Source organism: Panthera uncia, chromosome B1 (assembly GCF_023721935.1).
Source record: "Panthera uncia isolate 11264 chromosome B1, Puncia_PCG_1.0, whole genome shotgun sequence".
NCBI classification, from domain to species: Eukaryota; Metazoa; Chordata; class Mammalia; order Carnivora; family Felidae; genus Panthera; species Panthera uncia.
The window spans coordinates 66,469,492-66,757,849 of record NC_064811.1 but is presented as its reverse complement, the minus strand read 5'-3'; the positions used below and the strand labels follow the sequence as shown (position 1 = coordinate 66,757,849).

The 288,358-nt window shown below is 38.3% G+C and overlaps 6 protein-coding genes, 1 long non-coding RNA gene, 1 other non-coding gene and 1 pseudogene across 44 annotated transcripts in view; 7 read left to right on the top strand and 2 right to left on the bottom strand.

Moving 5' to 3' along the window:
* The first annotated feature begins 12,740 nt into the window (after nucleotides 1–12,740).
* LOC125922880 (placenta-specific gene 8 protein-like) lies at nucleotides 12,741–36,404 on the top strand. The gene is made up of 5 exons (XM_049630789.1): nucleotides 12,741–12,830; nucleotides 27,756–27,884; nucleotides 29,674–29,798; nucleotides 34,376–34,497; nucleotides 36,196–36,404. The coding sequence occupies exons 2-4, from the start codon at nucleotides 27,785–27,787 to the stop codon at nucleotides 34,478–34,480; spliced, it is 330 nt and encodes a 109-aa protein (XP_049486746.1). The 5' UTR covers nucleotides 12,741–12,830; nucleotides 27,756–27,784; the 3' UTR covers nucleotides 34,481–34,497; nucleotides 36,196–36,404.
* LOC125924166 (small nucleolar RNA SNORA18) lies at nucleotides 22,081–22,213 on the top strand. Its single transcript, XR_007458331.1, has one exon. It is a non-coding gene; the product is annotated as a small nucleolar RNA SNORA18 (small nucleolar RNA).
* Nucleotides 36,405–76,388: 39,984 nt separating the features above from the next.
* Nucleotides 76,389–102,515, top strand: PLAC8 (placenta associated 8). The gene is made up of 5 exons (XM_049630788.1): nucleotides 76,389–76,498; nucleotides 88,237–88,378; nucleotides 90,720–90,844; nucleotides 97,537–97,655; nucleotides 102,234–102,515. The coding sequence occupies exons 2-4, from the start codon at nucleotides 88,267–88,269 to the stop codon at nucleotides 97,639–97,641; spliced, it is 342 nt and encodes a 113-aa protein (XP_049486745.1). The 5' UTR covers nucleotides 76,389–76,498; nucleotides 88,237–88,266; the 3' UTR covers nucleotides 97,642–97,655; nucleotides 102,234–102,515.
* Nucleotides 102,516–107,457: 4,942 nt separating this feature from the next.
* Nucleotides 107,458–149,679, bottom strand: COPS4 (COP9 signalosome subunit 4). 3 transcript variants are annotated; one of them, XM_049630777.1, is made up of 10 exons: nucleotides 149,341–149,663; nucleotides 134,685–134,764; nucleotides 132,692–132,843; nucleotides 131,632–131,735; nucleotides 127,101–127,254; nucleotides 126,785–126,935; nucleotides 122,959–123,129; nucleotides 116,452–116,567; nucleotides 114,267–114,351; nucleotides 107,458–107,981 (listed from the first exon to the last, which is right to left on the bottom strand). In XM_049630777.1, exons 1-10 carry the CDS (start codon nucleotides 149,412–149,414, stop codon nucleotides 107,848–107,850), a joined length of 1,221 nt encoding a protein of 406 aa, XP_049486734.1. In that variant the 5' UTR covers nucleotides 149,415–149,663; the 3' UTR covers nucleotides 107,458–107,847. The 3 variants fall into 3 exon arrangements, with proteins under 3 accessions (XP_049486734.1, XP_049486735.1, XP_049486737.1); XM_049630778.1 differs by lacking the exon at nucleotides 134,685–134,764 and having other exon boundaries at nucleotides 149,341–149,426; XM_049630780.1 differs by lacking the exon at nucleotides 114,267–114,351 and having other exon boundaries at nucleotides 107,925–107,981; nucleotides 149,341–149,679.
* Nucleotides 140,769–141,360, top strand: LOC125922877 (60S acidic ribosomal protein P1-like; annotated as a pseudogene).
* A 13,289-nt stretch (nucleotides 149,680–162,968) lies between the features above and the next one.
* Nucleotides 162,969–231,869, top strand: LIN54 (lin-54 DREAM MuvB core complex component). Of its 4 annotated transcripts, none has more exons than XM_049630773.1 (13): nucleotides 162,969–163,129; nucleotides 176,544–176,596; nucleotides 181,617–181,740; nucleotides 188,427–188,569; nucleotides 213,705–213,921; nucleotides 218,765–218,838; nucleotides 218,983–219,180; nucleotides 220,317–220,408; nucleotides 221,161–221,232; nucleotides 222,692–222,794; nucleotides 222,947–223,084; nucleotides 227,523–227,725; nucleotides 229,437–231,869. In XM_049630773.1, the coding sequence occupies exons 2-13, from the start codon at nucleotides 176,576–176,578 to the stop codon at nucleotides 229,636–229,638; spliced, it is 1,587 nt and encodes a 528-aa protein (XP_049486730.1). In that variant the 5' UTR covers nucleotides 162,969–163,129; nucleotides 176,544–176,575; the 3' UTR covers nucleotides 229,639–231,869. The 4 variants fall into 4 exon arrangements, with proteins under 4 accessions (XP_049486730.1, XP_049486728.1, XP_049486729.1 ...); XM_049630771.1 differs by having other exon boundaries at nucleotides 162,971–163,129; nucleotides 176,544–177,259; XM_049630772.1 differs by lacking the exon at nucleotides 162,969–163,129 and adding an exon at nucleotides 163,259–165,447.
* Nucleotides 231,870–236,931: 5,062 nt separating this feature from the next.
* On the bottom strand, nucleotides 236,932–256,556 carry THAP9 (THAP domain containing 9). Its single transcript, XM_049630768.1, has 5 exons — nucleotides 256,351–256,556; nucleotides 250,760–250,955; nucleotides 249,050–249,353; nucleotides 247,474–247,624; nucleotides 236,932–239,356 (listed from the first exon to the last, which is right to left on the bottom strand). The coding sequence occupies exons 1-5, from the start codon at nucleotides 256,428–256,430 to the stop codon at nucleotides 237,379–237,381; spliced, it is 2,709 nt and encodes a 902-aa protein (XP_049486725.1). The 5' UTR covers nucleotides 256,431–256,556; the 3' UTR covers nucleotides 236,932–237,378.
* A 36-nt stretch (nucleotides 256,557–256,592) lies between these two features.
* On the top strand, nucleotides 256,593–264,985 carry LOC125922879 (uncharacterized). 4 transcript variants are annotated; one of them, XR_007457813.1, is made up of 7 exons: nucleotides 256,593–256,814; nucleotides 257,016–257,180; nucleotides 257,540–257,620; nucleotides 260,154–260,227; nucleotides 260,866–261,696; nucleotides 262,459–262,524; nucleotides 263,594–264,985. It is a non-coding gene; the product is annotated as an uncharacterized LOC125922879 (long non-coding RNA). The 4 variants fall into 4 exon arrangements; XR_007457812.1 differs by having other exon boundaries at nucleotides 260,866–261,061; nucleotides 261,614–264,985; XR_007457811.1 differs by having other exon boundaries at nucleotides 256,692–256,814; nucleotides 260,866–262,524.
* A 2,066-nt stretch (nucleotides 264,986–267,051) lies between these two features.
* Nucleotides 267,052–288,358, top strand: part of SEC31A (SEC31 homolog A, COPII coat complex component) — a 71,677-nt gene continuing 50,370 nt past the window's right edge. For 26 of the 29 annotated variants that reach the window (XM_049630767.1, XM_049630761.1, XM_049630759.1 and 23 more), the window contains exons 1-6: nucleotides 278,637–278,715; nucleotides 279,380–279,503; nucleotides 281,367–281,565; nucleotides 283,757–283,852; nucleotides 284,747–284,887; nucleotides 286,239–286,381. In XM_049630767.1, the coding sequence (XP_049486724.1) occupies nucleotides 278,637–278,715; nucleotides 279,380–279,503; nucleotides 281,367–281,565; nucleotides 283,757–283,852; nucleotides 284,747–284,887; nucleotides 286,239–286,381 (782 nt within the window). The other 3 variants (XM_049630738.1, XM_049630737.1, XM_049630764.1) reach the window with 3 other exon arrangements.

Below are 288,358 nucleotides of genomic sequence, written 5' to 3'. Positions count from 1 at the left end.
TGGAAAGAGTTTATGTCTTCCCTATTCTTTCTTCAGAATAGCTCAGAGAAATGTGCACTACAGTGGGCCACAGGCTTTGGATTTTTTTAAATGAGGAGAGTAATGGGTTAGGAAATTTTCACACAACTTTCTCACTCCCTCGTTCTACTCATCTTCCCAATTCCATTTCATCCTATGTATTTTTTTAAGTTATTATTTATTTATTTTTGAGAGAGCAAGGGAGGGGCAGAGAGAGAGAAGGAGTGAGAGAATCCCAAGCAGGCTCCTTGCTGTCAGCTCAGAGCCCAGTGCAGGTCTAAATCTCACAAACTGTGAGATCACGACCTGAGCTGAAACCGAGTCAGACCCCTAACCGACTAAGCCACCCAGCGCCCCTCCTCCTGTGTATTTTTATCTGTCCCCCTTTTGGGTATAAATTTGCCAGATTTAGCAAATAAAAACAGAGGACATCCAGTCCAATTTAGGTTTCAGGTAAATAATAAAATATTTTTTACTCTAAGTATGTCTCATGCAATATTTTGGACATACTTGTGCTAAAAATGTGTTCATTATTTATCTGAAATTCACATTTAACAAGGCTTCGTGTATCTCATCTGGCAATGCTACCTGGGGGCACCTTTGTTACCCACAACGGCTCCACCTCTTGGTGGCTGCTGAGCTGAAAGACAGAACCAAGTCAAAGAATAGGAAAAGGAAGGGTTTTATTTGTAACAAGTAAAGGAGATACTGGGAATATTTCCCAAAGCAGTGTCTCCCTGAACAACAAAATTAGGGAAGTTTTAAGCTAAGGGCGCATACATGTTCATGAAGGGGCTTGAGCAGTGGGGAATTCAGCACGGAATTGGGGCAAAAGTGGTCTTAAGGAGATGGAGTCCAAGCTGAAGTCACGAGCGCTCGGAAGGGTCAGCATCATCAATTCTCTGCTTTTAGTTGGTCTAGTATATAAGTTTTCAAATGGGTTTAGATCCTACAAAGAGGGCTTAAGAATGTGTGTCAGGCCGATCTTTGAACCAACACAGAATTTTATCACCGATTTTTTTGTCCCTGATACGATTAGATTATCTCCTATTCTTATATTCTTTCACAAGATGGCTGGAGGCCTAAATGATTTTTTCTTATGTCAAGAAAGCTATGTGTTGTCTTTCTTTTTCTGGGGACCTTTCATTCTTTCTGCCTACACCTTCAGTCTGAGTTGCTCCGAATTTTAACAGAAGAGAATGGGGATCAGGGCTAGATTGGGTTGTGAGTGACAGGTATGTGGGCAGCAGCTACACGCAGGTAGGGCCCTGGAGTGAGGCCTAGTACAGAGAGTATCAAGGTAGATTCCAGCCCAGTCCAGAGGTTGAGGGAAGGAGGATGCTGTTGAGAGGTTGCTAACAGGCCTGTGGGATGAAGGCTGGGCTGGGAAGTAAAGCAAGGGTAGATGTGGTACCTTTTATAACCCTTTCCATTTAAATAGAGCTTTACCACTTTATAAAAGTGATTCTCACAGGAACCTTGTGAGGAGGGGGCATGAGTTTTTATAGTCAATGACCTCACTTAAAAATGATAAAACCAGGGGCGCCTGGGTGGCTCAGTTGGTTGGGCGTCTGACTCTCGACTTTGGCTCCGGTCATCATCTGACAGTTCATGAGATGGGTCGGGCTCTGTGCTGACAGTGCACAGCCTACTTGGGATTCTCTCTCTCTCTCTCTCTCTCTCTCTCTCTCTCTCTCTCAAAATAAATAAATAAACACTTTTTTTTTTTTAATGATAAAACCAAAGACTCAATATAGGTCAAGCAAGTTCCCTTGGATAACCTAAGTTCATGGCCCAGTTGAGACTTAAATAAGGACTTCAAATAAGGATGAAACTTCACTTTCTCTGCTTTCTGAATGCTTGTTCTATAGTCCAAGAAATGAATAACAATTATAAGAAGCAACACCAGCCTCAGCAGCTAACATTTACTGAGCATTTGCTATGTGCCAGGCCCTGTTCTAAGCACTTTGTATATTTGACCCACTTATCTCTCACAGTATCTCTATGAAATAGGTATTATCATCCCCATTTAACTGGCGCAGAGAGATCGAGTAACTAGCTCCAGATGAGGCAGTATGAGAATCCAGATCCAAGCATTCCTGTTCAAGAGCCCAAGAACCTGATAAAGACACTCTCCTTAACTAAACTTCAAACTCCTCTGAACTCTGTCCTCCACTAGGCTTCGACCTTGCCCTCACCCTATCCTTGCTGTGTCTAGTTGTAACAAGAACCTTGCTAAGTCAGTTTAGAGAATCCGCCCCCTTGATATCTAATCCCCCTTGATATCTGATCAAATTCCTCACGCCCCACCCTCGATATCTCATCAGCCTGGCCTATCTTCAGCAGGAATCCCTTAATGTCTTAGCACTTTTCCATGCACTGACCTCTTCAGTCTGCTCACTGGCCGTCAATCCCCAGCCACCTTTGCTGTATTTGGAGGCAAGCCCCCTCCCTTTCCCCTCTTTTCTCTTTTCTTGACACCCATCACAACAGTCCTGAATAAACAGTTCTTACAATTTTGACAAGTATCAGAATAACAAAATTTTTAACTTAACTAACCACTGGGGTGTGCTGCCTCCTCAGGTCAGAGGGCTGAAGACATGAAGAATCACAGGTAGGAGGATGGAAAGCAGGAGTTAGCACAAAATGAGATAAACTGGGTGACAGAGCACCTCATCCGTCCCAGACTCCTCCTCCCTCTCATGCCTTTGCACAGGATGTCACTGAGCTGGCCCCACCACTATTCCCCACACTTCCTCACCCCAAAGTCCTATGCACCCTTCATCACCCTATTTAGATGTCACCAGGTAGAGGTATCCTCCACTTTCCTAGATAGTGTTTAGAACTCCTCTCTGTGAGCAGCAGACTTCTCTTACTGCCAGTACTAGAGAACTGTATTGCCATCATTCACAAGCCTGTCTCCCTTAATATGCTGCGAGGGCCATGCCACCTTCAACCCTAAACTCAAAACTTTTTTTTGAATTATTTTTTTAATGCTTATTCATTAAAAAAAAATTTTTTTTAATGTTTTATTTATTTTTGAGACAGAGAGACGAGTGTGAGCAGGGGAGGGGCAGAGAGAGACAGAGAGACAGACAGAATCTGAAGCAGGCTCAAGGCTCTGAGCTGTCAGCACAGAGCCCAACGTGGAGCTCGAAACCACAAACCACGAGATCATGACCTGAGCTGAAGTCAGACGCTTAACTGACTGAGCCACCCAGGCGCCCCTGTCTTTATTCATTTTTGAGAGGGAAAGCGTGAGCAGGGGAAGGGGTAGAGAGAGAGAGAGAGAGACAGACAGACAGAGTCAGATTTAGGTGTTGCTAAATTCAAGATTTTTAAAACAATGCCTAGGGGCGCCTGGGTGGCTCAGTCGGTTAAGCAGCCAACTTCGGCTCAGGTCATGATCTCACGGTCTGTGAGTTTGAGCCCCTCGTCGGGCTCTGTGCTGACGGCTCAGAGCCTGGAGCCTGTTTCGGATTCTGTGTCTCCCTCTCTCTGACCCTCCCCTGTTTCATGCTCTGTCTCTCCCTGTCTCAAAAATAAATAAAAACGTTAAAAAAAAAAATTAAAAAAAAATAAAACAATGCCTAATTTCTTGGTGGCTTACACAATAGAAGTTTATTGTGAATTTTAAAGGACAATTACTGATCTGCAGGAGGGCTTTCATGTGGTAATTTAAAAACCCAGGCTCCGGGCTCCTGGGTGGTTCAGTCAGTTAAGCATCTGACCTCAGCTCAGGTCATGACCTCACAGTTGGTGAGTTCAAGCCCTGCCCTGGGCTCTGTGCTAACAGCTCAGAGACTGAAGCCTGCTTCGAATTCTGTGTCTCCCTCTCTCTCTGCACCTCCCCCTTCTCTCAAAAATAAATAAACATTTAAAAAATTAAAAAAAAAAGACCCAGACTCCTTTCATCTTGCGGGTCTACCTTCCAGTAAAAGCTTGAAGTTCTCTATATTCAGCAGGAAGATGAGGTAAGGCCATGAAGGGCTGCAGATGCAAGCTGGAGGTAGCTCCCTTCACTTCTGCTCACATCCCATTGGCCACAACTCAGTCACGTGGCCACAACCTAACTGCCGGGGAGGTTGGGAAGTAGAGTCTCACTGTGTCTCCTGGAAAGGGGGACATGGGCAGCAGCCAAACTGCCTAGGTTTGAATTACGATTCCATTACTTACCAGCTGTGTGACTTTGGACAAGTTACTTAATTTTTCAGCCATAGTTCCATCATCTGTGTAAATGAGAATGATACCTACAGGGTTGAAATAGGAAATAAGTGAGTCAATATACATAAAGTACTTAGAACAGTGTCCAGCATCTAGTAAATGCTGTGTGAAGGTTAACTATTACCAGCATTAATATCCTCTGATCAAAATTCTCCTGCACCTTCCCCTCAGACCCACAGTAAAAACTGAAGTCTTTACAATGGCCTATGAAACCCTTACGTGAGCTGAACCCAGTTATCTCCTGCTTCGCTCATTACGCAAGCCACCCTGACCTCTTTGCTCTTCCTTGAAAGTGCCAAGCGCATTCCCAGCTCATGCCTTGACATGCCGTCTCTCTGCCCAGAAGGTTCTTCCTGGGTTTCTGAATGGCTTAGTATAAAACTCCCTCAGATGTCTGCTCAAATGCCGCTGCCCTGACTACTCTGTCGAAAACTGCTAACAGCCCCCTCCTATACTTCCCATTTCCCTACTATTTCCCTACTACTATACTCTATTTTTCTGGGCCATCACAAGGGCAGGAGTTTTGCCTGTTTCCTTCCCTTCAGCATCCCTACCACCTACAATAAAATGTGGCACAGAGTAGGCCCTCAATAACTGTTTATTCAACATTCAATAAATCAGCAAATGAATGAATGGCGATTCTCCACTGACACTCTAACCTCTCTGGCCTTACTAAATGTCTGTCACATGGCGGGGACTATGATTTCTGTATTGTCAGACATCCAATTCATCTATTAAGCACGTGCAATACACAAACACTCCGAACCAAGGGACAAATAACAAAGAAACTTGTTCTCTGATTTTTTGCTTTCACAGGGATGAATTCCTCCCGGTGTTAGTGTTAACTTTTGCAACTGTGTCTTGTTAGTACTTTCCTGTCAACTTTTTCTTTTTTTTTTTTCAACGTTTTTTATTTATTTTTGGGACAGAGAGAGACAGAGCATGAACGGGGGAGGGGCAGAGAGAGAGGGAGACACAGAATCGGAAACAGGCTCCAGGCTCCGAGCCATCAGGCCAGAGCCTGACGCGGGGCTCGAACTAACGGACCGCGAGATCGTGACCTGGCTGAAGTCAGACGCTTAACCGACTGCGCCACCCAGGCGCCCCACCTGTCAACTTTTTTCTATGTGTCAATTTGGGGAAAGAGAGGAATGTAGACAGGAGTCAGTTTTTCAAGATTTGCATCAAGTCAAGCAGCACTTTTTTTCCTCACAGCGATGTGAGAGATGGCCTTCCTTTGCTTCAAGTAACACTAACAGAATAGGTGAGAGGTCTGGTATCACTTCTCCACCCAGGGGCTAACTCTAATTCTTGCTTCACAACTGAGTGTATTTAAAGACACACTTCACAGAGTGTGTATTTCCCAGGCTGTGAAAACACTGAAACCGGTTTCAGCTGGTCTGGGTGGAGACTGGACTTGCTACTCACAAATCTATTGAACCCACCTGTACGGCAACTGAACCTTCCCACAGAACAAAACAAGCTTCAATATGTCTGGCTGCTGCCAACAGCAATTAAGGGCAGGGTCCTGAAACTTCATTTTCAGAGGAAAACAAAGTCTGTGATGCCTTTCACTCCCCCACCCCCACCCCAGCCTCGGCGGGGTTCCTGAGCTTTATTCTCCCAAAGCACCCCTTTGCAATGCTTAGCACTGGAGGTGGTTTATACTTTTCTGTCTTCCCACACTATAGTCAGCTCAGGAAGGGACCGGCTCTCTTGGGTCACATTTACTACATCATACTGGATGCGTGGCTCAGTAAGTGCTCAATAAATACATGTCTTGACCACCACCTGCCTGACAACCTCCTAGATGTGATTAATGCATAGGGAAATGTAATAGGGCACCATGTTTAATCAGAATACCTGAGTCCCATCCTTGACTCCACCTTTTCTAGCTTTGTGACTCTGGAAAAGTTACCTAGCCTTTTTGAGCCTTTATTTCTTCATCTGCATCTGCAAAATAAGAATGATAATAATGCTATATACTCCTCTGGGGCATTTCTAAGAAGCAAATGTGATGACGGCCTTCAGAGTACTCCAGAGACACTCAAAGCACATCAGCCACAATCAGTTTACGTGGTCGACATACTAGTGTTGGTGCTATGAAAGAACTTGATGGTGGAAAACCAAATGAGAAATTCCTCACTCGCTTTTGCTTCTTAAAGCATTCAGCATCATTGCCCTCGCCTCCTTTGTGAAAAGTTTCTACTGCACCGTCTCCAGGTGTGGTTTTTTTCTCTTTTTCTTCTGCCTTCTTTGAGTCTTCCTGCCGTCTTATTGCCCTTGCTTTTCTCTTGTGTTCACTCAATATTTCTGGAGGGACTGCCGTGTGCCAAGCACCGGGCTCCCAGGAGGGACCAGAACAGATGTACCGTCTGCTTCATTGGGGTTGTTAAAAAGAAAACCACAGGCCTGAGACAGAGTCACTTATGCCAGGCCAGGTCACCAAACTGAGGCTAAACATTCAACAGCGCTGCGGTTTCAAATTCCCCCAGAAATGTAATTCTAACAGGTTAGTCGGGAATTTTTTGCCCCAATGAGGCAATCTGGCCCTCTAGATCCCAGAGAGGAAGATGAGGATAAGGTAATCCACATGATAAAACCCCTGTTCTTGCCCCCTTAAGAAATAACACTTACAGACCAGGTGAAAGGGACCATGCCTGAAACAATTCTGCCTTTTCTTTTTCTCACAACTTCCTTGCCCCAGGAAGTTATTAAAACCTTCATTTTTTTACAACTCCTGAGAGTATCTCTCTACTTACTAGGTGAGGTGCCTGATTCATGAATTGTTTAATAAAGACAATTAGATCTTCAAATTCACTCGGTTGAATTGTGGTTTTCAACAGGGTGCCCCCAATGCTGGAGAGACGGGCGTGCAAGTCACCCAGCGAGAATGGGCCTGCAGTGACAGCTTGCAACAGGGGCCCCGGGTCTTGGGGAGACAGGGAAGGCCACTAGGCACAGATTTGAAGGAGGAGTCTATTCAATCAAATTTTGGAGTCATTTTCAGCAGATTTTGACTTAATTGTCCTTCTTACTGTTTTTATCCTATTGTTGTTTCTATGTATATCATTAATCTTAGCTTTTACCTTTATTAATCCCAATTTCCTGATTTATTTTTCTAAATTTTTAAGATGAGTATTTAGGGACACCTGGGTGGCTCAGTAGGCTGAGTGCCCCGTCTGGGCTCAGGTCATGATTTCACAGTTGGTGAGTTCGAGTCCCACATGGGGCTCTGTGCTGTCAGTGCAGAGCCTAGAGCCTGCTTCAGATCCTCTGTCCCCCTCTTTCTCTCTGCCTCTCCCCTGGTCGCGCTCTCTCTCACAAAAATGAAAATAAAACATTAAAAAGAAGGGTATTTAGTTCCATTATTTTTTGGTTTAACTTTTAAATCACTAAGGCATTTTAGAGCTCTAAATGTTCCTCTTAGTATTACTTTCAGGGTCCAGCAGGTCTCAATAGAGAGTGGTTTGCTTTTCATTGGTTTCTAAAGAATGAATGAATTCCCTTTTATTTCCTCTTTCATCCAAGACTTACCTAGGAGTTTGTGCCTTCATTTCTGACCATTTAAGGTTTTTCGGTCATCTTCATCATGTATCTATCATTTTTCATTTTTATGAAAAATTTTTCTTTATTTGTGGGATGTAAGAAGTCCTTAGATGTACTATCTCAAGTTATTTGATTATATGATTCGGTTCATCTGAATAAAGTTTTGGCTAGTATAACATCATATTACTTGTAGAGCTGAATGTTTTTTTTTTTTTTTTTGACTATTAATTCTGGCTGATTGTGAGAAAGGTATTTTGAAATCTCTCATTATAATTGTATAAAGTTCTCCTTCCTGCCGTTATGTATTTGGCTGCTATGTTCCTTGATGCCTACCTTGACTGTTATATCGTCTTGATTATTTGTGCCTTTTATCACTACATACGGATGTTCCTTACACTCTAAGTGTTTTTAGCCTGAGGTTCTGCCTTGTCTGACATTAACATTACCACTCCTGTTTTCATTTGTCTACATTTGCCCAGTGTCTCTTTGCCTGTCATTTTACTTTCACCTTTTTATCATCTTATTTCAAGTATGAATCGATATGTCCAAAGAGCCGTATCTTTGCATGACCGTTTTTCTAACACTTCAAACTTCAAATGAGCTCATCATTTTCTCCCTAAAGCCCTTTCCTCTTCTTTCTTTTCCATCTCAGTCAGGATGGAAAGCTCTTGTTTTGCTGTCTGTTCTGAAAAGAGTATCCAGATGCTGTCCTGCCAGGCTGTCCCTCCCCTTGCCCAGCCCAGGAGCCCTGCATGGCGTTTCCTTGCGCCCACCCCCAGGATGGGCGTGTGACTGCCACTGGCCAAGTAGACATCACTTCCCCTAGCCTTAGGGACCCAAACAAATTAATATAGTACAAACGGGTCCCAAAAGATGATGGCTGTTTTTCAGATGAAGCACTTTAGAGCACAGACTTTGAAACCAGACCCCTGGGCTCAAATCCTGGCTCTATCTCCAATTGGTAACTTTGGACTAGTTACTTAATCTGCCTCAGTTTTCCTGCCTACCTCATTCTTGTGAAAATTATAAGTATCACTATCTGTAAAAATAATTAGAACAGCAGGTGTTTGGCTGGCTCCGTCTGTAGAGTATGTGACTCTTGATCTCAGGGTCATGAGTTCAAGCCTCACATTGGGCATAGAGCCTACTTTAAAAAAAAAAAGAACAGTGCCTATGATGTAGCATGCAAATGTGGGTGTTAACTCTTGTTATTTTCTCTTGCCCCAGGATCTGGGAGAACAAGCCTGGAGCTGTAGGCAGCCCCTGTGCCACCACAGGGGATGTGAAGTGTGAGTAGGAGTGAAGTCAGCATGAAGACGAGGAAAGCCAAGGGGAGGACAGACTCAAGCCCTGATCACAGGGTTGAGCCCTGGAACAAGTTGGTCCTAAAGCTGGGTGTACCCAGGATTTTTCAGACATGAGGCAATAAATCCCTTTTTTGTTTAATATTCTATGACTTGAGGGGTCTGTGGGTGGCTCAGTTGGATAAGCATCCGACTCCTGGTTTCGGCTTAGGTCATGATCTCACCGTTTCGCGAGTTCAAGTCCCACGTCGGGCCCTGCACTAGGCAGTGCAGAGCCTGCTTGGAATTCTCTCTCCTTCTCTCTCTGCCCCTTCCCCATTTGTGTTCTCTCTGATTCTCTGGAATAAATAAATAAATAAATAACTTAAAAAAATATTCTGTGACTTGATTCAAAAAGCCTTAAATGATTCAGCTATCGAGCAGTGTACCAGGCTAGAAAGTTGGGAACAATTTTGGTTTTTCCCTCTCCTCACTGTCCACCTCCTATGTGGCAAGTCCGCACATTCTACTTCCTCAATTTCTTCTCACTATGATTCCTTGTTTCTGCTTCCCTAACTCTGGGTTGAAAAAAGATCATCGATATTTGCAAGCACCCATTATATGCTGATAGACTTCTAGGCCTAGTTCATTTTCTAATCCTGACAACAGCCCTGTGAGGAATCTGAAGCCAGTCCCAGGCCACACGCTGAGCCATTGGTGATTCCAACTCCAGAGGCCACACTTAGCAACCACTCTGCCTTCCTGTCTTGATAAACATTTGCTGAATGGCTAACCACAGGAGCCATATCTATAGAATTCACTCCGGGCGTACCCCACATCATATGGGCCAGTGGCTACTTAGTCCTTTTTGAAAATGGCAATGACCCTGAAGCAGTTTGCTCATGTCAGAAGTCACACACACCTGTCCTGACTATTTTTCTCAGGGAATTGGTCATCAACCACTAAATCTACCCATTCTCAGCCCCAAAGCTTGCTGAGCCTGTTTGCAAAGAGAGGAGCAGCAGAAGCTAGATTGTGGCCGTTGCACTTCCTTCCATCAATCATGAAAAGACAAACAAATGGCCTGGTGATTTTCTCAGCATGAATTCACACACATGTACACACATGCATGTGTACCAACGATCCAGTCTGCCAATCCATCTTTAAAATACAGCATTCCATGGAGTCTTTCCTGAAGAGTCCTATAAAACTACGTCTACCTCCATTCCTGGGGTTTTCACATGGTCCATTAGAATGTTTTTTGCTTGTCCCCCTCTCAGTTCCTTAAAATCTGCTGAGCTCAGGCTGGGACTTTTGTCTGTACCGAGATGCTCCTCCCACCCCTCTCACGACCGGCTCCTGCTCTTCCTTTGGCTCTGCTTCAGGGAGGCCCTTCCTGCCCCCTGTCCAAGGTAAGCCCCCCTTCTTCCTATCCCCCCCCCTTATTGAGAATCTCAGCCCCTTGACAGTTTTCTTTAAGACCCTTAGAACAATGTGTGACTCTTTTGTCCATTTATGTTTCCTTACGTTTTATTTGTGTTTGCGTGTGTTTTTCTTTTGTCTTTCTCCCTTATTAGAATAAAACCCAACAGGCATCTCAACAGCAGGGCACCTGACTGTTCCTGCTGGGTCCCCTAGTGTTTCACATAGGCCTGATGTGTATAATAAATTCTCAATAAGGATTTGTTGACTGAATGGTAAAAAGGATTAGAGACTAGAACATAGGTCCTGGGAAGTTGATTTCCCCCCAATCACAGATGACCTGGTGAGCTTCTTTTAATTGCTTGATTGGCATAAATGGGCAAAATCCCCCAGACCTGGATCCTTCTCCACTTGATAGATAGATTCCTTTTCCTGTTCATGAGAGGCTGGCTTAGACTATAACTCTAAAAACACTTTAATGTTACTCTGCGAGATCCTGAATTACATGCCTTTGCCTGGTGTGGCCCCAACTGTAAAGTCATGCTGATGACAAAGCCCTACCTTCTCCAAAGGGCTCAGCGTCCAGCTGAGGGGCTAGGCAGGTGCAACGTCCAAGGCAGGTGGAGGAGAGGGTACTTAGGGGACTGGAGTGGAGTCGTGAGGAAGGGCAGGGATGACAAGGGAGGAGTGAAACACAGCTCTCTAATGCACACCTTTCCGGTGGCCACATCCCTCCCTCCTATTATCTCGTTTAATGCTCACCACGGTCAACACACTTAATACTTTTACCACCATTTATAGTTAAGAATAGTGACAAAACGTGGGCCTGGGCTCAAGTTTCACAGTCCCAGATTATCTGCTCCAGGGCCCTTGGCCAAGGCACTCTGTTTCTTTGTCTTTATTAGGAGGATAAAAACAACTAATATAACTGATACATTCCTCAAAATGAAACAGTTCTGTGCTTGGCACATAGCAGGTCCTCAATAAACCACCACCTTTTTTTTTTTCTTTAAAGAGATCTGCCCAAGAGCCAGTCAGTGGCCTAGAACTTGATGGCCTCTTGCTTTGTAAAATGCCAAGGATATTTTCTATACGGTCTGTGCAGTGTGTCTACCTTCCCCGGCTGTGAGCTCTTCCAGGACAGGCATGACATCGCCTATCTTTTTTATCAAGTGGCCTCTGTGTGCAGTGACTATTGCTCGCACGGTAAGGTTCTGAAATAAGATAGCATTTTATACCGATAGTGTACCCAGCGGTACATGTGAAATGTTAATAGTCTAGGCAAATGTCCCTCGGAGATAAGTGAGCACTCATGAACCCTTTCCCACTTATCTTGTGCCTCCAGGAACAACTCCCTCTGTACATACCTCTAACCTGGGGGAGCAGAAAACAGTGTAAGTGATGTGAGTCATTCAAGCTTTATGTTCAAACACCATGACAGAAAGTACAACTCATTAGGGTCACACCAATAGGAATTAAGGACATTTTAACCTTGGCTAAGCTAACACATTTTTAGTCAGCAACCTGGAAGCAATTGAGGTTTTATATACAGTATTGTGTATTTATGTGCCTCTCTAATGATTCCTTAAGTGAATCATTCCCTCTTCCCTTCCCCCGCCCAATTCCAAAGAGCTGCTGTTTCCTATTAGGATTTTTAGTTAAATCCCTCCTCTTGCTCTCCTCTCTGCTCAGGCCCTCTGCATCCTTCATTCACTATAAAGTTGTGAGATGGACGTTGGTCTCGCTTTTGAGAAACCAGGCTCCACGCTGGCACCAGACAGGTGGCATCAGCTTGCCACTGACCACATCCCTGCTCTGCCCCCTACCCTTCAAGAGATATTCTCATCCAGCTCCTTAGCTAAGAATGTAAGTCCCAACAATCCAGCCAGAAGGAAGGTTACATATCTCTTCAGCATTTCTGAGACCTCAGACCAGCTGCCCAATGCTTACCTTCAAATGCATTTCATGCCCCTTAAATGCCTTGGGGAGTCAATAAATTAGAGAAACCCTAAATAAATAAACAAGCCTTGGATCTTCATAAAACATGTTGTTGTCTAATCATAAATAAATCTCACCATGGTGTCAGGCAAATGTCACAGAAAATAATATAATGAAATTAAATGCAGTGTGTATTTTCTTAAATAGAAGAACATTGACCCCCAAGGCAAAGAGACAATTCCCACAAGATTGCAGTCCCCACCTCCTAATTTTCCCCACCCCTAACCCCTCCCTCCCTGACTCCAGCCCTAAGGCTGAAGCCAACAAAGCAGTCGTGTTCCTGAGGCTTCTCCAGTTTGACCCGGGCTGCTGTCCTCTGTAGTTAATCAGAGTGTGGTAAGTATTATTGCGATACAAAGTAATACGTTTTAGTTGTGTAACTTTTCTCTTTACCATCTTCTTTAAAAAGAAAAAAATTATTAAAAAAGTAAGAAACTATAAAGCTAGTAAATTCTTACCATGTAATTAACACAAGCCAGGGCAGAATTGAATGGTAGGTATTCATCATGTGTCTCACCGAATTTTTTTTAAAAAGCATATGTCTGCAATATGCAATTGTCTTTTAAATTAAATTTGGCTGTAGTGACTCTTAAGAGCTTAGGTATATCATGACTGTTTCTTTAAAATGTGCTACTAGAAGATACATTTGTATGAGGAAAAAAATATTCTTTACCCTTAAAGAAGAAATCATCATATTACCATTAAGGCTCGTGTGTTTAAACATAGTATTTTAAATTGCTTCTAGAAAGTTTCTTGTTTTATGATTGGTTTCAGGATTTGCTGTTGGAATTAGTTTTGCTAGTAAGGAGGCACGATTCTGCTTTCCATCATTTTGAGGTTTATCATTACTGTCAGAATTAACTCTAAATGTCTCTGTTTTGTTAGGGGGAAAAAAAACCAATTTTTTTGAAATTGTTGGGATCTGGCCACTTGTTACCTTTCCTGATTTGTAGCATTGTTATTATCAGCAGTAACACCAAGGCAGCTCTCAGTATTTTCCCTGTCGAGGGAATGATTAGCTTTTCTCACTGGCATGATTTAGAGGAAAAGGAAAAAAGAAACTTTTTTCCCTTCCTCTTATATCCAGCCCCTAAGAAAAGCACATTTGTTATAAATGGTATTTCTGACATCTAGATGTCTAGACTAAAGACTTTAAAATTATGTGTATGAAACTTACAATTTCTATATTCATACATTTTTCATTCAGATGTTTTAAAAAAGAAAAAATACCCATTGAGCGTCTGCTCTGCTCCAGGCCCTGTGGTGGGATAAAAAGTTGAGTGGAGTTATGTCTCTGACTCCAGAAGAGGAGAAGGACCTGAGAACAGCTTACCTTAAAAATATCCAGGACCAGACAGACATCTTTAAATGTCTTAAATGCACTGAAATATATATGATGTGCTACCTGTCCACACCCTCTCATACGTAAATAAGGGTGAAGTCCAATATCATTATGATTATTTCCCTCAAGGATTACATTTATTTGAGCAAGGAGGCTAAATATTTTTCTAAAATTTTCTCTCATTTATTTTACTTTATTGGCCCAGCTTTATTGGTGCCCTAAGGATGTGCTTCATTTACCTCCTGGTAGGTAACCAACCTTGGGAGCACTTGATGTGTTAGCAAAATGTACAGGAAGCCCAGAGGACTGAGCAGGCATTCCATGGGTGGCCATCAATTTTACTGAGAAATCTGCACTTAACATTGCATTGATGCTCTCTTGGGTTTAACTTGGGGGTAGTGAAAATGGAGACAGATGTGGATTTAATGGATGACCCTTTTAGCACATAGACAATGTTTTGGAAGAGTACATCTGGAGGCTTTTGAAAAAAAAAACATTATAATCAAGTGTTTGTATAGTCTGCTGCCTCTTCCCTGAACTAAATTTGTCATCATTTAAGTGTTCCATGGCCACAAGTAACTGTATTCTCATTGAAATTTTGAGACCTATTTATACCAATGAAAGCATTTGCAATAGTTTTGTTGTTTTCTTATAAAGTACTGGATGGGTCCTGCTCAAGTTTTAGGTTACTGACACCATCCAAATTCAACAATCTGGAAGTTTTGATTATTGATTTTGTGGCTAAGGACCAGCACTATCTGAGCCTTATTTCCATCACCAGTATGAGTAGTTAGCATTGGGGATAGGGGATAGGGCTGTGGAGGGAGAAATTCTTCCACCCACCCACCATAAAATAAAATTTAAAATCATTTAACAAACGTGACTGTTTACCAAACACATTTTTTTAAAAATAAAGTCTGTTCAAGATGTTCTGTACTGACGTGGATGCAGCTGTTAGCTAGCTGTATTGACTTACCAGGTAAGGGACCTTAGGCCCACATAATTAAAAAGGACAGGTAATTCCAATTCAAATATGAGTCACAGCAAGATTTAAAATCGAGTGCATGCTTCATAAGTCTTCTAGTTCTTTTAGCCGAACTATTAAGTCTAAGACATCTACAAGGCTGCTATACTGTGGATGTGACCAGACACCAGATATGCTATACCAGATATGGGGGAGCCAAGCCCTCTGCAAATCCAGGAGCTGGTGATACCCTCTTCTCCTTTTGGGATTCCTCTTCGCTGAGCTCCTCGTGGAGACAGAGTTCCAGAGAGACTTGAAGAGAGAAACAGAATAAAGGCAAGGCACCAGTCTGAGGAAACAGACCATTACCTAAGTGAGAAATCTGGTTTTAAGTTGAGGGATATCAGGGTCTTTGCATATGAATTAGGACTTTAAAGTTAACTCAAAAATTGATTCAGTCAGTTAATTGTATTTCTTTATTTTTTTTTCAAGTTTATTTATTTATTTTGAGAGAGAGAGAGAAAGCGCCAGTCATGGAGGAGCAGAAAGAGAGGGAGAGAGAGAGAATCCCAAGCATTACTGTCAGTACAGAGCTCCATGTGGGGCTTGAACTCATGAACCATGAGACCATGGCCTGAGCCGAAGTCAGATACTTAACGGACTAAGCCACCCAGGCACCCCTCAATTAATAGTATTTCAACCTTTAATTATGCAGATTGAAATAAATTGTGGGATGAGCTGGAAAAACTCCAACTAAATTGTTTCTTAGAAAGAAAAACCCTCTCTGCTCTTTTACACCCATCCAAGAGTCATAGTAAGGGTCTTAGCTAATCAGAGAATAACAATCCTGAGCTGGAGCACAATGATTGGGTACCATTTCTACAAGAGGTGAACACCTGCTCCCCAAGTGTTAATGAACAGCAAGGGGAGTAACCTTCTCTATACTGTAGGAGAAATGGATTTATCGCTTAATTTAAAAGAATCTTCATTAAAACATGGTCCTGTACGTGCATTGGTTTTTGCTGGGCTCAATACACGGACATTACATCACAAATTTCAGTAAGGTTAACTTTGTATGGTAGATTTACCAGAGATTTTTTTCTTTTGATCTTTTTGTGATTGTTAGAGTATCTTCACTGAGCATATTATTTTGGCTACATTTTTATAATTATATGTATTTTCAGTAAAAATGTAAGTGGTAGGAGAAATTTGAAATTGGGGGGAAATATGTGTTTTATTTTTGTGTAAAAGACTTAAGTGCCACTACTTCAATACTCAAATCATCATTTCGGATGGACTTTCTTTAACACAGCGATTTGCAACCCTCACCACATCTTGGAGCCACCTGGGACACATTAAAAATATCGGTTCCAAGGCCACTAACCCCTTTGCCCAGGCAGTGGGTCCGCAGAATCAGAGTGGAGCCAAGTGGTTGGTATTTTTAAAAGGTCAACTCATTACATTATCTAAGATTCCATGTTGCAATTCTTTTATCTCCATAGTACTGACCAGGAAATTGGTTCCCTAAAATTGTACTCCAAGAGTGTTTTACTGCCTTATTTTATTGTCACAGTGGGTGGGTTTCATTAACACCTGACATAAGCATTTTCCTGGTTCTATGGTACACAACTTTGGGACTTTGATCACTCCTATGGTCACATGCAATTCATCAGCACATGCAAAAGATGTACCTCTTAACAAAACACTATATGCTTCTTTTAAATGGGTCATTCAAATGTCAGTTGTATGTAGACTTTGTTGGCCATTTTTCGCTTCTCAGCTTCCCCCCCAGGGAAGGCCTAGAACTGGTGTCTGAGGAAAACACAGGCTTCTCATAAATATGCTTTTAACTTATCTGCACTTTGAGTTAGGATGGCTGTTAACTCAGTCTGTGCTACACTAGGGTGGCCTTCTATTCAGGTGTGTGTCTTGACTGCCTCATTTAATTTTGATGACAATACATTTGCCTTAAATGCCTTCCCTTCTGCATCCCTGTTCCTATGCATGATAAGCAACCTTCATGGGGAATCGGAACTCTGGTTCTCACCAAACACTTTTAATTCAGCCCCATTGCTGCCCAATTCTTACCATATCGTAGCTGGTTAAAATACTCATGGAGGGTTGTCTGAGAATATACATCCAGTGTTTCTCTGAACAATCTACAAAATTTGATTTTTAATCCTGAATCATCCAGATGATCAGGGAGATAAGTAGTTTGCTGGGATCATTTTAGTTTCTCATAGATTGCTTTCAGTGATTCTACTCCAGAATTGTGCTTTAACCCTATACTAGGAAATAAGTTCATGAAAGTCACTGTTCTATTTATTGTAGAGATTCTGTTAAAGGCTTTGACCACCACATGTCATACATCATCTCCTTTTTGAGGACCTTGATGAGAAATTTCTCTAGGTCTCAATCTGTTCTTATTTTATAGACATGGTCACTTCCCTAAATGTTTGTGTTCCCTCTTTGCTTTGCCTGATGGGAAACTCAGAATTTTATTTGTAGCCCATGTCCAGCAATATACAGAAATTTTAAAGCATGTGCTAAATTTGCTTCAGACTTTACTTTCCCTGTGCCCAATTTCTTCATTTTCCATGTTACATCTTGTTATATTTGTAAGTTTGTAAGACGCTCAAATCTTTGTAAGAACAGGATGAGAGTATTAATCAAGAGTTTCTCGGCCTTGACACTATTGGGCCAAATAATTTATTGTTGGCAGGAAAGGGGGATTAAATGGAGGATTAGGAAGAAAGAATGGGGAGTGGTACACTTGGCCTCTCTCCACTAGACGTCAATAGCAGTTCCTGGTACTGGGGAGGTACCTTGCCCATGATAGATTTATCTCCTACTTTTAGGGAAGAAGGGCAAGAACAAGAGGTCAAATGACCTTCCAGCCTCTGCCATTTTCTCCAACTCCTTCGGCTTAATACAGTGAACATGCCAACTTGCCATATTTTAGTGTGGTGTATCCTGAACCCCAACACTTAGTATTTTCTAGGCTATGTGCAAGTCACTGTCTTTGGGGGATGCAGATAACTGGAATCCACTTTCACCCTCAGAAAACCTGCAAATGAAAAAACAAAACAAAACAAAATAAAAAATGTAAGTGTTCAGTTTGCACATATCTGAGTCTCATATCTGAAGCTGATATAGCTTCTGAGAGCTTCCCCGATGACCCTGGGGAGAAGGAAGTCAAGACACTGTTATTGGCTTTTAGAGGCAGCCAAGTATCAATAGTGTGGCTCATGCCCAGTGTGCTGGCCCCTATGTTCAGTGGGCTCTGTGCCACATCATGAGAGAGTTGAGCAAGGGTGAGTAGGAAGACAGGCAAATCCAACTTGGAGGATTAGGAACGGCTTCATGGAGGAGGTGGCATTTGACATGAGAGCTTAACGGGTAAGTAGGGAAACAAGGGGCAGGGTCTCACAGCAGGAACAGGGTGGAGGGAATTCCTGAAGAGTGGTGTGCAAAGTGGCCTGAGAAGGGAAGGAAGTGGTAATCAAAGGACTGGAAAAATAGGGTGGATCATTTCCTGAAGGTGACCAGTTTGGGAATGAAAAGGCATTCTTCCCCTAGAACCACTTACGCCTGAGAGCACATTAACAAATTTTAAGATAAAAGTAGAGAAGAAGCTGAATGAATTAGGTCACCGAAGAAGGAGTGTGGGAGAATGACAACAGAGACCTGGGAGGTTCCAATATATCACTGTTCTTTATCCCTGACCTTTGCCCCAGTTCAAGGTTTTAGTAAGAACCTTTACTTCCTTGATGAAAGGAGGATAACGGACTCTCCTGGTGTCAGGAAAATTCCCAAGCACTATCAAATAAATATTCCTGAGAGGCTCCTCATTTATGGATTACCAAGCAAGCATGAGAGGCACCTGGGTGGCTCAGTAAGTTAAGCATCTGACGTTGGCTCAGGTCATGATCTCACGGTTCATTCGTTCAAGCCCCATGTTGGACTCTGTGCTGACAGCTCAGAGCCTACAGCCTGCTTCAGATTCTGTGTCTCCCTCTGTCTCTGCCCCTGCCCCACTCGTGCTCACTCATGTGCTCTCTCTCTCTCTCTCTCAAAAATAAACATTAAAAAGAACATTTTTAAAGGATTACCAAGCATAAGCACCATTTTTAACAAAAGGGAAAGTGTTTTGGAGTGGCTTTTTGGTTATAAAAATTATTTAGTTTAGGGGCACCTGGGTGGCTCAGTTAGGTGTCTGACTCTTGTTTTTGGCTCAGGTCATGAGTTCACGGTCAAAGGGATGGAACCCCACGTTGGGATCTGCACTGATAGTTCAGAGCCTGCTTGGGATTCTTTCTCTCCGTCTCTCTCTGCCCCTCCCCTGCTCACGCTCTCGCTCTCAAAATAAATAAATGTTAAAAATAGACATTTAGCTAAAATTAGGAAATGCCATACCTTCAATTATACACAATCATTTTTACTTTTACATATAACAGAGTTTTCGTTGTTCGGGCTAACATTTCAGAAATGATGCGATTGGTGGTACATCATCCAAGGATCGTACTGTGATACAGACAATGCAGGGTTCTGTAGGCGATCCAGATAACTGACTCCAGATGCAGACTCAGACCCAGGACTAACGGCAGGCCTGTTGTGGTTTCTGGTTGCTGGAGAAGCTCAGGGAGGAAGATTCCCTGGAGGAGCAGGATCTGAATGTGTCTGGGGAGGGAGGGAAACCGAGAAGTCAGATACTGGTAAACCTCCTTTCCCCACTCCGAGTCTATAATATGCAGAAGGGATATATCCTCACCTATGGCCTACCATGGAGGCTTCACTAAGTTGTGCAGAATGCCCTCCCCACATCACCCCACCACCCCAGACAGTGACCAAAGGCTTTTTGTTTCCAGATATTACTTAGTTTAAATTCAGAAATGTCATACTTTCAATGATGCATAATCATTTTTAAATTTCCTTATAACTGAGAGTTTCCATAGTTTGGCTAAAATTTCAGAAATGATTTTGTAGGAGATGAAAAATAATTTACCCTCTATGCTTCCAAGTTCTCAACTGGGGCCCCTGAAACAAAATACGGATTAAGAAGAGAAAAAACAGAAGTTTATTATGCATATATCTCATGTACACGGGAGATATGCAGGAAAATGAATAACTCTCAGAGGTGGCTTAGAATTTGGGCTTACACACCAGCTTTCAGCTAAAGGCACTGGAGAGAAAGTGTAGGGAAAGCCAATTTTGGGGAGGGGAGCAGGTAAACAAGGTTAAGGTTTGTAATGAAGCTTTGAGTCCATACTTTTTCCATTGATAAGAGTTTCTTGTGGTACAGAATCATCCCTCTCTTCCTGATATGAGAAGGGGACACTTACAAATGGAGATTTCCCCTTATAAATGTAAATTTCCCTTACTGGGTAACTTCCTTGTTTTCAGAGCTTCTCCTATGTGTGCTGTCTCTCAAAATAATCAACTAAAAATAACTCTTATGCCAGAGAGGCATATTTTGGAATGGCATTTTCTGGTCTACACACAACAGGTGCAAAGTCAGAGTCCCCATGTGATGCAGAGACTGCATAATTCTGCTTGAGACGCAGGGGAGTGGGACAACTAGTTCCAGATGCAGATGAGACCCAGCACTAAAAAACAGGCCTGCTGGGGGCTGTTTGGGTGCTGGAGAAGCTCCAAGTGACTCAAAGCAGGGGCTTTCCCAATTGAGGTAATTTACTTTGCTTTTCCAGAAATGGGTTGCATACAACCCATGGAATGATCTGGCAGAAAGCTGAGAGCTGGAAGGAGGTAGAGGAGAAAGGCAGGATGGAAACAGAGGGAATGAGGGGACTAGGGAAACTCAAGTCAAGTGACATTCAGCAGTTTGGCGGATCCCAAGAGCATAGCTGAGACTGGTGGAGAGAAATGGAGCCCATGCAGGCCCTGGGCCAATCAATTGGACTCCTTCCTAAAGATAGGACTTGGTCGAATGGAAGAGCATGGACTTCAGCTTTAGCTCACCCACCTGGGAACCTGGCTGCACTGCTCCAAGTATTTGGTTTCAAATTAGGAGAAAAGATTATTATGAAACTAGAATCCCCTCACATACCTAACATTGCTTAACATGAAATCTGGCAGTAGAAACTGCTCAAGAAATTTCCGTTTCCTTCCCTTATCCATGAATAAACAACTGCATTCCCAGAGGAAATGCTCTTGTAAGAATTTAGATAGAAGTAATAAATCATGACCACCATTAGTGTCCTTTGGCCTCCCCCACTCTGTGGGGGGTGGGAGACAGCTTCCTGCACAACCTTAGGGAAGCCTCTTTGTTCTGGCCTCCCTTACACCAATCCCAATCCTGTAAACTGGGAGGCAGGAACTGACCCCCACCGTGGAATTATCTAATTCCAAAATTATTCTCTCAACTGTCCAAATAAATGCAAAATGCCCGGTTAAATTTGAATTTCAACTAATGGATGAAAAACTTTTTAGTGTAAGTATGTCTCAAATACTGCTTGAGTCTTATTCAAATTTAACAGAATCTCCTTTATTAATTTTCCTAAATGCGGCAGCCCTGTTCCATCGTTTAACCCTAATTTCTGCTTTTCTGAGTCTTAGGCCTAGGCTTCTGCTTCCCAGCTTCTGTAGCAACCTATGGGTAAAATGAAAGATGGTGGTACCAACAGGTATTCCAAGGACGTGGGGCAAATAGAACTCTCATCCTTTACTGATGGGAGTGTAAATTCCACTACTTCACAATACTGTTTGATACTTTCTACCAACCCTAGGGCCCAGCAATTCTACTCCTAGATGTAGACACAACTGAAATACATACCTGGTCCACCTAAAGATGGGTACAAGAATGTTCATAGCACTGCTATCCCATTTCTAATAGTCCAAACTAGAAACAATACAATGGTAGCGTGGATAAATAAGTCATGTATATCTATAGGATGATTTATTATATGACAATGAGAATAAGTGAATTATTGCTATACACGACATGGTTGAATCTCACAATCTTAAATTTGAGCAAAAGAAGCCAGACACAGAAGAATAAATAGTGCATATAATTAAATATATGTAAGTCTCAAAAGCAGGCAAAACGAGGCTCTGGTGTTTAAAGACAAAGTAGAAGTTGGGCAGAGGGGTATGAGTTCCTAAGAGAGTTCAGGAGGGCTTCTGTGGTGCTGGTAATGTCCTTCTTCTTGAACCAGGCTGTGGTTACAAGGACTGTTCACTGTTAAATTCATCAATCATGCTTATGAGCTCTGTACTTGACTACATGTATATTGCACTTCAATTAGATGTTTACTGAAAGAGTTGAGGTCTGTCCTGATGGGGCTTTTTTCTCTGCAGACCTACATTGTTGGAAACACCTCGTGGAGTCCATGTGTGGTTTCCTTATTCACGGAACTATGTGTTAGATCTGTGGGAAAGAACTACAAGACATCTCTCTGCTAAAATTATGTGAAAGACCTAATAGTCAACTTGTTTAAATCTTAGGTATTGGCGTATCCCAGCAATCTGTACAATTCTGGGGTGTGATAGTGTAGGGGTGAATATGACTCGAACTCATTCATGTTTAGAGAGTGTCTGAAATTGAGAACCAGGCAGATCCCTCTACTCTGACCCTAAACGTGTCCCTAAAGTAAAGAAACTGGATCCCAAAGATTACAGGTGGAGAATTTGTGAAGCATGTCCATATTCACGTAAAGGTCAAAGAAGCCCAACCGAAAGAACTCTGGACTGACAGTGACAACTGTGGATTGAACAAAAGTTCTTTTTTTTGTTTCTTAATGTTTGTTTGTTTATTTATTTTGAGAGAGAGAGAGCAGGGGAGGGGCCGAGAGGGAGAGAGAGAGAGAGAGAGAGAGAGAGAGAATCCCAAGCAGGCTCTGAGCTGTCAGTACAGAGCTTAATGCGAGGCTCAAACCCATGAACTATGAGATCATGACCCACGCCGAAATCAAGAGTCGGATGCCCAACCAAATGAGCCACCCAGGTACCCTGACCAAAAGTTATTTTTAAAAGACAATTTTGGGGGCACCTGGGTGGCTCAGTCGGTTAAGTGTCCGACTCTTGGTTTTAGCTCAGGTCATGATCTCACTCACGGTTTCGTGAGTTCAAGCTCCGCATCAGGCTCTGCGCTGGTAGTGTGGATCCTGCTTGGGATTCTCTCTCTGCCCCTTCCCCACTCGCACTGTCTCTGTCTCTCTCAAAATAAACAAATAAACCTAAAAAATAATAAAAAATAAATGAAAGGGCTATTTTGAAGATAATGATTCTGACTTTGGAGCACCTTTAGTGATGGGCAGTAGAAGTTACCTTTTCTTCCTGAGCAGGTCTTGTTTGCTTTGGCTGGCAAGATTATAATCCCAGACTGGTAGAGTCTGTGGAAATAATAATAAAAGCTTTAGAGTCCCAAGAACTGAATTTAAATCCCAGCCCTGCCACTCTGTTACTGCAGACACGTGACTTTCTGTTTCTTTCCCTTTCATCTGTGGCCTCGTAGAAGAAATGCCCTTGTCTTACAATATATAGGAGAGTGTAAAGGAGGGGTGGGGATTCTACTTGTTTCCCTCCAGGACCAAGTACTCTCTTTAGTGTAACTACTACTCGGAAAGAATTTATCCCTTGCCAGCCACCACTCTAAGAGCTTTTCAGATATTATTTAATGCACCTGACAGCTTTGTTACTATGTAGTGTGCATATCCCCATTTCACAGATTCAGGACAATGAGGCACATGGAAGGGAAGTAACTCCCCCAAGGTCATTAGCTACTGACTGTGGAGCTGGAGTCTGGCCAGTGTCCATGATGGAAACCACTGGATCCTGCTGTCTGGTCCACCTTCCCATCTTTGGGTTTCCATAATGTTTCTTGTGAGGTGTCCCCATGTCTTTTCCCTGAAAGACGGGGAAGAGGGTGCAGGGCAACACTCCATCTTCGAGACAAACCTCATTTCCTCATCTATAAATTAAAGAGGTTGGACTAGTGATCCTGACTTTCCTTGGCTCTGGCATGTAACCTCTCTGCCTCCATTTTCATGTCTGCAGTAGAAAGCGTCTTACCAGCCTTTATTCCCTGAGTGCTTCAGTGTGCTGGGAATATTAAACAGAGATCAGGGTTAACTAGAGATCAAACATGAACACACTTTGGAAAGTAGAATGCTCCTTGCGAACATCAGCCATTGTTATATTGGCAACATATCACATTCAGGTTTTTTTCCATCTGCTTTCTTGCCACTGAGACTCTCTTTAGATTCTCCCTCATGTATATGGTAGTTTGCAGTTTTCAAACTTGATCTTACTTGAGCCTGCCAAATACCAGCAATGACTAAAATCCAAGCCTTTAGGGGTGCCTGGGTGGCTCAGTCAGTTGAGTGTCCAAGTCTTGATTTCGGCTCAGATCTTGACCTCGAGGTTCATGGGTTTCAGCCCCATGTCGGGCTCTGTGCTGACAGTGTGGAGCCTGTTTGGGATTCTCTCTCTCTCTCCCTCTCTCTCTGCCCAACCCCCAGCTCTCTCTCTCTCTCTCTCTCTCTCTCCAAATAAATAAATAAACTTAAAAAAATAAATAAATAAAATAAAATCCAAGCCTTGAGATTCCTACCCCATTGTTTACTTTATCACCACACTGTCATTAGCCTTCTGGAGCTGTGACCCCATGCACTATCCTTGCTACTTAGCAATGTTTAGTCTAAAATAGACACAGGGGAGCATATGTCAGGTCACTGGCATACAGGAAGCACAGTGCTTAATAGACATAGTCTATTGACATAGTCTTAGAGATGACTGCAATACAACAAACCATGAGAAAAGTGGTATTATACCCATTTTAAAGATGTTAGGGCACCTGGGTCGCTCAGTCTGTTAAGCATCTGACTCCGGCTCAGAGGTCACGATCTCGTGGTTCGTAGGTTCAAACCCCGTGCTGGGCTCTGTGCTGACAGCTCAGAGCCTGGAGCCTGCTTCGGATTTTGTGTCTCCCTCTCTCTCTGCCCCTCCCCCTGCTCACAAGCTCACACGCTCTCTCTTTCTCTCTCTCAAAAATAAACATTAAACATTTTTCAAAAAAAAAGAATATAGACTTATTGGTATATTTCTTTCTTTCTTTTTTTAATATTTTTTTAACGTTTATTTATTTTTGAGACAGAGAGAGGCAGAGCATGAACGGGGGAGGGTCAGAGAGAGAGGGAGACACAGAATCGGAAGCAGGCTCCAGGCTCTGGGCCATCATCAGCCCAGAGCCCGACGCGGGGCTCGAACTCACGGACCGTGAGATCGTGACCTGAGCTGAAGTCGGACGCTTAAACGACTGAGCCACCCAGGCGCCCCAAGTATATTTCTTTAATGATACACACGCAGCAGCCACAGCTATGCATACATTTTGTCTATAATAATTTTTCCAGTATATATTTTGAAGGTAATGGATAATTCATCCTTGAGGCCAGAAGTATATCTATAGCATTCCATACTGAGCAGCCCACTACCTGCACAATTTGTTCACATTCTGTAATTATTTCTTGGATAATAGATTGAGCTCGCACTGTGTGCCCGCTCTAATTAGACGGTGGTAGGAAAGGTATCATAACCCTCCTACATAATCAGAGAGGAGAAAGACCTTTGGACCCCAATGAAATATCTATCTAGCCCTGCAGTTTCAACATAGTTCCTAATGTGATTTGACAGTAAATATAGAGCCTTCTCAACCTGGTGGTTTTCCCTTTGTGTCATAAAGCAGGTTCTCGATAATAAATATTAGAGGCACCTTTCCAAGGCAGTCCAAAGTGTCTTGGCTTTTATTATTCCATAAAACCTCCACCCCCACCTTTTGTTTAATTTTTTTTGATGTTCACGTTTGAGAGAGAGACACACACAGAGCGAGCAGGGGAGGAGCAGAGAGAGAGGGAGGCACAGAATCCAAAGCGGGTTCCAGGCTCTGAGCTGTCAGCACAGAGCCCGACACGGGGCTTGAACACACTGACTGAGAGATCATGACCTGAGCCGAGGTTGGACGCTTAACCGACTGATCACCGAGTCAAAACCTCCACCCCTTTTATAAGGACTCACCTGTTGGGGGAATCAACTGATCACAGCCATGGATTTCAGCATATACAAAATCAATCAGGAAAAAGAGCAGGGCAGAGGAAGAGCTGAGAAGACTGGCAAAGGCTGAGAGAGACCTGTAAATCAGATCTCCATTGCTGTCTGCTTCACAATTCCCTCTTAAAATGTTACTCACCCAGGGTCCACCCCAGCTAGTGAATCAGAATCAAGCACATGTGTTTCGCAGCCAAGCACTAAGGATGAACCTAGTGCACAGCCAGGACTGAGATGCATGGTGGGAGCATCTTTTTTTTTTTTTAATGTTTATTTTTGAGAGAGAGAGAGAGAGAGAGTGCACAAGCAGGGGAGGGGCAGAGAGAGAGGGAGAGGGAGACACAGAATCTGAAGCAGGCTCCAGGCTCTGAGCTGTCAGCACAAAGCCTGATGTGGGGCTCGAACTCACAAGCTGTGAAATCATGACCCGAGCCGAAGTCGGACGCTTAACCAACTGAGCGACCCAGGTGCCCTGCAAGTGGGAGCATCTTTGACTGGGGCCTTCCCTGACAACATGGAGGAACAGGTGGACAGATAACGGGGCCTTGCACCTGGTTAAGGGAAACGTTGCAGGTGAACAGGGGCCAAGGCTACAGAGCACTGCATATGGTTAGATATGAAGTAGTAAAGAAGAAAGCTTTAACATTAGTCGTTGTGAAACCAAACACATTCCCTCCCTTGGGAGTTCTGACTGGTTAAAGCTCAGGAGACTTCACTTGATCACTTGATGAAATCTGAAAAGTATAGGTACCACTTTGTTCAAGGGACACTATTCCTTAGTGGTTTTTCAACTATTGCATTTTTCTGTGGAAGCTTGAAGCACCACCCCCCTCACCCTTTTTTTTTTCAGATTCTGGACTGATGATTTCACACACAAAAAAATAATCATTTTTTGGGGTGCCTGGGTAGCTCAGTTGAGATAGCGACTGACTTTGGCTCAGGTCATGATCTCACAGTTCATGGGTTTGAGCCCCACGTCAGGCTGTGTGCTGACAGCTCAGAGCCTGGAGCCTGCTTCAGATACTGTGTCTCCCTCTCTCTCTCTCTGCCCCTCCTGCATTCATTCTCTCTCTCTCTCTCTCAAGAATAAATAAACATTTTAAAAAATTAATCGTTTTTTTTTAAGTAACCCAAGACATCTGTTAGCTATCAGGACACCACTAGTAATTATGCAATGAGGGCTGACATTAGCTAGAAGCATCTGTGTGATGGCAATTTTTTGGAGAAGTAAAGAACTCTATCTCACAAAGTTCTCTTAAGGAGAAACTGAGATAATGTCGGTGCAATAGCTTTGGATTCTTTTTATGTTTTTTTATTTATTTTTGAGAGAGAGAGAGAGACAGAGACAGAGACAGAGTATGGGGTGTGGGGTGCACAGAGAGGGAGACACAGAATCCGAAGCAGGCTCCAGGTTCTGAGCTGTCAGCATAGAGCCCGAAACGGGGCTTAAACCCACAAACTGTGAGATCATGACCTGAGCCGAAGTCGGACGCTTAACCGACTGAACCACCCAGGTACCCCTCTGTGCAATAGCTTTGTAAAAGTTATTAGAATTACTATTAAATAAAACACCTCATACGCAAAATAGATATTGTTCAGGATGGTTGTCTTGAAAAAAGAAGAAAAAAATCCTCTTGCCAATAAAAAGAGAAAAAAATCAGAGAAAGGGGCTATAAACCTCCCCAGAAAACCTGTGAAAGGAGCCCTCACCCCATCTCCTTGATGTTTCTAATTGCCTAGTATCGACAATATCTGGAAATGTCTTGTTAAGTCAGTTGAGTGTGGCCACCCCTAATTAGGAGAAATGTGATGAAATGTCTTCTCAACTGGAATCTGCGTGATATCCAACCAATACAGGCAGGCGTTTAATGCTTTTTTGGGTTTGTTTTCACAGGCAGTGCCCTTCGGAACTTAGCCTTAAAAATGAATCCCGTTGTTTCACAGCCAGGATATGGGACCGGGGGTGTGATGCATAGTGACTGGCAATCTGGCGTATTTGACTGCTGTGATGACCTGGGGATTTGTAAGTACATGTGTTATTGTTCCTCCTCGGCTCCCATAATACAGGTTCCTGACCTAATAAAACTCATCTACTCATCCTGCCATTGAGCTCCTGCTTTATGGTCAACTCAGAAGTCACAAGCTGCAAGCCCGTGGGTGGATTTAGCCGCCAGATATGTTTTGTTTGTCCTGTACACAATGACCTCTCTTCATGCATTACTTTAAAAATACTAGGAAACATATAAAATCAGATTTCACATAAAAATCTGGCCTCCCAATGTAGATTTCCAGCTTCTCTTGGAAATCGGAAAATATGGAGAGATGAGCCTTCAGCACACATGGTGGGGGTCTGCTGCTGCTTAGCATGAGCTAATCCCACTGAAGGAGATTCTCATTCTAGTTTGCCATATGTATTTATGTCCACCATTGTCTATTCTGTGTTTTTTGTCTCAATCTATTTCACTCATTTTAGCTGTGCGACCTTGAGTTTGTGATCCTTGCTTAGATCGATCACCTTTTGCAATTTTCCACCTCTTAGTATCACCATGTTCTTGACATATCGGTCTGGTTTGTCTTCTATTTACTTCTCCTTTTACCTACAATGCCGTCCTATGTTTCCCAGCTTTCAGTGATGTTCTTGCGACTCTTGTCATTGTTCCATTTCAGGAAGCCTTGCGGGTTTTTAGCTTTACTGAAATCTAATTCTTTTCTACAACAAAACACACTGTTTATGTGAGAACCTTTTCTTATTTCAGAGTCTCATGTCGTATGGGTTGCAGACATCCTCTGTGGGGCTCATCTTTCCATTGTGTGTGAAAAATAGCCTCCTTTTTTGTATGTGATGGAAGTTCCACCAGGTTCTTTGGAGATAGCCTTTTGCTTAAAAACAATCAATCAAGAAACCACAGACTCTCTTATCATACCAGAACTCCATCCCAGAACTTTTCAAAACACATTTTTACTCAAAGCATATTTGAGAACAGTTTCCTGTTTGTTTCTATTTTCTTTTTTTTTTTTTAATTTTTTTAAACATTTATTTATTTTTGAGACAGAGAGAGACAGAGCATGAACAGGGGAGGGTCAGAGAGAGAGGGAGACACAGAATCTGAAACAGTCTCCAGGCTCTGAGCAGTCAGCACAGAGCCCGACGCGGGGCTCCAATTCACGAGCGAGATCATGACCTGAGCTGAAGTCGGCCGCTTAACCGACTGAGCCACCCAGGTCCCCCTGTTTCTATTTTCTTAAGCCCTTTCTCTGCCTTACAGAGACTCTTTACAGTGAAACTGCGCTCAACTTTTTAAACTACCAATACACATATCCCTTAATTCCTGCTTGCTTCCATCCACATGATGAGAACAGTGCCCTCCTTTTGCCTGAATGACCACCTAGAAACTATTTCTGCTCTTTGTAATGATTTCTTTACTCAGTGTTTTCTGCCCCTAAACACCCTCCCATGGTTTCTCCACGGCTTCTCAGACATCCTGACGCCACAAACTTCCTCTGCAAGCGTGACCCGAATGTAACAAGGGCAGGGAAGAAAGATAATGGAACAATCTCAGACTGGCAAGGCAGGAGCTTTTGCAATTAAATCTGATCCAGTAATAATGACTCACAAATTATCCCCAGTTCCTGGATAGCCGGCTCTAGAAGCAAGACACTGAGAGCCAGGTGACAACATTGTTTTCTCTGAGTCCCCATTAAAGTCATTTCCTGAGCCAACATCTTTTTGAAAGAGGTGTGATTTCATTGAAAGCATGGTGACTTTCACTAACTCTTCTATGTGGCTTCCCCCCCTTCCTCCCCGCACCCAGGCCTCTGTGGGACCTTCTTTCCCCTATGCCTTTCCTGTCAGATCGCCTCTGACATGAACGAATGCTGTCTGTGCGGAGCGAGTGTCGCCATGAGGACCTTGTATCGGACGCGATATGGCATCCCGGTAAGTCACCCACGTGCATGGTGAGGCGTGAGCCCAGATACCAGAGGGTTCCCTTCAGTCTGACCACAACTGTGTGATTGCCCACCTTGCCTTCATGGCTTGGCCCTGATCTTTTCTCCACTCCTGTCCTAAATGTGTCATGTGATTACCAGGGGCTGTGCTGCCACGGACACCATGGAACAAATTAGTACCACAATCTTAAATTGTTCCAGTAGGTATGTCCCTGAAACAGTTGCTGGAGGTGAGTAGGTGAGGAACAGAGGGCCCTTAGCCTCTCCTGGCTTTACTCAGAGTCAGACATAGGACCCTACAAATCTGCAGGCTGAGCCACAGTTAGAAAGCCGTGGGATGAAATGGGGGTGTAGTGGATCCCTTCACAGCTGGCACGCCTGCCTTCTAAGCCAGTGTTCATTCATTCAAAAGTGATTATTGAGCATCTGGACCCTGGCTAAGTCCTATCGTATTCATTCATTCAACAGGGATTTATCCCGTACATGGGACATGCCGATTCCAGAAGCTAGAGACACCTCAGTGAACAAAGCAAATCAAAAGCCCTGTCTGCGTGTAGCTTACATCCTTTTTCTTCTTATGTTTTTGAGAGCTTTATTTGCACATAGTTTCAGACTTAAAAGTTGCAGAAATAATACAACAACAAAAAAGAAATAATACAAAGAATTCCTGAATGCCCTTCACCCACATTCCCCAAATACTAAAATCTTGCCACCTTTGCTTTATTTACTCTTTCCTCTACCTCTCTGTCCATTCTGTTTTATTTTTTCCAAAATAAACATTGAGAGGAAATTACAAACTTGATGTCCTATTACCTCTGTTACAGCATGCATTTCTTAATAGCAAGGACGTTCATTTATATAACCATAACATAATGATCAAAATCAGGAATTTAACATTGATACAACACTATCAGCTAATATGTGGATCTTATTTAAACTTTACCAATTAACCCAATTAACATTCTTTGGATGAGAAGAAAATCAATCTGGAATCACACATTTGTTCAACTGTCATTCAACCCTAGTTATTCCTACAATAGGGAATAGTTTCTCACTCTTTCCCTGTCTTTTTTTCCTCCCAAGTACAGATCAGTTATTTTGTAGACTACCCCTCAATTTGGTGTGTCAAATTTGTCTTCATGGTTAGACAGGTTTTACACTTTGGCAGAACCTCCACAGAACTGACCCAATATGTGCTGTGCTTCATGTCAAGAGGCACATGACATCGGTGTATCCCATTATGGTGGTTTAATTTGATTACTTAGTTAAGATATAGCGTCTGCTAGGATTCTCGACGGTAATGTTGCCTTTTTCCCCTCTATAATGTGTAAGCACCTTGGTGAGAGATATAAATATTTTATTCCTCATCAAACCTTCACCCACAAGGAATAATAGCCATTGACGATTCTCACCTGGATCAATTGTTACTATGATGGCTGTCAATGGCAGAGCTTACATTCTAATAGGAGAAGATGGCCACAGTGTAACTAAGTAAACACTTTATAGGGTGCTGATGAGTGGTACAGAAAAAATAAAGCCAAGATGAGGAATAAAGAGTGTTGAAGCATTCTAATTTTATTTTATTTTCAGCATCATAAAATGTATTTTCATCTAAACAAGGTTTATCCCAGGAATGCAAAGATGGTTCAGTATCAGAATACTCTATTTATAGATTCAAAAAGAAAAGCCATATGATCATCTCAACTGATGCCGAAAAAAGCATTCAACACAATTCAATACTCATCCACATTTTTAGAAAGGGAGTTCTAATTTTAAGTATGGTTATCAGGGAAGGCCTTGGTACAAAAGTAAAGACCTAAAAGGATGAGAAGTTGACCCACTTGGGGGTCTTCAGCCAGGCAGAGGGAAGGGCACCACCAAAGACTTTTAAAGTAGAGTTTATCTGGAATGTTCCAGAAACTGCAAGGGGCTAGGGAGGTAGGTATAGAGAGAGTGAGGGGGTGAGGGTAGGATGTCATAGAAAAAGATGACATCAGAGCAAGAGTTAGAACTTCTAGGGCCTTGAAGACCATTATAAGAACTTTAGCTGTTACTCTGAGTGAGCAGAGAAGCCATTGAAATGTTTTAAACAAAGAAGTGACGTGATGGATTTTTTTCCTGAAAACTTAGCCTCTGCCCCAATCACTGCTCCCATAGAAACGGGAGCAAGTTCTTAATCCCCCTACGCCTCAGCCCCCTCACTGATTGAATGGTCATGATGATATCTCCCCTTGGTGGTGTAGTAAGAGTCATGTGAAATAATGTATGGACAATGTATATACTATCCATAGCACAGGATCTGGCAATTAATAAGTGCTCAGTAGGGGCGCCTGGGTGGCTCAGTAGTTTGGGCGGCCGGCTACAGATGATCTCGCGGTCTGTGAGTTTGAGCCCCGCGTTTGGCTCTGTGCTGAGAGCTCAGAGCCTGGAGCCTGCTTCGGATTCTGTGTCTCCCTCTCTCTGCCTCTGCCCTGCTTGCTCTGTGTCTCTGTCTCTCTCTCAAAAATAATAAACATTGGGGCGCCTGAGTGGCTCAGTCGGTTAAGCGTCTGACTTCGGCTCGGGTCACAATCTCACGGTCCGTGAGTTTGAGCCCCGCGTCAGGCTCTGTGCTGACAGCTCAGAGCCTGGAGCCTGTTTCAGATTCTGTGTCTCCCTCTCTGTCTGACCCTCCCCCGTTCATGCTCTGTCTCTCTCTGTCTCAAAAATAAGTAAACGTTAAAAAAAAATTTTTTTTAAGTAATAATAAACATTAAAATTTTTTTTTTAAATAAGTGCTTGGTAAACAACTACTTTTACTTCTGTTCTTTTCTTCGAGAATCACTCAGTTGTTTCACAGGGCAGAGGTGTGTTCAGAGCCTGACTCATTTCTCCTGCGTGCTTGCTCAGCTGCCTGACTTGCTCAGCAGCTGCAAGTGAGGCTGCTCTCATTCATGCTATTCTTAAGGCAGCATAACACACAGAGGTTCTTAATTTTGTGCCCTGACCTTGAACTTCCTGAATTGCATGCAAAGTGTCATTCATATGTACTTATGCATATGGTGTGAGGGTAAGATTCTCAAAGCAACCCAAAACCTCAACATGGAATATAGGAAGGGGAACTTAGCTGGATCCTGGAGATAAGGGGTTAGGAAACACTCAACATATAGCAAACTGTTTGACTCTCTGCTAAGTCATTTGGTGGTGTCAGTTTTCTCATCTGTCATGAGGAAGTTGTGCAAGATGATTCCTAGTTCTAGGATTCTAGGATAAGGTATGGTTCCTCGATGTACAATGAAGCAATATATTTATAGACAGTGTATCTCTATTTCCTCCTTAGAACAGACCTAAAAATAATTCCCTGGACTGATCTGTATCATTCAGGCTCTCTGCTTTGTTTCTCTTTCATATCCATGCAAACTTTTATGGGGCTGGTACAATGCAGCCTCTCTGATCTGCCCCCCCCCCACCCCCCACCCTGCTTCATGGACACAGTCAAGAAAGCATCCCTTTGGCCAGGGCATAAGAGAGAAGGAGGAAGAAAAGAAAGAAACAACTACTGATTGTACTACTACTTGCTGGGATATTATTCTGATGTATATTTACTCATTTACTACTTGCAAACTCCTGTGGTACAGGAATTGTTACCTCCCTTTATAGATATGGAAACCATATATATGAGAAAATGAGAAAGGCTTAAGGTCATAGAACATGTGAATGTTGGAATTGTTCACCCAGTGTCTCCTGCACCAGAATAGGCGTCCTTTCAAGGGCATGTCTCCCAGAAGGTCATTGAGGACCCAACTGGACCCTTCCATTGAGAAGGCCCCCAAATCCTTGCAAAATAGTCCATACCATGGTTTGCCAAACAATATTCATTACTTTCTTCTTTTCCCGATAATTTGCATATCTCCTTTTCTCCTAACACCCCCCCTTTGCAGAACTTGAGAGAGGTCAACGAAATTGGCCAGAGGGATGCAGTGTGGGGCCTGGTCTGGCACTACTTGCAAGCTACAGAAAATTTGTGCATTTCACAATCGGCTTTAAGGGGAAGCATTTTAGAAGAGATGACAGAGGACTCGGGCTATAGTTGTAAACTGCAGATCATTTGACATAGTGTCACAAGGGCACTGGCTTGAAAAAAGAAAGACCAAGAGCTGCCACCAATTTGTTATGTGATCTGAACAAGTCATTTAGCTTCACTTGGTCATCAGAAAAATAAGGATAATGTCACAGAATTCTCATGATAAAGCAGTAACATACAATGTACCTTTTTTAAATGTTTGTTTTATTGATTTTGAGAGAGAGAGCAAAAGCAGGGGAGGGTCAGAAAGAGAGAGAGAGAGAGAGAGAGAGAGAGAATCCCAAGCAGTCTTCATGCTCAGCTCAGAGCCCAACATGGGACTCAAACCCAAGAACCATGAGATCATGACTGAGCTGAAATTAAGAGTCAGACACTTAACCGACTGAGCCACCCAGATGCCCCCAATGTACCTTTTAAAGAGTTTTGAAAAACTATACAAATGCAAGGAATTGTGTGAATGTATTTATGGGATATATGTTGACCCACTGCTTGTTTTTCCACAGGGATCTATTTGCAGTGATTTCCTATGGCTGGGATGTTTCCCTCATTGCACCCTTTGCCAACTCAAGCGAGATATTGAGAAAAGAAAAGCAATGAATGCTTTCTAAAAACGGCTTACAACTTGGTAAGTTGTTGGGAATTCTTTGATTTAGGAGTAACAAAACAAATTCTCAATAACATCTTTTATTTCCTTGGTCTTCTCTCACAAACACATGAAACATCCCTTACAAAATGGGGGACAAATGATTTTTAATTGCCAGGCCACACCAACAGTCGGTAGTCAGCTTCCATGGTTTGACAGGGCTAAATCTGATAGGATAACAACGAATTCTGGGATTTTTTAGGTTGTCTGCCACAGGAGGGGTGGCTGTGTGATGCGCCAAGTGAGCACGCCACATATCAACCACGTATATCTTAACTAGACCATGACTTAAGGTAGTCGAGATATGTATGCGACCAGACCTTCATTTCCCTAAGTATGGTTCCTAGTTCTACTGTTACCAACAGTAACCAGTTGAGGTATTATACTAAACGTGACTGCGTAATGTGCCTAGTTCTGTGTTCTTGATGACATCAGAATGTTAATATAACAATCCTTCCTCCAAAGTGATGGGAAGCTAGTTTTTAGTCTCTATAAGTGTGGACAATTCACCCAGTTATGCCAAATTCCCAAAGCCCCCACTATGAAGAAGAGTTATTGACTTTTTTGTGACTATGTTATCAAAATTGGGTAGCTGCTCATTTACCTGGTTTCCTAAGCTCCCCTACTCACATTTTTAATCTTCTGAGTTCCTGTTTCTCTCAGGCAAGCAGGTAATAGTTTACTTGTCCTGTCTTTCAATCTCTTATTGCCAGTCCCCGTGGAATTTGCAATTAATGTTTAGTTTTCACGTGGAAATGGCTATTATCTATAAAATCCTATCTCCCAAGAGGCCTTTGAGAATGTTTGATTAGGATGGTACATTCATGTGCATAATAAGTTGTCACTGGCCCAATCTGTCCTTTTTTAGTTATTTTGCCACATGCTCCACAAAACAATGTCCTCTCCATGAGCATTTTTAGTTCATTTCATGTTGCATTTTCATACCATTTTAGTATCTGAGCATTTGTCTCCCAATTGCTTTCAACCCTCAATGACTGAGATGCAGAGTCAAGATGGGGAGTTTTCTTATCATCCCTCTTCCTCCTTTACTCTACCTGCTGAGAATTGACTATTATCTCTCTTTCCAAGCACTGACGTTTGTTAAAAGGCCTGTGTTAATAACTTGACTCAGAACCTGATGCCAAAGTAGCCCTAAAGGAAGGAAGATGTGACAGTTTACTGGTATAGTCATCCGGTCAATGAAAAAGATTGGTTAGTGTTCTCTGCCCTTTGGAGACTCTTACCTTGGCATGGTTGATGATTCATTGACATTTGATAACAGAAATTAACTCTGGCAATCTACAGATTATTCTATTGGTTCCCTCAACCACCTAGCGACAGTGCCTGACACTCAGTAGGCATTTAATAAATATTGTGGAAGAATAACTCAATGCAACTTTCAAGCAAGGAAGCATAATGAGGCCCTCACCTAGGAGATTCATGTGAATCTTAACTGGTGATTGTGATTCTTTCTAATAGATTGTACTGAAGCAGGGACCATGATTTGATGTAAATTTTAAATATGTAACAATTTGGCAGTAGGGTTGAGGTGGAACAGAAGTTTAGATTTTTGGAACAAGATAATATAAAGAAAGAAACTGATAAGTCCTGATTTGTTCATTCATTCTCTCTTTTCTTTTCTTTCCTTTTTTTTTTTTTTTTTTTTCCTGATTTCTACAGGTCATATTCACAATGTGGTAAAAGAAATGCTGGAATGACACACTGCACCTGCTGTGCTATCTCACCCCAAATCTGAGAAACTAATTCAACTAATCATATGGCTTCCAATGACTTCAAGACCTTTTTAATTTCCAGTTTATTGCAAAAGAAGTATATTTCCCATGCTGTTCTCTAAAATGACTGCTATTAAAAAATGAACATCCTCCACATTTCTTGTGTCTTTAAATACAGCTTCATGAAAAATTCAATATGATTTTTTTAAAAAAATGAACCCAAGTTTGTTAAAATGTTAAAGTTGAATGACGGGTACATGGAGAGTCTTTTTTTTTTTCTTTCTTTTTTTAATTTTGAAAGGCTTTTTTTTTTTTAAGTATAGTTGACACATAAAGATTCTTTTTTTAAATGTTTATTTTTGTTTATTTTGGGGGGAGGAGTGAGTGGGGGAGGGGCAGAGAAAGAAGAGAGAGAGAATCCCAAGTAGGCACCATGCCCAGTGCAGAGCCTGATGTGAGTCTCCATCCCACAACTGCAAGATCGTGACCTGAGCCAATAACAAGAGTCAGATGCTTAACCTATTGAGCTACCCAGGCACCCACCCAACACATCAAATATTTATCCTACTCTTCTTTCATACATATATATACATATACATATATATATATGCTTGAAAATGTCCAGAATAAAAAGTGTTTTAAATGCTGTCAAGTGAAAAGCTTCCCTAATTGTAGACTTTCCCACCACTGGCAGACAAGGTGTCACCCTGTGCAATCTCTCACCCCCAAAAAGTGTGGTATTTTGATTCACCTTAGGCTTCCTTTGGTTGCTAAGATGGCATCTGGCACTTCCATACTTTACTTAAAGTAAATACACTCCAGGAGTATTTGCTGAGCAATGTAGAGTTTACTGTAGGTTATACGAACCAAAGAGAGGATTTCTGTCATAAGCCACATAGCAGATCTTCTAATTGAAATTGCCATCAGACATTTCTATCCTCCCTAAGGTCTTATGCAGCAAGCCAGCCACGGGAGCTTCATGTACATTTTTTTCTTTCTTTTTTCTCCACAGGTTAACATGGCATTTTAAAAACCTGAGATATAATTGATATATGATATTGTATTAGTGTTAGATGTACAATATTCTGGTTTGATACATGTATGCACTGCACACACGTACATATTGCAAAATGATCACTACAGTAAGTCTAGCTTATTAACATCCATCACTGAACATAGTCACAATTTTTTTCTTGTATTGAGAACTCTTAAGATTACTCTCTTAGCAACTTTCCAATAGCAATACTTTACAATATGCAACACCACACTATACATTACATCCCCATGACATATTTCTTTTATAACCAGAAGTTTGTACCTTTGACTCCCTATCCCACCATGCCTACTTCTGGCAACCACCAATCTGTTCTATCTACGAGTTCAGGTCGTTTGTTTTAGATTTCACACATAGGCAACACCATCCAGTGTTTATCTTTTACTGTCTGACTTAACACTTAGCTTAATGCCCTCAAGGTCCATCCACTGCTGTCATAAATAGGATTGCCTTCTTTTTTATGGCTGGGAAATATATATATATATCTCACATCTTTATCCATTGGTCCTTCAGTGAACACTTAAGTGTTTCCATGTCTTGGCCACTGTAAATAATGCTGCAGTGAATGTCGGGTCAGTCCACATACCTTTTTTTTTTTTTTTAAGTTTATTTCTTTATTTTGAGAGAGAGAGAGAATCCCAAGCAGGCTTCATGCTGTTAGCGCAGAACCTGATGTGGGGCTCGAACTACAGGTGAGATCATGACCTGAGCCAAAATCAAGAGCCAGATGCTTAAACAACTGAGCCACCCAGGCACTCCAGTCCACTTACCTTTCTTACGCAAAGCAATTTAGTTCTATCTTGGCTTTCTAGTCTAGGAACCACAGCCCCAAAGGTGCAGGATGAGGGTGGAATTCTTAAACAAAAAATGTTTTCCAGATCGCTTATTGGAAAATTACAACATACTTCATACGTGTTGTATATAAAAGTCATGATAAATAGGAGTTTTCTTGTAATCTTTGCTAGAACTGAGAAGTGTTATTATTTAGATTCATTCTCCCACTCCTTGACATCATGTTTCTTCTGGGCTCTCCAAATGCCTAAGGCTGCCTTGCATCAAGCTCCTTCCTTTAAACCAAACCCTCCTTAAATGCTACAAGAGGCTAGAAATTGCTAATACCAAGGAGCAGCAACTCCTTTGAAGAAGATGGGGTTTGGAGACATGTAGATGATTTACAAATTGACAAGGCAAAGAATAGCAGAAGACAATTTATCTCAACTTCCAGGGTACAAAATGATTATCTGTACATTCCCCCCTCCCATGGATGTGGCATCAGAGTTAGCTGCGCCTGCTTAGTGGCTTGAACAACTAGACTCATTTCTTCTACTCAACGGTCTACAATTTGGGGCAGAATCCCCCATCTCTGCTCATGCTGTATGACCTGGGGTGGCTGGCCTGGGGCTGGACGATCCCTTTTAGATGATGTACTCACTCTGCCTCTTGGCTAGTGGTTCAGCCAGGGCTTGAGCCTAGGGGCCTGGGTTGCTCTCCATATTAGCCAAGAGGCTGCTTGGATCGCCTCACAGTATGTTTGTTGGGTGTCCAGGGTAAGAATCGCAAAAGAACGTTATGGAAGTGCACATTTCTATGACCTAGCTTCAGAGGTCAGACAGCATCACCTCTGCCGAACTCTTTTGGTTGAGGCAGTTGCAAAGGTCCACCCAGGTCCGAAGGAGAGGGGACATAGAACCTAACTCTCAATGTATTGTGGCAAGGTCCTTGAAGAGTAAAAGGGACAGGAGATATTGTTGCAGCCCTTTCCGGAAAGTACAATCTGCCACAGATGTTGTGAGGGGCTCTGTGTTGTGTTTCTTGGTATCGGACCTGTAATCCACCTATTCTCAGTAAAGCCCCTCTTCCAGGGTGGCAGGAGAGGGACGGCCAGCTGCCCAGTTCAGGCTGCCAGTTACAGTGGCATAAATTCTGTAACACCAGCTAAGTCTTTCTGGCGACATGAAAAGGTTTCCAGGGCATAAACGTGGTTGAAGCTTGTAACAAGAGCCTATTCATCTAGAGATTCTGATTCACACCTGTGCTGGGATGCAGGCGTCCAATTTTTCAAAACAACAAGTATTTCTGATGCAGGTCATCTCTCTGCCATGAGATCAGTACTTTTCCCTGTGGGTCATAATGAGGAGTTCTAGTGTAGTAACTCAGGTATGAAACATGCTTACAGGGCCAGGAGTTGAAGTTATGAGCTGGGAGACATTGCTTTATCTGCCCCTTCCCTTCCGCTTCCTCTCCACTTTATTTTAATTTCCATTTCTGCTCTGACCTCTGCATCCCAGCAACCTGGTTCCCTTAGGGATACAGCCTCTGTTCTATTTTGGGAGTAGGACAAAGCACAATGGAACGAGTCATTCTTTGCATTTCCCATCTCAGCCTCCTGTTAATCAGCATGGTTTTCTCCACCCCCCATAGAATATCCAGGTTTCAGAGGCCAATTATTCTACAGTAGCTGCTTTCAGAGTTTTGGGATCTTCTCCCGGGGGAGGTGTTGTTGTGGCGTCCTCTGACTGGACAATGCCCCTCAGACACTTCTGACTGGGAGTCATTGTTGAGGTCATCTTAAAGCCCGATGCAATTGTCCCCTAAGCTTTGCCTTTACTCAGTTCTGATTCTGGCTTTTGTGTAATATCCACTCCAGAAGTAATAGATAAATCCCATTCTGCCACAAATTTCCATAGAGCAGCGGGTTCTGAATCTGCTCCTAGTCTTTTTTCCAAAGTGTTTTGTTGTGGTAAAATACACATAACATAAAATTTACCACTTCCAATTGTACAGATCAGGGGTTTTAACTACATCCATATCGTTGTACAGCCATCACATCATCCATCTTCACCATCCCCCTTGTAAAGCTGAAACTCTGTAAACTCCATACCCATTAAGAACTAACTCCCCAACCCAATGTCCCTCAGTCCATGGCAGTCACCTCAAGATTCGATCCTCAAGATTCATCCATGTTGTACATATTCCAGAATTTTACTCCTTTTTAAGGCTGAATAATATTCCATTGTATGCATAGACCACATTTTCCTTATCCTTTCTTAGGTCAATGGACACTTGATTTGCTTACACATTTTAGCTATTTTGAATATCACTTATATAAACAGGGGTGTCCAAATATGTCTTCAAGACCCTGCTTTCAATTCTTTTGGATATATACCCAGATAAGGTTTTGCTGGATCACATGGTAATTCTATGTTTATTTTTTTTTATTTTATTTATTTATTTAAAAAAAAATTTTTTTTAACGTTTATTTATTTTTGAGACAGAGAGAGACAGAGCATGAACGGGGGAGGGGCAGAGAGAGAGGGAGACAGAATCGGAAGCAGGCTCCAGGCTCTGAGCCATCAGCCCAGAGCCCGACGCGGGGCTCGAACTCACGGACTGTGAGATCGTGACCTGAGCTGAAGTCGGACGCTTAACCGACTGAGCCACCCAGGCGCCCCAGTAATTCTATGTTTAATTCCTTGATAAACTGCCCTTATTTTCCATAGTGGCTATAGCATTTCACACTCCCACCAACAGGGCACAAGAGTTTTAATTTCTTTATATGCTCACTAACACTTCCTATTTTCTCTTTTCTTTGATAGTAGCCATCCTATTGGGTGTGAAGTACTATCCCATTGTAGTTTTGATGTGTGTCTTTCCCTAATGGTCAATGGTGTTAAGCATCTCTCCCTAGGCTTATTTGCCATTTATATATCTTCTTGGGAGAAATATCTTCAAGTTCTTTGACCATTTTTGAATTGTGTTGTTTATTTTTTTAATGTTGAGTTTTAGTTGTTCCTTATATATTCTGGACATTAGTCTCTTGTTAGATATGATTTGTAAATATGTTCTATTCTGTAGGTTGCCTTTTTTTGTTCATGTAATTCTTGTCTGGGTGGGAAGACAGATTCCTGGTGCTTACTACTCTGCGCTCCAAGGCTCACCTGAGTTTAGTCACAAACACTGTGAATGGGAAAAGGAACCATGCTCCATAAATTCAGTTCTTATAACACCACAAAAACCCCTCATTTGCCAAGAAGGGAGAGAAGGCAATAATAACATAGCCATGTATGTAGCCAGAGATCCGTTTATCATTTGGAATAAAAATAAGTAACAAGGGATATACTCAGGAGCAGTGAAGCCTGACAGCCTGGTGGACTTTGTCTGCAAAGTAATCCCTTGGATGGGTTCCTTTATTGGTTTCAAGAATTTTTGGCTGGTGGTAGGGAAGAGAATTCAATTGTGAAAGATGTCAGAGTGAGAACTGAATGTCTGCACCTGGAGGTGGATCCAGACTGCTCCTTTCATCACAAAACCACAACCCTCAGAGAGGGACTGGCAGAATCATACACCCTTGAACTGGGGCCATGGGCAGATGGATGACCATGTGATTTCAGCAGAAACAGCAAGCACCTTCTCTGAAAGCCACACAGCACATAGTATAAACTTAAGGATAAGCAAGGAAACTTAGAATAATTCAAGGGGCCCCTGGTGGCTCAGTTGATTAAGCTTCCAACTTTGGCTCAGGTTATGATCTCACAGTTCATGAGTTCAGGCCCCACTTCAGGCTCTGCACTGAGGGCATGGAGCTTACGTTGGATTCTCTGTCTCCCTCTCTCTCTGCCCCTCCCCCACTCATACTCTTTCTCCAAAATAAATAAATAAACATTTAAAAAATTCATTCAATGCTAACTTATTGTTTTTAGAAATAAACCTCAATACAGAACTGTTTAATGGGAAAAATGAAAGCAGGCACTGAGCAATCCTATCCTTCTCTTAAAGCCTTTTCCCCCATTTGTTCTTCTCCCCCAACTCAGACCGCCAAAATTTGTCTTCTTCTCTCCCTTTTCTTCATGGCGTCTTATGAAAAACATCCCCCTGGTGTACTCTCTCCCCTGCCCACCATGTCTCCCAAACTACTACCAGGGAACCAACTTCTAGATTATTAAGCAGCATATTTAACATCCTAATCTGATCTGTTTGCCTTTGGACAACTTCATCAAAGTCCAGATGTTCCCAAAGACAGTAGGGGGGATAGCAAAGGGGGACATTGTCAGGAAAACTGGTCTTATATAACTATGCCCCAAAATGTTCATCTCACTGTTCATCATTTTGTTTTTATTGATTGAAACAAAATAGAGAAATGTTTATCTGAGTCTCTGAGGCGGATGTATCTCTAGTTTTAAATCTGAGAGGAGAAACCAATATGTTTTCCCTTAAATTACTATCCCTTTATGTTCCTTTAGTCCCTATTCCAGCACTATCCCAGTCCGCCCACTTTCAGAACACAATGCATACCAAGTCTTTTCAGTCTGGCCTATACCAACCCAGGAATGGCTGGTGAGGGGAAGAACTTCCTGTTTTGTGTGTTCAGGTTCAGTTATGACTACTAAGGTACTTATATTTGAAACCATACTCATTAGGTGCTTCTGAGCACTCTAGATCTGCATGTTAAAGATATGCTTTTAAAACATCTGATGATTAGCTCAAATAAAGAAACTACCTTTTCTTCCTAAAACTTAAAATGAAATTGTTTCTCCCAGAATGAAAGAAGTATCTTCCCTACAAATTTACAATTTTCACTGAATGCAAAAGATATAATTTCTGGCAGTTAAAGGATAGGCATTTTTTTAAGTTTATTTATTTATTTTGAAAGACAGAGAGAGAGAGAGAGAGAAAGTGAGAGAGGGCATGAATGGGAGAGAGGCAGAGAGAGGGAGAGAGAGAATCCCAAGCAGGCTCTGTACTGTCAGTGCAGAGACCAATGCAGGGCTCAAACTCACCAACCATGATATCATGACCTGAGATGAAACTAAGAAACCTGACTGAGCCAACCAGAAGCCCCAAAGATGGCCATTTTTTAAATGTTTCTAGCCTTTAAGAATATGTAGGTCCAAACTCTGAGAGACCCAATGAGAAAAACTATACAGTGATGGATTTTATTGGTGGTGGAGGGTGGGGGGGTGGACTTTTCCCTTCTTGAATGGCCTAATAATTAAATTGACATAGATTAAGAGAAGAAAAACAAATTTAATTTCATATATACATGAGCTCTTGAAAATGTGAGACTCAAAGAAGTGACCAAAAGCAGGCAGCTTTTATACTTTTCAGACAAAACAACAACAATACATTTGTGAAGAACTGACACGACTAACATACACCCCCCAGACTTCCTGTGAAAAAGGCCTATCCACTTGAGCTGGAGCTTTAGCCAAGAGACAGGCATCAGGTTTACCACACATTGAGAGACTACAGAAGTGCTCTGAGGGAATATAGGTCAGGGGAACGCAATTTCTGAGCTCTCATTTGGCTTCACTATAGCTCATCTCCCAGAAAGGAGTTTACTAGTCTAGAACCCCAAATTTTGCAATTGTCACTAACTTGACACTTCCAGGTCATTTTGTCTAGAGATTAGCACAGACTATAATTATAGTCTCACAGGACTATATATATTTGCATACCTTAACAACTGCTGCTTGAGGGTCTAGCTTCCAACCAGCCTGAAATTGGGTGCTGACTAAGATCCGTCCTTCCAAAACACTCACAGGTCTAAGCACATCTTCATCAATTGGAACTTATCAAGAATAAATCAGACTGCTTAGACAATCACAAAAGTTTGAGAGTCATCAAAGAGCTAGGGCAAGGTAAAACAGTTTTATCTCCTAAGGCCACTCTTGCAAGACTAGGAGAGATAGCCATTTTGCCTAATACATAAAAACAAACACAGGAGTCAAAGCAAAATGAGGAAATAAAGAAATATGTCCCAAATGAAAGAACAGGATAAATTTCCAGAGAAGGGGGAAACCCTAATGAAACAGAAATAAGTAATTTACCTAATAAAGCATTCAAAGTAATGGTCATAATTATGCTCACCAAACTCGAGAAGAATGGATGAACACAATCAGAACTTCAACAAAAAGAAAATATAAGAAAGTACCAAAGAGAAGTCACAGAACTGAAGAATACAATAATCAAACTGAAGAGTAAAGTACAGAGGTTCAACAACAGACTAAGTGAAGCAGAAGATAGAATCAGTGAGCTAGAAGATAGGGCAGTGGAACTCACCCATTAGAGAGTAACAGCAACAAAAAAGAATTTTTAAAAGTGAAGATAGTTTGAGGGACCTATAGAACAGCATCAAGCAGAATCACATTTTCATTATAAGGGTTTCAGAAGAAGAGAGAAAGAAAGAGACAGAAAATGTATTTGAAGAAATAATGGCTAGGGGTGCCTGGGTGGCTCAGTTGGTTAAGCGTCCAACTTCAGCTCAGGTCATGAACTCATGGTTCATGTGTTCGAGCCCTGCATGAGACTCCATGCTGACAGCTCAGAGCCTGGAGCCTGCTTCAGATTCTGTGACTCCCTCTCTCTCTCTGCCCCTCCCCCACTCATGCTCTCTCTCTCTCTCTCTCAAAAAATAAATGTTAAAAAAAAAATTTTAATTAAAAAAAAAAAAGAAAGAATGGCTAAAAACTTTCCCAACCTAAGAAAGGAAACATACGTCTGGATCCAGGGAGTTCAGAAAGTTCCAAAGAAGATGAACCCAAAGGTACCCATGCCAAAGCACATTATAATGTTACAAAATGTTGAAAGTGAAGGATAAGGAGAGAAGCTTTTTTTTTAAGGTTTATTTCTTTTGAGAGAGAGAGAGCACAAGCAAGGGAGGGGCAGAGAGAGAGGGAAAGGGAGAAAGAGAATCCCAAGCAGGGGCCATGCTGTCAGGACAGAGCCCGACGCAGGCTCGATCCCACAAACTGTGAGATTATAACCTAAGTGAAAATCAAGAGTCAGATGCTCAACCAACTGAGCCACCAGATACCCCTAAAGAGAGAATCTTTAAAGCAACAAGGGAAAAGAAACTTGTTACATCCAAGAGAAGCCCCTAAGGTTTTCAGCATATTTCTCAACAGAAACTTTGAAGGCCAGAAGGAAGTAGATGATATATTCAAAGTGCTGAAATGAAAAAAATGTCCAACCAAGAATAGTCTACCAAACAAGGTTATCCTTCAAAATTGAAGGAGAGATAAAGAGCTTTCAAGACAAACAAAAGCTGGGGCGCCTGGGTGGCGCAGTCAGTTAAGCGTCCGACTTCAGCCAGGTCACGATCTCGCGGTCCGTGAGTTCGAGCCCCGCCTCAGGCTCTGGACTGATGGCTCGGAGCCTGGAGCCTGTTTCCGATTCTGTGTCTCCCTCTCTCTCTGCCCCTCCCCCGTTCATGCTCTGTCTCTCTCTGTCCCAAAAATAAATAAAAAACGTTGAAAAAAAAAAAATTTAAAAAAAAAAAAAAAGACAAACAAAAGCTAAAGGAGTTCCTCAACACTAAACTAGCCTTACAGGAAATGTTAAATGGACTTCTTCAACCTGAAAAGAAAGGGTAGTGATTACTAATCAGAAAAAAGTACGGAAGTAAAAATCTTACTAGTAAAGGTAAATATGTAGTAAAGGTAGCAGATTAATCACTTATAAAGCTATATAAAGGTTAAAAGAAAAAAAGTAGTAAAAATAATTATAATAATTAGTTAAGAGATACACAAAATAAAAAGGTGGAAAATATGCCATCAAATACATAGAATATGTAAAGGGGATAAATAAAAATGTAGAATTTTAGAATGTTTTCAAACTTAACTTGCTATCAACTTAAAAACGATTGTTATATATGAGCCTAATAGTAACCACAAAGCAAAAACCCATAGTAGATTCACAAGAGATAAAGAGAAAGGAATCTAAACATAACATTATAGAAAGTCATCAAACCATAAAGGAAGTAACCAAAGAAAGAAAAAATGAAGAGAAAGTTACTACAAAACAGTCAAAAAAACAATTAACAAAATGGTAATAAGTACATACCTATCAATAATTAAATGTAGGGGCGCCTGGGTGGCGCAGTCGGTTAAGTGTCCAACTTCAGCTCAGGTCACAATCTCGCAGTCCGTGAGTTTGAGCCCCGCGTCGGGCTCTGGGCTGATGGCTCAGAGCCTGGAGCCTGCTTCTGATTCTGTGTCTCCTTCTCTCTCTGCCCCTCCCCCCTTCATGCTCTGTCTCTCTCTGTCTCAAAAATAAATAAAAACGTTAAAAAAATTTTTTTTAAAAAATAATTAAATGTAAGAAACAATTAAATGTAAGTGGACTAAGTTCTCCATCAAGACGGAAAATGTCTGAATGGATTAAAAAAAAAAAAAGACTCATCTATATGCTGCCTACAGGATACTCATTTCGGATGTAAGGACGCACACAGACTGAAAGTGAAGAAATAGAAAAAGATACCTCATACAAATGGAAATTAAAAGAAAGCTCAGGGTAGCTATACTGATATCAGACAAAATGGATTTTAAAACAAATACTTTAATAAAAGACAAAGATGGGCATTACATAATGATAAAGATCAATCCAGCAAGAAGATACAACATTTGTACATATGTATGCAACCAACATAGGAGCACCTAAATATATAAAGCAAATACTAACAGATCTAAAGGGAGAAATTGACAGCATTACAATAGTATTAAAGGACTTTAATATCCAGGTAATGTCAATGGATAGGTAATCCAGACTGAAAATTAATAAGGAAACATCAACCTTAAACAACACATTAGACCAGATGGACTTAATAGATGTATACAGAGCATTCCATCTAAAAGCAGATGGATACACATTCATCTCAAGTGTACATGGAGCATTCTCCAGGATAGATCACATGTTAGACCACAAAACAAGTCTCGATAAATTTAAGAAGATTGAAATCATATCAAGCATCTTTTCCAACCACAATGGTATGAAACTAGAAATCAATTATAAGAAGAAAATTGAAAAAATCACAAATATGTAGAAATCAAACAACAATGCTATTGAACAATCATTGGGTCAATGAAGAATTAAAAAATAAATTAAAAAATAGTTTGAGACAAATGAAAATTAAGTAAAATATATCAAAATGAGTGGGATGCAGCAACAACAGTTGTTAGAGGCAAGTTCATAGCAATACAGGTCTACCTCAAGAAAAGAAATCACAGACAATCTAATTTTACACCTAAAGAGACTAGAAAAAGAAAAACAAATAAATCCTGAAATTATTATCATAGAGGGAATAATAAAGAATAGAGCAGAAATAATTGAAATAAAGACTAAAAAGACAGTAGAAAAATCAGTTAAACTAAGAGCTGGTTCTTTGAAACAATTAACAAAATTGACAAATCTTTAACTAGACTCCCTAAGGAAAAAAGAGAGGGTTCAAATAAATAAAATCAGACAAGAAAGAGACGTTACAACAGATATCAAAGAAATGCAAAAGGTTATGAGACTACTATAAACAATTATATGTCAACAAATTTGACAACGAAGAAAAAATAGATACATTCTTAGAAATATATTCTCCTCCAAGACTGAATCATGAAAAAATAGAAAATCTAAATAGACCAATTACTAATCAGGAAATTGAATCAGGAATCAAAAATCTACCAACAAACAAAAGTTCAGGACCAAACAGCTTCACTGGTAAATTCCACCAAACATTCAAAGCTTTAATTCTGATCCTCCTCAAATTCTTCCAAAAACTAAAGGGGAGAGAATGTTTCAAAACTTATGAGGGGCGCCTGGGTGGCTCAATTAAGCATCTGACTTTTGGTTTCAACTCAAGTCACGGTCTCACTGACAGTGTGGAGCCTGCTTGGGAATCTCTCTCTCTCTCTCTCTCTCTCTCTCTCTCTCTGCTGCACCCCTGCTTATGCTCTGTCTCTCTCTCTCAAAATAAATAAACTTAAAAAAAATTTTATTGAAACTTATTTTATGAGGTAAGCATTACCCTCATATCAAAACCAGAAAAGGACACCATAAAAAAAAAAAAAAAAAAAAAGAAAAGAAAAGAAAAAATTATAGGCCAATATTCCTGATGAACACAGATGCAAACATCCTTAACAAAATATTAACAAATTGATTCAACAATTTTTTAAAAGGATCATACACCATGATCAAATGGGATTTATTCCAGGGATACAAAAATGGTTCAACATCCACAATTCAATCAAAATGATACACCACTTTAACAAAATGAGGGCTAAAAATCATGCGATCATCTCAATAGAAGCAGAAAAAGCATTCAACAAACTTTAATGTCCATTAATGATAAAAACTCTCAACAAAGTGGATATAGATGGAACATACCTCAACCTAATGAAGACCATATAAGACATGCTCACAACTAACATCATACGCAATGGTGAAAAGCTAAAGCTTTTCCCTTAAGATCAGGTACAAGACAACTAACTATACCCACTCTCGCCAATTTTATTCAACATAGTATTGGAAGTCCTAGATGAAGCCATTAGGCAGAAAAAATAATAATAATAAAAGGCATCCAAATAGGAAAGGAAGAAGTACAGCTATCATTTATGGAGAATGACATGATTTTATATATAGAAAACCCTAAAGACATCATCAAAAAACTGTTAGGACGATTGGAACTAATAAGCAAATTCAGTAAAGTTGCAGGATACAAAAATCAATACACAAAAATCTGTTGTGTTTTTATACACCAATGATAAACTATCAGAAAAGAAAAATTGAGAAAACAATTTCCTTTACAATTTCATCAAAAAGAATAAAATCCCTAAGAATATATTTAACCAGGGAGGTGAAAGAACTACACACTGAAAACTATAAGACATTAATGAAAGAAACTGAAAAAGACACACATAAATGGGAAAATATTCTGTGCTCATGGTTTAGAATTAGTATTGTGAAAATGTCCATATTACTCAAAGCAATCTATGAACTCAGTGCAATCCTGTCAAAATTCCAATAGCACTTTTCACAGAAATAAAACAAACAATTCTAAAATTTGTATGGAATTATAAAAGATCTTGAAAAGCCAAAGCAATTCTGAAAAAGAACAAAGCTAAAGGCATTTTTCCCTCTGATTTCAAACTACTACAAAACTATGGTAATCAAAATACTATGGTATTGGCACAAAAACAGATACATAGATGAATGGAACAAAATAGAGAGCCCAGAAATAAATCCATGGATATATGGTCAATTAATTTACCAAAAAAGGAGGTTAGAGTATACACTGGGGAAAAGACAATCTCTTTGACAAATGGTGCTAGAAAAACTGTACAGCCAGGCGCCTGGGTGGCTCAGTCGGTTAAGCCTCCGACTTCAGCTCAGGTCACGATCTCGCGGTCCGTGGGTTCAAGCCCCGCGTCGGGCTCTGGGCTAATGGCTCAGAGCCTGGAGCCTGTTTCCGATTCTGTGTCTCCCTCTCTCTCTCTCTGCCCCTCCTCCATTCATGCTCTGTCTCTCTCTGTCTCAAAAATAAATAAACGTTAAAAAAAAAAATTAAAAAAAAAAAAGAAAAACTGTACAGCCATAGGCAAAAAAGTGAACCTGGACGACTATCTTAAACTATACACAAAAATTACTCAAAATGAATTAAAGACTTGAATTTAAGACTAGAAACCATAAATTTCCTAGAGGAAAATATCAGTGATAAGTTCCTTCATATTGGTCTTAACAATATCTTTTTGGATCTGACTCCAGAAACAATGGCATCAAAAGCAAAAATAAATAAGTGGGACTACATTGGGGTGTCTGGGTGGCTCTGTCAGTTAAGTGTCCGACTTCGGCTCAGGTCACGATCTCAGTTCATGAGTTCGAGCCCCATACTGGGCTCTGTGCTTACAGCTCAGAGCCTGGAGCCTGCTTCAGATTCTGTGTCTCCTTCTCTCCCTGACCCTGCCTCACTCCTGCTCTGTCTCTGTCTCTCAAAAATAAAAATAAAAATAAAAATAAAAATAAAAATATATGCATACATACATACATACATAAGACTACATCAAACTAGAAAGTTTCTCCACAGTGAAGTAAACCACCCACAAAATTAAAAGACAATCTACTGAATGGGAGTAGATATTTGAAAATCAGGGGTCCCTGGGTGGTTCAGTCAGTTAAATGTCCGACTTCGGCTCAGGTCATGATCTTGCATTTCTTGAGTTCAAGCCCCACCTTGGGCTCTGTGCTGACAGCTCAAAGCCTGGAGACTGCTTCAGATTGTGTCTCCCTCTTTCTCTGCCCCTCCCCCACTAGCGCGCGCACGCTCTCTCTCTCTCTCTCTCTCAAAAAATAAATACTTAAAAAATTTAAGTATAATGAAAATCATATATCCAATAAGGAGTTAATATCCAAAATATATAAAGAATGCATACAATTCAAAAACAAAAAAAAAAATCAAATTTAAAAAATGGGCAGAGGAACTGAATAGACATTTTCCAAAGAAGACATACAGATGGCCAACAGACATATGCAAAGATGCTCAACATCACTAATCATCAGGGATGTGCAAATCAAAACCACAGTGAAATATCACCTCACACCTGGAAGAATGGCTCTTATCAAAAAGACAAAAAAAAAAAAAATCTGGTGAGGGTGTGGAGAAAAGGGAACTCTGTGCACTGTTAGTGGGAATGTAAATTGATGCAGCCACTATGGAAAACAGTATGAAGTTGGTCCTTTAAAAAAAAAAAAAAAAAAAAAAAAAAAGAAAAAAAAAAAAAAAAGAATGGAAGTTTCTCAAAAAAAAAAAAAAAAATCCACCATATGATCCACTTCTGGGTATCTATTCATAGAAAATAAAAACATTAGTTTAGAAATATATAACCACCTCTATGTTTATTGCAGCATTATTTACAATAGACAGGGCATGAAAACAATTCAAGTTTCCATCAGTGAATGAATAAATAAAGAAGATGTGGTATAGGGGCACCAGGCTGGTTTGGTTGGTGGGGCATGTGACTGTTGATCTCTTGTAAGTTCAAGCCCCATGTTGGGTATAGAGATTACTTAAAAATAAAATCTTTTAAAAAAAGAAAAAAGCAGAAGAGATGTGGTATATATATACAATGGAATACTATTCTGCTATAAAAAAGAGAATGAAATCTTACCATTCGCAACATGGATGGATCTTGAGTACATTATGCTAAGTAAACAAGTCAGACAGAGAAAGACGATGCAATTTCACTTATTTCTGGAATCTAAAAATCAAAACAAATGAACAAAGAAAACAAAACTCATAGATACAGAGATTGGTGGTTGCCACAGGGATGAAGAATTAGGGGGTGAATGAAATGTATGAAGGGATTCAAGAGGTACAAACTTCCAGTAATAAATAGGTCATGGTGATGTACAGCATGGGAACAATAGTCTATAATATTCTATCACAAATTTGAATGTTGATAAGAAAGTAAATCTTTTTTTCTTTTTTTTATTAAATATAATTTATTGTCAAGTTGGTTTCCATACAACACCCAGTGCTCATCCCAACAGATGCCCTCCTCAATGCCCATTACCCACTTTCGCCTCTCCCCCACCCCCATCAACCCTCAGTTTGTTCTCAGTATTTAAGAGTCAATAAGAAAGTAAATCTTAAAAGTTCTCATCACAAGGGGAAAAAAAACTGTTATAAAGAAAAATAAGTAGAAGCTTCAAAGAAAAAAAATGCCTGACTCACCAGCTAACTAATTCAGTGACCTTTGGCGATTTGCTTAACCTCTCTGCCTGGCAGTTTCACCACTAATAAAATAAAGTTAAACATATGCTTCCTGGGGCGCCTGGGTGGCTCAGTCAGCTAAGTGTCCGTCTCTTGATTTCAGCTCAGGTCATGATCCCAGGATCCTGGGACAGAGCCCCGCACCTGTCTCTCTCTCTCCCTTTGCCCCTCTCCCCTGTTCACACGTGCACACTATTTTTTTTTCTCTCCCTAAAATTAAAAAAAAAGTGCTTCATCATAGGATTATTACAGGACTAAATTAGTTAACAATTGTTGAGCAATTAGAAAAGTGCCTAGCAGTTAATAAGAGGTTAATAAATGGATAAAAGAAATTGAAGCTTGGCTATGCCCTTAACAATATTCACATAATCACGATAATGTTAACATTGACTTTTTAACTATTGAGATTTCAACCATTAAAATTGTTAACCATTAACAATTATTTAATTATGGGTACAGAACAGGATGTAAGTTTTATCAACTTTGAAAATATACAAGTAAAAGTAGAGATTTACAGAAGTTGAGAGGTAGCAATGAGGAGGTGAGCAAAGGGCATGGTATTGACACTGCTCTTCTCATGTTATAAATGGGATAACAAGGGGCGCCCGGGTGGCTCAGTTGGTTAAGTGTCCGACTCTTGATTTCGGCTCAGGTCACGATCTCATGGTTTGTGAGATCAAGCCCCCTGTCAGGCTCTGCACTGTCAATGAGAGCCTGCTTGGGGTTCTCTCTCCCTCTCTCTCTGCCCCTCCCACATTTGCTGTCTCTCTCTTTCTCAAAATAAATAAACTTGAAAAAAAATAAAAAAGAAATCAAGGGATACTTTTTAAAGTAGACAGAACCAAAAATAGAGGTTTATATATAGCATTTAAAATTATAAAGGAATTGAAGTGGGAACTAAAAATAGAGCTGGTGCTACATTGAGAAAGAGGAGGAAGGGGAGTGCTATAAACTCTTAATCCTCCTCCATCATGCCAAGTCATAGATAATGCCTAAAATTATTCATCAAGACACAACAGTTATAATATATTATTCAGAGATACAGAGATAAACCCCAGGAAACCTAAAAACAGAAACAAAAATAATTGAGTTAAAATTACTTCTCTCTGTGGAGCAGGACTTCAACAATAGAAGGGTAGAGCAGGAAGCTGTTGCTTTTCATTATAAAACCTTCTATATTATTTGAAAACTTCTAGTTACTTGCTTATACTACTTTGAAGAAAAATGAAAACTTAAAAAAATACACATTTATAGTTTTTCTTGAGACAATGTTACAATTGTGAAGTTCTTAAGTGATTACTATAATTAGCCATCATTGGCATTTAAAATTTTTTTTTTACTTCTCCAGGATTAAATTTCTCTTATAAAATAAGGTAGTTAAGGAGATGGAAAACACAGCATAGGGAATATAGTCAATAATACTGTAATAACTTTGTATGGTGACAGATGGTAACTATACTTAACTGTGGTGAGTGTTTTGTAATGCATATAATTGTCAAGTCACTATGTTGTACACCTGAAACTAATATAATATTATATGTCTGGGAATGTAAGCTGGTGAAGCCACTCTGGAAAACAGTATGGAGCTTCCTCAAAAAACTAAAAATAGAACTACCCTGTGACCCAGCAATTGCACTACTAGGCATTTATCCAAGGGATACAGTTGTGCTGTTTTGAAGGGACACATGCACCCCCATGTTTATAGCAGCACTATCAACAATAGCCAAAGTATGGAAAGAGCCTCAATGTCCATTGATGGATGTATGGATAAACAAGATGTGGTGTATATATATATATATATATATACATACAATGGAGTATTACTCGGCATCAAAAAGAATGAAATCTTACCATTTGCAACTATGTGGATGGAACTGGAGGGTGTTATGCTAAGTGAAATTAGTCAGTCAGAGAAAGACAAAAATCACATGACTTCACTCATATGAAGACTTTAAGAGACAAAACAGATGAACATAAGGGAAGGGAAACAAAAATAATACAAAAACAGGGAGGGGGACAAAGCATAAGAGACTCATAAATATGGAGAACAAACAGAGGGTTACTGGAAGGGGTGTGGGAGGGGGATGGGCTAAATGGGTAAGGGGCATTAAGGAATCTACTCCTGAAATCATTATTGCACTATATGCTAACTAATTTGGATGTAAATTTTAAAAAATAAAAAGTTAAATTAAAAAAATTTTAAAAATAAATTGATAATAAAATAAAATTTTAAAATTTTAAAAATAAAATTAAAAAAATAAATAAATAAAAATGAATTAAAAAAAGAAATTAAATACTCATACATGTTGCAACATGTATGAACTTTCAAAACATTATGCTAAATGAAAAAAGTCAGTCACAAAGACCACACATTATACGATTCCATTTGTATGAAATGTTCAGAACAGGGAAATCTACAAAGATATAAAGCAGATTAATGGTTGCTTAGGCCTGGGAGTGGGAGATTAGGCAATAGGGGGCTGATAGCTAAAGGGCATGAGGTTTCTTTTTGAGGTAATGAAAATGTTCTAAAATTGACTGTGGTAATGTTTGTGCATACCAGTGAATATAACAAAAAACACGGAATTGCACACTTTAAATGAATTATATCTCAATATAGTAATTATATCTCAATAAAGCTGTTTAAAAAATAAAAAATATAAATATTATATGTCAACTATACATGAATTTTAGGCTGGAATGTTGAACAAAAATGTTTAAGATTGAAGGGGTACAAATTACTTGCCTTCCTAGAGAGCCCACAAGCTTTGGTCTCTCACTATTTTAATTCTATATTCTTTTTTCCCCCAAAATTGGCAGTTTTGCAGAATCATTACTTTTCTAATGCCTTCAGAAGTTTCCACAATAGTCACAATTTCTCATATACACCTTAGTTTTCTTTCCTGATTGGCAGGGGGAGGAAGCTAAGAGGAATCAGGAAGACTCCTTGAAATTCGGGATGAAGTTTAAGATCTCTTGAGGGTCCACAGACTCAGTAACAGAACCGAGTCCAATAGTCTTAGAATACAACAGTGGTATAATGCCCACAAACCCGGAAAAACACAGCTAAGATCCCAGGTTCCGACTAAGCCATTACACAGGGACCAAGAGACACACTGGGGCCACTGTGCCTTCTTCCCCACACTTCTCCCAGGTTCCAGGCAAGCCTGAGCCATCATAGGTTGAACCTTTGCTGCTCTCACCTATAGAGAGGAATCTCATCTTTTTATATGATTTTTGTCTACCTAGAACCATGTGACCACTTACTATTTCTGAGAATGCCAGTCTGCAGTAAAAAAGAACAAAAATGAAATACTTGGTTTTGGTTATTTCTTTTTTTGGGGGGGGGGTTGGTTATTTCTAAAGATTATTTATATCCTTACTCTCAGGCTCTTGTTTCTTTTTTTTGTTTCTTTTGTTTTGTTTTGGTTTGGTTTGGGGAAGAGGGGAGGTAAGTGGGTTCTATTACCTGTAGCCTAGACGTCGTCCCTGCCAAATGAGAGTTATGAAATTTCATGCAGAAAACCCAGCCTACTTACAGGTCTGTAGCTATTGAGCATGGAGCCTGTTCCCCCAAGAAATGGAAAGTGTTTCATCAAGATACACAACAGGATTTTAGTCTGCAATGAGGAGCCCTGCAATAAAGATATAGTTTGCCCAGAGGAAAACAATCTCACAACCTTTTCCATATAACCTACTCATTACCATAAAACCATATCCCTGGGTATAACCTTCTGGGACTGTATTTCCACCAAAGATTGACCAGTTGCTGGCATGGGCTAGAAGTGGATGAGGAACTCACCACAGAAATAGATTTCCACAGAAACTAGTTTTATAATACTTATCTTTTCCTTTACCAATTGAGTTGTAAATCATTAGGTCTTTGTTCATTTCATGTTCCTTCCCACTGAGGGAATGTTTGGTTAGGGAAAGAATTATGTGAACTGGACTACTTCTCTGCACCATGCTTCTTGTTAAAGCTGGTTCCGGGGCGCCTGGGTGGCTCAGTCGGTTAAGCGTCCGACTTCGGCTCAGGTCATGATCTCGCGGTCCGTGAGTTTGAGCCCGGAGTCGGGCTCTGTGCTGACAGCTCAGAGCCTGGAGCCTGTTTCAGATTCTGTGTCTCCCTCTCTCTGACCCTCCCCCGTTCATGCTCTGTCTCTCTCTGTCTCAAAAATAAATAAACGTTAAAAAAAATTAAAAAAAAAAAAAAGCTGGTTCCTCAGCATTTAGAGGATATAGACTCTGCGGTCTTCCATTCCCAGTAAGCTTTATTATGTGTATTTAGTTTGCATGATTTAACTAAAAAACAAGGGAATATACACCAAAATGATCTTTGCCATCAGTTCTTTTAGGATATTACTTCATCTGGATAAATGCCATGATTTCCAACAATGTTTATAGCAATGGGCCCCGTGTACAAGCAAAGGAAATTAAGATTCATTTGCACATGACTTTATAAAAGCCTGTCAAGGAATATAAATGTTCTGCTCTCATTCACATCTGGAGATGTTTAGGCTTTCTATAAAAATATTATGTAATGGACAACTTTCTGGCTAGAAAAATATTAATGATTTCACAAGAATCTTTGTGATTTCACAAACAACTAGTTCTTTGTTTGATATGAATGATTTAACTCTAGTTATTCCAGATGCTGATTAGAAAAAGGTATGAATTGAATGCAGAGTTTAGCTCCATCTGTTAATTATCTTTTTCAATATGGAAGTAAAAGATGAGGGGCACCTGGCTGGCTCAATTGATAGAGCATGTGACTCTTGATCTTGGAGTTGTAAGTTCAAGCCCCATGTTGGGTGTAGAGATTACTTAAAAAATTACAATAAAGGCCAAGATGGAGGAGCAGCATGGAAATTCCCTGCTACTTTCATCCCTGAAATGCAGTTACATCAGCACCATACAATTTTTCACACCTAGAAAATTGATCTGAGGACTAACATATCTGCATAACTTGAGCCTCAGAACTCAGCTGGTAGATGGTGTGGAGAGGTGAACTGGGGGAGATAGAAATCGCAGAAGGTGGGGAGTTGTTTTTGTTTGAGGAGAGAAGATGGAGACAGAGGGGAGAGTATAAGAAAAGCACTCCCTCCCAAATGCAGCTGGAGAGAAAGGATGAAAACACCCACAAGGAACTGAATAAGAAGGGGAGAAAAAAAAAAGGAGAAGGGGGAAGGTTTCAGTACCATTAGGGCTCTATAAACAGGCTCTATAAACTGCGGAGTTAGAAACTCCACAGTTCGATACCTGGCGGTGCTCTGGCGGGAAGGACGAATCCCCAAAAGCAGACAGCGAGGTCTGAGGGGTCCTCGGTCACATGGGGAGAGGCGGTTTTCCTGCTGGGAGGACATTTGTTAGAGGCCGTGCAGTCTACTGACAGGAAAAGATCCCAGAGGACTCCAGATTACAGTAATTTTTGCTGGTATTGGAACAAAAACGCTAGGGAGTGGTGAAGCCTGGGGCCAGATGTGTGTTGTGATTTACTATAGTCCCTGAATGGCTGATGCTACATGATCATGTGAAAATTTTCTGGGCAGGATGACACCAGCCAAAGTATCTGGGCCTCTGCAGCAGCACAGTCTCATGACGACTCCCAGGAATGAGCCAGCATCCTCCCATAGCCTGGTGAGACACTCCCCCAGAGGATTGGAGCTGGTTCAAGCTGCAGGACCCTCAGAAGTGAGGGGTTTGGAAACACAGCCCCATCTGAGATAAAATTCAGGAGGGAGGGGCTACTTGGCAGGCTGACAGCTTGGTTGTGGACAGTGGAGAAGCAGGGATTGGACAGAGACTGGAGGCAAGGAGGGGTGCTTGATTGCTGGTTGGCAAGAGTACAGAGTTCTGATAATAGAGACTGGGAATCTGGGTGTCGCCATTTTCACCTCTCCCATGCATGTTCATGCACACATACATGTGCCACACCAACCCACCCCAGTAAGCTAAGCAATGCCTCCTCATGGAGAATGGAGCTGTTACACCAAGCCCCATCCAACTGTGCCATCCAAGCCCTAGAGGAAAGCCACAATGTTCTCCACCAGCTTAGTGTATGGTCTATAAAATGCTTCATAGTTTGACTTCTAGGGGAAACTGGATGTAATTTCGTTCAGATTTCATTCTGTTTAATGGTCCATTCATTCGGGGTTTTTTTTTTTTTTTCTTTTCTTGGAGAGAGAAAGAGAAAGAATTTATTTTTATTTTCCGTTTTTATAAAAAAATATTTTTATTTTTTTCCACTATATTTATTATTATTTTGTTTTTTGTAATTTTTTTTCAGTCTATTTTACTTTCATCATTTCATTTTACTATTTTATTGTACACATTTTTTAAAATTTTAAACATTTTCTTACCTTTTTTCTTTTTTTAAAATTTTATTTTCTTTCCCTTTCTTCTCTAGTCTATCAAGCTTCTTTCAGAAACCAGATCAAAACATACCTAGAATATAGTTTCCTTTATTTGATTTTTTTATGTTGTTTTAAATTTTTTTATTTAAATTTTTTATTAATTTTTTCTTTCTCCAAAATGACAAAACAAAGGAATTCACCCCAAAAGAAAGGACAGGAAGAAATGATAGTGAGAGATTTAATCAACACAGATATAAGCAAGATGTCTGAACCAGAATTTAGCGTCACGATAATAAGAATACTAGAGGGGTTGAAAAAAGCATAAAATCCCCTTCTGCAGACTTGAAAGAAGTAAAATCTAGTCAGGGATGAAATTAAAAATGCAATAACTGGGATGCAATCTTGAATGCATGCCATGGTGGCAAGGATGGATGAAGTAGAGCAGTGAATCAGTGATATAGAAGACAACTGTATGGAGAATAATGAAGGAGAAAAAAAGAGGGAAACAAAGGTAAAAGAGCACAATATAAGAATTAGGGAACTCAGTGACTCATTAAAAAGGAATGACATCATGGCACAAAAACAGATACATAGACCAATGGAATAGAATAGAAACCCCAGAAATAGACCCACAAACGTATGGCCAACTAATCTTTGACAAAGCAGGAAAGAACATCCAATGGAAAAAAGAGTCTCTTTAACAAATGGTGCTGGGAGAACTGGACAGCAACATGCAGAAGGTTGAAACTAGACCACTTTCTCACACCATTCACAAAAATAAACTCAAAATGGATAAAGGACCTGAATGTGAGACAGGAAACCATCAAAACCCTAGAGGAGAAAGCAGGAAAAGACCTCTCTGACCTCAGCCGTAGCAATCTCTTACTCGACACATCCCCAAAGGCAAGGGAATTAAAAGCAAAAATGAAGTACTGGGACCTTATGAAGATTAAAAGCTTCTGCGCAGCAAAGGAAACAACCAACAAAACAAAAAGGCAACCAACGGAATGGGAAAAGATATTTGCAAATGACATATCAGACAAAGGGCTAGTATCCAAAATCTATAAAGAGCTCACCAAACTCCACACCCGAAAAACAAATAACCCAGTGAAGAAATGGGCAGAAAACATGAATAGACACTTCTCTAAAGAAGACATCTGGATGGCCAACAGGCACATGAAAAGATGTTCAACGTCGCTCCTTATCAGGGAAATACAAATCAAAACCACACTCAGATATCACCTCACGCCAGTCAGAGTGGCCAAAATGAACCAATCAGGAGACTATAGATGCTGGAGAGGATGTGGAGAAACGGGAACCCTCTTGCACTGTTGGTGGGAATGCAAATTGGTGCAGCCGCTCTGGAAAGCAGTGTGGAGGTTCCTCAGAAAATTAAAAATAGACCTACCCTATGACCCAGCAATAGCACTGCTAGGAATTTATCCAAGGGATACAGGAGTACTGATGCATAGGGGCACTTGTACCCCAATGTTTATAGCAGCACTCTCAACAATAGCCAAATTATGGAAAGAGCCTAAATGTCCATCAACTGATGAATGGATAAAGAAACTGTGGTTTATATACACAATGGAGTACTACATGGCAATGAGAAAGAATGAAATATGGCCCTTTGTAGCAACATGGATGGAACTGGAGAGTGTGATGCTAAGTGAAATAAGCCATACAGAGAAAGACAGATACCGTATGTTTTCACTCTTATGTGGATCCTGAGAAACTTAACAGAAACCCATGGGGGAGGGGAAGGAAAGAAAAAAAAGGGTTAGAGTGGGAGAGAGCCAAAGCATAAGAGACTGTTAAAAACTGAGAACAAACTGAGGGTTGATGGGGGTGGGAGGGAGGGGAGGGTGGGTGATGGGTATTGAGGAGGGCACCTTTTGGGATGAGCACTGGGTGTTGTATGGAAACCAATTTGACAATAAACTTCATATATTGAAAAATAAATAAATAAATAAATAATAAAACAAACAAAAAAAAACTCCAAAAAAAAAAAAAAAAAAAAAAAGGAATAACATCAGAATCATAGGGGTCCCAGAAGATGAAGAGAGAGAAAAGGGGGTAGAAGGTTTATGTGAGCACATCATAGTGGAGAACTTTCCTAACCTGGGGAAAGACACAGACATCAAAATCCAGGAAGCACAGAGAACTCACATTAGATTCAACAAAACCCAACCATCAGCAAGGCATATCATAGTCAAATTCACAAAATACACAGACAAAGAAAGAATTATGAAAGCAGCAAGGGGAAAAAACATCCTTAACTATATGGGAAGGTTCACAGCAGACCTATCCACAGAAACTTGGCAGGCCAGAAAGGAGTGGTAGGATATATTCAATATACTGAATTGGAAAAATAGGCAGCCAAGAATTCTTTATCCAGCAAGGTTATCATTCAAATAGAAGGAGAGATAAAGAGTTTCCCAGACAAACAAAAACTAAAGGAGTTTGTAACCACTAAATCAGCCCTGCAAGAAATTTTAAGGGGGATCCTCTGAGGGGAGAAAAGACAAAACAAAACAAAAAAGACCAAAAGCAACAAAGACTAGAAAGGACCAGAGAACACCACCAGAAACTCCAACCCTACAAACAACACAATGGCATTAAATTCATATCTTTCAGTGCTCACTCTAAATGTCAATGGACTAAATGTTCCAATCAAAAGACATAAGGTAACAAATGGGTAAGAAAACAAGATCCAACTACATGCTGTTTACAAGAAACCCATCTTATTTTATTTTTTTTTAATACAATTTATTGTTAAGTTAACTTACATATAACACCCAGTGCTCATCCCAACAAGTGCCCTCCTCATGCCCATCACCCATTTCCCCCTCTCCCCCACGCCCCCATCCACCCTCAGTTTGTTCTCTGTATTTAAGAGTCTCTTGTGGTTTGCCTCCCTCCCTCTCTGTAACTATTTTTCCCCTTCTCTCCCCACATGGACTTCTGTTAAGTTTCTCAAGATCCATATATGAGTGAAAACATATGACATCTGTCCTTCTCTGACTGGCTTATTTCACTCAGCATAATATCCTCCAGTTCCATCCCCATTGCTGCAAATGGTCAGATTTCATTCTTTCTCATTGCCAAGTAGTATTCCATTGTATATATAACCCACATCTTCTTTATCCATTCACCAGTTGATGCAAATTTAGGCTCTTTCCATAATTTAGCTATTGTTGAAAGTGCTACTATAAACATTGGGGTACATGTGTCCCTATGCATCAGCACTCCTGTATCCCTTAGGTAAATTCCTAGCAGTGCTATTCACCTCACATCGGTCAGAGTGGCTAAATCAGGAAACTATAGATGCTAGTGAGGATGTGGAGAAACGGGGACCCTCTTGCACTGTTAGTGGGAATACAAACTGGTGCAGCTGCTCTGGAAAACAGTGTGGAAGTTCCTCAAATTTTTTTTTAAAAATTAAAAACAAGAGACCCATTTTAGACCTAAAGACACCTTCAGATTGAAAGTAAGGGGATGGAGGACCATCTATCATGGTAATGAATGCCAAAGAAGACTAGAGTATTCATACTTATATCAGACAACCTAGATTTTAAAATAAAGACTGTAACAAGAGATGAAGAAGGGCATTATATCATAATTAAGGGATCTATCCACCAAGAAGATCTAACAATTATAAACATTTATGCCCCCAACATGAAAGAACCCAAATATATTAATCAATTAATCACAAACATAAAGAAACTCATTGACAATAATACTATAATAGTAGGGGACTTCAACACTCCCCTTACAGCAATGGACAGATCATCTAAGCATAAAATCAACATGGAAACAGTGCCATTAAATGACCACCTGGAGCAGATGGACTTAACAGATATATTCAGAACATTTCATCCTAAAGGAGTGGAATACATATTCCTCTCGAGGGCACATGGAACATTCTCCAGAATAAATCACATACTGGAACACAAATCATCCCTCAACAAGTACAAAAAGATCGAAATCATAGCGTGCATATTTTTAGACCACAATGCTATGAAATTCGAAATCAACTACAAGAAAAAATTTGGAAAGACAACAAACACTTGGAGACTAAAGAACATCTTACTAAAGAAAGAATGAGTTAACCAAGAAGTTAAAGAGGAAATTAAAAAGTACATGGAAGTCAATGAAAATGATAACACCACAGCCCAAAACCTCTGGGATGTAGCAAAGGTGGTCATAAGAGGGAAGTAAATGGCAATCCAAGCCTTTCTCAAGAAGGAAGAAATGTCTCAGATCACAACCTAACCTTACACCTTAAAGAGCTAGAAAAAGAACAGCAAATAAAACCCAAAACGAACAGAAGATGGAAAATAATAAAGGTTAAAGCAGAAACCAATGCTATCAAAATCAGAAACAAACAAACAAACAAACAAACAAACAAAAACAGTAGAACAGATCAATGAAACCAGGAGCTGGTTCTTTGAAATAATGAACAAAATTGATAAACCCCTAGCCAGTTTGACCAAGAAGAAAAAGGAACGGACCCAAATAAATAAAATCAAGAATGAAAGAGGAGAGAGCCCAGCCAACACTGCACAAATATAAACAATAATAAGAGAATATTATGAGCAATTATATGCCAATAAGTTGGGCAATCTGGAAGAAATGGACAAATTCCCAGAAACATATAAACTACCAAAACTGAAACAGGAAGAAATAGAAAATTTGAGCAGACCCATAATCAGTAAAGAAATCTAATTAGTAATCAAAAATCTCCCCAAACAGAAGAGTCCAGGGCTAGATGGCTTTCGAGGGGAATCCTACCAAACATTTAAATAAGAGTTAACACCTATTCTTTTGAAGCTGTTCCAAAAAATAGAAATTGAAGGAAAACTTCCAAACTCATTGGGGAAGCATTTCCCCCAATGAGGCCAGCATTACCTTGATTCCAAAACCAGACAAAGACCCCACTAAAAAGGAGAACTACAGACCAATTTCCCTCATGAACATGGATCCAAAAATTCTCAACAAGATACTAGCCAATTGGATCCAACAATACATTAAAAGAATTATTCACCATGATCAAGTGGTATTTATACTTGGGATACAAGGCTGGTTCAATATCCGCAAATCAATCAATGTGATACATCACATTAATAATTGAAAAAAAAGACAAGAATGACATGATCCTCTCAATAGATGTAGAGAGAGCATTTGACAAAATATAACATCCTTTTTGATAAAAACCCTCAAGAAAGTAAGGATAGAAGGATCAGATCTCAAGATCATAAAAGCAATATATGAGAGACCCACCACTAATGTCATCCTTAAAGGGGAAAAACTGAGAGCTTTCCCCCTAAGGTCAGGAACACAACAAGGATGTCCACTCTCGCCACTGTTATTCAGCATAGTATTGGAAGTCCTAGCCTCAGCAATCAGACAACACAAAGGAATAAACGGCATCCAAATCGGCGAGGAAGTCAAACTTTCACTCTTCCACAGACTGACAATGATACTCTATATGGTAAACCAAAAAGATTCACCAAAAAAACTGCTAGAACTGATCCAGGAATTCAGCAAAGTCACAGAATAGAAAATCAATGAACAGAAATAAGTTGCATTTTTATACACCAATAATGAAGCTACAGAAAGAGAAATAAAGGAATAGATTCCATTTACAATTGCACCAAGAACCATAAAATACTTAGGAATACACTAACCAAAGAGGTGAAAAATCTATACACTGAAAACTATAGAAAGCTTATGAAAGAAATTGAAGTCACCAAAAAAAAAAAAAATGGAAAAATAGCCCATGCTCATGGATTGGAAGGACAAATATTACTAAAATGTCGATACTACCCAAAGCAATCTACATATTCAGTGCAATCCCTAGCAACATAACAACAGCATTCTTCACAGAGCTAGAATAAACAATATTATAACTTGTATAGAATTAGAAAATACCCTGATTAGCCAAAGCCATACCAAAAACGAAAACCAAAGCTGGAGGCATCACAATCCTGGACTTTAAGGTGTATTACAAAGCTGTAATCATCAAGACAGTATGGTACTGGCACAAAAACAGAAACTCAGATCAATGGAACAGAATAGAGAACCCAGAAATGGACCCACAAACGTATGGCCAACTAATCTTTGACAGAGCAGGAAAGAATATCCAATGGAGTAAAGACAGTCTCTTCAGCAAATGGTTCTGGTAAAACTGGACAGCGACATGCAGAAAAATGAACCTTGACCACTTTCTTACACCACACACAAAAATAAACTCAAAATGTATAAAAGACCTAAACATAAGACAAGAAGCCATCAAAATCCTAGAGGAGAAAGCAGGCAAAAACCTCTTTGACCTCCTCTGCAACAACTTCTTACTCAACACATCTCCAGAGGCAAGGGAAACAAAAGCAAAAATGAACTATTGGGATCTCATCTAGATAAAAATCTTCCACACAGCAAAGGATATTATCAGCAAAACTAAAAGGCAACTAACAGGATGGGAAAAGTTATTTGCAAATAACATATCAAATAAAGGGCTAGTATCCAAAACCTATAGAGAACTTATCAAACTCAACACCAAAAAAATAAATAATCCAGTGAAGAAATGGGCAAAAGACATGAATAGACACTTTTCCAAAGAAGACATCCAAATGGCCAACCAGTACATGAAAAAATGCCCAACATCACTCATAATCATATCTCAAAACCACAATGAGATACCACCTCACAACCAGTCAGAATGGCTAAAATTAACAACTCAGGCAATGACAGATGTTGGCAAGGATGTGGAGAAAGAGGAACCCTTTTGCACTGCTGGTGGGAATACAAACTGGTGCAGCCACTTTGGAAAACAATATAGAGGTTCCTCAAAATATTAAAAGTAGAACTATACTACGACCCAGGAATTGCACTATCAGGTATTTATCCAAAGGATACAGGTGTGCTGTTTCAAAGGGGCACATGCACTCCAATGTTTATACCAGTGTTATCAACAATACCCAAAGTATGGAAAAAGCAAATGTCCATTGACAGATGAATGGATACAGATGTGGTATATATATACAATGGTGTATTACTCGGCAATCAAAAAGAATGAAATCTTGCCATTTGCAACAATGTGGATGGAACTACAGTGTATTATGCTAAGCGAAATTAGCCAGTCAGAGAAAGACAGATATCATATGACATCACTCATATGTGGAATGTATGATACAAAACAGATGAACATAGATGAAGAGAAGCAAAAATAATATAAATACAGGGAGGGAGACAAAACACAAGGGACTCTTGAATATAGAGAACAAACTGAGGGCTGGTGGAGGAGGTGTGGGTGGGAGGATGGGCTAAATGGGCAAGGGACACTGAGGAAGACACTTGTGATGAGCACTGGGTGTTACATGTAGGGGATGAATCACTGAATTCTACTCCTGAAATTACTACTGCAATATATGTTAACTAATTTGGATGTAAATTAAAAAATAAAACTAAATAACAATAATAAATTAATTAAATTACATTTAAAAATAAATATAAATAAATAAATTTAAATATGGAAAGAAAACGATTTCCAAGTCACAGATTTTTAAAAGTTGACATAAAATTCACATACCATAAAATTCCCCCCTTTAAAGTACAGTTCAGTGGTTTTTGGTATATTCACAAAGTTATGCAACCATCACCACTATCTAATTCCAGAATGCTTTCTTTTTTAGAAATCTGTACTCATTAGCAGTCACTTTTCATCTTCCCTCTCCTCAGCCTCTGCCAGCCACTAATCTACTTTCTGTTTCAATTAAAAGCTTTTTTGTTTTGAATTTTTTCCTGATCTACATAAACTACCAAATTAAGCATTACATATTTGTGTGTGTGTGTGTAGTGGGATTAATTATAAACCAAGAGATTAAATACATTGCTAAAAAACTGAAAAACACAGCATCCATGCATAGTGTTTACTCACTTATTCATTCAACATTTAACAATAATTTATTAAACCCCTTTTATCATCATAAGGGCATGCTAGATGTAGGGGCACATATGAAGATACACATTGGAGGAAGAAAGACAAAAAATTAAAACACAATAGAAAATAGTGGGGTGCCTGGGTGGCTCAGCTGGTTAAGTGTTGGACTCGCGATTTCAGCTTAGGTCATGAGCTCTGTGAGATCGAGCCCCACATTGGGCTCCATGCTGACAGTGTGGAGCCTGTTTGGGACTCAATCTCCTCTCTCTCTCTCTCTGTCCCACTTCGGTTCATGCTCTCTCTTTCTCAAAATAAATAAATAAACTTTAAAAAAAAGAAGAGTTTGTCCCTGTCATTTAAAAAATAAATACATAAAATAAAATAGAAAACAGTACAATAGAAAAGAACATAGAAATATAGAAGGCATCTAACCACCATACTCTGGCATCACACACACCCAGAGTAGGCTACCTATAGGGATGGGCAGGAAAAGACTATGGGGGGTGCGGTGGGGAGAGGGATTAGGGGACCAGAGAAGATTATGCTGTTTTTGATCATCTTACTATGGTTATATAAGATGTTAATTTCAGGGAAAGCTAAGTGAAGGGCATATGAGAATCCTACCTTATTTTTGAAACTCTTCTGTGAAGTAAAAAATTATTTCAAATTTAATTTACAGCAATACAGACTTACCTCAAAAAGCAAGAAAAATCTCAAATAAACTTTGTACCTGAAGGAGCTATAAAGAACAAACAAAACCCAAAACCAGTAGAAGCAAGTAAATAATAAAGATTAGAAAAAAAATAACGAAATAGAAAAAAAAAATAAAAAATAATAAATAAATAATAAAAAGAAGAAGGACAGATCAAAGAAACCAGCCAAAAGCCGGAAGCTCAGAAGCTGGTTCTTTACAAAGATCAACAAAAGCGATAAACCAAGGGGCGCCTGGGTGGCTCAGTCAGTTGGGCATCCGACTTTGGCTCAGGTCATGATCTTACAGTTCATGGGTTCAAGCCCTGCATCAGGCTCTGTGCTGAACTCTTGCTCAGAGCCTGGAGGCTGCTTCAGATTCTGTGTCTCCTCTCTCTGCCCCTTCCCTGCTTGTGCTCTGTCTCACTCTGTCTCTCAAAAATAAATAAATGTAAAAAAAATGATAAACCTGTATACAGACTCATAAAAATTTTTTAAAAAGGAGAGAGAGAGGACTCAAACAAAATCAGAAATGAAAGAGGAGAAATAACAACTGACACCACAGAAATACACAGAACTATAAGAGAATATTATGAAAAATCATATGGCAAAATATTGGACAACCTAGAGGAAATGGGTAAATTCCTAGAAACATATAACCTTCAAAAACAAAATCAAGAAAAAATAGAAAATTTGAACAGACCAATTACCAATAATGAAATTGAATCAGTAATCAAAAAATTCCCAACAAACAAAATTTCAGGACCAGATGGCTTCACAGGTGAATTCTACCAGATATTTAAGAAAGAGTTAATACCTATTCTTCTCAAACAATTCCAAAAAATAGAACAGGAAGGAAAACTTCCAAATTTATTTTATGAGGTCAATATTACTCTGATACCAAAACCAAATAAAGACACTACAAAAAAGAGAGTGAGAGGGAACCACTCTGTTGAGCCAAAACCTCAACAAAATATTAGCAAACTGAATACAAAACATCTTAAAAAATAACTCACCATAGTCAAGTGGGATTTATTCCTGAATTGCAAGGTGGCTCAATATTCAGAAATCAATCAACATGATACATCATATCCACAAAAGAAAGGAAAAAAACCATATGACCATTTCAATAGATGCAGAAAAAGCATTTGACAAAGAACAGCATCCATTCATGATTTAAAAAAAAAACTCATCAAAGTAGGTTTAGAGGAAATATACTTCAACATAATAAAGGCCCTATGTGAAAAGCCTACAGCTAACATCTTACTCAATGGTGAAAACCTAAGAGCTTTCCCCTAAGATCCAGAACATGATAAGGATGTCTACTCTCACCACTTTTAACATATTTCAACATAGTACTAGAAGTTCTAGCCACAGCAATTACACAAGAAAAAGAAATAAAAGGCTTTCAAATTGGTAAGGCAGGAGTCAAACTTTCACTATTTGCAGATAATACAATACTATAGAGAGAGAACCCTAAACACTCCCCCCCAAAAATGACTCAAACTGATAGATGAATTCAGTAAGGCCACAGGTTACATACAGAGAAATCTGTTTCTGTGCACTAATAATGAAGTGTGAAAGAGAAATTAAGAAAACAGTCCCATTTACAATTGCACCAAAAATAATAAAATACCTAGGAATTAAGCTTAACCAAGGAGCTGAAAGACCTGCACTCTGAAAACTATAAAACATTGATGAAAGAAATTGAAGATGACACAAAGAAATGGAAAGATATTCCATACTCATGGATTGAAAAAACAAAAACTGTTAAAATATCCATACTACCTAAAGCAATCCACAGACTTAATGCAATCCCTATCAAAATACCAACAGCATTTTTCACAGAATGAGAACAACCTTAAAATTTGTGTGGAACCGTAAAAGACCCCAAGTAGCCAAAGCAACCTTGAAAAAGAAAAACAAAACTGGAGGTATCACAACTCCAGACTTCAAGGTATATAACAAAGATGTAGTAATCAAAACAATATGGTACTGGCATAAAAATAGATATAAAGATCAATGGAACAGAATAAGAAACCCAGAAATGAACCCACACTTATATGATCACTTAATCTATGTCAAAGGAGGAAAGAATATACAATGGGAAAAAGTCTCTTCAACAAATGGTGTTGGGAAAACTATACAACTACATGCAAAAGAATGAATCTGGGCCACTTTCTTACACCATACACAAAGATAAACTCAAAATGGATTAAAGACCTAAATATGAGACTTGAAACTATAAAAAATCCTTGAAAAATGCACAGGCAGTAATTTCTCTGACATTGGTCATAGCAATGTTTTCCTAAATATGTTGCCTGAGGCAAGGGAAAGAGAACCAAAAATAAGAAACTATTGGGACTACATCAAAATAAAAATCTTCTGTACAGCAAAGGAAACAATCAACAATACTAAATGGGAGAAGATATTTGCAAATGACGATATAAGATTAGTGTCCAAAATATATAAAGAACGTCTATAACTCAACACCAAAAACCCCCAAAATAACCCAATTAATGAAGGGACAGAAGAGGGGCACCTGGGTGGCTCAGTCGGTTAAGCGCTGACTTCAGCTCAGGTCACGATCTCACGGTTCATGAGTTTGAGCCCCATGTCAGGCTCTGTGCTGATATCTCAGAGCCTGGAGCTTGCTTTGGATTCTGTCTCCCTCTCTCTCTCTCTCTCCCTCTCTCCCCCTCCCCCAACACACTGTCTCTCTCTCTCTCTCTCTCTCAAAAATAAACATTTAAAAAAATGGACAGAAGACATGAACATACATTTCCACAAAGACATCCAGATAGCCAACAGACACATGAAGAAATGCTCAACATCACTCACCATCAGGGAAATGCAAATCAAAATAACAATGAGATATCACCTCACACTTGTTAAAATGGCTAAAATAAAAACTCTAAGAAACAACACGTGTCAGCAAGGATGCGGAGAAAAAAAGAACCCCCTTGCACTGTTGGTGGGAATGCAAACTGGTGCAGCCATTGTGAAAAACTGAATGGAAATTTCTCAAAAAATTAAAAACAGAACTACCATATGACCCAGTAATTTCACTTTAGGATATTTACACACAAAAAAACACAAAAATACTAATTTGAAAATATATATGCACCCCTATGTTTATTGAAGCATTATTTACAATAGCCAAATTATGGAAGCAGCCCAAATGTCCATCAATAGAAGAATGGATAAAGAAACTGTGGTATATATATTCAATGGAATATTACTCTGCCATAAAAAGAATGAAATCTTGCCATTTGCAACAATATGCATAGATCTAGAGAGTATAATGCTAAATGAAATAAGACAGAAAAACAAATACCATATGATTTCACATATATACGGAATTTAAGAAACAAAACAATGAGTATATTAAAAAGGAAGAGACAAACGAAGAAACAGTCTCTTAACTATAGAGAACAAACTAGTGGTTGCCAAAGGGGAGTTGAATGGGGGTATGGGGGAAATAGTAAATGGGATTAAAGAGTACACTTACCGGGGCGCCTGGGTGGCTCAGTCGGTTAAGCGTCCGACTTCAGCTCAGGTCACGATCTCGCGGTCCGTGGGTTCGAGCCCCGCGTCGGTCTCTGGGTTGATGGCTCAGAGCCTGTAGCCTGCTTCCGATTCTGTGTCTCCCTCTCTCTCTGGCCCTCCCCCGTTCATGCTCTGTCTCTCTCTGTCTCAAAAATAAATAAACGTTAAAAAAAAAAAAAAAGAGCATACTTACCCTGATGGCCACCGAGTAATGTACAGAACTGCTGAATCATGATATTGTACACCTGAACTAATATAATACTGTATGTTAACTATACTAGGATTGGAATTTTAAGAAAGTATTTCAAAACTTAAAAAATAATTAGGGATTTAGAGGAACAAAAATTCTTTTTTTTATTATTATTATTTAAAAAAATTTTTTTTAATGTTTGTTTATTTTTTTTATGAAAGAGAGAAAGAGCCAGTGCTAGTGAGGGAGGGGCAGAGAGAGAGGAAGACACAGAAACCAAAGCAGGCTCCAGACTGTCAGCCCAGAGCCCAATGTGGGGCTCGAACTCACAAACTGTGAGATCATGACCTGAGCCGAAGTTGGACGCCCAGCCGACTGAGCCACCCAGATGCCCCTAGAGGAACAAAAATTCTTATTTCTCCAACATACTTAGTTGGTAGCTAGTAACCACTGGCTTCTAACCTTCTAAAACCTTCAAAGTAGAATGCCAAAAACAATCTTTCCTCAAAGACGGTTTTGTTGTTTACATGGGAGTGCAAACTAGACAAGAACCATTCTTTGTTGATTTCTCAAAAATTAATTGTCCACCGCTAAGACAGTATAATTTTAAATAAATTATTACTCAAGAGTTTTTTTAGCTGTAAAGTGACAGAAATTAAATTCAACTTAAGCTTCTTTAAGCAAATTAAAAAGGGGAAAGATGGGTATTTGTTGGCTCACTAGTTGGGAGGTGTATTGGGGCAGAATTAATTGGGGTGGAATTAATCTAAGGGAGTGCTACCAGAAGTCAGGGCCTACAGTGAGGAATGGAACCTCAGTGCTCCCCCAACTCTCTCCCATCCTCTGTCATCCGAGCCTGCACACTAGAATCATTCTTTCCTGCCAGACTTCCTTCAGGTAGCCAAGGAAGATGGCCACTGGCAATGCCAGGCTCTCATTCTAGTTGAACAATTCCAGCAGAAAAGGCAGAGCTTTTTCTTTCTAGCTTCCTTATAGCAATCTTCAGAGAGAATCTTAATTGGTTCTATTCATGTCATGTACTCAATCTTTTGTCCAATCGTTTCCAAAGTATAGAGTTCTTTGATTGGCCAAATCTGGGTCACTTGCAGTTGCTGGCATTGCGATGTCCCACCTAGGTTCCCTTCAAAAAAGTATTGGCTGCCCAGCTGTGAAGAATGTGGTTAGCTGATACATAGATTTTGTCTCACAGTGGCTTGATGGTTCCTCTGCCCAATTCTTCTTCCTCTTTTCTTGTCACAGATGTTATCCCGCCAATAAACCTTCACAAGTCAGGACTCCTTGGAGAAATAATTAGTTTCAGGCCTGAGATACGTATCTCTGAGAAAATACGTAAAATAATCTGGGAACTTCTTGCCATAAAGAAAGCAAGGAATCTATCAAAAACCAATTTTAGCAACAATAAGAATAATATCTGCAACAGGGGCACTTAGTTGGCTCAGTGAGTGGATCATGCAACTCTTGATCTCGGGGTTGTGAGTTTGAGCCCCACGTTGGGTGTAAGAGATTACTTAAAAGTAAAATCTTTTTTAAAAAAATAAAATATTTGCAATGGATTGAAACACACCAAATATGTTTAAATGCATGAGTTCACAATGATTCAACATTTTTTAACTCATTGGACACTTGTAAAAATTCTAGGGAACAACTCATCATTTTGAAAACTGGTAAATAGGGGCACCTGGGTAGCTCAGTCAGTTAAGCATCCAACTCTTGATTTCGGCTCAGGTCATGATCTCATGGTTTGTGGGATCAAGCCCCACATAGAGCTCCACGCTCACAGCGTGGAGCCTGCTTGGGATTCTCTCTCTCTTCCTCTCTCTCTGCCCCTCCCCCAGTTGCTCTCTCTCTCAAAATAAATAAATAAATTTAAAAACAGTGAAAACTGGTAAATAAAGGGAGCAAATAATTTATTGGCCATTTTATAGGAATTATACCGGAAGGTAAACAAACAGTTGATGAGGAGAATTTTCTCTATTTAGAAGCATTACAGGTAATAAATAAGGAAGGGATGTGCGTGAGCCCCCTGTGAAGCAGACGCCAAGACTGAATGAGAAGAGCAAGGGGTTTCTTGGGTGAAATGATTGTGTGAAAGGAAGTAGAGAAGGAGCAGGAAAGGGCTGGGAAATCGGCTGCATCTGGACTGTGATGCAAATCCCCCTGGGCGTCAAGGAGAGGGAGAGAAAGCTGGTTGAAAGCATTCTCAATGGCCATGCAGTCTAAGGAAGGTTGGCCAGAGTCAACTGCAAAGGAGTCCATGTCTGCCTTAGTCACTGCACTCAGTCACTGGAGAAGCTGCTTGTGGAGGCAGGGCCTCAGTGCCAAGACAGCACTAGATTTCAAAGTGCAGCAGTTGGACGCCAGTTAAAGATGCTCCGTGTAGACACAGAAAGTCTCCTAGGCATATTCCCGAGACTGCCACAAAACCATAAAGTTAGAATGTCATCATTTTGCACCCTCTAATGGAAGAATAGACCTAGGCAATGATCATCAACCAACACCAGACAAAGAAAGACGGCTAAACATTATGAGCCTTGTTAAGAAAGTATCCGGCAAAAAAATTTTACCAAAAAAGTTTGACGTGAATCTGATCAAGCTTCTAGATCTACAACCACTTTACAGGAAATACAGGGGACAGAGAAATATGTTAAATGAGATCATGGGGATATAACCTACCAAATATTGATTATAGGAAACACTCCAGACAAACAACCAGGTTTATTTCCTACAAAAGCATATGTGGGGAGGAGGGCAAGGAGACTAGGGAATAGAGAGAAGAAAGGACATCTACAGATTTAAAACAACTTAAAAGATGTATCAACCAATGGCGCTGTGTATACCTTATTTGGATCTTGATACAAACTAACTTTAGGAAAAGCAAATTTATGAGATAATCAGAAAACTTGAACATGGATTGAATATTTGATGATATTAAGAAATTGGGGGTGAGGTGTAACTTTTTCAGTTTATAATTTTTTTAAGAGTTTCTTTTAGAGATAATACTAGAATATTTACTGATCTTTTTCTTTTAGAGATACATACTAAAATTCTTACTGAGGAAATGATATGATGTCTGGAATTTGCTTCAAAATTATCCAGAGGAAGAAAGAAGTTGTAATTGGATATGGATATAAATAAAACAATATTGGTCATGAGTGGATTATTATTGAAGATGGATGAGGGGTCCATACAATAATCTCAACTTATTTTGGTTTAAATAAATACAATGATTTTAACAATTTGCAAAAGCCAAGCAGAACCATATGAAACTTTCCCTCCATCACAGTCTATGAACCACAGACAGAGTTCAGTAGGGTGGCCATCCAATGTCCACAGTCTTCCCAGGCTGGGGCACTGTGACATAATAACATATATATGCATATTTTGTCTTTGTCCCCAGCTCCTGGTACAGAGCTTCTAAAACTATGGTAATGTCCTGAGTGATGGAAGCATCTTTTTTTAAAACGTTTATTTATTTATTTTGAGAGAGGAGAGAGAGAGAAAGAGAGAGAGAGAGAGCACGAGCAGGGGAGGGGCAGAGAGAGAGGAAGAGAGAGAATCCCAAGCAGGCTCCACGCTGCCAGGGCAGAGCCTAATGCAGGGCTTGAACTCATGAACTATGAGATCATAACCTGAGCTGAAATTAAGAGTGGGTCGCTTAACCAACTGAGCCATGCAGGTGCCCCTGATAGAAGCATCTTTTGATGATGGGAATCCGAAGTTTCAGGCAAGTCATGTTAAGCTTGAGATGCCTATCAGACATTCAAGAGACATGTAGAGTGAACAGTTTTTCTGGCAGCAACCCTATTTCAAATGCATCCCATTGTCCCCATTTAAGTCAAAGCTTTTGGGTCAGAAAAGTAGTCACTCAGCTTTCTTCATAGTTCCTTTCTCTTTTTCTTGGCTCTATTCCACCTCTGCATCGGCCTCTGCATCGGCACCAATTCAAGTCCTATCCTTCAAGATTTACTTTCCATAGAATTAATTTACTTTCCCAACCCACAGTGAACCTCACCAATAGTTAATCCCTATTACATAGTATTCTGCCCACATTTTTTCTGTCTGCAAATATGTCATATCACATTCTTCTCCAGTTACCACCAGCATACCTCAAAGAGCTGGGCTGGGTGGTTAAACTCTTAATCCCCACTCTTAATTCTCAACACAGGCTTGACATGACTTGACCCTTTCCTTCATGTATGAATATTTATTCATAAATAAATATTCAGGGCTGGGATCAGGTTGAGGCAAACAAAGGGCACATGGGTGCAAAATTTAAGACACTCTTGGGGCACCTGGATGCCTCAGTCAGCTAAGCATCCAGCTCTTGATTTCAGCTCAGGTCATGGTCTCACGGTCATGAGATTGAGCCCCACGTCAGGCCCTGAGCCTTCTCTCTCTCTGCCCTCCTCCCCCACTCGCACTGTCTGTCTCAAAAATAAATAAAAATAAATGTAAAAAAACAAAAGAAGACACTCATTCTTAGTGAAATTGCAGGGCTAAAGGATATCTTCTAATTCTGATATACAATATATATTAATACTATATAGTATATATACTGTATAGCCAAGACTGTTTTCCAAAAAGGAGAGTACCAATTTATAATGCCACCAAATTCAACCAAGTCTATCCATTTTGCAGAACTTTGTCAAGACTACATGTCATCACTGTGAGGAAAAAAAAGCACTGTGTCCGATTGTAGTTGGTACCTCAAGCATCTTTCAGTGGTATCAGCTTACATGTATTGAACACTAAAATAGGCCACACATTATCAATGACTCTTTAATGACTGGTAGGTAAGCCTGACTTCTCTAATTTTAGAGCTAAGGAAACCAAAGCTCATGTTTGTGAGGTGACTTCCAGAGGCCACATAGCTAACAAATGGCATGACTAGGATTTTATCCCATGTCAGCTCAGCTATAAACTATGGCTCTTCTTACTACATCAAGTTCAAGTTCTTTATGTCATTTTTGTACACATGTGCTTCTTCCTTCAGAAATACTTGTTCATAGTCTTTGGTTTCTGATTCGTAACTGAAGCCTTTCAGAACTGAGAGAGATCAGCCTCCTTCTCACCCACTGTGAGGTGTTTGAAATGGCAAATATTTCCCACAAGAACAGGGCTAATGTCAGACTATATGGTGAGAATGTGAGAGAGTTTGTTGTGAAAACACCAGAGTACACAGATTAAAGTCCATTTCAGCCAAATCCTAGCTGCCATCTACTAGCCATTTAACATCGCTGTGACTCAGTTGCCCTGTCAGTTAAATGGAGGTAGCCATTCCTACCTTACAGAATGGTGAGCAGAATTCAATAAATTAAAACATGCAAAGCATTTAGAACAGTGCCTAACACATAGTAAGCATTTCATCAACATTAGAGAAAACAAAAAAAAAGAAGTCCAGAAAACAAAAAAAAAGAACGCAGAGAAAAAAGAGAGAAAGAAGTGTCTGATTAGGTATGGAATTCCAGATAGCCTGTTTTCTCCCAAATGGTGCCAATAAGCTTCCCAATATAAATATGGCAATAGATATACGCTAGACCACATAGCATATTACTTGTTGTGTTAAAGGAAGAAAGTAAATTTTAAAAATTGGTAAGCTCTTCCAGGCATGTAAAACCAATCAAATTATACAATGAATCAAATCCTTTTCCCCCCTAAAAAGATACGTGATTGTACTTAACACAACCCAGGAGAAGGAACACACCTTTCGGGGCAAGAAGTATTTTCACTTTCAAGTGAATAGGAATACACCTTGCTGCCAGAATTACACTGGCCAATAAAAACCTCTGAATCAGTTCTTTGTACTATGTGCTGCAATAGAAACACACTTACTTCTCTGTCTCCACAGATCTTTCTCTTCTAGTGAGATTCGCTCCCAAGCCACAAGACACTTCCTGCTCAGAACCTGTTTCTTAACTGTAAGTACTCTAAAATTAAGCAATTCTTTAAACGTTTATCTTAGCACTGGGGGGGGGGGGGGGAGTAGGGCAGGTTTTTTAAAAGTATTCGATTTAAAAGTATTTTATTTCTAGCATGTTATAATTTGAGATTCAGCTGAAAGACCAATGTTTTCTTATCTACTTGGTTAAAACTTAGTCAAATTCAACAAGTATGTGCCAAGCATGTGTTACATGCCATGCTTTTCAGAGTAGTGTTAAGTTAGCCTTGTATCTTCATCAACATTAAACACATCCTGGATATTGTGCTTATTAACCTGATCGTTCATTTCATTCTTTGTGTTAATACATATGCATGTTTACTTGTGCTGGTCTAATCTCTTTGTGCTTTGCAAATATTTTACTTGATCTGTCCATTTAAAATACTAGAAATCGGAAACGGAATTTTTTGAATTTAGCTAACGAATCATGAGAATCCTTGAATTTTTAGCATGAAAGTAAGAAAACAGACTAGAATGCTTCAAAATTAAATTCTGGTGCTTCATTTATATGTTTAGAAATGTTATCTTTCTCATCTTACATTTGACAGCTAATGAGGTGATAGATTATGAAATGAAAATGTTTCAGTTGAAGTGAAAAAAATCGGGGTGCCTGGCTGGCTCAGTCAGTGGAGTATGCAACTCTTGATCTCAGGGTTGTGAGTGTAAGCCCGACGTTAGGGGTAGAGATTACTTAAAAATAAAAGCTTAAGGGGCGCCTGGGTGGCGCAGTCGGTTGAGCGTCCGACTTCAGCCAGGTCACGATCTCGCGGTCCGTGAGTTCGAGCCCCGCGTCAGGCTCTGGGCTGATGGCTCGGAGCCTGGAGCCTGTTTCCGATTCTGTGTCTCCCTCTCTCTCTGCCCCTCCCCCGTTCATGCTCTGTCTCTCTCTGTCCCAAAAATAAATAAAAAATGTTGAAAAAAAAAATTTAAAAAAATAAATAAATAAAAAATAAAAGCTTAAAAAAAGGTGAAAAAATCAAAATTTAACACCAGTAAACACTAGGAAGAAGAGGAAAATCTAGGCAATGTACTTAGTCCCTGGATTGACTAATATTAATGGGATTAATGTAATATATTAACGCTATTGGCTAATATTAATAAGGTGATAGGCTGTCTTCTCAAGAGCGAGGTGTTCCAAGGCGGAGGAGACAGGTATATGGTTAGTTGTAACTAAGACTAATTGGTGAAATTAGGATGTTTAAAACGTGAGCCAAACTCTGCAAGGTTTCCTGGCATTGAGGTCATTCTAAAGAAAGGACTTGTAGTCTCTTCAAAACTTGTGCACCAAGATTCCCTTTTCAATTCCTCCTGCCCCCATTTTTTCTTTTTCCTGAGTGGCATTTTCCTTCCCTCTCTGATCCTGTGGGATCAAAGATGGCACAAAACAAAACAGCTCTGTGGTTACTCAGTGACGGGCAGAGCCGCTGGCCGTGGAGAAGAACTACAGACATCTCCTCGGTCCCCACCAAACCTAACACAACGCTTTACATACATTGGGTGCCCGATAAATGCTTGCCGAATTAGACTGGATTTGTAACAGAAGAGAAATGAAAAAGCCCAGGGCCACGCCTTGCAAAGTGTGCTCTGCAAAGCCACTAGCACTGTAATCTCCCATGATGCCAGGGTTCTGCACAGGCAGACAGCAGAGGAGGGAGTGGGGCTAGGAGGGAGCCTCGGGCAAGCTGGAGGCCCTGGCATAGGCTGTATCTGCCTGGAGAAATGGGTAGTATTTTCCTAATTCTCACCTAGCTGTGTCTACCCAAAAGGGCCACCTTTTGGCACAGGGGCAGCAACCCTGAGGGTGCTCAGTACGATTCCTCCATCCCAGCCCATCCTACCCGAATAACAATTTTTGAGGCTAATGCCCAGCATTCTACCTGGTAATCAAGCTCTCCAAGTGGTTTTTACGCCCAGTAAGCATTGAGGACCACTGAACTGGGGAGACAGGCTGGTTGTAGATAAGGTTCCAGAAATTCTTAGCAAGGTTACTGGCACTAGAGAGATTTCAAGAAAGTTGTCTTTTGTTATCACCACCACCTCCCCCACCCCAAATACTGTTGATTTCTGATCTTGAATGGCTAGGGTTAAAAACTATTAGATACTTAAGGCTGAAGCAAAGAGATTTGTAGCCCCTGGGGAGGCTTTGCATTTGTTACCGTTTTACATTTTATTGCAACTTAAAGTTCTCTAGACTTTTGAAATGATCTTTGAACCACAGAGCTGTGTAAGAGTGTGTTTGCTTTCTCCTCTCAGTTTTATAACTATCAAGGAGGGTATTTCCTTGAGCAAGAAATGTCATATGAGAGTTTACAAAACCTTTTTGAAAGTTAGCTAAATAGATCAGATGAATGTCTGGGACACTGGTTCCTTCTAGCACTACTCTTCTGGGCTGGGCTGGATAGAGCAGCCTTCCTCACTCCTGTAGGTAACCTTCAGCAGAAACGAACTTCTTTGAATAACAGGAGAAATCTCTTGAGGCTCAGTTATCGGCGCTAAAGTCCACGGAAGCACCTGGCTCCCCACAATTTCCCATATTTAAAAGAGGAAGTCAAAAGTAGTGAAAGCAACAAACCTAAAACTTGGGTGTGCTGAAGACTGTTTCCACCACTAAACTGAGAAAGTAAATTTTTGTACAAATTAAGAGGCAGTCAGCATAGGGATATTTTGGATGAAGCTGTTTGCTGCATAATGAATACACTGGTTGGACTTCAAAGGTACTCCGAGAATGTTCAGATCTTATGCTGCTAAAAGGGCTAATAGCAGCCAATTGGAATTCATAAACACGTATAGTATACACTGAGTGAAGACAGGTGAAGGGAAGGACAATTCTATAATTGCAGACAAATTTTTACTCTGCAATTTTCAGATTACTGTTACTATGTTAAAATCACAATGCAGACTTCTTAAAAGATAAGCGGGTTACATGAACATGTTTTTCCTCTGAGAGAGATTGTGGAAATATTCACTCACTCACCTGGTATTTATTGAATGCCTGTTGTGTGCCAGGCATTGGCTGGGGGCTAAGGAAAAAAAACATACAAACGGCTCTAGGATAATCGGCATGACCCCTTTACAATTTTTTTAAATCACAGTGTTTGTTTTTTGTTTCCAAACTGGGTATTTCCTGTGTTAGTTATAAAAGAAGTAAATGGGGGCACCTGGGTGGCTCGGTCAGTTAAGCTTCCAAATCTTGATTTCAACTCGGTCATGATTTCATGGTTTGTGGGTTTGAACCCCACATCAGGCTCTGCAGCCTGCTTGGGATTCTCTTGTCTCCTTCTCTCTCTGTGTCCCCTGCCACCTGCTCACGCTCTATCTCAATCTCTCTCTAAATAAATAAATAAATAAATAAATAAATAAATAAATAAACATTTCTTTAAAAAGTTCCCCAGGACTTCTCTTTTAATGAATGAATGAATGAATGAATAGAAATAAATAGAAATAAGTGTTCATTGTAATTATTTAGGCAATACACGAATTTATAAAGATAAAAGTAAAAAAAAAAAAATCTATCAGTCAAGTACCCAGAGATAACAAGACATACTTCGTGGTATAGCCTCTTATATTTTTCTGATATTTGATTACTGAAATACCATATATCTATATCTATATCTATATCTATATCTATATCATCTATATACACATATGCATTTTTTAAAATATTCCCTGCAATGCCTCTTCTTCCCCAAATGTAGGAAGCTATCATGCCCAAATTTGGCTTCTATCATTTTAGTACTGGAGTTTGGGATATAGGGAAAAACTGAGTCCTCATACTCTGGCAGTCTAAAGGGTCCTGCGAAGAAGGGCCATTGCTTCAGCGGGCATTAGCCAGTGTCTGATGCCCACCATCTCCAACTGGCATCATGCATTGCCTCAGCAAGATGGGGATTAAGAGAACATAGTAGTGGGAACGTTAGACGGCACCTACTGTGTGCCAGGCCCCATACTAAACTTTTGAAGTACATCAGCGAAAACAGACCACAGAATTCCCTGCCCTTGTAGAGCTTCCATTCCACACTGGAGGCTTACCTTTCCCAAAGTCAAGCTAATTATTGTGAAAGGGTGAGCTCCTGAAAGGAAAGAATTGAAATTACTTGCTTTCTCATGAGATTGCCAGAAGGAAATTGTTCAGAGAGCTGCGGTTGCTGCCCATTAAGGCAAAAACTGGGCAAGTGCACCGGTAGTAGAATCTGGGGCCCACCTAATAGGCGTTAAAATCAGCGAGGCGTGTTACTTTCTTTCTGTCTTCCTTCCTGATCAGAAGGAAGCTGATCAACCCACACCAGCTAATGAAAACGTTTCTAAATTTATGTAAATGCCTAGTGAGACTGGGTGATTGGGGCACGCGGGGCGGCCGGCTGGCTGCCGGTAAAGGGGGCCGCTGGAGCACCTGTCCCAGCGCTCCCCCCCTCCCGCCCTTGTGCTGGACCGCTGGTTCTGCGGCTCCGCGAATGCCCAGCCGCTGTCTCCTCCAGGCGCGTCCTGACCGCCGCGCTCCCTCTGTCCAGTGCGTCTCGCCGCGTCCAGCTGGAGAAACCAGCGGGTCCCAGCCTCGCGGACCCTCCCCACGGCCCCGAGGGGCAGATGCCTGGAGGAGTCGGCCCCTCACGGTGGCCAACCCTGCCCCGTGGGACGGTGGCGGATTGCCCTGGAGAATTTGGAGGCACAGGCAGGGGAGAGAGCCCGGTACCTAACCAAAGATAGCAGAAGGCTGAATGTGGGTTGGAAAACACCTTCCTCTCTGGCAGGAACACTGCAGCTCGCACTCACCATCCTTGGTGGCGGGGTTGGGGGGGTGGGGGGCAGACCAAATGAGAAGCCCACCCCACACTCCGCACGGCAGAGCTGAAGCCAACCTGCCCCCGCATCCGGGGAGGCCACCTCGCCCGTGGATCGCAACTGGGGCCAGATGGGCCGTTTGCTCTAAAGAAAAAACCTGGACTGCTGACGGGCAGGGAGGGTTTGACAGCTTGGTTCAGCCTGACACCGACCTGCTCTCCGCCTCCTTGACCTCCTCCCTTGAAGGGAGGCGAGCACAGCCAGATGGTTCATTAAATTCCATCACTTCAAGATAGACGGCTCCTCCCCACGTGGACACCCGCAAATAACACCCCCCGCCCCATGATCAGCCCCTAGGGGTTTGTGTTTACTTACTACAACATTCCTTCACGTTGTTTTCTTTGACATCCACAATCGTTAGCCTCTCCTTTATTGCCAAACAGCAGTAAAAGGCCATTATGGTATTTTTTTTTTTAATAAAGCAAAAATCAAAACCAAAAACCACTTTAATGTATCTTTATTAAGGGAAATTTAAAACAAGTTTCAACTATTCTGGATGCAGTTCATGGTATTTTATACAAAAAAGGGAAATTGTTTAGAATAGTTCCTAAGAATAAGGGAGGGAAATTCAACAATTTTATAATGGCTGTATTTACATTATGCATTACTTGAATTTAGGAATATATTTTTACAGCATTTGTAACAGATTGTTTTTAAAAAAATTTTTTTTAACGTTTTTGTTTATTTTTGAGACAGAGAGAGACAGAGCATGAACGGGGGAGGGTCAGAGAGAGGGAGACACAGAATCTGAAACAGGCTCCAGGCTCTGAGCTGTCAGCACAGAGCCCGACGCGGGGCTTGAACTCACGGACCGCGAGATCATGACCTGAGCCAAAGTCGGCTGCTTAACCGACTGAGCCACCCAGGCGCCCCACAGATTGTTTTTATATTTTCACTGTAAATCCTATGGGGCTCCCCTCTTCCCGGATTCTTTTTTATGTTTTGTTTTGCTATTTTTTGATAATTTTAGATTTATGAGAAATGTTGCAAAAATAGCCCACAGAAAGACAGACAATAACAAACTTTGACCAGGATGTGCAATAATTGTAACCCTCGCACAAAATACAGCCATTTGGGAAAACAGTTTGAAGCAAGTCTTCAAAATGCTATACCTAGGTCAGCAGCACAGTGGTGAACATAGCTGCCTTCCAAAATGCTAAACATGGAGTTACCATTTTGATCCAGAAGTTCAAATTCTAAGTATATACCCAATAGAAATGAAAAACAAATGTCCACACAAAAACCCATACACAAATAGTAATCTAACAGCATTATTCATTGATAATCAAAGAGTAGAAACATCCTAAATGCCCATCAACTAATGAATGGATAAACACAAAATGGTATATCTACATAATAGAATATTATTAAGTAATAAAGAAGTACTGATACATACTAGAACCGAGACGAACCTTGAAAACATTATGCTAATCAAAGGAAGTTAGTCACAAAAGACATACACAGTCTTCTGTATCTCCAGGGATATGTTTTAAGACCCCCAGTGGATGCCTGAAATTGCAGATAGTACCAAACCTTATATATGCTATGTTTTTTTCTTATGCATACATACCTATGATAAAGTTTAACTTATAAATTAGGGACAGTAAGACATTAAAAACAATAAGGAAATAGAATAATTATGACAATATACAATAATAAAAGTTATGTGAACATCGTCTCTCAAAATGTTCTTATACTGTACTCACTCTTCTTCAGATGATAAAAAAAAAACTTATGTGATGAGATAAAGTGAGATGAATGACTTAGGCATTTGACTATCATTGACTTGACCATAGTTCAGAAGGAGGATGCTCTGCTGCCAGACTTTGGTTGACCATGGGTTCCTAAAATCACAGATAAGGAGGACTACTATAGTCTATGGTTCCATTTACATGAAACGTCTAGAATAAGCAAACCAATAGAGACAGGTTAGAGATTGTTTGGAGCTGAGTGAAGTGAAGGGAAGTGGGGGGTGACTGCTAATGGATATGGGTAGATTTTAAGAGGTGTGTGATAAAAATATTCTAAAATTAGATTATAGTAATGGCTGTGAAACTATGGATATATCAAAATTGCTGAACTATACATTTTAAATGAGTGAATTTTATGGTACATAAAATATATCTCAATGAAGCTTTTTTTTTTTTTAAACACACATTTAACCCCTGTATACCCTTTACCCAGTTTTCCTGGTTCTTCATAGCCTAGCATAAATATTGAAACTAGAAAATTGATGTTGATAAACTGCTATTAACTAATTAATCTACAGATCTTATCCTGATTTTACTAGTCATCCTACTAATGTCCCAGGGGAGAGAAAAGCAATCCTTGTCACCCAGGTGGCCCCAGGTGCCTGGTGCTGTCAGCCAGGGTTTGGTATTGCTGCAAGCTGGCCTGGCCTTCACACTATATTAGTTTCAGGTCTACAACATGATGATTCAATATTTGTATATATTGTGAAATGTTCACCACAATAGGTCTAGTTAACATATGACCACACGTAGTTACAAATCTTTTTTAATGAGAACTTTAAAAATTTGTTTTCATGTTTGTTTTTGAGAGAGAGAGAAAGAGAGAGAGAGAGAGTGAGAGAGAGAGAGAGAGAGCGTGAATGGGGGAGGGGCAGAGAGAAAGGGACACACAGAATCCAAAGCAGGCTCCAGGCTCCAAGCTGTCAGCACAGAGCCCCACGCAGGGCTCAAACTCATGAACCATGAGATCATGACCTGAGCCAAAATCGGACGCTTAACCAACTGAGCTATCCAGGTGCCCCCTGTTTTAATGAGAACTTTAAAGATTTATTCTCTTAACAACTTCCAAATATACAATGTGGTATTATTAACTGTAATCCCCATGCTATACAATACATCCCCAGGACTTACTTTACAACTGAAGTTTGTACATTTTTACCACCTTCCCCCATTTCTTCCACTCCCCATTCCTCCCCTCTGCAACCACCAATCTGTTCTGTGCATCTGTGAAGTTGGTTTGGTTGGTTGGTTTTAAATGTTTATTTATTTTTGAGAGAGAGGGAGAGAGAAAGAGAAATAGAAAGAGAGATGGCAGGAGGGGCAGAAAGAGAGAATCACAAGCAGGCTCCATGCTGAGCCACCCAGGTGCGCCTGGTTGGTTGATTTTAGATTCCACATATAAGGGAGATCATACAATATTTGTGTTTCTCTGTCTGACTTATCTCACTTAGCATAATACCCTCAAGGCCCATCCCTGCTGTCACTCACACTAGATCTTCATGTTTTCCTCTCACACGTCAACAATTTCACAGAGTATTCATGTCAGGTAAGGCTAGTCTGTAATCGTAACAGATCAAGATAAAAACACTAGCATTCCATAATCATATTTGAACACATATTTGAACTTTAAACATTATCCAAGCCTCAGCATACCAAATGTCTTCCTTTCCTGGCTAATAAGAATGATTGCTGCTGCTTTACCAATTGCAGGGGGTAGCCTTGCACTAGTCAGTGCTGCCTGTAGATAAGATTTATTAATATGCCCACTCATAGAATTGTATTACACTTTCTGGATCACCTCCATTTCCTTGATCCTTTTCCAAAACTACCCAACTGAAGTGTTTTCTAATGCCCTGTTACTCAGACACCCTACAGTCCCCGTGGGGTGCATTCTCCCCTGCTATAAGGAATAAACTCAACTTGTCCAGCTAGAGTTGTGTTCTTCATGATCTCCGGTTGGAGAGCATCGACAGTCCTTTTCTGTTCCAGGATTCATTTCGGGGTCCCAAAATGCATCTGGTCACCATGTCTCCTTAGTCCCCTTCCACCTGTTTTTCATGATCTTGACACTTTTAAAGAGGACTGGCCAGATATATGGTAGAATATCCCTCCCTTTGTGTTTGTCTTGATACTTCATCATGAGTGGATTCTGAGTATGTATTTTTGGTAAAATAACACAGAAATGATGCTGTGTCCTTCAGTGCATGATAATAAACAAATACATGATGTCAATATGTCCCATTACTGATAATATTAATTTTGATTACTTGGCTAAGTGTCTGCCAAATTTCTCCACAATAAGGATGCTATTTTCTTCTTTATAATTAGTAAGTAGCTTTTGGGGATATACTTTGAGACCATGTAAATATCTTATTTCTCATCATACTTTCAATGCGTACTAGTGTTAGCATCCATCTATGAGTCTTGCCTTCAACAACTTACCACTGTGGTGTTTGCCAGATGGTGATCTTGTATCTCCATTATTCCTTCTACATTCATTAATGGGAATTCTACCATAAAAAAAGCACTACACATTCCCCCTCATTTTAAAATGTATCCTTTTATTTATATCAGAGTGGAATTATGGGATAGTTATTTTGGTTTATTAACATCGCTCAAATTGTCCCAGATTTGGCCACTGCAAGAGCCATCAGATGGGCTCTGAGGTCCTGTCTCTAATCCATTCTTGAACCCTTTTTTGCCTTTTGGTCCTGCAACAAGATGTTCCAGTTTTCTGTTGTACTTTCCCTGCCCTAGCCCTGGAATCAGCCATTTCTCCAATGAACTCTCGCTCCTTTTTGTTGACAAATGGCATTTTGAAACGAAGATTTGGGTGTGAGAGATATAATAAGTGATATTAGGTATCTATATCTATCTCTGTGTGTGTGTGTGTGTGTGTGTGTGTGTGTGTGTGTGTGTAAATAATCATGAGTTTGTACCCCTGGTTCCTACCCAACCACACAGGATTCATAGTAGCCCTCCTCCTTTCCTTATTTATAATTTCTTTCTCTGATAGTAAAAAACCTCAACCTCATTATCCACAAACATATTTATTTATTCAAGCCCATCATGGATATATATATATATATATATATATATAAAGAAATTTCAGAATTGCTAACCCATACTCTTATGAAAAACAACTTTACTAACTAGGGTATAAATATTTGTTCTTTTTACATTTAGTCTTACATTACATAGTCAAAACACTGATTTCTGAAGATGTTATGGTTACCTTTTTCTTCCCCACTCCTTTCAGTGTGGTTCTAACATTAATTATAATACAGGGGCATCTGGGTGGCTCAGTCGATTAAGCATCTGGCTTGGGCTCAGGTCACAGTCTCATGATTCTTGAGTTCAATCCCCGTGTCAAGCTCTGTGCTGACAGCACGGAGGCTTGCTTGGCATTCTGTCTTCCTCTCCCTCTCTCTCTCTCTCTCAAAAATAAATAAATAAACATTAAAAAAAAAAAAACCCAGAATGGACTCTTTCCATGGTGGTGGACTCTAGCCGTACCTCTCCTGTTTTGACTCCCCTTTGTCTTCCAGTAGGCTCAACTTAGTTAGTTGGTGAGTTCCTCATGATGATTGATGTCACCCCATCCCTACCATTCCATTTCCATTCTCCCATTCTTTTCACCCCATTTACTCTGAGCATAACACATTTATTCATTTCTGGTTTATTCCTTCTGTAATTCTTATTGTATATGTATGTTTTCTATATATTCCTTTATTTCAATTTTTTTTAATTTTAATGTTTATTTATTATTGAAAACCAGAGAGAGAGAGAGAGCATGAGCATGGGAGGGGCAAAGAGAGAGGGAGACACAGAATCTGAAGCAGGCTCCAGGCTCCCAGCTGTCAGCACAGAGCCTGACGCGGGGCTCGAACCCACAAACTGCAAGATCATGACCTGAGCCTAAGTCGGATGCTTAACTGACTGAGCCACCCAGGCGCCCCAGTATATTCCTTTATTTCTTACATAAAGGATGTCAAACGACAGATAGTCTTTTGTACATTGCTTTTTTCATTTAACAGTATATCCCGGAAATCATTCTCTATGAATTTATAGAGATTATCTTCATTCTTTTTTTTTTTTTTTTTTGGTAAGTGACTTGTTAAATGAGCCCTTACCCTGTGGGATCTGAGGCTATCTCCTGTAAACGATGTCAGAATTGAGTTGAACTGTAGGACATTTGAGCTGGTATTGCAGAATTGCTTGGTGTGGGAAAAAATACCACACGTTTGGTGAGAAGAAGTGGACTATTCTGTGGGTAGACAGAAAACAGGGGAGGTTTTCCTTTACAGCTGCTAATCAGAAATAAATTCAAAACAAAAGGGAACATATAAAAGAAACAAGAGGGGAAGGATGTGTGTGTACACAAAAGCTTAGGCTGGTGGTACAATTTTAGAGAAGCCTACTGTGTTCTGCAATTCACTACTTCTGACAATGATTATAAGTTGGTCATTTGTTCCCGTCTTGGGTAGATACCAGGTACCTGTCTAAAAACAGTACCAATAACCCTGTTTTGCTCCCTTACTCCAAGAGAAGCAATTGTTCCTTTGTCCAGTTCAGGGAATTCCTTCCCCCAGGGGCCTCCATCCTCTGGGGGGCAGAGATAGAAATCATCTTCTTCAAAGATCAGCCAGGATGGAGGGAGGTGGGCAGGGGATGCATTAAGTGGGTGATGGGTGATGGGTTTGTTGTGATGAGCACTGGGTGTTATATGTAAGCAATAAATCATTAAATTCTATACCTGAAACCAATATTACCCTGTATGTTCACTAAAGAGAATTTAAATAAAAACTTTATTATGTGCCTGGGTGGCTGAGTTGGTTAAGCGTCCGACTTCAGCTCAGGGCATGGTCTCACAGTTCATGAGTTCAAGCCTCACATCAGGCTCTCTGCTGTCAGCACAGAGCCGCCTTCAGATCCTGTCTCCCTCTCTCTCTCTCTCTCTCTTTCTCTCAAGTAAAAATAAAACATTAAAAAAAAAAACCTCTCAATCAATCAAAAATGTCAGCAAGCAACTTAATCTAAATTGTCACGCCCACCTTTGAAGTAGAATGCACCAAAACAGGTTTCCATGAGCGAACTTGACTACTTACACCAACTTTTTCCTTTTCAGACCACTGCTATTTCAGACCCTGCATCAAAAATGCAAGCTCAGTCACCAATGGTCATTGTGACTCAGCCTGGATATGGTCCTGTACCCCAGAACCCCAATTGGCAGACAGGCCTGTGTGATTGCTTCAGCGACTGTGGAGTCTGTAAGTGCTAAGAAACTCCCCTGTAATTGCCATGGGGGTGAATGATCAAAGGCCAAAGCCTTCCCTCATCCCTCCCTTACTGTGTAGTAAAGGTTCCTGGCTTATTACAGAGCACCTGGCATGTCAGGCAATGAATGGTAAGTTAAGAAAAAAGGCTTGTGCTGATTATAAGTTAATTTTTCTCCAGCACATGAAACAATAGTCTTACTTCTTATTTGTTTTTTACATTTTATTTATTTTTGAGAGAAAGAGAGACAGAGCACAAGTGGGGGGAGAGGCAGAGCGAGAGGGAGACACAGAATCCGAAGCAGGCTCCAGGCTCTGAGCTGTCAGCACAGGGCCCGACTCAGGGCTCGAACTCACAAACCGTGAGATCATGACCTGAGCCGAAGACAGACGCCCAAACTACTGAGCCACCCAGGCGCCCCAGTCTTACTTCTAAAATAAGTTCTGGGGTTAAGATAACAGTAACAAAGCTGATGATTCTCACAATGAGTGGATATGGTCTAATGATTATAAGTGGACCAGACATTAATTTAAAAGACACATTTCCAGTTTAACTTGATTTAAAAAAGAAAAGAAAAGAAAAAGGACTGTTTTTGTTATATATAAACTCATTACTTTATAGCTACATTGTACCCAGTACACAAGGGGTACTACTCATCCATGATTTCAACATGAGCTCAGAAAAGAATTATTTTAATTTCTATATTTAGGTTTTTTATATACCTGAGAATACAGAATTCTAAAGGCAGCCAGCTTCTGCCTTTAGAAAGAATCTCTGACTCTGCTTTGTTTTCTTTTTGTGAGATCTAAGTAAAGTTGGGGGAAAGTAGGTTTGGCGGGGGTGGGGGATGTTAGATGTCAAAGAACTTAGTTCTCAACACCAACAAAGAAACAAACAAACCTGCCTACAAAAAAAATTTTCTCTGGGGTTTATTTGCCTGCCTCAAGTCTACATAGTGTTCTGAGACAAGGAAAGAAAATACATTAACCTTTAACTTACCAGTGAAATTGAAATTTGGAATCAAGTTGACCCCTGAACAACCTAGGTTTGAACTGTGTGGTTCACGTATATGCAGTTTTTTTTTTACCGGATAGTACTATAACAGTGTTTTCTCTTCCTATGCTTTTCTTAACATTTTCTTTTCTCTAGCTTACTTTATTGTAAGAATATAGTATATAATACATATAACATATAAATTATGTATTAATCAACTGTTTATGTTATAAGTAAGGCAATAGTAGGCTATTAGTAATTAAGTTTGGGGGAATTCAAAAGCTACACACAGGGGTGCTTGGGTAGCTCAGTTGGTTAAGTGTCTGACTTTGGCTCAGGTCCTGATCTCACCGTTCCTGAGTTCGAGCCCCACGTCAGGCTCTGGGCTGACAGCTCAGAGCCTGCAGCCTGTTTTGGATTCTGTGTCTCCCTCCTTCTCTGCCCCTCCCTCCCGTTCTCATGCTCTGTCTGTCTCTCTCTCCCTCTCAAAAATAAATAAACGTTAAAAAAATGTTTTTAAGTTACATGCAGATTTTTGATTGTGCAGGGGGTTGGGGCCCCAAACCCCTGCATTGTCCAAGGGTCAACTGTACATTAAAAAGCGCAGAGAGAGGGGCACCTGGGTGGCTCAGTTGGTTAGGCATCCAACTTCAGCTCAGGTCACGATCTCGCCCTCTGTGAGTTTGGGACCCACGTTGGGCTCTGTGCTGACAGCTCAGAGCCTGGAGCCTGTTTCAGATTCTATGTCTCCCTCTCTCTCTGCCCCTCCCCCACTCATGCTCTGTCTCTGAAAAATGAATAAAGCTTAAAAAAAAAAAAAGCACAGAGAGAAAAACTTACCTAGAAAATGGAACAGTGGTCTTGTTCATTGTCTCTCATTGTCTTACTGAATGACCTGGGGTGATGACTTACACATCTTGAGACTTTAGTTCAACATCTGCAAATCATAGTAATAGTAAGACTACATTCCTAAAACACTCTAGAGATGAATATTTAAATCTTCCAGCCCCTAGTATTGTGACTCAAATAAATGAATTACAAGTTCTAAATATAAGCTTAATTGCTTCATGGCAGGATTTCTTAATTACAACCCTGACCAAATCATTCTTCCTTCTTAAAATATTTCAGTGGTCCCTCATGACTTTCATAACCAACTCCGAGCACTCACATTTCATCATCCAGTCCCCAACCTGCCTCGTCCTCCAGCTTTATCCCCATCCCATCCAGCCATACTGAATGAACACCAGCCACGATTAGGGCTGCCATTCGTCAAAGCAAACTAATTTCAAACGTGGTGGGAACAGAGTGGAGTAACTTGTGCCTCTGGTTCCATGTGTCCAGGTCTCTGTGGCACATTTTGTTTCATGTGCCTTGCTTGTCAAGTTGCAGCTGACATGAATGAATGCTGTCTGTGTGGAACAAGTGTCGCAATGAGGACTCTCTACCGGACCCGATACGGCATCTCTGTGAGTCTCTTACAACACTGTGTCATTCACATATGCTCCCACCCTCAAAATAATCGCTCTAAACCTGGAAGCCATTTGATGGTGTCCATCACCTGAATTTGATTGGTAGGTGTTTCACATCATGTGCAACCTTGTATTCAGTTGCTGTGGCAACAGATCCTTTGGGTATGTGACCTCCTTCTAGGTTTCTGTTAAAGACCCTAGAACATAGGCAGCTCTCATTTGTATGGATATCATACAATGGAAGGGGATTATTCAGAGTTTACCAAGCCCCAGGTACGTTACATATAGTTACCTCACTGAATGCTTACACCACCCCTGTAAAGTGAGTAGGTCCACATTTTATAGATGAGGGCTTTCAAGTTTTAAGAGGTGGAGTAACTTGCCCAAAGATACGCACCAGCAGCAGAAGTGGTCAATATTCAACTGTAACTTGCCATGCATACACATTCCACTCTACCACAAGCTATACTTTATGTAATAGGAGAATGTGTTGGTCAGGGCTTTCCAGAGAAACACAACCAAAAGGAGATATAGATGATATAGACATAGAGAAATCTAGATGAAAATAAAGAGAGAGATTTTAAGGAATTGATTCATAGAATTTTGAGGGTTGGCAAGTCCAAAAAGCAGAGGAAGCTGGCAGGCTGGGAAGAGTTGCAGTTCAAGTCTGAAGGCAACTTGCTGGCAGAATTTCTTCTTGCTCTGGGGCAGTCAATCTTTTTCTATTAAGGCCTTCAACTGATTGGATGATGCCTATCCACATTACAGAGGATAATGTGCTTTACTCAAAATCTACTGATTTAAATGTGACTCTTGTCTAAAAAATCTTCACAGAAACATCTAGAATATATGGGCACCATGACCTAGCCAAGTTGCTACATTAAATTAACATCACAGGGAACAAATGACTAGAATACTTTAGTAACTTATTTTATTCCATTGAAATTATTTTATTTGTTCATTTAAAAATATTTGTTAGTTTTTTATCACAAAAATAATATATGCTATATACATAATTTTATGACAAATTCAAACACTGAACTGTGTGAAGTAAAACGTGAAAATCTAACCCCTTTACACACAATTCCACCACTCAGTGATAAACTCTATTAATAATTTGGTGTGCACTCTCTTTTAGGTTTTTTTCCTATGCCTGTAAGGCATACAAATATAGATTAGATATAGCTCTAGCTATGGATGTGGACATATGGAGTTTGGGGGGTGAGGGACTCTTTTATTCTAATTTGTTTTTATCTTTTAAAATGGTGTCATATCATACTGTAGCTTGTTTTTTTTCCCACTTAATATTTGGTAGACCCCCTTTATGTCTGTAATACAGAGCCTTTTTAATGTGTGAATAGTATTCCACCATATAGATAATTTATTTAATCACTTCCCTACTGATGAAGAGTTAAGTAATATTACAGATTAAATAGTTGTTAACACATATGCTTCTGTATAGGCACTGGTATTTTTGTGGAATAGTGTCTGAGATTAGATTGGTAGACCTCGGTATCTGTACATTCAAAATGTGAAACTGTCAAATACCCCTCCAAAAATATTATATCAATTTATAATCCATTAACATTCTATGTGTGCCCAATATTGGATTTTTTTTTCCTTTTTCCCATCAGAGAGGCAAAATGATATTTCATTGTTGTTTAAGTTTTATTAGTTAAGATCAAGCAAATTTTTTAAGCTTCTTCGTCTTTTTGCATTTCTTCTATAAATTATGTGTACATATCCTTTGTACATTGCTTTATTTAATTATGCTATATTGTTTAACATGAAGTTTATCTAGTTTTTTAAAGGCTTAGTCCATAATCAGCAGTTTCTGGATGGCTCAGTGTCTGACTTGACTCAGGTCATGATCTCGTGTTCTGTGAGTTCGAGCCCCACGTCCGGCTCTGTGCTGACAGCTCAAAGCCTGGAACTTGCTTCGGATTCTGCATCTCCCTCTCTCTCTCTGCCCCTCTCCTGCTCGCATTCTGTCTCTATCAAAAATAAACAAACATTAAAAAAATTTAAAGGTTTAGTCCATAATCAAACTTTCTTTTTTTTCCCTTTTTTTTAGTTTACATCCAAGTTAGTTAGCATATAGTGCAAGAATGATTTCAGGAGTAGAATCTAATGATTCATCCCCTACATATAACACCCAGTGCTCATTCCAACAAGTGTCTTCCTCAATGCCCCTTGCCCTTTTAGCCATCCCCCCACCCACACCCCTTTCACCAACCCTCTGTTTGTTCTCCATATTCAAGAGTCTCTTATGTTTTGTCCCCCTCCTTTTTGTTTTTAATTTTTTAATGTTTATTTATTTTTGAGAGAGAGAGAGACAGAGTGAGAGCAGGGGAGGGGTAGAGAGAGAAGGAGACACAGGATCCGAAGCAGGCTCCAGGCTCCAGCTGACAGCACAGAGCCCGACGCGGGGCTCAAACTCACAAACCGCAAGAACATGACCTGAGCCGAAGTCGGATGCTCAACCGACCGAGCCACCCAGGCGCCCCTCCCCCTCCTTTTTTTAATATTATTTTTGCTTCCCTTCCCCTATATTCATCTGTTTTATATCTTAAATTCCACATATGAGTGAAGTCATGTGATATTTGTCTTTCTCTAATTTCGCTTAGCATAATACACTCTAATTCTATCCACATTGTTGTAAATGGCAGGAGTTCACGCTTTTTGATTGCTGAGTGATACTCCATTATATATACCACATATTCTTTATCCATTCATCTGTCGATGGACATTTGAGCTCTTCCTATACTTCGGCTATTATTGATAGTGCTGCTATCAACATTGGGGTGCACGTGCCCCTTTGAAACAGCACACCTGTATCCCTTGGATAAATACCTAGTAGTGCAATTGCTGGGTCATAGAGTAGTTCTAGTTTTAATTTTTTGAGGAAACTCCATACTGTTTTCCAGAGTGGCTGCACCAGTTTGCATTCCCACTCTCAGTGCAAAAGGGTTCCTCTTTTTCCGCATCCTCTCCAACATCTGTCATTGCCTGAGTTGTTAATTTTAGTCATTCTGACTGGTGTGAGGTGGTATCTCATTGTGGTTTTGATTTGTATTTCTCTAGATAAATACATAAATATTTGATTTGATGCTGAGTGATGTTGAGCATTTTTTCATGTGTCTGTTAGCCATCTGGATGTCTTCTTTGGAAAAACGTCTATCCATGTCTTTTGCCCATTTCTTCATTAACTTATTTGTTTTTTGGGTATTAAGTTTGCATAATCAAATTTTCTTAATGCTCTTTAGGAGTCTGAAAAATTAATAACAGTCTGAAAGTGGGGTGCCTGGGTAGCTCAGTCAGTTAAGCGTCCAACTTGAGCTCAGGTCATGATCTCACTGTTCGTGGATTTGAGCCCCATGTCGGGCTCTGTGCTAACAGCTCAGAGCTTGGAGCCTGCTTCAGATGCTGTGTCTCCCTCTCTCTACCCTTTGCCTGCTCACACTCTGTCTGTCTCTCTCTCTCTCAAAAACAAATAAACATTTGGGGCGCCTGGGTGGCGCAGTCGGTTAAGCATCCGACTTCAGCCAGGTCACGATCTCGCAGTCCGTGAGTTCGAGCCCCGCATCAGGCTCTGGGCTGATGGCTCGGAGCCTGGAGCATGTTTCCGATTCTGTGTCTCCCTCTCTCTCTGCCCCTCCCCCGTTCATGCTCTGTCTCTCTCTGTCCCAAAAATAAATAAATAAATAAAAAAAAAAAACGTTGAAAAAAAAACAAACATTAAAAAAAAATAACAGTCTGAAAGTAAAACGTATTTGGTTTTAACAAAAATTTGGAAGATTGGAAGAAAGAGGAAGAATAAGGCATTCTAAAGACTTTATTTTGTATGACATTGATAGCTATGCATAATTATTTTCCATTTTTAAAAAAACAACTTTATTGATGTATAATTGACTTATAATAAGCTGCATATATGTAAAGTGTATGATTTGATAAGTTTATATACCCATGATACAGACCCATGAAACCATCCTCACAATCAAGGCAGTGAACATATTCATCACCTCCAAAAGTTTACTCATACCCATTTGTAATTCTTTCCTCTTTACCCTCTCCTCTTCCCCAACTAACTGCCAATGTTTTCTGTCACTATAGTTTGCATTTTCTGCAGCTTTATATAATAGAACTATACAGTCTATACTCTTTTATCTAGCTTCTTTTACTCAGTATGATTGAGATCCATCCAAGTTGTGTTATGTACTCTTAAAATTTGTTAAGAGGATAGATCTCATGGTAAGTGTTCTTAACACAATGAAAATAAAATTAGTGGAAAAAGAAAATACTTGGATGGGAAATAAGCAAATAAAAAGATGCTCAATATCATTAGTCATTAGAGAAACATAAATGAAAACCACAATGAGATACCACTACACAACTAAGGGAATCACTAAAATTAATCAGACCAAACCACAGCATTGCCAAATATGGAGGAACTGAAACTCACATGCACTGCTGGTAGGAATGTAAAGGCATTTTCTTAAAAAGTTAAACACACCTACCATTTGAGCCAGCCATTTTACTCCTGGATATTTACCCAAGGAAATTTATATCCATACCAAGACTTCTATCAAATGTTCAGAGCAGTTTTGCTTGTAACAGCCCCAAACTAAAAACAATCCAAATATCCCCCTGCAGGTGAATGGATAAACAAAGTGTGATATATCCATATAATGGAATACTACTCAGCAATAAAGAGGAATTGTTGATACACACAAAAACCTGGATGAATCTCAAGATAAATATAATTTTAAGTTGTGGGTAAAAAATGAAAGGAAATCACTAATCAGATAAAAATTAGTGGGACGTCTAAAGGGAACAAAAGGAATCAGGAAAGACCTCTGCAGCAAAAGGAAGAAAAGAACTAAAAAAAAGAAAAAAAAAATTCAGTGAATACCAAACATAAAATAATTGGCTATCCCATGAGTGAGAGAAATTTAGATTTTTCTGCTGTGCTAACATATCTTTGCCTTTTGTTTACCCTTTAAGTGTGTCTTAGGGAATCTGATCTCTTGGAAGATAAGTGAAGAACTGCCCCAGTACTTCCCCCTCTCCTCTCCTAGGGCCCAAAGCCCACATCAGAGTCCTCTGTTAAGGTTATCTGCATGCTGTCTCCTGGGGCAAAGCCACAACAGGTGGCTCTGGACTGGCCCCAATGCGCAGGCAGGCTTCAGTTAACTTCGAGTCTTCTGATCCCCAGCCTGTTCTTCCTCCTGAGTTTCCAGGTTTTTGAGTTCGCTATTTATCAAATGCTCTGCCCGTGACCCTGTTAGGTTTCAGGTTCCCTACCTCTGTTTTACTTTCTCCATCAGTGTAATCCTATCTGCTTCCTATTTCCAAAAAAGTACTCAAAATTTCTGGCCCACTAAATAACCCCACTCCTGTTTTCTAGTACAGCTTTAATTTATTTACCAAAGCTCTGCAAGCACATAGTTTTCTAGATTATCTATTTTTTTTTAAGTTTATTTATTTATTTTGAGGGGGAGGGGTAGAGAGAGAGGGAGAGAGAGAATCCCAAACAGGCTCCATGCCCTCAGTGCAGAGCCCAACTCAGGGCTCAATTTCACGAACAGGATCATGACGTGAGCTGAAATCAAGATCGGATGTTTAACGATTGAGCCAAGCATCTGCCCCAGATTATCTACTTTTTGTTAAGAAAAACAGTAGTCCACAAACTTCTCTCCCCTACTGCCTCAGTCCCAGAACTCTGTGAGTGTTTCCCTCCGTATCTCCAAATCATAGACTGTATTGCTACTTTTTGAGTTTTAAGTTTGGGGCATTGTCTATAGACCTCCCACTCTGAAAGATGAGAATTTATTTCCCTTTCTTCTCCTTCTCCACCCTCTCCCTACCCCAGTCCTTCCAATATTGTTATATGTAATTTGGGTTAAATCCATGTTTGGTACTTACATTATGAGACTTCTGTTAGCTCTTCAGAGTTGCATCATGTAGTGAACTATGATTGCCTTTCCTATTAAACTTTGTTTTTCCTGGTCTTAACAATTCTTGGCATTTTCATTAGTAACTCTCCACTTAGCCACGAGTAGTTTTCCACTGACTTTACCTCCAAAACTACTCTTTCCCAGTTTTCTAAATTTCTTTTCAACACATTCAACACATTGGACATTCTATCATTTTTATCTTCTTGATGAAATCACTCCCTGACTTAAACTACCCTTTGAACTAGTTGCTCTTCATTTCTGATGCTTAGATCTCACCCTGGGTTCTCCTTCACCATGAGCCTGGAGATTTCATTAGCTTCTTTCCTGGGTTAGGCTCCTGTTTCTTATATCCCACGTCTTCCTCTTTCCAGGTCTCCTCCCTCATTGTGATGGAGGTATCCTCACATAGCTTCCTGAGACAGGGATGAGGTGTGGGAAGCAAGAATTTTGAGATTTTACTTTCTGAAACTCTTTGTTTTTTCCTCTTACTGACAGTTTGGTTGATTGATATCTTCTATTTTCAATATTACAAAGTATAGGAAAACATTCGATGTCATAAAAAGAGGAGTTATACGGAAAAATCAATTAACATTTTCCCAAATGTATCCATCCAAACTCTGAATTCCAAGGATCGGTTCCTTCTGCTTCTCTTCAAAGTGTCTTGAAAATCCACAAGTTCTAACTTCCTAATAGGTGGATTTTAATTTCTATTTCTTTTATCTTTTCAACCAGGGATCCATTTGTGATGACTATGTGGTGACCCATTGCTGTCCTCAATGTTCTCTTTGCCAAATCAAGAGAGACATCAATAGAAGGAGAGCCATGCGTACTTTCTAAAAAAAAACCTAATGGTAGGTTCCAGAAACTGTGTTTTTTAAAAATATATATAATTAAGGGATTTGTAAATTAGCATTATTTTGAGTAATGATTCAATAATAACAATTCTTTACATCTTTCAAATGTTGTCTTCATATAAAGATTGATCTTGGTTTCCTCTTATGAAGAAAATAGCTGTATTAGGTTACTTGGGCCACCATAACAATATAGCATAGGGTGGGTCATTTACACAAGAATTTATTTCTCACAGTTCTGAAGGCTGGGAAGTCCAAGATCAAGGTGTGGGCCAATTGAGTTCCTGTGGGGGCTCTCTTCCTAGCTTACAGGTGGCCACATTCTCACTGTATCTTCAAGTGGTGGAAAGAGATCAAGCTCTGGTCCCTTTTCTTATGAAGACAGTAATCCCATTGTGGGGGCTTCACCTTCATGACCTTATTTAAATCTAATTATCTCCCGGAGGGTCTGCCTCCTAATACTATCACACTGGGGGTTAGGGTTTCAACAAATGAGTTTTTCTGGGGGCACAAACATTCAGTCTATAGCAATAGCTTTATGTTTTGAAATCATATTTTAGTAAGTAAAGGGATGGTGACTTTTCTAGACTTCTCAGAATTCTCTTGATCCATTAATGAAGAACTTACCACTTGTAAAATAACAGAGTGTGGTGAGATACAAAAAAAGTAGAAAATAAGCCCCCTACTTAGACAAATTGACAAAAGAACTTGGTAAATAACTACAAAGTAGTAGAACAAATAAAAATTACATGCTTTGTAATATTTGAATTGATTGCAGCATAAAGCATCTATCAATAATGAGGTGAGTTTAAGCTGGAAAATCCTATTGGAAAAAGTGAATCCTGAAAGTGGTGGTTATAGAATATAGAATATTTGAAAATGCTATATAGAATCTGAACTTCTGACAATCAATCAACTCATTTCCAACTAATTTTTCCAGGATGCTCAGAATTAGCTATTGAAGATGTAGTAAAGTAGAAATAAACATGATTTTGTCAGTCCTCTATAGAATTTATCTTGAGTATGGGGAAAAAAACATTAATTTTCCCACTCTTAGTAATACATCACTTTCTTTTTCAAGGGAATGCGAACTCTGTATAGGTTAACAAATATAACTCATGGAGAATATATTTTAAAATATCATTTATTTAGCAGATAATGTATCAAGTACCTAGTACTATGCAGGACACTGCTAGGTCCTGTGGGGAACAAAAATAAATAAGCTGGTCTCCTTGTCTTTAAAGACTTTATACTCTAAAAGAAAGGATTAGATAGCCTTTAAATAAAATGACAGGTTTGACTAATGACTTTAGACCAAGTGCTATTTTAAGTTCAGAGGAGGGAAAGATCATATTCTACTGACATGTGTAAATGAAAGTTTCTTGGGGGCATCTGGATGTCTCAGTTGGTTGAGCAGCTGACTCTTGGTTTCAGCTCAGGTGATGATGTCATGTTCATCAGTTCGAGCCCCTGTGTTGGGCTCCATGCTGACAGAACGGGGCCTGTATGGGATTCTCTCTCCCTCTCTCAAAAGAAAGAAAGAAAGAGAAAGAAAGAAAGAAAGAAAGAAAGAAAGAAAAGAAAGAGCGAGCGAGTTTCTTGAAAGAAGTGGTTTTTTATTCTAAAGTGAATGTGAATATCAAGGTCACAATAGGAAAGAGATGGCACTGAAATTGTAATAGTACAAGGATTTAATGAAAACTACTTACAATAAAGGTGTGGGTGGGAGGTAGAGGGAAATGACCAGGGATGGTGCTGGAATCTAGGCTAGAAGCAGTTAAACTATATCACCCCTTAGGGGCACCTGGATGGCTCAGTTGGTTAAGCATCCAACTTCAGCTCAGGTCATGTGGTTCCCCGGTTTGAGGCCCGCCTCAGGCTCTTTGCTGACAGCTTAGAGCCTGCTTTGGATTCTATGTCTTCTTCTCTCTCTGCCCTTCCCCAGCTTGTGCTCTGTCTCTCTCTCAAAAATAAATAAAAACATTAAAGAATTTTAAACTCTACCACCCCTAGGCCTCAGAGAGGCAAGGAAGGAGAAGTTACTTGAAACCCAAAGGAGTGAGCTATAAGAAGGAGAAGGTGGCCCTGAGAGGAACAGTAACCTCTCACTAGAAAGACAGGAGTAGCCTGGGGCAACCTCATAGGAAGGAAGTAGTCAAGAGAAAAAATACCCTGATCTCACTTTCTGATGTCCCGTCTAGGCTTCCCACTGGCTGAACCCACAGGAAGGCAGAGGGCAGGAAAGTGGTGCTGTAATATACAGGTCAGCCTCCCAGAACATAGAGCAGGGAAGACAAGGATGAAAATGGATCAGATGGGACAAACATTAAGATTTCTGACACAAGATGTGGCTTTAATTAATAAAAATGGATGTGGCTTCTTTCTGTTTTTTCTTCAGCATTTTCACTCAGTTGCATTTTTTTTTAATTTATTTATTTTGAGAAAGGGGGGGGGCGGTCAGAGCGAGAGAATCCCAAGCAGGCTCCAAGCTGACAGCACAGAGCCCCACATGGGGCTCAAACTCATGAACTGTGAGATCATGACCTGAGCTGAAATCAAGAGTCAGATGCTTAACCCACTAAGCCACCCAGGTACCCCTGGATGTTGCTTCTAATCAGCAGCAGCATTCGTGAAACTGTAGAAGCAAAAAAGGGAAAACATCTTTGTGAGTGTAGGTCCACTCAACTTGGTAGGAACATATAAGTAGGAAAATAATGAGAAATGAAAGACTTATAAGTGAGTTGGGCCATGGCATTTAATGTACTAAAAACTGGGCTGATGATTTGGCCTTTGATTTGGTAAGCAGTGGGGAGTTACTGTAGGCTTTATGTAAGGGGGTAACATCAATAGAGCTATACTTTAGAAGAATTAATCTGATAATGGTATATAGCACAAACTGGACAGGATGAGGTCAGAAGCAAACATGTGGAATTAGACCAGTTTAACACTGTTTATTTAAATAAACACATGAGACAGGTTGGATGAAATATATACCCACACATACATAATGAATCCTAACATCTGACCTATTTCTTTTAACCCCAGAGAAATTATCTTACTGAATCAGTGGGTTTGAGGTAAAATACCTTGGTGGTCTTGACTCTGGTGCATCACCTTTGACCCTACATTATTCATCAACAGTGAAACTTTAGATATACAAACACCTGAAATGGGAGAATCAAGAGACAAAGATCAAAGAAGAACATGATTTATGTTAAGAATAGGTTGAAAAGGGGTACATGGGTGGCTCAGTTGATTAAGCGTCCTGCTGACTCTTGATTTTGGCTCAGGTCATGATCTCACGATTCATGAGATCGAGCCCCAGGTGGGGCTCTGCACTGACAACGCGGAGCCTGCTTGGGATTCTCTCTGCCCCTCCCACCCTCAAAATAAATAAAGAAACACTTAAAAAAGTAGGTAAACCAAGGGGACATAAAAACAACTGAAAAAGCTCCCAATTGTGAACACTGGAACAATTGAGGCAACAAAGTAAAGTAGCATTAGATTATAAATGGAAAGATTATAGCCAAAATAAAATATCTATGAGTCATACTTCTATAAATACATGATTACACAAACAAATAAATGGGGGAGAACAGACGAATTTTCCAGAAGTACAGAAGAATTCCAAACAATGTACGTGTGTTCCTCCCTCAAGGCAATGGAGTGTAACTCCTACCTCGTAAGAATGGGTTTGCAGAGTAACTTCCTTTCAAAGAGTATATATGAAAAGGAGGAAAAAAGAGTAGCCTTATAGTGGAGAAACCTGACAGAACTACTTCAGCCAAGTGACCAAAGTGAACCTCATCAGTGATAAGTCATGTTGGTAGCATGTCCCCTTGAAATGATGTGATGAGAATGGCACTCTACCTTCTCGGTCTTCTCTCAAAACCCCGTAACTCCAGTCTAACCAGGAGAAACACATGGGCCAAATCCAAACTGATGCATAGGTATTCTGCAAAATACCTGACCAGATCTCGTCTAAATTGTCAAGGCCATCGCAAACAAAGAAAGTCAAGAAACAATCACAGTTTGGAGAAGCCTGTGGAAACGTTACTGAATGTAACGTGCTGTCCTAGATGGGATCCTGGAACAGAAAAAAGACATTAGGTAGAAATTGAGAAATCTAGCTAAGGTATATGCTTTTATTAATAATATTATGTATCAACACTGGTTCATTAGTTGTAACAAATCTACTATAGTAAGATGTTAACTGGTAGGGAAACAGGGGCAGGGGATGTAAGAGCCCCCTGTACTATCTTTGCAACTTTTCTGTAAATCTAAAATAATTCTAGGGCGCCTGAGTGGCTCAGTCGGTTGGGCGGCCGACTTCGGCTCAGGTCACGATCTCGCGGTCCGTGAGTTCGAGTCCCGCGACCGGCTCTGGGCTGATGGCTCAGAGCCTGGAGCCTGCTTCCGATTCTGTGTCTCCCTCTCTCTCTGACCCTCCCCTGTTCGTGCTCTGTCTCTCAAGTAAATAAACGTTAAAAAAAAATTTAATTCTAAAATTTAAAGTTTATTGAAAATTAAAAAGTAGATTGAGGAAGCTCAAACCTATTCTTTGTGTATCCCTTATAGGTGAAAAGCTCTCACTGAAGCAACTAAAACCAGCAGGCATACACCTCTTCAGTTTGAATCCTTCTCTGCTTTTGCAAATGAAATATGACAGATATGCTTAATCACAATCAATGGGATAAAAGAATGGAATTTTGATTTATTTTAAATGAATGTTTTTGCTTAGTTTTGCTAAATGGTTCAGCTTAGTTTCTCCTTGCTTTCATATTATTAAATTTTCTGGCTTATGAATTTTGTGTTACATTTCTTATATAAACAAAATAAAAGATTTTACTAACAAGATACTATATGCTTCCTTGCTGTCAATGTCTTTAGGTCATTAGTTCATTTTAAGGGTCCACATCATCTTTTGTTCTGGTAGTTTGGTTTCTTCACAGGAGAGTTTGGTCCACAGTAACTCGGTTCTCTTTCATCTAAGAACTTTGAGATAGAATGAAAGACTATGGATAGCTATTATAAGACACTTACAATACATTTAACTAATACTTTTTCTCCTTATCATGTTACCCAATAAGTATTATTAATGCTGACAAAGTAACAACACTCTATGTCCTGCTTCCCAGCTGCATACACCTGATGGGTTCGTTGTGTTGATTTTCTTTCTCTTTTGAAAATGAAGTATCAGGACAAGTAACAAAAATTCAGTGATCAAATTCAGTATGACTATTTTGATTAAATATTGATGATAAATGTGTGAAGCAAGAATTTTTTTCACATTTATTACTCTCTATGTTCCACATGCAACATTTTGCCCTGATGAAAATCTCACTTTCCCAGTTCCTTTGGTTTTCCTCCTACCCTTGAATCCATTTCATTTGTTGGGGTAGGGGAAGGGGAGGCAAAACTACCGTACAGGTTTATTGTGAAATTTCAGAGAGATAAAATGTAAAGGCACCTACAGCGCACCTGTGTGGCTCAGTCGGTTAAGCGTCCACCTTGGCTCAGGTCATGATCTCATGGTTTGTGAGTTCGAGCCCTGCATTGGGCTGTCAGCACAGAGCCTGCTTCAGATCCTCTGCCCCCTTCTCTCTTTCTGCCCCAGCCCTGCTCATGCTCTCTCTCTCTCTCTCAAAAATAAATAAATATTTTTTAAAAATTAAAAAAATGTAAAGGCACCTGGACCTTAAGCTCAGCAAACTGGAGTGCTCTGCCCCTTCTTTTATTCACCTCATAGATTGTGGCACTTTGCAAGGTTGTATCAGGGATCCGCTCATTTTATAGCTCACGTTCTTCCTAGTGTCATCTACTCCTAAGGCTTCAGCTGCCTCCTATAAGTCAAGGAGGACTGTATGTCCAATCTCCCCACCTTACTATTGGTGTTCTAAATGACTCTTCAGCTGCCTACTAACCAAGTCCATCTGGATGTCCCCTAGGCCTTCTCTCTACCCAGCATGTCAAACGATACCACCACTTACTCAAATGTTCAAGATGAGAAATCCAAACATCGATGATTCCTGAGTTGTCTGATCACACCCTTCTCCCTTATCCTCAGATCTAATCAGACACTGGCTTCTGTCCCTTAAATTCCACTTGACACCCCCAATGGATGACCTATTTTGTCTGTTGCTATATCCCTAGTGCCTAGAACAATGCCTGACACCTGCTAGATACCCACTCAAATCATTTATTGAATGAATCAATCTGACCTCTTCTCTTTATCTTCACTGCCATGAATGTAGTTCAAACCCTAATTATCTCTTTGGAAAATCAGGCACATAGCTCCTGAACTAGTCTACCTGCCTCTAGTAACTGCCGCTCCCATTACCATCTTTCCACTCCATCATATAAACTGCCTGCCACAAGTTAAACTATGAACATTCTGAAAAAAGACCCCAGATTTTCCCTGGTCCTTCATAATATAGCCTCAGTTTACCTCTTTAACCTATCCTCCTGCCACTTCTTCACTCATATAATTCCCTATTTTCGTTACGTTCAACACACATACATTTCCAAATTTCAAATTCCACTGTTCATTGACATATATAGGAAAGCCATGGACTTTTGTATATTAACTTTGTATTCTACAACTTTACTATAATTGTTTTTTAGTTCCAGGAATTTTTTTTTTCCTGATTCCTTGGGATTTTCTGTGTAAACAATCATGTCAACTGTGAACAAAGACCGTTTTTTCCTCCTTCCCAATCTGTATAAGTTTAATTTCTTTTTTTGGTCTTATTGCATTCTTAGGACTTTCAGTATGATGTTGAGTAGGAATGAGAGTAGACATCCTTGCCTTATTCCTGATCTTATGGGGAAAGATACTGGTAATCTGTTTTCTATTAAATATGATGTTAGCCACAGGATTTTTTGTAGATTCTCAATCTTAGGAATAAATAATCTAGCAATCTATTTTCTCACTATTTTAAAAAATGTTTATTTGTGCTCGCTTCGGCAGCACATATACTAAAAAATGTTTATTTTTGAGAGAGAGACAGACAGAGAGACACAGAGCATGAGTGGGAGAGGGGCAGAGAGAGGGAGATACAGAATTCAAAGCAGGCTCTAGGCTCTGAGCTGACAGCTCAGAGCCCGACCTGGGGCTCAAACTCATGAACTGTGAGATCATGACCTGAGCACCTGAGCGAAAGCTAAGAGTCAGATGCTTAACCTACTGAGCCACCCAAGTGCCCAGTTTCTCATCATTAATATGATGTCAGTAATAGGTTTTTCTGTAAATGTTATCAAGTTGAGGAAGTTCTCTATCCCTAGTTGCCTGAGAGTTTTTATCATGAATAGGTGTTGGATTTTGTCAGATGCTTGTTTTTTTTTCTGTGCCTGTTGATACAATCATATGATTTTTCTTTAGCTTGTAGATTCTCTTAGAATATCAAATATATATATATATATATATATATATATATATTTTAAAAAGTAACAGTAGTCGACTTTGCAATTGCAATATACATTTCAAGTAATCTAAGTTCATGTTTAAATAACGCTGTACTGTTTCATGGGTAGTGCAGGAATCTTAGAATATTCCCAATTCCTGCCTCCCATCATTGTTGTCAATTATTTTACTTATCATACAGTATAAACATTCAAAAATGGTTACCATTGTTAGTTTGAACAAAGTTATCTATTAGACCAAGTAAAAAATTTTTTTAAAGATTTTATTTTACCTTCATCTATTTGTCCCCTGATGCTCTTCCTTTATCCAAGTATCATTTCCTTTGCTCTGAAGAACTTTTAGCGTTTCTTGTAAGGCAGGTGTCCTGGCAACAAATTTCTTTAGTTTTTCCTCAGAGAGTCTTTATTTTTCTTTCACTTTTAAAGGATAATTATGCTGGATTAATATCCTACATTGGTAAGTTTTTTCTTTCACCATCTTAAATATCTACAGTTTTCTTGCTTGCATGGTTTCTGACAAGAAATCCAGTATAATTCTCATTCATGTTCCTTTACAAAAAAGGTTTTTTCCCCCCTAGCATCTTTCAAGATTTTCTTGTCTTTGTTTTTTTGCAGTTTAAATATGATATGCTTAGGTGTAGATTTTTTTTGGTATTTATCATGCTTGCTGTTCTCTAAGCTTCCTGGGTCCATGGTTTGGTGTCCCCATCATTAATTTTGGAAAATTGTTAGCCAGTATTGTTTCAAATATTTCTTCTGTTCCTTTCTCCCTGGTATCCCCATTATACCTATGTTACCATTTATATAATTGTCCCATAGTTGTTGGGTATTGTTTCTTTTTCTTTTTTTTTTTTTTTCTTATTTGCATTTCAGTTTGGGAAGTTTTTACCTACATATCTTTAAGCTCACTGGTCTTTCTTCAGGGTGTGTTCAGTCTGATGATTAGTCTATCAAAGGCATCTCCATTTCTGTTTTTTATTTCTAACATTTCCTTTTAATTCTTAGTTTTCACCTCTCTACTTACATCACCCATCTCTCTACTTACATTGCCCGTTGCCTACTTTTCCCATTAAAAACCCTTAGCAAATTAATCATAGCTATTTTAAATTCTTGGTCTAATTAATTCAAACATCCCTGCCACACCTGATTCTGATGCCGGACTTGTGTCTTCAAATTGTGTTGTTTTTGTTTGTTTGCTTTTTCATTGTGCCCCTTGCAGTTTTTTGGTTGAAAGGCAGACATAATGTATCAGGTAATAGGAACTGAGGCAATTAGCCTTTTAGTATAAGGTTTTATATTAATCTGAGTAGGAGCTGGGTTGCATTTAATGTTTGCTATACCTGTGTCAGAGACTTCTGTTTCCTCTATTTTCGTTTGTATTCTTCCCTGTTGTATTGTTTACCTAAGACTTCTTTCTTAAGGAGTGTGTCCTGCAGCTCATGAATTCCACTATTATTACACTGGAGCCCCATTTGATGGAACAGATTTGGGAAGCAATCTATAATGTTTGATTCGATCTCTGTTTTTTACTTATCTGAGTCCCTGGGCTGTGACCTTCAGAAACCTCCCGCCACCTTCTCTTACATGACACAAGAAGACTCAAGAGGGCTAGAACTGTATAACTGCACTTGCCCCATGTCAGACAAGGCTCTGGTAATGGTATTTTTCCTTAGGGCGGGTCTTTGTCATGGAAAATCATCCAGGTGTATTTCAAAATAGTTACTTTCCCCTCCCCTGCCCTGCCTGAAGAACAAGGGGATCCCAATCATACTCCTGAGACTCTGATGGGGTTCCTGGGGATGAATCCTAGAAAGTGTAGGGGTTCTCCTAAGAGTGGGCCCTCAGGGGGCTTTAACATTCCAGCTAGTTTACACTCAGCCTCCAGTAACTTGTCAGTTACCGTTTCACGGTTCGTATCAGTTACTGCTCCAGAAGCTTCTGCTCCCAATAAGTTCTCTCAACTGCGATTCTACCTGCCTGTCTTTTCTCCGGTGGAAATAAGAGAAGCCATTGATTTGCAGCCGGTTCAGCCTTTTTCTTACTGTGAAAATGGAGTCAGGCCCTCCAAGCTCTTCACATGTTGGAGCTGAAACTGTAACCTGCCCACAAATTTTTTTAAGAAGTCCTTTCCCCATTTTCCCTATAAAGCTAGCCTGCAATAATCCTGAGAGGCCTTCCCTGATCTCTCTGCTACCCAAAAAGCTCCTCCCCATGTGATCTAGTACTTGGTGCAACTGCAAGTATTACACATACCATCTATCGGCTCTGTGACTCCGAATGCCTGGAGAACAGGCATTACGGTGTGTCTTTGCATTTCTAGCATATGGTATAAATCGATGTCTGTTGAATTGAAAGGAAAAATGAACAAAACACCATTCACTAATTAGAAACAAAGTACTACTTTTATTTGGCTCACTTCTCCATTTATTAGAATTACCACATTTGGAGAGGCACAAAGCACTTAAGTTTTACATGACTACAAAGTTATCACAAATCCCAAACTTTTTAGCCACAGATATTTCACTTACTCTGTTTAAAGAAAAAGCTTTCAAAACATTTGAGTTAGCTTGATACATAGAGACCCTGAATATATGGTAACTACATATTTTTAAATGCTTGCACTTTCTGTTCTAATGTCTTCTTTAAATGGAATCCAGCATAAAAGGGATTGAAATACGTAAGGTCATGATGCAAATGCTTTGGAGAGACAGTGAAATTAATCTGTACAACATTGAAAAAGATGTAGTGTGCACAGAAGTTTTGTAAGGATTCACTGAGCCATCTGGGCTTCCATGGCTTGTGCTGTCCATTCTGGTGCTGTCTGGCTAATTTTCTCCAAAAGGTTATTCACTTGGAAACAAAGTGACTGGATCTGTTTGTCCCACGTTGGCAGGGCTTCTCGTGCTAAACAAAAAAAGAACAACGTACAGAGTTTACTCCATACATTACTCCATATATTCATATGGAATGTGAGTTAAAAGATAATTTATAGTAGTATTAATTTTAAAAGTTTCTTCTGAAAATCTTGGCTAATAAAGTTAAAGCTAATTAAGCAATAATTAAGGAAAATACCCAAATTACTGGCACATGGTATAAAACAAAACCAAAACACATACACGTAGATACATATTATTATTATTCAGGAAAACAAAATAAAACCAACCAATCAAAGCACCTCAGTCACAAAAAGCACCACAATAAAAGCCTCACTGAGCCATCTCATCACCAGTTTTTCTTGATTCACAAGACACTGCCACCTACTGGAGAAAGCAAATCTATTTATATAGTCAAAACTGTCTCTACTTGACTCTTGTGAAGGACACATATTTTAATGATTAAACAAAAACCAAAAAAATTCATCATGAAAACACAAGGTTTTCCTCTATACCAGCAATATACAGTTAGAAATGATGAACTCAGGGGTGCCTGGGTAGCTCAGTTGGTTAAGCATCCGACTTCAGCTCAGGTCACGATCTCACAGTTCGTGAGTTCCAGCCCCGCGTGAGGCTCTGCGCTGACAGAACCGGGAGCCTGCTTCAGATTCTGTTCCCTCTCTCTGTGCCCCTTCCCTGCTCGTACTCTGTCTCTCTCTCAAAAAATAAATAAACAGGGGCGCCTGGGTGGCGCAGTCGGTTAAGCCTCCGACTTCAGCCAGGTCACGATCTCGCGGTCCGTGAGTTCGAGCCCCGCGTCAGGCTCTGGGCTGATGGCTCGGAGCCTGGAGCCTGTTTCCGATTCTGTGTCTCCCTCTCTCTCTGACCCTCCCCCGTTCATGCTCTGTCTCTCTCTGTCCCAAAAAAAAAAAAAACTAAAAAAAAAAAAAAAAAAAGTTAAAAAATTAAAAAAAAATTATTTAAAAAAAAAATAAATAAACAAAGAAAGAAAGAAATGAATGATAAACTTGGGGAACATCAATTCAAAATAGCACCCAAATTTACCAAAATAGGCACAGAATTAATGAAAAAAACTAAAATAAAAAAATTTTAATAAAGGACATAAAATAACTTTAGACACAAACCATGGTCCCAGATGGAAAGATGCAGTATCATAAAAATAACAGTCCTTCCCTATCAATATATACATTTTAAAAACTTACAAAGATAATCACCCTGATCTCTGTTTTGCTTTCTACATAGGATAATAAAGTTATTAACTACAGAAGAAATGATGTTTGAGAACAGTCAAGAGAATTTTGCAAATTAAAAACAGTGGCAACACTGTAGGATATCTCTACAGTGGAATGTTATTCAGCCTTAAAAAGGAAAAAAGCAGTATGTTAAGTGAGAGAAGTCAAAAGCTCACTTAGTGTATGACTGCATTTACACGAAGTATCCAGAATAGGTAAATCCATAGAGATAAAATTCAGACTTGTGGCTGCCAGGGGCTGGGAGGAGAAATGAGGAGTAACTGCTTACTGGGCACAAGATTTCCTTTTGGGAAGATGAAAATGTTTTGGAACTAGGTAGAGTGGGTGGTTGCAAAACACTGTGAACATACTAAGTGCCACTGAATTGTTCACTTTAAAATGGTTAATGTTATGTGAACTTCAATTCAACAAAAATACATTAGTAGAGGGGTAGGAGATGCTTTTCCAACAGTAAGATTTAGTCTAAATTTGTTTATTACCATATTGTTACAGATCAGTGGAAAGAAACTGATAACAGAAAGAGACCCAAACATACATGTGGAAGCTAATATACGTCAAAGATCAGAAAGTAAGTTTTACCTAATAAATAGCACTTGCAAATTAACAGTACATCTTTAAAAAAAGACAAACTAGCCCATACCTTAAAATTATATACAAAAATGAACTATAGACAGATTAAATTTCTAAATATAAAACAGTAAATAAAAATAGTAGAAGAAATTTTAGAAAAATATTAGTTTTACCCCAAGGTAAGTGAGACCTTTTAAATTAATACAGGAAACTAAAAAGCCATAAAATTAAAAAGTGACATATTTGGCTGCATAAGAATTTTATTTTTTTATTAAAAAAATTTTTTTTAATGTTTTTATTTATTTTTGAGACAGAGAGAGACAGAGCATGAGCAGGGGAGGGGAAAAGAGAGAGGGAGACACAGAATCCGAAGCAGACTCCAGGCTCTGAGCTGTCAGCACAGAGCCTGACGTGGGGCTTGAACCCACGGGCTGTGAGATCATGACCTGAGCTGAAGTCGGATGCCTAACCAACTGAGCCACCCAGGCGCCCTTGGCTGCATAAGAATTTTAAACTGTGTTTATGGTATGCATTACCTTACTTCAAAAACACAACTGACAGAATGGTAAAAAATATTTGTACACATTAACAAAAAAGAGTTTAAATTATGATTAAACCAAAAGCTATAGCAAATTGATGCTGAGAGATCTGAAGGAGAGGTGTGGGGCCAGGAAAGAAACAGACCAGAACTAATATCAACTCCACAGAAGAGGAAATGCTAATGGCCAGTAATACATGGAAAGATATTAAACTTCCCCAGTACCAAGGAAATGCACATTAAAACAATAATGTAGTATTTCCCCCCACAATTAGCAAAAGATAAAAAGAGGAACAATATATAGCTGTTGAACATTCATTTCCTCATATTGGTGAAAGTGCAAATGGCTACACCTTTCTGGAAAGCAAACTGGCAGTATCCATTAAGGATCAAAATACATATGTCCTTTGATGGAATGTTATCACTTTTGAGACCTTGTTCTATAGAAGTAAGTGTACCATATATAAAGATATGCACAAGGAAACCACTTGAATGTTCATCAATAGGTGAACAGTTGAACCCCATGAAATTCTACATAGCTATTAAAACAAATAAATTAGATTTATGTCTACTGACTTGAAAATATGTGCATGATTATTTCAAAAAGTCTGTAGAACACTGTGTGCTTAAAATTATTTTTAAGTTAAAAAAAACTATGTTTTTCACATATCTATATAAGCATATAGAAGCTTTAGATTAGTACTAGTTATGCGAGGGGGAGGAAAGATATGATGAACTCTTATCTTTATTTATAGTTGCAATACTTGTTATTATGAGCATATTTTTCATGGCAATTCTTTAAATCTAAGAAAACTGGAAAGAATATTACTCTATCAAGCTGTCCTTTCACTTGGTGACACGTCTGCTATACTATTCATTATGTACTGTTTGTTTTTCCAATACTTATTTACTTCCCACTAAGAATGTGTGGGGCACTGGAACACATGCTCCATATACGATGAGAACAAAAGAGACTTAATATCTACCAGCAGGAAGCTTAGCTGGGAAGCAAAAACAGACATTTAGACAAATGGTTACAGAAATGAAAATAACTGATTAATGCTAGGAAGAAATTCAGAGTGACCAAAGAATATAGAACTATAAGCCATACCTAACCTGGAGAGTCAGGAAAATCATTGCCAATTTACGTTGCTCAAACTAAGACACGGGAACAAAAATAGCTGAGAGGATGCTGGTGGAGAGAAGTGGGTATTTCAGAATGTCTGATGTGGGAAGGAATTTACAGTGCTAGAAAGAAACAAAAAGACCTATGTGGTTGGATTAGAAAGAGAAAGTTATAAAGATCAGGCAGCACCTGTTGACTTCATAGAACTTTGTTCTATAAGCCATGGGGAAGCCATTCATTACAGTGTCAAAGAAGAGAGTAACATGACCTAACAATTTGTTTTTTATATTTGTTTTGTTTGTTTACATTTAAAAAAAATAAAGATCACAATCATTCTGGCTATACTACAGCAACTGGACTAGAAAGGAGCAATTGTAGATGTGAGGGAAAAAGCCCAGAAGGTGGGAGAGGGTTCACAATAGGCTAGTGACAGTAAGAAATGAAGATAAGTATGTGGATTCCAGATACACGCAGGAGGTAAAACTGAAAGGATTCTGGGCAGTGAAGAAGAGGGGTCAAGGATAAGAAATGCTGGAGAAAGTGAATAATGTAGCTTTTGGCTGGTTGGCTGGTTGCCTGGCAGGTTGTGGGATGGGGGCAGGAAGGAGACATGGTGAATTCAGTTTTGGATATGTCCATTCTGAGATGTCCAACAATCAGTCAGGTGGAAAATACCTAGCACGCAATTAGCACCACTAGGTCTAGGACTCAGAAGAGAAATTTACACTAGAAAGGCAAATCTGAGCATTGTCTGCACAAAGATAGCAACTGAATCAATGGGAACAGATGAGATTACCAAGGAAATTTAGTAGAGTGAGGAGGAAAAGGCCTTGGGAATAAGCCCTAAGCAACTCCAATATTTAAAGGCACTACAGAATCTACGAAGAGGACTGGAAGAATACCTGGAGGAGGAGGGAAAGCAGGAGAAGGGGGTGAAGGAGACGACAAAAGCCATGATGGCACAGGGTGGTGGGGACAGTTCAAAAAGGAGTAAAGGATCAATGCTATTCGATAATGCTAAAAAATTAAAATGAGGTCTGAAAGATAAAAGTCTTTTTGTTAAAATGGGAGAGACCCAAGTAAGTTTAAATATTAAAAAAATTTTTTTTAAGTTATTTATGTTTTGAGAGAGAGAGAGAGAGAGGGAGGGAGAGAGAGAGAGACACAGGGGCGGGGCAGAGAGGAGAGACAGAATCCCAAGCAGCTTCTGCATCACCAGCGCAGAGCCCAACGTGGGGCTTGAACTAATGAACTGCAAGATCATGACCTGAGCTTCGATCAGAGTCAGATACTTAGAACTGACTGAGCTACCAGGTGCACAGCCAAGTATGTTTAAATACTGATGGAAAGAAGCCAACAGAGCAAGCAAGGGTGAAAACTGACAAAACAATGGCTAATTTTAGGTTCCTAAAAACCTGTTTTTGAGGGATAGGGGCAACAGTCAAAGAAGGGAGCCAAAGCACAAGGAGAAAAACTGGAAAGGAAGACAGAAAACATTTCCAGCAAAACACAAAGAAGGAAAAGGTAGAACTAGATGATATTTAAAATTCAGAAGGTTTTTTTTTTTTTTTTTTTTTTTTGATGTCTACTTATTTTTGAGAGAGAGACAGAGTGTAAACAGGGGAGGGGCAGAGAGAGAGAGGGACACACAGAATCTGAAGCAGGCTCCAGGCTCTGAGCTGTAAGCATGGAGCTTGTCGCAGGGCTCAAACTCACACACCCGAAGATTGTGACCTGACCTGAAGTCAGACACTTGACCGACTGACCCACCCAGGTTCCTGTAAAATTCGGAAGTTTTATAAATCAGATAAAGAAGTTAATTTAATTTCACCCTGACAGATTTTTTTTTCTGTGAAATATGAAACAAGGTTTGCTGCTGAGAATGAAGGAGAAAAGTCAGAGATTTAAGAAAAATGAAATCTGAAATAACCCCTTGCAGAGTAGAAAAGAAGAGTAGCCTAAAGAAATGTATCAAGAATCCCAGGTACTGCTGAGAACCCAAGACCTTGACTTTGCAGTGGTATCAATCTCCAGCAATGTTAGTTAGCTACTCACGTACTGGAATGAAAAAGATGGAGAATGGGTTCATCACAGCTGAAGTTTTGCTGGACAGCCAGAACAAAAAGTTAACAGGCAAGTGATCTAGGGCATTTGTGAAACAGTAACTGGAATAATGAATCATGGAATCCATGGATGGGAAAGAGTAGTAAAGACAAAAAAGGGCTGAGCTGACTGGAAAAAAGTAAAAGTTAATGGACTGGAGGCTCGAAGGTAGTCAAGGAAGAGCTAAAGTGGAAGTAACTGACACAGACTGCTAGAAAGACAGGAAAAACGTTGTGAGAATGGGGCATTTCAAATTGAAACTTTACAGGTAGAACAGTTCCAGGTATAGGAAGGTCCAGGGTGTAAAGAGGTAGGAATAGGGGCTGAGGAGGTAATACACAATGAGAGAGTCAAGAGATCAACTTATCTGTCTGCCTCTACTAGTTTAATGAGCTGCTGAAGAGGAAATCAACTGGCATTTCCACATGCCTGATACATGGTATGTGGTTAATCTATGTTTGATGGGTAAATGAAAAAACTGGTAAGACGATTCCATCTTCCAATTTTTCTTCAGCATAAAAAAATGCTATATTAAACAGATTCTTAAATATAAGCTCATAAAAATTATTCTAAATGATTTCTTTGGAAAATGAGCTCATTCTAGTAGTAATATGCTGGGTTAAAGGAAATTGTTCAACGTGTCTTAATCACAAATATACAACAGTTTACTGCCATTTCATTATGACAGAAATAAGCAAAACTTACTTTCAAAATGAACTATTCCATCAATCTGATCAATAAATCCATTCATACGTCCTTCTGTTATCATTTGTGATGCTATCTTTTCTGCCTGTAAAAGAAAATAAAAAAAAAAATTCTCACAAACTTTAATTATCATATCCAACAGTCAGTTACTCACGTATAAAAGAACTGAAATCTCTTGGTTTAGCTACCCACACGCTTTTCGTATGCGTTCATCTGCTGTCCATTACAACAGTGAATCTAGTAAAGCTGCCTATTTTATTCCCCAATTCTCCCTGGGTATAATAGGTTATTTTAAGTTAACTGGGATGTTTTTCTTGTTGTCAGATTTTGGACGAGAATCTAGTGATCTTAACAACTTTTTCCTCTGCTTAAAATCAAACTAACAATTTTTCTTCTTACTGACATGCATACACAGGAACACCCAAAGTAGTTTTTCCTTTTACTTCATCTAAATTTTCACAGTGTTTATCACCTAAAAAATTCTTTAACAAAGTGGGGTGCCTGGGTGACTCAGTCGGTTAAGTGTCCAACTTCGGCTCAGGTCATGATCTCAGTTTGTGAGTTCAAGCCCCGCATCGGGCTCTGGGCTGACACCTCAGAGTCTGGAGCTCGCTTCGGATTCTGGGTCTCCCTCTGTCTCTGCCACTCCCCCACTCACACTCTGTCTCTCTCTCAAAAATAAACAAACATTTAAAAAATAATAATAATAAATTCTTTAAGAAAGTAGTATTTTTGAAGAAAAAATTATAAGGAGGAATGATCTTCAAATCTGAGATTTGAGATTAAGGGGCGCCCGGCTGGCTCAGTAGGTAGAGCATGCGACTCTTGATCTTGTAGTTAAGAGTTCAAGCCCCACATTGGGTGTAGAGCAATTACTTAAAAAAATAAAAGCAATCATTCATTAACAAATTATAAATAAATAGGAATTAAAAGAGGATTTAAAAGACAATTAAAGGGAACCAAAAGGTCTTCTACCTAGTTCCTAAAGACACGTTTCATGTTTATTATATGTAAGAAAACTGGCTTATGACTTAGTCATTTTAGTAATTCTGACCATCTTCATGATTAATCCTAAACAGACTGTGACTAGCATTTATTGTTAAATATATATTCACTTCCCTAAGTGTCAGCCTAAGAAAAAGTATCTTTTATTTTTTTTAATTTTTTTATTTTTTTTAGCGTTTATTTATTTTTGAGACAGAGAGAGACAAAGCACGAACGGGGGAGGGTCAGAGAGAGGGAGACATAGAATCTGAAACAGGCTCCAGGCTCTGAGCTGTCAGCATAGAGCCCGACGTGGGGCTCAAACTCACGGACCGCGAGATCACGACCTGGGCTGAAGTCGGCCGCTCAACCGACTGAGCCACCCAGGCGCCCCTAAGAAAAAGTATCTTTTAATGGTAACTTAAGCTTTGGTTCCCAAATTGTTCCACTTCTTGTACTGTGTATTAAATATGCACAAGTAAAGGAACCATGTTAGGAATTCTAAATTAAAATTTCTCAACAGATAAAAGGGGATGTAATCATTACTACATGACTGTAAGGTATGCAAGCTAGGTAAATGTAAGGTTGATTGCTTGTTTTTACTCTTATTTAAAATTAAGAGAATGTTTTGTAAATGATACCTGAAATACCCTCTACATACTATTGGTACTTTGTTGGTATTTGTACACAGCCAATCAAACTCTTATCGTAACTAAAAATGAAATTAATTTCCTAGTAACTCAGTCAAATTAAGATAAATCAAGCAGAAAAGTTACAAGAGAATAGCCTGGAGAATTACCACAGTCATTCTTTCAAAGAGATGAAATATTTAACCTGTAAGTCAATCCAGTGCAGAAAAAAGTAAGGCATGTATCAAAATCTTAAGTTTGTCAGAAATCAGAAACTACAATGAACTGGATTTAAACAGACACCACTCGAAATGGGTATCACAACCCAAAACCCCTTTAAGATTTTCATTCTGGTTCCTTATATCATAAAATACAGTTTAAAAGAAGCAAAAAACAAAGACAATTCCATTACAGTACTACTGTAACATTCAAATAATTTATTTCCATTTTCCTGAAGTTTTTATGTGTATTTTTATTGCAGTTGCCAGTATTTATCAATTACATATTTTCTTACTACATCAATAGTTTAGTCTCTTAACTTCTTTTTTTATATATTAGAAACAAGAAAATACCTTAGCTGCAGGAATCTCTAAAAGAGCTCCAAGTTCTTCAAAGGTAATATTATTATATAATTTGCTTGCAGACAACAAATTGTGTTCAATAACAGCTCTGTCCAAGATGCTAGAACCTTAAATAAATATAAATTAGACAGTTTTAAGTGAGACTTGTCTTACGCTTTTAAAATACTCATCCTTTTTTTCTAAAAACTTCTAGGCACATAACAACCCATAATCATTGTCTTTATTCCTCTTACGAAATTTTAAAAGTAAGGAAAATGCCTTATTTAGTAGAGTTTGAATAGTATGCAATTAAATACAAATAACATATTTAGAAAATGAGTGACTAGCAAATAGTTACTAACCGGCTGAATGGATTTAACCCTTAAGGTTTGAAGTTTTACTTCCTTATGGTAGCTGTCAGATTGATTAACTTTACTTTTCTTGGTAGGAGCACAAACTTTTGTTAGCAAGAAGTGGCAAAACCCCCATGCAACATGTTCCACAAGCTTGATAAAGTCAGTGCATGTACAGCTCAGTAGAAATACCTGTTTTCTTTTGGGCACTCCGTAAGTACCTTACCATGATGCAAAGATGAGAAATGTCTGAAAGGTAAGGCCAGCTAACCATGAGAGATCAGCCATAGCATCCTCCCTTAAGTGAAGTAATATAAGGCCTGATGAAGTACTGGACACAAGGCCCCATTCTGAAGGTGCCTGACTTGCTAGGTTCACCCAATTCTTTTTTTTCCTTTCCAGTTTTATGGAGATATAATTGACATATAATATTGTTGTTTTTTTAATTACAAGGATTTTTTTCAAATTTTTTAAAAATTCCAGTTAGTTAACATACAGCGTAACATTAGTTTCAGGTGTACAATCCAGTGATTCCTCATTTCCATACACCACCCTGTGTGCATCACAACAAGTGCACCCCTTAATCCCCACCACCATTTAACCAATCCCCCACCCCGCCCACTTCCCCTGCAGTAACCCTCAGTTTGTTCTCTATAGTTAAGAGTCTGTTTTTCTAGTTTGCCTCTCTCCCCCCATCCTCACCCCATGTTCATCTGTTTTGTTTCTCAAATTCCAAATGAATGAAGTCATATGGCATTTGTCTTTCTCTGACTTATTTTACTTAGGATAATATTCTCTAACTCCATCCACGTCATGGCAAATGGCAAGATTTCACTCCGGTGTATGAGTAATACACACACACACACACACACACACACACACACACACAACATCTTTATCCATTCGTCAGTTGATGAACATTTGGGCTCTTTCCATACTTTGGCTATTGTTGACAGTGTTGCCATAAACATCAGTGGACACGTATTCCTTTTGAATCAGTAGTTTTATATTCTTTTTTTTTTTTAATTTTTTTTAACGTTTACTTATTTTTGAGACAGAGAGAGACAGCATGAACGGGGAAGGGTCAGAGAGAGAGGGAGACACAGAATCTGAAACAGGCTCCAGGCTCTGAGCTGTCAGCAGAGAGCCCGACGTGGGGCTCGAACTCACGGACCGCGAGATAATGACCTGAGCCGAAGTCAGATGCTTAACCGACTGAGCCACCCAGGCGCCCCAGTAGTTTTATATTCTTTGGGTAAATACCGAGTAGTGCAATTGCTGGGTTGTAGGGTAGTGCTATTTTTAACTTTCTGAGGAACTTCCATACTGTTTTCCAGAGCAGCTGCACCAGTTTGCATTCTTACCAGCAGTGCAAGAGGGTTCCCCTTTCTCTGCATTCTCATCAACATCTGTTGTTCTTGTGTTGTTAATTTTAGTCATTCTGACAGATATGAGGTGATATCTCATTGTGGTTTTAATTTGTATTCCCCTGATGATGAGTAATGTTGAGCATCTTTTCATGTGCCTATTAGTTTTCTGTATGTCTTCTTTGGAAAAATGTCTCTTCATGTCTCCTGCCCATTTTTTTACTGAATTATTTGTTTTTTGGGTATTGAATTTTGTTAAGTTCTTTATATATTTTGGATACTAACCCTTTATCAGATGTGACTTGTATTAGTTTAAGGTATACAACATAATGATTTGATATATATACACACTGTGAAATGATTATCACCATAAGTTCATATAGCATCCATCACCTCAAACAATTTTTTTCTTGTGGTGAGAACTTTTAAGATCTACTCTCTTAGCAACTTTCAAATATAAAGACCTAAATAAATGGGAAAATAGAAAGACCTAATACTGTTAAGATGGCAACAGTCCCCAGGTTTGTCTATGGAGTCAGTGCAATCCCTATCAAAATTCCAGCTGGCTTCTTTGCAGAAACTGACAAACTGATTTTAATTTTAAAAAACTTTTTTTTAAGTTTATTTATTTATTTTGAAAATCGGGGAGGGACAGAGAGAGACGGAGAAAGACAATCCCAAGCAGGCTCTGTGCTGATATGGGGCTTGTGAGATCAGTTTGTGAGATCATCACAGTTTGTGAGCTTATGACCTGAACCAAAATCAAGAGTTAGACGCTGAACCACCTAAGCCAACCAGGCGCACCCCCCCAACAAATTTTGTTAAGTAGGCTCCATGCTCAGCATGGAGCCCAACATGGGGCTTGAACTCAAGACCTTGAGATCAAGACCTGAGCTGAGATCAAGAGTCAGGCACTTAACCAACTGAGCCACCCAGGTGTCCTGACAACTGATTTTAGAATTCAAAGAGAATTCTAAACTGATTTTAGAATTCAAAGAGAAGCCAAAACAACATCGGAAAAAAAGAAACCAAAAAACAAAACAAAAAAAACAAAAAAACTTGCACATCCTGATTTCAAAACTTACTACAGAGCAACCAAAGGGCACATGGGTGGCTCAGTTGATTGAGCATCTGACTCTTGATTCTGGCTCAGGTCATGCATGATCTGATGGTTCGTGGCTTTGAGCCCTGTGTCAGGCTCTATGCTGATGGTACAGAGCCAGCTTGGGATTCTCTCTCTCCCTTTCTTTGCCTTTCCCCCACTCGTGCTCTCTCCTCCTCTCTCAAAATAAATGAATAATTAAAAAAAAAAAAGAGCAACCAAGATAGTGTGGTACTGGCATAAAGATAGGCATATAGAATAAAGGAAAAGAACTGAAATTCCAAAAATAAACTCTCACATTTATGGTCAACTGATTGCCAACAAGGATGCCAAAATAATTCAATGGGAAACTTCTAGTCTTTTCAACAAATGGTGCTGGGACAACTGGATACCTACATGGAAAGAGTAAAAATTGGACCCCTATCTAACACCATATGTAAAAATGAACTCAAATGAATGTAAGAGCTACAACTATAAAACTTACAGAAAAAAACACGGCAAATCTTCACGACCTTGGATTAGGCAATGGTTTCCTAGATAGGATACTGAAAGCACAGCAAAAACAAACAAAAAAAAAAACCCAGATAAACTGAACTTCATCAAAATTAAAAACTTTAATGTTTCAAAGGACACCACCAAAAAAGTGAAGAAACAACACACAGAATGGAAGAAAATATTGGCAAATCATCTGATAATGATCAGGTCTAGAATATATAAAGAATTCCTACAATTCAGTAATAAAAGGACAAATAACTCAATTTAAAAACTGAAAAGGATCTGAGTAGACTTTTCTCTAAAGATATAAAAATAGCCAATAAGTACACAAAAGAACTCTTCAACATCATTAAACCTAAGGGAAATGCAAATCAAAATGACAAGATACCACTTCATACACACTAGGATGCCTAAATCAAAAAGACAGATAATAAATGTGGGCCAAAATAAGGAGAAATAAGAACCCTCACACACAGCTGGCAGGAATATAAAAAGGAACAGCTATTTTGAAAGCAGTCTGGGGGCGCCTGGGTGGCTCAGTCGGTTAAGCGGTCGACTTCAGCTCAGGTCATGATCTCGCGGTCCGTGAGTTCGAGCCCTGCATCGGGTTCTGTACTGACAGCTCAGAGCCTGGAGCCTGTTTCAGATTCTGTGTCTCCCTCTCTCTGACCCTCCCCCGTTCTGCTCTGTCTCTCTCTGTCTCAAAAATAAATAAACGTCAAAAAAAAAAATTTAAAAAAAAAAAAAAGAAAGCAGTCTGGCAACTTTTCAAAAGACTAAACACAGAGTTATCATACGACCCAGTCATTCCACTCCTAGGTGTATAACCAGAAGAATTAAAAACCTGTGTCCAGACAAAAACTTGTACATGAATGTTCATAGCACCATTATTAATAGCCCCAAAGTAAAAATTAACCTAAATTTCCAGCAAGTAATGAAGAAATAAAATGTGGTATATCCATATAACAGAATACTATTTGGCAATAAAAAGGAATAAAGTACTGATAAATGCTACAACATGGATAAACATTTTGCCAAGTGAAAAGTAAATCACAAAAGGCTACATATTGTGTGATTCCATTTACATAAAATGCCCAACACAGGCAAATCTATTGAGCAGAAAGGAGATTAGTAGTAATGTTATACAACTCCAGGAATATACCAAAAAACAATTAATTGTAATGAAAAAAAAAAAAATACGTCTCAAGATTGCTAATGTATGGTTGTAATGCCAGTAGACAAAAATGTCCATGGGTGCTTGGGTGGCTCAGTCAATTAAGTGTCCGACTTCAGCTCAGGTCATGATTTCACAGTTTGGGAGTTCAAGCCCCACATCGGGCTCTGTGCTGACAGCCTGGAGCCTGGAGCCTGCTTCAGATTCTGTGTCTCCCTCTCTCTCTCTCTCTCTGCCCCCCCCCACTCATACACTGTCTCTCTCTCTCTCTCTCTCAAAAATAAACATTAAACAAAAATATTAAACAAAAATGCCCAAAAGAAATAAGGAAAGCAGTAAGGTCTAAAATAAGGAAAGCAATAAGGTCTAAAATAAGGAAAGCAATAAGGTCTAAAATGGAAGAAGATGACAAAACACCTGTCCTCTCTATATAGTCCCACATGAGAAATCTGAGAATCATTGCATCCTCAGAGGTCCTAGTGAGTCTCTTTCTTTTTAGGAAAGAATCATGTGATTACATTCTTTTCACATTTTTTTTTTTCATGACAGAAACTCAAAGTCAAATCTGAGGCTTGACTATATCAATTCTGGAAACTTTTTCTTTTTATCTATCTTTTATCTAGTTTGTCAGACACCTTCTTGCAAAAAGAATTTAAAGCTGCTCAGAAGAATATACAGAAGATAAGAGAATTTAAAAGTAGCAACAATCAACACACATACACACACACTATTTACAGTTGGGTTACAAATTTAATAAGTTTCTTAGCAGCCAAGATCAAAAAAAAAAAGTTTATAGTTTGTTTAATAAGATAAAAATTAACTGTTCAGGAGAATCACAACTAACTCTCAGATTGTGAAGGAATTTTTCCTGAGGATCTGCATAACAAATATCCTATAGAAAAAAAAAAAACACCTCCTTTAGAAAGAAAGATAAGGATCAACTAGTTTGCTTCTTGATTTTTTATTTTTATTTTTTTCATGTTTATTTACTTTTAAGAGAGAGAAGGACAGAGAGTGAGTGGGGAAGGGGCAGAGAGAGGGAGACAGAGGATCCCAGGCAGGCTCCACACTGTCGCACAGAGCCTGATGTGGGGCTCGACCTCACAAACTGTGTGATCATGACCTGAGCTAAAACTAAGAGTCAGATGCTTAACCAACTGAGCCACCCAGGCCCCCCTCAATTAGTTTGTTTCTTAAAGTACAAATTAAATGAAAGAAATTCCACAGGAAGTCACTATAATCCCTTCAGCGGTCTGGTTTAACTCCAGCCAGTAAGACTGAGTGAAGTGAATACCTTTCAGCAAACCCCTGCATAAATGACTCTTTATAGATAAATTCTCTTTGGTATAGGATGACACTGAATCCAAGGAAGAGAGTCTAACAGATCTGTATGTTTGTTTATCTTGACCTTTTTCATGTTTCTGATGGTCTATGTATTACTTTTATTATTATGTATGTTACTGTTATAAGCTTCTTTAAAACCTTTGTAGACAAATGTACACAAAGTAACTGATGTTATAAGCAGACAACTTATTAAAAACTTCTTTTCCGGAAAAGGTAGCCTGACTTAAGCAAATACATCCTTGAACTAGGAAACACGACACCAAGTTCTATTCTTACAGGCAAAACGTTCACCCTGATTAACCTTAGGCAAATTACTGTGCCAAATTTTGCTCTATCTAAAATAGGACTGGATAATTATACTCTGTTACAAACTGATGCTTAAGATTAATTAAGGTACTTATTGAAGGGTTTGAGTTTTTAAAACACCAGGTCTGTAATTCTGCCCTTACAGTTTCCAAAAATGCATTATTCTACAATATGTTTTCCAATAGGACTACTTTTATAATTCAAACCCATATTTGTATATTACACTCATCTTCAGTTAATGTAATATTCCTTTTTTGGTCATCAAATGTTGGATAAAAATATTATAGAAAGATATCAAGATGCTTCAAATTTAACACACTTTTCACTAGAGTGTACCTAAATATTTGCTCCCACATATTTATAAGACATGATCATTACCATCAGCTGTAGTTGCTTTTTGGTGAGGCATCAGCATGGCAGCAAATTCTTGAAGCTGATTTCCTCTGATGATCCTATCTAGGTACATTTTCTCTAGGATCCCATAAGCAGCAAGTTGCTGGCATCTTTCATCCTTAAAAAGGGTAGCTAGCATCCGAGAACGCTGCTGTCCTAAGGGAAACAAATGAGCATCAAATATTCTCACAATCTATTTCCCCAATAAAAAACTATGTTATGACTTCATTCTTGCCTACTAAAATATACAGCCAATTCTCGGGATTTGTGGCAGTTATGTTCTACAAAGTTGTTGCCAATTCCTACTTCTAGGGGAAATACAGGATTAGGCTCCTATGAGCCTCTGGACACAGTGTTTTTGTCAACTGATCAATATGTAACCTTGCTTTATGTTACTCTGTTAAAGGTACTTTATTTAATATATATTCTCGGTTATATTTAATATATATTGTCAATTCATCATTGTTCATGATGATACATAAGGAGGGAGTGTCATGATGGCCTACAACAAAAGAAAGCAAATATAACAAACAGCTAAGAAAATTTAGGAAAAAAAAGTAATGAAGGGGGAGTAGCCCTGCCAGATAATAAAATAATAATCAATAAGATAAAATCAATAATACTATGATAATGCCAGTAGCATAGTACTAGTATATCCATAAATACGCTAATTAACGGAACAGAATACTAGATTTAGAAATCTGTAATGTGCTAAATCAATAGGGGAAAAAAGATTACTTAATAAAAGATACTAGGTCAAATAGCCATTTAGACAAAAAAAAAGGGTAATTCCCTATCTCATTCCCTACACCAAAATAAATCCAAACGGATTAAGACTTGCAGGTAAATTGAAGTGAGAAATAGGCAACATTAATCTAAATTAGTGATTAATCTGGGGCAGGGGTTGGGGGGGTGGCGGTTGGAGATAGTGCCTAGAAGGAAGCATCAAAGTAAAATATGAAAGCCTAAAGCGGCAATTCTCAAAGGGGGTCTCCAAGACCCTTCAAGGGATCAGCCGGTGAGCCAATGCTATTTTATAATAGTATAAAAACATCCTTTACGTTTTTCACTGTGTTGGCACTTACACTGCTGGTGCGAAAGCAATGGCGGCTAAAACAGCTGGCACCACCGCACAAATCAAGGCTGTGGCACTGGCAACGAACTGTATTGTGCCACACACTCAACAGTCAAAACAAAAGACAGCCTGCAGCAGAAAGGAGTTATTTTTATTAAGTACCGACATGAGAACACATCTTTTTAATATTCTGTGCAACAAAATGGGAAATGCACGTAAAGCACTTCTGCTGCAAACCGAAGAACAATGGTTGTCCCAAGGAAACCCTGCAAGCTGAACACCATTTACGTAAGACAATGACTAACAGACAAAATGATGGGTTTTCAGACTTGGGTATTTGGTAGATATTTTTTAAAAAATGAACAAAGCAAGCCTATCAAGTCCAACCAACAGTATTTGTTGTCGCTGATAAAATTAGAATTTTTAAGAAACAATCAGAATTTTAGAGAACTTCTATCTGCCACCATGAGCTTGACAGCTTTCCAATAGTTAAAGGTTCTTTTGATAAGATCAGGTGTAATATATTCAAATGTAATTTTTATATGTTGCATAATAAAGTATGTCAATATTTGGATTGCATAACTCAGTGAACCAATAGCATCCAAACAACCAAACATAATGATACAAAATGGAGTAAAGGATCCATTCAAGCACAAGACAGACCAAGACTTTAACATTAACAAGGTGCAAAAAGTTCATTGATACGGTTTCAGATGCCACACTGTGACTAACCTATAAGAAACCATACCACTGGTCAAGTTAAGTGTAGCATGAAAGAATATCACAATTATCTGAAAAAGTCATCAATATGCCTCCTTTTTCCAATTACACACTGTGAGCTGGATTTTCTTCATATACTTCCTTTGAAACAACATATCAAAGCAGACTGAATACAGAAGTACTTTTAAGAATTCAGCTTAAAAAAAAATTCAGTTTTTGTCTGTTAAGATAGACATTGATAGGATTTGAAAAGATGTAAAAACAACTTCATTCTCTTAACTTTTTTTACTTTAGAAAATATAGTTATTTGATAAAAATATCACTTTTTATTTATATGTAATGGACTTATGATTGCTACTTTTAAATGAATTATTTTTTAAATTTATTATCTCAATTGCTAATATAGTATCAATAGATATAACCTACATAAGCAAAGGAAAGGGTTCTCAATTTTTCAGTGTAAAGGGGTTCTGAGACCAGAATCTGAGGATGTGGGAAACTAGGGTACTGAAAGAAAACACGTGGGAATTTAAAATACCTAATTTCAGAATAGGAAAGACCTTTCTAAGCAAGTAAACAAAACCCAAAGTCCATAAAAAAAAGAGATTAATATATTTAACCGTATAAAAATAAAGAGTTTCTGTATGGCAAAAATTTCAGAGACAAAACCAAAAATGAGACAACAAATTGGGGAAAAAATTGTTAAATTTCTTATATACATGAGGCGCTTTCATAAATCACCAAGATAAAAACTCAAAGCCTGGCTAATAAACATAAACAGATAATTCATTCAAAAAAATACAGGTTTTTCAATAATGATTTTTCTTAACATATGAAAAGATGCTCAAGAGCATTCCTAGTAAATGAAATGCAAATTAAAACTGGAGTGAAATACTACCTTTTCATCCATTAGCAAAGATGAAAACGTTTGGTAATACAGGTGTGAGAAATCAGGTCTGCATGGACACTGTTGCCTGGAAGGTAACACTAAAGGGCGGTATATAATTTCTATACAAAGTTTAAAGGTATATACCCTGGGACTCAAGAATTTAACCTATACATGTATTCATATATGTGCATAATCACTATAGCACTGTTTGTAACTGACTAAATAAATTATGATAAAGCCAAGCAATAGAAAATCAAAAAGAATGAGCGATATGTATTGACATTTAAAGATCACTGATATATAGGTACAGGAAAAAAACAGGTGGCCAAAGTGTGTATATCATGCTACCACTTATATAAAAAAAAGGTGGGGGGGACACAGACACTTTTACATTGAAGGAAATACAAGTAATTGATAAAAGCTCATTAGAACTGGAAGCAGTACCACGTTATGTATTGCCTTTTCAGTAACAAAAATGTAATAAGTAAGATCACTGCTTCATAAAGAATGAAATGCATAGTGTGAACACGTCATTAGGCTCTCAACCAAACACAGATCAAGAATAGACATTCTAAAAATGATTTAGAAAAGCCAGTTTAGAATTACCAGCATTTCTCCTCAATGCCCTTTCTGCTTTATAAGTTGAGTGATGTACATGCTGTAATTTAGTAAAAGAGAACAAAGAATATTTTTCACATTTACCAAAGAAAAGGATAAATGTGAGATCTGAAACTAAGGCTTGAAGGTTAAAAAAGATCTCAAAAGCAGTGTATTATCATCAATCTCTAGATTTTAATTTTAACTTCTCTTTATGTAATTCTCACATAATTTTGTTATTCATTTTTAAGTTATCTATTAGGCGAACTAAACTCCATATTCTCTCTCGTAATTACTCCTAACACATGTAGGTAATAGACTGATACATGCATATTTAAAAATTTTTGAAGTTAACAATCTATTTTATTGCTGTTTTTAACTGTTTAAAGTGTTTCAACTAAATTTACCATAATGGTAGTAATAAGACCTCCCCTTGAAGAATAAATAATTCCTTACTAAATCCTCCAATAACAAACCTGAAATTATTAAGCAAAGATAACTGTTTATGAAAGCACAAATTACATGTTTACCTGCTGATGCTAAGATGGTACAGTGCAAAGCGTGTTTTAAGGCCTCTAGTCTTTCACTTTCGTGCACTATTGTCTTGTAGGAGAGCTCATTGTACCTTTGTGCAGCTTCAATGAATTTTCTTCTATAATCAAGAACACGTGCATAGCATACCTACAGAAGGGAAAATGTTTCAATTAGGGGGAAAAATTAAAAATCAAAGCAAAAAATAAAAGAGAGAATTTCTAATACATAACACCATTTATCAGATATCTGGAATATCTCAGTATAGTAGGACTCTCCAATACAAAATTAATTCCAAATCAACTCATCTGTTACCTTATAATGTATCTGTAACTGTTCATTGGTTGATTCATTCTGAAGCAATGATGCTCGATTTATGTAAGCCTCTGCCTGGACTGGGTCATCATCCTCCAGATATAGCCTAGCAATCTTCAGGTAAGTCTCCAACTTATAATCTACATTGTACTGCCTAGGATATAACACAAAAATATAATGGCTAAATATTTTATCAAGAAAATTTTTAGGAGTGGTAAAAAATGTATTTTTCCTCCATACATGCTGTTAATATAAGCATATCAAATTTTTACTGCATTAGAGAAAAATCTAAAAAAATACTTCCAAAATAAATGTTATTGAATTTTTATTTTATCATCATGATTGCTCCATTGTATTTTAGTTTCCTTTAGTCCTCAAATAATCTCACAGTCAAAGAACTTAAAAGAAAAAATGCCCAGTTTAGGGGTACACCGTATACTGGTGCTGGGGCTATTAGTACAACCATCCTGGAAAACAATTTGGCAATATATTCTCCAATCATTCTTTGAATCTTTTAAAATGCATATATTCCTTAGCTACTATATTTTATCTCTAGAAAACAAATCGCAAGAAAATAATAAGGGATGTGCACACATATGTACAAGGAATATTCATTTGTAAAGCTACTCATAAATACATGTAAGAAAAAAATTAGAAATCACCTATTATGATATTTTTAATAATCAATTAAATTGTGGTACATAAAGATGGTATAATAATATATAGTTATTATAATCATTACTACGCGAAAATAGTCATCATGTGTTTTTGCTAAGTCAAAAAATAGGATAAGACAGCATGGAAGACACCATTAGAAAGTATTTCTATACATGTGTATGAAGATGGTAATAGCAATTATTTCTAGGCACTGAGATTCCAGGTGGTTTTCATTTTCTTCTTTATCCCAGTAGCCACGTTTTATGCAAGAAATGCACAACTGAACACCTCACCTAATTCAAAACTCACATAATTCATGATTAAGCCTTAGAGAAAAATGAATCTTTTTTATTGCCAGCAAAGTGATGCCACCATGTGGCAAGAACTGAGTTTACAATTTACATGGCCCAACGCTGAAATTAATTCTTTACTTTTTAAATTTTTTTATACAAATGCGAATTTTCTCCACAAGTCATATATTACTGACATTTGGCACTACAGTGTTTCCTTTCACAACTCGAATTTACACGAACTGCTATACATAGCACTATACTTTTCTCAATTTTCCAATTTTATGCCAAGTGTATCTATTAAATGTATTACTTTAATTATCAGAATGAATCATAGTTTAAAGAAACGAGTTCTCAACCGTTTATCCAGATTTTACTTTTAATCACTTTTAGGTTAATTTGTTTAGGAAACTTCTAAATTAAAAAAAACAAGGGCTAAATTTTCAGTTCTCTGATATCCTCACAAAGATAATGCTATAGGACTACCAAAATGATAAATCCCATCACTGCAAAGAACAGTATCTAATTTTATATTTATTTCAACTACCAGTGAAAATAAATCAATTGCCCTGTACTAGGAAGAAAATGCTCCAGACAGAGTAAGACCAAAGCCAATAAGCCCAGCCTTTTCAAACTATCAAAGAAAAAAACCCAAATTAACAAGAGGCTTTGGAAAGCAAAATTCAGTATCTACATAACAAAACCATTTTCATAAACTGGTTGCTTTTTCAAGGAGCATCACTGCCTAATAATTTCGTAAGTAATGCAGAAAAGCCAAGATGCCTGAAGTAGTGTCTGCCTTATCATCCTTCATAAATATTAATGAAGACCAAAAAAGAATCCCTCATTTCCCTGGTAAAAAAAAGTAGAGAAGCAGATGAAACATTTTTAAGTCATTCACAGTTGGTACTGAGAGGGGAAGTGTGTTTAAAAAGTGTAACCAAGAATCTCACATCTGTCTTCTTCCTTGTACAATATACTTGGGAGGAATGTTTCATTAAGCACTATAGATGTTTTTAAAAATACTTAACAAAAAGTTAAGATTAACTGAATAAAAGTTACAACCTATCATCTTAATTTTTTCTAATTGTTTCTCCATCTCACTTCTTCTAGCATCTCAAACCCAACAACCCACTGAACTCACTGTGACCTCCAAACCACTGATCTTATTACATTGTTACCTCTTTTTCCCCTTGATGGCCTCACTTAACTCCTAACTAGCTTAAGCCCTATGGTCAATCATTGTAATTATTGATTTGAATGTGCATTCATCTCCCTTGTCCCACTTTTGCTGTCACACTTGGCCAAAATCCTAACTCTGGTTAAACCTAAGTTTGTCTACTCCTTTCCTGCACCCATATAGCTGAACTCTGATGGAGAAAAACACCTAACCAATCTGAATGACCTCATTTCAATCACTACAACCTTCAGATGAGCCCTTTATGCTACCAAGTATATTATATATTCCTACACCATTCTCTGTCTCACTCTCCTAGAAAATTTTTTCTCATATTCCTGCCTTCCCTCAACTTCGACACTCCCAACCCCGTCTACACTTCCCCCTGATGACTGATTCTGACTTCATTAAGAATACCAGAGCAATCAAAGAATACCTGCACAAATGCCACCACCACATTGCTAATATCAATACCACATACTCTGCATTCCTAGCTGTTACTGTGGATCACTGGGCACTGTTCTGCCCATCAGGGAACATGTCTCAATGTCTACAGACATTTTGACTATCACAACTAGGGGCGGTGATGCTACTGGCATCTAGTGAGCAGAGGTCTGGGATGCTGTTGAGCATCTTGCAACCCATGACAAAGAATTATTCCATCTAAATGCCAACAGTGCCTGGGCTGAGAAACTCAGCCATAGATCAACTATCTATGCCCCTATCTAAAAACTATCTCTCCACTAGATTCCTTCCCCTCCTGTCCACTCCTGCAAGAATCCTCTTCTCTACCCTCCCATATTATATTTTTGCTTTCCAAAAAATTAAAGGAAAAATCATTAAAGTAAAAATAATCTCTTAACCTAACCTCTGCTGCTTCTACCAGATTTCTTTCTTTTTGTGAAAACTTCTGCAAAGAGCTGCCCATACATACCATTTCCAACTCTTCTCTTCCCATTCTCTCTTAAACCATTCCAGTCAGGCTTCTTCATTCTTACCATTTCACCAAAACAGCTTTTGTCAAGGGCCCCAGTGACCTCCACTTTACTAACTCCAATGGTTAACCCTCATTCTTCAGCTTAATTGACCTATCAACACCATAGCAGATCACTTGCTCCTTCTTGATACATTCTCCTCATTTGGCCTCTAGGCTGCCATATTCCACATTCTTCTGGTTTTCTTCTCAATCCTCATTTGATCTATCTTCTTCCTGCCCCTCACCTCTTAGTGTTGGAGTGTTCCAGGCCTCAGTACTCAGTCCTCTCCTCTATCTATATTCCCTCCCTTGGGGATCTCATCCAATCTAATGCCTTTAAATTCCATCTCTCTCTATATATCAGTGACTTCCAAATGTGTATCTCTAGCCCATATCTCTCTTTTAGTGTATTCAACTCCCTACTAGATATTTCCACTTAGTTATCACATGTCCAAAATGGAATTCCTGCTCCTCCCTCAAAACCTATTCTTTACTATGCAGGAGACGACAACTCCATCTTTCTAGTTGTTCAGACCAAAACCAGGATTTATCATGGCTCCTTTTCTCATACTCCATATGTAAGCTACCAGAAAATCCTTAGCTCTACCTTAAAAACATATCCAGGATCCAACATTTCTCACAATCTCCATCTTATCTGCAGTAGTACATAAGCCTCTTCACTCATGTCCTTACTTCTATCATTACTTGCCTACAGCTATTCTCAACCAAGTACTCAGAATGATTTTTTTTAAAGTAGGCTTCATGCCCAGCACAGAGCCCAATGCGGGGCTTGAGCCCTGAGATTAAGACTGAGCTGAGATCAAGAGTCAGACGCTTAACCAACTGAACCACCCAGGTGCCCCCAGAATGATTTTTAAAAATAGAAGTCAGATCGTGTCACTCTTCCACACAAAATCCTCCAATGGTTTCCCTTCATTTCACTTACAGAAAAGACAAAGGCCTTACAATGACTTACAAGAACCTATATAATCTGGTCCCCAGTACTCTCTGATCTCAGCCCCCCACCTTCTCTTGGTTTACTCCATTCCACCCATACTGGTCTCCTTGATCTTCTGAAAACACTCCAGGTATGCTCCCATCTTAGGGCCTTTACACTAGCCTTTCTCTCTAAGAGGATCTACTTATAATCTTCCCTAAACTCATGACTACTTCCTTCAAGTGTCTGAGAAGGTATATCTGGACCACTCTACTACTCCAACCATCCTGTTTAATGATACAACCTGCTCCCTACTTTCCCTTTACTTTTCTCCCTGGTACTTAACACCTAACATACTACAGAATTTATTTACTTATTAACTTGTTTATGATGTTTCTTGCACTAGAATGTAAAAAAAAAACCCAAAAACCCACAAATGAACAACGATACATATCCTATATACATCTCCATCCAATATCCACTATTTACTATACTTTTGTCCTGTTTCCAAAGGAATTCCCACCAACACTTGGGCTGCATTTCTCCAATCTTCTTCTTTTTCATATATGGATGCAAGATGCTGTCTTATGGAAGCAACCTGAAATAGTAGGTAGACATTTTAAATTATTTCAACTGACATTAGTAACTAATTAAAATAAATGGATGGTAAGTTTATCTATTGTGATAATGTTTTCATTCAACATTCTAAGATAGCAAGTAAACAGCGCAAATTTATCTAGACCACCCAAAATTTTTTTTAATGAATTCTGAATTCATGGAATATCAAAATACTGAACTGAAATTAACCCATTTCTGCAATGTGGATTATGGCAATAATTTAATTTAAATATTAAGTTTTATGTTTATGCTAACTGCATATATAACACTGGTGTTTTCCTAAGTTTTCAGCCTTATTAACAATTTTACTGACTCTTTTTCTTTTTTTAACTTGTATTAGTTTTTACTTTTACAATCTGTTTTTATTCCCAACAGAAACGAGGATAGAATAACTTATTCTTCTCTGAACTGTGGTCCCAGGGTTTTTAATCTGTTTAAGGCCATTGACCCCTGAGACCCTATTCACCGAAGAATATAGTTAAGCTGTTCAGACTTGGCCTGGCCACTACAGACTACTCACCACCCTATCCCTCCTCTTTAAAAACAAAGAACCTGCATGCTGTGCAAGCTAGTCTCCTCACTGTGGAAATTAATATGCTCATTTCTAAACTTGGAAGGCAGTTAGTGACTAAGCCTAAAGTTCCAAAGACCAAAGATCTAGAACTGAATCCTGGCTCTGCCACTCAGAGTCTGCAATTTTACCGATTTTAAAAATTGTCTAAAGAATAATATTTGATTCATAAATCAAATTGTAATATCTGAGCAAATGTCAGCTGGAGTTACAACATCCTGGAGTTTTTACACTGTAACATGCTGTTTGGCACATTGTTTTGTCAAAAATAAAATTGGATGATCACCTCCTTTAAAAATGTAATAATATCTCTCAAAATAATTACTGCTATCTCATGTTCAAAACTCACTGTTATAGATTTTTACCTGCTCCTCAAATGAAATGACTCTAGGCTGGATCTTTTCCAAGGTGAAATGATAGATTTCTTTGGCTGTGCTATCAGGCAGGTTAGGGAGATGTGTACAGAAATCAGTCAGCAACTGTCGAGAGATCACGAGACTGACATTCTCATTCACCACTTGTCAAAAAAAAAAGAAAGAGATAAAAAAATATGAATAACTTACAAATTTTCATTAAGCCATCAATTTTTACCTAAAACTATTATTAAAAACAATATATATTAGTACAACCCTCAATGCATTATTCGGGGATTTCCAAACCCATATCATCTTATATAACAGAATCGGTTTTCCTTATGCAGAATTATTTGATTATATAATGACTACACCATTAAATACTACAGCAGTAAAAGTCCCTTAAGTTTTCTAAGAAACAAGTGGCTGGGAAAAGTTTTGTTTTACATTTAAGAATTTTATATCTTCCTTTCTCTTCCTTTATTCTTCTACAAAGGGAAGGTACAGAAACACCTATACTTTTATCCTACACCTCGTTATAAAAAGGAGTTAAAGAAGACACAGTGAAATAATTTTCATGAAATTTAAATAAAGCAAGTAGTGACAGTTACTGACACTTGTACTTTCCTAATAAAAACAACAAATAATAACTGAGGTCAGCACCAGATGTACAGACATACTTAATGACACTATTTATAAACATTTTATTACTGTATGTGATTAAGGAAGAAAGCTCTGAGGTCACGCATGATTAGATGCCCTCACACAAGAAACTTAACCCTCTCTGTGCTTCTGTTTCCTCATCTGTAAAATGTGGATAAAGATGCTGTGAAGCTCAAATGCAATATATAGAGAGCACTATGAACAACATGTGGCACAAAGCACTCAACAAATGTTCACTATTATGATCATTATTATTATAGTTTAAAAGATACATCATGCTTGTGACCACTACTCAGATAAATTAAGTCTCAAATCAGCAGTTACTGGGGAAAAAACTGTTCAGTCGATACAAAGGATTTTAACAGTAGACTGCTTTTCTTGGTGGTTCAGTGGATTCAAAGTTTATATAAAGATCAAAGTTTATAAAAATCATTATTCTTTCACTATCATATTGCAATGTTCTCAATAAAACCATTCCTAACAGCACTGTCAGTTCATCACACATTGCAGGCCACAATTTTTGAGGCGGTAACTTACAGTAACCTGTAAAAAAGCTTCTCATCAGTTTATGATGTATTAATTAGAGTTCATTATTGGATAATACTGAATGCAGCTGAGCAAACAGTTTCATTATAAGTGCCATTAGGCACTTTCAGCTGTTAGAAAGAAATTACCACACACACTAGCACTTCTCATGATAATGTGCATGAAAGCACTCTCAAGTATCGTTAATACTGTTAACTGAGCATAAATTCAAGCCTGAATTTTGAGTCATTTTCAAGATAACTGGATATGTTTAAAGTCAGGAAGTGGGAGAGAGTGTCTTGAAGAATGGAAATTTCTAGTTCCCATTCAAAAGGAATGTTCTTAACGTTAATAAGTTAACAATTACATGGCACGTATTAAATGCCAGGTACTATTCTAAGCACTTTACTATGTATATTAACTCATTTAAACTCCCAACACTTCTACAGGGTTGCTATCAAATCCCTCATTTTAGAGACAAGGAAAAGGAGGCACAAAGGAACTAACTTACTCAATAAAGCAGCAGACCAGGTTGAATTTAGACTATTCTCTTTATCGTTATGCTATATTGCCTTCCATCAGTTACTGTATGAATAACTATACAAAACCTTAATTGGTAATGTAACTCTGAAGACAACTTACTGAAAAATAATCAAGTTGTAAATAGTTTAAATTCTAAAATCAATCAATTTCAATGCATATTTAATTTAATCTCAATGAAAATTATATTGATAATTTGATATAAAACAAGCTTGAGCAAGCTTTGAAGTCCTAACTCAATAATACAAGGCAGACGTGGAATTTTCGTTCTACTTACTTGCTTCCACAAAAGCTTTCAAAGCTTCTAGTTGTTCTGCCCCAGATAACTGAACGGCTTTTTCCAGGATCTGACGATACCTGAAAAAATACCAAATAAAAAGAATCTTCAGAGGACACTATATATTCTTTTTTTTTTTTTTAATTTTTTTTTTTTAATGTTTATTTATTTTTGAGACAGAGAGAGACTGAGCATGAACGGGGGAGGGTCAGAGAGAGAGGGAGACACAGAATCTGAAACAGGCTCCAGGCTCTGAGCAGTCAGCACAGAGCCTGACGCAGGGCTCAAACTCACGGACCGCGAGATCATGACCTGAGCTGAAGTCGCCGAAGTCGGACGCTCAACCGACTGAGCCACCCAGGCACCCCGAGGACACTATATATTCTAATGCTAACTCTGATGTTTATTCATTTCTATTTCTGCTGGTTTCTTTCATAATGCCCTAGTTTGTGCTTTTATTTATAGTACACCACAGATTTTTGTTGTTGTTGTTGTAGGTTCCCAGTCTATAAATTCTAAGGTGCCACTTCTAATTTCCTCTACAGTATACCACAATTTTTTAAAAGTTTTCAAACCCCGGGGTACCTGGCTAGCTCAGTTGGTTAGGCATGCAACTCCTGACCTCAGGGATTGTGAGTTCAAGCCCCACATTGGGGATACAGCTTACTTTAAAAAAAAAAAAAAGTTTTCAAGCCCATCACAAGAAAGAGTGAATCTGTAACTCTCAGTTACTGGATCTAAGGTGCCATTTTTTTTGGAAAAAGTTTTAGTTTGGAATTTAAACTAAAAAGTCAACTTTCTTTCAAATGCCTTAAAAGATAAACTATACTTCCTTCAACTGTGTATTACACAGACACACAAGAATGTTATATGAGGTGACCCAGAATGCTTTCCTCTTGTGGACCTAATGAAACTAGGGTCACCAACAATAGGATAGTGTTGACTAGGCAGTGAAACCAAATATTAGAGATTAAATGTCTTCGTATGTACCAAATAAACTTCACCAAGCCAAATGTACTGATAGAACACCCTTTATGTTGTCAGATGGTGCCTATATATTCTTTATTTGCAATCATTTCTAATAACTATTCTAATATTCATGAGCACATAAGATTCAAATCAGCACTCTAAAAAGGATGGGGGAAATGCTAAAAATAGGAACAATGACAATTATCAGGCAATGGCAAATTCCTTCCTAAAATGTAAACTCAACGAGGACAAGGATTTTTGTTTTGTTGACTGCTATATACACAATGCCTAGAGCAGCATATCACAAGCACTCAAATATTCAACATTTTAGTAAATTTAAAAAAACAGTATTTTATTTCTTAAACTGAGTGGTGGGTACACAAGTATTACACTATATTTTATCCCTTTTGTCTTTATAGTAATATTTATTAAAAGTATTAGTCAGGGGCACCTGAGTGGTTCAGTTGGTTGATCATCTGACTTCAGGCCAGGTCATGATGTCACGGCTCATGGGTTCTAGCCCCATGCTGGACTTTGCGCCGACAGCACGGAGCCTGTTTAGGATTTTGTCTCCCTCTCTCTATGCCCCTCCCCCCGCTCACACATGCACTCACGTTTGTGCACTTGCACATGCACTCACACATGCTCTCCTTCTCTCTCAAAAATAAACATTAAAAATTTTTTAAAAAGCATTGGCTGGGACACCTGGGTGGCTCAGTCAGTTAAGCGTCTGACTTTGCCTCAGGTCATGATCTCATGGTTTGTGAGTTTGAACCCCGCCTTGGGCTCTGTGCTGACAGCTCAGAGCCTGGAGCCTGCTTCGGATTCTGTGTCTCCTCCTCTCTCTGCCCCTCCCATGCTCATGCTCTCTCTCTGTCTCTCAATAATAATAAATAAACGTTAAAAAAAAATTAAAAAAGCATTGGCTAATGCATTTTACCAACCTAATAGCACTGCAACTATTCAGAAAATCATCCAGAATATACTCAAGAAAAAAATATACAAATAGGAAAAAATATGTACATGAATAGAGCCCAAACTCATTCAAATTTATGATTTGTATTTTTAAAGCACACCTTCAAGCTACCATTCAACATTTACTGATTCTCAACCCATACAATATTCTCACAACCTTGGTTATATGATTTCTCAAAAACACAATGAATCAAACTGACTTTGTAAGAAAGGTATACGGAAAGAAAAGACAGTGAACTCCAAAAGAAGAGAGAAACTACTCTAATTAAGCAAGGAAATATTATTAAGATTTAAAATAAAAATTATTTTTTAAATTGTTTTTAAAATTTGAGGAAGAATATTCAGCCATCTGAAAATTCATTACGGAATATCTCATTTTCTCTATACATAAACATACACAGATGTGCACATATATTATTTCCCATATCTATATTTATATATCTACTTTATTGCTCTGGGTATGCTTTTATTTAATATATTCAATGGTTTATTCTTTTTTGATTATTCTTCATATTCATATTCTTCACATTCATGGCTAAGCCCTCTTAATTTTAGATCCCCATAAATTATTTTATACTAACATTACATTCAAAGATGACAATGTCTCACAGAAATTTTCTTTTTAAAAAAAAATTTTTTTAACGTTTATTTATTTTTGAGACAGAGAGAGAGCATGAACGGGGGAGGGGCAGAGAGAGAGGGAGACACAGAATTGGAAGCAGGCTCCAGGCTCTGAGCCATCAGCCCAGAGCCCGACGCGGGGCGCGAACTCACGGACGGTGAGATCGTGACCTGAGCTGAAGTCGGACACGCAACCGACTGAGCCACCCAGGTGCCCCTCACAGAAATTTTCTGATTAACCTAAGTTTTAAATCATTACTTCATAATTATCAACAAGTCTATATAGAAAAACACCATCCCCCCCCATAAAAAAAACCTAAAAAGTGACAAAAGTTTTTTATTAACCACATCATACAACTTGCCAGAGAATTACAAACTGCCTACTCAAACTCTCAACTTCTATGGACTAAGAAAGTGAGGTGCAGAGTTAAGGCTAGATGTTAACTTGCTCCTTCTCTAATATATAAATTCTAGTATCTAAGGGGCGTCTGGGTGGCTCAGTCAGTTGAGCATCCAACTTTGGCTCAGGTCATGATCACGTAGTTCATGAGTTCAAGCCCTGCATCAGGCTCTGGGCTGACAGCTTGGAGCCTGGAGCCTGCTTTGGATTCTGTGTCTCCCTCTCTCTCTGCCCCTCCCCTGCTCGCACTCTGTCTCTCTCAAACATAAATAAACATTAAAAATAACTTTTTTAAATTCTAGTATCTAAGAATAAGAAATTACTTTTTCACAATAATATGGAATGACTAACAAACCTAATTTAAATCAAGGATTTAAATAATTATTTAATATTGCCATATAAAATCATCCAAAATTGAGCACCTAGGGTTTTTAAAATGCTATATAAGATTCTGTGTATGACACTAAAGGAATTTTAAGTAAACTTAGTCTTTGAAGATATTATAATACAGTTAGGCAAATAAAAATTTACAATTCAAATAATATTATCACACATTAAATTATAATAAAACAAAACAAACGTTGCAATAAAACTAAACAATATAAGAAATATAACTGTTAAATGAATTCAGTAAAGTTGCAAGGTACAAAATCAATACTCAAAAATCTGCTGTGTTTCTATACGCTAATAACAAATTATCAGAAAGAAAAAACATCCTCTTTACAAGTGCATCAAAAAGAATAAAATAGGAATAAATTTAATCAAGATGAAGGATTTGTACTCTGAAAACTATAAGACCCTGATTAAAGAAATTGAAGATATAAATAAAAGGAAAAATATTCCATAGTCACGGATTGAAAGTATTACTATTGTTAAAATGCCCATATTACCCAAAGCAATCTACAGATTTAATGAAATCCCTATCAAAGTTCCTGGGCGCCTAAGTGGCTCAGTTGGTTAAGTACCCAACTCTTGTTTCAGCTTAGGTCATGATCTCATGGTTTGTGAGATCTGAGCCTGTGTCAGCCTGACAGCACAGAGACAGCCGGCTCAGTATTGTCTGTCTTCCTCTCTGTCTGCCCCTCTCCAGCTCACATGTGCATTCGTGAGTGCTCACGCGTTCTCTCTCTCAAAAATAAACAAACATTAAAAAAAATTCCAAAGGCATTTTTCACAGAAATAGAATACATAATCCTAAGATCTGTATGGAACCATAAAAGTCCCCAAATAACCAAGCAATCCTGAGGAAAAAAAGCAAAGTTGGAGGCATCACAGTCCTGATTTCAAGTTATTACAAAGCTACACTAATGAAATGGTATGGTATCAGCATAAAAACAGACATATAGATCAACGGAACAGAATAGAGAGTCCAGAAATAAACCCACACACATATGGTCAATTAATTTACAACAAAAGAGGCAAGAATATACAATGGGGAAAGGACAGTATCTTCAATAAATGGTGCTGGGAAAATTTGACAACCACATGCAAAAAAATGAACCAGGACCACTATATTACCCCACACACAAAAATAAACTCAAAATGGATTAAAGACTTCAATGTCAGACCTGAAACCATAAAACTCCTACAATAAAACACAGGTGGTAAGCTCCTGACACTGGTTTTATTAATATCTTTTCCGACCTGACTCCAAAAGCAGTGACAACAAAAGCAAAAATAAATAAATGGAGTTACATCAAGCTAAAAAGCTTCAAGTGGAGGAAACCACCTACAAAATAAAAAGGCAACCTACAGAATAGGAGAAAAATACTTGTAAATCATGTATCTGAGAAGGGGTTTATATTCAAAATATATTTTAAAAACTCATACAAATCAATAGCAAAAAAAAAAAAAAATGTGATTAAAAAATGGGCAGAGGGACTGAGAGACTGAATAGACATTTTTCCAAAGAAGATATACAGATGGCCAAAAGGCACATGAAAAAAAATGTTCAACATCACTAATAATCAGAGAAGTGCAAACCGAATCCACAATAACATATCACCTCATACCTGTTAGAATGGCTTTTATTAAAAAGAGAAGAACTAACAAGTGTTGGTGAAGAGGTGCAGAAAAGGGAACTTTCATGCATGGTTGGTGGGAATGTAAATTAGTACAGCCACTATAGAAAACAGTATGAAGGTTCCTCAAAAAAACAAACAAACCCACAATATGAAGTTTCCTTAAAAAAAAAAAAAAAAAAAATTGGTGTCCCTGGGTACCTTAGTTGGTTAAGTGTATGACTCCTTGATTTCAGCTCAGGTCATAATCCCAGGATCACGGGATCAAGCCCCATGACGGGCTCCTCTCTGAGTGTGAGGCCTGCTTGAGATTCTCTCTCTCCCTCTGCCCCTCTCCCACTTGTTCTCTCTCTCTCTCTCTCTCTTAAAAAATAAAAAAATAAAAAATAAAAAGTCCACCCTGTGATCCAGCAATTCTACTTCTGGGTATTTATCCAAAGAAAATGAAAATATTAGTTTGAAAAGACGTGTAAATTACTATGTTCACTGCAGCATTATTTATAATAGCCTAGATATGGAAACAACTTAAGTGTCCATCAATCAATGCATGGATAAAGAAAATGTGGTATGTAAACACAATGGAATATTATTCAGCCATAAAAAAGGAAATCTTGCTGTTTGCAACAAGATGAATGGATCTTGAGGGCATTATGCTAAGGGAAATAAGTCAGAGAAAGACAAATACCAAATGATCTCTCTTACAGTGGAATCTAAAACAAAACAAAACCAAGCTCACAGATACAGGGATCAGATTGGTAGTTGCCAGAGGCATGGAAAGGGGAATGGGCAAAATGGGTGAAAGAGGTCAAAATGTACAAACTTCCAATTACAATATAAATAAGTCATGGGGATATAATGTACATCCTGGTGATAATAATACCGTGTATTGCATATTTGAAAGGTGCTAAAAGAGTAATTCTTAAAAGTTCTTACCACAAGAAATGAAATTTTGTAAGAATAAAAAACAGATGTTTCTTTGAAATTAAGAATATCTATCAATAGCCATTAAATTCCATTAGAAAAGTGATGCATTGTTTCCTCCGTTCCTGCTAAGATGCTCAGTCCTTCTGAGGAATCTAATGCCGCGCTGGGGTGAGGCCCTCATCTCATCCTGAGACTAGCACTAGCACACCGGGAGCCCCAGCACCAGCTCGCTCAGTGCTCAGTGGTCAGTGCTCAGCGCTCAGCACTGGCTCATGACTCTTCTGCTCAGAACTTGCTTAGCACTTGCCTGCTCCATGGCCTCCGCCTTGGAGCTGGCCAGGAGCAACTCTGCCCTCATCCTGCAGAACAATGAGGTGATGGTGATGGATAAAGATCAATGCCCTCGTTAAGCAGCAAGTGTGAATGTTGAACCTTTCTGGCACGGCTTGCTTGCAAAGGCCCTGGCCAATGTCAGCATCAGGAGCCTCATCAGCAAGGTAGGGGCTAGAGGACCCGCCCCAGCAGCTAGTGCTACACCACAGAAGGTCCCGCTTTTTCCACTACTGCAGTCCCTCGCTGTGGAGGAAGTGGAAGCCAAGAAAGGAGAATCAGAGGAGTCTGATGACATGGGCTTTGGTCTCTTTCACTATGCCTCTTCTGTAATCTGTTCAATAAAAAGCTGAACTCTTAAAAAAAAAAAAAAAAAAAAAGTAAAACATGAAAGCCAGTAAAGATATTTGTAATCCATGGATTTGTAATCCGTGTTATTTGGCAAAAAAACAAAAAAACGAAAACCCTCCTATCCAGAATATATTTAAAATGCCTGTAAATCAGTAAAAAACAACCCAATTAAAAAACAGACCAAATGTTTAAATAGGCACTTCACTAGAGATAATATGCAAATGCCCAATAAGCATACTAAAAGGTACTCAACCTCAATACTCATTAGGTTAATGCATATTATAAGCACAAGAAATACCGTTACGCTTCCACTAGAATGAGTAATATTAACAACACTAACAAACCTGAGTGTTGGTAGGGATATAGAAGAACTAATCTCATCTATTCCTAGTGACTGGGTAGTGACTGGGAAGGGACATGAGGGAACCACTGGGCATGCTGCAAATATTCCCCAGCTTGTTCTGGATTAAGTTGTTATATATGTATGTATGTGAGAAAACATATTGGTCTCTACTGTTAAGAGTAATGTACTTAATGCAATGTACTTTAAAATATATAGGTATCTGTATACACGCATATATATATATTTTTATTTATTTTAAAAAAATTTTAATGTTTATTTATTTTTGAGAGAGAGAGAGAGAGACAAAGCGTGAGCAGGGGAGGGGCAGAGACAGGGGGAGACACAGAATCCGAAGCAGGCTCCGTAAGCACAGAGCCCAATGTGGAGCTCGAACCCACGAACTGTGAGATCATGACCTGAGCCGAAGTCGGATGCTTAACCGACTGAGCCACCCAGGCGCCCCTATTTTTATATTTTTTAAGTTTTATTTATTTTGAGAGAAAGAGAGTACGTGTGTTGCAGAGGGGCAGAGGAAGAGGAAGAGAATCCCATGCTTGTCAAAAGAGGAAACACTAGCACTTTGGAAATAAGATTACTAAGGATCATCTAAGGAAACCAAAAAATTCTGAAGCCTTTGTCATAGACAGCTAGGTAACCCACAGGCGACTGGCATAAGGAAATGAAAATCCTCTCTGAAAGATTACATTCTAAGCCTCCAAATGTTTCTAAAAGTATATTTTTAAATAACTTGCCCAACAAAGATTACAAGGCACATGACAATATGAACTAGAATCAACAAAAGCAATAGACAATAGCAACAAGCAGGGACTCCAGGTACTGGAGCTATCAGAAAGACTGTAGTACAATTATATGTTTACAAAGATAAACTCAAGCTTTAAAGTTTCAGCAAGTGTGGAAGTTGAGAAACTCAACAGAAGACCATAGAGGAAGGGAAAGAAAAAAAATAATTACAAACAGAGAGGGAGGCAAACCATAAGAGACTCTTAAATACATAGAACAAACTAAGGGTTGATGGGGAGTGGGTGCGGTGGGGAAAATGGGTGATGGGCATTAAGAAGGGCACTTGTTGGGATGAGCGCCGGGTGTTGTAAGTTATGAATCACAGGAATCTATTCCTGAGCCAAGAACACATTGTATACACTGTATGTTAGCTAACTTGACAATAAACTATTAAAAAAAAAAGTTTCAGCAAGAAACTGAAAACCATAAAAAGTGTCATTTGAAAACAGAACCACTGGGATGCCTGGCTGGCTCAGACTCTCAATCTCAGGGTGGTAAATTCAAGCCCTGTGTTGGGCGTGGGGCCTACTTAGAACAAAAACTTTTAAAAACTGGGCGCCTGGGTGGCTCAGTCGGTTAAGTGTCCGACTTTGGCTCAGGTCACAATCTTGCGGTTTGTGAGTTCGAGCCCTGCACTGGGTTCTCTGCTGTGAGTGCAGGGCTGGCTTCAGATCCTATTTCCCTCTCTCTGTCTGCCCCTCCACTTGCACTCTTTCTTTCTCTCTCTCAAAAATAAATAAACATTAAAAATTTTAAAAATATATTTAAAAGAAAAAGGAACCACCAAAAACTATAGAATTAAAAAATACTATAACCAAGCTTAAATATTCAATGACGTTCTGAAGAGCAGATGACACTTTTGAAGAAATGATAAACTAGGAGCAGGTCAGAAGAATCTACCCAGAATTAGGGGTGCCTGGGTGGCTCAGTCGGTTAAGCATCCAACTTTGGCTCAGGTCATGATCTCACAGTCTGTGGGTTCAAGTCCCACATCGGGCTCTGTGCTGACAGCTCAGAGCCTGGAGCCTGCTTCAGATTCTGTGTCTCCCTCTGTCTCTGCCCCACCCACACGTTCTGTCTCTCTCTCCTTCAAAAAATAAACATTTAAACTGAGGATTGATGGGGAGTGGGAGGGAGGGGTGATAGGTATTGAGGAGGGCACCTTTTGGGATAAGCACTGGGTGTTACATGGAAACCAATTTGACAATAAATTTCATATATTGGGGAAAAAAACATTTTAAAAAATTTAAAAAATAAAAGAAAATAAAAAAATAAAAATTCTACCCAGAATAAAGCACTGAAATGGTAAGTACAGAAGACAGAGTAACAGACATAAAGGTCCTAGTAAGAGGGCCTAACTAATGGGGATTTCACTGAAGTCCTAGAGAAGTAAACAGAATGGGACACAGGCAACATTTGAAGATATATAGCTGAAACATCTCAGGACCATGAAAGAATCTAATCTATCCGATTCAACAACTGCAATGAAGCACAGCCAGGATAATGCAATATTTACAAACAAAAACAAAACAAAACACCACAATTCTTTAAAAAATTTTTTTTAATTTTTATTTTTGAGAGAGAGCAAGAGAAAGTGTGAGCGGGGGAGGGGCAGAGAGACAGGGAGACACAGAATCTGAAGCAGGCTTCGAGGGCTGAGCTGTCAGCACAGAACCTGACACAGGGCTCGAACTCACGAACGGCAAGATCATGACCTGAGCTGGTAGGATGCTTAACCAACTGAGCCACCCAGGAGCCCAAAACACAATCCTTTCACCTCTCGTATCTATGCCCTCTTGGAATGTGAGTTTGTAGCTCTTCACATCAAGAGGTAGAGTTTTTTTCCCCACCCTTTGATCTTGGCTTGTTTTGATTAATAGAATTTGATAGAAGTGAAATGCTTGTTCTGAACCTAGACAGACCTCAAGAGGTCTTGTATGTATCCTTTTCTCTTGGAACACTGCTGTGGCCACATGAACAAGCTCAGGCTAACTTACTGGATAATGAAATATGTAGCCCAGTCACCTCCACTGCCCCAGCCAACAGACCGAAGCAGCACTGCCTACCTGCCCTGCAGCTGACTACAGACACATGTAGGAGCTCATGTGGAACCCAGACCATGTGGAACAGAGAACCATCCAGCTGGGCCCAGCCCAAACTGCCAACCAAATTAATTATAAGGAAAGTAAATGACTGTTGTTTTTTTTTTTTTTTCAACGTTTTTTATTTATTTTTGGGACAGAGAGAGACAGAGCATGAACGGGGGAGGGGCAGAGAGAGAGGGAGACACAGAATCGGAAACAGGCTCCAGGCTCCGAGCCATCAGCCCAGAGCCCGACGCGGGGCTCGAACTCACGGACCGCGAGATCGTGACCTGGCTGAAGTCGGACGCTTAACCGACTGCGCCACCCAGGCGCCCCAAATGACTGCTGTTTTAATCCACTAAGTTTTAGAGTGGTTTATTTCACAGCAAAAGCCAAATGACAGATAAATATTAAAACAAATCCACACATGGGGTGCCTGGGTGGCTCAGTCGGTTGAGTGGCCAACTCCAGCTCAGGTCATGCATGATCTCAGAGCTCGTGAGTTCGAACCCCACATCAGGCTCTGTGCTGACAGTTCAGAGCCTGGAGCCTGCTTCAGATTCTATGTCTCCCTCTCTCTCTGCCCCTCCCCTGCTCGTGCTCTGTCTCTCTGTCTCTCTCTCTCTCTCAAAAATAAACATTAAAATTTTTCTTAAATAAATAAAAAATAAAATAAAACAAATCCACACAGATATATCATAAAGATGTTTCAGAAAATTAAACACAAAATCTCAAAAACAGGTAAGTGCTAATATACTTAGAAGGAATAACTTCCTAAATGAGGTTGATCTTTAAGCATTCTAAATATTTCAACATAGTGTCAAGTGGGAAAGAGTAGAGGTAGACAGGTATTCTAGCCGCCCCCCCCAAAAAAATCACTACCTAAAATGTAGTCCAGTTTGGGGAAAATAATATAAGTCCAAAAGGTACATGTGTTTAGAGTTTAGGGCTATGAACCAAACAGATAGGATACATCATGGCCTTGCCACTAGCTATGTGGCCTCCAGCATATTTCACCTCTGTACTTCAGTTTTCTCATATGTAATGTAAATATTACTTGTTAAGGATTAAAATATGTAAGCAAAGATGTAAACAAACATAACACTAAATGATAAGGAACTTCACTCTTGAGATGGGAACCACTAAAACTTGTATGTGGGAATAACAAAGAACCAGAGAATCTGAGTTACAAGGGGCCCTGGAGATTATACAGTCTATCCTCTAATATGTGTGTGTATCCTCCATTTTTTCACATTTTTTTTTAATGTCTATTTATTTTTTGAGAGAGAGTGAGAGGACGAAAGGGACAGGGGCAGAGAGAGGGGGACAGACAGGATCTGACGCGGGCTCTGCACTGTCAGCAGAGAGCCCGATGCTGGCTGGAACTCATGAAAGGCGAGATCATGACCTGAGCCGAAGTTAAGACGCTTAACTGACTGAGCCACCCAGGTGCCCCATTTTTTGACATTTCTATTCCACTCTATTATTAGAAAGTTCTAATCCAAAGTCTACCTCTGTAACATAGAGGAGTCTATTTTCTTTTCTGCAAAATAGCCTTTCTAATAGTCAAAGAAAGCTAAAAGGTCTCCCGTTACTCTCTTTTCTCTAGGCTAACAGCTTCTTGTAAAATGAAATGTTTAGACTCCAAAGGCTTGCTATCCTCTTCTGGGTACCTTCCTTATAGAGAACTGAGAAGAAGGAAAAAAAAAGGCCCTATTCTACAGAATTAACAGAACAAAGACCTATAATCTATAAGATCATACTTGTCCTCAAAGAGATCACATTCCAACTGAAAAAGCAGACAAGTAAACAAACAATTAAGTGCTATGGTAGAAGTAATTGCTTGCCACTGGGTTAACAGCAACTAACCAGGTACTTGACGGTAGTTATGAATGTGTGATGGTGGCTGTTTAGAGAAGGCTTTTTGGAAGAAATAACATTGCAACTGAGTTTCAAAGAATTAGTAGGTTTTAGCCAAGTAAATAAGACAGGCTATCACAACAGCTACCTATTCAAATGCTCCCTCTTCAAGGTTCTCCTCTTCTAAAGCTTTGTATGAGGATAATGAACACAATGTATAATACGTAGAGAAGCAGTTTATAAAATCTGCAAAAATGAATCTCGTACGGCCAATTTCTTGCATCGACTTTAGAATGTTCTGTTAATTCATGGTTATGAGAAAGCATTTTTGTTGTTGTTGTTTATTTACTTTTGAGAGACCGAGAGACAGACAGACAGACAGACAGGCATGAGTAGAGGAGGGGCAGAGACAGAGGGAGACACAGAACCCATGAGATCATGACCTGAGCCGAAGCTGGACGCTCAACCGACTGAGCCACCCAGGCGTCCCTTGAGAAGGCATTTCTTACTGAAGATTGGACAAGAAAAGACGTATAGGCAAGTAGGTTAAAAATAAGCTTTTTAGAGTAGACAAACCTGGGTTTAAATATAAGCTCTACACCTTTCTAGCTATTCAATGATTCAACCCAATACTTGTTAAAGGACTACTCTGTTACAGATACTCTGCTAATTGCTGGAAATACACAGTATCAGTATTTTAGAAGCAAATGTACTCTGTCATTCCTTAACACGGATTCCTTTGTCATTCAATTCCTAACATAAATCCTAAAACTACTGACAGATTTCAAGAGTGTTTTCCTCATAGACATGTAGCTGGCAGGACTGTTTTGTTATGAAAATAATTATCCTGACATGTTCTTGTCCATAAAGGACCAGATATACCTGCAGGCAAGGCCAAGACTTTCCTCAGAAAGCACTGGCTATGAGTTATCAAGCACATTATTTATCTTCACAATAACCTCATCTGGTAGATGGTTAGAGTAATGGCCTCTAATGAATCATACTCCCATCTGCCCATGCCCCTTTGCAATGTAACTTGGCTACTCCTCCCATAAAGAGGTAGACTCCATCTCTCCTTCCCTTGAATCTGGGAGGGTCATGTGACTTACTTTGACCTGTTTTAGAGAACTGACATGAGATTTCCAAGGCTCGCCTTAAGAAGTCTAGCAACTACCACTCTCATCCTTCTGGAACACTCCCATGGCTCTGTAAGGAACCACTGAATGAGAGACCACACGGAGAAACACAGTCAGCCAACAGCCTGATATATATGAGTCCATTTTAATTCCACCAGCCCCAACTGAGCTGCCAGCTGACTCTGCACCTGCATGAGTAAGCCTAGATCTGGACCAGCAAAACAATCCAGTCAACCCAAAGAATCCTGAAAAATAAGAACTGTTTCACACCACTAAGTTTTTGGTTTGTTACATAGTAATAAACAACTAAAGTACCCTATAAGATAGGTACTACTGTTTATCCCCAATTCAGAGCTGAGGAAGTAGATTCTTAGGTTAAGTTTCAGAATCCTGCGAACACTTGAAAAACGGTATGTCTTCCGATAAATAATGTACTTCGTGTTCTTCAACATAACAAAAAAGAAAGCAAGCATGGGGGGAAATACAAGCTGAGCATGGTGAAAAATATATGCTTATTTGACTTTCACTCAAATATGTGAAAACTGCAAATGAAAAAGGATTAAGCCAGGAAGACACATTCAACTTATTTACAACTCATGGAATAAGTCAATGTATGTATTGACTAACTGCTTTATAATAGTACCAATGACAATCTTGTGGCACTAGGCATCAGATACTGCTCTAAGTGTATGTGTGATATAAGTGTATATACATACACATACTCATTCTGTCCTCAGACAAGAATAAGTCATATTATCCTTATTTTCATAAGGAGGAAACTGCGGTACATAGTGTTAAACCCAAGATCCATAGCTAAATTTCCCATTGATAAAACTGGATTACATATACCACCAGAGAAAAGACAGCAGAGCCTACATAAAGCACAGTCAAGGTTTCAACGGCCAGGTTAGAGCAGGTGTATCCCGTTAATACAGATCAATGTGATCTCAGCTGTCAGAATGTAAATATTACCATTAACTTGAGACTCAAACTTTAAACAGAATGCAAGTTCATTACAAAAGAACGGTGCTACATAATCTACAAAGAGAAAAGGGGCAATATCTATCTATCTATCTATCTATCTAAAGAGAAAAAGGGCAATATCTACCTATCTACCTAAGATTAACACTACTGAATAACTGCTTCATGACAGGCACATGTCACAAATTTTAACGTGGAGTGGACCTAAACCTTCAACATAAAGTCCAAGAAATTCCTAAATAATTCAGATTTCTGCAAACATCACGAATCTAGACATCCTGACCGACGTAGTGAGGGCTTTCCTATGTGCCCCTGTTCAGAGTTGGTGGTGCAGAGAACCCAAAACACAAGGACTCACAGAAGATGGTCCAAGTGGTTCTGATCATGATAGCGGCCATACCTCCTCAGCTCCCGTCAGCCTCAAGAAGCTATCTCCTAGAAAACTCTTCATCAAAATCCCAGAATATAATTTTCTCTCAATCAAAAAAGAAAAAAAAAGGGGTGGGGATCCAAAGAGAGACCAGAATTTGGTGTGATAGGCCAGCAGCAATGGAAAGAGGCACCAGGGAAGGCTAAGAAGGCCGTGAGAGCAATCGTCTCTCATACCGTGCTTCTTAAGAAACCGGTAAGGAAGCTATCAAAGATAGAATATGTTGACAGTCACCCCAGTTCTGTTGCCCCAAGGGTTCCCTGCACCAGCTTTCTGCTGCTCCTAATATCTGCGTCCGCAGACGACCTCAGGCCCGCCCCCTTGGTCGTCAGGCCGGCTCCTGGCCTCACATCCCTAAGCCGCCATCAACCCAAGGAGAATAGGTCTGTGGGTTCCCTCTCCACCTCCCAGGCCCCTGGGAAATACTCACTTGCCCGCCAGATCTTTATGAGAGCCGCTCGAATTCATGAGCTGGGCCAAATCCTGCCGCACGGCTGCCGCCATCTTTCTTCCAGCTCAGCAGAGGCTACCGGGCCTCTCACCCCCAAAAAGAAAACGAGCGTAGTCCTCCAGAGTGCTGCTAGAGGGAACCTGAGGTGCCACAGAGTAGCGACTGTGTGGGCCAGAGCGTCCGCTAGGAGAGCCGGCTCGAGGTCCGTCCCCAGAGTTGAATGACGCGAGGATCCACTCAAGACTGAGGCCCGCCCAGGATTCTCCCACGGGCTCAGGCTCGCACGCTCCCACTTAGGATTGGCGGATGAAGTTCAAAGGCGTGTGTTGCCTGTGCAACTCCAGTAAGTGCCGGGTAGCCAAAATTACCGCGTTGTCATCGAGTTCCGCGTCTCATTTGTGGTTTACTGTTGTTCTTCGTTCTTCACGACAGTCCTAAACTTGTGCTAAAAACCGAATTATTTCTAATTCACCACGGAGTGGTACTGTTGTAAAATACAATAAAAACATATATATTTCTTGTCCTATTTTGTACCCTTTATATAGGTTGATCATGCATCCCCGTTTGTCCAGGATGGTGCCATTTTTCATCTCTTGTCCTGGAGTGATTATTAATGACACGCCCTTTCACTGTAGAAACTGTTCCATTTGGATGTCAAATCATATGGTCACCTATCTTCATATGTAATTGTATTAATTACTCATGTATCCTTATAGAATTTCTTTCTGCAAATAAATATGTGTTTATCCTTTCCTGCTTTCACTAAAGATAACACACCATATCATTATTCCTCTTAATTTATTTCACTTTTTTTGGAGATGTTACCATGTATGTCCAGAGAGCTTCCTCATTATTTTTTTGAACCGGAGAGTATTACATATAATGAGGGGATGTCATAGTTTAATTTTTATTGCTAGACACTTAAGTTGTTTTTAATCAATCAGCCAGTGCTGCGGTAACTTCCTACCAACAATGTGTGGGAATGCAATTTTCTACAGCCTTGCCTACAAAGGATGTCAAACTTTTGAATTTTTGCCATCATGGTATGTGATAAATAGCATGTTCCCTCTATTCAGTATGGGAAAGAAAAGAAGACCAGAACATGGAAATCCTTTAAGAAAGTAAAGTAGATATTGCCCACCTCAATTCAGATCTCAGGCTGTTGGCAAAAATTTAAGGAAAGTGGATATTGCCCACCTCAATTCAGATCTCAGGCCGTTGGCAAGAATTTAGTCATATAACCATGCTTGGCAACAGTGAGGCTGGAAATCTGATTTCTAGTTGGGCAGCCTTTTGCCTAAGAAAAAGAAAAAGATGAGTTTAAAGGGACAATCAGTGCCCTCTACTACAATCTGTCTCTCTGATCACCTAAACATCTGTGTGTATCCTTTTTATAGTAAAACACTCTTACCCATGAAGAAGAGAGATCAATTCTCTATTCAGTTTCAATACCAACCCAAAAAGCAGGATGTCTGATGATGCACAACCCTCTCCATCAGATTGGGATATGTCTTTTCATGGCCCAGAGCCATATGCACTATAAAACAAATTATCTGCCTCATGCCCATACATGTAATACAAAACAACAGTGGAACACTCAAAAAAAGTAAGAATGTGAAACTCATAGCAGTTACTTGTTCATAGCAATGGTGGAATCTTGGGCAGGAATTATGAATACTCATTACCCTAGTAGTAGAGTAAGTTCCTTGGGTAGAACCTGGTTCTGCTCTTTGAGAAGAGCTCCATTGTCCATTACATTCTGTGGGCCCCAGCTTTGCCCTAGGAATACAAGTTAACTGGATGTTGGAGAATATGCCCTCTTTGGGGGAATGCCTTTGGACTTGGATCGAGAGCTTTTGTAGGCCAGGCTTTTCAGTATTACTTTTTTTAATGTAATTTAAAATTGAATATTTAGTAAACTCTGACTGCTTCCAGACAGTTTCAGGTTCCAGGAACCACACCCACAGTTGTTTCTAGAAACAGTTGTTAAACATGGCGTATTCCCTGGCTTCTACACTCGAACCATTCTTAACATCTTTTTAATGATGACAATCTTGAGATTATCTGAAACAACAGGCTTAAGTGAAAAGAGAACTCTATTAATTTGATTTTTGCCTCAGTTTATCTTTGTTTTCTGTTGTTTTCTTGTTCATTTATGTTTGTGAAAAATCCTTAATGGGCTATGGAAAATCTCTAAGCCAAGTCTTCTCTTCTGGTGTTTAGGGGTACCTAAGCAGTTGGCTTTTTCAACTTAGTGAAGCCCAAGAATTTCCAGACGTTCTATTTGCTTTTTAACCTGACTTCGAACTTTGTTTGTAATACCTTGCTGAAAGCAAAAAGGAGCCAAACACACAAACTGGTTCTTTCCATGTACCTCCCCTAGAGCTACAAGCTAGGCAGGGAAGTTGTCTGCCTTCCAGACTGCTCATTACCCCTACCCAACCTCTAAGAGAATCTACATGTTTTTAGGTTTTATTTACAGCAGGGAGGAAAAACAAACAAGCACGGCACTGGAAACTTATTCTCTCTTTTCAGTTGCTTAGCAAGAAGTTAGCTAGGCACATCTGAATTAGCAAATCCTAGTTCCATATCACTATGCAAAACCTTAGGTCCAAGCCAACACCTACTGAATCAAAGCTGTCAATATCAACAAAATCATCTAGTGATGCTTCCACATTAAAGTTTGGGTAGCAGTGCTCTAGCTTAGATGTCCACACCACTAGATGAGATGTTTTCACTAAACTCTTGCATATTAATGGCTATCAAAGCCATTTCCCTGGCCAGGAAACTCCCATTTTTATATAATAAACTAGTTGGTCTCTACCCCCTCACAATTTCCCTACAGATATGCAGAGGAAGTCATCCTGGGATCCTATTCCTGGTGCTTTTTCTACTCTGTCCCATGTGTCCAGCTCAAATATGCCTTGCTATAGAAGGAAGAAAAAAAAAAAAAAAGCATAGGTGATTGCATATGTTCTGCTGTTTTCTGAGCACCCATATTTACTCTACATTTATTCCACATGTTGCTAACGCTGTGTGACAAAATTATTCTAGAGTCATCTTGTGTGTTTCCTAGTCTAGACTCAGAATCAATTGTTTCACCAAGAAGTCCTTGTTCCTTTAGTTCCTTTTAGGAATGATATTTACAGATAACAATCTGAGTGCTAGGGTGCTCATTGCTACTGTCTTGGACATTTTGGAACCTTTTCATAGGACAGAACTAGGAAATATATACATATTTTAAGAATAAAATAAGTCAGCAGTTCATACTGATACTTCCAATTTAGGTGATTTTACTAAATTCCAATTTAGGTGATTTTACTTAACCTCTTCTGTATTACATCTATATCTCCTTACTTCCATATCCAGAATCCTGGTTCACAAGTACACAGTAGATTACAGAATCAGAATATTCCAAAATTATTCATTTCATTCCCTCCTGATTGTACACACAACAACTTTGGAATAGCAATACTAATATTACCATCCCCAATATGATTGCTGAAGAATTCAGCATTTTCCTGCTCTCTCTCTCCCATTTACTCTCATTTTTCATAATTGGACTATATCTATATTGTGAGCCCCCAGAGCTATTACAAAATATATTTTCTTCCTCTTAGTCCTCATTTAGTCTTAGTTCTGTAAGTAATACACATGTAGTGCTCACTGTCGGCTCTTATATTGAAACCTCTCTAGTTGTTTTAGTTGATGGAAGCTAGTTCTTCAATAGGTTACTCAGAAAGGGCTTCTGGAAAACATAATTTTGAATGTTCTTGTATGTTGGAAACATCTTGTGCCTTTCATGTTTGAAAAATCAGTTTTGTTAGATATAATAATCCTTGACTCACTTTTCTTGAGAATCTGCAGTGTGGTGTTCCATTTTCTCATGACCTAAAGCATTGCTGAAAAATATCTCATGAGAGTTTAATTTTCTTTTCCTTGTAAGTCACCTGCTATTTTTGCCTAGATGCCCTCCAATTTTTTCCCCTTTAACATCAAGTAATTTTACTAGACCAAGGTTTGGTGTTAGTCATTCTGGGTCAATATTCTTCAGTATACAGTGTGCTCTTTCAGTAGATAGTTTCAGTATTCAATTTTTCAATAACATTATCTATAATTATACTTTTTGTACTTGTTCTATTCCTTTGGCTTCTTTTCTTGGGCACTACTATTGTCTTTATGTTAGACCATCTTTACCTCTTTTAATGTTAGTCACTTTTCATCAAAATCTTTTTATTTATTTTTTCACATTTTTTGATTAATTTTTTTCTTTTCATTCTATTTCTCTTAAGGCATTATCTATCACTTCTATTTACTCCTGGTTTCCTACGAATTGAGTCTTCATTTCTAAAATGATGTTTTTTACTTCTAATTCTTACCTGAGTTCTGCCGCTCATTCTGGGTGTTCCATTTCTTATTATGCTGTTCTGTCATGTCCTGCATCATTTCTTTTCAATTTAACTAGTGTGAAAAGTGTATTAAAGCTCATCTTCTTTTCAACTTAACTGGTGATTACCTTCCCTTTTCTGACAATCACTATCACTTTTTCTTTAACAATATATGAGGACAGGTTTTTAGCCCTATCCTCGCTTCTGGATGCTTTAGTCCCCCATTGCCTCTGTAAAGGCATTTACCTCAGTAAATGAGATGCATAGAATATTTTTATTTCCACATCCTTTGCTTCTAGTTGAGACCTTGAGAATATACTGACTTCTGGCCCTTCCACCCTTACTGAATTCCTTAGTTGCACTGAGATAGGTTGGCACTTTGTTCCACTTCAGCAAGTACTTGCTTTTCCTTTGCAGTATGTCTCCCCTGTTTTAGGAATCACTAATTTAACACTTGTGCTATTAATTCCCAGTTTCATTGTCATTTTTCTCTTACATTACTGTATAAATTCAAACTAAATTAATCATTACAGATTTCCCTTCTCTTCATCTGCCCTGTCTTGATAGGAGGTTTCTGCTCTGATTGTTTTGTTGTTTGGTAGTGCTCCCTCTTTAAAGTTTTTTTATGTTTCTTCATTTTTGAGGGACAGAATGCAAACAGGGGAGGGGCAGAGAGAGAGGGAGACACAGAATGCAAAGCAGGCTCCAGGCTCTGAACTGTCAGCACAGAGCTGGGCTCAAACCCATGAACCATGAGATCATGACGTGAGCCGAAGTCGGACACTTAACTGACTGAGACACCTAGGTGCCCCTGGTAGTGCTCACTCTTAACTGATCCCTCAGAGGCTGTGCATGGGTAATATATTTGTGAATCTGTGCATATTCACAAATATCTATCATCTTGATGGTTGAATGGGATTTTGGCTGTGCTACTGTCCTTTTCCCTCAGCAACCTTAGAAATGTTACTCCACAGTCTTTCAGTTTCCAGGATTTCACATGAGAAGTCCAATGCTAGTGATTTCTCTCCCTCTCTTCCTCTCCCTCCTTCCTTCCTCCCTCCCTCTTTTCTCCATTCTCATTCTCTTTCTTCTCTTTGAGAGACTGAGTATGCAAACAGACAATGACAAGACCATATGTAAAAATAAAACTGACCTGGGGCGCCTGAGTGGTTCAATTGGTTAAGCATCCGACTCTTGATCTTGGCTCAGGTCATGATCTCACAGTTTGTGAATTCGAGCCCCACATCAGGCTCTGTGCTAACAGTGTGGAGCCTGCTTGGGATTCTCTCTCTCCCTCTCTCCCTGCACCTTTCCTGCTCATGCTCTTATGTTCGCTCTCTCTATCTCTCAAAATAAAATAAACTTTAAAAAATAAATAAATAAAACTGACAAAGTAGTCTTCAGCAACCAGTCCAGGAAAGCAACTCACCATCTGCAGGCACCATCCCAGGAAGCCAAACAACTGTAGTTATCAGCCCCAAATGGCCACCACTTGATTAATTACTGACAGCTTCCCTAATTTTTGCCCCAACCAGGGAAAGCCAAATACACTCCCCTAACCAAATATGTAGGACACCCCACTTCTAGGTAGCTTCCAACAGCTCCCCCATGCCAACAACCTCCAATCAGGGCATACCTGAATTCCCTTTTCCCACTATAAAGCTTTCCATTCCTCTGCCTGCCTTTGAGTCTCTGTCAAACACAAGTGATGGTGTCTCAAATCCCTTGCTATAGAAGTTCTGAATTAATAGCCTTTGATTGTTCTCATTTGGCTTTATTTCTGCACCTTTCTTCTCCTTCTCCCTCTTTTTTCTCTTCTTCCTCTTCTTTCTCTTTTTCCCCACTCCTCCTCCTCCTCCCCCAGCCCCACAGTCTCCTTTGTTCTAAGTAACTTGTTCTTTCCACCTAAAAGTTTTAAAAGATCTTTTCTTTATAGGAATTTTCCTCAGATATGCCTAAATGTGTCTTATCTCATTGACATTACCTGGAACTCAGTGACCCCTTTCATCTGCAGATGCACATGTATCTTTAGGTCAGGGAAATTTTCTATTATTATTTGTTTAATTACTACCTCTCTTTATCTGTTCCTTTCTCTCCTTCTGCAATTCCCACAGTCATATTTCAGGTCTTTAGGATGTATCTTCAAAGTAATGTGCCTTTTACATCATAATTTCTCTCTTTATATTTTTTTGCTCTGTGTTTTGAGATATCCTTTCCACTTTTCAGGCCACTTAGCAAGATTCAATCATTCTTCAGTGTATCATCAGTTTTGTGTTTTTAAAATCATGATTTCCATTTGTTTACTTGTGTAAAAATGTTATAGCTGCTTTATTTATAATAGCCTCAGGGGAAAACAACACAAATGATCATCACAAGGAAAGTGGATGGAGAAACTGTGGCATATGCATTCAATAGAATACCGCTCAGCATTAGAAGGGAAAAAACTACAGATATGTGCAAGAACATGAATGAATCTCAAAACATACCGAGTGAAAGAAATCAAACCTCAAAAAGTAAATATAATAGGAGTCCCTCTACATGAAGTTCTTTTTTTTTTTTTTTTTTTAAATCCAAATCAGGCTCCAGGCTCCAAGCTGTCAGCAAAGAGCCCAACACAGGGCTTGAAGTCACAAACCATGAGATCATGACCTGAGCCAAAGTCAGACACTTAACCGACTGAGCCACCCAGGCGCCCCTGAGGTTCTAAGTCAAACAAAACTAATCTGTGGTGATAGAAACTCAGAAATTACCTAGGAAGGAGGAAATCAAAAAAAATGGTGATTTACTGGGGAAGTAGCAGGAGGTGGTGGAAATATTCTATATGTTTATAGAGGTATGGGTTATGTGGGTGGTATGGTATGGATTTATCAAAGTTTATCACACTGTACACTTAAGATCTATGCATTTTATTGAATGTGAAACCTCAATTTAAAAAGGGAATAAAATGGTTTTTGTTCAATAGTCTTGTCTGTGTATTGAATTTAGTCTTCTTGAGGGCTTTCATTTATGTATTTATATATTTATTTATGGTTTAAGATGTCTTTGGTCTTCTCCAGCAGTTTCAAAAGCTAGTGCTCTATCAGCTTCAAAGGAAGAGAAGTTTCAGTGCAACAATTCTGCTTCCTCAACGCTCCTCTTTGTCAGAATGACCCAACAAGTCCATTTTCTTACCTTTTTTTTTCTGAAAATTTATCTCATTATATTTTTAATTGAAGTATAATTAACATGGCATTATATTACTTTCAGGTATATAATACAGTGATTCACAGTTCTACATATTACTCATCACTCATCACAGTGAGTGTGCTCTTAATCCCCATTATCTATTTCACACATCCCCCTCACCCACCTCTCCCCTCTAGCAACCACTAGGTTGTTCTCTGTGTTTAAGAGTCTGTTCTGTTTATCTATATTTTCTTTATTTTTCTTTCTTAAATTCCACATAAGAGTGAAGTCATATGCTATTTGTTTTTCTCTGACTTCTTTCACTTAGCATTATACCCTCTAGGTCCATCCATGTTGTTGCAAATGGCAAGATCTCATTCTTTTTTATGGCTGAGTAATATTCTATTGCATATATATATATATATATATATATATATATATATATATATATATCTCCCACATCTTCTTTATCCTCTCATCTATCAGTGAACACCTGGGCGGCTTCCATATGTTGACTATTGTAAGTAATGCTGCAATAAACATAGAGGTGCGTTTATCTTTTTGAATTAGTGTTTTTGTTTTCTTTTGGAAAATACCCAGTAGTGGAATTACTAGATCATATGGTAATTCTATTTTTAATTTTTTGAGGAATCCCTGTACTGTTTTCCACAGTGGCTGTACCAATTTGCATTCCCATCAACAGTGCATGAGGGTTCCTTTTTTCTCCACATCCTTACCAACACTTGGTATCTCTTGTCTCCCAAGCCCCATCTCCAATTAAAAAACAAATCTGGGGGCACTTGGGTGGCCCAGTAGGTTAAGTGTCTGACTTTGGCTCAGGTTATGATCTTGTGGTCTGTGATTTCAAGCCCGTGTAAAGCTCTGTGCTGACAGCTCAGAGCCTAGAGCTGCTTCGGATTCTGTGTCTCCCTCTCTCTCGGTCCCTCCCCTGCTCGCACTCTGTCTCTCTCTGTCTCTCTTTCAAAAATAAATATTTTAAAAAAAGAAAAAGTTTCTAGTCTCTCTAATGGCAAAATTTTTCTTCCTCTATTAGGTGGAAGATGAGCACATTTCTTCAAACACATTAAACTCTGGGTCCAGATCCAAATGAGCAAGGCCAAGAGACTGGTAGCACTTTGCTGTCTGTGTGAGCCCTTCTTTCAAGTTCCTATATCCTGTCTTGAGATGTGCCTTTTCTCAGGATGACTAACACTGGAAATACTTCCTTCAAGGGTAAAGCCCACTCGTAACACTAGGGATGGTTACACCCCTAGCAAGACAAGTGCTGGCATATCTGCAGGGGATATGTTCTAAGCCTCCTGGTAGATGCCTGAAACTGTAGATAGTACTATACCCTACATATACTATGATTTTTCTTGTACATACATACCTATGATAAAGTTTAGTTTATAGTCACAGTAAGAGATTAACAATAGCTAATAATAAAATAGAAAAATGATAGCAATATACTGTAATACATATATAAAAGTATATGAATGTAGTCTCAAAATATTGTACTGTACTCACCTACTTGTGATGATGTGAGATGATAAAATGCCTACACAATAAGATAAAAGTGAGGTGAGTGACGTAGGCATTGTGATTTAGCATTAGGGTTAGGCTGCTACTGACCTTCTGATGACATGTCAGAAGGAAGATGTCTGTTTCTAGACCCAAGTTGACTTCAGGTAACTGAAAATCAGAAAGTGAAACGACAGATAACTTGGGGGACATTGTTATCAATATTAAAGATCAGAGCATTACAGAGAATCCTCTACTTCTATCCTTTTAATTATATAAAAAAAATAACTATTATAGGGGCAAATAAATCTTGTTGCCAGAGGAAAAGTAATTGAACACTGCCTACCACCAACAGATGATTTTATTGGTTCATTTTTAACTTTTAGGTGGTTTGACATTATCAATCACTTCATGCATCATATGTGAAAAAACTTAGGGTGTGTTCAAAGTGATACTGATCTATATTCCCTTATTAGAAATCACTGAGTATCAACGTATTTTGGAACTGAGGACATTTTGGACTTAAGAACATGTATACATAATTTTAAAAACTTTTTCTTTTAAAACCAACTTTAAGGGGTATAATTGACATATAATAAATTGTATCCATTTTAAGAATACTCAGTGAGTTTAGGCAGTTGTATACCCTCATGCAACCACCACAGCCAAGGTCAAAAACATCCCATCATTCCAGAAAAGTTCCTTTCAACCCCTTTGGCCATAATGAGACCCCATAATCAAACACATTCATATTTCTGCACTGGCATATATGTATACTTACACTAAATGGTGTAGAATACTAATACTTTATGTCATATTGGGCAGGTTTTTCTCCTGAGTTTGTCATAAGCTTATAAAATAGTTTTCAAAAATTTTGGATGTTGAGGGGCACCTGGGTAGTTCAGTCAGTTAAGTGTCTGATTCTTGGTTTCGGTTCAGGTCATAATCTCACAGTTCATGAGTTTGAGCCCTGCACTGGGCTCCATGTTGACAGTGTGGAGCCTGCTTGGGATTCTCTCTCTCTCTCTCTCTCTCTCTCTCTCTCTCTCTCCCACTCTATCTGACTCTCTCCCTCTCTCAAAAATAAATAAATTTAAACAATTAAAAAAATTTTGGATTTTGAAACTGTTGATAAGGGATTACGGATCTGTTTTAAAAGAGTTATATGATAATGAAAAGAAACAAGGTGATAATTACACTTATATAAAGGTATAAATTGGTTGCTTGTATAGAGACATCTGGACTTATGACAAATGGACTCATGAACCTCTGGGTAAACTTGTGGAAACTAAGCTATTTTAAGAAAATTTTATTAATAGTGTATAGTTTGTACCTAGCAGTATACCTGGTACATAATAGCCTCTGAAGAATCTTTTGGAAACTAATCTATTTTCAGAAAATTTTATTAACTAATATATACTTTGTACCTAGTATACCTGGCACATGATAGGTACCCAGTAACACATTCATTTTGTCTTGATAATGCTACCCAACTCATACTTCTTTGGTACCACTTTCTTGTCTTTTATTTTAATTTAAAAAAAATTTTTTTTTAATTTTTACTGGGCTCCATGCCCAACATGGGGTTTGAACTCATGACTCTGAGATTAAGAGTAACATGCTCTACTGATTGAGCCAGCCAGGCACCCCTATATCACTCTTTTCATTCCCTGTATTGATATTTTCCTCAGAAGGTATCTGAGGGGAAAAAAAAAAAACCTCCCTTATTCATTTAAAAATCTCTAATTTTTCTACCTGTTTATTGTCTGTCATTTCCTCTAGAACTGTGCTGTCCAATATATAGTCATCAGCCACACATAGCCATTTAAATTTAAATTAAGTATAATTAAATAAATAATTAGCTACAGTAGAGCCACACTTCAGTGGTCTGATAGCCACATGTAGCTAGTGAGTACTGTATTAGATAGTGTGGATATAGAACAGTTCCACCATTGAGGAAAGTTCTATTGGACAGAGCTCCATCTTATTTACCACTTTGTTCCCCATGCCTTTCACGGTGCTTGGGATCCAGTAGATGATCAATAAATATTTGCTGAATAAATGTTTTTAGTTCATCTGTAAAAGCCATCATGCAAATATAAAGCAAAGATTCCTTTTTGAAATAGAAATGTTTGAATAGCAATCACTCTCAGGAGCTAAAATGCTTTCTCTGAAAAAGTAAAAATATTAGATTATATATTAGGTTGTACTGTAGCTTTGATTATTAATAGTTTTCAGTCATTGAGTATTTACTACATTCCAGGCACTGTTGGAAGTGTTTCATGCATAGTTCCTCAGTATTCTTTACAACAACCATAGGATGTCTACATTATTTCCAATTTACAGATAAGGAAACTGAGACATGCGTGAAAAGTAACTTGCTGGAGATCTTGCAGCTACTAAGTAGCAGGGCCAGAATTTGGGCCCAGGCAGTCTGGCTCCAGATGCTAAGCAATTAACCCCAACATTGAGCTCTTCGTGATTTTTTAAAAAAATGTTTATGTATTTATTTTGAGAGAGAGGGAGAGAGAGTGGGGGAGGGGCTGAGAGAGGAAGAGAGCGTCCCAAGCAGGCTGCGCACCGTCAGCACAGAGCCTGATGAGGGGCTGGGTCTCACGAACCATGAGAACATGACCTGAGATGAAATCAAGAGTCTGATGCTTGACCAACTGAACCACCCAGGCCCCCCTGTGATTGTTTTTAATAAGGACCACTTAGTCTCTTCTTTCCAGTATTCAAACGTCTATTTTCTTTTTTCTTATTTAGTTGCATTTAGCTAGGACACCCTAGAAAACATTACATAATAGCTGCTATAGCCCTGCATCCTTGTCTGGTCCCTGACTTCCCCCATTTCACACTAAGCTTCCCCCATTTCACACTAAGGTATGATGTTACTATTTTCTGATGATTATCTCGATCCACTTAAAGAAATGTTCTTTTATTTCTAATTTACTATGAATTTTTAAAATTCAGAAATGGCTGTCGAATGTTATACAATGCATCCCTAAAGAATATCATTTGGCTTTTCTCCTTTAATAAATTGTCTGAGTAGATTTTCTAGTGTTAAACTACCATTCTTGGAATAAGCCATATTTTGCCATGTTATGAATTCTTTTTAGTATCACACCACTGTTTCTGATACTTTAATACTCAACTGTCTGCAACAAAGTCATGGTGAGAACAGAACTTCCTCCCTTTGGGTACTGTTTGTTTTGGGTTTTGATATTAGGGTTATGCTAGCCTTGTGAAATAAACTGAGAAATTTTCTCTCTTTTTTGGCATATTTCCCTAGAATCCAGCCAGGTTTGGGTACTCCGTCTCAACTTCCTTCTTCCTTCTACAATTGTCCTACATAGTACCACCAGTCACTTAAGTTTGAGAATGTTTTCTCAGGCTAGCTCCCAAGGGTCCTCATAAACTGGACTCACCATCTACTGATCCCCAACAAAGACTGTTTACCATTCAATTTTCTCCCTTTCCTTGCACAGGCCACAAACATTCTGGCTTCCAAGCTTTTGCTAATTTCATGCCACTTGCCTTGCCATTGAGTTTGCCATGGTAGATAAAGGGTGGTGTTGATTTCTGCTGAACTGAACTAACATTTGAGGTGGGAACTGTGCAGCTGCTTGACACCTCTCTCTTTCTTAACCCTCAAAATCCTGGGAAGCTTTGTTATTTTTATTTTGTAGATAGGTAATGGAACTTGATAAATTGCTATACACTAACGTATGAGGTGCCAGAATTTAAAACCAGGACTGCTTAATTCCAAAGCAATTGGAACAACATAAATCTCACCTCGTCCATTTTGTTTCCTGGTCATAGTCTCTCACGTTGATTTGTGTATGTCTTCCGTGCTCCATTAGCAATTATGGACTGTACTACACCATTTAACATTACCCTGTTTTGTATTGTTTGTTTCATCTGTGTAGTTCTTGTCTCGCACAACAGTTATTAACTGTTTATCTGGCTCCACATTTGGCTGCCTTTTATTTTTTAATAAAGGACAATGGGAAAAATAAAAGAAGTAAAAGGTGACTAAATGCAGTAATTTTGATTGTGTTAGTCTTAGCTACACATTGCAAAAATCCCTTTCAAAGTAAGTTTAACTCTGAGTGGTCTCCCAGGGACTTTTTAGCGATCCCTGCAAAATTAATGCCTAAAAACGAGAGATGACATTTATGAATACTGATCACCGAAGCACATTAAACAGTGACAGTTTGCTGGAAATCACACCTACAGCACTGACTTCCTAACATGGAAAGCTAGAAGATGCGGCAGTCTCTCAACTGCAGGCGCAACCCGGCTCTCCCCCTCCCAGCTCTGCCAGATGGAACTTTCCCTGCGAAAGCTTTGACGGAACGCCCGCTAGGAGTCACGTGGAGCTGGAGCGTACTCCCGCGCCTTGCGGAATGACGCGAGGCCCGCGTTGCCAAGGGGAGGGGCAAGGCGCCGCGGAAGGGGCGGGGCGAAGGAAGCCAGCCGGGGAGGCGGGGCCGGTAGAGTAGAGGGGCGGGCAGAGAGGGGCGCGCGGGCGGGGAGGGCCCGGCGTATTATGGGATGCGGCGGTGGAATGGCGCTGGGCGCGTGATTTTGAACAAACCCGGGTCTGTGTCTCGGAGGCGCCGCCGCCGCCGCGGCTGCTGGGAGCCTAGGGAGCGCGGCTCGAGGAGCAGGCGGCGGCGCCGCCGGCTTTGGTAAGTGTCAGCTCTGGGGGTGGGGACATCTGGGCGGGCGGGAAGGGGGCGCCGGCTCCCACTGCGGGTGGTGGAGCGGGCGGAGGGCGCCGGACCGCCCCTTCTGGGAGCCTGGGCTGGTGGGTCTTGGCGGAGAGCGGGAACCTGGCGCCCGGGGCTGCCGCGCTTCATCCCCGGGCCTCAAGGGGCGGGAGACCCCTCCCGGCTCGGCCTCTTCCCGCCTGCACCCCGGAGGGCGGCTGTCACCCGGCAAGGCCGGCGCAGGGGCGGCCGCCCGCCCTTCCCGGCAGTCTGGAGGAAGAGTTCCGGCGGCTGTTGACACGCACCTTGCGTGGCCAGAGTAGCAGACTGTGTCAGCCCTGGGTTTCTGGGAACCGGTTTTGCTGCTGTGTCATTTTGTCCCAGCCTCTCCTTTCCTTGCTGCCCGCCGCCCCGTTCTTCCTGCGCCCCTTTGTATGATCTCTTATTCGTGTGTGTCCGTTTTCCTCGCGAAGCCCACCATCTAAATGTCCCCGAGGTGCACGGGGAAAGGGAGCGGGCCGGGACTTAGCTTGGCCAAGCAACGGTAAACACCAAGCACAGTGCGGATGGACGGGGCTTGCGGGGGGTGGGGGTGGGAATAAAGTTTAAAGACGAAGAAACTGGGAACACTTGAGACTCTCATCCTAGTCTAGCAGGCTGCATAGGTAAAGAGCGATTGGGCTGGGTGGTAGATAGCACTAGTCTAAAGCCTGAATCTACTGGCTTTTATTTGGAGTTGTCATTCAAGAAAGATAAGGAAATGAAATGGTTTTTTCAACTTCCCCCTTACTTAGACTAACTTTTAAAAAAGACAGTAGACTGACCCTGTTCTCAACCTTGAAATTCAGTTTGCTCATTTCAGGTAGATCTTTCAGAGTATATACTGTAGTTCAGTAGTAGGTTTAGAATTCAGCTTTTGAATGGGCGATTAGCAAATCTTTCTGAAAATAAAAAAGGTAACCAATTTAGTTTTTTGTTTTTGCTTTTTAATTCTGGTCTTGTCACAAGCCTTGCAGCTTATGGTTTTGTGTTATTTCTAGGATGATTAAAAACTGCTTACGTTCTTTTTTAGTTATTAATCCGCATAAGAGTAGCTGGTGGGAAAGATGGGTAACTCTGGGGTCTTGTTCTAAAGTAAGCTGTTTATTTTCTCTGTATTGAACAAATATATCTGCGGCAGATTTTTTTTAAATTTAGTGACTTAGATCTTAATATTTGGCAAATAATTTTTGTTTAGAGGTGTATTTCTTGTATTTTAGAAATTGTTCATTCATGATTAGGATCGATATATTTTAAACCTACTTGGGCTTTGACGCCTTAAACCAATGACAAATTGGAAGTCAGTGTTCACGGACAGAAATGATCGGATGAAATTAAGTGAAGAGAGAAATAGTTGAAACTTTATTTTTAAAATTAGTCGTCTTGACCACATTATCAGCAGGAGGATCAGTGCCTGTAATTTACAGATGTGACGGGGAGATAAGACATGCATATGGAAATGATCGCTCTGTCAAAGTAGTGCTGAAGTGGAGGAAAACGTCAGTCAGTCGGTGAATGACATTAAAGGTCTTAATCATGTTTTTAGTATCTGAAATGAGCACAGTGAATAAAACGCATTGCTTCATCTGTCTCAAGTTGCTTTACTGAAAATGAAAGTGTTTGTGGATTCTTCATTGTCCTTATGCCGCCTTCCGTGTGGCTTTTGCTCTTCAAAACAAAAATATGCCGGACTTGGGACTCAGCAGGTAGAGCGACTTCCTTTCGCGTAGCTGCCGGGCCCGCAGAAGCACCATTTTTCGCTGTGGGGTGAAAGGTCTCGGCGTGGGCTGTGTGTGCGCTTGTATCTCCCTGTGCATTTGAAGGTTGGCGGGGCGGGCGGGAGGTTTCCCCGGATATGTGGGTGTGCGCCTCTCCGGAGGGGAGGGCTGAGGAGGGGAGGAGGAGGAAGGGGGAGGTTACTGGCGGCGGCGGCGGCGGCGGCGGCCCGGGCTCGGGCTGTCGGGGAAGCTGCTGAGCTGTGATGGTGATGACGAGGTGAAAATGGCGGATCTTTCGAAATACAATCCCGGCCCCTGACATACCAGAGGCGGCGGCGGCGGCGGCGTCGCCACCCGGGCTCCCTCCTTGGCCCCCGGGTCCCCTGTAGCGCTCGAGTTCGGGCAGACTGGGAAAGGAAGCGGCTGGCCGGAGCTACCGTGCACAGGCAAAACAAGCACCGCCCGGGCTCGGAATTGCCCGGGACCTTCTGGAGCCCCCACCTCGGAGCCGGAGGGAGGAGAAAGCGGCAGCCGCTGGAGGTAGAGGGGAAGGGGGTATCCGAGGGCTTCTCTGCACTGAGATCTCTATTATTTAGCGGGGTGGTGGGTAAGGGAGGAATTGCGTTGTGGATCAAGGAATGACTAGTCCAGAGTGCAAAGAATCAGTAGCCTCGTAATGACATCAACATTATTCTATGAGTGTTAAGAGGGCTCGAGTTTGCTCTTATACCTAAGGCTGCTGCTGAGGCCTAGAGGAACCACTAGCACTTATCATGATTTCCTTACTTAATATTTAAAACATCCACTGTGGCGGGTGTTGGTATGGTGATGTTCAGTTTTATAGGGGTCTATGTTTCTTTAGGGAGGCAGAGCATAGGCATTTTATTCTGCATTTAAGCTCTGTGTCTTAGATCGTAGTCTGTAACTTGTTGGGGTGTGGATGCTCACATTTTTTAAACATGGACCAGTTTTGTTACAATTAAAAATGTTGTCTTTTTCTTTTATGGCTCTGTCATCCATAGAGTGACCCCTTTGCCCCTGCCGTTTGGCAAATAACAATTGAGAAACTGTCAGTCATATTTTATATCCATGTTTTTCCCTGCCCCCCCCCCTCCATTTCATGAATTTGGAGACTAAAGTTATGGAATATTTTGCAATATGTAGATTTTATAATCCAAGGGAAATACAGCTGTGGGAGTTCTATTTTGACTCACAAGTTTTACCTTTGTTGTTAAGGAAGTTGTGATGGCTGGACATTAAGTTGGTAGAGATGAATAGAGACCTCTGCTTTTTTCTGAATACTGGACTTGTTAGCTCTTTGTTTAAAGAGCTGGAGCATTGGAGTGATTGACTTTATGATGGCCAAAGTTTAATTTTGTTTGGTTACCTAAAGATCCAGGTATGTTTTAGATTGTGCTACAGATCCCTCAGGAGTGTTTCTGCTTCCATACACCAGTAGTGTTACTGAAAAGTTACATTTGAATCAAATTTTTATACATTAATTTGGGCCCTCTAGTTTTCCCAGCTTTTGTAGTGGAAGGTTGGGTTCAGTGACGTTGAATATATGAGCCTGAACAGAGAAGTGAGTATTTAAGAAATGCCCACTGGTATAAATTAAAAAAAATGTTGAAAAAAAAAAAATTAAAAAAGGGGCGCCTGGGTGGCGCAGTCGGTTAAGCGTCCGACTTCAGCCAGGTCACGATCTCGCGGTCCGTGAGTTCGAGCCCCGCGTCAGGCTCTGGGCTGATGGCTCGGAGCCTGGAGCCTGTTTCCGATTCTGTGTCTCCCTCTCTCTCTGCCCCTCCCCCGTTCATGCTCTGTCTCTCTCTGTCCCAAAAATAAATAAAAAAAAAATGTTGAAAAAAAAAAAAAAAGAAATGCCCACTGGTAATGTTTATGATTAGCAGTAATTTTCCTTATCCAAGTGTCCTACAGAGAGATGATGTCATAGAATGACATACAATATCATACATCATGTGTTTCGTTCAGAGGAGAAATATTTTGTGTGCATGTGTGTATGTAGCGTAGCCATTTATTTGGCTTTCACTCATTAGAAGAATAAGGGACCAAAAAAATTTTAGAGGAAATAACTGTGGAGGTACTCAGAAGCTTTAGTGAATGAATTTTTTTGTTAATCATTTGATGTTCTTGTGTTATCCAGTTGGGATTTGGTTCTGTTTTTTTCTTACAGCTTTTATGTTGCAATTATTTGGTACATGTCAGTTAGCTGCTAAGTTAGTAGCAAAACTCAGAATTTAAAAAGTAATTAAAATAAAGAGGGAGATTAAAATGCTTTTTCATTGGCTTTTCTTTTAATCACAGAGGACCATTGTCTTTTTTGATTCTTTGTGATTGTCTTTAAAGGCCAGTTTTCACCTTGTTACAGTTAGAACAATTTGTCTATTACTAGTTAGAAGTATGCTAGAAAGAGATGAAGAGTTATGCTACTGGAGATAGCCTAGTGTCTTTTTTTTTGGGAGGAGGAGCATTATAGATTTTCATTGCTTATTTCAAGTGTTACTATTGGATATCTTTTATATGTCATATACTGTGCTAGGAATAGAGGATACCTCAGTATCATCGTCTCAGGAAACTTTCAGTTTAGGAATCCATGGGAGATAAAGTTGGAAGGATGGATTAGGTAGAGCTTTAATGCAGAAGACCTTGAGAGTTACAGAAAATTTAATTTTTTTAAAGTTTTATTTAAGTAATCTCTATACCCCACATGGGGCTTGAACTCATGACCCTCAGATCAAGAGTCATATGCTCCTCCAAATGAGCCTGCCAGGCACGCTGACAGTTACAGAACATTTTTAAATAGGAGAGTGACAGCCCCAGAGATGCACTCGAGAGAGATACGTTCTGTAACTTTTCTGTAGAATGTGTTGGAGGTTAAAGGAGATGGAGGTAAAGATACCATAGTAGGTTCCAAACTTCAAAGATTTAGCAATTCTTGGTTGCAGTGGGAAGGAGATATAATAAAGGTATAATATGCATGTATATTACAGATTAATAGTTGTATGAAGAGACATCAAAGATGATAAGATCTTAAGCCTTGCTGTTTGGTAGAATATCGAATGTGGTACACTATTAACTCAAATGAAAATTCTTTTCCTCTTGCTCCATCTAAATCATAGTAACCCTGCAAGTAAATGGAGGCTTAGAGAGATTACTGCTTGGGGTTACATGTTAAACAACTAGGAGAGCCAACATTCGGAAATGAATCTTTCTGATTTGAATCCCCATGTTTTATCCACCATGTTAGTCTTAAGCATGAATAATATACATATACGTAGTTCTTCTTTAAAGGGAAGAAAGTGTATAGGTCCTTAGTATTGGCCTAAATAGTTTTATTAAAATATTTAATTTTTAGATGTATATAAGCATAAATTCTTTATGTTTATTGCTTTTAGTAAGTGTAAAATGCAAGTAGATTTATAAATGAAATAGAAACAAAACTACAAAGCCAGTAAAACAAATTAAATTTAGGGTAATGGATGATTTTTTTTTTTAACATTTATTTTTTGAGAGACAGAGCACGCACGAGCAGGGGAGGTGCAGAGAGAGGGGGAGACACAGAATCTGAAGCAGGCTCCAGGCTCTGAGCTGTCAGCACAGAGCCTGACGCAGGGCTCGAACTCACAAGCCATGAGATCATGACCTGAGCCAAAGTCAGTCGCTTAACTGACTGAGCCACCCAGGCGCCCCTGGATGATGTTGTTTTGCTGAAACAAACTCTTTCTTTGCATAGTGAATATACTATTGCCCGCCTTGGCAAGGTGTGCAGTTTTCTATATACTGTATATCCTGTGATATACCACTTTTCTCTGTTTGAATGCTGTAAAGCTTTCCTCCTTAAATCACAGATGGTTTGGCTTTTACTTAGCATAAATATATCATTTACCTTGTAAGACCCTTCTGTGCATTTTTTTTTTAGACTACCCTAATTCTAGTACCATTGATTGTGAGTCTGAGGTGGTTATTCAGATGATCCAGAGTACACTATTTAAAACATATTATCAAAATGAAAATATAGACTTTTCAAATATTCCTCAGGAATAGTCTAGTCTTCCCAGTTTAGTTTGAGAAATGTAGTTATGTACTTAGTTTTTTGAGCTGTCAGTGTTTGATTTTAGAAATCCGGGCTAAAATCCAGATGTTATAGTTAACCAGCTAGTGCTGGTGGTAAGATTTAGGTACAAAAGTATAGCTCTTATTGCTCAGATATTTTTGTCTAATCTGACAAATTATTCACCTGTAATATGACGATAGGTCACCACTTCATAATGTTATATGCAAGGATGAAAACATTTGTTCACCCAGGTTGTCCTTCACCTATAATTAAGAAAGTAACAGTGTTTCAGCACTGATAATATTCCATGAGAAACTTTTTATTAGAGTGCATGAGTGGGGGAGAGGGACAGAAAGAGAGAGAGAGAGAGAGGGAGAATCCGAAGCAGGCTCCATGCTTAGCACTGAGCTTGACACAGGGCTCAGTTCCAAAACCCTGGGATGATGACCTGAGCTGAAATCAAGAGTCAGATGCTCAACCAACTGAGCCACCCACCCAGGTTCCCTTCCGTGAGAAACTCTTATAAGATGTAAAAGCATAGAGCATTTGCCATTTCTGTCTTACGTTATTTTTTATTTTATATTTATTTATTGTAATCATTCACTATCCTAAGTCAAACCCTCCATAAATCTCTGTCTCGAACTAATTACTGTAATAGCCTTCTAACTGGTCTCTCTGCCTCCAGTCCACTAAAATACTGAGATGAAGTTAATCCTCCTAGAGTACAACTGTGATCATGCCATTCTACACTTGATCTTAGCCAAAAGGCCGAGAAGCGATGTGATCATGCCATACTATTGATTTCTAAGCTTTGTCAGGGCAAGATCTTTGGTTAATTATCCATAATGCCCTTACAAAGTTGGGAAGCAATAAGTATTTGTTAATTAAATGACTGATAAAAATTTTAAAATGGTTAAAAATTAAGAGAACCTTATCAATTTTAAGATGAATATAATTGCAGAGGGTATTAGTTAAAAGTTAATTCTGAGTATTTAAAAACTTATTTGAAAAGGAATTTCTCAGTTTGTGCCTTGTGAACTTGTTATTTTATTTGAAGTGTTGTGAAGTCTTAGAGCATTATATAAACCTGTCTTACTCAAATAGACAAACCAAAGTTATCTTTCAGACCCCAATGTAAATAATGCTAGAATTTTAGATGATACCTCTTCTCCATGATTAAATGATTCATTCTTCAAGTTTGTATTGAGAAGTTATTATGTGGCAGCTCTGTTCTAGGCATTGGAGATATGGGATCCAGTGATGAAGACAGACAAGTCCCAGTCCTCATGGAGCTTGCATTCTAAAGAAGTAGGGGAGGAAGAATCAGACTATAAACAGATACTTTCTAGTGGTAAATGCTATGATCGAAATACCAGGGTAACGTGACAGAGTGCCTAGGACAGTGGAGATGAGAGTGAGGGTGCTTTTTAGGTAGAACTTAAAATGTAATATAATTGGACATATTAGAAATCATTAGGTTTTCTGAAATCAGGAATTTTTAACTCTCATTAGACTTAAACCATTCAACCATGTTCAACTGTGAGAAGGAAAAACTCAATGTATGGCTTCCAGAATTGTACCTTGCTTTTAGAACTTTGTTTTATGAGCAAAAAAAAATATTGGAGGCATGAGGAATACATTGTATGTTCTGTCTTCTTTCCTACTCTACCTTGACGTGTAACCCTTTGTACAGATGAGGTGAAGTAAAGCTCCTCAGTCCTCTTGGCTTGTGAAAACCCTCTCTTTTCTTGGAGTGGTCCTCAACACAGTGGTGATGAGGTTGCATGTGCTAGTACATATCTTCCATTCCTAAGGGATAAAATTAGAGTGATGATTCATGTAGCTACATGGCCAAACCCTTTCCTGCCATGCCCGCAGCTCCTTTTCAGAGTTTCTTTTAGCACAGGCCACCATGCCTTGCATGTGACCCTGATTGAAACAGATATAGATGTCTAACTATAAAGCATTTATCATAGTCTGCTCAGTGGCTTTGAGGTGTGCTGGCTCCAGAATTCTGCAAGGCCCTGTACTGCATAGAGACTGGCCAAGTCAAGCAGACCTTTTCTTGTTAGAAGTTTGAACTTTACTCCTAGTTCAAGGGAGACTCTAATCCTGTAATTCCTAGTCTTTTTTAACAGGACAAATAAAAAGACATTCTGAATAGCAAGCTTCAAAATATATGAAGCAAAGATGCACAGACAAGGAGAAAAAGAAAAATCCACAATCATATCTAGGGATTTTAACAGTCTTTCTCACTAATTGATAGCAGAAGAAAAAGTGACAAAATAGAAGATATGAACAACACTATCAACCAACTTGATATAATTGACATTTGTAGAACACTGCATGTGCACCTGAAAAGAACATGTATTCTACAGTTGCTGAGGGCAGTGTTCACTAAGATAGACCATATACTGAGCCATAAAATAAGTCTCTAATTTGAAATAATGGAAAGAGTATCACATTCTTTGGCAATAAATAGTAAATTAGAAATCAGTAATAAGATAGAAAATCCTCAAATATTTGGGAGTTAAATAGCATGTCTTTATTTTTCCGTGGTTCAAAGATAAAATCTCAAGGAATATTAGAAAATATTTGAAGTTAATAATAATAAAAACATACTGAATGCAGCTAGAGGTTTGGGGCAAATTTTTAATATTAAGTGTTAATTTAGGAAAGAAGAAAGGTTTAATCTGTGAAACTAAGAATTTTAGACATACTTTTTTCTGGGAAGAGCCAGATAGGAAATATTTTAGGCTTTGGAGGCCATGTAAATCTGTTTTATATAATTTATATATACTTTTCCCCCCAGCTATTTAAAAATATAAAAACCATTCTTAGCTGGAGAGCAGTAAACAGACAATGGGCCTGCTTTGGTCTGTGGACTATAGTTTACTGAACCCTGATCTTTGCTTCCATCTTAAGCTTCTAAAAGAACAAATTAAACATAAAGCAAGTAGAAGGAAGGAGATAAAGGTAACAGTCAATTAAATAATAAATGGACAAAGAATTGAGAAAGTCAGTGAAGCCAAAATGGTTCTTTGAAAAGATCAATAAAATTGATACATCTTCAGCCAGACTAATGAAGGAAAAAAAGAAAGAAAGAAAAAAACACAGAAATTACCAAAATGAGGAATGAAGAGTTGACATTTCTACAGACATTAAGATGAAAGAATATTATGTATAATTTAATGCTAACAAATTTGACAACCTAGAGGAAATAAATTCCTTGAAGGACACAAACTACCAAATAGCAAAGGTCACTGAGTAACCTGAATAACCCTATATCTACCAAAGAAATTGAATTTATACTTAAAAAACAAGAAAGATTTATGTCTAGATGGACTCACTGTTGAGTTCTAACAAACACTTCAGGAAGAAATGGTAACAATTCTATGCTGACTTTTCCTGAAAATTGAAGAGGAAAGAATATGCCCCAACACATTTTATTAGGCTAGCATTATCCCTGACAGCCACTCTAAGAAAAAGAACTACATACCAGTGTCCCTCATGAATGCAGACAAAATATTAGGAAATAGAATTCAGGGATATATACAAAGTATAATACACCATGACTAGGGATAGGGCTTATTTCGGGAATGCAAAATTGGCTTAATAATAAAAAAGTCAATATAATTCAAGGCTAAAAGAGAAAAGCTGTGTGATTATCTCAATATTTGCAGAAAAAGCATATGACAGAAATATCCATTTATGATTGGGGAAAAAAAAGAAACCAACCAAACTCCACAAACTGGAATATAAATATGCTTCCTGAACCTGATAAAGGGAATTTGTGAAAAACCCACATCTAACAAATGAGATTGGTAATAAGGCAAAGATGTCTGCTCTTACCACTTTTATTAAACATTTTACTGGCGGTCCTACTCAGTGTAGTAAGGCAAGGAAACGAAATAAAAGACACACTGACTGGAAAGGAAGAAATACAGACATTATTCTCAAACAGCATGGATTGTGTTTGTAGAAAATCCTAAAGAATCTACATCAAAAAACTAAAGTTAATAAGTGAGTTTACCTGGGTTGTAGGCTACATGAACAATATGAAAAAAAAATCGTTGTATATACTAGCACAATTGGAAAATGGAAAAACCAATTGCAATCCATCAAATAACATGAAATGCTTAGGGATGAATTTATGTGCAAGACATGTACATTTGAAATATAAAACATTACTAAGATAAGTAAGTAGAGAGATATACTGTTGGGAGACAGTTTTCCATTGCTCTTTGCATTCCTGCACCTCTGCAACTGAGGCAGCAACTGCCCTTTTAAATGATCATTTCTAGGATGTTTGTATAGCAAACAGCCTTGAATGATAGAAATAGTGACTCGTGCTGTAGCCAAGGGCAGATTTGCTTTTTGTGCAGTATAATAAAAATAATATCTTCTTGTGGACAAAAGGGCAGGTGTGCTTCAGCCCATTACAAATGAATCAGGTTCTCTGAGCTCAGGGTTCTCAGTTGTGATACAAACATGATTCTCTCATGTTCCTACTATACTGTCATAAGTCCTGTGTCTCTACCTAGGACTACTGTGTGGTCTGCCAGTATCTGTGAAATGGTAACAGGAAACTTAGTTAGCTTACAAAGAGGGTCTGAAATCTCAGATTGCTCACAGCTCTTGGCAGTTTGGGCCATGAAAGTGGAGTGCTGGCAGAGACATAGCTTTATGAAAGAGGAAGGATGAGAGCCATGTCGACTAGGTTAGGGGATATGAAAAGATTCTGGCATCTAGTAGTGAATGCTGTCACCCAAGTGGTGGGCAAGGGTGGCAGGGGCAGGGGGAATAAGTATTCCAGTGTTCTGTCTCTTAATGGATAGTTAGGGTCTGAACGGAGAGCCCAAATGGTGCTTTGATTGTTGTACACTCAACTCCATAGCCCCAGCTGAAAGGCAGTGTGGCTGTAGTCACTGAGTTAAGGATCCCGAAAGCTGAGATATTGGTGTCAGAGGATATAGAATTTTGGGTGAATTAGAAGTTTGTTTAGTTGAGTTGGAACTGTGGGTACTTGAAACTGAAAGTAAATTCATTGCCAACCCATATCTCCTTCTGTGACTTGACTTCTCCCTCCTCCTACACCTTGACTTCAGGTGCTTCAAGGAGAGGGATGAATAGAGGTTGGGCAAAGATCTCCCTGTCCTTAAGCGGGGACCAAAGGCCATACCCACATGTCTAAATATACTGGTGGAGATTCAGAGCAGGGAGTCAAAACTTCATGGCTCTGGTGGATACTGGCACCCAAGTTGTCATCCTGCCTTATTCTGTGGGGAATAGAATGTGCAGATGCAACTGATGGGCCTTGGGCACCGTTTGCAGTAGGTAAGGGAAGCTAATGTGACATGATGGGTTGGGCCCTTTGTTGTTATGTGACTCCCATTGCTAAAGACATAATTGGTGTCGATGTTTTTACATGTCTACTTTAAGTTCCCATAAATATCTGAGGGGATTCTCCTGATCAGAAAGAGCTGCATGTAGAGAAATGTTAGTACTTTGAAGTCTCAAAATGCTAGTCATTCCTTTGAGCTACAGGTTATTGTGACTGATGATTTTATAGTATATATAAAGAGCTTATCCAACTCAATAAGAAGACAAAAAAAGCCAGTATATTTTTTTAAAGGCAAAAGATTTTAACAGACACTTTTCAAAAGAAGATGTACAATACACTGCATATATAAAAAGATGCTCATTGTTATTAGTCATTTGGGCATTGCAAGCGAAAACCACAATGAGATATCACTTCACACCCATTAGAATGGCTAAAATTAAAAAGACTGATAATACCAGTTGTTAGTGAGGATGTGGAGCCGCTGGAACTCTTGCACATTGCTGGTGGGTGTATACAGTGGTACAGCCAAGTTGGGAAATAGTTTGGCAGTTTCATGGAAAGTTAAAAATAAATTTACCTTATGACCCAGCAAGTCTACTTCTTTGTCTTTATTCAAAAAATATGAAAATATATATCCATAACAAACTAGCAGTGTTATTTATAAGAATCCCAAACTGGAAACACTACAGATGTCCATTCACAGGTGAGTGGATAAACAAATTGTGGTAGATTCATATGATAGAATATTACTCAACAATAAAAAGGAACAGAACTTGTGGTAAGTGAAGGAATGAAGATAAATTTCAGTCGTACTGCATGGTTCCTTTATGTCACAAATACATAATGTATGATTCCATTTATGTGAAATCCTAGAATGGGCAAAAGTCAAAACTAATCTATAGAGATAGAGTAGTGGTTGTGTAGGATGGGATGTTTGGGGTAGGGGACTGACTGTAAAGGAGTAGACTTGTTTTTTTCTTCATTTAAAAAATACCAGTGGTAAAAGTTTAAGGCAATGTAATTTTGTGATTAAAATTATGAACTTTGGTATCATAAAACATATCCTGAGTTTGAGTCTGGGCTCTATCATTTACTAGTTATGTGACCTGGGACGGATTTTATAATCTAAGTTTCTTCATCTGTAATATGGGAGTGGTAATGATACTGTCTCAGAATGGTTGTGAGGATAAATTGTGCTATCATTGGCAAACACTCAATAATGATTAATTTTGGCCCTATTAGTATCTGTCAGTGCTAATAATTATAATTTGTTGCTCATGTCTGTTAATCTCAGAATGGGTATTGCATTTTTGTATTTTAAAAAATGGGAGAAAAAATGCTGATTAGGTTTCTGTGGATCTTTAATGTTGTATGGGCAAGCAACATTACTATTTAGTCAGTCATGATCATGATGTAATGTTTAGATAAGGGTACTGACTTCTTTATTGGAAGTTCTACATAACCTTTGGCTAAAAGCATCACAATTCTGGGGTGCCTGGGTGACTCGGTTGAGTGTCCGACTTTAGTTCAGGTCATTATCTCATGGTTCATGAGTTCAAGCCCCACATCGGGCTGACGGGCTCACTGCTGTCAGCGCAGAGCCCGCTTTGGATCTCTGTCCCCTTTTCTCTCTGCCCTTCTGCGCGCATCTGTCTCTCAAAAATAAACATTAAAAAACATTAAAAGTAATAAATAAAAGCATCATAGTTCTGATTTGTTCGTAATCTGCTTTATTATTATTACCACTTTTTTTGTAATGAGACTGGTTTTTATGCCTTTTAAATGCTTTCTTTTTTGACATTTTAAATGGCCAAGGAGGATTTGAGAATCTTTTTTCCAAATAAAGTTGTTTTTGGTATGAAGTTAACTGATCAGACTTGAGCCAAATAAGTCATTTCATCTGCACTTGCTGAGATGGATTACTCTGGAACTCCTTTAACATTATTTTGAGTATTTAATGGATTTTTATAGATGGCAAACTACCCTCATTTTAGGACCTAGCTCCCTAGAGATTTGAAGATATTTTCCAATATTTGTTTACATTTAAGTCTTTCTTTGTGTGAATCAGCAGTTTTCAAGTTTGTCAGTAGTTTCAAGTTTGTCGCTCAATTATACATCAGTAATAAATAATGATTTTGTCACTTGCATTTTTTTAAATAATTTTTTTTCTTAAATCTGTTTTGAAAATTAGTAATTTATTCATTTTCAACTTTATTGCAGCACCTGATCAACTTTCTAGCTGGAGAACGATCATGGAGGTGGTGCCAGCTGAGGTGAATAGTTTGCTTCCAGAGGAGATAATGGACACTGGTATAACTTTAGTGGATGATGATAGTATTGAGGCTGTTATTGTTTCATCCCCAATTCCCATGGAGACAGAACTGGAAGAAATTGTCAACATAAATTCTACTGGTGACTCTACAGCCACGCCCATTTCCACGGAACCAATCACAGTGTACAGTAACCACACTAACCAAGTTGCAGTGAATACCACAATTACTAAAGCAGATTCTAATACCACAGTGAAACCAGCTTTTCCAAGTGGCCTTCAAAAACTTGGTGCTCAGACTCCTGTGACTATATCAGCCAATCAGATTATTTTAAACAAAGTATCACAGACATCAGATCTTAAACTTGGCAATCAGACCCTTAAACCAGATGGACAGAAGTTAATTTTAACAACTTTGGGCAAGTCTGGTTCACCAATTGTTTTAGCACTACCCCATAGCCAACTACCCCAGGCTCAGAAAGTTACAACTCAGGCCCAGTCAGGAGATGCTAAGTTACCACCGCAGCAAATTAAAGTAGTTACCATTGGAGGGAGGCCAGAGGTGAAACCTGTCATTGGTGTCTCAGCATTGACCCCAGGAAGTCAACTGATTAATACAACAACTCAGGCCTCTGTGTTACAGACCCAACAGTTAAAAACAGTACAGGTAAAAAAAAAAAAAAAAAAAAAAAAAAAAAAAAAAAGAAGGGGGCTTATTAATTCAAATGCATGTTAAAAATTAAATTGATTCTTAGTTGTGTTTGTAGGGTAATTAAATGCATAGTTGTTATTGAATTCTTTTGAATGTTGCTTTTAGTAATTTTGTGGGTTTCTTTTTTTTTTGTAAAATTTGATATGTCTAATGCTTTGAAAATGTTTGCTAGAGGACTTAGAGCAAACTTAATTTTTGTTAAATTTCTAATTTAGTGTATTTATAGCTTTTTCCTCATTTTTAAATGTGACTTAGAACAAACTTAATTTTTGTTAAATTTCTAATTTAGTGTATTTATAGCTTTTTCCTCATTTTTAAATGCATTTTATTCTCAGTAGTAGTTTGATTGCAAGTATGCTCTGCTGGTATAAAGATACCAGAGTTGCTGCTAGGCTGTCAAAAAATCATTCAGACATAATTTTTTTCAGTTAACAGATGGCCAAAGTCTAGGAAAACTTGCTGCTCTGAGAAACCCTTGGAGCCAGCAATAGTACATACTAGCCAGCGTGTGCCGCCTCTTTGCAGTTTACTGTCCATTGCCATCACTCGTGTTTGCAGTGTGGAAGAGGCAGTGTCACATGATGGAAGGTAACATATTGGCTTTAGAATTGGACCAGCTGGATTTGAGTGACCTCTGTGCTACCCTATCACCTGTGGAACTTTGGATCGGTTACTTCTCTGAGTTATTTGCTTTAGCTGGAAGATGGCTATTTGATCATGATGGAATACATAGTAAAAGATAGTACTGATGTAGTTCTCAAAACTTCAAGGATCCTTCAAAATGGTTCCTATTGTTAGTATGAACAGGATCCTAAGATAGAAGGTTAACAGAGCATACATTCAATGGTTCCCAGTTTTTTATGCTCAAATAGGCCTTTTGAGGTCACCACTGCTCTTAAAATAAAATGATCCACTTAATATCAGGAAACACAAATGCATTCCCTGTTTGAAAGGTTCTCTTCCAGAAAAAAGGAGGTGTGAGTTAGAGAACTCATGCAGGTATATAAAGCAGTAGGAAGATTTAAGGAACTATCCACACTCTGCTGATATTAGAAATAATGTTTTGGTTATTATGTTGGCAAAATAACTAGAAGCTTATTTTTCTTGGGTTTTTTATTTAAGCACTTTGTATGATTTCTCAAACCTTGTAATTTGCCCATGTTCCTCCTGCCACTATTAAATATTTAGTGCCCTTTTCTTTCTTGTTCATTATCATCTGTCACTTATCTCTGACTTCCTTTTACTTCTTTTGATGAGAATCTCTTGAATGAGATATACTAATACCATCAAGCATCGTGTTGTCAAGTATCTTGTCTTTTTAAAATCAGTTTTGAAACTTGTTTTTATTAGTTTACCAGAGTTTATCTGGCTTTGGAGATGTGGATCATAACCACATTCACAATAAACTGATAATGAAAATCAGAATGTCATTTTTTTTTCATTTATTAGAGCAATGTATGCATGCTGTTTCATGACCAGTTTACTTGTATCTACAAGGTTTCTACTACAGTCCCCTAAGTACTTACAGTGAAAGCATTTATTGTTAATTTTATAAAACCTGATTCTGTTTATTAAAAAAAGAACTTCTATTTTAAAAAAATAACAAAAACAGAAGAAACCCCAATTAGAATATTGTTCCACTTGTCCAGTTATTTTTAGGCAAATCAGATCTTTCCAATTCAAAAGTAAAAAGCTACAAAGCTCTAAAGCCTAGAAAAAAAATAAATAAATAAGAAGCTACACATCTATGTTTCCTCTTTAGGCACCAGAATATGTGGTTTAGTATTACACGGTGTATATGATTCTCTGGTTTTTTTCCTAGACAATCCTCAGCGTTGTCTTAAGTTTAATCAGAGTATTGAAACTGTTAGGGTATGGACAGCAGGTAAGGGTGGAAGAAGGAGACCCATCTTGAAAAATGAAGGAAAGAGGTGACAGTTGAGGCCAGAGGCAGTAACAAAGAGGTATAGTTCACTTAATTACAGATATATAAACACTTTCCCATGTTTCTTGTGCGTAGTGTGTAAGAGTAATTAATAACTAACAGTTTGGAGCAATATAGCTCCTTATTAGTTGCTGAATCTATATAATACAATGCCAGTTATTACCTGCACGTATTATTTGATTATATATTGGGCTATATTTGTAAATTTCCTTTTTTGATTCATTTTTGTCTTTGTTGATTAGATAAATTTATTAAAAGTGATACTTTATGTTTTGTTTTACTTAATAATTTTGTTCTAGAGTAGTTTAGAATTTATAATACAAATTATTATAGTTCCTTGAAGGAACTATAAACTGTTATTTTCAACAATGAGCCACTAAAGAAATGTAGCCACAGGGGCAAATTGGAATTATTCATTTGAATAATTAATGTGCCTTTGGTTGTATTGTTTACATTTTTTCCTGATTGGTAAGTATTCATATAGTCATATGATTGTGAAAATCAGTTAAAAATGGAGAAATACTCTAAGCTCCTAAAAGAATGTTTATTATAAGACATGGGTTTCTAAGAACATCAATACTTTTATCTTTAGAGATTATTAATAAGTCAATAGATGACATATTCTGACTTATTTTAGAATTTAGGCCTGTAAATACATTTGGGAAATATATCCCCTTTATGTCTCCCAAATTGCATCAATGGTTATACATTTATTTGGATATATCAGTTTTGCAAGCTGGTTATTTTTTCTTTTTAATTTTTAATGTTTATTTATTTTTGAGAGAGAGAGAGACAGAATGTGAGCAGGGGAGGGGCAGAGGGAGACACACACAATCCGAAGCAGGCTCCATGCTCCTAGCTGAGCTGTCAGCACAGAGCCCGATGCAGGGCTTGAACTCATGAACTGTGAGATCATGACCTGAGCCAAAGTCAGATGCTTAACCAATTGAGCCATCCAGGCGCCCCCAAGCCGGGTATTTTTTTATACAGTAATGGATCTCCTTGTTTTGTTTTTTTAAAAAATGATTTATATTTCATTTATATTTTTTTTTGTCAGTAACATGTTGAGTGTAAGAAAGTAATATATTCTAAGTATAAGGTAATGTATTATTTAGTTTATAATTTGAGCACAACGCTGATATTTTTCTAGGTCTGTGATCCATTGCAGCTTCTGGTATGCTTATGTTATTCAAATTGGTCGTGTTTATTCATTTAAAATTTTTTTGTAATGTTTTTATTTATTTTTGAGACAGAGAGAGACACAGCATGAACGGGGGAGGGTCAGAGAGAGAGGGAGACACAGAATCTGAAACAGGCTCCAGGCTCTGAGCTGTCAGCACAGAGCCTGACGCGGGTTTCGAACTCACGGACCGTGAGATCATGCCCTGAGCCAAAGTCGGACGCTTAACCGACTGAGCCACCCAGGTGCCCCTCGTGTTTATTCATTTTAAGTCTTTATTTCCAATAATAGCAATTTCAGGGCCTTAGTTTTCATATCTGACAAAATATTTAATGTCTCCCCTATCATAACTAAATTTCTGCTTTTAACTTTTAGAAGAAGCTATATCTTTGCATACATTGATAATTTCAATATTAAAACAGTGATAACTCTACCCTCTTTGACTTGTGGAGAATTTTAGTTCAGGTGAACAGTATGCCAATATAACTTAAGATCAGGAATGAATAAATATAGACCCTACCTTCAAAGAATTGATAGTCTAATAAACAGTATTTTAGCAAATGGTATTTCTAGAGGCTTTGTCTTCAGAATAGTCTGTTTTGCCAAACTTGTCTCTTTGTATCCTAGGATATTAACTTACTCAGTTGTTTATTTATCTACCCTAATATATAGATCTAAAGCTGAGGATCTAATCATAAGCCTGTCTTTAATGTGTGTTCATATTTTGCTTCCAGGGGCCAATGTAATTGCATTTACAGGTGGCTTCATCATTTGCACTATGCTTTCTTAACTGACTCTATCTTTTTATTACTGAATAATTTGTTATTTTGAGAAAGAATATTGCTGTCATGTTTTATTATTGTTTATTATTAAGTAAGCATTATTAAACATTAAAATTATTTTTAAATACTCTTTTGGTTTTCATCATATGCATATTATCCTACAGACTAAAGTAAGGATTTACAATAAAATACAAAGGTATTGCTATATATTGGCTTAAGAATGGGATCATATTAGTATTTTGATGAATGGCTGCATTTTAGATGTTTTTAACATTAATACTTAGATATATTCTGTTAAATGAGCCGGTTTCATATGTACTTCTGTATATCAATCTTCTGTTTAATTTTGACTGAATAGGTGTTTTACAGAAACAAATGGCCTTCATAGTTATTTATATATTTCAGATTGCTAAGAAGCCTCGAACACCAACCTCTGGTCCAGTAATCACGAAGCTGATCTTTGCAAAACCAATTAATAGTAAAGCAGTTACAGGACAGACAACTCAAGTATCACCACCAGTCATTGCAGGTTATATTTCTTTATAGTTTATTAAGCTATATATTCACCTTCCTTTTAGGTTTAAGAAAGGCTGTTCTGCCATCTTGAAATGTTTTAGTGCAACAAGTAGAGTTATTATTATAAACCAAACTAGTTAATAAGAAATGTTATTTCTTACACTTATTTAAATGTGTGCTCTGAGCAAATGCCTTATCTCAAAATCAGTCCATTACTTTAGTCTCCTTAGTTTTTGGTAGAATTTTACCATGAAAGTAGCAAAGTCTTAAACTTCAGTAATACTAGCTAACATTCATCTAGTGTTTACCACATGCCTCACACTATTCTTAGCCCTTTACATGTAGTCACTTATATAGTCCTTGGGCAATCCTGGAAGGTAGGTACTAATAACAGCCCGGTTTTATCAGTGTAGAAATGGAGGCACTCAGCCAGTAAATGGCCAAACTGGGATTGGAACCCAGGCAGTTTGTCTCTAGAGCACACGTAGCTAAGTTTAATAGATTTAAATTAATACACGTGAGAGTATACTATTTCATGGTTTCTGTTTGTTTTTGGTTTCAAAATGCTTTATATGCAGTTTTCTATGAACAGAAAATGGTCACAATGGTAGTAATTACTTATGTGATAACAAAATTTTAGCTATATTTACCAGCAAATTCTTCAGTGTGGCCGAATGCTCTTTATTATATACTTTAATGATTTGTCATCACCAATTACTGTAACACCTCAAATCTTGACTTTGAGTATTTTGTTTTCTTTATTAGTTTATCTGCCATTGTATTCCCAATCTGGCAGTTCTTTGACTTTGAGATCTCTGATCTGTTAATCATTCTTTCTCAAGAATCACTCACTTCCTGTCCTCAGATTCTTCCTTAGTCAATATGGAGTCCAAGACCCATAATTATCACTTCCTTGCAACACCATTGATATTCCTTTCCCTTTCTCCTTCTATAATGGCTTAAGTCCAGCACTCTTCTTACTCTGCCTGGCAAGCAGTGTGATCTTTCTAGAGACATACAGCCATGGTGACTGGTCTTTAATTCAGAGCTGTACTAACATGACCGTTTTCACCACTTACGAGCTCATTTCTAATTTCCATTGTGTTTTAAGGGCTTATGGAAGTACCTCTGGATGGTAAACTTTGACTAGATACTTTCAAATGCTAATTACCCATTCCTAGAATGTGTATTCTTGAGGAAGGTACTTTAAATGTTAACTAACCGTGAGGGGTAGGTGGGAGAGGATATACATGAAAACCACTGTCTACCATTTTTGATAAATTTATAGACAGTGTAACAACAGGCAACTCTGAAGTCAGTGGCAGTGATCTGTCATTTTCCTGAAACTTTGCATTGTGTTTAGGGAGGCTTCTCGTTTTAGCAAGTGAGAGGAGGCATGGAAAGATTGTAGTTTGAGGGCAGTATTGTTGGGCGAATGTATTTTTCTCTTTTGGCCCTCAGCAGAGATTTGTGATGTTATAGGAGGCTGCTGTCTTGAGGGCTGTCATGGGGACAAGTATGGCCCCAGAGGGAAGATTGGAAAGCATTTGGATTTGGATCTGGTTCCAGAAGTGGGCTTCAGTTGGCTGAAAGTAAGGAAGGCTTTGGATGTATCGATGAAAAAGGGACCCCAACATTCCCCTGGGAAGTTTTTGGGAGTTTTTGGTGGAGGGGGTTAACCAAGAGGAATTTCTCAGTGCAGTGTTTTTTACTATTTCTGAGCTTGAGAGAATCCCTTACATTTTTTAATTGTATGGGAAAATTATACGCTAAACAGTTGTGGTGTTTGTACATGTGCCTGAGTGAACATTTGGTCAATGCCAAGATTTCACCTTTGACATTTGACTATTATGATATCATTGCTGGGTCTTTGGGTCATTTATATAATGTGTTTGCACATTAATCATAGTTTCACCTTTTAATTATGGGCAGACTTCTTGGCCCTACCAAAAGGCATAGATAGACTTCTATTAAATTTCATTAGAATCATTGGCATTAAGTTCAGTTTGGAGAGAGAATTTCCACTGTCAACTAGTTCCATTATATAGCCTTTTAAATTCTTAGGAACTAAATTTTAAAACACTGAAGTACCTCTCCTGTTGAATTCTCTTATCACAAGGAGGTTCTGTAATCTTTATATTGTAGCTATTGACTTTTCAAAGTACATTTAGATTGTTTTTTAACGACTTTTGGGCTTCTCATTGAAGATGGAAATCTTTTTCTGTCTTACAGTCAAGATAAACTTAAGTTTGTGTGTAAGTGATTTTTTTAAAAATGCAGATCTGATCTTGTCACACCCTTGCTTCAGATTTTCTTGGCCATATTCATTTCTTATCAGTTTCTTGGCTTCAGTCTGTCAGATTTGAATTTAGATGCCAGTGCTTTTTTAACATTAAAGGCATTTATGATCGAATACATACCTTTTTCATTTTCACCTAATTTAACTTATTTTAAGAAATTACCAAATAGACCATGTTCTCTCGGGATTTAGGATCTTGGCATTCCTTTTTACTTACGATGCCTTTGTTTGCCATACTCTTCCCCTGATCATCTCCTATGTATTCCCTTAGAACTTAATTATACCTACCAAATTCTTAACTTTAATTAGACTTCTATTACATTTCATACTGGTTTTTAATATTTCCATTAGTCACACTGTGTTATAATACTTGGTTTTCTTGTCTGTTTCCCCTACTACATTTATAATTTTTCTTAGTGGTAATTTTTTGGCTTTGTTTTGTTTGTCATGTAATTTTTACAAATTAATTTATATTGGAGCACTGGGGAGGCTCAGTTGGTTGAGCCTCTCTCTGTCTCTTTCCCTCTCAACAAAACAAAACTCTCTTAAAAATTAATTTATATTTAAAAAATTATGATAAAAATACATACATAAATTGTGGCATAACATACATAACATTTTAATCATTTTTAAGTGGACTATTCAGTGGCATTAAGTATATTTACACTGCTGTACCACCGTCACCACCATCCATCTTCAGAACTTCTTTCATTTTGCAAAACAGAATCTCTACATTATTAAACAATAACTCCCCATTCTTCCCTCCCTCCCAACTCCTAACAGAAACTTTTGTCTCTTATCAATTTGACTACTCTACATATCTCATATAAGTGGAATCACACAGTATGTGTCCTTTCGTAATTGGCTTATTTCACTCAGCACAATGTCCTCCTAGTTCATCTGTGTTGTAGCATGTAAGAATTTTTTTTTAGGCTGAATAATATTCCATTGTGCGTATGTGCCACATTAACGATAGTTCTTTTACCTTGTTTATCTCTCTTTCCAGACTTGGCACAGTTTCTGGTACATAGATGTGGTTCAGTGAATATGTATTTTGAATGAAATGTATATCATGGAAGCAATGTGGTGGTGTGGAAGGAGCTATTGGGAAACTTGGGTTTTAGTCATAGCTCTTGTATAGATTTTGTCTGTGATCTTGGGTAAATAATTATCGATTCGTCTTCTATAAAATGTTGATTCCACACACTTCAGAAGGCTTTGGAGACAGTTTAATGAGATACAGAGGTCCTTGTTATCAGAGCTCCCGAGGTACAAGGTTTCTACAGTGGAGCAAGCGTTATCAATGTGAAAATATTCACTAATAAATTAATCTCTTAAGAATTAGCCCTTGCTTAGATAAGCCAGCTCCCTGCCTGTCCCCCATCCCCTATCTTTTGGAGTATGTTTCTTGATTCTTGGAGAACACCTGACAGTGGAGTGTAAATACCTTGCAAATTGATTTCAAGGGGAGGTTGTAGAATTTGCATACTTGTTGAATCTGTCTGTGGAGCTAAGGATAAATAGGGATTTGGAGATTAGATAATCAGGAGGGATGCTATCTGGATGAAAAACAAGCAAGCCCCTCAAAAAGAATAACTTGAGGGGCGCCTGGGTGGCTCAGTTAAGCATCCGACTTTGGCTCAGGTCATGATCTCATGGTTCGTGAGCTCAACACCGCCCCCCCCCCCCCCCCGCCCCGGGCTCCACACTGTGTCTCCCTCCCTCTCTCTCTGCACCTCGTGGGATTCTCTCTCTCCCTCTCAGTCTGCCCTCACTCACTCATGCTCTCTCTCAAAAAAAATTTTTTTTAAGAGTAACTTGAATTTTAACAAGTATAGAGGGTTCTTGGGAAAATTGATGAAATCCTGAAATATTTTGGCTTGGCAGAGATGACCTTCAGTATGATCAAGTTGTGCCCATTCAAACTGCATCTGTCATTGTGCTGTCACACTAATTTTCAGAAGAATCCTCTTTCCCCTAGACTTAACAGTTCATCCTAAGAGTTACTGTAGTTTTAATTATAAACTCGAGTTTTGTTAAATATAAGCAAAAAAAAAAAAAAAGGAAAAAGAAAAGAAAACTGAAAGATTTACTCTTAGTTTTCTTATTTGTAGTGAAATTTTTGTCCCTGTCTTAAATGAATTCACTTTAAGTGGCCTTTTCTGGATCAGCTATTTTCAGGAATTGAGGATTTTCTGCATTAACTTTCTCTGACACTTTTTTCTGAATTTATGTAATGCCAAACAAATAAGAAGTTATAGTAATAACCATAAGTGATGAGCATTTTATAAAACTGTGTCTTTATTGGTCATTTCTTTTCTTTTTTTTTTTTAATGTTTGTTTATTTTGAGGGGGGTTGGGGGAAGAGCAGAGAGAGAGAATCTCAAGCAGGCTCTTCACTGTTAGTGCAGAGCCGGATGTGGGAATTCATCCCATGAACCACGAGATCGTGACCTGAGCCGAAACCGAGTCAGATGCTTGACCGACTGAGCCACCCAGGTGCTCCAATAATTTATTTTCTTAATATAATCACTTTTTGGGCTTTAGGTTTATCCCACAGATAACTAGTTTTAGAAACTAGAACAGGCAATCATTTTACTTCAGGCAGGTTTAGCACTTTAGGGTGGTCTAAAAATATTTGATGCAGATTCATTTAGTTTATATAGAATTGACTTAGTTATGTTATTCAGGTTAAAAAAAATCAATTCTCAACTGTAATTTGTTAATGACTATTTCAATGAAATTAAATGTAAGTGTGTACTACAAATAAATTGAAAATATTTTAAACATTCATAAATGTCAGATCAACTTGATTTTAAAAAAGAAACTGTATACTGTGTCAGAAAAAAATAATCCGGAAGCTCTTAAGTGCTAGTTTTTTATTTTTGTCTAAAGAGAAAGTCCTTTCTTTTTTCTTTCTTTCCCCTCTCTCCCTCTCTCTTTCATCTCCAGATATATTTGTAAATTAAATCATAGCATCTAAGAAGGAATTTTAGAGATAATGTAGGTTATCTACCTTTTCTCTTCTTTGGGTGCTTGAATTCCCTTTTCAGCCAGTGAATTTGATTATACAGCGTCTGCTTGGAATGCCTTCAGTGACTAAAAACTCACTTGTGGTGAAACAGTCTTTTCAAGTGGAAATTTTTGTTAGAAGTTCTTTCCTAGTGCTGAACTGAAACTTCTGTTTCTGTGCATTTGTGCTATGCATCTGATGTGATAGAGAGTGGCTCTAATCCTTCAACTTGACAGCCTAGAGATGAGTCGGGATAATCTTGGCTTTCCTGCCATAATAAAAATCTCTAAATCTCAGAAGTTTAAAAAAATTTTTTTCACTTTTTATTCATACTTGATAAGATCACATATCCATTGTGGATTAGAAAGGGGGCTCTTCTTACAGTCTCACAAGGACTCAAGCTGACAGAGGAACCGACATCTCAGATGTGGCAGAGGAAAAGTAGAGCTTTGGAAGGTCTTGCATTGGCAGAAATGTTCTGGCCCAGAAATGCAACACCTCTACTCATAGTTCATCAGTTAGAACTTGTCATGTGACCCTAACCTAATCACCAGGAATGGGGTGGGGGCGGGGGGTGCAGGGAGTATACAGTTCTACCATGTGCCCAGAATGGGAGAGAACCAGAATACTTGGTGACTAGCACTAATGACTGCCACACAGTCTTTCAAGAATTTGGAGATGTGTCATGTCTTTGTATTCCTTTCTTGACTAGGATAAAAATTCCTAGTATTTCAGTTCATTGTGAGATGATTCCCAATTTCCTAACCCATCCAGACACCCTACAGTTTTCTGTGTTTTTCCTGAAGGGTAGTGTCCAGAAGGGTTCCCTGTATTCCTGTTGGAATCTGTCTGAGAAGAACTTTTTGTTTTCCTTTTGGCAGTCTAAAATCAGATAGTATTAAATCAGATAGTCTTCAGGTTAGTCCAATGTCTGTTTTATAGATGTGGGTTGAAATTGTATCCTGAACGATTTAAGTTCAGAGTAAAACAGCTGTAGTATAGTACAGAGATTAAGTTTTGAGACTTGGATTCAAGGCCTGACTTTCAGGAACTGTGTTACACAGGGCATGTTGCACAGTTGTCCTGAGCCTATTTTCTGATAAATATAACATAACAGGATTGATGAGAACAGTGAGAAGTGTTTTCATGGACTTTACATAAAGTGGTATTAAGATACTAAGTGTTACTAAGAAGCATTGTTTTGTTTCCTTCTGACTAGTTTCACCTTAGTTCATTAGGGCCTCACTTGAGTGTTTAAGTTCCTACCTGGATACATATGAAATAGTGAACATACAGACTACAGTCTTTGTGGGTGTAGATCATCATCACATACATTTTATATCATTATTGAAAAAAGTCAAACTGATGTGCTGCCTCTCATTTGCAGGTAGGGTTCTTTCACAGTCTACTCCCGGGACTCCATCAAAGACCATAACAATATCTGAAAGTGGTGTTATTGGATCAACTTTAAATTCTACAACACAGACACCAAATAAAATAGCCATCTCACCTTTGAAATCGCCAAATAAGGTAAAAAAAAAAAAAATTAGCCACAAATGCTCAAGTGTTGTGGTTAATGCCTTTATGTTCTTACTAGTCACTTTAGATACTTCAATTTTAACATATTCCCAAACAAGTAATAGGCTTTCATCGAATACTAGATTAATTTAGTAATCAAGAAAAAAGAACTTATTCTAAACACATAGTAACTTAGTAATCTTTTTGCATGCTAAGATAATTTCCATGGCCCATATCAATGCGGGTACAACAAAAATCTTTTGAATGAGGTACATAATGTGTATAGTTCTCAAGTTAATATTTGTGCAAAATTATTATCTTTGGGAAGTCACATATGTAGTGACTATATGAATATAAAATGTTGAATGTAACTTTATTGTTATTTTGATAAAATACTCTGTTTTCTGCTTAAACTGTCCTGGGTTTTGTGGAGACCTGAGTTTTTGCTGGGTAACAGATTACCCAGAGTACTAGAAATTGCCATCAAATGCTGGTCACCAGATTCTCAGAGTTTTTAGATTTAAGTATAGTTCATTCAAAGCATTTGAAAGCTTTTCATGATCTGTTTTTATTTTAAGGTAGCTAAGTACTTGTCATTTTACTCTTAGTTCACTTCCTAAAACACGCAGATGTCATTATACCAGCATAACATTTTGAAAAGGTATATTTTAAGGACATTTCAGGTGTAAAGCTAACCATCATTATTCTGTGAGATGTCACCTTTGTGATTCTGGAAACTTACTGCCCTTTTTATGGCCTTTTTCATTATTTACTACTATTCATAAATAGAACAAACATTAAATATTTGTTTCACATTTTTTAAAAGTATAGCTGTTGGTTTCTGTTATAATGAGACTTGAATATAATATATAAATATGATGTCTCTTTCACTTTATTAATAATGGGATTCTACCTGCGTGATAATAGAAAATAATTATTTACTTAAATGGAATGAATTCAGTAGATATTTGAGTGCTTACTATGTGCTATGCCTAGTGATAGGCACTCGGGATAAAAGCATGAATAAGACACGTTTTTCACTTCAAGCAGTTCCACAGGGAAGTTAGACGTAAACATTAAGAATTGCCCTACAGAATCATGACAGTTACAGGTGGGTTGATGAGCTCAGCTGTGTGTTGCGGACACTGTATACAAAGGCTGTTCTTGAAAGATCTTAACCTTAAAGGTGGTTTGGGTCTTAGCTGTGGGTGAGCAGTGGAGGTAATACTGGCTTTGAGGTAATTTCTCGATTGAGGTAATACTTTACACAGAAGGAAAAGTGTGGCCCTTTGAGGGAACTATATTGCTCTGGTAGTGTGAGTGGTGAGGGTACTAAGGTTAGAGAGAAGGTTTTATTATCTGCAGGGGAGTTTGCATTTTATTGTTCTAAAAGACTTTCTGTGGCTTCCCATTGCTTCTAGAGCAGTGGTTTCCTTGTCTGTATATTGGGATCACCTGGGAATACCTGGTTTGTATTCCTAGAGACTGTTTTAATTGGTCTAGAGTTTGGCCTGGTATCAGGATTTTTAAAAGCTCTCTAAGTGATTCTAGTGGGTACCCTAGATTGAAAACCACTACTCAAGGTTAATATGAGATTTGCATGGTTTTTTTAAAAATTTTTTTTAGAGAGGGAGAGAGAGAGCAGCACACAAGTGAGGGAGAGGGGCAGAGGGAGAGAAAGAGAAAGAATCTCAAGCAGGCTCCATGCTTAGCACAGAGCCTGACTCAGGGCTCAATCCCGTGATTGAGATGATCAAGAGTCAGACACTGAACCAACTGAACCAGCCAGATGCTCTAAGATTTGCATTTTTAAAAAGATGATTCTTGTGGCACTATGAAAGACAGTCTGGAAGAGAGACCAGTTAGGTTAGTGATTCTCAACCATGTATGAACATTTGAAACACCCTGGAGACCCCTTGAAAAAACTTACGGCTGGGTCCTACCTGACTCCATAAATGAGGATCCCCATAAATGGAGCCGAAGTATTAGTTTGAATTTAGTTTTAATATTTTAAGATTCATAAGTATGGGCCAGGGTAGAAAATCACTAAGTTAGATTATTCCAGTACTTTAGGTTTGAGCTAGACTAGTAGCTAAGGGGCTTGGGAAGAAGAGATGTGTTAGAAGAGGTTTAAGACATAATACTGGATGTCAGGGTCTTAGGGAGGGGGAGAATCTAGGATGACTCCTAGGTTCCTGACTTTATTAACAGAGTAGATGGTGGCACTGTGGACTGGTAAGTCTGGTATATGGGCTATATCTGATTTGCATACAGATAGGAACTAGCTTTATTTTTCTCTCATCCTTGACTTTAGCTATGCCATCTTGGATCTTCCTTCCCTACATCTTGACAAGAGGTTATTTTTAACTATAAGAACAAGCCTTATTTTGGTGATTAAATTCACAAGTATGAAAAGTCTAGTCAAAAACTTAAATCTAGTTTGAAAGCTTCTCCCCTGAACTCAGACCCAATCATGACTCAGGGACCATATAGTCAAGAAGGGGAGTGTGCTCTGTTTCCTTCACTTTTCTACCTCCTCCTCGTTTTTGCTTTTGGCTTCTGATTGGAAGGAAGATTAGAAGAGAAAAGACAAAGACTTCTGTGACCGGGACTGTTGTAATGTAGCTGCCAGTGTAGCAGGTGTCCAAGTGTGGACATTTACAGTTGTGCATTTAGGAAAGTTTTTGAAGATCCCCATGGATATGTCCCCATTGCCCACTTCTTTGTTGAGAGTGTGGTACACACTCAGGCTATCTTTGGCAGCTTTCTCCTGGCTGTCTCTTACCTCCTGTAGTCTGCCCTACGACCTGGTACTGCAGTGTACCAGGCACGTGTAGCACAGTGTAGCAGAGGCACGTGTCTTTGGCCCATTAAGACGCTTTAGCCCTTCTGCAGCATGTGTTTGGCTAATGGGAAACCTATTGAAGAACCCACTGGTAGAAGTACAGCTTGACTAACTACTGTCCTCCTTTTCCTTGCTCTACAATTTTGACAGTTCCATCTAGCCTCTTGCATTCAGAATTCTCTAGGCTGGGACCAGTTTCTGTGCTCACATATGTCCTAAACTCCTGCAGGTTTGTGTCAGGTTCTCCCAAGAAATCTCTTCCTGCATCCATTTCTGGTGGCTAGACCAAGATAAGCATTCTTATCACTACCAAAAAGTTTATTATAGTGTGTTGCTAGCCAAAATTGAGATGTCAGGTTTTTCCTTCTTCTAGTTATTACTTAGTCCATCCCAGAGGTTTTCTTGGAGAACCCCTGCCTTTGTTCTTATGGAGGTATAGTCTTCTCTACGTTTATAAATTCACTTCTTTTTTTTTTTTTTTTTTTAAATTTTTGAGAGAGAGAGAGAGAGAGAGACTGAGTGCAGACGGTGGAGGGGCAGAGAGAGAGAGGGAGACACAGAATTTGAAGCAGGCTCTAGGCTCCAAGTGCCAGCACAGAGCTTGACACAGGGCTCGAACTCATGAGCTGTGAGATAATGACCTGAGCTGAAGTTGGATGCTTAACCAACTGAGCCACCCAGGTGCCCCTACTTCTATTTCTAATCTGTTTGGTTTCATTTCCTCTTCTTTTCTTTTTGTTTTTTCAATTTCATTTATTTATTTATTTTTTTAAATTTACATCCAAGTTAGTTAGCATATAGGTGCAACAGTGATTTCAAGAGTAGATTCCTTAATGCCCCTTACCCATTTAGCCCACCCCCCTCCCACAGTAACCCTCTCTTTGTTCTCCATATTTAAGAGTCTCTTCTGTTTTGTCCCCTTCGCTGTTTTTATATTATTTTTGCTTCCCTTCCCTTCTGTTCATCTGTTTTGTATCTTAAAGTTCTGATATAAGCGAAGTCATATGATATTTGTCTTTTGCTGACTAATTTCACTTAGCATAATACCCTCCAGTTCCATCCATGTAGTTGCAAATGGCAAGATTTTATTCTTTTTGATTGCCGAGTAGTACTCCATTGTATATATATATACCGCATCTTTTTTATCCATTCATCCATCGATGGACATTTGGGTTCTTTCCATACTTCAGCTATTGTTGATAGTGCTGCTATAAACATTGGGGTGCATGTGCCCCTTCGAAACAGCATACCTGTATTCCTTGGATACCTACTAGTGCAATTGCTAGCTTGTAGGGTAGTTCTATTTTTTAGTTTTGTGAGGAACCTCCATACTGTTTTCCAGAGTGGCTGCACCAGTTTGCATTCCCACCAGCAATGCAAAAGAGATCCTCTTTGTCTGCATCCTCGCCAACATCTGTTGTTGCCTGAGTTGTTAATGTTAGCCATTCTGACAGGTGTAAGGTGGTATCTCATTGTGGTTTTGATTTGTATTTCTTTTTTTTTTTTTTAACGTTTATTTATTTTTGAGACAGAGAGAGACAGATCATGAATGGGGAAGGGTCAGAGAGAGAGAGGGAGACACAGAATCCGAAACAGGCTTCAGGCTTCGAGCTGTCAGCACAGAGCCTGATGCGGCGCTCGAACTCACAGACCCTGAGATCATGACCTAAGCCGAAGTCGGACGCTTAACCGACTGAGCCACCCAGGTGCCCCTGATTTGTATTTCTCTGATGATGAGTGATGTTGAGCATTTTTTCATGTGTCGGTTGCCATCTGGATGTCTGCTTTGGAGAAGTGTCTATTCATGTCTTTGGCCCATTTCTTCACTGGATTATTTGTTTTTTGGGTGTTGAGTGTGGTAAGTTCTTTGCAGATTTTGGATACTAACCCTTTATCTGATATGTCATTTGCAAATACCTTCTCCCATTCTGTCGGTTGCCTTTTAGTTTTGCTGATTATTTCCTTCACTGTGCAGAAGCTTTTTGTTTTGATGAGGTCCCAGGGGTTCATTTTTGCTTTTGTTTCCCTTGCCTCTGGAGATGTGTTGAATAAGAAGTAGCTGAGGCCAAGGTCAAAGAGGTATTTGCTTGCTTTCTCCTAGAGGATTTTGATGGCTTCCTGCCTTACATTTAGGTCTTTCATCCATTTTGAGTTTATTTTTGTGTATGGTATAAGAAAGAGGTCCAGGTTCATTTTTCTGCATGTCACTATGCAGCTTTCCCATAGTTGGTCCAGCTGAAAGGTCCAGCTTTCCCAGCACCGTTTGAAGAGACAGTCTTTATTCCATTGGATATTCTTTCCTGCTCTGTCAAGGATTAGTTGGCCATACGTTTGTGGGTCCATTTCTGGGTTCTCTGTTCTGTTCCATTCATCTGAGTGTCTCTTCTTGTGCTGGTACCATACTGTCTTGATTACAGCTTTATAATACAGCTTGAAGTCTGTTTGGTTTCATTTTCAACAGGCAGGAGATGGATGATAGTGATGCTATCTCTCAGTAAGTCTGCCATGGATGCCTTTGTCTTCCTTTTTAGAGTGTGAGGATTTATCATTTGTAGTTCTTAGCCTTGACCTCACTTCACCCAAATTTTGAGATAATAGAAAAAATTCCATTATCCTCTTAAACTAGAAAGGAAATATAGAGAGAATAATTGGTTTGGGCAAAGAGATGTTGTTTAGTTCTTGCAGATGTTTGTCATTGAAGTACTCATTGATATCTAAAGTAAAATGTCCTTTAGGAAGCTGAGTATAGCCAGTGACTAAAACTATGCATATAGATGAAATCAACCAGGGAGCATGAGGTTGTGTGTACAGATAGAAGAAAGCAGGACTGAACCACAGAAATATTAAGAGTTATTAAAAGAAAAGGAGTCAATGAAAGAGAAGGAATGATAAGAGGTAGTAGGAGAAACCAAAAAAAAAACCACCAAAAACCAAAAATAAAAATACTGGAAAGAGAGATGACTTCAAGAATGCTCTTGGGCTATAATTTTAAATACCAAAAAAGTCAATTAAGAAAAAGACTGAAAAGTAAAGCTTTGCCCCCATTGGTCAAAAGTGGTCAAAAGGAAACTCCCAAGTATCCACCTTTCCCTACCTGCCAACACTCAACAATCTTACCACCATCTGCCTTGAATAGCCAGGACTTCTCTCATTATTTATCCCTATTTACATTGGGTACCATCCAAAGGCCCAGACTCCTACATCACCTTTTATCTCCCACATCTAATCTTCTTAAGGTTGTCAGTATCTTCTGTCCTTGTTCTCACTTATCCCCAACTCTTGAACTACTTCCATTGTGCCCTCTCTGGAGTTCATATCAAAATAATCCCCTAAATCTTCAGTCTCTTCGCTGAATGTTCTTTTTATCTTGTTCTAACAGATACCCAGCTCTCCCCTACAAGACTGCTTTCCTAGCAGATCTCTTAAACGATGGCCATTTTTTCCTCCTTCAGCCATTAGGCCACTGATCCTGCAGTGGAGGGATCGGACTACATGTTTTCCTTCCTTCCTCTCATTACTATCTGAAAACTGTTCTCACTTTCTTCTCCATCTTTGACACTAATGTAACCAGGTTTGTTATGGGAAGTCAGGCAAGTCTTAATATTTTCTCAATTTACTTGATACTATAGTTGTCTATTATTATAGGACGTATTTCTTCCATTATATTTATTTTGTAAAGTAATCCTCAGTTCTCTACAAAGTATTTATTAGACATGTAAATAAGCACTATACCAATGCAAACGTGATTCTGCATGGTTTACTTTCTTCTTGCTTTAGATTTTAGCAAAACTGTTCTCTACTTTCTGACATTAAAGTGTATTTTGTCCTGTAATCTTATTCTTACCTTAAGTACTATTTTTTTTCATGGAATATTTGGATTTATTTTAGAAATGCAGTATGATTTATGGGGCGCCTAGGTGGCTCAGTCAGTTGAGTGTCCATCTCTTGATTTCGGCTCAGGTTATGATCTTGTGGTTTGTGAGTTTGAGCCCCACATCAGGCTTTGCACTGACAGTGTGGAGCCTGCTTGGGATATTCTCTCTCCCTCTCCCTCTCCCTCTCCCTCTCCCTCTCCCTCTCCCTCTCTCTGTCTCTCTGTCTCTGTCTCTCCCTCTCCCTCTCCCTCTCCCTCTCCCCCTCCCTCTCCCTCTCCCTCTCTTTCCCTCTCTCCCTTTGCCTCTCCCTCTCCTTCTCCCCCCATCCCCTGCTAGCATGCATGTGTGCTCTCTCTCTCAAAAAGAAGTAAAAACATTTTTAAAAATGCAGTGTGGTTTAACATTCAAAAATCTATCCATTGAATTCACAACAATGAATAAGAAAAAAGAATAATTTTATGAATATATTCAATACATCTCAATACATGCGGAAAAATGCTGATGGTAGCCAGCCTCCATTTTGGTTAAAAATACTTGAAACAATAAAAATAGAAGGATACTTTCATAATTTGAAAAGGCGGAAATACATCAGACTTCATGTTATGGTGCAGTGTTGAACAAGGATATCCACTTCCAACACATGTTCAATTCTGCTGCAGGTCTGAGTTAATGCAGTATTGCAAGAAAAAGAAATAAATGACATAGGGTTTCAAAAGAAAGTAAAAAATTGTTACAAATTACATACCATTATATGCATGTAAAATTTAAGAATCTGCTATGAACTGTTAGAACTAATGTATAAATTTAGCAAGGTGATTAGATACATAGTCAATATTTAAAAATCAGTATTTATAGACCATTTATATTAAATTTTTTTTAATGTTTATTTTTTGAGAGAGAGAGAAAATAAGCACAAGCAAGTGGGGGAGGGGCAGAGAGAGAGGGAGACAGAAGATCCAAAGCTAAGAGCACAGAGCTTGATGCAGGGCTTGAACCCATGAACAGAGAGATCATGAGCCGAAATCAAAATTCGGACACTCAACCGAATGAGCCACACAGGTGCCCTGGGACCATTATATTTAATATAATTGTTGATATGGTTGGATTTAAATCTAGTATCTTACTAGTTATTTTCTTTTTGTCTCATTTGTTCCTTTTGTTTTTTAACTCTTTTTTTTTTTTTTTTTTGCATTATCTCCACTATTGGCTTATTATAGTTTAAACTTTTAAAAACTTATTGGTTGCTCTAGTGACAAATACTACATTTTTGACTTATAACAGTCTACTTTTATATTTATGTCACTTCATGTAGGATAAGAACCTTACAATAGAGTACTTCCATTTCTTTTTTCCTATCCTTTATAAGCTGTCATTGTTAAACATTTTACTTTTACAGGTTATGAACTCCATAATACATTTTTTGTTTTTGCTTTACACAAAATTACCTTTTAATACAATTAAAAATAAGCAAGTCTTATTTATTTTCATTTTAACTGTATCTTACACAGTTCCTTTCTTTCTGTAGGCCCCAATCTTAGTTTGGTATAAAATTCCTCCCTAAAGAACTTTCTTTAGGAAAATTTAATATTTTTAGAAAAATTAAAAAAAATTTTAAGGAAAATTCTGCTGACGAGAGATTTCTCAGCTTTTGTTTGCCTAAAAAAGTCTTATTTTGCTGTTACTTGTTAGAAAGATATTTTCATTGGGTAAAAAGTTCTAGGTTGGCAGTTTCCCTCAGTGCTTTAAAAATGTCACCCCATTGACTTCTAGAATGCATAGTGTTTGGTGAGAAGTAATGCCGTAATTTTTGTCTTTTCTTCCTTTGTATATGTGTCTTTATTTTCCCTACCTGCTTTCAAGATTTTCTCTTTATATTTGGATTTCTGTGGTTTGACTATTATGTATCCATATATGTGCTGTGTTGTTATTGCTTTCTTCTTTTAAATACACATCTATCTTGATTTTAAACCATCTTGGATCTATGATTTATTATATTTTATTTTATTTTTGTTTGGCTATTATCTCTTCATTTATTTCTTCTGCCTCATTCTTTCTCTATTCTCACTCTATTTTTTTATTTTTTTTTAGAGAGAGAGCATGCATAAGCAGGGGAGGGGCAGAGGGAGAGGGAGGGAGAGAATTTCAAGCAGGCTCCATGCTCAGCGTGGAGCCCAGTGCAGAGCTTGATCTCATCGCTGTGCGATTGTGACCTGAGCTAAAATCAGGAGTCGGAATCTCAACCAACTGAGCCACCCTCTTCTCATTCTAGAACTCTAGTTTCATGTTATTTTAAAGTTCTTATCTGATGGTTGCAACATCTAGGTCATCTCTGAATGTACCTCTTATTTTATTGGAATGGCTGTCTGGACCTTTTTAAAAAAAAAAAAAAAAGTTGCATTTTTTTAAATGTTTATTTATTTTGAGAGAGAGAAAGTGTGAGCAGGGGTGGGGTGGAGAGAGAGAATGCCAAGCAGGTTCCATCCTTAGCATAGAGCCTGATGCAGGGCTTGATCCCACAACCGTGAAATCATGACCTGTGCACCTTGACAGGTTTTGGTAAAAAACATTTTTGACATAAGCCCTAGAAACAAATGACTGAAGATTATTAAAACTTTTTGCTTGTAACTCACATTGATTTCAGTTTTTTTTTTCTCTCTACTAAATTAAAGGAGGACCTAAGTGAGTTTTCAGATCATCAAGAATAATTTTTGGAAGTAGAATACATTTTAAATTTTGGTATAAAATTCAAGAGAAGTTCAGAATATTAATGTATAGTAGTATAGTAAATATTCTTCTGTTCATGTATACTTATATGTGAAAATAATGTTTTTCAGTGTTTATAACAAAAATAGGAGTAGAATTGGTGCTGAGCTCTCACTCTTGCAATATATAATATTCAGCTGTGGATACATGAAGTAATGAATCCTGTCATCCATCTGAATAAGAGATACCTCCCAATAAAATCTTTTTCATTTGTGATAATCACAATTTATAATATATTTGTGTTGCTTTAAGTATATACAGTAATTATTAACTCAATCCAAATTATATACATATAACATATAAATAGTATTGGTTTCAGAAGTAGAATTCTATGATTTATCACTTACGTACCCCACCCAGTGCTCATCATAACACGTACCCTCCTTAATACCCATTACCCATCTAGCCCATTTCCCACCCATCTCCCTCCATCAACCCTCAGTTTGTTCTTTGTCACAAGAGTCTCTTGTGGTGGTTTGTTTCCCTTTCTTCTCTTTCTTCATCCCCTTCCCATATGTTCATCTTTTTTGTTTCTTAAATTCCATATGAGAGAAGTCATATGATATTTGTCTTTTCTCTGATTATTTTGCTTAGCATAATACATTCTAGCTCCATCCATGTGGTTACAAATGGCAAGATTTCATTCTTTTTGATGGCTGAGTAATATTCCTGTGTGTGTGTGTGTGTGTGTGTGTGTGTGTGTGTGTGTGTACACACACACCACATTTTCTTTATCCATTCATCAGTCAGTGGACATTTGGGCTGTCTCTATAGTTTGGCTCTTGTTGATACAGACAAAATTATTTAATGCTTAGAGCTGTACAAAAAGGGTAATAGGAAATAATGTTTTCAAAATTTCAATTTATATACATCTTTTTGTTTCAGAGAATTTTAAAAGAATTTCAAGCATAAAAATTTACACTAGAATAAAGTTTTTAGAGGATATGGAATTAAATACAAACTTACAGAGGAAAGGGAATAATGTAAATTTCCACCTGCTTAAGAATGGTTTATTTATGTTTTAAAAAATATAATAGATACTGGTGATATCAGATCACCATGTTGATATGATTCCATGGAATGTTTTATAAACAGTGATGTGACACGTATATTTTAACTTAATTTTGCTAATATTTTTTTTTTAATTTTTTTTTTTTCAACGTTTTTTATTTATTTTTGGGACAGAGAGAGACAGAGCATGAACGGGGGAGGGGCAGAGAGAGGGAGACACAGAATCGGAAACAGGCTCCAGGCTCCAAGCCATCAGCCCAGAGCCTGACGCGGGGCTCGAACTCACGGACCGCGAGATCGTGACCTGGCTGAAGTCGGACGCCCAACCGACTGCGCCACCCAGGCGCCCCAAATTTTGCTAATATTTTTAATAGGCTTGAAATTAATTATAAACTGAATGATGTTCTCAGTCTCTCTGAAAGTTATCTCCATTCTAGCCAGCTGGAAGGGAAAAGACATGGAAAAGCACATGTGAGAGGCTTTTCTGGACCAGACCTAGAAATAGGCATATAGCATCCATTCACCTCACTAGCTAAAATTGAGTTGCATGGCCTCATCTTAACAAGGGAGGTTAGGAAATATAATCAGCTACATGCCTAGGAAGCAGAAGAGACTCTGGATTTTGGTTAGCAGCAAGCTGTCTGTTACATGATCGGCCATACATATATAGCATAATAGTGCTACATTAGTACAGGTAATTGACAGAAAATTGGGACCCTGAACAATAATGAAATTTTCCATGATGGAGAGACACTCTTCCATTCTGTGCTCTTCGTGGCTATTGGTATTTATTGAGTTGAGTGTGTACCCTCTGCTGGGGCTGTAGAAACTATAGAAGAGCTTACAGTGGTTGGAGAGACAAAATTGAATGCATGTAAAACAATAATGAGTAATGAAATAGGTGCTTATTTGTGTGGTATAGACAAGATGGTTTGAAACTAAAGAAAGATAAATCCTGGTACTTCTTCATTTACCATTTACTCAGATACTTAATCAGTATCTACTATGTCTTAGGGGCTGTGGTATGAAACACTAGAGAGCAATGAATATGCATAGAACCTAAAGTCTAAGGAGGTGGTGAGAGGGACTATGATAGAAATGAATCAAATAATATAAAAACAGATAAAATTGCAAAACCATGAAAAGATTTATGATGGTATGAGATCCTGTATAAGGAGGTTCAACCACAGATAGCTCAGGGATGCCTTCTCTAATCATCCTAAGATTTTTGTATGGGTATAAATTAGAGTGGATGTCAGCCACAAGTGTGAAGGTCTAGAGCTGAACTAGATTACTATACATGTAGGATGGTAAGACAACTAATCTGATTGGCATTAGTAATGCTTTGGAGGGAATAGAGAGCGTATAAAGATAAGGTTAGATTATGGATGATTTTTAAAACAAAGCAAATTTAGGTTTAATTTTGTCATTAAATGGAGACCCATGGAATGTTTCTGAGTCGTAATGAGCTATAGTCAAAGTGTGAAAGTGAAATTTGCAAAAAAATTAGCAATGTCTCTGGTAGCAGATAGAGGTGAGTCATAAAGATGATTGAATTTTTTTTGCAAATATCCAGACAGGAAGTGATATGAGCAATGACAGTATGAAAAAGTTGAGGTAGAACTGTTTGGACACAGAGGTTTCAGAAGTTGATAGCTTTTGGCATGAAGCTCTTACATGTTTGAGTTGGGGATGATTATTTTTGTAAATGAGTACAATTTGAAGTGAAGGGTGTTTGTTTTTCTGATAAACTTTGACATAGATTGTTGTAAGAATAATAAGAGGTGGTGTTGAGGTGATTACAGGTTGTAGGCTCCATTGATTCTGTTGCCTGAAGTTGTATTTTGTCTATAGCTCCTCATACCAATACCCATTAGCCAGGTTATGGAACAGAAGGAATAAATGACTGAGAATTTATTCTTTTTTCTGTTATTTTTCCTGATGGTTTTGTTTTATGCTTTTATAATTATGTTGATTGAGTACGAGTGGGGTCCTGTGACCATATTACTAAAACCTTTTTGTACTATACAAACTTAAAATTATATGTTAAAAACCTAAAAATATTAAAAAGTTAGGATATTATTAATTCCCATGTGTCCTTTACCCAACTTCAGAATTATCAGTTTTACCTTGTTTTTATCTATAACCTCCTCCCACATTTTTTTAAAGTAAATCATGTCATTTCATCTATAGATATTTCTTTATATATATAAAAGATAGGAACACTTTTTTAAACTTACCCACATTCCTTTGATGCTATTAAATACCTAGTTAACTCAGATTTCCCTAATCATTATATTTCCTTTTTATGCTATGTTTGAATTTGGGATTCAGATACGTTTGGGATTCAGATACGTCGTGCCCTTTAAAAAAAACAAAAACAAAAAACAAAATCGGGTTGTGTACATCCTATAGTTTTTCATAGGCTGGTTGCATTCCTGTGGTGCTTTTTGGTTTCAAGAATTTCTGGAATGGAACCCAGATGGCTCTTGCATCTTAGACCTTACAATGTGTTTTGCAGATCTTTTCTCCCAGTCTGTGGTTTATCTTTTATACTCTTAACAGTATCTTTTGCAGAGCAGAAATTTTTAATATTAATGAAGTTTGACTTACCAGTTTTTTCTTTCATGGATCATGCTTCTGTTAACTGTATCTAAAAAGTCATCACCAAACCCAAGGTAAATTAAATTTTCTCCTATATATTCTTCCAGGAATTTTATTGTTTTGCTTCATAGTTTTATAGTTTTAGGTCTGAATCCATATGAGAGGTGTCTGTGTTTAGATTCACTTGTTTGCATGTGGATGTCCTATTCTAGCACCATTTGTTGAAAAAACTATTTCCATTGAATTATTTTTGCTCCTTTGTCAGAGATCAGTGGACTATATTTAAGTGAGTCTATTTTTGTACTCTCCTGTTTAATACATCACTTTTAGCCTTTGCCAATCTAATTAAAAGATCTCACATAGGTTTATATCTTTTTTTAAAGTTTATTTATTTAACTTAGAGAGAGAGAGAGGGAGAGAGAGAGAGAGAGAGAGAGAGAGGGAATGTGTGTGTGTGTGTGTGTGTGTGTGTGTGTGAGCGAGCAGGGGAGGGGCAGAGAGAGAGGGAGAGAAAGAATCCCAGCAGGCTCAATGCTGTCATCACAGAGCTTCATGCAGGGGTGGGGCTTGAACTCACAAGCCACAAACTGGTGAAATTGTGATCTGAGACAAGATAGAGTAGGCCGCTTAACCAATTGAGCCACCTAGGTGCCCTTCACATAGATTTATATTTTTAAAAATTATTCATGTCTTTGTGTCTTCTGGACTCCTCTTCTGTGGACTCTGATGCCCATTGGGTGGTTTGTCTCTTTTTCCTTGTGAACTAAAAACTGAAAAAAGCCCATAGCTTATTAAGGAAATTACTCGTTTGTTATTAATGTAGTTACAAACATTTTTCCCAGTTGGCTTTGTCTTGTTTCTGTTCGCAGAAATATTGCACATGAAATTAGTTAAAATATTGTAGTGTCTTTATGAATTTTGAGTTTTTGAGCTATATCTAGTTAAGTCTTCCTTACTCCAATATTATAAAATATGCATTCATTTTTAAAAGTTATTTGGCTGTATTTTATTTATTTTACATACAATATTCTTTTATTACACATTAAGTACAAGAACAGATAGACTTGTTCTTTAAACTTTATGAAATGGTTAAATTAATATTAGCCTCTATATCATTTTTATCCTGACTGCTTTTCATAGCCCATCTTGCAAAGTAGATATCTATTTGGGTAGGGTACACACACCATAAAATTTACTGTCTTAACCATTTTTAAGTGTATAGTTCGGTGGTATTGAGTGCATTCATCCTGGTGTCCAGCCATCCCCACCGTTCATCTTCAGAACGCTATCTCTTGGAACACTGAAACTGTGTACCCATTGCATAACAAGTTGCCATTCTTCCCTCCCACCAGCTCTTGGCCACCACCATTCTACTTTCTGTCTCTGTGATTTTGGCTACTCTAAGTACCTCATGTAAGCAGAATCATACAGTATTTGTCTTTTTGCTTTGCTTATTTCACTTAGCGTAATGTTTCTAAGGTTCACCAGTGGTGTAGTATATGTCAGAATTTTCTTCCATTTTAAGGCTAAATAACATTTTATTTTATGTGTATTCATCTGTTGATGGACACTTGGGTGGCTTCCACGTTTTAATTATCCTTCTATAAACATAGATGTATAAATGTCTCTTGGAGACCCTGCTTTCAATTCCTTTGAGTTGTATACCCAGAAGTGGAATTTCTGGATCACATGGCAATGCTGTGCTTAATTTTTTGAGGAAACATCATAGTACTTTCCACAACAATTGTACCATTTTACAATGTAATTAATGTACAAGGGTTCCAGTTTCTGCATATTCTTTTTAAAAATTTTTTTAATATTTATTTATTTTAGAGAGAGAGAGACAGAGAGTGCCAGTGGGAGAGGGACAAGGAGAGAGGGAGACACAATCTGAAAGCAGGCTCCAGGCTCTGAGCTGTCAACGCAGAGCCCAACGTGGGGCTTGAACTCACGAGCTGCGAGGTCATGACCTGACACTTAACCAGCTGAGCCACCCAAGTGCCCCTCTCCATATTCTCATTAACACTTTTATTTATTTTAAAATTTTTTTAAATGTTTATTTATTATTGAGAGATGGAGACAGAGCATGAACTGGGGAGGGGCAGAGAGAGAAGGAGACACAGAATCCGAAGCAGGCTCCAGCTGAGCTGTCAGCTGTCTGAACTGTCAGCACAGAGCCCAAAGCGGGGCTCAAACTCACAAACCACGAGATCAAGACCTGAGGCGAAGTGGACGCTTAACCAACTGAGCCACCCAGGCGTCCCTCATCAACACTTTTTTTGATAGTACCTATCCTAATGGGTGTGAGGTAGTATCTCATTGTAGTTTTGATTTGCATTTCCATAATGATTAGTGATGTTCAAATATTTTTTCATGTATTTATTGGCCACTGTATGTCTTTCAAGAAATGTTTTTTCAAGTTCTTTGCCTATTTTTGAATCCATTTGCTTTGAGTTTTAAAAGTTCTCTCTTTAGGGGCGCCTGGGTGGCGCAGCCGGTTAAACGTCTGACTCTTGATTTCAGCTCAGGTCACGATCTCACAGTTTGTGAGTTCAAGCCGCACATCAGGCTCTGTTGATGGCGTGGAGCCTGCTTTGGATTTTGATTCTCCTTCTCTCTTCCCCTCACGTGCTTGTGAGCTCTCTTTCTCTCTCTCTCTCCAAATAAATAAATGCACTTTAAAAACTTTTTTTTTTTTAAGTTCTTTGTTCTGGATCTTAATCCTCATCAGCTATATGGTTAGTGAGTATTTTCTCTCATTCTCTGAGTTGCTTTTTACTTTGTTGACAGTGTCTTTTGAAGCACAAAATTTAAATATTTCCATGAAGGTCCAGTTTGTCTATTTTTTCTTTTATTTCCTGTGCTTTTAGTTTCGTATTCAAGAAATCATTGCCAAATCCGATGTCATGAAGCATCACCATATGTTTTTCTTCTAAGAGGTTTTTAGTATTACATCTTACATTTAGATCGTGGATCTCTTTTGAGTTCATTTTTTTATATGATGTTGGCAAAGGATCCTGGCAAAGGATCCAACTTCATTCTCTTGCGTGTAGATACCCAGTTTTCCTGACACCCTTTGTCTTTTTCACACTGAATGGTCTTGGCACCCTGGTCAGAAATCATTTGACCATATATGTGCAGGTTTATTTGTAGACTCTATTCTGTTCCATTGGTCTGCATCTCTGGCTTTATGGCAGTATTGGTTTTGGTGTTTTCTTAAGGTTGAATCTTTGATCTATTTGAAACTTATTACACGGAATGAATTCTAGGGATCCAGTTCTTTTTCTTCAGACCGAATAGCTAATTCGTACCATTTACCGAATAGCTCATCATTCTCTGTTGATTTGAAATGCCAGCTTTCATCATGAACTGTTCTATATATAGGCTCTTTTCCTTCTCCAAATAATTTATTTCAAAATCATTTTTGTTATAATACCTAATTTAATAATTTGAAACTTGCTTTACAACATAATGTGTAAGATTCACCTATGTCATAATCTGTAGCTATAGTTATTGTTCTGTAGTTTTTTTTCCTTTTTCCCCTTCTTTTTGTTATTGAAGTAAATTAACATACAGTGTGATATTAATGTCAGGTGTACAATATAATGATAAAACAATTCTATACATTATTCAGTGCTTATCACAATAAGTGTGCTCTTAATCCTCTTTATTTCACACATCCCCCTACCTACCTTCCCTCTGGTAACCACCAATTTGTTCTCTGTATTCAAGAGTCTGTTTTTTGTTTGTCTCTTTTTTTCTTTGTTCATTTGTTTGTCATATAGGTTCTTTTATCTGTTCTTTTGATCTTTAGTATTCTGCTCCTAGGCCAATCCCATGCTATTTTATTTACTCTATCTTGATAATGTTTTAATTTTTAGTAGGGTTGGCTTCTGATTTGTATAAGGCTGATGCTTATAGAGCAGGTTGTCTAATTTTGCCTGTTATGGTCATTTAACCCTTTCCTTGAATGCTTCTATAGATACTAATATGTTTAAATTACTCATCCTTGTCACTGTAATTCATAACTGTAAATACACTTAAGGTGGCTTAATATCTGTGAAAAAATAGCACAAGAATGCCTATGCCTATTTCATAATATTTCACCAGTCAGTAGAAGAGTGCTGAAAGTTCTGGAACTCATCTCAAGGTTTGATTCTGACATTAGTCGTATAATACATACAATATTTATCTCTTCTTATCTTCTCATTTGTTTCTTAGCCTGGAAGCATTTTACAGCTTGCAAATTTGCTTCTTGGTGGGTTTATTTAATAACCTGAAGTTTGGGAATTAGGTTATTGTAAACATAGTTTTTCCATGATGATAAACTCTGTAAACATTTCACCATAAATTTTTAAAAGCTATATTAATATGGAACCCTACAAAGTCCTGATTTTAAACTATATTACAAAACTGTTGTAATCAAAACAGTATGGTATTGTCATAAACACAGATACACAGATCAGTGGCACAGAGTAGGGAGCCTAGAAATAACCCACATATATATGGTCAATTAATTTATGACCAAGGGGCCAAAATTATACAATGGGGGAAGGATGGTTTCTTTAGTAACTGGTGTTAGGAAAATTGGACAGCTACATGCAAAAGAATGAAACTGTATTATTATCTTATCATACACAAAAATAAACTCAAAATAGATCAAAGACTTGAACATAAGACCTAAAACCATATAATTCCTAGAAGGAAATAATAAGGGTCTTTGACATCAGTCTTGGCAGTGATTTTTTTGGATTTGACAACAAAAGCAAAGGCAACAAAAGCAAAAATAAGTAAGTGTGACTATATCAAACATAAAAGCTTCTGCACAGCAAAGAACATCATCAACAAAATGGGAAAGTGACCTATGGAACGGGAGAAAATATTTGCAAAGTATATATCTGAAAGGGGCGATATTGAAAATATATAAAGAACTCCTAGAACTCAACTGAGAAGAACCAAGCAATCCAATTAAAAAATGGGCAGAGGAGCTGAATAGACATTTTTCCAAAGAAGCCATACAAATAGCCAGTCAGCACATGAAAAGGTGCTCACCATCACCTGGGAAATGCAAATCAAAACCACAGTGAGATGCCACCTCACATCCGTTAGAATGGCTGTTAGCAAAGACAAGAAACAAGCATCAGGGGAATGCTGGTGCACTGTTGGTGGGAATGTAAACTGGTGCAGCCACCCTGGAAAACAGTGTGGAGCCCCCCCCCACCCCCCACGAAATTAAAAATAAAACTACCATACAATCCAACAATTATATTTCTGGGTATTTACCTGAAGGAAGTAAGATAACCATCTTGAAAAGATGTCTGTACTCTAATGTTTATTGCAGCATTATTTACAATAGCCAGGACATGAAAACAAGCTAAGTGTCTTTTGACAGATGGATGGATAATGAAGATGTGGTGTATCTTATATATAATGAATGGACTAGTATTCAGCCATAAAAAAAAAGAATAAAATCCTGCCATTTGCCACAACATGGAAGGACCTTGAGGGAATTATGCTAAATGAAGTAAGTCAGATACAGAAAGACAAATAACTGTGATCTCACTTATATGTGGAATCTTAAAAAAGAAAAAGAAAAAGGAACTCATAGATGCAGAGAACAGACTGGTGTTTGCTGTGAGGTGGGGGTGGTGGTGGTGGGTAAAATGGGTGAAGGTGATCAAAATGTGCAAAGTTCCAGTTAGTTTTCTAAGATAAGTTCTGGGAATGTAATGTACAGCATAACTTTAGTTAACAATAGTGTATATTTCAAAGTTGCTAAGAGAGTAGATCTCAAAAAGTAGATCCCAAAACTTCTCATCACAAGAAAAATCTCATTATGTTCAGTAATGGATGTTAACTTATTGTGGTAATCAATTTGCAATATATACATATATGAAATCATTATTCTTTATACCTAAAACTAATACAGTGTTATGTCAATTATATTTCAATAAAAAAGAAAAGAAAAACATAAGTTCTTTCCTCTTACAAAATTATGCTGAACTTAGCTGCCATTTACCTAGATTCAAAATGAGTCTCAAGTCATATTCTATGTAGAAATACATACAGATTGCTACTTTAAGAGATTTCACAAATATTTATGGTGCAAGTTGCTTAGGATTTATTATGTCTGTGCTAACATTTTATATTATAGCTTTTGTGATACTTTCCTTATTTGTACTATTTCCTAAGCTATCTCTATTTACAGATTAATATCATAATTATGTGTTTAAAAATAAATGTCTTTGGACATTATTTTCCAATTAGCAAATGGCAAAAGTCTTTGCTTAATTCAAGTTTACCTATAAGGAAAGGAATAAAACACTCTTCCAGTTCTGCAAATGAAGACTCTTATTCTATCTGGTAAAGCTGGAGAGATAAAGAGGGAGGGAGGGAGGGAGGGAAGGAGAGAGGGGGAGAAAGAAAAAGAAACAGACTCAACCAGTACTCTTAAAACAATGAGTTTGTAGGGTGTCTTTGCATGATACTGTCTGTCTTTCTCTTGGCACCAATATATGAAAGAAAGAAAGAAAGAAAGAAAGAAAGAAAGAAAGAAAGAAAGAGAAAGAAAGAAGGAAGGAAGGAAAGAAGAAAAAAGAAAGAAAAGAAAGGAAGAAAAAAGAAAAAAAATAAAAGAAAAATTTCCCCTCCAAATGCTACTGTTAAATAAGTTTGAGAAGCATCCTATACCATACCCATCTAGGAACTTTATAGTGGTCATTAGCATAGTAAGGACTCTGAGAAGGCTTTTGTTTAACATTGTTTACTTTAGGGTTTCATAAATTAATTTGACAAAGTAGACTGTTTCATGTAATAACTAATCCTGAAGAGCTAATGTTCAGTGAAACAAACACACTTTAGTAAACACTACCTAGTTAGCATTAAGGAAAATATTGTTATGATTTTGCATTAGATTAAACAAAGGCCATCTTAACATCTGTTTGAAACGGTATGATTTGTGCAGGTGTCTCAAAGTGCTATACAGATTTCATTTAGTGGTAATGTTCTCCCTTGTACAAAAGAGAAACAAAGATATAAAAGCATTAGGTTTGCTTGCCAAAATACACACAAGACTGAGACTAACTGGAACCAAAGCCCATATGTCCAAACAATGATTTCTAAGCAGTATTTACAAACAGAACCAAATATGGAACTCTGCAAACTCATTGTTTTAGAGTATTGGTTGAGTCTGTTTCTTTCTCTTTCTTTCTCCCCCTCTGTCCCTCCCTCTCTCCCTCTTTATCTCTCCAGCTTTACCAGATAGAATAAGAGTCCTCATTTGCAGAACTGGAAGAGTGTTTTATTCCTTTCCTTATAGGTAAACTTGAATTAAGCAAAGACTTTTGCCATTTGCTAATTGGAAAATAATGTTCAAAGACATTTATTTTTAAACACATAATTATGATATTAATCTGTAAATAGAGATAGCTTAGGAAATAGTACAAATAAGGAAATCTTTCAAGTCCATGTATTTTAGGGCAGCCCCTTAATACCTGTTAAATGTTGCTATCTGAATTTAAATTAAGATAGCTGGTTTTTAACCCAGCTGTCAAGGATGTTAATCAGGAAATAGAGATACTGAGGATTCTTATTGAATGCACATTAGCTGTTTTTCTGGTAATGTTGTATGTTCAGAGGGGCATTCACATGGAGTTTCTCAGACCACTGTACTTAAAGGAAGGGACTAACTTGTAAATCCTCAAAGAAGTTAGTTGTATTCCAGTGCTTCTGTCTTTTGCAAAAATAGTAACTGTTGTATGTTACCAAGTATTTCAGGTGTTTGGAAAATGCAATTTAATCAGAGTTTGTCAAGAGTTAGGGTTGGGGAGGAGGGTGTGACTATGAAGGGTAGTGCAAGAGAGTTTCTTTGTCATGATGGAACAATTTTGTATCTTGATGGTAATGTTGATTACAAAGTCTATACAGTCTTTTGCATACATCCTCCAAAAATGCATATAAAAACTCGGAAATCCAAAATAAGTTCTGTTCTGTAGTTAATGGTATTGTACCAATTTCCTGGTACATTTTGATAATGTTCTATGATTATGGAAGATGTTAGCCTATTGGGGAAAGTATGGGAATTCTGTATTCATTTTGTAACTTCTTGTGAGTCGGAAATTGCCTTAAAAACATTTAAAAAATGTGTTTATACTTATATTCAGCATACTGAATAAAAAATAGTTTCAAAGTTTCTTAGAGGCAAATATGCAGCTTTAGTTCTTAACAGTTCTTGAGGACTGGATACTATTTAGTTTTGTTAAGTCATTTAATAACTGTTGATTAAGCATGTAAAGTTGGAGGCATTATGATGTCTTACTTAAAAGAATGGCCCTTGGAGTTGGGTCTGGTTCAAATTCTGGCTCTGCTACTTTGTATTAGCTCTATGACCTTGGGGAAATTTCTTAATCTCTCTGAGCTTCAGTTTTTCCCTTCTGTAATGGGCATAATGATGATACAAATAGCAGCTCACATTTATTGAGCATTATAATATGTGATGTTATCAGCACTTCATATGATTTAACTCATTTAATCCTTGCAGCAGTCCTATAAGAAAGGTATTATTTTCAGATGAGGAAACTGAACACAGAGAAGTTCAGTTACTTGCATAAGGTCACACAACAAAGGAGTGTTGTAGCCTAGATTAAAACCCAAGTAGTTGGTGTTTTATTTTTGGCTGTACAGAACTAGCTTGTTGGAGACCAACTGTCTTGCTAAAAACAACTAAAAAGCAGGGGAAAAATATTTTAAAAATCTGTTTGAAGTAACATTCATGAAATAAAGGGAAGCCTAGTGAAGTCAGCCTCATGTTCACTATGACACTTCTTAGATCATTTGCTGATTTGTAAGTTAATGCTGAGAGACTGAAGTGATGAACAGAAAGTGGCTACAGAGAGATTAAGGAGCTGAGTGGATCTGTCAGTCTTCTGGATCTCATGAACAAAAATTTGGTTTCAGGCCCGCCAAGGAGGTGGAAGCCTGTAAACACCACATTCCTAGTTGGGACCACTGATGTAATATATAGGGGAAGAGTGAACCAGAAATAGACCAGGCCTATGGAAGATTGAAGCTGTGCTTCAAACTGCTCAATTTGTGATTGGTTTAGGATGATCTGCCCCTACTTTTAACTGCATGCCAGAAGCTGAAGTGAATTATCCCTGGAGGAATATAACATGATTCAGAGCCTCAAAGTATGTCTTTAATTTTTTGTAAACAATGTCTGGCATTGAATCAGAAATCATCAGGTCACCAGGCAACCAGACCAAATTATTCAAAACCAAGAAATATAGATAATGGAGTTATCAGACTCAGACTTTTAAAATAACTAAGATTAATATATTCAGAAATGTAACAAGATGAAGAATTTCAGCAGAAAGAAACTGTAAGAAGGAATCTGATGAACCTGAAACTCATGGAACATTGTGTGTCCAGTATGCCTCAATTAAAAAAAAGGAATCAGGTGAATATTTTCAAATTGAAAACATAAAACTGAGATTAAGAATTTAGTAGATGAGGGGTACCAGGTGGCTCAGTTGGTTAAGCATCCTACTTCGGCTCAGGTCATGATCTCTTGGTCCGTGAGTTCGAGCCCTGTGTCAGGCTTTGTGCTGACAGCTTGGAGCTTGGAACCTGCTTCAGATTCTGTGTCTCCCTCTCTCTCGCTGCCCCTCCCCAGCTCGTGCTCTGTCTCTGTCTCTGTCTCTCTCAAAAATAAATAAATATTAAAAAAAAAGAATTTAGTAGATGAGTTTATCAACAAATGAGATACAAATAACTGGACATTTTTTGAGAAACAAAATGGAAAGAATTCCTCATCAGCAGACCCACACTGAAGGAAATCCTCAAGTGCGCTCTTTAGGCAGAAGGAAAATCATTCGTACTTTGAAGCAGGATGATATAGAAAGGGTAAATTTGTGAGTATATGTAAATTAATGCCTTGTGGAGTTAAAATTATTATATGTAGAGGGGCGCCTGGGTGGCTCAGTTGATTAAGCGTCCGACTTCAGCTCAGGTCATGATCTCACGGTTTCTGGGTTCGAGCCCTGTGTTGGGCTCTGTGCTGTCAGCGTGGATCCTGGAGCCTGTTATAGATTCTGTCTCCCTCTCTCTCTGTCCCTCCCCTGCTCATGCTCTGCCTCTCTCTCTCTCAAAAATAAACATTAAAAAAATTTTTTTTCAATTATTATATGTAGAATTAAAATACTTAACAGTAAGTAAATGGTATTCGTGTTTAGTGGTTCTTTTCATTTCCTGGGTGATGTGTAAAGTACTGATTTAATTCCTACATTGTCCATTGTAATCTCTAGGGTCACCATTAAAAGATTAGCAACATAATGTATAAATAAAAAGCTAATACAGGGAGGGGGAATGGAATAATAAAATAACACAAAAGAAGGTAAGAAAGAAAAAAGAATGGAAGTGAACAGGTGGTTCAAATAGAAAACAGTACAACAGTGGATTTAAATGCAGGTCTTTAAGTAAGTCTGTTAGATGTAAACAGACATAAACGATTTAAACATACAGTCAGATCTGATTTTTGTTTTGAAGACCCAATTCTGTACATCTTGTAAGAGTTGTAGCTTGAAGCTTAGGATGCAGAAAAGTTGAAAGAGTTGGAAAAAGGCATGCTATGCAAATGTACCCAAACTAGGCTCTGTCCTTGGGCTACACTATACCTAGCCCATAATGTGGCTGCTAGATTTAAAACAGCTCATCTTAGAGTATTAAAAGCACTATTCTTTATTCATATTAAGTATCTAATAAATCTATGCTTGAGGCGCCTTAAGATAGTATTTTTTTTCCCATTTTGAGCTGATACGTGTCTCTTGCATCATTGTACATACTTGTCTCGTGCTTGCTTGATTTTTCAGTAGCTTCCATATGTACACATTTTATCCCTTTTCTTAAGCTTTATATTTTCATTTAACCGAATGACGGTTGTGGCTCTTGTCTCTTATCTTTATTTTAGATCTGCGTTGTGGTACCGCTGCCCAGTGATAATGTGTGACTTGTTTTATGAAGTAATCTCCTTTGACTATTGCTTGTAGAGTTTCCATGCTAAATGAATTCCTCTCTCTCTCTCTCTCTCTCTCTCTCTTTCTCTCTTCTAGGCTTTTATGAAAATGTTCAAATTCTTAAGAATTATTCTTTCATAAATTATTATCCACATAATATAGATTTCCAACATCAGTGAATGGTCTTTTAGCATGAGGGCTCTTTGACAAATAGGTGGGGATATAATAATAAAATAACACGATAGAACTGGTTGAGAATCTGGCCTAGACCTTTATAGGACAGTCTGTTGTATGTTGATTAAACACCAACTGAAGACATCTTGAGAGACTTTTATTCTCTGTTCTGCCTCTGATGTTTCATTTAGCTTTTTGGGAAGTCACATTGCTGTTTATCAGAATGAAGGAAAGGATTAAAATGATTATATTGACTCAAGTTTGAATCTCCCAAAATTCGTTTTGTTAGACAACCAAAATTGGGGTAGTTTTGGACTGAATTTGACCCCTTACCCATATGTTAGTGGCTACATTTGTATCTGCAGATACAGTTGAATTGACTGGACTTAATGAGGGTATAAGATGGGCTTTTCTTTTGGGTTTCTTCTTTAGAACACATGAAAATGAAATTTGTCATAGTTAATTTGGTGGGTAGCAATAAATAAAGCCAAGTGTCTGCATCCTCTTTTCTCTATGTTAAATATGAAGCTAAATTCTTGGGGTTTAAAATAATTCTTTTCTTATAAATATTAACAAAACTGAGTAAGTTCTTGTAATTTAAGTAATGATTTCTTCATAGCAAGTCACCTGACCTGGACTCTCAAGGAAGTAACTACTAGAGATGGAAGGTAGAACTCGCCGATTTTGGTTTCACTCCTGTATTCATTACTATTCTTTTCATTTCTCTTTGAACAGGTTGTTCCTTTCAACAGCTTTTGATGAAATACAGGAACATACTTTTTTACCTGAGCAATTGTCATAAGTTAAAAGAGTAGGCAAGTTCAATCCCAGATTAACGATAGCCGTGTTGTATTGTTTAATAGGCAGTGAAATCAGCTGTGCAGACCATCACTGTTGGAGGCGTGAGCACATCACAGTTTAAGACAATTATTCCTCTGGCAACTGCTCCCAATGTCCAGCAGATTCAAGTGCCTGGAAGCAAGTTTCATTATGTCCGACTTGTTACTGCCACAACAGCCAGTAGCTCCACCCAGCCAGTTAGTCAGAATCCCAGTACAAACACTCAACCTCTCCAGCAAGGTTAGTAACCATTTTTTAAAAACAGTCATTAATTCTTTGAACATTATTAAAGAACATTGGTCCTTTTCTCGCTGAAAGCCTGATTAAGTATGGCATTTCAGCCGGCAGTATGAATTCAGCAACTGTTGCAGAAAGCCGCAAAATAGAATCATAGTTGTATATAAATATAGTATTTCACTCTGCTAGAAGTTGGTACACGGTGTACTATACTACCAGACAATCAGAATTATTCATCAGTTTGTGCGTAGCCATTATATTGCTGGTTTGTAAGCCTACCGTCTACTTTAGTGGGACAAATTTAGATGAAACCAAATTATTTATCTTGTTTCTAAACTGTGAAGCTGTTTGATAGGGTTTGGGTCAATTGAAATGACTAGTAGGCAAGGTATAAATGATAAATAAGAACTTTGCACCACTTTCATCCTTTACTTATTTTGAATCTGTAGTTGCTAATAAAAAGCACTTAAAATGTTCTGTTATTTTGCTCAGTTGTACTTTTGGAGGATATGCCTGTTTGTAGTCCTTCCGTTTTCTGTTTGTGTTTAACCCTTCCTACCGCCCGATACCTATACATAGACTCACACACATAACCGCTCTCCATATTTATCTACTTGTTAACAATTGAATGGTGTGAAAGGCTCAGGACGGTTTATGATTTAGGGCCTGATTTTTGGTCTTGGAAGACTGCTGCGTATCCCTTCAATGTCACAAAGCAGTTGATGGCAAGTAAATGACTTATTATTTACTGGATGTAAATAGCAGAATTAAAGATCACTTGTTTCCTCTTTCATTTTGATTAAGGGATCAGAGGGTTGGAGCAACATATTGCCGATAGCTAGTTCACTAAGGGAAACTGTGGAAGAAAAAACCTATTTTTTAAATTACTGATGGGAGAAAATAGAGGATATGTGAAGGAAACAGTATTTTAGTTTGTATTCTATTAAAATTAGACCTATCAAGTAGTTTTATTTTCTAATCCCTCTTCAAGCTGATTTTAGAAGAAAATCTTTTATTACAGTATTCTTAATGAAAGGAAAATGACACTTGCATATTGCTGACTAAGGGAGTCAAGTTTTATATTCTCTCAGTACTTAAACTGAGCAGGGTACTAAAAGAGGTGCTGCAAGTCCAGTGTACCTGGATAATCCCAATGATGTGAAGCAATCGTGAGATACAGTTGTTATATTTTATGTGTGTGTTTGTATGTGTACTATATGCTGAGATCCATTTCCAATGTGATGTTAACACTAATTTTAGTCAATAATAAGCCTTTGGTATAAGTAGAAAAGAAGCTAAAGATCCAGGAAGAGTACATGAATAGGTTGGATACTGCATAATTCTAATTACTGGTACTTCCTTTTCTAAGTTTTTATCTACCTTTCTGCCTCTCTCTACTTAGGCTCTTTGCCTCCTGGAAACCCACCCCGCCTCCCCACACACACCTTTTTCTATTTCTCTGCTTCTTTCTTTTTTTGCCTTGTACCTTCAACTTTCCCTCCCTGTCCTCCCCTTTACCTTTCCAGCTCCTTCAGTTATTCCTGTATATACCCTTTTCGGGCCCGCTCACATACACAACCACCCATGCAATTTCCCTTATGTCCACCCATATTTTTCTTTTTTTGTTCTCCTATCCCATAAGAGACCTAGGTATACATAATATATATTATTTTGCAGGAATAATGAATTAAATTTATAATTTTTATTAGAGATACATGAAAACTAGTTGCTCTCGTTCATGAATGTACTAATATGTCTTTATAAGGGCTTAATTTCCAGTGAGGGATTTCCTTATGCCAAAGGGGGTTAGGGTCATCTTGTACATTTCCCACCAAAGCCAGTATTCAAAGGTTCTACCATGTTAACTGCTGGTTGGATAGCAGGCCACACACTAGAAAGATCCAGAAGACTTCATGGTTAATCTCTTTAGAATATAATCTACCATCTTGGTGAGAAAGTCAATTTAAGAAATTAAAAAGCCTTAAACACTTGCACGTATGGTTTCTAAAATTTGGAATGAGGCTATTCTAACAAGATTGTTCAGAATTTCTGTTAAAGACTAAAAAAGAAAAGATTATTCCAGTTTCTATGAAAATGGCAATAATAGTAATGTGGGACTGTGCTCAAAAGTTGAGGGGGAGGAGAAATAGAGACTGGTGATGTAGTTCTATAACATTAATATGTCCCCCTTTCCCTAGGTGATTTGTAATGTTCTCTTTTCTGGCCATTTCATTTTTTATTGTCTTCATTTCCCAGGTTTTAGTGAAAACTCAGCATGCAGATGCAAAGCTAACGTAAACCTAGAGTTCCCAGATTTTCTAGTCCTGTGTGCGTGTGTGCGCGTGCACGCGGGTGCGTGCACACGCACACACACACACGGAGACAGTTAACCCTTTCTTTATTATCCAAATAAAAATCATCTGCATCTGTCATTTCATGTGACTGAAGGCAGGCCACACGCTCCTTCCCTTTGTTTCAGAGACCACCAGGAAATTCTTACCTTCTCTGGTTGTTGGAGTCACTTCAGAATCACTGCTGTATGTGTCCATGGAACAATGGCCAGCATCTCTTCTCCAAGGAGCAAGTGGAGTAGGGAGTCTGTTCTTCTGTGTTCCAAGCAGGAATTCAGTCTTATAATTTCCTTTAATTCTTTTTAGTACTGCTGAGATCAGTCTGTAGTGGTTAGTATAACTTAACCAAATAAAACTGAAGTAACTGAAGAGACTCAGAACAGGAAGTAAGTTCAAATTAGGTATCCGATGTCACTGCTTCTATAATTCATGGTCATGTACTCTTTTTGTATGACAACTTTATTGAGATAGAATTTGTGTTGACTATAGCATCCACCCTTGTTAAGCATACAGTGTAGTGATTTTTAGTGTATTGAGAGAGATGCAGTCATCACCACTGATCAAACACTTTCTGGAGGTCCCCCACTTACCCTACCCTTTCCCTTTGTCCCCTTGCTTGCAGGGGCCTGCTCTCTTTAGGTCAGAGAACTGTCTAATGTTCTTCCAGGACTCTCAGCCTTCTGTCTTCAGCCATCAGCCCTCCCAGCCTTTTTATCTAAGGAAGTGTGTTCTTTCTCTTTTGTTGTTAGATCCCATTATCTCAAGCTCTCTCTTTCAGACCAGGCTCTAGGCCTTTTTGCATAAATAAAACCTAACGGGCTATCCTTCCTATCTTCTTAAATCCCTTTTTTAGACTGTGGAAATGGCAGGAAACAATTTGAAAGGTTGTACTTCTTTTGGTCCAAACATACAGGTCTAGTGCCAGCCTCTCTCGTCCATTTCATCATAGTTTGTCTCTATGTCAGGGTTCATCTTCCCTTCAAATCATCTCACCCTTGAGGTTTTCCATCTGGTTGCTGTCCTTTTTCTGGCCACTTGGAAGCTTCACACTGACTTACATTTTCTTCCCCAATAACGTGCAATTTCTGCCCTCTCTTGGGTGGTTCCTTTCACTTTCACCTTCTCTTTTGCAGTTGCTCTCTCCTGTCCGTCCCCAGCTGTGTCATCCCAAGTAGACCCTCAATTTGTGCACTCTTCTAACTTTCCTTGTTTTGTGGAACTCCATTCTGTTTTATACACTGTGGCCAAATACGGTTTCTTTTTGTGCTATTCCAAGTAATATTTCTGTACTTCAAAATCCTCAGAAACTTCTCATCGCCTACTGAATTAAAAATGCAGATTAAATATGTAGATTTCTACCCTAACGTTAAAGACCTGTGCTTGCCTACTTTAACCCTAGGTTCCAACCAGACTGGTCTGTTCACTAACATTTTGTGAAATGCTTTGCTGCTTCCCAGCATCAGGCCTCCACTGCTCATGCTTCTACCTCTTCATGGAATGTCCTGCTCCAACTTGTGTGCCCTCTCTGCAACCTGACCATTGATCACGACCCACCTCGGACACAATGCCTGCCATGCATTCTTTCAGTATTCCATATCCTCTGCCAGTCAGACATACATTCTGTCTCCCTCGGACTCTGCAGCACTTTCTCTTTTTTAATCATGTTTATTTTATTTGGTATATGTCTCATCTGCTCTACTGGAGTGTAACCTCTTTGAGCAAGTGTCTGTATACTTTAGTTTCCCCGGAACACTGTCTACAATGCCATTTATAGAGTAATGTTGGTTGTAATAACAATAATCACATTTATTGAGCAACTAACATTTATTGAGCACTTACTATTTGTTGGACACTGTTCTAATAAATGTTCATAGATTAACATATTTAATCTTTGTACTCTGTAACGGAGGTACTATCCCCATGTTGTAGATGGAGTACAGGCAAAGAGAGTTAGAAAGCAGCAGAATTGGGATTTGAACCCCCAAGGGTGTTATGACTTAAGAGACCATCTTCTTAACCTTCATGCTGTGCTGCCTTTTAGTAGGTACTCTGTAAATAATGTATTATACTATAAAAATGATATCTTCTCTGGTTTCGGTACAAACATGGCAATTAGAATACAGAACAGCATTGTGACTCAAGCTCCTGAATGGCAGTTTTTTAAAATTTATACAACATTTCATCTGACTGGCTTTACTAGGGAATGTTTAAATCACCTGAGTACAGATTGAAATATTTTCAGTAGACTGTCTTGAATGACGAACATTCCCTTAGCAGGCGGATAGACTGGAGCTCCCTGAGATATACGGTCCTTGGTAGATGGGCTAAGGAATTTTGAAAAGGTAACTATCTTGATTAAAGAGTGCTCTAGACAGGAAATAAATGAAATTCTTTAAGCTCTTTTATCAGGATATCTTGAGAGAACTAAGTATCTTAAATGTTTCAAGCACTATTTTCTGAAAATAAATTGTGCTTCCTCCCCTTTTTCTCAAAAGCAAAGCCAGTGGTTGTTAATACCACTCCCGTGCGGATGTCAGTTCCTCTTGTCTCCGCGCAGACTGTCAAACAGGTGAGTGTCACAGAACTTGTCTTCCTAGTCTCTCCCAAACAGACAATTCAGTTTTACAATTGAAAGTTAAGATTCACGTACAAGAGATATATGCTGAATGCAGAGGCTGTAAAATTTACTTTTGTAAATTCCTCTTTTTTTAAGGTTGTTCCCAAACCGATCAATCCCACTTCACAAATAGTTACCACCAGCCAGCCACAGCAGCGGCTCATCATGCCTGCCACACCACTGCCACAGATCCAGCCAAACCTCACTAACCTGCCACCGGGCACTGTGCTGGCCCCGGCTCCGGGGACAGGGAATGTGGGCTACGCAGTGCTTCCAGCTCAGTATGTTACTCAGGTATGAGAAAAAAATGGAGTCGTCGCATTTCAGAAAGGATGATTTGGTCTAAGATGTGCAGTCCTATCACATTCTGAAACTACTCAAAAACATCTTACTCAGTATGAAAATGCCTCTTTCTAAAATCTTAAGATGCTAACAAAAACTTCTGAATTTATTTATGTATCTCTAGCGTTTAGAAATGGCACAAGTCACATATGCAAGTCAGACACTTAGGGACTGAGAGCAGCTTGGGAAGAGGGCAAGACTATGTAGATCGAAGAGAAGTTGAAGTTGAAGTTGGTGGAGTCCAAGTGCATTTAGAGAACATTGCCACTGTGATCCAGCTCTTCCTCACATATGAGTAGGATGCCACTGACTTGCTCCTGGAAAGTAGACCGTGAGATACATTTCTAGGTGACTCATCTTTAGTGACCTGTCCAGATACTCTCATCTGGTTATCTTTAGAGTTAAAACCATGTATTATCTAACTGGCTGGTGAGGGTTAGGAGTGCTGCTTCTAGGAAGCAGATAGAAGTTTTCTTTTTCACGTAAGAATCCAGCAAATTAGCACCATGTTCTAAGCTGCTGAGTTGATCTACACAGATTATAAGAGAGAAAAGAAACCTGTGTACTTTAATGAAATGTACTATGGAGTATGCTAATGTGACCACTGATTAGAAAATGAATGTCTAGTATTTTTGTCTCCAGCATCTCTTTTCTTGTATAGAAATCAATGTAAAATAGAAACTTATTGCTCACGTAACTTCTCATTCCCTATAACTTATAATGTGATGGATGATCAGTATAGTGCTTATTTTATTTACAAGTAGACACTTGTGTTTTTCTAGCCAATACAAATTAATACTTAATATTTTTGAGTCATTCATCCAGAATTTCTTAATCCTGATATGCTTACTCCTCTATGAAAAGTTTCTTGTATTTGTACCATGTAGTACTTTAAAATGTTCACGTTGTTTTCACCTCTGGTATTAGTTTGGGCCTTTAGAAGAGCTCCATGAAGTAGTGTGTATGAAATTCTCCATACTGTTTTTCCTGTTTTAGTGGATGAATTTGTGTTCCTTATTGATCATTATATCTGAGAGTATTGTGCATTTTTGTAAATATGGTCTAAAACTACCTTTCTTTCTATGTAGCTACAGCAGTCTTCATATGTGTCTATAGCAAGCAACTCAAACTTCACCGGAACACCTGGTATCCAGACCCAGGCAAGGCTTCCATTCAATGGGTGAGTCTTTTGAAAATATGTAAGTGAAGTTGTTGGATCAGGTTAAATGCAACATTAAATATATGTATTTCAAAACATCATAAGATATTTTTTCCTCAAAGCCATGTGAGCACGCCTCTATAGAACTTTTTATTTTGAGATGCTTTAAACAGAGAAGTTACAGGAGGAGAGAATTCCCAAATGTCTTTTACTCAGATTCATCAGTTTTGCCACATATTCTCTCTTTCTTTTCTTTCTCTCTCTCATCCTGGATATGTTCTTAAAAATGATATTAACTAGTTTTCAAATTGTTTATGTTAGGTCCTTTCCTTTTTTTTTGTTGTTATTAATCTGTTTTTTAATCTGTGAATTGCTTCCTTTGCAATATTGGTTTAGAAGTGGTGCTTAGTTAATTGCATGGGACCAGTCCACCTCTCTCCACTTGCAACCCCGTATACCCCTTTCCCCTCATTGCTTTTATAATTGAATCCCAAAAGTTTTGAGCAGATTTCAGCTCTAGTTCTCTCAGAAGGAGAGTTTTTTTGTGGAGTGTTCTTTAGAAGCTATTCATAACCTCCTTCTTAAAAATTCCCTGTCTTGACTCTACAACTTGCTTTTGAATTTGATGTGAAGGGACAACATAGAGATGGATTATTAGAGATGGATACATTTGTTAAAGCTTTATTTTAGGAGGAATTTGCAGAGACATTTCCAATTTGCATAGTTATCTTTAATTGATTAAAATCTGTATCTTTTTTTTTGTATCTGTATAGCATAATACCATCAGAGTCTGCCAGTCGGCCCAGGAAGCCCTGTAATTGTACAAAATCGCTGTGTTTGAAATTGTAAGTCTTTTTGCTACTATTTCTTCATTGGACATAACTGAAAATACTTTTATTTTTTATTTTTATTTATTTTTATTTATTTTTTAATGTTTATTTATTTTTGAGACAGAGAGAGACAGAGCATGAATGGGGGAGGGGCAGAGAGAGAGGGAGACACAGAATCGGAAGCAGGCTCCAGGCTCTGAGCCATCAGCCCAGAGCCCGACGCGGGGCTCGAACTCACGAACTGTGAGATCGTGACCTGAGCTGAAGTCGGACGCTCAACCGACTGAGCCACCCAGGCGCCCCCTGAAAATACTTTTAAAAGTAAATGGAGTTAAATAAAAATTCTTAACCAGTTTCATAAGTCCAAGTAATTTAAATAAACGTGCAAGTGAATGAGCACTTATGATGGTGTAAAAATACTGTTTCATACATTCAGAAGTTATTTTATAGTCTTTAACATAGATGAGGCACTGGAGTAGGAATTTAGGGACACAGCAGCATGAGACAGACATAGTCTCTTTTGTTAATAATAATAAATTTGATTATATTTATGACCTTTATATTTGGTCTCCTAAGTGAGGTGATACTCTGAGTAGCTTCAAAAATTGTTGGATGGGGGCACCTGGGTGGCTCAATGAGTTAAGCATCTGACTTCGGCTCAGGTCGTGATCATACAGTTCATGAGTTCGAACCCCACATCAGGCTCTCTGCTGTCAGCGTGGATTCTCTGTCTCCCTCTCTTTCTGCCCCTCCCCTGCTTGCACACACTCTCTCTCAAAAATAAAAAAATAAACATTTAAAAAGAATTTGTTGGATGATTAATTTGCATATTAGGTCTGAACCAATAGATCTGACATGAAACACTTAAGTGAAAAGCACTGGTCATGTAAGTGGTTTAAAATCCCAGGAAGCATAACTGTAGTTCAAGTAAGCAGATTGCACTACTGGAATATAGCTCATGTGTTTCCTTTTTAATAATTTTGAAATAACTTACTTTGGGTTCACATAAAATCACATAGCTGTTGTGTTGACAGCAGTTACTACTGGAACTAAGTTTCTAAACCAAAATTCTAGGAGCCAGTGACTTTAATTTTGAGGCTGATCAACGTGGTTGACAGTCAGTAAAAATAAACTCTGTAAGTAGGTGGCTCTGCATATATAATGCTTTTAATCAGATAATTTCTAGTTTTATGTATTTTAACAATGACTTTTCTGGGATGCCTGAGTGGCTCATTCGGTTAAATGTCCAACTCTTGATTTTTGACTCAGGACACAATCTCACAGTTCATGGGTTTGAGCCCTGTGTTGGGCTCTGTGCTGACAGCATGGAGCCTGCTTGGGATTTTTTTCCTCTCCCTCTCTCTCTCTGCCCCTCTCCCTACTCTTGCTTGCTCTCTTAAAATAAATAAACAATAAAAAAAAAACAACAAACAATTACTTTTTTATGTGACTTGCACTGATTTTTGTATTCCAGATATTGTGATTGCTTTGCAAATGGTGAATTTTGCAACAACTGCAACTGTACTAATTGTTATAATAATTTGGAACATGAAAATGAAAGGCAAAAAGCAATAAAGGTGATTACTTTTTATTTTATTTAACTGACAGAAATTTCCAGTTTCACCTGATTTTTGTAGAACTTGGTTCCTTTACAATGAAAATTAGTTCCTTTTGCTGTATTTAATCTAATGTGATTGAGCTTCGGTTGATATTTGATCTGTTTTAATAGGCATGCCTTGACAGAAATCCAGAAGCTTTTAAACCTAAGATAGGGAAAGGAAAGGAGGGAGAATCAGATCGACGTCACAGCAAAGGATGTAATTGCAAACGATCAGGATGTCTTAAAAACTACTGTGAATGCTATGAGGTGAGATGCTGGTTGGGGAACATAATCTAACCATTTTTTTGAAAATAACTTTAGAAAGGGTATATTGTAAAAATTTACTTACAAATTGGGAAATTATTCTGCTATCGCAGTTTGAAAATATGCACAGTCGTTGCAAGGCCCCTAGTTTGAGGAAGACCTTCTGGCCTCCCAAGCAGGGCTTCAGAGGAACAATACCTTGGTCTTGTCATTATGGCTTTGGGACTCATTACCTGATTACCACTTCATAACTTCTTGATCATTATACCTGTAAGTGTGTAAATCAGAGCAACAATTTATTGATTTTTAGTAAAAATAACATCAGGGGGCGCCTGGGTGGCCCAGTCGGTTGGGCGTCTGACTTGAACTCAGGTCATGATCTCATGGTTCGTAAGTTCGAGCCCCGCATTGGGCTCTGTGCTGACAGCTCAGGGCCTGGAGCCTGCTTCGGGTTCTGTGTCTTCCTCTCTCTCAGCCCCTTCCCTGCTCGCTCTCTCTCTCTCTCTCTCTCTCTCTCTCTCAAAAATAAGTAAACATGAAAAAAAAAACTTTTTGGGGGTGCCTGAGTGGCTCAGTTGGTTGGGCGTCCAACTTCAGCTCAGGTCATGATCTCACGGTCCGGTCTGTGAGCTCGAGCCCCACGTTGGACTCTGTGCTGACAGCTCAGAGCCTGAAGCCTGCTTCAGATTGTGTCTCCCTCTCTCCCTGCACCTCCCTCACTCAAACTTTGTGTCTCTCTCTCTCTCTCTCTCAAAAATAAATAAACATTAAAAAAAAATAAATAAAAATTTTTTTAAATAACATCAAAGTGGATTGGAAACTAGCAGTTGTCTTTAATGGAAGAGTAGTGCTACCAACTGTCCCCCTGGGCTTTTGAAAATATATGTGGCTACAAAATAGTCTGCATTCCACGGGCAGTCCTGAAAGTGAAGATTTATCTTGCCCAACATGCCTATAGTGCCTTGTTGAAGAACAGTGCTCTTTGGAAAACTGAATTATGTTACGAAGTTTGCTTTCTGAGCATAAAAATAGGAAAGAAACATGAAATGTTGCTGGTTGAGGTTATTGGTCATTGTGAAGTGATTGCATCCATTTTTGCTACTGACCATGATTAGTCAGGCATCTTTGACAGGTGCTATTTATTTTATTTTTAAATGCTATTTAAATCATCCCCTTCTTGGGGCGCCTGGGTGGCTCAGTCGGTTAAGCGTCCGACTTCGGCTCAGGTCACGATCTCGCGGTCCGTGGGTTCGAGCCCCGCGTCAGGCTCTGGGCTGATGGCTCAGAGCCTGGAGCCTGCTTCCGGTTCTGTGTCTCCCTCTCTCTCTGCCCCTCCCCCGTTCATGCTCTGTCTCTCTCTGTCTCGGAAATAAATAAACGTTAAAAAAAAAAAAAAAATTAAAAAAAATTAAAATAAAAAAAAAAAAAATCATCCCCTTCTTGCTATAGACGAAGTACTACATAACTACATAATAAACATTGTTTTTATTTTCAAAGCTTAAATAGAATAATCTATTCATGCCCAAGATGAACCCTGTGTTAGTGTATTTGCTTTTTTGGTGTACCTGAAACTCTTCACTGACAATCTTTGGAATTGAGTCATCCCTACAGTTAGCTGGCTCTTCTCATCTATTAGATTTTCATACTTTCAGATTTCATATTCAGAAGGATACCTTATTTTTTGTTTTGGCAGAAGCCCTGGCGTTGTACTTGGTAAAGCAATACCAAGGACGGCATTCTCCCCTCATAAGGTTGCTCTGCTTTAGGAGTGTGTGCCTGCCATTCAGTACCCCTTCCCATTCAAAATGTGTCACAGTAAAGATTATGTGTGCTGTATTCCCTATGTAATGAATTCGTAATTCACCTGTGTTAGAAGTCAAATACTCCTTCTAAGAAGTATAGTAAGGTAACCTCTTGTTGGTCCTAAAGTCAAAATGAATGAAAATTGTGTATAATTAAGAGTATTTTGAAAGTGTCTTAAATAATGTTTTAGAGTCCAACAAGTCAGTTTTTTTATCCTTTTTTTATCCTGAATTTTTATTTGAATTAAAAAATTTTTTTTTAAGTTTATTCGTTTTTGAGAGACAGAGAGCAAGCAGGGGTGGGGCAGAGAGAGAGGGAGACACAGAATCTGAAGCAGGCTCCAGGCTTTGAGCTGTTAGCACAGAGCCCGACATGGGGCTTGAACTCACAGAATGTGAGATCAGACCTGAGCCAAAGTTGGATGCTCAACCCACTGAGCCACCCAGGTGCCTCTGGACTCCTTTATTTGAACACATGATGAAATAGGTGGCATCTGTTCATAAACCATGTCATACAAAATTTGTCATGGATATTTAAAAAATGTAAGAATAGCATATTCTTATTATCAAACCAAGTCCACAAAAAGAGACAAAATGGAAATTGATGTAAAGCTGGGTCAGAAGGGCAAAGAAGCCCTTCCATGCATATGGCATTGAACGGTCTGTACATGCTAGGCATATGATAAACATACAAGAACTAACAATTATATATTTATAGAGAGAGAATTTATAGAAATAGAAAAGCTGGTTGAAGTATACTAAAAGAGAGAAAGCTGCCCAGTTATAAAAATCCTTGACTTTCAGAACACACATAGTGTCTAATAACTAACTTGTCACTCTCAAAGACCAAGAAATGGAAGAACTGGATTGCACTAATCTAGGACTAGCAGTGGCTGATTCGCCCCTTGTGAATTGGTTGTGATATTGTCTGACAGTTTGTGTGTTCATTTGTTGGTCTTTTGAATTGAATTGGCTTTTTTTGGTCCAGTTAGTCTGCATCTGGATAACACATGCCTGTTCCTTTCACTCACCTTTCAAGGCTTGTTGAGTGGAGATGTGAGCGTCCACATTTTTTAAATGGCTGTGCCTTGTAACCTTTTTTCCTCTCCTTGTTTTTGACCACAAGGGAAGTTGAATCAGCAAAGCTAAACGGATACTCTGTCATTCTAATTTCTTCTTCCTGAGTTCCTGTTAGATTATTAGTACCTTTCTTACAGTTCTTCATACTTAATCCAAATTATCGTTATTGGTGTGTCTTTTTCACCCTTGATATCAGGGATTTTATCTCTTCATCATTAGATACTTATTAAGTGTAGCTTAACTCCATTAACCCAGAATGTATATCCATTTTGGTCCCTTGGTAAAGAGAATTTATTTGTGTATTGTAAGAAAGGAGCAGGGTTAAATGTGTTCGTCATAATACGATTTGTTTGTCTTGCTAGGTGCTGTAGAGAGAAAGGGCAGTTGGTATGTTTCTTTAAATTGACATGGGTTCACTGAAGAAACTGCATCCAACAAAAGATACTCAAATTTACTAGGCTTGGGAAATGTCAATGACGGAACAATGAGATCTCACTTCACCTCTTTCCCCCAGATTGCTAAATATTAAAAAGAGCTAGAATATACACTGTTGGAGGGAATGTGGGAAAGGCTTCTTTCATACATTGCTGATGAGATGTGAGGTGTTACAGCCTTTTGTAAAGACAGTCTGCCCACATCTATTAAAATACACATACCCTTTGGCCAGTGAGCCCAATTCTAGAAATGTAGCTCATAGAAATAAAAGCATATATATGTATATATATATAAAATAATCTTTTATGCATTATTTGTAGTACTCAAGAACTGGTAACAAAATAAATGCCCAGCAACAGGCAAGTGAATGCCCAAATAAAAGGTGGCACATCTATACCAGAGATTAATACTCAGACATTAAATAGAATGAATTCAGCCTATGCTAGATGACTTGGGGGGAGGGATTCCATGAGGTGTAGTGTGAGAAACGGAAGATGCAGAAAGTGGGGCATATGATTTTGTAAAACAAACTAAAAAAAAGATGTGTATTTGTTAGTTAAGATAGGTATATGTACATAAGGGCTGTGTTTTTCATAAATATATATGTTTTACACATTTTTACATACAAGGACACACTGGTTTAATATGGACTATGGAAGGATTTGGGGACGCTGGAGAAGGGGATTCAGGGAGGGAGATTATGGAGATTATCCATAATAAAAATAGCATCTATGAAATTCCTTTCATGTGATAATTGTGTGTTTGCATGAGTGGGAAATGATCAACACGTTGAGGTGTATGGATTCCAGATAACTTATTTTTTTAATATTGTATCATTCATATTCTTTATAAAGAACACACGTTAATCATATCAGGAGGAAAACCTTTAGCGGGGGAAGAAATATGGAAGCACTCAAAAACAAACACTGTGTAGCCGCTCTTGGACTTAAATATTTGACCTGTCCACGTGTACGTAGCCCATTGAGTGTCAGGAAGAGAGGTTTCCATTGTATCTTATGTCATTTGAGCAGTTAGTTCTGTTGTCTGTTGATTTGATTAGAGTCTACTTAAGAGTAATGCTTTTTGGGTTTGATTTGGAAGCTTTTCTTTTGTAAATCTTTTAGGCAAAAATAATGTGTTCCTCAATATGCAAATGTGTTGGCTGTAAGAATTTTGAAGAAAGCCCAGAACGAAAGACACTGATGCACTTGGCAGACGCAGCTGAAGTAAGGGTACAGCAACAGACGGCAGCGAAAACTAAGTTATCGTCTCAAATTTCGGACTTGCTTACTAGGCCAACGCCGGCTTTGAATAGTGGAGGAGGAAAGTAAGTCAGTATTTTAATGTCTTTTTATAGTATAACATCAGTATTATTTCTGGTAAAGTTTCTTCTTTTTGGACAAGGCTAAGTTCATGCTTTGCCTTGTTGCAAACCTCTTTTTGCATTGTCTTTCTATCTCTCGTTACTTGTAAAGGATTTTGAAGGTAATAGGAAAACCACTGTGAGATATAGTACACACTTCTAAAATGCTTTGTGCTTAATTCGATTTCTCTCCACTAAGATGAGGTAGTGATGTAATTTGACAAATCCCTAAGAAAACTGAATTTTTACACCTGTTCCTGGTAGTAGTATCATCCACACTTTTGCACATCCTTACCTTCTGTTGCCTTTTCCGTGCCCATGTAGCACTTTTCCCCATCCTACTGGGGCACCTTGTTTCACTGGACTGCTAAACTCTGGAGTAGGAAAGCTCGAGCTTTAAAGTTCGGCCGAGCTGAGTTTAAATACTGTGTGTGCTACGCAGTAGTTTGTGAATTCGACAAGCACTCCGCCTCTCTAGGTCTCGGTTCTCTTGTCCTTCCCATCATCCTTACCAAGTGGCCACAAAGAATAAAGCATCGCTGTCCCAGTGTTTGGCAGGGTCCAATGCCGCACAGCTTGCTGGTGTGGATTTGTATCAGAGGGTTTAGTAGAGGTTAGCTTGCAGAATTATTAAATGCAGTGAGCCTTCCAGATGGTATATTATGTAAAATGCCTAAGTTGAAATAGGCTCCAATGCTTACAGAAATGCTTCTTTTTGTACAAAATATTTCAGATAGCAATTCTGAAGAACTATTATACAGTGTTACTAACTATACAATATTAACGTTATTGTAATAGTATAATATTTTCTAATTTAAAGAGTTTTGCATTTTAAAGATTTTTATACAACTGTACAGCAGCCCAAACCCTCAACTACTCTCTTGTCACAGTAGGTCTGAATTTCAGACTTCATTTGTTTTGCAGTTTCCTTCTGTCAGTGTCGTTGGTAACATTAGTGTCGTGGTTACGTTAGGTTGCCTGATTGGTCTCTGAAGGCTTTAAGACGTGGCTACATATAGCAAGCCTCAGGATGGATTGCTCTTATTTAATACTTAATAGTTGAGGTCTTTATGAATGAAACTCCATGTAGAGAACAGCATTTGGTTTCCCCACTGTTTTGTTTGTCATGATGGAAAAATGCAAAATTTTGGTGTGCTTTTTGTTTTGTGAACAATATATGGGACTCTGGGAAAGTACTTTATTGTTAGTGTTGTCCAGGAGATACTGCTTGCAGTGCTCAATTTTATTCATTCATTGAACAAATATTCATGGAGTGTTTCTATGTGTCAGGCAGTGTTCTAGGCTGTGAAGAAACAGCAATAAATAAAACAAAGACTGCACTCTGAAAACTAATTCACGAATTAGGAGTACTTTGTTATAGAATTATCCAGTTGACATATAGAGTTAACATCTTTTAGTTAACCAGATAACCTTGTGTAGGTAATAAGACATGTATTTTATGTAAAATTATATTTTCTTATATGCAATAATAAAACAGGTCTAACTTTTTAAAGCTCTTTGGGCTGTGCTTGTGCTCACTGCACAAATTGTAATGTTCAGTGTGTTGGTGAGTCATGAACATGTTAACAGATATTCGTGTGAAGTAATGTCATCCACTTTTGTTGTTATTCAACACCATCATCGTCTCTCTTTCTCTCTCAAAAAATCATTTCAGATTGCCATTTACATTTGTAACTAAGGAAGTAGCGGAAGCCACATGTAATTGCCTTCTTGCCCAGGCAGAGCAGGCAGACAAGAAGGGAAAATCAAAGGCAGCAGCCGAACGGATGATACTGGAGGAATTCGGACGATGTTTGATGAGCGTCATCAATTCTGCAGGCAAAGCAAAAAGTGACCCTTGTGCCATGAATTGCTAACTCTTGCACAAAAGACTGATAAATGGAACTGTACAGAAAATTGAAGGTCCAGGGACACTTGATTTTCTGGAAGATAATTTAACAATGATTGTACTGTTAATTCAGTCCTTGTGTGACCTGAAGTTATAATATTGAAAGAAGAAATTTTAAATGAGGAAATTAGTACATTTTAAATCTTAGTTAAATCTGTTTATGCCCCTTCTAAATTGGGTTTTTCTTTATTGTATTATATAGATTTTAATTTGCATGGGTTTCTTAAGAATTAGATGTTCTATCCATCTGATGCTATTGACAAAGGACATTTATAAATTAATATAATTTATAATGTATGGCGTTGTAGGACTTTGTTCCAGTAGAAAAAGCCAGAGAACCATTGGTATTACCCAGTCATTCTTTGGCACTAGACCTAAGCAGATAGAATGTCTACATAAACAAATTCTTATGAAACATATTCAAATGACATTTTTGTGTTTAGAAAAGCACTACCTTTTTAAGAAAAAAACTTTTTAGCACAGATTCTGGAATAATATCGTGTTGTCACTTTGGGAATGTCAGAAGGGGAAGTAATCCATAGGCATACTTTTAAAATTAAGAAGTTGTTTTTTAAGAAAAACTGTTAAGGGACAGGCAGTAGTTCTTGATAGGCAAGGTGTTTCTCTAAGAAAGAGTGACTAAGAAATGCTCTGGGATGTTTCCATTTTCTTTGAAGGAGGTGCTGTGTATTTGAAATGATATTAATAAATTGTCAGAGTGATTACTGGGTACTATTAAAAGTGAGAGGTGCATATGAATAGAACTTATTATGTAGTGATAATACAGAAACTTACATAATCATCAGGTATAAAATTTGACTTGGATGGAGAAATAAAGAACATTGAAGCTCTAATAAATGAATTGAGGGAAAGACTTTTCATCTATACAATTCTCTTTATAGACTTTTGAACTAAGAGGTCTCAATCCAGTGTAGGAGTCTTACTTGATTTACTGAAAGGGCCTCCTAACAAAGCTTTCAAAATTATAGTGGGACTTCTTTTTATAAGGGAAGCTTAAAATGGCATTATTTTTAGCCAGTGATTTGATAAGCTGAAGGTATGAGTGTTTTCTTATTATTACTAAAATAACCTAAATCATTTTCACAAATTCAAAATTCAAGAGCTTTATGAATTTAAGAGCCTGTAAGAGGACTCTGGATTTTATGACAAGAAAAACCATGTTGGAATTCAGGCATTTTGTTAGGTACCTTAATCCTCAGTAATTATTAGTATATGATTATTACATTTCCTACAAGGAATCTATAGTTGTATGTATTAAGTATGTATATATGTTCATATGAACATGCAAGATATAGGCAATAGAAATTAATCCAAAAGAAGATTCCGTTATTCATTGAAGTATCTTCCTTTTGAAATTTGGATTTATAAAATTATAGTGCAGTAACTTTAAATGTAGATAGTGCAAACATTCTTAGCACCTCAGTCTAGTATGTTTAATTAAAATTTGTATAAATGTAAATTAGTGTAAGAGGATAAAATATCTAATCAAGTTATTTTTCAAAAGATTACAATACCTTTTTGGTCTAAACCTAAACTTTGTTCATTTTGTACATACTCTGTGTTTAATTCTAATTGCACCTTTGTGATGTGTATTTATATACAGTGTGCAGAAAATGTTTGTGAAATTTGGATTACAATTGTAGATTATGTATGACGGCATTGCTTGAGAATGTTTTGCTTGTAAAAACTTGAAGGTGCAATCAAATGCTACTAGTTTTTCTGATTTTCAAGAAGCTATCTAAAGTATTAAGACTTTCCTTCCTGTGTAGTACTTACTAAGCAACTTTTTGTATTTAGGCATTTGCATCAAATTGCTGAACAAGATTAATATCCACATTAATTCAACAATTTTAAAAGACTATTTGGGGAGGGTTGGGTATATAATTTTTTTAGCTCTATTTACATCCCAAAGTAGAAAGATTAAATTTATATTTACTAGAGCTATTCAAAGAATACACTTTTCTATATTGTAAAAACAGGACAGCAAAGTAAATCATACAGAAAATAAACATTTATACTATTCTGTAAAAAAAAAAAAAAGTTTGTTTTTTTTCTTTAAGAACACCCACTTTTAACCATTTAATGTACCAGAAAAGAAACTTAAAATATCTGATTTTAAGTGAATTTGACATTACTTCTGAAAGCACACAAATAATAAGTATAATTTTGCCCAATTATTAACCCAAAATTGCTTTGAAATGAAAATAGGCCTTTTTTCCACTGTGTAAAGGCAGAAACTCAGTCTACTCTTTCCTTTCTTTTTTGATGTTTTTCTTTCTTTTTTAATGTTTGGTGTTTTTATGGTGAGCACCTTTCTCAGTTTCCTTTTCTTTCAAGAACAAAAAGCAACCTATAGGTCTTATCTGGGAAACAAAACCTTAATGTTGCAGGTAATAAAACAAGCAGAGCAGCGACTTTAGGGAGAGACTACTGCTTTAGCTTCCCAGTTCTTGGATTCAGACAAATAACATATTCTAAATCTTATGTCAAATGTGAATAAAAAAAATCTTTAGAAAAGTTTTCCACTTTTATTGTTCTGTAACAAACAGCTAAGAGAATACTTGTTATGTAAATGCAGCTTCAAACTAGGATCTCTACCATCATGTTGCATCCTTTTTCAGCATTTTCTGTAGAAATTCCGTAGCAGCAACCCAAAGGAGAAGGAAGCCAATCAGCTATAGAAAGAAAGCCTTTGCTATTGGAGTTATTTTCTACTGTGTTAATTACTTAGGGCTGTGTGTGTCTGTGTGTGTGTTTCCTTAATGCAGATTTTGTCATTATCTATAGACCAAACGTGAGGTTTTTATGATCCAAATGACTTTATAAAATGAAAGGTATAAGGGCTTTTTTTTTTTAATTATAATTTTTAAATAGTTTTATGAAAGCATTTAAGGCATTTTTTTTTCTCAAAAGCATTAAGAAAATATATTCAGGGTAATATTTACTATAAGGCCAGAGACATTTAACTCCCTGATTATATTATCAAATGAAGTCTAGCAATAGATAAAAAGAATGCATCATGATCAGGTTGGGTTTATCTCCGGAATAAAAAGTTGACAACATTCAAAAATAATCAGTGTAACTCACTGCATGGATATAAAAAAGAAGTAAAACTGTATGATCGTAAAAGTTGCAGAGAACCTTTTGAATATACTAAAAACTACTGAACTTTAAAAGGGTTAATATTACAATATGTATATTATAGCTCAAATATTTTTCCAAAAAAGTTAAAAGGTACAGAAAAATTATGACAAAATTCAAGGCCCACTTATGAGTGAAATGTGCACACACACACACACACACACTCTTCAGCACACCAGGAAGAGAAAGGATTCTCAACCTGAAAAGACCATTTACTAAAAAGCCTACAGCTAATATCATATGAATGGTGAAGACTGAATGTTTCCCCTGCTAGACTAGGAACAAGACACTCCTACAACATTGTATTGGAGGTCACTGTATAGTAAGCAGGGGAGCACAGATAGGAAATAAGACAGTATCTACTGGTCAATGTGACTGCCTATATACAAAAGTCAGTAATCTTTAAAGAAAAAAAGCTAGAAAAAGTTGAGTTTAAGCAAAGTCAATATGTAAAATTGTATTTTTACATAGTAGCAACGAACATTTAGAAACAAATTTTTACAATTAGCATAGCACCACAAAATGTGAAATGTAACAGATATATACAAGATCTGTAGGTAAAGTGTAGAAAACATTGATAAAATCAGAGAAGACCTTAAAAAAAGGAGAGATCTACCATGTTCGTGAATTGGAACATTAGATTCTATGAAGATATCACTTCTCTCCAAATTGATCTTTAGATTTCCCAAAGCTCCAGCCAAAATCCCAGCAGGAATCTTTGTAAAAAATCAACAAGCTGATTAAACAATATATAGAGAAAGGTACAATTAGAACAGCCAAACATTTCTGAATAACGAACAAAGGTGAAACTCCTACTTGACTTCAAGGCTCATATAAGGCTCATCAGGTCACTGTGGTACTGGTGAAATGTTAGACCAATGGATCAATGGAACAGAACAGAGCCCAGAAGTAGACCCATATATATGTGGTCAATTTCTTACAAAGGCTCAAAGGTAATTCAGGGAACAATCTTTTTAACAAACACTGCTGGGATATCCATATGTAAAATATGAATCTCAACTTCTACCAAAGACCAGAATGAACTGAAAATGGATCATAACCTAAAAATGAAAACCCTAAAGTGACCAAATACCTAGAAGATAACATGAGAAGAAAAATCTGTGGCTTTGGGTTAGGCAACGTTTTCTTAGATATGAAACTAAGAAGTATCCCTAGAAGATAAAAACTGATAAAATGCATTTTTCAAAATTAATGTCTGCTCTTCAAAACACAATAAGAAAAGCCACAGACTGGCAGAAAATATTTGCAAAACACATTAGATAATGCACTTCTATCCAGAATATATAACACTCAATAAAAAAAACCAACCTTCCAAAAGAGGGGCAAAAGACTTCAACAGACCTTTCACCTAAGATTATGTGGATGGCAAATAATCCTATGAAAAGATGCTCAGCATCATTAGCCATTAGGAAAATGGAAATGAAAGCCACAGTGAAATATTACTGCACACCTATTAGAATGGCTAATTCAAAACTAAACCCTGGCCATACCAAGTACTGGGAAGAAAGGAGAGGAACTGGAAGTTTCATACATTTCCTGATTGGAATGCAGAGTGGTGAAGTTATTTCACAAAAAGAGTTCTGGCAGTTTGTCATAAAGCATAATATATACTTACTATGTTACCCATTGGATGGATACAACACATTTTTATTTATCCATCATTTGGATATTTAGGTTTTTTCACTTTGTAGCTATAATAATATGAAATTTGTGTACAAATTTTTACATGGACATGTTTTTATTTCTCTTGGGTATATTATATATATGCCTGTCAGTAGAACTGCTAGGTGATATGGTAACTCTGTTCAACCTTTTGAAGAGCTGCCAAGCTGTTTTCCAAAGCATCTGCATTCCCACCAACAGTGTAAGAGGGTTTCAGTTTCTCCACATTCTTGTCAACACTTGCTATTAACTTTTTTACTATAACCATCCTAGTGGGTGTAAAGTGATACCTCAGTGTGGTTTTGATTTGCATTTCCCAGATGGTTTATGATGTTGGGCACATATTCATGTTTTTATAGGCCATTTGTATTATCTCCTCTGAAGAGTGTCTATTTACATTCTTTACCCATTTTTCAAACTGGGTTATTTGTCCTTCATTATTGAGTTATAGGAGTTCTTTGTATATCCTAGATACAAGTCCTTTATCAGATGTGTGAGTAGTAAAAATTTTCTCCCATTCTGTGGGTTGTCTCTTGACAGTGTCCTCCGAAGTAAAAGTTTTTTTGTAGTTTTTTTGGTGAAGTCCAATTTGTATTTTGTTGTTCATGTTTTTGGTGTCATGTTTAAGAAACTATTGCCTAATCTAAGTCTCAAAGATTTGCTCTCTTCTAAGAGTTTTACATTTTTACCTATTACATTTAGGTCTTTGACCCATTTAGAGTTAATACTTTTGCATGTGGATATCCAGTTGTTCCTGCTCTACGTGTTGAAATGTAGGAAGGATAAATTTCTAAAGAGAATGTTTTTCTCTGATGAAAAAAGGACAAAGGTGCTAAGTGGAAATTATAAAGTAAATTACCCTCATCAAATATGAATAATTTATTTTAAAAATTCGCCATAAAGCATATCATGTTAAGTAAACTTGGTATCAGACTTGAAATACTTTCACTAAGGCAAGAGCAATTAACTGTTAAAGGCAGTGAAGGAGAGGTGCCTGGGTGGTTCAGTCAGTTAAGGGTCGGACTTCAGCTCAGGTCACGATCTTATAGTTCATGGGTTCAGGCCCTGCGTCGGGCTCTGTGCTGACAGCTCAGAGCCTGGAGCCTATTTTGGATTCTGTGTCTCCCTCCCTCTCTCTGCCCCTCCCTGCTCACACTCTGTCTCTCAAAAATGAATAAAAACGTTAAAAAAATTTTAAAAAGGCAGTAAAGGAAATATTCCTGTTGTGAATATTTGTCCAATTTATCCAGCACTCAAAGAAATAGTGCAAAACACTAAACTACAGAATATACTAGTACATTAGTAAAATGCAGTAAAATGCAACAGCAAAGAACATGAGACACCTACAGATATAAACCTAGTTTTAAGTAAAGATCTGGACAAAACTTGGATTTATATAAGCAATAAGTTAAAGGTGGTGATTTACAAGTAGGATTCTTTTAAATAAGATTCATCCTGGGGTATCTAAAATTCTATTGCAAATACAACCCACACTTTTGAGACTTCTCAGCGATAGCTCTTACATAAAATTTAGTACAACTCTGGTTACATCTCCAAACTTAAACCTTTGTTTGAGGTAGAACAAAACAAATATATCAAAATATATAATTTAAGGAGAATTTCAGTTAATAAAACTCAAGTTTTGCCTAGTCATTAATCTTTTGCAATTTTAAGTTTTCATATTAATTATACTTCATGACTATTCACATACAAAGAGTAGATGTTTTACACACATAGGGGAATCATGCGCTTGTTTCTTCTTTTATCCATTTAAAACACTCCTCATATGTGAAAGTACAACATATACCTACATTTTTCTACTCATCTTTTCAAGTCTGGGTGTGACAGAATGGAGAAAATTGTCCTTAGGTATGTTTCCATCTTCAGATCATTTAAGCTTCTCCTAAATTTCTGAAAAAACTAATCATGTAATTAAGACAAATATTTTCATAACCACTGTCTCAACTGCCCATCTTTTTCTAATTTATTAATTGGATGTTGTGAAGTCCCTTTATTCATTCAACACTGAAAATATATTTCAGCCTCCCTGCAAAACACGACACTTCAGAAGAGCTTGAAATAAGGCTTCTCCTCATTCTCTGATGAGCATCGGGCTCTTCCAGTGGAGTCAAGTAAGTATCCACTCTATTATTCAAAAGTAGTATTTTGAAGTCCAAGGACAATGGATTGTGAAAATGACATCCCCTATTTACTTCTCAGACTACATTCCCCAACTTCGTTGCAGCACACGGAACCATCTCATGGCTCATGTGCTTACCTTCTGCCCGATAAAGCCTAAGTATTTCCATTTTAGGGTACCCTGGCAAAAGGATTTTGTGGTATTTGATATTTTAACTCAGCCTAATTTTCAAACCACATCTAGATTTTCACATGTAAGTAAAAATTACATCCAAGGTTTTATATTCCTTTTTCTTTTTTTTTTTTTTCTGTCAACATTCTTAAGAGCTGTAAACCAAAGCTCTTTTAGGGAATGTAGTCTATTTATAAAATAAGTCAATGTTTTAATGACTGTTAGTTGTTGTTATTCTCTCTTGTTTTAAAGTAGACTGAACAAGTTAAAAAGTATGTCCAGTCATACTACTCAGTCTTATAGTAGTATATTCAAAGGCAGCATCTGTTGGCTGGTCTGTTCCTACTGACTTAACTGCGTTCTACATTCCGAGTAACTGAAATGTTGCAAACCATACCAAGTACAAGCAGATTTTATAATACGCATAATTAGAAATCCTAGTATTACAAACTTGTCAACTGTGCAGAATGGTCAATTTATAAAATATGGTAGGTTGAACTTTAAATGTTGACCAATAATTTTTCATGAAAATTTTAATATATTTTAGGTCCCTCATTTGAATGGATATCCATCATTACTTAACAAATGCCTGCATTTATTGGTATTAGCAAAACTTGAACATCTGTAATCCTGTAATGATGACCAGTGTATTCTTGGCAAAGTTTTCATTTCAATTCTTTCTGAATGGTGTTTTAAAGGGTACTGAGCTGCATCTTTACCTCTGATCTTTAAGAAACAGATTATTATATCCTTTAGTAACTTTACAAAGTGATTGATGGCACACACTTCTCCGTCAAAGAGATGCTCATCTAAATCTACAAAAAGATAAATATGCCCAGAAAGCTCACATAATATTTTCTGCTGAAGATACAATTCTCTCTGTTTAGGAAGTAGTTCATAGACTGTCATTCTTGAATGGGTTCTTACAACTCGCTCACAAATATTTATGACTTGACAAAGACTTTGTGAAGGGAAATGTAAACCATTCTTCTTTTTAACACACAACAGTGACCCAATTTTAGCAACCTTGAGATCTGATGCATACAGTGCACTGATGCACTCCTCACAAGTTAAAAGAGCTGATAACTTATTTGCAACATAACTGGCACAACAGATGAGTTTTTGCCTGTGATCTGACAGATCTAGTAACGCCTCACTTAGCGAACAATTAGACCAGTCTCGGCAAATATCCTCTTTGTGAAAAAGAGTCTTTATGCCGCTGACGCCATACTGACGCTGAACGGTCCAAAGGGCCAAGTCTGTCCTTCGAGCAATTGAAATGTCAAGGATGCTTACTTCACTTAGAAAAGCTTCATCTTGTGATCTGTATCTGGTCTCCAACTTATGGTAAGCTTTCTGGAATGCCATACAGGTAGGGTTAGAACCAGTTACTAATACCTGTCTAAGCATCTTGAGAAATAATTCCAGATGATCTTGACTGAATTTATAAGTCAGAAGATATGGAAAAGGCATGACCTTTGGGAAAACGTAATTCTGATAGAGCCATTTTAGGCTCTCAGCATTAAGCAAAAATCCCAGGAATCCTAGTTTTCGCTTACCTTTAATTATTTGATTATTGCTAGCGTCAGATAATGTAACAAAGATTGTCTTGGCTTCAATTAACACGCGATTAATTTTACTATAAGTTTCAGGCAGTAGAGGTCCTTTAAGTCCCTTTCCATAACAGTTCCTACTATTAAAAATGTCAAACAGGTTGTTAATTAAGCGTAAAAAATGGACGGTACCAATACAGTTTTGAAAAGGAGGCAGGCCTAACGATAGCAAGCACTCCAACGCGCTGGCCACACTCTCACTGAACAGTTGGGCAGCACAGTTCGTCTTCAGCACGTGGTTTTTCAAATTTGCAAGTTTTCTTGGGAGTCTTTCTATGTTTGCTAATTCCTGGTCCCCCAGGGCTACTAAGTCCACAAGGTGCTGCCAATGTGCCGTGCCATTAATAAACTGAATGCTTTGAAAATTCTGAAATGCATTTCTTATTAATCTGAGCAAATGGCAAGAATCAAAGAAGTATGCAATCTGTTGACTAGAAGATGAGGGATGCTGAAATGTACACTTCATGTTGTCTCCGTCAATATGTATTCCCAACGCTTTTGCCATCTGAACGCTGTGAGCTGTAGCATCAGAGGTGACGGCCAAAACCGTGATCCCTATGTCACTTAGTTTGCCAATGGTAAGACGAAGCAGCTGAGCCTGCAAATATCCAGATGCCCTGTTAACAAAAAAATAACCAAGAGGTGTTCTCCAGTGACCAGAAATACCCACGGCCATTAACAAAATAGTTTCGGACGCAAGGGGCGTTTCATCAGCATCAAGTATGCCGAGGCCAAAGTCCATAAACCCTTGCAAATGGTGACTGCTGGGGTCCCACTGAAGTTGTTGCTTGAGAGATACGCCTTTTATTATCAGTGAACAATACTGGTAGAGCTGGTCTCCGTTCTCTACTCTTCGCTGAAGAAAAGAAAAAATGTTGCTGTTGAAGCCTGGACTGGGTTTGCATTTGGATAACCATCTGGGAAATATAAAAATATATATATATATATAAAACTCAAATGAAGAAATTAAAAAAAAAAAGGAAAAAATACCTTAACTGCTGCTAAGTTGCTTCAGATCCCTATAGAAACACAGCCAAATATAAGTAGCCAAATTCTATGGACATTTTCAAGCATCTATTCAAATAGTTACCATAAAATACTAAGATAACAGAGAAGCTTAGACACAGAGTAAGTATTTCAATACACCATTGCTCATCTACTTCTTTAAGATATATACAAAACAATTACCCGGTTTGTTGTAACTGTCGTGTTTAGATCATAAACCAGTCTTACCTGTAAATTCAATGAAATGAGAAAACGGTTGAAGGGGAAGGAAACTTTGAGAACATCTAGCACATCTACCTCATTTTAGAGATTGGGAAACGGGGACAGAGGCAGAACTGAAGCCGCACAGCCCTTGCTGTGCTGCTAGCTGCATACAAGTGTGAAGCCCAGCTTTCCCGGTGTCCTGACAGTGCTTTTCTCACTGCTCCTTGCGACCTCAAATTGTGCCCTCAAGGAACAATGAAGGCGTCTGCATCTGTCTGCCCTGCACAAAGTACCTACACTACTACCTTAGGAGTTCTTTTGCAGTGTCCCTGACCTTTCCATACTGGTTATGCTTTCCAATTACTGTTAGTGGCTGTCTTCAGAATCCTTTTCACTCAGTTCTAATTTACCTCTAATTTGCTGTAGGGTCAGGAGAGACAATAGCCAAATTTAAGAACTATCTAAAATAAGACAAATTGGATTCTCTAGTAGAGACTGACGTGTTCATCTTAGCTAAAGTTTACTTCTGTAACTCAAATGACTTTTTGGAATGTTATATTTCTGACTTGGGGGCTATATTCCAGACTGCCAAGGTTTCTTCCTGGACAGCAGGCCTCTAATTGAGATTTTAATGTACCTCGCCCTAAGTATTTCAGGACAGGGCTTTCCACATACTTTGCCGCAAACTAAAAGTTCTGTAAATGAAATTTACCCTCATTACGTGCCATGCACACATATATGTAACATATGTGTGTGTATAATGCCAATTATGACCCACTGAATTGATTTCAAGATGCACTAATGGGTTTGAAAAACACACTTACAGGATGCAAAAGACATCAATTTTAAGCTGCTTGTAACCTATTTAAGAGACAAATGTATTAATCAGTTGTTTATATTTTAAAATAGGATGAAACAGTAAGATAATGAGAAAATAGGACAGTGGTTACCCACCAGGGTGCTACAGCCCAGTAGTATATTGAATGTCCTTTGCAAATGGGTCTCCAAATTTTAATTGTTTAAATTTTTTTCTTGCATTAGGATTGACTCTCAAATGAACACCAAAGATGCTGTGCTGCACATGGAGTCAGTATATTATGAAACTACCTAATGCCTCTATGTAAAAGTTTTTATTTAAAAAAAAAAAGTTTTTTAATGTTTTTATTTATTTTTGAGACAGAGAGAGACAGAGCATGAGCAGGGAAGGGGCAGAGAGAGAGGGAGACACAGAATCTGTAGCAGGCTCCAGGCTCCGAGCCGTCAGCACAGAGCCTGACGCGGGGCTTGAACCCACAGACTGTGAGATCATGACCTGAGCTGAAGTCGGACGCTTAACCAACTGAGCCACCCAGGCACCCTGTAAAAGTTTTTATTTTAAATAGGCTTTTTAAAAAAGCTTGTTCTGGGGCGCCTGGGTGGCTCAGTCGGTTAAGCGGCCGACTTTGGCTCAGGTCACGATCTCGCAGTCCGTGAGTTCGAGCCCCGCATCGGGCTCTGGGCTGATGGCTCGGAGCCTGGAGCCTGCTTCCGATTCTGTGTCTCCCTCTCTCTCTGCCCCTCCCCTACTCATGCTGTGTCTCTTTCTGTCTCAAAAATAAATAAACGTTTAAAAATAAATAAATAAATAAAATAAAAATAAAAAAGCTTGTTCTTTGAGCTTGATTTTTAAATAGATATCTAAATTGTATTTTTTTAATGTTTATTTATTTTGAGAGAGAGAGAGAGAGGGAAAGAGGGAGGGAGGGAGAGAATCCCAAGCAGCCTCTGCACCAGCAGCATGGAGCTGAAAGTGGGACTCAAACTCACAACTGTGAGATCATGACCTGAATCAAAATCAATAGTTGATGTTTAACCAACTGAGCCAACCAGGCGCCCCAAGAGGATATTTTAAATTGAACAATAGCTTAGTTATAGAGTGATTATAAGGAGTCAGTTGGGTGGCTTAAAACTCTGCCTGAAAAAATACAAGGCTGAAGAGCCATCGTGCCAAGGGGTGTTTTTCTTTAAGACTATTAGCTCCACTGGCACTCTTTTTTCTTTTTCAAAATAAATAACATTAAAAAACAACAATAGAAAAAGACTCTTAGCTCCTCCCATGGTCTTGTTTACCTTTGAATCTCTCACATCATCTTACCTATAGAGGGAGCTAATTTATTAATTGGAATGAAAACCTAAATAGAAAATTAGAGACAGAGAAAATCTACTAAGATCATACCATATATATCACTGTTATGATAAGGAAGGCTGAGGATGTTATGACATTCTTACAAAAGATATGTAAAAACAAACTACCTTAAAGACCCAAAGAACTGGAATTATAAGAAGCACAGCTCTGGGAAGGTTCTAGACATAGAGAATTCAAGAGAGAACTGATAAAGATCCAACATCAACACAAAGAAAATTACAGAGGTGACTGATAGTGGCTAATAATTAGAAAAAGATATGACAAGTTGAAATCAGTGAAGCAGGTACCTGTCTCACTGAACAAGGGTTTTCAAAAATATGAGTCTAGCTTGGTCTGTCATCATCTAATTTTTTACCGTATAACTGTTTCTCCATCATCACAGGAGGAAAAATAACTATTCAAATTGTCTCTTTTCTCCTCAAAGTTTTTTTAAAGTTTTAAAATTTATTTTTTGAGAGAGACAGCGTGAGCAGGAGAGGGACAGAGAGAGGGAGGAAGGGAGAATCTAGCACAGAGCCTGATGGCAGGGCTTGAACTCATGAAACCATGAGATCATGATCTGAGCTGAAACCAAGAGTCGGATGCTTAACCGACTGAGCCACCCAGGCACCCCTCTCCTCAAACTTCTTATCTCTGCTTCCCCAATTCTCTGCTATTATCTTTATGTCACTGAGAAAAACAGAAGCAATCCAATAAAAACTCATTTTCCTACCACTAAATCTGCTAACCTATTGAATCTGTGTCTCTGCCTCTTCCTGTGTAAATGAATGAATTGTCCCTACTCCTAATTAAGGCTAAACGTCTCTCCACAATGGTGTTAGATATTATCCCCCACAGTTATCCCTTCTCTTATGCATCACCAGTTCTCCTCTCTACCAGACCATTCCCTTAAGCATGCAAACATGCTGGAACAAGTGCCCTCTCAACAGGTGCCCTCCCTTTCATCTATGCTCCTTTCTACCCACAGACCCATTTCTCTGCTCCCTTCATAGCAAAACTCCTTGAAGGAGTGCTTAATCATTGTTTCTGCTTCTTAGGCTTCCAGTCTCCCTTGATCCCACTTCGGCCAGGCCTACCTCTCTACCACTCCACTGCAACTGCTTTTGTCAATGTCATCAATGACCTCCATCTTGCAAAATCCAATGGTCAATTTTGTCCTCCTCTTACTTGATCTCCCAGCAGCAGGGACAGAGTGGACTATCTCCTTGAGATACTTTCTACACTTGGCTTCCAGGCCATCACATCTCCTGGTTTTCCTCCTGCCTCACTGGCCACTCCTGACCAATAAATAAATTTACCAAATAAATATTAACTATAATGATTATAGATGTAATACATAAGCAGAGGTGTGTTAAAAAGATATATCTTTTTTAATAAAAAAATAAATAGAAATGTAATCAAATGTGAATATGTTTGACTATTCAGAACTGTCAAGATAAAATCTAGATACTTCTAATATATGAGAGTAATAGATAGACATTAACACAAAATTTTGTGGATATATATTTTTTTAATGTCTGAGAGAATATATACCAAACTACTAATAGCAGTTATCTTGGGAATTAGGGGAATGGTCTGGAAAAGGTCTATAAACCTTTTTCATTTTCCAGTATTTACATACTTACGTATTGTCTGAATGTTTTATAACAAGCATGTATTACTATCATATTAAACAAGGTATTTTAGTTTCAGACAAAGTACCCAAAGAAATAAACAATTTTTTGAGTACTAAAATTATACTAAATAGATAGCATCATAGCAAAAATACAAAATGGACATAAAGAGAGAAAAGATCAGTGTGAGCTGGAATTGCCAGAGACTATTTAATCCAGAAGTTAATGGAGAACTACAGGAAATGAAGAAATGTCTCACACAAACCACAGGGCAAAATCCATAAGCAGTGCTTTAAAACCAGTAAAGAGAAAATTTGAGTAGAGAAGGGGATATATCAACACAGTATCTATAAAAACATCTCCTGCCTAGCAAAAAGTAGACATTTATAAATAAGAATAATATCTGGCCTAAATAGTAAAATCAGATGATAGAAGAGAGTGAATAAGCCTATACACAACTATCCAAATGTTTCTGGTCACTACAATCAAAAACGGAAACAATATAAATGTCCAATAGTTGGAGAATGCCCCGGATAAATGGGGTACAACTACCTGATACTATGCAGCTATTAAAGATCATTAACTATGTAAAAGGAAAAAGAAAAAAAAAAAGCTAGCAAATCTAAGCACAGAAACAAGACTGGAAGCAAATTCCCTAAATGTTAATAATTGTTGACATATAATGTAGATAAACAATTAATGAATTTTCCATTCTTTTCTCTCACTTCCAAATTTTTTATTAGTATTACTTTAATAGTATGTGGAGGAAAGTTAATCATTTTTAAAAAGAAGATGTAATATACAGCATTGTGACTATGGTTAATAATACTGTATCATGCATTTTAAAGTTGCTAAGAGGGGGACCTGGGTGGCTCAGTCGGTTAAGCGTCTGACTTCTGCTCAAGTCATGATTTCGCCATTCCCAGAGATCAAGCCCCACATCAGGCTCTGTGCTGACAGCTCAGAGCCTGGAGCCTATTTCAGATTCTGTGTCTCCCTCTCTCTCTCTCTCTGTCCCTCCCCTGCTTGTGGTCTCTCTCTCTCTCAAAAATAAATAAACATTAAAAAAATTTTTTTAAATAAAAAAAGAAAGTTGCTAAGAGAGTAGATCTTGAAAGTTCTCATTGTAAGAAAAAAGTAATTTTAACCATGGAATGGATATTAACTAGACAGTGTGGTGATCTTTTTGTAATATATACAAATACTGGATACCTGTTATACACCCAAAACAAATAAAGTGTTATACGTTAATTATATCTCCATTAGAAAATAAAACAGATGTTTTCCCCAAAATGGAAAACAACAATATCATAATTGACGGGGTTCAGGACAGGATCCCCAGAATGTGCTGCTCTGGCATGTGGATTATTTGTTATTTGAGAGAGGGAGCCCACAAGCAGGGGGGCAGAGAGAGGGAGGGAGAGAATTCCAAGCAGGCTCTGTGTTGTCAGCATGGAGCCTAAGCCAAAGTGGGGCTTGATCCCACAAAGTGAACCCTGAGATCATGACCAGAGCTGAAATCAAGAGTCAGATGTTTAACTGACTGAGCCTCCCAGATACCCTGGCATGTGGATTATTGTGAGTTGAAGGCATTTGAGACCCTGCAGGCTCAAGAGAAACTTTTATCCCTTCCTAACCACACAGAATAATCTAAACTGGGGAGGCTTTCCCAGAATAAGAGTTATTAACAGAGATAGATTTTATCTAAGTGAACAAAATGTATGGTAGGGCAAACATCTAATTACCAAACATCTGCTTCACTTATTGCCCTGTGAAGTGCATGCCTTTCCTCTGAAATCCCAGACCCCTATCCCCATATCTCCTTAGTTCAGAATGACATATATACCTCTTTTGTCTGTCTTTGGAATTTCCATGTCTATGTGGATTCCCTGTATGTACAGCTATTAAATTTAATTTTCTCCTGTTAATCAGTTTCATGTCAGTTTGATTTAGTCCAGCCAGAAGGACCTTTGGGGGGGCCAGGAATTCTTGTTCCCTTATATAATTAAGGTCCTACTGCCTACCAGCCCTCAATTTCCCCCTTCTTTAAAATGGGTGGGGTCAGCGGATGGTGGACTATGTGCTCTCTTAGAGTTTCTCCAGTTCAGAGCCCCTGAATCTGTTTTAAAGTTGAAGTAATAAGAAACCAAGAGGTACCTTCCAGGAGAGAGAGATGATGCTACTCCTGGCTGGCCTCTGTCCCACCTGCACTGAATTAAATGGAGTACTGCTCTTCAGAAAGCGACTTAAGGTCCACTGCATTCCCTCCTTCCGTCTACTCAAAATGCTAAATGACCATTCAGGCATTCTTTCTTTCTACAAATATTTATCAAGGGACCATTTAATGCTTCAGGTACAATGCACAGTTGGGGGTTCGATGGTAGTGTAACCAAAAACCAGATGCACCTCATACTTGGGCAGCTCATGGTCCAGTGGGGAAGACAGTGTTTTAAGAACTATGATTCAGGTCTGGGGTGCCTGGGTGGCTCAGTCGGTTAAGCATCCGACTTCGGCTCACATCATTATCTAATGGTTCATGGGTTTGAGCCTTGCATCAGATTCTCTGCTGTTAGCACAGAGCCCACTTCAGATCCTCTGTACCTCTCATGGCTTCTCAGCCTTTTGGCTAAGATCAAGTGCAGGTCTTCTGTACCCCTCTCTCTCTCTCCCCCCTCCCTCAAAAAAAAAAATAAACAAACATTAAAAGAAAAAAAGAACTATGATTCAGTTCTTATGTGTGTGACAGGAGCACTTACAGCAAGCCAGGCTTCTGAAAGGAGGTCTAATTTGAGCCTGAAGACTGAGGAGTAATCACTAGGACCAATAAAGAGAGAGAATGGGCATTTCAGGCACAGGGAATAGTAAGTCCTGGTGGCAAAAAGAGGCCATTAAGGAGTGCCTTACAATTGGAGCATGGAATGCTAAAGGGCAGGGAGGGAGGCCAGAGATGAGCCTCAGAGCTTAGCAGGGGCCGCACCACGGGAAGCTCAATAAACCACAGGAGGGAGTCAAGCCTCTGGTCTGTAGGTAATGGGGAGGCTTATGCATCAGGAAAGTGACTGTTATGGGCTGAATTGTGTCCCTCAAAAAAGATATATTGGAATCCTAATTCGCAGTACCTCAGAGTGTCCTTATTTGGAGATACAGTCTTTACAGAGGTAATCAAATTAAAACGAGGTCATTAGGGTGAATCCCAATCCTAAGACTGGTCCTCATAAAAAGAGGAAATTTGGGCACAGAAGCACACATACATAAGGGAAGATGATGTAAGGATACACAAGGAGAAATACCACCAAGTACAAGTTATGGAGAAAGGCCTGGAACAGACCCCTCGCTCACAGCCCTCCAAAGGAACTAAACCTGCTAATACCTTGATTTTGGACTTCTAGCCTCCAGAAGTGTGAGACAATATACTTCTGTCATTTTTAAGCTCAATAAATAAATAAATAAAAATAAAAAGGCATCTGTAAAACCAGTGATAAAAAACAGTAAATATTGAGCATTACTTTTATAAGACATTACTGTAAAGTCACTGAGTTATTTGCTTCATACTAAGTGAATTATAAATATATCCATGTATTTTGACCACAAATCCTACAAAATTATTTACCAAAATTTCCTCCCTGAACAACCCACACTGGGCATCAACTACAGTGCTTAACAAAAATGCAGATTTTTATGCTTAGCCTCAAACCAATGGTGTCAATCTAGAACTATTGTAGATTTTTCTAGGATAGTCAGGTATTAAAACTACTGAAGTATATTAGAAATCCCAATATTTTCAGATTCAAATTTTATCACCGAGAATATCTCTGTCTGGAAGATGCAAAAAATTTGTCAGATTATAGACCTTCATTTTGTTGGTGAAAATCTGCTGTTGTGATAATATGCAAATACCACTATAAGTTTTTAAAAAGAGCAAATGGACTAATAAATGAGAGTCTGAATACAAATAGCTTCAACACATAAAATACAATTAAATAATAAAATACTTGTTTATTTAACATCTAAAAAGTAATTCACTTACGTCCTGAGGATGGAAGAATGAGGCAGCTTGAGAATCTTTCTTACATAATCATAGACTTTGCTACTGCACAAGTAGAGTGTACATGCAAACTGTTTCATTTCTGTGGAGTACTCAGCTGTTTCTCTCCAGTTATACAATTCCCACTTAAAATCTGTTAAAATAAATTTATTTATTCTTTGTGATGAAGAAGGTGTACAGTAACATTCTAAGGTACAGATCATAGCATTTGGATATAAAAAACAGTGGCCATCAAAATACAAATACAAATACAATCACAGTTTAACTGAGTTTGTTTCAAAGGCTAATATCCAATCTTAGGACCTCTTGACCAATTTATCCTGCTCATCCTGGATCGTTTCACTCAAAAGAGGGAAGAAGAAAGTTTCAACTTGAATCACTATGTTTTATTATTCACTGGCAGCCTAAGTGGAGAATTTTAGAGAAACAGGGAAGAAGATAAAATAACTGGATAAAATTAAGTCTCTGGATTATGAGCACATTTATTTATTTTGCTTCCTGGTTACTATTTATCTGAGGGTACAAATGAGACACAAGAAATAATTCCGGCAATAGGATGCTATTCAAATTGAACAGATGACCTTGCCTACTTTGAGGGGAAAAAAAATCCTCTGTTCCTGGTGGGGATCCCTGTTTATTACACCTCTGTCCCCCTCCTGGAAAAACACAAAATATTCTCCTCCTTTGGAGATACCTGCTCTTTTCTAGAAACAAGACATACTTATTTTTTACCAGGATGTAAATCCAAAATCTCTGCTGGCTTTCATCAAAGAGTAAGTTGGCTATACTTAAATTCTGTCCCTCTTCAAATATGTTGGTTCACAAAGAAAAGAGTAGGTAGTCTTTCCAATGGACATGTATATCTTCCATAGGATATTTTAGAAAATAATATATGGAGACTCAAAGAATTTTCAAGCTCAAAGGGAACTGGAAAATTACCTGGTTCGACTCCACTGCAAAAACGCTTCGGTGATAAATTATGTAAGCACTTAAATTGTTTAAAAAGAATTTGCAGTAAAGCGAGTAAGTGCTTTATAAAAAATGAAAAGTACAGTATATGGTATAAGCCATATGATCTAACCTCTGGGTAGTTGGATTATGTGTTACTTTTATCATTATATATTTCTTTGCCTTTCCTATAATAAGTACATTACTTTTAAAACTGGAAATACATAAAAGGATTTTGGCAATTACTTTTCCTTCTTTTTGCTTACCCTGAGACTTCATGTCTCAGCTAAAAGCATGTTTTCATAGGCAACAGCAAAGTAAATACTTTAATGATATTTCAGGAAAAGGGAACATCACAGGGCAACAATGGGTGATTCAGTCAGTTAAGCATCTAACTCTTGGTGTCATGGTCTCACGGTTCATGAGCTCAAGCCCAGCACTGGGCTCTGTGCTGACAGCACAGCACAGAGCCTGCTTGGGATTCTGTGTCTCCTCTCTCTCTGCCTCTTCCCCACAAACATGTGTATGTGCATGTGTGCGCTCTCTCTCTCAAAAGAAACTTTAAAAAAAAAGAAAGAAAGAAAGAAAAAAGAAAAGGGGAACATCATACCTGAAAACTGTGCTCGTAGCAGACACTCTGTTTCTTCAGAAAGTAGTTTCTCTTCGACAAGTGCATCAATTAGTCGTAAGCCCTTTCTCTTCTTGATCATCCTGTAGTTTTTCACAGAAACCAGTCTTTTTTTGGACACTTGTAGCATCTGTTGCACCTCAGCCAGTTTCTCTGCACCAATTGTCAGAGGTCTCTTTAAACTGTAGTTGTGGTCCTCAGTAGCAACCTCTTGAGAATTATCAGGAAGTGGCTGTTTTAGGATTTTCTGTTTTGCTTTACCTTTAAGGTGTACACCTTGAAGAACCTACAACAGAAATATAAAATTAAGGTTATTTTTGAAATGATCACACAGAAGGCGGTCTATAAAAATACCACTAAATCAAAGGACTCACCTTTAATGTGGAGAGTTGTTTTAAAAAAAGGTCATAATCTCTAATTTCTTGAAGTGTATTTATAGGAAAATGTGAACAGGGTTTGAGGTTTTTTGGGGTTTTTTTTCATCCATATAGAAATAGTAACCTGATGTCGAAAGTTAACATGATGTTGAAAGTTTCTGAAATGGGTTAAGTAACAACAGAAAGGTGGTAATTTGGGAAGGCTTCGTGGAAATGAGTTTTGAGCAGTGTTTTAAGACAGCAATGACATGATTTAATGGTGGGGACAGGAAAATTATTTGTGCAAAAAGGAAGGCATAGTGGACAGAGCATGGGGTTTGGAATTGAGACTAATCTGGGTTTAATCATGGCTCCCTCATTTATTAGCTGTCACTAAACCTCTACAATCCCTCATCTCCTCATTTGTATAACTGTAATAATACAGAGTTGTTTTAAGGATACAATAGAATAATTTATGTAAATCTCCTAGCACAATGCCTAGACCACTGTAGGTCTCAATAAATAGTAACTATTATTCATTTTACAAAAGCATGAAAGTTAGTCAATTTATCACATATACAGAAGTTAGTACATGTGGTTTGAAAAGAGAATTTGGAGCAGTTAGAAATGCACAATTAAAAGGAAGCTCTTAGAGCTTAGGAGTTTGGATTTGACACCAATGACATTCTTCTGAATACAGGAATGAGAGAAAACAATATCGAAAGGAAATTCCCATGGATAAGAGGCAAGGATAGTGTCAGCAGAGAACAGCTAGAGGACTACTGCAGACTGTGCAGCGAGGAGTGCGTACAGCAATGTGGCCAAGGGGTAAAAGGATAACATAAAAAAAGAAACCTAAGAACGTAACACTAATCCTGGTGACTGATTCATAGAAAGCCCTCTATTTTCCATAGATACCTCTCTATATCAATGCTAACAATTAAGCATATTTTTGGTCAAGATCAACATTACTGGGAGGAGCCCGAAAAAGGCATAATTTCTAAGTATTATGGAAACTGTGTCAAACAAAAGCCTGAATTCTAAGGCATCTACTAGTTAATTTTTGTGATCAATTTAGTAATCTTTATGTGGGTCTAGAAAATGATTTGCATTTATATACCTTAAAAACTTCAAAGCAGAATTACTAATATTACATATAGATTAAAAACAAAAAACCAAAAACCTAGTTTTCTACACATTTAAAATCTATTAATGGATTTATTTTAAGATTTAGGATTTTTTTTTTAATCTTTGTAAATTCTAGCTATAATGTGAGGTATCTTGGTTTTTAAAGGCTCTGTAGAATTTAGTTTTGTTTACACCTAGATTTAAGTACCTTGTATAGAGAAACAGAAGGCACAGCTCCTTTTTTCAGCTTTCTTCTTATGCCATATGACTCAAAGTCACTTTCTTGAAAATGTTTGGAACATAGTATAGCACCTGGTCCTGGGATCCAAATCTTTTTGCTTCTGGGGTCCACACGATTAACAGCCCTGATCCATTTTGAGCGCTGTATGGTATCAGTTGGAAATCTACAGCAATCATATTAAAGTTCCATTAACATGAAAATATTATGGTAATACTACAGTATTTATTACATAAACCCATTTATTATTTAACTGCTTCGTATAAACATCAAGTCCAGTTAAATTTACTTAATCTGATTTCAAAGTTCTTTGATTTTTTGAATCCAAGAGTTTAGTATCTAAGTGAGCTCATTTGCTTTAATTTCTGAGGGCAATTCTCATATTAAACATCCTACATTTTGTCTTCACTGACTACATTAACGGAATCTGCTCAAATTTAGTATGTGTGTTTTTAAACTATGTCCCCAAATTCTTTACTTCTATTCCTTTCAAGGGGTGGAGCCTAATTTCCTTCCCCTTGAGTGTGGGCTAGGGTTAGTGATTTGCTTCTAAGAAATACAAAAAAAAAAAAAAAAAAAAAGGAGAAGAGACAACGGGCAGTAAGACTAAGTAATAAAAGGTACTTGCTCCCTCTTTTCAATGGTTTTTCTCTGGGAAAATTTCTCTGCCATGTGAGAAGCAGTCCTGCAGAAATATGTCCACTGGGCAAGAAACAGGCTTCCCCGCTAAAGGCCACATGAGTCTTTCTGAAACTGCACCCTTCAGCCTCATCAAGTGTTCAGAACATTCTAGTGTTGGCTAACATTTTACTACTACCTTATGAGACAGCCTGTAACACCCAGTTAATTCACTCCCGGATTCCTACCCTCAGAAATTTGTGAGATCATGTTTCTACTGCATTTTGAAGAAATTTGTTACTCAGCAGTAGAAAACAAGTAAGTACATTTCCCATACTCAATTTTCCTCTTTTGTTTTGAAAGGCACCACTTTTTCATAGCCTTGAATACAAAAATTACCTCGTGTTTCTCTCTTTTTAATCCTAGCCAAATTACTATGTTTAGAAATTTGTTGGGGGGGTGGATCACAAAACTACTCTTTCTGCACCCTCTCCCTTGATTTACCTTGGAGACAGATCTACAGGTAGCTGTGTGAATTTTGTATATCTTAACTTGGGTTTTAAAGCATATGGTTGTTAGGAATTGAAACTAGTGAAAATTTTAATGTCCTCAGCTCATTGTTGGGGAAATATAGCAGTATGGTAAAACATACTTCTGAGATATTCTCTCAATCACCTTGAGAAAGAATACTGAATTGGAAAATCTGTACTTAACCTTCAATTACCTTTAACAGACATGTCTCAATCTCTCAGCTGCCTCACAGGGTTGTAGTTAAGAGTGCACAAGGTGACAAATGCATTCAAAAGCACTTTGTATATGGTAAAGTGCTACCCAGAGTTTGTTCTTTCCTAGGAACAACAATCCACTTTCAAGACTTTCATTTTATTGTTCCAGGAAGATGATGCCACTTGATCAAGAGGAAATTGTTTTTCTAATAAAGGTGAGGCAAATCTATGTCTTTTTACTGAATTCTTTTCTTAACTAATGGCACATTTGTGAGGCAGCTTTTCCACAGATGGGGTGTAGTCTCTAACCATGCAAAGGACAGTAAAAAGTTGGCTAGTCCACCAAGTTACATTACTAGCCTGATCCTCTGATGTGGTTTCCCAACTGGCATGCCTGCTCACTACAGTCATCAATCCCCTTATCTCATGGAATTGCCTGGGCCACTTGGAGCCCTTGAAGTAGGTATTACAGTCCAGTCCCAAACAGCTTTGTTGGTTTGCCCCAAAGTATTAAATATTTCCTATGCATAACACACCATGAAAGGCTTGAAAAATACTGTAGTCTAACAAGCATGACTAATTTGAATTCTGGACAAAATTAAATTGGTAATAATAATTGATACTACTTTTAAAGCATTTACCTTGTGCTATTTTTACGTGTGTGGGTGTGTATATGTTTTAAAGTTTATTTAAGTAATCTCTACATCCAACATGGGGCTCAAACTCATGACTCTGAGATCAAGAGCCACATGCTTTTCCTACTGAGCCAGCCAGGCGCCCCAGTGCTTATGTGTGTTTTTAAAACTGTTTTAGTCTTTAAAAAATTCTGCACGAACAGGTTACCTTTTACTGAAGATGAAACCAAGACCAGAACTAAGTATAGCCACCAGTAAATAGTAGTTGAAATTGGAATTCATGTTCCCCTATTCTAAAATCACCTGTGGCAAAAGAAAAATCCCAAACCAATCATCATTTCATATACACAATAATGAATTGGTTTACACTAATGCAGAATCTGTTTTCTCTCCTGTTAACTATGCCTTTTTTACACTATTGGCAGAAATTACCTTGGGCTCTCTGCATATCATATTTTCTGAAAAAGTGGCTAGGAAAATCCTTTCTACAGAGGTCATCTCTGGGGAGAGAGAGAAAGGATTGAGGGGTAAAGCTTTATACCTGGTAACTTAATTCTCTTCTAACAGAAAAGAAAAAAAAAATTGAAACAAGGCAAAATGTTAACATCTGCTTAATTCTAGTGATGGGTACATCAGTGTTTGTTATGTATTATTCTTTGCCTGCTAATGTGTTCAAAATGTTTCATAGCTAAAAGTATAAAAATAGAATTCATTACAATTCAGGCAAAAACTCTTCCAAGTTATCATACATATATTTCTTTGATTATGAAATAAGTTGTTTAATTTCTTTACACCAATAAAAGGAGAATGAATCAAACTGTCACTTCTTTAAACTTGCCAGTCCCATCTCATATTTAACCATTTATGTGTTTGACAAAGTATCAGTATTCTCATAACAACAGTTTCCACATCTTTAATCATTTTGATTCATGCTTTTCAGCCCAAGCCCCTCGCCTGTGTCCTTGCAACATCTTTCACAATTCTGGTAATGGTGGTGAGGATGTTGGGGAAGGCTTCAGAAGACAGAATGCTGGAGCTAGAGCTGATGTATCAACAGGAGTTTGCCATGCAGACAGTGGCCACTCCGAGCAAATGCATAAACACAGATATAAAATAACTACTAGGATCTTACTGGTTGATAAAGCATTGAAAAATAAGTTAATTTGTAGACTGGAGAGGGTTAAAGAAGAGTACAGAGGTAGCTTGAACTGGGTATGGATGGGCTGGAGGGGTGGCTAAAGGCCAGATCACAAAAGATCGTGTGTGCTAGGAAGTTTGGGATCCATCCTTTAGGTCAGTGGCTACCGGAGGAGTGTGCACTCATCTACTGAGATTTGAAGAAAACATTAGAATTTGTTTTTATAATGTTTTGCCGCATCACTTAATTTTTGTGTTTCATAATACATATTAGTTCATCACTTCGTGTATGTAATTTATAAATCAGTACACATTTATCAGGGCATGTACTCAAATTTCTTTGTGGAGAGGGCTCCATGTTCAAGAAGTCTGAAGATGATGCCTTTGGGCGATGGCAAGTTGACAAATTCTTTCCAACCTATATTACCTTTTTGCTGAACCCTTACTTCTGATCAATATAACTTTGTTGCTACGATTAACACCATAGTATTCTAACTCCTTTTCCTATCTCTACCTTCTTCTGCATTCCTTACAACTTCCTAGGCATAGGAAGACAAAGCTTATTCCCTCCCATTCACACATAAGGGCATGTGTTTAATTTAGCACACATAAAAAATAACAGAAATACAGAGGAAATTAAATTCAGGTTGGAAGACAGGTATTGGAGAAAAGTCTTCACAGAGGAGTTTGGACTCTGCCTTTAGGCATTTGAAAAGCCCAGGATTAAAAACCTTTTTTAAGGGAACTAGTATAAAATTTGCATTTTTAGAAAAATAATTTCCAGAAATCAGGAAAATGGAATGAATGGGAAGAAATCAGCCTGGACGAATGATAGTATACTACTGTAATAACTGCATCACTTTCTCTTCTTAAAATTAAGTAGGTCTTACTTTGGTCCTCAATATATAAAACAAATAAAAGCAATAAATGAATTCTTCCTCGCTTAAAGAATCTTAAGACGGCACAGGAAAAGCAGGGCAGCAAAAAATTTTAAAAAAAAAATTAGAGGAAAAGGAGAGAACTCTGGACAGAGTGTGTCAATAAAGCCAATGAAGATGTGAGTTTCACGGAGCAGTCGATATAATTAAAAGTTAAAAAAAAAAAAAAAGAAGGTTAAGAGAAGGACTTAGAAGTTTTCACTTAGATTTGGCAACATTACTGTTGACCCTTTGTCAGTGCATTAGAGCAGTAGTGATCTGGCTACCATAGGTTGAAAAGTCAATAGGACTTAGGAAAACAGGTGTATGTTCCTGTTAGAGGAGCCTTGTTATAGAGGGAAAGCGTGATAGGGTAGTGCAGAGGTGCACATAGGCTCAAGAGTTTGTGTGCCTGTTTAAAAATGGAAGTAATGTGAGCATGTTCATCGACTTTAGGCAAGTAATCAGTAGAGGGAGCAATTTAAAATGAACAGGAACTAATTGATGGGGGGAAATCCCAGAGAAAAAAAGAAAGGTTACAAGATACAATTCTAACAGCTTAGGTGGAGGAACCAGCCCTATTTAAAAAACAACACAAAACAATGACTACAAAAGGCCTACCATACAGAGTTGAAACTCCTTAACCTGACATTTTTTAATGTCTTCAAGATACTTTTTCCACTCCTCTGATATCTGCACTCTCCACCCCTTTACATTTTTCCATGTTATTCGTATTTAAGCGCTATCTTCCTCCCACCCCCACTCTACAACCTAAGTTCAAGGTCCAACTCAAATCATCTGTCCCATAAAACTATTTTTTATTTTCTCATAAAAGTCCTTTGTCAGTGGTTTAACTCTCTACATCTATTACCTTAACAGACTACCTCTTTTTGAAGTACGTTTCTTTTTGTCTTTGAGGATCTTGCTTTACCCACTCTTCTACTTCGCATTGTGCCTTGAATGTCATGGATGGACTATAGACGTGGGTTCGAATTAGACTGGTCTGAAAATCCACCCCACTCTTGAGCCAATGTACCTTCCTTGCCATGACCAGATCCAGCCAGAATAGGACCGGCCTTGTGGAGCTCAGCCAATTCTACTAAATAACTTGTAGTAACAGGCAGTATTCGTGAAAATCCATCTGTACTCCTGTTCCTGGGTAAGCCACACAACTCTAATGGAATCGAACGCCTTCAACAGTTCTCCCAAACTGTCCACCCTTCCCATCTCCTCACGTCAAATAGTAAGACGACCGAAAAGAAGCATGACTCCTTTCAAAAAACCCTTGCTAAACGCCATTAGGCAAGTGGTAGGCAACGAGAAAGAATCAGCAATTTGGAGGTACACGCTAAGCCGGAAAGACAGGAAAAACACCAACTCTCAAAGGTCCCCGGTTCCTTTCCCTCACGCTACGCACGTCACGCCACGTCACGTCAACGGCGCAACGCAAGCCCGGCCCCGCCCCACCCTGGCCTACTGCCCGCCAGGCCGTGCTGGGAGTTAGACAGCCGGAGGCTGCTCTCACGCACTGGTGGAAGGAGAGGCCGCGCTCCCGGCTCAGCACGGTGTCCCGGGTGCTGCAGCCAACTGCCGAGCAACTTCGGGTCATCTTCTTGCTACGTGGGGCTCCACTTTGGGTGGTCCTACGACAGCATTAATCGTGATAAATTTAGCTCCGCCCGTGGATTCGGCGGCTACGACCTTTATTTGTCGGAAAAGGCGGGCTCTTAAGGTGCAAGACTCCTACTCTTCCTCTTCGTGGGCGCTGCGCTTGACGCCGTGACCAATCACAGGCCACGTCGCGTCGCCGCAGCCAATCGAAAGAGCCTGGAGCATTAAGACGAGCATTTGACGGCTCCTCCTCTCTGTTCCAGGGTGCTTAGTGTATTTAGTTGTTTATGGTCTAGTTTTGCTACTGTTTCAACACGCTCTGGTTACATCCGGTGCCATCGTGGTTCTTGTGAGGCAAGGCCTGAGAATGCGAAGCGGGGAGGTAGGAATAATATTGAGGTGAAACTAGGGGCATGCCGTTAGGTCTCCGGTACGAACTCTTAAAGGGACTGGATATGGGTGGAGAAAGAGATGGGAGGGAGAGCGATAAACGCGATATCCTAGAAATGTTAAAGACAAAATTGGGCCCCCAAATAAATTACCTACTGAGAGGCATATAATTTCCTTGCATTTTATTTGGTAGTTCCCTGATGTGGCGGTATTATAGGAGCTGTTGGGATGGTTGGCCTTAGATATGGACCCCGGAGGAGCATGAATAAGAGTGTTAATACGGGGATACGTCGTTTTTTAATTCAACGAACCTTTTCTACAAGACCGTTTGTCACTGTGGGGCAATTAAGGAAACAAGGTAAGATCCTTGGGGCACCACATGTCTAGTGGGGAATCGTCAATATAATTAGTAAGAGGGTCAGGACAGAAAGCGCAATGAAATGATTTGGGTTGGGATGTGGCGCATTGTAGATAGTTTTCAAGAAGTGAGAAGGTCTTCAAAAGATGTCTTTGTTAAGCTCTATATGTTTACGGTATGAGATTTCAATTGTCATGGAAGAAACAAAATGGGGCCAAAATAGGGCATAATTTCTGTCTTTGGAGAGACACTTAGCATATTAAGTGGCTTCTTTCTCTCCTGCTTACTTTGGAGGCCCATTAAAGAAACCAGAAAAGTTTGTACTTTTCATTCAGTTTTTTCATTTCCTTTTCCTGTAGGCGAGGGTGATTCCAACGTTTCCAAGCCAGATTGCGTCTTTTTCCCCTTGTTGTTTTCTTGGTCCAGATTCCGGCCAAAAGGTACTACTTATGGACATCTGCTTTCCATTATAATATGCTTGTATCTTGTTTGAACGAGATTAACAGAGATTTTGTATATGTCCCTTTCTTAAAAGTCATGTGGCCTAAGGATAGTCCATGACTTTGGGGAAAATTGAACCATGGGCTGTGTGCTTGCTTGGATGTTAGACGTGCAAAGGGTAGGATCTGGATTAAAATTACCTTCAGTCTGTTAGGCTATTAGAAACTTTCTTAGTACTCAACCAGTTAAGACCCAAATGAGGCTAAATAGAAATACATAACAGTTTTATCTTTAAGGAAAAAATTGGTTGCCTTGTTTTTTTGGTAACAGTTTTGTTGAGATATGACTCCTACACCATACAGTTAGCCCATATAAAGTATGCAGTTAAGTGGGTTTTAGTATATTCAAGAGTTGTGCAGTCATCACCATGATCAATTTTAGGACATTTTCATCACCACCCCCCCCCCCCCCCCCAAAAAAAAACCATTCTCATTAACAGTCACTCCCTATATCTTCCCTATCCTCTGTTCTTGGAAACCACTAATTTTTTTTGTCTATGTAGATTTGCCTATACAATTTCATATAAATGGAATCAAAAACTAATATACGGCCTTTTGCAAGTGGCTTCTTTCATTTAGAATGTTTACTTATTTATTTTGAAAGAGAGATTTAGAGCATAAACAGAGGAGAGGTAGAGGGAGGGGAAGAGAGAAAGAATCCCAAGCAGGTTCCACACTGTCAGCACAGAGCCCAGTGCGGGGAACTCAGGAGCTGTGAGATCATGACCAGACCCAAAATCAAGACATTTCTGAGTTACCCAGGCGCCCTGAGTACTTCCATTTTTTTTTTTTTTTAATTGTCAAAAGATGTTCCATTGTATGTATATACTGCTATGATGATTTTATTTAACCATTTATCAGTTGACCATTTGGGTTGTTTCCATTGTGGGGGATTATTATGAATAATTCTGCTGTGAAAATTGGTGTACAAGTTTGTGTATGGACATATGTTTTCATTTCTTTTGAGTATATACCTCAAGGTGGAATTGCTGGGTCATATGCTAAGTGATATGTTTAACCTCAAGGAAATGCCAAACTGTTTTTCCAAAGTGGCTGGACCATTTTACATTCCCATTAGCAGTGGATGAGTGTCCCATTTTCTCCACGTTCTTGTGTGAAGTGGTATTTCATTGTGGTGGTTGCCTGATTTTTAAGGACTCCAGGTTTGCAGGGAACCTGCTAGAGGATGCTCCTTGCATGTAGAGACCAATGTGTAAGGTGAATTTGTCTTTTCAGTCTCTACCACACAAATAGATACATGTGTTTCTGCTGTAATATACATGTCCCTGAAAAATACCTCATGTTCAGCAAAATTATGCATGTGAAAGTAGTGCTTGTAGGAAAAAGAAAAAGCATTGAGTACTCAAAATCTGTGCAATTGGATAAGCTCTAAAATAGTAATCAGTACCTGGAAAGTACTCCTGTGCCCTCCTCTCACCCCTTAAGGGTAACTTAAATGGACACTACCATAGGGTATATTAAAAGAGCAAGCCTGCTGGGTGCTAGACATTACAGATAGGAAGTGGAGCTCTGAGCTCATAAGCTGCTAAATGGTATAGAGGGCAGGTGGGAGTAGCTGGGGAGGGAAGCCCCAGGTGCAGGCTCTCATTTTTCATTTTCTTTTTTTTTTTTTTTGTTATGTTTCTCTTTGAGAGAGGGACAGAGCATGAGTGGGGGAGGGACAGATGGAGGGGGACACACAGAATCCGAAGCAGGCTCCAGGCTCTGAGCTGTCAGCACAGAGCCTAACATGGGCCTCGAACCCATGAACCGCGAGATCATGACCTAAGCTGAAGTCAGACACTTAACCAACTGAGCCACCCAGGTGCCCCAATCTCATTTTTCATTTTCTTAAGTTAGAGTTGAAAGTACCCCTGCTGCCAGTTCAGCATCAGAGTTCAGAGGGAAGGGTTTTTTATTTTAATTTTCTTTTGTTTAAGTGGATTCCAGATATTGTGGCTGCCCAAGGATAGATGAAACCGTGGCTCTCACATTATTCTGAAAGCATTCTTGTAATTATTAATTACAAATGAGTTATTGAAAACTGCTCTGCTGCAAAACAGATGTACTTAAATGTAAACTGGTTAAATGAAAACTCACTTTGTGGAAGCCACAAGGGGTCTAGGTTTTCTTAATGTACTCCTGGATAGGGAAATAGGTAATTCCTCATAAAAGCATGCTTTTTTTTTAGTTGTAGTTATGTATCTTTATGTTCGTATATAACTTGTGCATTTTTGTTGCTGTTTTTTACTGTTTTAATAGTGACATTGAGGGTCTCAATTTAATCATTTGATTATCTTTGCTTCTTCCAATAACTTCATATCCAGTGATTAAACCTTTTCACTGCTGTTCACATAATGAACCGTTGTGATTATTGAATACGTTAATGAGGATATGTAAACTGTATTAAAGATATTGGGAAAATGCATGGACTGTTGTGCATTGTAATATAAAAGAAAATATCTCTTTTTAGGAATTACGTTCTTGGAGATGTTGGAAAAAGATTCCTGGGACTTCAAAGATAATCACTCCAGATATACAGGGGAGGTAGTATATCTTTCTTTAAATGTATTAAGTGTTCCCAGAACAATAGTAGTGAGTTGGAAATGGCGGATTATCTAAGTAAAGATTTATGAAGACTTTGGTGAAATCTAATTTCCTGTTACAGAATTTTATTAATTTGGTCACTTGGAGAAAAAATAACAACTAATGCTTCTTGAACGACTACGTGCCGGGCATTGTGCTAAGCATTGTATAGACACACAAGTTTGTTTTATAAACAAATGTATTTCTCACAACAACCCTAGGAAAGCAAATAGACTTTTTGCCTTCTAGGACTGGTATCTTCCTTGTTGAACACCTACTCTTTTGTCAGATTCTTATTTCTACTAGAACCTTTATTTATTGTCCTGTTGTATTAAAATGTATTTCTGGTAACTGACTTACATTCTTGCTGAATTTTTCACCGTTTCATTTCAGAAAGCCTTCGGGTTTTGAAATTATTGGTGACCAACTTAAAAACTGTTCCCGAATCTGACCCTTTCCTAAAACTTAAGACCTTTCCAGCTAATTCATAAGTTGTACATTTTGCTTTTTGAATATGGATTGTGACCCTCTATGAATTATTTATTGCTATGTAAAAGTTATTCAAAACTTAGTAGTTTACAACAACACTTATCTTACAGTGGGAGGAGGGCAAAGCAGAGAGACATCATCTTCTGGGCTCTCACTTGGCAAGCCTTGGTTTCTTGATGGCTGTTGGCTGAAGACTTCAGTGCTTCACCATGAGAACCTCTCCATAGGCTGCCTGAGAACTCTCACAACATGACAACTATCTTTCCCCAGAGGGAATGATCCAAGAGAGAAATGCCAAGTTAACATGTAAGTGGGCACATATGAGGGTGTGAATACCAAGAGGTGGGAGATCATTGGGGACCATCTTGGAGGTTGACTATCACCCTTTACTCTTTTTTTTTTTTTTTTTTTAAACTGCTTCAATTTATTGAATCAAGAGATTTAACATTAGACTCTCTGGTCAGATAATAAGAAGTATGAGAGCATATGTATTCAAATAAGTGCTCTCTTTTCTAAGATGCACGGTTTCTTGCCCGTGAATATATAAATTCCATAAGTGATGCCACTCCTTTTGGAAATTTTCTAGAGAATATATAAGAAAGCTTATTTTATAGAGAATATTGGACTTTGATCATATATGTTTTTTTTTCTTGGACCCATTTCTCCTCTCCCAACTCTTCCTTAGGTGAAGGTGGTTAGAGAAGCTGGAAGTAGACTATAGATAGAAATTGAGTACCCCTATCCCTGGTATTTTGCTTGGGGTGCAGACTGACTTGGAATGGTTGAAATTTCTGTTTAGAGTTTTCTAAGGAATGCAATCCAATTACTTAAAGGCACTTACACATATATTTGACACAGGATGGAATAAAGGTATAAATACACAGCAGCAGCTTTAGAGTGATTTGTCCTTTTCCTCAAAAGCTTGATATTTATCCAGTTTGGTGAGTATATTTCCTTTTCTTTCTGTTGCTCCCCCCTCCCACCACGGTCTTTTATCTCTCTTGATGTGCAAAATACAGACTTTGCCAAGCCCCTAATTGGGGCATTCTGAGCAGAATGCCCCTAATTGGTAGAATTCTAATTTGTGCCTGAGATTTGTAATCTTTTGAGTCTTCTTTTCCCTTAATTGCTGCTTAAAAGTTCTTTGTTAGCAGTGACAACTCTTTTCCTTTAAAGCTTAAGTGCTTCTGGTTATTTTGGAGACCTTGTGTAATAACAAAAAACATTACGTAAAAAACAAGATACAACCGGTTTTGGGATGTGTTTGTATTAGGTATGGTTACCCTTTCCATGTCAAGCTTAATATTACGACATTTCTAAGTTAGCATAAGGTAATCTGTGCGAAGTAGTTAAATGATACACTTGAGATTATCTTTGGTATGATTTTTCCAATTGGAAGTAAAATTGGAGGTGTTACCGGTTCATGAAAATTAAAATTTATAGAAATGTGTATATATTGTGTTCTTTAAAAAGGGCTAAACAATGAAAAACTTATGACTAAAGCTCAAGTTGAAAATAGGAAGAAAATATAAATGTCCAATGATTAAACTTTTTCCACTGCTGTTCACATCATGATCTGTTGTGATTAATGTATGTGGATGAGGACATAATGGAAAAAGAAAATCCTAGTGGGAGAAAAAAATTATAGATATGATGTAATTTTTTTGTATATTGATTTATTTGTAAATGTGTTCCTGTTTTAGGAATGAAATTGAAGGGTGTTTTTGTCAGATTTATCTGATAAAGAATTTGAACATTTATATAGTAAGGTAAGTGGTTTATAAATTTGCTAGTTTTGACGAAAGAATGGACGATCAGATTTGAGCAAAAAATTGATATTTGAGCATAATGTGGACATTGTACTCAATTAAATTTTTTTCCTTACTTTTTCATTTTTCAAAGATAACAAGAATATGGTTTCAAAGATAATTTTCTGAATCAATAGATTTGATGCAGGATAGGCAATTGGGTGGCTGGGGTCAGGACTTTTAACCTTGATGATTATCTTTTCTCAAAAATAATGGTGTAATTCAGCCTCTGAGATTCTTAGAGATCATATATTCCAGGGTTTAAATTTGCTGAACTTTTGTATGTCCTATAAATGACTCTTTGATATGCCACTGAATGACCATCCTATAACTTAATCTTTATTCAAGAACAGTAGATGAGTAGGTGGTTAGAAGCTGGGAATCTCAAATTTAATACCAGATTAATCTGTCACTAATTAGGCATGTTGTCTTGGGGTGTTTCAAATTTGAGGAATATAAAGAGGAAAAATTCTTGCAAATACTCAGTATTGATTTAAGTTTATTTTCTATTTCATAAATTTCTACAAACATAAAAGTTGATATAAATTTTGTTTACGGGCCTTAATCAAAAGATTTACAAAATAAGTGCATTCAAAGACAAAACTAAAATATTAATGGGATGGATGCTACTGTTACACAGGAGAAAACATGGTACTGGCTGGTGTGGAATAAGTTGTAAATACATACAGTCTTGTGCTTTGTGATGATTATAAAGCTTTACAATCAGGACAACAGTAGAGTTGTCCAGAACTTTACTCTTTTGCAGACCTCAAAATTGTTGAAATGAGGGAAGGGGCCTAAGTTCTCAAAAGGATGTCTTTGGACTGTCTGCAAATGCTAATTTGAAGAATTCTGTATTACATTGTCTCCAAACATTTTTCCATCTCCAGTGGGAATTCACTCTGGAACTAACATTCCTTTAGAAAATCTTCAGTTTCTATTTTGATCTGTGGTTAAGTTTGGCTAGTAGTTAACTAAATTGGATTAAAAGTTGATTATTTTGTGAACTAATGCAAGTTTTTCTTTTTAGATACAGGTGGGCCTTACTTTGCACCGTTCCATTATACATGAAGATCAGTTTTCACAGTTTAGTTAAATAACACCAATCCTCCTACAACACAGTTGTGATTTCAGTTACAATAGTAACTGAATTGTTGCATAAGTTTTGTTGCTAGCTCTTTATTCCACAACTGATTATGCATTATAAAAGATGTGCATCATGGTCAGTAACCAGTTACATCACATCTTTCAAAGTCTCTTGGTGATTGATCACTAAACATCTATTAGTTCACAGAGTAAAGCATGTAGTTGTATTGCTTACTTGTTTCCCAGTAATAAACCCATGCAACATTGTACAAAACTGGATAATCAGAAGAGGGAATTGGCAGGGCAGCAAAGAAACAAGTGATTTTTAACACTGGAAGTGAAATTGGATTTGAAAATGGCGACAGCATAGTGAAGACAAGACGAGACCCAGGCCTACATAAAGCTGCAGTAGAAACTGTGGTTTAAAAGTTCGAGGAATATAAAAAGCAAAGTAAAGTTACTTCAACATTTTTTAGTTTAAATTACACTAGGAACAGAAAGCCACTTACAGTTGAAATGGAGTGCTTGCTTCTACTTTGGATGGAGGACTGTAATAAAAAATCCTAATCAGTTTGGCTAGCATTCAGGCCAGAGTGTTGAGGTTAGTTGCTGCACTGAAGGAAAATGGTAATTACCAGGAGACTAAAAAAGAACATTTTTTTGCTGGGAAAGGCTGGTTTCATCGTTCAGAAGTCTGGAGCGCCTGCGTGGCTCAGTCGGTTAAGGTTAAGCATCGTTTGGAGGTCGGCGTGAATGGAATAATGTTCCACTGGTGAAGCTGCATGTTCAGATAAGGATGCTACTGGGAAATTTGCACCCATGTTCCAAGAATCACAGGCAGTCCTTGCTTTGCACAGTGGTATGAGACTACTGTGCAAAAACTTCATAGGATTCGGCTGGAATGTAAATGGAGTTCTAGAAGATATGACTGTGGGAATGTTTACATTGCTGCCATTCAGGAAGTAGTTCTGGATATACAGCCAGAAGGTGCTGCTTCAGCAGCACATACACTAAAATTGGATATACAGCCAGAAGAATTTAGGGAAGGTGAACATAGTTATAAATGAGGAAAGCAGTTGTGTGTTGTGAAGGATGAATACATTTGGAGGAAGTGATTCAGGTGAAAAACCACATTAAAGGAACTCTCAGATGTTTCATGACACTGCAAAGCATTAAACGTTAGAAACAGATCAAACTCCGAAAAGATGACAATTTGCCAAGGCATAGGAAAGATGCTTGCTCCATATTGTAAGTTATATGAGAAAGCAAGCACTGTTCAAACTACTCGAGACTTGTTTATAAAGAAATAAAACATCCTAATTTTCAATGTTTCTAATGTTTTGAGTGTTTTATTTTTTATATTTCAACCAAAATCAGTTTCTAATGTTTGGACAAATTTTAAGGTTATAGAACAATCAGATTGTTAATACCATAGATTAAGATTGCTTTGCGCGGTTTCAGCTTTCATAGTCCAAGTGAGAACTCCCTGCATTTAAAACAAACTAGGAACTCTTTATATTTAACCAGATATATCAAGTCTAGAAACAAATACGCTTTTCCCTTAGATTACCAGTTATATTATGACAGTTTTCATACTGTCTTTGTATGCATGCTACTATAACAAGGCTTTGAAATAAAAATTTATACAAAACTGTATGTCTCATACTTCGACTTGTAGGCAAATCCTAATAGATAGGGATTGGCAAACTTCTTTTATAAATACAGCCATACAGTGAATAGGCTTTGCAGACTCTTTAATGGTCTCTAGCAACTACTCAGTTTTGTCTATGTAGCACAAAAACAGCCATAGGCAATACAGAGACCATTGAAAGTGGCTGTGTTCCAGTTATGAAATACTGTTCATACCTCACAGTCTACAAAACTGGGTGGTGGGAAGCAGGGAAGTTTGTAGTTTGACTTCTGCAATAGGAACATCTAGTACATTAAATGATACCAAAGAATGTAACCACTGCTTGAATCATTTGAGTTTTTTGGTAAGTTGTTCTAATGAGCCCTTTCTCCATACTGATGTACATTTACAGGTAGTTGGGGGTCTTCTGGGGTTGGGGCAGTAGGGAGTTAAGTTTTCGGTTGATTCAAGTGATGGGCCCACTTCTAAGTCGGATTTTTCATTGGCATCTATAGGTAAACTAGTCCTTGCAGCTGTAAGTAAAAATGGATTTGTAGAACACTAGAAATTTGCTGCTGTAGCCTAAGTAATCCGTTTGGTCTATTTCTGTACTAGAGAAATAAACTTCCTTTTCAAATTGAACTGTAAGTATAAGACACTAAAAGGGTGTATGAAAGCGTGCAGTGGGAGCGCAAAAATGTGCCTACTCTGATACCTAGAAGTGAAGGCACTTCAGAAAAAACTTGAGGGGCACCTGGGTGGCTCAGTTGGTTGAGCGGCCGACTTCGGCTCAGGTCATGATCTCATGGTTTGTGGGTTCAAGCCCAGCATGAGGCTCTGGGTTGACCACTTGCTCAGAACCTGGAGCCTGCTTCCGATTCTGTGTCTCCTCTCTCTGCCTCTCCCCTGCTCACGCTTTGTCTTACTCTGTTTCTCAAAAATAAATAAATGTAAAAAAGAAAATTTAAGAAAAAACTTGAAAGAGATGGTTGACTCTTTGGTGTAATGGGAAGAGAACTGGCCTAGAAGTTAGGAGACCTGGGTTGAATCCAGGTTCCAATTGTTTATAAGTACTTTTCCTCTGGTTTTACTTTGCTGTAAAACAATTCCTAAACTAAAAACAACATCCAGACAATACACTAATTCGAAGCCAGGGTCTGGCGAAGCCCAGTGACTAAGGGCAAACCCTAGTACATCTTAAATAGTGCCATATGATGCTAACTGGACTACTTGGCTCCACTATGCCTCTGGAGTAACAACACCGTCCACAACAGACATCGGGTATAGTCAGATCACTTGGTTTTGAAGTCCTCAAAAGCAATACTGTAGAACCAACTTTTAACCAACCCAATCACAAATTAGTTTCTGCAATTAGGGCCGTGCAGCCCCATTTCCAAGTGATTTGTCCGGTGTTGGCAGTGTCGCAGAGGCTGACGATGTCTCGCAGGACTAAATCTACGTGGCATTCTTGCAGGCCTCGGCCGTTCTTCGAACAGATAGCTACACCCAGCACAGCAGGACCTGTTTTTTTTCTTTTCGCGTATGCCGGGTCACCGCATCCTCAACCTGTACGCCACCCTTCAGTACGGGTCCCCCCAACCTCACAAGCACGCGCCACCTACACGCTCCTCACACCAGCCTGCCAACCCTCCCGGAAGTGTCGTGGAGGGGAGCGCGCCGAAGTGGGCGGGGCGAGGCGTCGCTCCCGGAAGCGTCCGCGGGCCGCCCGGGAGGGGCTGTGGCTGCCACGTTGAAGCGGAACGTGGAGGTGGCTTTGGGGCGGGAGGAGGGGCGGCGGCGAATGCTGGGAGAGTCCGACGGGCGTCGCGCTAACGCAGGAACCGGTCGCCGAGGGTCCCCACAAGGTGTGTCTGCCTATTCCTCCCTGTCTTCTTCGCCGGCCCTCGGGCCTTGAGGTGGAACACAGGCGAAAGCTACGACCGTGGCATCGGCCTCCGCTGGTCCCCGTCAGCCTGCGGCCCGGTCTGTGGTGGCGGCGCGTCCGTGATCTTCGTTTCGGGCCCGTCTGGATAACGCCTGGCGTCACGGCTGCTTCGGGGATCGCGCCGATCCACATCCGCCAACGTTTCCACTGCTGAGCAGGAGCTCCCCTGAGGCTTGCGACAGGGTGTCGTGCCAGGTCCGGTAACGGGGGTCTGAGGTCAGAGGACACTCACAGCCTTGTGCACAAAGAGGTGCGGGCCCCAAGGGCGAGGGAAGGAAGCAAACCTCAGGATCACTTTGGTTCATTTTAGTTTGGTTATGATTTTTTTGTTTGTATTTGAACTGTTGCCAGATTTAAAGGTTCATAGGTTTTTAACTGGAAGCTACTGTCATTGAACCAGGATTGGATTATTTTAAGGATAGTTACCAGTTGCCGTCTATTCCTCGAAGGAAATGTCAAAAAGTGTTGTATGTCTTTGCTAATAAGTTATTATGATGAGAGGTCAAGTTACAGGGCAGGTGAAAAATAAATAAAAATATTGCGTGGGCTTGTGGGCATTATGAACTTTTATGTGAGCATAAGCAACTAATTTTATTTCGTCTTTCTGAAGTTGCAGTGATGGTCTGTGATAAATCCTTTCTCCAAAACTGCTTTCTAACTACAGAAAACTGAAATGTGATTGTGTTTGTCGCTAATTGTAACTGTATTCAATCAATAATCAGAGCCTTGCTCTTCTATCATACCGTCCTACGTTTTCTGTACATACTGATTGTTCTGGGATTGGCTGAAGTTTACTCATCGTTTTTTAGTGGTTCTTCTGTGCTCTCTCTCTTGATTAAATAGACCTGGGGAAGGTTTGTAGACTCTAAGAACTTTTGGATAACCTGAAGTGTTTTTGTAGTTGTGAATTAATGTTACACACATCCAAGGTTGTTTGGGAAATGTGACATTGGAATGGATTAAGAATTATATTGCCTAATTTTAGATACATAGGTTCTTTTTGAAACTAATAACGTAAGAAAAGAAAGAAATTTGTAACTGTAAAGAGCAGTGATTCTTAATTTTTTGGAATTACAGTCCCTTTTGAGGACCTGAGGAAAGCATTGGATCACCTTCCTAGAAAAATGCACTGCACAGGGGCTTATGGATGGCTCAGTTGGTTGAGCGTCTGACTGTCTCAGCAGGTCTTGATCTCAGGGTGGAGTTCTAGCCCTGTGTGGGGGTACTTAAAGAAGCCTACTTAAAGAAAAAAAATACACACAATTTTGTATGTAATTTCGTGAAGTTTAGAAATTCTTGTCAAGTGGTATTATTCAATTGATTTTTAGTGTTTTTAGAAATATTCTTTAAAAAAAATTTTTTTAATGTTTTATTTATTTTTGAGAGAGAGAGAGAGATAGACAGACCGACAGACAGAGGACAAGCCGGAGAGGGGCAGGGAGAGAGAGAGGGAGACACAGAATCTGAAACAGGCTCCAGGCTCTGAGCTGTCAGCACAGACCCCGATGCGGCGCTCGAACCCACACACGGTTAAGATCATGACCTGAGCTGAAGTCAGTCACTTAACCGACTGGATCACCCAGGCGCCCCAGAAATGTTGTCATTCCTAGGTTAATTTTAGTTCAAAATGTTTTATTTATTAGATTCTAGATAAGTATGGCACCATTTAGTTCAGTGCACAATTTGGCTCTTTTGGTTGAGTGAAATGAGCCTTAGAACATCGATAACAATAAATCCTCTAGAACAAATTTGTCCATCCATGGTGAGATATTTGCCCACACAAGATGGATTTTTAATAAGGCAGTCCCAACTAGAGATTGTATTCCTGGTTTGAGAGTCAGAATTTCCATTTCCATAAACTCTTCTACTTTTTACTTTCTGAAGAATGGGTCATCTCTGTATGGAGCATTGTAAGATTGGTATGTTTGAGAAAATAGTACTGTTGGAGTTTAGTATTGCTTTACAAAATTAGCAACTAGAAAATGAGCGGAAAGAAAAAAGCTTCCACTAAATTGCATGCATTTAACTACGTGCATGTTGTAGGGAGAAACTTGGACAAAAAAATAAGAGTTCTAGTCTGAAACATAAATTATTCTTCAGGTGTATTCTTTGGGATACGCATTTTAAGTTGTGACTTTTGCAGTAGCTGACATTTACAGGCATGCATTTACTATGAGCCAGGCACTGTTCTAAGGCCTCTGTGTAATGCCTTATTTAATTCTCACAACAACCCTTCTTGTACATACTTTTATTATACTTATTTTACCAAATGGGTAGCCAAGGCACACAACAGGTAAAGGTACATGCCTAAAGCCAGAGCCTAGGATATGATGGAGCTAGGATTTAAACTGAGGGTTTGGCTCTGGACTCCATACCCTAAACTGTTATGCCATAGATATTGTCTTATAGATGTCATATGTGAACAAGCCACTGTCCTCACACTTTTCTTTTTGTATTATAAGAATGATTTTGTTCTCTGTAAAATAGTCTTGAATGAAATAAGTCTGCATAGTGTGAATTCTTATCACATTTGATATTGAAAAAAAATTGCACAAAGCTTTTAAAGCAAGTCTTCACTCGGGGAAGTACACTTGGTTTAATCTAAGCCTTCTTCAGATTTTTAAGAAAATTAGTTACAACTAAATGATCATTTCTAAGAAAAGGAAATATGCAAGTTGTATTTTCATAGCAGTCTTAGTGTTTTAAGAATGATTGCAGTGGGTAGATTATGGTATTCTTATTTAATTAGATTCAGACCACATAAGGTAGTTCCAGGCCATTGTTGTAGTGATTGGGGGGGAAAAAAAGTAGCTGGTATTGAAGCCTTGTGTTCAGTACAAGTTAATAAGTGGAACTGCATCTAGTGGAACATTGAGTGCTAAGGACAAGAAGTAGACTTTTATAAATGTTTTGAATTTCCACTTAACCATTTTATGTGCTTATGAATTTGTCTCTTTCTCTTTCAGTAAATGTTACACATTAACTAAGTGTTCATGAATCAGGTATCCTCTGTTGTACCTTTGCTCTTAGACATACTGTAGTTCAGTTTAGTTTTTTTTTTTTTAATATACATGATTGTTTTGTTTTCACTTTTAGAAATTATTCTAAGACACTTTATAAAATCTTTTTTTAAAACAAACTTTTTTACCCTTTAAAAAAACGTCTTTTTACCCTAATAGTATTTTTCCCTATTAAAAAAAAAAAGTGTTTTTTTTTAATGTTTATTTATTTTTGAGAGAGAAAGAATGCGAGAGCAGAGGAAGGGCAAAGAGAGAGAGGGAAACACAGAATTCAAAGCAGCCAGCACAGAGCCCAACATGGGGCTCAAACTCATGGACCATGAGATCATGACCTGAGCCCAAGTCTGACCCTTAACTGTCTGAGCTACCCAGGTGCCCCTCCCTAGTTTTTAAATAAGAAAAGTTAAAGTTATTAAAGTTATTTTTTCTTTTAAACACTTAAGAATTTAAAAATTAAATGTTTTACCTGAAAGTAATCTTTCTAGCTCATCAGTCTTTTTGTATTTCCCTAATAAACATTTAAAATTGAACAAGGAAAACTTTGTATCTACTTTACCCTGTGCTAAGCAATTTTGAGTCCAGAAAGGGTAAAAGTTGTAATTTTTTATTGAAAAAAGACATTATTTGTCTAGTTAGTGAGACAAGATGCCATATAAAACAGTTGGTGAAAAGGCAGTGGAAAAAGATATAACAATAGGTACTAATAGAGTATTATAAAGTTTTAAGATAGAATAAGATACTTTATTATAATATGTTTAAAGTGGTATAAACAGTTAAGAGATTATTTAGATAATTGTGTATTGGATCATTAGGGTACTTATGAAGGAACTGGGTCTTGAACTTGTTATTAAAGACAGTTGGCTCAGAGGAAGAGGACATTTCATATATAGAAAATAGGCCTCTTTTTCACTTCTTAGAAAATTGAGATTTTGCCCTTTTTTTCAGAATAGTCTTAGGAAACTAGATGTATGGTTTTCTTGGTTAATCTCATGATAGTAATAATTTTAAAAAGTAGTTAGCATATTAAAACTCATGTTAACCTGTGTGCTGGGCACTGTGTTTGGCCTCGTATTTCAAATATATTATCTCATTTAAGTTTCACAACATCCCATGAAGCAGTCTCTTTTGTCCCTATTTTACAAGTGGGGCTCAGAGAGGTTAAACAGTGTGTCCAAAGTATCATAAGTAGCACAGCCAATAGTCAAATCCAGTGTTGACTCCAAAGGCTCTACTACTTTTAACCACGTGATGCAACCTCCTAATCCACTCTTGCCTAACGTAGCACAGTTTCTAAAATACGTTCCTTCTCTCAATGTCCTCCTGCATCCTAGTTGTTTTGTCAGTATTTCTTCTAAATGTTAGTATGCCTTCTATGATTAAAATCGAATACCTGAATTTGTTAAGGTAACAAGTAAGAGCTCGGACTCTGGAAGTAAACTTCTGAGTTCCAGTTTTGGCTGTGTCCCTTGCTAGCACGTACAAATTATTTAATCTTTCTGTGCCTTCATTTTTATCATCTGTAAAATACTCTTCATGTATAAACAATTTGAACATGTAAGACCCAGGGCATATCGTTAGTCTTAGGCCCTCGTAAGGAAACTACTGGAGGATGAACTTTATTCTCTAGAAATGAATGCGAAAGCTGGCAAAAGTACTCTTGGAGAGCAATGAATATATTTAACTGTAAACCCGAGACTAAAACAAAGGTGGGAATAAGGAAGAAAGAATAAAGTGTATATGTTCAATATCTGATAATGTAGGAATTCATTATAAAACTAAAAAATTAAGAGAAGTGGGAAGTAAGAAAAAAATTGGAGATAGAATAAGTTAATGGGTTGCCTCATCTGTAATAGCTGGGAGTCAAAGGACGTTATTTAAAGCTGACAAGTCAGTTAGTGGAGGTATAAGCATATTTAACAGTACAAAGGTAAACACCGAGAAAGATAATACTGTTGACTGTAATAACTGTGGAGTACAAGAGGGGCAGTAAGATTATGAAAACTGATTTCATTAGTGCTCACAGTAATTACGGTGTAAAGAAATAGAGGATTAATGGTACTAAATAATACTGGGTTTTTTTTTATGCTTATATATTTCTGAGAGAGACAGGACAGAGAGCAAATGGGGACGGGCAGAGAGAGAGGGAGTCACAGAATCTGAAGCAGGCTCCAGGCTCTGAGCTGTCAACACAGGGCCCAATGCAGGGCTCTAACTCACAAACCACGAGATCATGACCTGAGCTGAAGTCGACACTTACCTGACTGAGCAACCCAGATGCCACTAAATAATATTGTTTTAAATTATTAAGATAGAACCAGAAGTACTTATGAGAACAAAAATACAAGTCATCCTAATTATCAGAAAATTTATAAATACACAAATATGGACAACAGGGAAAGTACATTTCTAAATTATAAAACCAAACATAGCAAAATAATATAGAACTAAGCAATCATACCTGTCAAATCAGGAAGAAAAAACTTATATCAGTAAATTTTATATGGCCTTATTAGCTAATCTATTGAAAAATGTTCAAATTGGATCACTAAGCAAAATCTGAAATTTTTTTTTTTTTCTGTATTGAAGACAGCCAGTGAAAACAAAGGGGCTCAAAATTGAAAAGGGCAGAGGCACCTAGAAGACTCGGTTGAGCATCTGACTCTTGATTTGGGCTCAGGTCATGATTCTAGGGTCATGGGGGATCAAGCCCTGTGTGGGGCTCCATGCTTATCTTGGGATATTCCCGCATGCGCGCGCGCTCTCTCTCTCTCTCTCTCTCTCCCCCTCCCTCCCTCTCTCCTCCTCCTCTCCCTCTTCTCCACTCCACCCCCCGCCCCTCTCCTCACTCCCACACAAGCTCTCTTTATTTATTTATTTAAAAAATTTTTTTTAATGTTTATTCATTTTTGAGAGAGAGAGAGAGACAGAGTGTGAGCAGGGAAGGGCAGAGAGAGAGGGGGACACAGAATCTGAAGAAGGCTCCAGGCCCTGAGCTGTCAGCACAGAGCCCGACACAGGGCTCAAACTCACAGACAGCGAGATCATGACCTGAGCCGAAGTCGGGTGCTTAACCGATTGAGCCACCCAGGTGCCCCTCTTTATTTATTTAGTTTTGAGAAACAGTGTGAAACGTGAGCAGGAGAGGGGCAGAGAGAGAGAGAGGGAGAGAGAGAATCCCGAGGAGGTTCCGCACTGTCAGCACAGAGCCCATTGCTGGGCTCAGTCCCACAAAGTGCGAGATCATGATCTGAGTTGAAATCAAGAGCCGAATGCTTGACTGACTGAGCCACCCAGGTACCCCTGATATGGGTCTTAATATGAGATAAAGTGGAATTCAGACCCAAAGCCTTATTTAAAATGAAGAGCAATACTATACAAAGCTATAAATGTGTATTTGACAATGAACATTTAATATTATGAACACCTGTCAACCAAATAACTATGTGTTAAGTAACAAAGCAACTTTCGGGAGATAACAGGAAAAATAAGCACAAATACATTAGTAGTAGTGACCTTTAATTCACTGTTCTTGGTCCGGGACAGATCAAATGGAAAAACAGTAAGGCTGTAGACAACCTAAACAATTAAGTCAATAGAGTAGATTCGATTAATATATATTGATCTTGATCCTGAAAACAGAGTACCTGTTCTTTTTAGATCTCATGAAACATTTACAAAACCTTCTATATAGGCCCCAAAGAAAACTTCAATAAATTTTAGAAAGGAGAGATACTATAAAAAACAATCACAATACAGTAAAAGACCCTTCCACTTGCATATTAAATTCAGTCAACTCTTGGATCAATGGAGACTACAAATGGAAATCACAAAATATGTAGATGACCATAGTGATGAAAATACAAGAAATACATGTAATCTAGCTAAAGCATTACTCAGAGAAAATTCAAAGCCTTAAATACTTACAAAAAATAAGTAACAAAAATGAGTGGGTTAAGCATTTAACTTAGAAAGTTAGGAAAAGATCTAAGTAAATGAAAAGAGAGTGGAAGGAAGGAATTAATACAAATAAAAGAAATTGATGAATTAGAAAACAAAAAGGACTACTAAACTACTAAATTGGCTGTTTGAAAATAAACAAGTCACTAGCTAAGCTGATCAATTACTAAGAGGAGGGTAGGGGGAAGCAAAACACAAATATATGTAATAAAGACTAGTAAACAAATAGCATAAATTAAAAGAATCGTGAGTCTGTGTTGTTCAAGTCTGAAATAATGAGAAAATCCGTAAAGAAAAAAAATTAAAGGATTATCATAGGAAAATATAATTTACAAAAATGACTTTGTATAAAGGAAATTCAAATAGATCAATTTCCATAAAAGACCTTCAAAAGTACCCAGCCCACATGTTTCATGAGAGAATTCTGCTAAATCTTTGAAGAACCAATAATTCCAATGCTGTTATTGAAGTTGTTTTAGAGCATAGAAAAAGAAGGAAAACTTTTTTTTATGACTCAAGTGTTATGACATTGGTATCAAAACGTGACAAGATTGCACAAAAGAAGAATAGACTCAGTCTCACAACTCTAGAAGCAAAATTCTGTTAAACAAATGGAATCTAGCAACACGTTAGTAGAAATACATCATGAGAAGTTTATTCAAGGTACAAAAAGATGGTCCATATTAAGAAATCTGTTAGTATAATTTGTTTCAGTGATAGACCTAAGAAGAAGAATCTGTTCATTCTGATTACCTAATAAAAACGTTTGACAGAATTTAATACCTGGTCTTTATAAACAGCATTGAATAAAACAGTAATCAATGGCTAATTTCCTTACATTATATATATTTATATCTATATGTGCATATGTATGTGTATTTCAAATCCTAAAGTCATGCTCCATGGTGATATAGTAGGCTTTTCCACTAAAGAAAGGAACAAGAAATCCCACTGTTATTGCTACTGTTTAATATGGTAGTACAAATACTATTAGCCTTTGTATAACAATAACAAGACAGTCTATATAATAGGGGTGGATTAGGGGTGAGCCACATTTACAAACAAACCAAAACATAAAATACTTGGGAATAAACAAACCCAATATGTCAAAAAGCTTAAAATAATACTGAAAGATAAAAAAAGAAGACTTAAAAGGCAACATGTTCTTATTGGGAAGATTCTGCATTATGTCAGTTTCTCCATAAATTTATTATTTTTTTTAATTTTTTTAAATGTTTATATTTGAGAGAGAGAGAGAGAGAGAGATCATGAGTGGGGAAGGGGCACAGAGAAAAGGAGACACAGAATCCAAAGTAGGCTCCAGGCTTTGAGCTGTCAGCACAGAGCCCAATGTGGGCCTTGAACTCACGAACCACAAGGGCAGGACCTGAATTGAAGTCAGATGCTTAACGGACTGAGCTACCCAGGCGCCCCTGACCATAAGTTTATTAATTTGATGCAGATTCAGGAAACATATTAACATTCTCTTTTTTTCTGGAATTAGACAAGAACTATTCTGAAGTTTATGTAGTAAAATAAACAGTAATAATAGCAAAAAAAAAAAAAATAGGGTGGGAGAAAAGCAATGGATAGAGGTTATTGGAATCATACTTCTATAAAGCCTTAGTATTTAAAACAGTGGAGTGCTAGCATGTAAATAAACAGCAGATGGACATAAGGAATGGAAATCCAGAAATAAACCTAAATATATACAGGAATATAAATCCTAATCTACATCATAATACCTATAGGAATATAAGCCTAAATATAGGAACTTAGTACATGATAAAAGTGATTATCTTAAAATTAGTAGGAAAAAGATAGACTTTTCAATAGTTTTGTTGTAATAAAAAAATAAACTATGAACATACATCGTATACCAGGACCTGAGTCAAAATTTAAAAGAAAAGCCACAAATGAATTTGCCTAGAAGAAAAATATGGGTGAATTTCTTTATAACCTTGGCATGCAAAAGGCCTTTGTAGTTAATCAAAATTCAGAAACCATTTTTTAAAAAATGATAAATGTGACTACTAATTCATGGTACCTCCATACAATGGAATATTTTTCCATGATAAAAAGAAATGAATTATCAAGTCACAAAAAGACAGGGAAGAATTTTAAATGCCTCTTGCTAAGTGAAAGAAGCCAATCTCAAAAGGCTACATACTATCTAATTATAACTAAATGACATTCTAGAAAAGGCAAAAGTATGAGGAGAAGGAAAGAGATCAGTGGTTGGCAGGAAGGAGGAGGAGGGATGGGGAGAGGAGGGGGATAAAGAGGTGGAACACAGAATTTTTAGGGCAGGAAAACTTCTGAATGATACTATAACTGTGGGTAGGTGGATATGTGTCATTATTCATTTGTCAAAACCCAAAGAGTATACCCTAAAGTAAACCGTGGACTTTGCTTGATAGTAATACACCAACATAGGTTGGTTGTAACAAATACACTACTGTGGTACAGGACAGTTTTATGGTGGGAAAGGCTGGTGTGGGGGTGAGGGGAGGGGGATGGGGGAGAAGGTAGAGAGGTATGTGAGAACTCTATACTTTTCACTCAGTTTTTCTGTGAACCTGAAACAGCTCTGATAAATCTATTTTTTTAAAAGTCAAAATCTTGGGGCGCCTGGGTGGCTCAGTTGGTTAAGTGTACAGCTCGATTTCGGCTCAGATCATGATCTCACAGTTCATGGGATCAAGGTCCGAGGGATTCTCTCTATCTCCCTCTCTCTCTGCCCTGCCCTTCCCCTGCTCATGCGCGCGCTCTCTCTCTCTCTCCCACTCAAAATAAATAAACGTTAAGAAAAAGAATCAAAATCTTGTGAAAGGTAAGAAAAAAAAATCGTAACCAAAGTAAAAAAATAAAGTCTGACAGACAACTCAGTAGAAAAATAGGCAAGAAGTATAGACAAGGATAGACAGAAAAGGTGTATTATGGATGGCCCATAACCTTATAAAAAGATGCTCAACATTATGGTATCAGAAATGCAAATTGTAACTACTTAAGAGTAAACATTGTTCATCTATCATTGGTAAAAATCTAAAAGTGTTCCTCTTGTAAGGTGGTAGAGGGTGTGAAACAGTATAGTGATTATGGAGAGCAACTTGACAATAACCATCAATGTTACAATTGCATTTATCTTTCTTTTTAAGGTTTTAAATCTTATTTTTGAGAGGGAGAGAAAGTGAGCATGAGTGGGGAAGGGGCAGAGAGAGAAGGAGGGAATCCCAAGCAGGTGCAGAGCCCACTGTGGGGCTCGAACTCACAAACCCATGAACTGCGAGATCATTACCTGAGCCACAATCCAGAGTCTGCCGGTTAACTGGCTGAACCATCCAGGTGCCCCAGAATTGCGTTATCTTTAACCCAGCAGTTTTGCTTCTGGAAATTTATAGCTATCCTGGCCCATGAATGGAATAACATGTCCATATGGCTATTTATTTCAGCATTGTTTGTAAAAATAGCAAAAGATTAAAAACAACTCCAGTGTTCACCAGTAGTGGACGAAGTAAGTAAATTATGGTACATCTTACAGTGGAATACTGTGCCATGTAATATATTTATGTACAATAACAAAAATTTTTTTTAAAACTACAGCACAGTATTTTTCTACCAAAGTGACTTTAACAGAAAATAAATAAACTAGTGGTATATGGAACCGTAGCTTGGAGTGACCGGCTATTTAAAATTTCTGCTAAATTTATCTTTAAAATCTGTGATGTTACTACATTCTTCTCTGAAATTACCCTGTTTTAATTTAAAATTAATTTCTAAAACTGCTCTTGCAATTTAGTAGTCCTGCTTTCAGAAGATGTACCTTGTTTATTGCGTGCCTTCTCTGGCCCCTGATGTACCGCCACCCGTCCTTATCTGAGAAGTATATTGTGTAGCAAAGTTAGTCCCTCACTCTGTATTGTTTTCTTTTTTTTTTTTCAGACTGATTTTTCAGTTGAAGGACTGTAATTTGTAAACAATTCGAAAAGCCCTGTATTTGTCTCAATATAATTTAACAAGTTTTTCTTCTTTCTACTATTGAACATTCCTGACAAATGATAACGAAACCAGTTTGATTTATTGGCATTTGAACATTCTAATGATGTAGTCATTAGTTAAGTGTATTTCTATGTAAAAAAAGTCTATGTTTTTTTTTTTTAATTTTTTTTTTTAATGTTTATTTACTTTTGAGACAGAGAGAGACAGAGCATGAACGGGGGAGGGTCAGAGAGAGAGAGAGAGGGAGACACAGAATCTGAAACAGGCTCCAGGCTCTGAGCTGTCAGCACAGAGCCCAACGCGGGGCTCGAACTCACGAGCCGTGAGATCATGACCTGTGCCGAAGTCGGACACTTAACCGACTGAGCCACCCAGGCGCCCTTCTATGTTTTGACATGTTCAGTTTATTTCTATATAAAATATTCTCTTTAGCAGGATGAAGTTAAAGGAAGTAGACCGTACAGCCATGCAGGCCTGGAGCCCTGCCCAGAATCATCCCATTTACCTAGCTACAGGTAAGTTCAACAGAGAGAACATAGTAGGAGTCACTTATTTCTTCTTTTCCACATTTGGCCTATCCGTGCCTGTTCTTTTGAGATTCATATTAAGCTTCATCTCCTCTAGAAAGCCTCTCCTTCCCTAGCAGGATACCTCCATCCTCCTTGTGAACTGCGTTCAGTGACCTTCCTCTGTTTCCTTAGCACCTTGTTCATTATAGCATTAATCATGATATGTTACATTTATAGTGTGTTCCCCACTTCATAAGAGTTCTTTCATCATTATTCCTCCAGTGTTAAGCACGATAGATAACATGTTAAAAAAAAAAGCTAAGTATTGATTTGAATGAATGAAGAACAATTTTGATGCTAGCATTTTTATATGAAGAGTTACATCATTTGTAGCTATAAGCGGACATTGTAAATAATAAACATCTACATGTTTAAAAAATTATCTTCGCTACCCACTCTTAGAAGCATTATCTCTAAGCCTTGTGTCAGAATCTCATTGCTGTAGTAATTTAAGCATCTGTTCAATGGCACATATCCTGAGATTTTAGTCACTAATGCAGCATTCATGAATGAGATAATTGAAAAACATGCATTTAATTTCTGTTTTGTATGGTTTTCTCCAAGTCTTTTATTTTTGCATGTGTACTCACCATAAATGTATTTTCTATAGGAACATCTGCTCAGCAGTTGGATGCCACATTTAGTACCAATGCTTCCCTTGAGATATTTGAATTAGACCTTTCTGACCCATCCTTGGATATGAAATCTTGTGCCACTTTCTCTTCTTCTCACAGGTATGAGGTTGATTAATCTTAAATTCACATTATTTATGGTTGTGATTATTATGTTGTGGTTGATGCCTAATTTATCTATAAATAGGGTATTATTAGAAACTGCAAGGAATACCATCAATTACATGAAATATTTTGAGAAAAAGTATATGAGTGGATTTCTATTTTTTTTTTTTAATATAATTTATTCTAAAATGGGCTAACATAGAGTGTATAAAGTGTGCTCTTGGTTTTTGGGGTAGATTCCCGTGGTTCATTTCTTACACACAACACCCAGTGCTCATCTCAACAAGTGCCCTCAATGTGCATCACCCATTTTCCCCTCTCCCCCACCCCCATATCCACCCTCAGTTTGTTCTCTGTATTTATGAGTCTTTTATGGCTTGCCTGCCTCCCTCCCTATATGAGTGAATTTCTGTGGAAGTAAAAGACTTTTTTATTGCTGATTGATGTGTGGGATAGGAGGGAAAGGCTCTTTTCCAGTAGTTTTTTTCCTCATGATACAGTAGACATACTTTCTTTTACCTTCTTTATCTCACCTGTTTACAAAAAAAGGATAAGTATGGTCAAAAAAAGGAGTGGTTGGATAATATTAAAATGTTGTTAAGATAATAATAAGATGTTAATAGGATTATCTCTGAATGGTAGGTTATTTTTATTTTTTCCTTGTACTTATCTATATTTAAAAACATTTCACAGAGATTTTTATTGACATGATTTTTGATACAGTGTTATTTGGATCGCCTTTCCAAGTACTTAACACCCTATTGTAATGCAGAAAAAGAACCCTTTCATCTGAGTAGTAAAATATGCTTTATTGTCTCAGTAGTTTGGCAGATTTTGGTGAAGAGATTGTACCCTAGCTAACATAGCTTCACATAGCTCAAATCATGAAGTCTCAATGGACCTCTCATCTTCAGAGCCCTCCCCTGTGATGGGAGCTTCAGATGCATTTTGTCTATCAGGTTTTCTACTCACCACCATTTGTTTCATTATATACCTCATGCCACCTTCATATTTCATCTCCTTTCAAACTATAATCTTTTATTGTCCACCACTGGGGGCACTTGTCATAATAGACATAATTTTGATGTCATTTTTCCACTGTCATAATACATGACTTTTCTTAGAAAATTTCAGGGCGCCTGGGTAACTCAGTTGGTTAAGTGTCTGACTCTTGATTTCGACTCAGGTCAGACCTAACAGGTCGTGCGATTGAGCCCCATGTCAGGCTCTGCACTGACAGCATAGAGCCTGCTTGGAATTCTCTCTCTCCTCTCTCTCTGCCCCTTCCCTGCTTGTACTCTCTCTATCTCTCTCTCTAAATAAATAAGTAAACTAAAAAATTCACACACACACACACACACACACACACACACACACATATGTAAAGAAAATTCCATATAACTCCTTTAACACCTTTACTATTTAACAGACCACTTGTCAGTGAGTACTTCTGTAATCAAACAATATCAAGGGAAATGGTTATTAGCTCTATTTTACAGGTGAACTAAAAGCAGCTTAGGAGGATTAAGTAACTCACCCAGGGTCTCACAGTTTCTAAATGGTAAAACCATTCTTAAGCCCATATATTTTGACACACAAATCAGGTATACTTTGTGATAACTATATTACCTCTACCAAAAAATTTTTACTCTTTAAGATTATAAAATCAAATATGCACATATGAATACAAATAAAAACTAAAATGCTATTTCACCAAGTCATGCACAGTTACCAGGAATAGAGGAAAAGCAGTGTTTTTAGATTATTTATGAAAACATAGGAATTAAATATGTAATTTCAAATTCTTTTCTATAGTTATTTGACTTAAAAAATGAGTCATTTACTCATTTTCTCTTAAAGGTACCACAACTTGATTTGGGGGCCTTATAATATGGATTCCAAAGGAAATGTCTCTGGAGTTCTGATTGCAGGTGGTGAAAATGGAAATATTATTCTTTATGATCCTTCTAAAATTATAGCTGGAGACAAGGAAGTTGTGATTGCCCAAAATGACAAGCATACCGGCCCAGTAAGAGCCTTGGATGTGAATATTTTCCAGGTTAGACTTTTGACATTTATTCATAATTCTTGAGATATGTGCTGCTTATTTGAAATAAGAATATGAGGGGTGCCTGTGTGGCTCAGTCGGTTAAGCGTCCGACTTCACCTCAGGTCATGATCTTATGGTTCGTGAGTTTGAGCCCTGTGTTGGGCTCTGTGCTGACAGCTCAGAGCCTGGAGCCTGCTTCAGATTCTGTGTCTCCCTCTCTCTCTGCCCCTCCCCTGCTCACACTCTGTCTCTCTCTGTCTCTCTCAAAAATAAATAAACATTAAAAAATATATATATAAATCTACTATGCCTCAGTCTTGGAATTGAAAGCTAAAAATGTGTGCCTGTGCAGGTTGATGAGTGAGTGTATTTTTTTGAAGAATGGAGGGTTCAGAGTTGGGATCAGGGTAAATGATAATAATTCTATGGAGGGGATAAGGCTGATGGGTTTAATTCTACAAATCTGGAGCTGTAATGCCATCTGAGGATATTTTTTATTAAACATTAGGAGCTCCAGAGGTTGGAAACAATGACTTTTAAAAGTTTGTGCTAGTTCAGCATTAGGCTAGTGCTGTGGTGTCTGGTTAATCCTCTGTTTTATTAATTGAAAAACTTTGTATTCATGACAGCGATTACTGCTCTATCAAATAATCTATCAAATATCAAATAAAAACAAATACAGTGCCAATCTAATGGGTAGACAAGAGTTAGTCTCTTGCCATCATAAGCATTACTGAATATTAACTATATAGATGTATTGGTTAGTAAAGATCTTGAATTAATAAGATAGTAGAGCATAACAACCAAAACATAAATGTTATCTTAAGAAAGTTTAAAATGGGGCCACTGGGGTGGCTCAGTGGGGTGAGCTTCTGATTCTTGATTTCAGCTCAGGTCATGATCCCAGGGTCGTGGGGTTGAGCCCTGAGTTGGGCTCCACACTGCGTGTGGAGCCTGCTTAAGATTCACTTTTTCTCTCTTTCTTTCTCTCTCTCTCTCCCCCTCTCTCTGCCCCTCTCCTCAGCTCATGCTCGCTCTCAAATAAAAAGTTTAAAATAGTTATTTTTCTTGTATTATAAATAGGTACTTAGGATACAGAAATACAGAAACCCAAACTTCATTTCTATAGTTTATGGTACCTACTCTTTAGGTTAGATAGCTAGTTCTTTTGCTAATGAAACAACTGCTGATTATTGGTTAGTGTGTTGTATTATAGGTGACTACAACCATAGAATTCCTCTATTTCCATAGTTACATGATGGTCGATCAGGGAAGAATTTATAATAAGAATGAATAATAAGGGATGAAAGTCAATATATGAAACTCATTATCTTTCTATACTTCCTATCACAGTTTTAGGGTATTGTTGATCCTTAAGGTATGCAACAGAGATAACCTAGAAATACTGCCACCCAGAACAAGATTGAGTGTAAATGAACTAGCAGTACATGAGGATTTAAGACAAGAGACACGAGATTTTTGTAGCCCTGTATTGGTCCGGCTCCAGGAGCTGGCTTTGAGGTATCTGTAGATAGATGCTGTTATTTTAGGATTCAGTTATTGGTCTGAAAGCAATAATTGGTTTTGTCTGTTTTTGCCTTTTACAATCAGATGCCCTTCTAGGGATGCAGAAATGATAATCCCCATATGGTTGCATGATTGTTTAAGAATTTATCCATATAATTATTTTTTTAATGTCTTATCATGTCAGTAGACATGTTATCTTGTGAATGAAGTAGAATTTTATAATACACGTCTCTAAAACATTATTGCAGTTTCATGGAGTGCCTCGGTGGCTTAGTCAGTTAGGCATCTGACTTCAGCTTAGTTCATGATCTCTCAGTTCGTGAGTTCAAGCCCGCATCAGGCTCTGTGCTGATAGCTCGTACCCTAGAGCCTGCTTCAGATTCTGTGTCTCTCTCTCTCTACCCTTTTCCTGCTTGTGCTCCATCTCTCTGTCTCTCAAAAATAAATACACGTTAAAAAAAATTTTTTTTAATTAAAAACAAAAATAAAACACTATCACAGTTTCAGATCATTATGCATAGTATTTAGGAATTCTTGAGTTCTGCTTTTTTTAATTAAACAGAAAAGTCGTGTGCCCTAAAACTCCTAGATCTTTCCATCTCTGAACAGTTAATTCTGAGTTCTCTTAATTATTCTTAAATGCTGTTTAGTTATTAATTATTTCTTACTGCAGACTAATCTGGTAGCCTCTGGTGCTAATGAATCTGAAATCTACATTTGGGATCTCAACAATTTTGCAACTCCAATGACACCAGGAGCGAAAACACAGGTATTGTGTTGATTTTAATGTAATCAAAATAACCAAAGTCAGTTCTTCAACACTTATTTCATTTTTTTCCACACAAAATATATTTGTTTAAAATCAGTGTTGTTATTGATTTTCCTTAGGTATTGTAAAGTACAGTATTAGTAAATGTGTTTCTTCAAGGTATCAGTGACTCCTCAACAGCAAATATTTATTCAGTGCCTAACACAAGATATTGTTTGATGTACTGGACATATAGTAGTGAATAAAATAGACAAGTCTCTGGTAGTTTTTTCAGATATAATATTATATATAGTATAGTATTTTGCATTGTGTAGTATTTTGACAATATCCAACCACAGAATAAAAGTCATAGACTAGAAAGGAAATGAAATCTTTAAAAAAACAACTCCATCCCTTTCCTATGTATTTCTAATAAGAGAGAACAATCCTCCACTTGCCTCCTTGAAGTTTATCTTATAATGGACCCCAACATTTTGGCAATCTTAGAGGTAGCGTAATGGTAGCATAATATCTACCATTTATAAAGATATTCTTCTAGTGGTCTAGGCTGTAACTTTTGTTCTCCCTAGTTGTCTGTCATACTGATCACCGTCTACTTTGTAGTTCATTATCTACCTTGTGGCAGTTGCAAAGTAAAGAAAAAGTGCTTGATTTATAGCAGGAGCTTAATAAATGCCTGGTGAATGAGACAGTATTAAACAAGGTAATATACTTGAAGTGGCATATATCTGAGCTTTAAGATGTATTGTATATATTGAGAACTTATGAATATAAAAAATTTGTGGAATGAATAGGTCAGATTTAAATTAATCCCTTCTTAAAAAGAAGGATCAGATTTTATAGTTAAATTTGACCGTAATTGGGAAATAGTTTTTAGTAGTTTATTCCTTTTAGCCTCCAGAAGATATCAGCTGCATTGCATGGAACAGACAAGTCCAGCATATTTTAGCGTCAGCCAGTCCCAGTGGCCGGGCCACTGTATGGGATCTTAGAAAAAATGAACCTATCATCAAAGTCAGTGACCATAGTAACAGGGTAAGTATATGATTGATTTATAACAAACATGTTATGGTTCTGCTGTAGGTATTTCTATATTGTTTGTCCGTGTTGACAGCAAATCAGATTTTTATAAAGGCAAATCCTGTCTTTTCATGGACCAATCATGTTGGAATGAGAAGATTTTTCCTTGGGGAAAATAATAAAGTTTCCAATAAACCATGTTGGATATTATTAATAATGAAGGGAGAGATTGTTAATTAAATAGCTTCTTCCCTGATATACTGATTGTTTTTATTTTATTAGCTGTTTCAAAGTATTATAGTAATATTTTATCTTTAGCTTTCTCTAGAACACACAAATTTTTCCTGCTAGTAATTGTGTGACTATGAACTTGTAGTTGCCAAACTCCTGGCTTCATCTCCTCTCATTAAGTACTGCTAAAGTGAGCTAATATTCTCCTACTTGCCCAGTAGATGTAGCTGTATAACACATTAAATTTTTGACCTTACAGATTCCTTAATACTGTGTGACAGTGTGCTATAAAATAATTTAGACATAATTTAGGGCCTTATTTTGTTTGTTTTTAATTACATTATTTAGTTTGACATTTTTAGAAATAAGTTTGCCTAAATCCGAGAATGTATATATAATTTAACTATAACAGCAAAAAACTATTTAGAAGAATATTTCATCAGGGTATTGTTTTCCAATGAATTAGGAATTTAAAACAAGTTTCAGTTGAATAAAGCATTTCAATAAGCATTTCAGTCATCTTCTGGAATATTTAGTGGGACCTAAACTTCCAGGTAATTCTCAATAGTAATGTTAACTTATTCTATGTGAAAATTTAAATGGTAGTTGTTGCTTTAGACATTTTGTCTTGATTTTTCTGGCAAAATAGAGGAAAGGTGTGGATTTTTTTGTTATTATAATCTTTTATCTGTTTTCATTTTTCTGAAAGTATTAAATTTAAATTTATATAAAACTTTCCTCCTAGTTACAATTTTGACAGGTAAACTCATTTTTGGTACAGAATTATTCTGATCCAGAATGGTGATGTGTATTGAATAGCGAGATGAATTGAAAACATTCAACCTTTTACTTTAAAACTACTGTTTTAAGACTGTTTAATAAAATTTAATCCTTTTATTTAATCATTTAATCAAGAAGCATCATAGCTTGACATCTCCAAATGCAGGCTCTGAAGATAGCTGTCAGGGTTCAAAATTTAATAGTTTTAAGTTTAGGTTTTTTTTTTTTTTTAAATAAACTAAGCCTGAGCTGATGTTTTCTACTGTTTGTTTCAACAAAGGCATATTCCTCAAGCTCATTTTGGCTCTTCATAAAGTAATAGGATTGATACAGTGTGAGCCTTAACTATCTGCAGATGCATTGCTCTGGGTTGGCGTGGCATCCTGATGTTGCGACTCAGATGGTCCTTGCCTCTGAGGATGATAGATTACCAGTGGTCCAGATGTGGGATCTTCGCTTTGCTTCCTCTCCACTCCGTGTCTTGGAAAATCATGCCAGGTATCCTGCTGCTCGTCTAAGGAACTTGATTTATTTATTTGTAAAAACATATTTACTTCTTTGAATTATCAGATAATTATTTTTAAATTAAGGAATCTCCTTTGTCTCTATCCTGTAAAAGTTAAATGGTTTTTATTTGAAGCAGTAGTCATCTCATTTTCTGTTCCCAAAAATTCATATTATAACAGTACAAAAATGTGTAAAAGGATTTTCCACTGCTTATTTCATGTAATAATTAATAGATCAAATTTCCAGTATATCACAGCACTTTGGGACAACTCATGACATTATACAATTTGATCTTTATTAGGGTCATCATGCTTATGAAGAGTCTTCCATAACATTCAGTGACAAGCAACAATTGAAAAGTTTGTTTTATTTCTAAGTTTTTATTTTAGTTTAAAAGCATTATTGAGAAATTAGCTGGGTTGTTCTGCTTTCAATTTTAATAAATGTGCAGATTTTCTACATAGATGTGAGGGGTAAAGCGTGCAACCCTTGGTCTCGGGGTTATGGAGTTTGAGCCCCACCTTGGGTGTAGAGATTACTTTAAAGAAATAAAATCTTTACAAATTAATAAAAATTTAAAAAATCAAAAGATATGAGAAATTACTTATGTGAATTCTGGTAGCATTAAATTTAGTTGGTAATTTGGCACATTTCCTGTCATTGATATTCAGGTGTCCAGGGGTTTATACATATTTTTTTCATGGTTTTAAACAAGAAACAAATCTCTTTTAATGGTAGTATTTTCTAGGGCACCTGGGTGGCTCAGTCGGTCCGACTTTGGCTCTGGTCATGATCTCATGGTTCATTGAGTTCAAGCCCCATATTGGGCTCTGTGCTGACAGCTCGGAGCCTGGAGCCTGCTTCGGATTCTGTGTCTTCCTCTCTCTGCCCCTAGACAGTTCACACTGTGTCTCTCTCTGTCCCTCTAAAGTAAATAAACATTTTTTAAAAATTAAGTCTTTTTTTTTTTTATAATTTTTTTTAATGTTTGTTTATTTTTGAGAGAGAGAGAGAGAGACAGTGTGTGAGTGGGTGAGGAGCAAGAGAAGAAGACACAGAATCCGAAGCAGGCTCCAGGCTCTGAGCTGTCAGCACAGAACCCTACGCAGCGCTCAAACTCGTTAACCTTGAGATCATGACCTGAGCTGAAGTCGGACACTGAACCGACTGAGCCACCCAGGCGCCCCAGTCTTTTTGTTTTCTTAAACATGGTCTTTCAAAAAGCAAAAGTTTAAATTTGATTATGTCCAATTTATAAGTTTAAAAAATATTTGTGTTTTTTGTGACCTATCAAAAAACACTTTATCTAACTCAGTGACACAAAACGTTTCTCCTGTGGCTTCTCCTAGAAGATTTATAATATTAACTTTTTAAAAAAAAAATTTTTTTTAACGTTTATTTATTTTTGAGACAGAGAGAGACAGAGCATGAATGGGGGAGGGGCAGAGAGAGAGGGAGACACAGAATCCGAAGCAGGGTCCAGGCTCTGAGCTGTCAGCACAGAGCCTGATGTGGGGCTCGAACCCACAGACTGTGAGATCATGACCTGAGCTGAAGTCGGATGCCTAACCAACTGAGCCACCCAGGGGCCCTGAAACAAACAAACAAACAAACAAATAAATAAATAAATAAATAAAGCTAACTAGCTAGCTAGCTAGTTAGCTTGCTAGCTCTAATATTTTCTAAGTACTTTGGGGCTTTCTTTCCTATTTAGGGATATATATACTAAAGCTTTAAATCCCTTTTCTCCCACTGGGAGAAGTCTTAAAGTTTGTGACCTCTACTTTAGCTTTAGGAGAAGAGTGCAGTAAAAATGTAATCCTATTCAGATGTTATGCTTCAATCAGCTTTTTAGTAAAGAAAGGATGATTCTGAAAAGTCTTAATATTTTTCTGTTAGATAAGGTTTTATTCATTCATTTAACACATACTTCTTGAACATGTGCTCTGTACCAAGCACTGTACTGAG

Coding starts and splice junctions, on each gene's coding strand:
- LIN54 (XM_049630771.1), top strand. CDS start 176,576: ATGGAGGTGGTGCCAGCTGAGGTGAATAGTTTGCTTCCAGAGGAGATA. Junction 218,839..218,982: donor CCGCGCAGACTGTCAAACAG/GTGAGTGTCACA, acceptor TCTTTTTTTAAG/GTTGTTCCCAAACCGATCAA. Junction 227,726..229,436: donor TTGAATAGTGGAGGAGGAAA/GTAAGTCAGTAT, acceptor AAATCATTTCAG/ATTGCCATTTACATTTGTAA.
- COPS4 (XM_049630777.1), bottom strand. CDS start 149,414: ATGGCGGCAGCCGTGCGGCAGGATTTGGCCCAGCTCATGAATTCGAGC. Junction 116,568..122,958: donor AAAAGCAACTACAGCTGATG/GTAATGATCATG, acceptor TATTTATTTAAG/GTTCTAGCATCTTGGACAGA. Junction 114,352..116,451: donor TAGAGATTCCTGCAGCTAAG/GTATTTTCTTGT, acceptor TTTCTTTTACAG/GCAGAAAAGATAGCATCACA.
- PLAC8 (XM_049630788.1), top strand. CDS start 88,267: ATGCAAGCTCAGTCACCAATGGTCATTGTGACTCAGCCTGGATATGGT. Junction 88,379..90,719: donor CTTCAGCGACTGTGGAGTCT/GTAAGTGCTAAG, acceptor CCATGTGTCCAG/GTCTCTGTGGCACATTTTGT. Junction 90,845..97,536: donor GGACCCGATACGGCATCTCT/GTGAGTCTCTTA, acceptor CTTTTCAACCAG/GGATCCATTTGTGATGACTA.
- LOC125922880 (XM_049630789.1), top strand. CDS start 27,785: ATGAATCCCGTTGTTTCACAGCCAGGATATGGGACCGGGGGTGTGATG. Junction 27,885..29,673: donor CTGTGATGACCTGGGGATTT/GTAAGTACATGT, acceptor CCCCGCACCCAG/GCCTCTGTGGGACCTTCTTT. Junction 29,799..34,375: donor GGACGCGATATGGCATCCCG/GTAAGTCACCCA, acceptor GTTTTTCCACAG/GGATCTATTTGCAGTGATTT.
- THAP9 (XM_049630768.1), bottom strand. CDS start 256,430: ATGACCCGAAGTTGCTCGGCAGTTGGCTGCAGCACCCGGGACACCGTG. Junction 250,956..256,350: donor CGCGGCCTCTCCTTCCACCA/GTGCGTGAGAGC, acceptor TGATTGCTGTAG/ATTTCCAACTGATACCATAC. Junction 239,357..247,473: donor CATTCTTCCATCCTCAGGAC/GTAAGTGAATTA, acceptor TATATTTCCCAG/ATGGTTATCCAAATGCAAAC.